This window comes from Bufo gargarizans, chromosome 8 (assembly GCF_014858855.1).
Source record: "Bufo gargarizans isolate SCDJY-AF-19 chromosome 8, ASM1485885v1, whole genome shotgun sequence".
Taxonomy (NCBI): Eukaryota; Metazoa; Chordata; class Amphibia; order Anura; family Bufonidae; genus Bufo; species Bufo gargarizans.
Genome location: NC_058087.1, coordinates 126,794,186 through 127,082,543, shown reverse-complemented (window position 1 = coordinate 127,082,543; position 288,358 = coordinate 126,794,186). Strand labels below are relative to the sequence as shown.

At 44.2% G+C, this 288,358-nt stretch overlaps 1 protein-coding gene across 2 annotated transcripts; it reads right to left on the bottom strand.

Moving 5' to 3' along the window:
- Positions 1-60,570: 60,570 nt before the first annotated feature.
- CAVIN2 (caveolae associated protein 2) lies at positions 60,571-200,566 on the bottom strand. 2 transcript variants are annotated; one of them, XM_044304242.1, is made up of 3 exons: positions 199,844-200,566; positions 97,071-97,127; positions 60,571-63,281 (listed from the first exon to the last, which is right to left on the bottom strand). In XM_044304242.1, exons 1-3 carry the CDS (start codon positions 200,336-200,338, stop codon positions 62,514-62,516), a joined length of 1,320 nt encoding a protein of 439 aa, XP_044160177.1. In that variant the 5' UTR covers positions 200,339-200,566; the 3' UTR covers positions 60,571-62,513. The 2 variants fall into 2 exon arrangements, with proteins under 2 accessions (XP_044160177.1, XP_044160178.1); XM_044304243.1 differs by lacking the exon at positions 97,071-97,127 and having other exon boundaries at positions 199,844-200,563.
- Between the last annotated feature and the right edge of the window lie 87,792 nt (positions 200,567-288,358).

The following is a 288,358-nucleotide window of genomic DNA, read 5'->3' as shown; positions in this document are numbered from 1 at the left end:
TCCGCTCTTACTTGGAGTCAGGTTGCTGCTGGCCGGTCCCGGGCTGAGCTGCTGACACCGCTGGGAGCTCCTCTCTCACACTCTGAGCCCAGGCAGCATGCAGCTAACTCTTATCTCCCGGAAACGCTGGAAGAGTCTTAGTACAGGAAAACTGAAACCCCACCGTAGTCACCTGCGCCGCTCCCGGGACATAAGGCGTGTAGTGGAGAGCGCCTAGCGGGCAGGTGAGCGCTGCCACATACATGTAGTGTGTCACTCAGCGGCCAGCGGTCAAAATGTTAGCCTCTCGGTCTTAACCCTCCAGTCGCAGCGCCCAACTGCTGGTGTGCTGGGCCTATTTTCAAGCAGGGGCAAATACCCAGGTGCCAGAACAAAATTCCTGATCACCATGGCGACCTGGCTCCTGGGATTTGTGGAATCCTGGGTTAGAATATACTATCGGATATGAGTTTTCCCTGAGATCGTGAAAACTCAGATCCGATGGTATATTCTAACCCACAGGCATTCCCATGGTGACGTGGACGCTTGTCAGGGAGTAGTATGCTAACAATTGTACAGGTTGAAAAAAAAAAAAGACAAATATTCTAAATAACAAATATATTTGCTAGATTGCTATATATTTGTTTTTCAGAATATTCGTCATATTCTAAAACAAGAATATATAGTAATAGGGAATATTCGCTAAATGCAAGCATAGAGCAATTTAGCTAATATGGTGCTATAATCTTATTTTTAAGAGTCAATTTATTTATTTATCTGAAGTTCAGAAGAGAAAAAAAGTTACAACTATTACATAAAGAAGATTATAGCACTATACAGGGAGTGCAGAATTATTAGGCAAGTTGTATTTTTGAGGATTAATTTTATTATTGAACAACAACCATGTTCTCAATGAACCCAAAAAACTAATTAATATCAAAGCTGAATATTTTTGGAAGTAGTTTTTAGTTTGTTTTTAGTTTTAGCTATTTTAGGGGGATATCTGTGTGTGCAGGTGACTATTACTGTGCATAATTATTAGGCAACTTAACAAAAAACAAATATATACCCATTTAAATTATTTATTTTTACCAGTGAAATCAATATAACATCTCAACATTCACAAATATACATTTCTGACATTCAAAAACAAAACAAAAACAAATCAGTGACCAATATAGACACCTTTCTTTGCAAGACACTCAAAAGCCTGCTATCCATGGATTCTGTCAGTGTTTTGACCTGTTCACCATCAACATTGCGTGCAGCAGCAACCACAGCCTCCCAGACACTGTTCAGAGAGGTGTACTGTTTTCCCTCCTTGTAAATCTCACATTTGATGATGGACCACAGGTTCTCAATGGGGTTCAGATCAGGTGAACAAGAAGGCCATGTCATTAGATTTTCTTCTTTTATACCCTTTCTTGCCAGCCACGCTGTGGAGTACTTGGACGTGTGTGATGGAGCATTGTCCTGCATGAAAATCATGTTTTTCTTGAAGGATGCAGACTTCTTCCTGTACCACTGCTTGAAGAAGGTGTCTTCCAGAAACTGGCAGTAGGACTGGGAGTTGAGCTTGACTCCATCCTCAACCCGAAAAGGCCCCACAAGCTCATCTTTGATGATACCAGCCCAAACCAGTACTCCACCTCCACCTTGCTGGCGTCTGAGTCGGACTGGAGCTCTCTGCCCTTTACCAATCCAGCCACGGGCCCATCCATCTGGCCCATCAAGACTCACTCTCATTTCATCAGTCCATAAAACCTTAGAAAAATCAGTCTTGAGATATTTCTTGGCCCAGTCTTGACGTTTCAGCTTGTGTGTCTTACTCAGTGGTGGTCGTCTTTCAGCCTTTCTTACCTTGGCCATGTCTCTGAGTATTGCACACCTTGTGCTTTTGGGCACTCCAGTGATGTTGCAGCTCTGAAATATGGCCAAACTGGTGGCAAGTGGCATCTTGGCAGCTGCACGCTTGACTTTTCTCAGTTCATGGGCAGTTATTTTGCGCCTTGGTTTTTCCACACGCTTCTTGCGACCCTGTTGACTATTTTGAATGAAACGCTTGATTGTTTGATGATCACGCTTCAGAAGCTTTGCAATTTTAAGAGTGCTGCATCCCTCTGCAAGATATCTAGATATCTCACTATTTTTGACTTTTCTGAGCTTGTCAAGTCCTTCTTTTGACCCATTTTGCCAAAGAAAAGGAAGTTGCCTAATAATTATGCACACCTGATATAGGGTGTTGATGTCATTAGACCACACCCCTTCTCATTACAGAGATGCACATCACCTAATATGCTTAATTGGTAGTAGGCTTTCGAGCCTATACAGCTTGGAGTAAGACAACATGCATAAAGAGGATGATATGGTCAAAATACTAATTTGCCCAATAATTCTGCACTCCCTGTATTAGCTAAATTGATCTACTCTACATTTGTTTTTTCAAATATTCGCTATATAGCAAGAAGCACGGTGGAATCAATCCTTATATTAGAATTCACGATTTTTAGCCGAAAATCGGGAATATTATGAATGATCGCGTGAGGACTCTATCTTATTAAGTAATCATGTCACGTGTCATGTGCCCTGGTTTTGGTTTCGCTTTTGCTACTTGTGGAATTTGGCAGTCTGCCTGCAATAAAATAGTCAATAGAAAATGGTGCAAATTCGCTTTCAAAGTAATATTGTATTACAGCACTGTATTTTATTTTAAGTTGCAAGCATGGCACAGAACAATATTTTGCAACACTCTATCTACGTATAAATAATTTATATGTAGATTGAGTGTTGCTAAATATTCGTGTATGCGAATAAGAACTACATTGATACTATTTTTTTTTCTCCACCGCCTGCCCCCCCCCCCCCCATTAGTAGATACTACTGATTGGTGCACTGAGTATTCTTGTTACTTCGCAGCACTATGTCAGTAGAATGTATGTATGGACAACAGATAAATCAGCCCAAGCCTATTATCTGAACACACGAAACCACAGAAGACTTTGTTATCCTATAGGTAACTACAGATGCAGCAGCAATAGGTGCATTTGCTGTAGCTATATGGAGAACAGCAAGAGTGTTATTTCAACAGCTAATGGAAAATCACACAAAATAAAACAGCTTATTAACTGCAATACAGAATTAGCGTTTTTTGTTATAACATGCAAGGAATGTCGATTACAATATGTGGGTTGTACAACAAAACAGATTAAAGCAAGGATACACAAACATTTATCTGACAATCCCTATTTTAGGACAAGAAATATATCTGCCGCAAGTTTGCTTTTTGCGATAGTTCATAAAGAAAGTACTGCAGCTTTTTCTGTCCAGGGAATCGAAAGAGTATCACGCCCCATCAGGGATGGTGACCACAAATCCAAGCTTCTGAGTAGAGAAGCATTTTGGATGTTTAGTTTGGGGAGCTGCGCACCTAATGGTTTAAATAAAAAAACATGATTTGGTTTTACAATACAAATAGCAAGTTTTCCATGCTTTTTAACATGTTTTCATATATGTATGCACAAACTGGGTGTCTCCCTGGCTAGTTTTTTCCTCCTCCCTTCACTCAGGTTTCGGGAATAGGTAATCAGCATGGGGCTTGGGTCTTTTTGCTTTAAAAAGAAAAGGTTTTCATTTACACTTTGCTCTGTCATGAATAAGGACTAAGATTTATTTTGTCCGAAACGCATAGACTGTGGTGTCCATGTATGTCATTTTACTGCAACAACAATAAAGAAAAAGTTTTTTATGGGAAGCTGGATCCATCATTCTTTTTTCACATAGTACCACTGCTATACCTATTAGGCCGGTAAAAATTTTATAAATTGTCATTTACATTTCAGGGTGAAATTAACCAATTTTGGTTTGTATAGTACCACTGCTATAACTAGTAGACCGGTAAAAAATAAATAAAAAAGTCTGGGCTTTTATCCGTGCCTCCCAATATGCATACAGGTGAGTCCTGCAGTTGTTTCTCTTCTCTATCTATTCAGCAGTGGTACTCTACACCCAAAAATCAGTTAATTTCACCCAAAAAAGTAAATGACATATTTTTTTTGTTTGTTTAACCTGTCTACTAGGTATAGCAGTGGTACTATACACCCAAAAAATTGTTAATTTCACCATAGAATGTAACTGCCAATTTTAATTTTTTTACACGTCTAACAGGTATAGCAGTGGTACTATACACCCAAAAATTGGTTAATTTCACCAGAAAATGATAATGACAATTATATTTTTTTTATTAACCGACATACTAGGTATAGCAGTGGTACTATACACACAAAAATTGGTAAATTTCAAACGAAAATGTAAATGACAAAGTAGTGAAAGGATATAAAATAAAATACGTACAAATAAAAAAAAAAAATTTGATTTATGAGGTGGAGTTCCATATGGAGTAGGAGTTTGAGGAGGCGGTGGACGTAGCGGAGTAGGTGGAAGCTGCGGTGGAGGAGGACGAGATAGCCAACACAGGTTTTTTATTTTAATTTAATTTTGAAAAATTAAGGTACACTCCAAAAGAGTGTGAAATATCCAAAATACAAACATGAGCAATTGCGCTGCAGTATACCAGTGGCTGCTTAGTGCCGGTATACATGTCTATTCTGCACAAGGTACGGATAAGTCCTGAGGGATCTATGCCTGGTTCATTTTAATGAACGTGAGCTTGTCCACATTGGCTGTGGACAGGCGGCTGCGCTTGTCTGTGATGAGGCCCCCTGCTGTGCTAAACACACGTTCAGATAATACTCTGGCTGCAGGGCAGGCCAGCACCTCCAAGGCATAAAGGGCAAGCTCAGGCCATGTGCCCAATTTGGAGACCCAGAAGTTGAAGGGGGCAGACCCGTCATTCAGTAGGTGTAGGCGCTCCATATCAGCTGGTGGTGCTGGTTGTTGTAGCGTGCTGACAAAGCTTTTCCACATTTTGGCCATGCTAACCCTGCCTTCTGAGGTGCTGGCGGTGCCACAGCTGTGTTGGCGATCTCTTCCTCGTTCTCTGCCTTCACCTTGTGCTTCCACTGTGCCCCCGCTGTCAGATGGGAATGCTACCAGCAGCACGTCTACCAGCATGCGCTTGTACTCGCGCTTCTTATGATCATGCTCCAGTGACGGAATTAAGGACGGTACGCTGTCCTTGTAACAGGGATCCAGCAGCGTGGCCACCCAATAATCAGCACAAGTTAGAATGTGGGCAACTCGGCGGTCGTTGCGTAGACACTGCAGCATGTAATCGCTCATGTGTGCCAGGCTGCACAGAGGCAACGAAAAGCTGTCCTCTGTGGCAGGTGTATCGTCTGTGTCCTCTGTATCCCCCCATCCATGCACCAGTGATGGCCATGAGCTGGTCTGGGTGCCACCCTGCTGTGAACATGGTTCCTCCTCCTCCATCTCCTCCTCCATCTCCTCCTCCTCATCCTCCACTTTGTCATCCTCCAGAACTGTGCCCTGGCTGGACAATTGTGTACCTTGGGTTTGTGGGTGCAGGAACCCACCCTCTGAGCCACTTGGGAATGACTGGCCGGAAACCCTACAAAATGATCCCTCTTCCTCCTCCTTCTCCGGTGCCACATCCTCTTACATCATCGCCAGGAGCGTTTTTTCAAGGAGGCATAGAAGTGGGATAGTAATGCTGAGAACGGCGTTATCGCAACTGGCCATGTTGGTGGGGTACTCGAAACAGCGCAACAAGGAACACAGGTCTCGCATGGAGGCCTAGCCATTGGTGGTGAAGTGGTGCTGTTCCGCTGAGCGACTCACCCGGGCGTGCTGCAGCTGAAACTCCACTATCGCCTGCTGCTGCTCGCACAGTCTGGCCAGCATGTGCAAGGTGGAGTTCCACCTTGTGGGCACGTCGCATATGAGGCGGTGAGCGGGATGCCAAAGTTACACTGCAGCGCTGACAGGCGAGCAGCAGCAGGGTGAGAACGCCGAAAGCGTGAACAGACGGCCCACACTTTATGCAGCAGCTCTAAAATGTCGGGGTAATTTTTTAGGAATCTCTGCACCACCAAATTCAGCACATGCACCAAGCAAGGGATGTGCATCAAAAAACTGGCTAGTCCCAGAGCTGCTACGAGATTTCGCCCATTATCGCACACAACCAGGCGGGGCTTGAGGCTGACTGGCCCAAACCACTCATCAGTCTGTTGTTCAAGGCCCGTCCACAGCTCCTGCGCGGTGTGTGGTTTGTCCCCCAAACAGATAAGTTTTAAAACTGCCTGCTGTCGTTTACCCCTGGCTGTGCTGAAGTTGGTGGTGAAGGTGTTACGCTGACCGGATGAGGAGCTTGTAGAGGATGAGGAAGCAGAGTAGGAGGAGGAAGCAACAGGAGGCAAACTGGAGCGCTCTGCAATCCTCGGTGGTGCAAGGACATGCGCCAAACTGCTATCCGCCTCAGGCCAAGCCGCCACTGCATTTACCCAGTGTACTGTTATGGAGATGTAATGGCCCTGACCGTGCTTACTGGTCCATGTATCCCTAGTCAGGTGCACCTTGCCACAGATGGCGTTGCGCAGTGGACCCCTGATTTTGTCCCCTACTTGGTTGTGCAGGTAAGGGATGGCTCGCCTTCAAAAGTAGTGGCGGCTGGGCACGACGTACTGTGGGACAGCCACCGTCTTAAGGCCTTTAAAACTATCTGTCTCCACCAGATGGAATGACAGCATTTCAAAAGCCAGTAATTTAGAAATGCTGGCATTCAGGGCTAGGGATCGTGGGTGGGTAGGGGGGTACTTCCTATTCCTCTCCAGCATGTGGGATATGGAGAGCTGAACGCTTCCGTGGGACATTGTGGAGATGGTTAATGACCCAGGTGTTGGTGTTGTTGACAGATCCTCTGTTTGCGGAGTGCCAGGTGGCACTGTCACTCCAGAGTTGGATAAAGAGGCCGCGACTGCAGCAGAAGAGGAAGCAGGAGGAGACATTTTTTGGGTTTTTGAGATGTCTACTATACTGCAGCTCGTGCTTTGCACTAAAATGCCTGGTCATGCAGGTTGTGCTCAGGTTGAGAATGTTTATGCCTCGCTTCAGGCTCTGATTGCATAGCGTGCAAACCACTCGTGTCTTGTCGTCAGCACATTGTCTGAAGAACTGCCACGCCAGGGGACTCGGATCTGGCTGTGGTGTGCTCGGTCCCTTGCTGCAGTGTACAGTAGGAGGCGTACTGTACAGAGGACGGCCGTGCTGCTTTTGCACCCTGCTCCCTCTTCTGCTGTGCTGGTGGCTCTGTGCGACAACTGCCTCTTCCTCTGAACTACATAGGTCACTTGCATGACCTTGATTCCATGTGAGGTCGAGGACCTCATCGTTCTCCACTTCATCTTCCACCCATTCTTCACCCCTGCCTTCCTTGTCGGTCTGCACACTTTTGAAAGCCCAGGCAGTTGGCACCTGTGTTTCGTCATCATTTGAGACGTGCTGCGATGGTCCTCCTATGTACTCATCTTGAAAGATAAGTGGTTGGGCATCGGTGCACTCAATCTCTTCCACTTCTGGGGCAGGGCTAGGTGGATGGCCCTGGGAAACCCTGCTAACAGAGTCATCAAAAAGCAGAAGAGACTGCTGCATGACCTGGGGCTCAGACTGCTTGACTGATTTGCAAGGGGGTGAGGTGAAATACTGATTGACATCGGCTGCAGGTGCCAACTGTGGTTTTTCAGCAGGAGACTGGGTGGGAGACAATGTGAAGGAACTGGATCCACTGTCAGCTATCCAATCTACTATCGCCTGTACTTGTTCAGGCCTCACCATTGGTAGAGCAGCATTAGGCCCGACCAAATACAGCTGCAGGTTTTGTTGCCTACTCGCACCTGAGGAAGGGGTTTCACTTGTGCGTGTAGCTGGCACAGATTGACTACATCCTCTCCCTGCAACAGGAGCTCCACTAGCAGAACCACGACCTGGGCCACGTCCCTTATTTGACTCTCTCCTCATATTTTTCTAATTTAGGAAATTTCCCTAAATGGGTGTTTAATTAATAGCTAGCCTTTTATGCCTTGGAGGTGCTGGCCTTGCCCGGCGGCCAGCGTTTTGTCTGAACGTGTATTCAGCACGGCAGGGGGCGTCATTACAGACAAACGCAGCCGCCTGTCTACAGCCAATGTGGACAAGCTGACGTTCATAAAAATGAACCAGGCATGTATCCCACAGGACCTGTGCATCCCTTGTGCAGATTAGACATTAACTACCTCCCCTTAACCATATATTATTGTACTCCAGGGCACTTTCTCATTCAATCCTATTTTTATTTTCATTTTACCATTATATTGCGAGGCAACCCAAAGTTGAATGAACCTCTCCTCTGTCTGGGTGCCGGGGCCAAAATATATGCCAATGGACTGTTCCAATGTTGGGCGACGAGAAGCATGATTCTCTGCTATGACATGCAGACTGATTCTCTGCTGACATGAAGCCAGACAATCTGGCTTCATGTCGGCAGAGAATCAGTCTGCATGTCCTAGCAGAGAATCAGGCATCACGTCAGCCACCACTGCAACAGTCCATTGTCAGATATTTAGGCCCAGCACCCAGGCAGAGGAGAGAGGTCCCGTAACAGACAATCTGGCTTCATGTCAGCAGAGAATTAGTCTGCATGTCATAGCAGAAAATCAGGCTTCACGTCAGCCACCACTGCAACAGTCTATTGTCAGATATTTAGGCCCAGCACCCAGGCAGAGGAGAGAGGTCCTGTAACAGAGAATCTGGCTTCATGTCAGCAGAGAATTAGTCTGCATGTCATAGCAGAGAATCAGGCTTCACGTCACCCAACATTGGAACAGTCCATTGGCATATATTTAGGCCCCGGCACCCAGACAGAGGAGAGGTTCATTCAACTTTGGGTAGCCTCGCAATATAATGGTAAAATGAAAATAAAAATAGGATTGAATGAGGAAGTGCCCTGGAGTACAGTAATATATGGTTAAGGGGAGGTAGTTAATGTCTTATCTGGACAAGGGACGGACAGGCCCTGTGGGATCCATGCCTGGTTCATTTTTATGAACGTCAGCTTGTCCACATTGGCTGTAGACAGGCGGCTGCGTTTGTCTGTAATGACGCCCCCTGCCGTGCTGAATACACGTTCAGACAAAACGCTGGCCACCGGGCAGGCCAGCACCTCCAAGGCATAAAAGGCTAGCTCTGGCCACGTGGACAATTTAGAGACCCAGAAGTTGAATGGGGCCGAACCATCAGTCAGTACGTGGAGAAGTGTGCACACGTACTGTTCCACCATGTTAGTGAAATGTTGCCTCCTGCTAACACGTTGCGTATCAGGTGGTGGTGCAGTTAGCTGTGGCGTGTTGACAAAACTTTTCCACATCTCTGCCATGCTAACCCTGCCCTCAGAGGAGCTGGCCGTGACACAGCTGCCTTGGCGACCTCTTGCTCCTCCTCTGCCTTGGCCTTTGGCTTCCACTTGTTCCCCTGTGACATTTGGGAATGCTCTAAGTAGCGCGTCTACCAACGTGCGCTTGTACTCGCGCATCTTCCTATCACGCTCCAGTGCAGGAAGTAAGGTGGGCATATTGTCTTTGTAGCGTGGATCCAGCAGGGTGGCAACCCAGTAGTCCGCACACGTTAAAATGTGGGCAACTCTGCTGCCGTTGCGCAGGCACTGCAGCATGTAGTCGCTCATGTGTGCCAGGCTGCCCAGGGGTAAGGACAAGCTGTCCTCTGTGGGAGGCGTATCATCATCGTCCTGCCTTTCCCCCCAGCCACGCACCAGTGATGGGCCCGAGCTGCGTTGGGTGCCACCCTGCTGTGTCCATGCTTCATCCTCATCCTCCTCCACCTCCTCCTCATCCTCGTCCTCCTCGTCCTCCAGTAGTGGGCCCTGGCTGGCCACATTTGTACCTGGCCTCTGCTGTTGCAAAAAACCTCCCTCTGAGTCACTTCGAAGAGACTGGCCTGAAAGTGCTAAAAATGACCCCTCTTCCTCCTCCTCCTCCTCCTCCTGGGCCACCTCCTCTTCCATCATCGCCCTAAGTGTTTTCTCAAGGAGACATAGAAGTGGTATTGTAACGCTGATAACGGCGTCATCGCCACTGGCCATGTTGGTGGAGTACTCGAAACAGCGCAACAGGGCACACAGGTCTCGCATGGAGGCCCAGTCATTGGTGGTGAAGTGGTGCTGTTCCGCAGTGCGACTGACCCGTGCGTGCTGCAGCTGAAACTCCACTATGGCCTGCTGCTGCTCGCACAGTCTGTCCAGCATGTGCAAGGTGGAGTTCCACCTGGTGGGCACGTCGCATTGGAGGCGGTGAGCGGGAAGGCCGAAGTTACGCTGTAGCGCAGACAGGCGAGCAGCGGCAGGATGTGAACGCCGGAAGCGCGAACAGACGGCCCGCACTTTATGCAGCAGCTCTGACATGTCGGGGTAGTTGTGAATGAACTTCTGCACCACCAAATTCAGCACATGCGCCAGGCAAGGGATGTGCGTCAAACCGGCTAGTCCCAGAGCTGCAACGAGATTTCGCCCATTATCGCACACCACCAGGCCGGGCTTGAGGCTCACCGGCAGCAACCACTCGTTGGTCTGTTGTTCTATACCCCGCCACAACTCCTGTGCAGTGTGGGGCCTGTCGCAGTGCACACTTGATTTTATCGGATACTTGGTTGTGCAGGGAAGGCACGGCTCTCTTGGAGAAGTAGTGGCGGCTGGGAACAACATACTGTGGGACAGCAAGCGACATGAGCTGTTTGAAGCTGTCTGTGTCCACCAGCCTAAATGACAGCATTTCATAGGCCAGTAGTTTAGAAATGCTGGCATTCAGGGCCAGGGATCGAGGGTGGCTAGGTGGGAATTTACGCTTTCTCTCAAATGTTTGTGAGATGGAGAGCTGAACGTTGCCGTGTGACATGGTTGAGACGCTTGGTGACGGAGGTGGTGGTGGTGTTGGTGGTACATCCCCTGTTTGCTGGGCGGCAGGTGCCAACGTTCCTCCAGAGGCGGAGGAAGAGGCCGAGGCGGCAGCAGCAGAATAGGCCGAGGCGGCAGCAGCAGAAGAGGTAGCAGGGGGAGCCTGAGCGACTTCCTTGTTTTTAAGGTGTTTACTCCACTGCAGTTCATGCTTTGCATGCAGGTGCCTGGTCATGCAAGTTGTGCTAAGGTTCAGAACGTTAATGCCTCGCTTCAGGCTCTGATGGCACAGTGTGCAAACCACTCGGGTCTTGTCGTCAGCACATTGTTTGAAGAAGTGCCATGCCAGGGAACTCCTTGAAGCTGCCTTTGGGGTGCTCGGTCCAAGATGGCGGCGGTCAGTAGCAGGCGGAGTCTCTTGGCGGCGGGTGTTCTGCTTTTGCCCACTGCTCCCTCTTTTGCTACACTGTTGGCTCGGTCTCACCACTGCCTCTTCCTCCGAACTGTGAAAGTCAGTGGCACGACCTTCATTCCATGTGGGGTCTAGGACCTCATCGTCCCCTGCATCGTCTTCCACCCAGTCTTGATCCCTGACCTCCTGTTCAGTCTGCACACTGCAGAAAGACGCAGCAGTTGGCACCTGTGTTTCGTCATCATCAGAGACATGCTGAGGTGGTATTCCCATGTCCTCATCATCAGGAAACATAAGTGGTTTTGCGTCAGTTCATTCTATGTCTTTCACCGCTGGGGAAGGGCTAGGTGGATGCCCTTGGGAAACCCTGCCAGCAGAGTCTTCAAACAGCATAAGAGACTGCTGCATAACTTGAGGCTGAGACAGTTTCCCTGGTATGCATGGGGGTGATGTGACAGACTGATGGGGTTGGTTTTCAGGCGCCATCTGTGCGCTTTCTGCAGAAGACTGGGTGGGAGATAATGTGAACGTGCTGGATCCACTGTCGGCCACCTAATTGACTAATGCCTGTACCTGCTCAGGCCTTAACATCCTTAGAACGGCATTGGGCCCCACCATATATCGCTGTAAATTCTGGCGGCTACTGGGACCTGAGGTAGTTGGTACACTAGGACGTGTGGATGTTGCAGAACGGCCACGTCCTCTCCCAGCACCAGAGGGTCCACTAACACCACCACGACCATGTCCACGTCCGCGTCCCTTACTAGATGTTTTCCTCATTGTTATCATTCACCACAACAACAAAAATATTATTTGGCCCAATGTATTGTATTCAAATTCAGCTGAATATAAATTTGAGGCCTAGTATTTAGGTGCTGGGTGACAGGTATGGGTTTACTGACAGAATTAGACTTGGAAATGCACAGTAGCGTGTGTGTGAAGTTATTCAGAATGACCCTATGTGCACCTTGAATATTATATACCCTTTTAGGGATAGATTTCAAATAGCTCTGATACAGCAGAAACCACTAAATTAGGAAATTGCTAAATTGGGAATTGTATTTCAACCCAGAACAGAAAAAAATGTGCTTTGACGGACACTAAATAACTTGCCCAGCCACAACAGTACAGCAGTAACGACAGATTTAGCTGGATATAAATTTGAGGCCTAGTATTTAGGCGCTGGGTGACAGGTATAGATTTACTGACAGAATTAGACTTGGAAATGCACAGTAGCGTGTGTGTGAAGTTATTCTGAATGACCCTATGTGCACCTTGAATATTATATACCCTTTTAGGGATAGATTTAAAGTAGGCCTGATACAGCAGAAACCACTAAATTAGGAAATTGCTAAATTGGGAATTGTATTTCAACCCAGAACAAAAAATGTGCTTTGACGGACACTAAATAACTTGCCCAGCCACAACAGTACAGCAGTAACGACAGATTTAGCGGGATATAAATTTGAGGCCTAGTATTTAGGCGCTGGGTGACAGTTATAGATTTACTGACAGAATTAGACTTGGAAATGCACAGTAGCGTGTGTGTGAAGTTATTCTGAATGACCCTATGTGCACCTTGAATATTATATACCCTTTTAGGGATAGATTTCAAATAGCTCTGATACAGCAGAAACCACTAAATTAGGAAATTGCTAAATTGGGAATTGTATTTCAACCCAGAACAAAAACTGTGCTTTGACGGACACTAAATAACTTGCCCAGCCACAACAGTACAGCAGTAACGACAGATTTAGCTGGATATAAACTTGAGGCCTAGTATTTAGGCGCTGGGTGACAGGTATACGTTTACTGACAGAATTAGACTGGGATATGGCCAAAAAATAACCACACTATTGATGGTTTAATGCACTTGGTGTGACAGCTTGACCAACCACACTACTGAGGGTTAAATGCACTTGGTGACAGGCGCGGCTTGCCCCTGATGTAGTATATGGCCAAAAAATAAACAGACTATTGCTGGTTAAATGCACTTGGTGTGACAGCTTGACCAACCACACTACTGAGGGTTAAATGCACTTGGTGACAGGCGCAGCTTGCCCCTGATGTAGTATATGGCCAAAAAATAAACAGACTATTGCTGGTTAAATGCACTTGGTGTGACAGCTTCACCCTGATGTAGGCTTTAGCCAAAAAACAACCACACCATTGAGGGTTAAATGCACTTGGTGACAGGCGCAGCTTGCCCCTGATGTAGTATATGGCCAAAAAATAAACAGACTATTGCTGGTTAAATGCACTTGGTGTGACAGCTTCACCCTGATGTAGGCTTTAGCCAAAAAACAACCACACCATTGAGGGTTAAATGCACTTGGTGACAGGCGCAGCTTGCCCCTGATGTAGTATATGGCCAAAAAATAAACAGACTATTGCTGGTTAAATGCACTTGGTGTGACAGCTTTACCCTGATGTAGGCTTTTGCCAAAAAACAACCACACCATTGAGGGTTAAATGCACTTGGTCGCAGCTTGTGCTGGCGCACCACAAGACACAAAATGGCCGCCGATCACCCCAGAAAAAAGTGACTGACAAACGGTCTGGGCAGCCTAAAAACAGTGAGCAATTGAGTATCAGCAGCTCAATGACCCACAGCTGCAGATCGATCACTGGATGGAGTCTTTTGGAGGAGTTAATCAGCCTAATCTCGCCCTACTGTCGCAGCTGCAACCTCTCCCTACGCTAATCAGAGCAGAGTGACGGGCGGCGCTATGTGACTCCAGCTTAAATAGAGGCTGGGTCACATGGTGCTCTGGCCAATCACAGCCATGCCAATAGTAGGCATGGCTGTGACAGCCTCTTGGGGCAAGTAGTATGACGCTTGTTGATTGGCTGCTTTGCAGCCTTTCAAAAAGCGCCAAGAAAGCGACGAACACCAAACCCGAACCCGGACTTTTACGAAAATGTCCGGGTTCGGGTCCGTGTCACGGACACCCCAAAATTCGGTACGAACCCGAACTATACAGTTCGGGTTCGCTCATCCCTACTTTTTAGCAAAAAAAATATATATATTATTTGTCCCCACAGAATCTAATAGATGGATTTACTTGGATTGTACTTTACAGAAAAAAAGGGAATATGTCACCCCCTGGGTCCCTGAACTCACAGCAGCAGCATCCTATCCCTATACTAGTAAGAGCAGAGTGACATGCAGCACTACGTGACTCCAGCTTATATAGAGGCTGGGTCACATGCTGCACTGGCCAATCACAGCCATGCCATTAGTAGGCATTGCTGTGATGGCTTTGAAGGGCGCACTAGTTAAACGCTTGTTGATTGGGTGCCCTGCGCCATTAAAACACTGAACACCGAACCCAAAGTTTTACTGAAAAGTTTGGGTTCGGGTCTGGGGTCCTAAAATCCTAAAGTTCGGTACGAACCCAAACTTTACAGTTCGGGTTCGCACAACCCTAGCGATAACACTATTATCAGCGTCACCATCCCACTTATGTGTCTTCTCAAATGCTCGCTGCTCACAATTAAGGACGACGCTGTGCATGTGGAAGAGGTGGAAATACGGGAAGACATTACACAGTTTGATAATAGCCAGACCACCGTCAGTTCGTCTTCTCAGAGCAAATTGGAGGCTGAAGAGGAGGAGGAGGAGGAGCAGGAGACGGTTGTCTCAGCTACAGAGGGTAGTACCCATGAAAGTTTAATTCCATCTGTTCTGTGTGGGTGGGCAGAAGAGGAGGAAGAGGATGAGGAGATTGGGACTGATCCTCCTGATGATGACAGTGAAGTCTCGCCTGTTGGTACTCTGGCACATATGGCTGACTTCATGTTAGGCTATCTTTCCCACGACCCGCACGTTATAAACAACATTTTAAATAACATGAATTACTTGTTTTTCACCCATCTCAACCCCTGCTACAAAGAGAACTTCTCATCTCTGATTCCTCTGGTGGAGAGGACGAGCAAAATGGTGTAACAAAAGAAGATCCCTGTTGGAAAATTGCTCCAAAATCTGACAACGCTGGCGGTCCATACTTCCTTGGCCAACCAAGGAGGGGAGACAAGGGGAACAAACAGCAGTTCCAACAGAGGCAGGGCAAAACTCTCCAAAGCCTAGGACAGTTTCATGACACCCCGCCAGCACCCTCCCCCTAATGTGCTGCCTACTGTCACAAGGAGAGAACATTTTTGGAAGATGGTGAAGTAGTACATAGCATCAGCGTCCTGAATTATCCCTCAGTGCCTTAAAACTACTGGGTGTCCAAGTTGGACACGTGGCACGAACTGGCGCTCCACGCTGTGGAGGTGCTTGCCTGCACTGCCGCCAGCGTTTTGTCTGAACGTGTATTTAGTGCTGCTGGTGGCATTATAACAGATAAGCGTATCCTCCTGTCAACTGAAAATGCTGACAGGTTGACTCATATAAAAATGAACAAGGCCTGGATTGACCATGACTTCTCGACTCCACCAGAGGAATGCTGATGAACATAAAGGCACTTTACATGTGTTGTTTTTAATGTAGTTAATAGACTGTATTTCCATGCACCTCTTCTACCACAAACAAGGGTATATGGTTGAATCTTCCTTTTCTCATCCTCCTCTTCCATCATATCAACATATATTGCTTATTAGTCACATATAATGCCCTTGCATATATAGCCTTCGAATATAATTTTTTAAAGGTTCCACTTACCAGCAGGCCCTCACATATAATTTTTTAGAGGGTCCGCTCACCAGCAGGCCCTCACATATAATTTTTTAGAGGGTCAGCTCACCTGCAGGCACGCAACTCAAATCTTTTACAGGGTTATCTCACCTGCAGGCCCAAACCTAAAATCTTTTACAGGGTCAGCTCACCTGCAAGCCCGCAAATCAAATCTTTTACAGGGTCAGCTCACCTACAGGCCTGCAACTCAATGTGAATGAGGCCTTCCTTTATGTGATATACAGGTTGTAACGGAGTGCCTCTTCATTGTAATTTTTGGCAGCACTTGCACTTTATATACAAGTAAATATACAGGAAAGAATGTTTTCAATAAATGTTTCCTATAAAATCAATTTTTTACTTTGGTTTTGTGCGTAAAACCTTATTTAGATTGTGGGCCTGTTAATCAGTTTAGGGCCTTTTAAGCAGCATCAGCAGCAGCATAGTGATAAAAATCAGTGGCAAGGTGACATGGTGTGGAGATGGCAGCATGAGGAGGCCACATAGTGCCACAATGACTGAGTTTGGATAATTGACTGAGGCCACAGATTGTTGAGAAAGATGCAGTTGGAAGTAAATCTGTAGAGCTGTATGACGGTCACTTGCAGATTAATGCAGCCATCAAAATCAAGTTGGGTTTGTCGGTTCAGCTCAGCTCACCAGCAGGTCCGCACCTAAAATCTTTTACAGGGTCAGCTCAGCTACAGGCCTGCAACTCAAATCTACCTCTCCGGAATCAAACACTGATTCCCCGTTACTTGCAGTTTACAATGGTTTTGAGCTGACAATCACATCGAAAGTTGATAGGCCAGACATCCAAATGGATCGTTGCTGTCACAGGGACATGCCATTGGCCCCAGGTTAACTAGAGTCACTAATGCGGCAGCAGGCCACCGCCCATAATGTTTTAAATGGTCAGATCAGGAGACCCTTGCTCCTAATGTTTTTGAGGGTCACCAGCAGTTTATCAATCATAATTTTTAAAGGGGGTGTATGATGCCCTCCTTTATGTGTAACTAAGGGTTTATCGGAGTGCCTCTCCCTTGTAATTTTTGGCAGCACTTGCACTTTATATACAAGTTAATATTCAGGAAAGAATGTTTTCAATCATTATTTTCCTCTAAAATCGTTTTTTTTTTCCCCTTGGTTTTGTGCGTATTATTGTCATTATGTAAAAGTGGCGTACTATTCGGACAACATAGTTCTAAGCAGCGACCAACGAATCCAAGATGCATCCATACATCCTCCCAATGCTGTTACAGAACCATTTCGATGGTGTTACCAACAATTTCAGAATTTTTTTTTATGAACCAGGCACCCTCTCCTCTTCAGAGCAGGGGGTACCTGGTTTAATGCTTTATCTTTCATTATACGCGAGAACCCGAATATCACAATGTGTTCGGCCCGAGCACCCGAGCACTACGGTGCTCGATCAACACTAATGACTACTATTCATTCTACATCGCTTGTGTTTAGAATTCATTAGGGATGATTGTGAGAAATAAGATTCACCCTCCATATTATTTCCTTTACGTTATTGATTTATTTAAAAAAATACAATCACTAGGGTATTTACATATTCCATTCATTTTGAATGTTTGCTAAAACATCACTTGTGTCAAGACAGTAAAATGAATTGCCTCACATAACCATGTATCATTTTCATGTCCTCATTTATGCAAATTCAAAGGAAACACTGTGTGCTTCAACAGAGAGACAAATTCAGGAATATCAATGAGGTTAACTTGATACCTGGCTGACAGTGACAAATGCTGCATTATATAACTATATCAGAATAATTCTGATACTCCATATTACAGATAATCATATATGTACACCCCCAAAATTGTTACCATCTGTTACTGTGATGACATTTTCTCTAAGATATTCGCACTGTTAGAATACTTGCTTCTTGTGTGTCACATTCTGTTCCCCTGGGAGACTGGGCCATGGGGAACAACCATAGGACCCTTCTTTCCATGTATACTGTCCTTATACACGTTAGCATGGTGTGTAATCTGACATGTAGATAAACTATTTGTCTTCTGAGAAAAGAGACTGCTTTAACATTCTCTTTATTGCTTGTAGATTGACAGGGAAGGTGAAACTACAGAATAAAACAGTAGTATTTTAGAACATAAATATCCATGGTACATGGCATAAGACACAGTATAATCTGCTATACTGCTACATTCAGTATATGAGATAATACAATGATAGTGAGCTATCAGATACAATAAACATAATACACTGCATTAAATGACACATAGATAGTGCTCTTACCGACTATGCTCAAAAACAGGCTGAATAACAGATGATGTGGCAGGAAAACCAGTGAGAGTGCATGGCTCCTGAGACACAAGATGGTGGCTGCTTGCTGTACCAGCACAAGACTAGCAAGAACTACCCACAATTCTCTGGGACTCCCATAATGCATAGAGAAAAACAGGCTGGATGAAATACCTAAACTCGTCAATAGATGGTGCTGTTACCATACAATGAAATGCAAATGATTTACAACACAGTTAAATGCAATGTCAATTGCTAAACAGACAAAAACAACTGGATCTGCATCTGGGGACAGAACACTCCCCGATTGATGTCAACCAACGTCACTATTGTATTTATTAGGTGGAAACAGTAGAAAGAGTTCGCCTACTGGTCTGAGGAACAATTTGGTCTCTCCCTGTCTCCGTATTTTCAATTCTACTTTGCGTATAATTCCGTCCTTACTTGGGAATATCTTAGTCACAAGACCTAACGGCCACTCGTTTCTTCGTGACTGTCAGTCTTTCATTAGGACTACATCACCAGTCTAGAGGTTAGGCTTACTGGTTTGCCACTTTCTCCTCGGTTGCAGAATGGGAATGTATTGCTTTTTCCACTTGTCCCAGAACGAGTTTGAGAGACTCTGTACTTGTCTCCATCGAATCTTGTAAAGATCTTTGGAATTGAATTCTCCAGGTGGAGCACAAATTTGTTCAGTCTTTTGGGTAAGCAGTGTGGCGGGTGTGAGAACTGTTGGGTCATCAGGATCGCTAGAAATCAGAGTTAGCGGTCTGGCATTTATGATAGCCAATAGTTCTGCCATGAAGGTAGTCAGGCTTTCATGAGTCAGCTTTGAAGATCCTTCTTGTAAGAATATTGAGTCGAGGATTCTCCGTGCAATGCCTATCATCCTCTTCCAAGCACCTCCCATGTGAGAAGAGTGTGGTGGGTTGAAGGTCCAAGTGCATCCTCGTTCAAGTACGAATTGAGTGGAAGTTCTCTCGCTGCTCCGACAAAGTTTGTGCCTCGATCAGAACTAATGTGTTTGACAGGTCCTCTAATGTCAATGAAACGTCGGAAAGCAGTCATGAAACAGGAAGTATCCATAGATTCAATTACTTCGATATGGACAGCTCTGATGGACAGACAGGTGAACATAATCCCCCGTTTCCCGTATGCACGGTCTCCCCTGGTTTGCCGGACAACCACGGGCCAAGGTCCAAACACATCTAGGCCAACATTGGTGAAGGGTGGATCCGTACTTAGTCGGTCATACGGGAGGTTTGCCATCTTTGGTGCCTGTGACATACCACGAAGTTTCCGACAGGTAACACATTAAAATATGAATCTGCATACACATATTTTAGCTACAACTAGCCACAGTCTAGCTGCTCTTAGAGCTCATTCAGTGAACAGATGACCTTGGTGCTTTGTCTGTTCATGGTAATGTTGGACGAGCAGACTAGCTATATGATGCTGTCCAGGAACTATCACAGGATGTTTCTCTGCTAGGCCTATATTGGCTTCCATAAGGCATCCACCTACTCTTAAGAGCCCATCTTCATTGATCACTGGGTAAAGTTTCCTTAAAACACTACCTTTGGGCACGGGTCTTTGGCTAACTACACAGTCGATTTCCGTTGCATAGGTTTCATGCTGTACAGCCTGGATAATTACATTTTTTGACTGCTCTAGATCGAGAGCTGTGTAGACATGTTTACAATGATGCCAACCTCTACAGATATCTTTATCTGCCGATGAGGTTGCTTTGTACGACCGAGCAATGTGGGTCAGGCAAGTGATGGCACGGACAAGAGATCTCCAAGTAGAGAACCTACTAAATCAGTGGGATTTCAGGTGGTAGTCCAGAGTCTCCATATGTAACACAGATACCTGAGGACGTATCTCAACATCAGCATGTGGGTCTACTAGTTCAAACATGTTTCTGTTGTTTTGGGCATCGGTTTATACAAAAAGGTGGGGCCTGTAAACCAAATTGTATCCTTGAGACGGTCAGCAGCGATGGATCTGGTTGCTTGGTCAGCAGGGTTGAGATGAGTAAGTACATATTTCCATTGTTCAGGAGAGGTAGATCTTCTGATCATTAGAACTCTGTTGTTGACGTTGACATAGAAGCGTCTAGCTTCATTACAGATATATCCCAGTGCTATCTGTATAGAAATCAGAATCTTTAATCTCCAGGTCCATTTATGCAGCAATGAGCTCGGCTAACTCCACCGCTTACACCGCTGCACATAGTTCCAGGCATGGTATTGTGTGTTCCCGGAGTGGCGTTAGTTTCGCTTTACTCATGACAAACCCTACATGGCATTGTCCGCTGGTATCTAACGTCTTCAAGTAAGCTACAGCCGCAATTGCTTTGACTGAAGCATCGCAGAAAACACAACGTTTTTGTGTCTCAACCTTGGTAGTTGGTACAGAAACATATGGACGAGCTATGTGAAGATCCGATAAGGCTGTAAGGGAATTCTTCCAGGCTATCCACGTGGTTCTTTCCTTAATGGGAAGGGGAGTGTCCCAGTTCGACCTTTCTCTGGTGAAGTCTCTTAACATAGCTTTACCTTCGATGAGTATAGGAGCTGCAAATCCCAATATGTCATATAAACTGCTTATGGCCGACAGTACTCCTCTGCGAGTAAAAGGGTTTTCTTCTCTGCTAACCTGGAAAGTGAAAGTATCAGCTTTTATGTCCCATAGTAGGCCAAGGCTCTGTTGCATCGGAGGTGAGTCAAAGCCTAGGTCTAAATCCTTCAAGTCTTCTGAATGGTCTTGAGAAGGAAAGGTTTCCATCAATTTCTGGCTGTTAGAAGCGATCTTGTGTAGCCTCAGGTTAGACAGAGAGAGCATCTCCTGGGTTCTTTTAAGAAGACTGATTGCAGTCTCATCTGAGGGTATTGATTTCAGACAGTAATCCACATAGAAGTCCTTCTCTACAAAGAGTCTGACATCTGCTCCGTACTTTTCTTCTACTTTCTGAGCTGCGCGTCTTAATCCATAGATGGCGACTGCAGGAGAAGGACTATTGCCGAAGATGTGAACTTTCATACGATACTCTGTAGCATCTTTAGAGGGATCGTTGTCCTTGAACCATAGGAATCTCAAGAAATTGCTATGTTCCTTCTTAACTAGGAAGCAATGGAACATCTGTTGGATATCAGCCATGAATGCAACTGAGTCTCTTCGAAAACAGAGAAGCACTCCTTTGAGCTTGTTGTTTAGATCCGGGGCTGACAGCAAAACGTCGTTCAATTATACACCTTCACAGTTGGCACTTGAGTCAAACACTACTCTGATCTGACCTGGCTTCTTCGGGTGATACACGCCAAACATGGGCAGGTACCAGCGCTCTTCCGAGTCTTGAAGTACAGGTGCTAGCTCTGCATGACCGTTCCGGAATATCTTTTCCATGAAGGTAAAGAAGTGATCTCTCATCTCAGGTTTGCTTTGTAGGTTGTGCCTGAGAGAGACAAATCACTTGAAAACTTGCTTTCTGTTGTTGGGTAAGCATTGTCTTTGAGGCTTAAAGGGTAGAGGTGCAACCCAGCTTCTTGTTTTGTCCTGCACCATTCCCTGGTCCATTATATCTAGGAACAGTCTATCTTCGAATGACATCGTTATACGATTGTCTTCTTTAGTCTTGCGGAAGACTGTGGATCCCAGGTGGTCTTGATTGGCATCCCAGATAAAGTCATCGTAGGTGGGATCTGCAAAGGTACCTGGTGATGAAGTGCTTTGAGGCAGTTCCTTGATGAAAAAGTGATTTTCGCATGGTTGGAGAAGAGATGGGCGTCCATTCTCAAGTGTACTGGTAAGCATGCTGTTGACCGTTGTTGGTTTGTGTACACCTCTCAAACAACTTCTCCTACTATGACCCATCCTAGGTCAAGTCTCTGGGCGTATGGAGCGTTGTGAGGTCCAATAATCTGCTGTCTAACCTTGTGGACCTGTGGGATATACCTCCTGAGGAGTAATACTATCTGAGCTTCAGGATCAAGGTTCGGGATCAGGTGTCTTATACGCTTTGCAGCTTTTGCTTTTGCACGGGCAATGACGGCAGCTTCTCTGATCGATGTCCTATTAGAGCCACTTATCTGAGACCTTGTCTTAATGGAAGATGCTCGACTATTAGACATTTTGCGACTTTTAGGAGACTGCTGCGATATCCTTGAGTAGGCTCTGAGTGGATAATGGCGGGCTCCGTATAGTCAGATATTCGGTGCGGCTGTAAGGAGACTGTTGCGATATACATATGCAGGCGCCGCGTGGATAATGGCGTCTCCGTCAGTCTGATCTTCAGAGCTTGTTCTCAGCAGTTGTTTCACTGCTGTCTTTGGCAGTTATTCACTGAGCTTGTTCTCAGCAGTCGTTTCACTATACTGTCCTCATACACATTAGCACGGTGTGTAATCTGACATGTAGATAAACCTTTTGTCTTCTGAGAAAATAGACTGTTTAGCTTTAACGTTCTCTTTATTGCTTGTAGATTGACAGGGAAGGTGAAACTACAGAATAAAACAGTAGTATTTTAGAACATAAATATCCATGGTACATGGCATAAGACACAGAATAATCTGCAATACATTCAGTATATGAGAAAATACAATGATAGTGAGCTATCATTGAGCTATCATTGAGCTATCACATACAATAAAATAATAAACTGCATTAAATGTCACATAGATAGTGCTCTTACTATGCTCAAAAACTGGCTGAATAACAGATGATGTGGCCGGAAAACAAGTGAGAGTGTATGGCTACTGAGACATAAGATGGTGGCTGCTTGCTGTACCAGCACAAGACTAGCAAGAACCAGGAACTACCCACAATGCTCTGGGACTCCCATAATCCCAGAAAAACAGGCTGGATGAAATACCTAAACTTGTAAATAGATGGTGCTGTTACCATACAATGTAATGCAAATGAATTACAACACAGTTAAATGCAAATGCAGAACACCATGACTTTTTTATTAGCCCTTTAATATTTGCATTATACAGTAACTATTACTTCATTTTTATAAGATGGGAAATATAGCCAATTAGCACAATAAACTGGATTTGGTGCATTTAACAACCAGTTGGGTCAGAAACTCTCCGGCTGACAAGGTGATTAACATTTTAAAGAGAAACTGTCATCACTGCAGAGCAATTTTCCTGCCTCTTAAAGGACCAGCACACATGCCCTATTCTTCCCAATGTGTATACTCTGTAGGCAGATGGCAGGAATTGTATTGGATGGAGTGTATATCTAGCTCGGATAGTTAAGCTGGGTGAGATATTAAAAGCCAGATAGTGTTATTTTGTTCAGGAGCTTAGTTCTGAAATGTTGGTAAATAATAAAATCTGGGCCGGCTTTGTTGGAGTGGTGCATAAACTATGCACTGTTCAGAGGAGACTTATCCAGTATTGGAGGAGGAGACGGATGACCCAGAATAAAAACGAGGATGGAAACCATAGTTATAAAAGAAGGGGAGACACCAGCAGAAGAATTAACACAATCATTCGGCCAACGGAAGGTATTTAACCCATAATTGCTGGTCATCACCAACATATGACCTAAGGAATTTTTCCACCGACTGATTGAAGCGTTCAGTCTGCCCATTACTTTCCGGGTGATAGGCGGACGAAAAAGACTATGAAATCTGGCAATTTCTGACAGAAAGCCCTCTAAAACTTGGACACAAACTGCACACCCCTGTCAGATACAATATCCTCCGGAATACCATGTAAATGTACAATCTGCTTCACAAATATAGACAGGGGAATAAAATGACCACTACGCAAACCAGTCTTACCCTCCGCAGGCGGCAGCTCAGTTATAAAGTCCATTGAGATATGGGACCAGGGTCTGCTGGGAATGGGTAGGGGTCTTAGGTCACCAGCAGGGCGAGTCCTAGGGGTTTTAGAACCAGCACAAACCTTGCAGACCGACACATAGGACTTGACATCCCTAATTAGAGTAGGCCACCAATATGACCTAGAAACCAGCTCCTTAGTGCCCTCAATACCAGGATGTCCACAAAAAGCAGAATCATGACACTCACCCAACAGTTGGAGACAAAACTGTACGAGAACAAACAACTTATCTGTTGGGGTGGGTGCCATGGCCAGACGTTATTCAGCCTTAATGAGAGTCATGATACCCTGGGTCAAGGCTGCTACGAAGATATTGGCTGGTAGAATGGGTTCTGGTGGTGCATACATAGGCTGAAACGCACAGAAGCTCCGAGACAATGTGTGAGCCAATGTGTCAGTCTTCTCATTTCTACTTCCTTGCCTGAAAGTGATGGAGAAATCAAAACATTTAACCTCTTAGCAGATTTGAGAAACATTAGGTTCTTACGAACAATGACAACAGTGACGCAATGTTTTGCCCCTCCAGAAAATGTCTCCACTCCTCAAAACGCCCATTTAGTGGCCAGCAATTCATGATTCCCTATGTCATAGTTTCTCTTGGTGGGGGGAAATTTCATGGAAAAGAAGGCACAAGGCCTCAGGTTAGTAAGGCTAGCGGGACCTTGTGACAGGACCGCCCCTGTCCCGTCCTCGGACGCATATACCTCTACAATAAAAGGTTTCTCCTGATCTGGCTGAATCAGAATGGGAGCGCTACTGAATGCCTTCTTTAGGGCTTCAAATGAAGTTAAGGCCTCAGTAGACCAATCCTCCAAATCCGTCCCTCTCTTAGTGAGATCTGTCAACGGTCTAGCAATTACCGAACAATTCTTTATGAATTTACAGTAGTAATGGGCAAACCCTAGGAAATGTTTTAAGGCCTTTAAGGATGATGGTCTTACCCATCCATTAATTGCTAGTACCTTACTAGGATCCATTTCAAAGCGTGAGTAGTCAGAACATGACCAAGAAATAGTATCTCCTGTACCCCAAAGACACATTTCTCTTGTTTAGCGGATAACTGATTCTCCCTCAAAACCTCCAATACTTGTCTAACAGAGATTCAAAATTAGGGGAAAAAATCTAAATGTCGTCAAGGTAGACAATGACAAATTTATCCAGGAACTCCCTGAGAATATCGTTCATGAAGTTTTGGAACACAGCTGGGGCTTTGCTGAGTCCAAAAGGCATAACCAGATATTCAAAGTGCCCAGCCGGAGTATTGAAAGCTGTCTTCCATTCGTCTCCCTCCTTAATTCGGATTAAGTTATATGCCCCTTTCAGGTCAATCTTAGAAAACCAGGCCGCCCCTAGTACCTGGTTAAACAAATCAGGAATTAATGGGAGGGAGTATCTATTCCAAATAATAATTTAATTTCCGGTAATCGATACACGGTCTGAGACCACCATCCTTCTTCTTAACAAAGAAAAACCCTGCCCCCATCGGAGAGACAGAGGGCCTAATGTGCCCCTTAATGAAGCTCACTCTAATATAATCCTCCATGGCCTTGCGTTCGGGCTTAGAAAGATTATAAATACGCCCCTTAGGAAACCTGGCACCCTCTACTAATTCTATAGTGCAATCATAAGGTCTATGGGGTGGTAGAGCCTCTGGGGTCGATGATGAGAACACATCTGTATATTCCTTAATGCATGCAGATTCTACTGAGACCCCAACCTGTATTACAGAGAAACATGAGTAGCACTTAGGTCCCCATCTCACCAACTCCCCTCTGGTCCAATCTATAGCGGGGTTGTGTAATTGGAGCCAAGGCATCCCCAGTACCACTTCAACTGGTAAGATCTCCAAGACTAACAGGGAGCATTTCTCAGAGTGACACATCCCCACAGAAATTTCTGAGGTACACAACCTCACCGTACCACCCACCAGGGGAGTGGAGTCGATAGCCAGGATGTGGATAGGCGTAGGTAGAACAAAAATTGGAATACCCAGTCTTATTGCATACTCACAATCTATAAAGCTGGCCGCTGAGCCAAAGGCAATAATTGCCTTACACGACCACTTGTTTACACCCAGAGAAATTGTTATGGGTACTAAAAGCTTACTTTTTGTAATATCAGGGTGTACCTGGTCTTTATGTTGCCTTGCCTTGGAAAATTTGACAGAGGGGATCTTCTTTAGACACTGGTTAATCCAATAGTCAGGATCTCCGCAGTAAAAATAAACTTCACGTCTGCGGCGCTGATGCCCTCAGGTCATGATGACCTGCATGTGTTCTTCGGAAGAGACCTCAGCTCCATTCCTGGGAAAGACCTCTGGCTGGACCACCACCTGAGAAAATAACTGTTGTTCCTGTCGTCTCTCTCTAACCTGTCGGTCGAGTCGAACAGCTAGGGTCATCGTCTCCTCTAGTGTCTCTGGAAGCTGATAACCTGAAAGAATTTCTAGTGAGTTATCAGACAGACCTGACCTGAACTGACTCTTAAGGGCTGGTTCATTCCAACCTGAGTGAACACACCACCTCCTAAATTGGGTGCAATACTCCTCCGCGGGTTGATCGCCCTGAACCAGTGCCTTAAGAGCGGTCTCGGCTACCAGGGCCCTGTCCAGTTCATCATACAGCATACCCAGTGCCTGAAAAAAAACCTCTACAGATGGTAAACAACTGGCATCAGCCGGTAAAGAGAACACCCACTCCTGGGGATCACCCTGTAATTGGGAAATGACAATGCCCAGGCATTGACTCTCAGAACCAGAGGACAAGGGGCGCAATCTGAAATAAAGTTAGCAATTCTCCTTAAAAGAATGAAACTTCCTCCGGTCTCCAGAAAAGGGTTCTTGGAGCTTAATCTGCGGCTCCATATGCGGACTGGAGGCGCGAGGAGTGGAAGAGCCTTGTCCTAACTCAAAGGAACTGAGTTTCTCCCCTTGCTCCTGCACCATCTGTGCCAGATTAGAAACGTAATCTGTCAGGGTCACCAGAGGATTCATTATACAGTGGTTTGGTAGGGCCTGTTTTTCTGTAACGGTCACGTACACACCACACACAGCGGGGAGGGAAGTGACAACTCTGTGCTCCATCCTCACCTCTGGCCCTGCCTACTTGCCTCACAAATCCAAATGACAGGGGACAACTGGAAGGCAATCTCTAGCTGGGAATAAGTGCAGGGAGGACAGACCAGACAAACAACAGAACGTGAACGGACTAAGTCAATACCAGGAGAGCAACAAAGTACAATGGAGCAAGCAGAGAATAGTCAGGAGAAGCCGGGGTCATAAATACCAGGAGAGTCGTGAAGTTCCAAAAGGAGTCAGCAGAGCATCGTCAGGAGGAAGCGAGGTCAGAATACCAGGAGATCAGAAAACGTACCCAAGGAGCACGCAGAGGCTCGCCAGGAATTCAGCAGAAGGTAAGTACGTCAGGTAAGACAAAATTGCAGGTGGAACCTAAATAACAGGCAACCTGTGGCCAGCAGGCTTCCTGTTTACTGACAAGCAGGGGTCATGTGACTCACCCTGCTGCATAGGGCTGAGCAACAAGTGCCCAGCTCGGTGCTCAGGCTTATTCTGGTTGCTGGGGAAACCAAGGATGCTGGCCATGCTGAGGAGACATGCGCGGCCGGGTCCGTCCCGCCCCCTATCACCTAGGAGACGAGGAAGCTACACGCATCTTCACTCCTGCACAGAGGAGGGGCGCCGCCCACGCTGCGGAGAGCGAGCGCATCGCCGGCGCCCCGTGAGACTATGGTTCACGATATCAGGAAGCGATTCCCTTGAGAAATATGGCTTCTAAAAATATTGCACGTGAGTTGTTCTTTATGTTCTCTAGGACGGGGATCCCACAAGAAATCCGAACTAACCAAGGCTCCCCATTAATGTCCAGGGTAATGAAGGAGCTGTGCCAGTTGTTGACGGTGGTGCACATACGTACCTCTGTGGATCATCCCAAGACAGATAGGTTGGTCGAGCGATTTAATAAAACCCAGAGACAGTCCCTGGTCAAGACTGGGACTGTCTCCTTCCATACCTGATGGTTTCCATTAGGGAGGTGCCTACAGGTTTCTCACCTTTTGAGCTGGCTTATGGTCGACACCCAAGGGGACTGTTAGATGTGGCAAAATAAACCTGGGAAACCAAGGCCGCCCCAATAAAAGCATTATTGAACACATGGTGCAAATGCAGGAGCGAATCTAAAAGGTTTTGCTCATTGTTAAAGAAAACTTGCAAAAGCCACAGGAGGCCCAATGTATATAACCGGCCAGCAAAAATTATGCAATTCAGCCCGGGCGACCAACAGTAGAAAGTAAGGGCCAACTGGTGCCAACAGTTGAAAGTAAGTTCCTAGCAAAATGGCAAGGCCCTTATGAAGTAGTAGAAAAGGTCAGAGAAGTAAATTATAAGGTACATCAACCAGGAAGACGGAAAAAGTATCAGGTGTATTATGTGAACTTAATCAAAAGTTGCAATGATAGGGAGGCCTTGGTCGCTGCTAGTCCCAAGAGTAGTAGGTCACCACATCCAGCCCCCATAATTAAAGTAGGAGAGACCCTCTCCGCGACCCAACAGCAGGAAGTAAAACAGTTCCTGCAAAATAATAAAAGAAAGTTCTTGAATCTGCCCGGGACGAACCACCTGATAAAACATGATATTGTTACAGAGCCAGGAAAAAAGTAAGCCTGAAACCCTATAGAATACCGGAAGCCCATCGGGAAGCAATCTCGGCCGAAGCAAAGCGTATGTTGGGATTGGGAGTAATTGAAGTGACACAAAGTGAGTGGTCCAGCACAATAATGTTGATTCCCAAAACAAATAGGACATGGCAATTTTGCAATGACTTTAGAAAGCTAAATGAAATCTCCAAATTTGATGTATATCCCATGCCCAGGGTCGATGAACTGATAGATAAACTAGGTGGGTCCAACTCCGTTTTCCACCCCAGGTTTGTTCCAGTACAAAAACATGCAGTTTGGGTTACATGGGCGCCAGCAACATTCCAGAGGTTGATGGATTTAATTTTGAGAGCCCATAGTAGTTACGCAGCAGCTTACCTAGACAATGTGATTCTGCAGACTAGGAAAGTCACCTCCGTAAAGAACAGGTGACACTAGATGCTATAGGTGACGCAAGCCTAACAAAAAATGCAGAAAAGTGGGCCATAGGACTGGAAGAGGCCAAATACCTGGGATATGTTATTGTCAGGGGTATACTTAAGCCTCAGGTCAAGAAAGTGGAGGCTATACGAAATTGGCCGAGGCCAGCAGCAAATAAACAAGTGGCAGCCTTTATAGGGATCACTGGATACTACTGAAGATTTGTACCAAATATTTCGGCAATAGCGCAATGACGGACTTGACAAAAGGAACAAAGTCCGTAATGGTGTCATGGTCCCCAGAAGCCGAGAAAGCGTTTCTCAGTCTAAAATCGGCGCTGTGTGAACAACCGGTATTACTGCCACTGGACTTCAGTAAGGAAATCTTGGTCCAGACAGATACCTCTGACACAGGTCTGGGGCCAGTCCTATCGTAAACGGTGAAGAACACCCAGTTTTGGATTTAAGCAGGAAGTTTACTACGTAATTATAGAACGTGAATGCTTAGCAATGAAGTGGGCATTGGAATCCTTGAAGTACTACCTGCTAGGTAGAAAATTCAGACCATGCCCCACTAGTTTGGATGAAGCGTAATAAAGAAAAGAATGGCAGGGTTACCAGGTAGTTTCTCGCACTACAGAATTAAAATTTTTCAGGGAAATCACAAGGCAATGCAGGCGTGTTGTCAAGAGTGCCCAGACCTCCAGTCTAGAGAAGGGGGGGGGGGGGGGAGATGTGTAGGGAGATGTGTAGGCAGATGGCAGGAATTGTATTGGATGGAGTGTATATCTTGCCCAGAAAGTTAAGCTGGGTGAGATATTAAAAGCTGGATAGTGTTATTTTGTTCAGGAGCCTAGTTTCTGCACTGTTGGTAAATGATAAAATATTGGCTGACTTTGTTGGAATGGTGAAGAGGTGGTGGTTGGACTCACCACTCTCACTCCCCTACAGAGAGTGTGAGAAACTCAGCATGTTCAGCTGAGGAAAAAGCGTGTCTCATTAGAGGTGTTTAAAAGCCTGAGTAAACCAGTAGGGCTTGCTGGGGGAAGAGCCTAGCTGACACAGGCAGTCTGCAGGCTAGTAACAGTTCCAGGTCTTACCGACGTCTATGGGAAAGGGAGGCAGGAGTGCTCAGTTACTACAGGAGCCAAGCCAGGTGAACGCTGTTTGGTGCTGTTTCAGTTTTTTTTTGTCTAGCTTGTCTGGAGCTGAAATAAAGCTTAATGTTACTTTATTCAGACTGGTGTGTCTGTGTCACCGCCACGCGGCTCTATCATGCTTCCAAACTTTACAACCCTTCCACATGCACAACTGGAAAATATCTCTTTAAAAAAACACACACACTGCTAAGACCTTTCCTGTGAACAACTAAGTTTATAGCAGAGACTGAAATCTATGATATGTACCGTACAACATGCTCTGTAACAAGCTTCCTGCAAGTTTCACTGCATTGTATGTTCACATGTTCGGTTTTAATATTTACAATTAAAGAAAATATTTAGGGCTATGGGGAATATTCAGTAATAGATTTAACAAATTTACCAGTTCACATTTAATAAGGCCTATCAAATTGCTAATTTTAAAGTATATTTTATAGTAAATTTACGCTCTTTAAAGCCTTATAAATCTAAGAGAGAAGGAAATAATAGCTGCACCAGATTTGAAGACACCAACTGGTCCATCTAGTCTGCTCTTATAATATCACTTATATTAGGTAGACGTGTTTATCCCAGACATATTTAAATTCACTTACTATAGATTTCCAAACCACATCTCATGAGAGTTTGTTTCAAGCTTCAACCACTCTTTCAGTGAAGTAATATTTTCTCAGATTGCTCCTGATCTTACCCCAGCTAATTTCAGATTGTACCCCCTCGTTCTTGTGTTTAGCTTCTTATTGAGAACACTGCTGCCCAGGCCAATAAGATAATAAGTTGCATCAAAAGGGGCATAGAGTACATAGTCTTACCACAAATCACTGTTCAGAGGATGGAAACTAAATTATTAACTGGAATGTGGGGAATACAGTACCCTGAAAGATTATCAAAATTAGGGTTATTCACTTTAGAAAAAAAGATGACTGCGGGGAGATCTAATAACGGTGTATAAATATATCAGGGGTCAGTACAGAGATCTCTCCCATGATTTATTTTTTTCCCCAGTACTAAGACTGTGACAAGGGGACATTCTCTGCGTCTGGAGAAAAGAAGGTTTGTACACAAACATAGAAGAGGATTCTTTATGGTAAGAGCAGTGAGATTATGGAACTCTGCCTGAGGAGGTGGTGATGGTAAATTCACTAAAAAACGTTCAAGAGGGACCTGGATGTATTTCTGGAGTGTAATAATATTACAGGCTATAGCTACTAAAGAGGTGTTGTTGATCCAGGGAGTTATTCTGATTGTCTGATTGGAGTCAGGAAGACATTTTTTTCCCCCTAAAGTGGTGAAAATTGGCTTCTACCTCAAAGTTGTTGTTTTTTTCTTCCTCTGGGTCAACTAGCAGGATAACAGGCTGAACTGGGTGGAAAGATGTCTTTTTTTTTTCAGCCGTATAAACTACCGTATGTTACTATGTTACTTCCCCCCTGAAACGTATTTAAACCTTTAACCTATTTAAAAGATTTAATCACGTAACCTTCTTTGTTTTCTTTCCCCAAGGCTATAAAGATTAATGTAGTCATTTATCAAACTGGTAAAAAGTAGAACTGGCTTAGTTGCCCATAGCAACTAATCATATTCCACCTTTCATATTTAAAAAAAAGCTGTCAAAAATTAAATATGGAACCTGATTGGTTGCTATGGGCAACTAAGACAGTTCTACTTTACACTAGTTTGATAAATGACCCCATAAGTTCTTTAAGTGACCCTGTATGTTTAATACTTAAAGGGGTTGTCCTGGCTTTTCATATTGATGATCTATCCTCAGGATAGAAAAAACACAAGTTGACAGCAGCACCAACATACCATGCAGACTTCCACAGGAATGCATCAGCCCATTTTTGACCTCAGATCCACAGTGATCATTATATAAGTATTCCAATCAAAGTTGATGGCAACATATCCATTGTAAGTTCTTTATTCATAATGGGCCCATAGAAAAATGTACAAAAAAGCAGAAAAAAGTGCAACGTTTCGACTACATAGTAGTCTTTGTCAAGCATAATATAGAGTGAACATTGAAAGTTTATAAAGTATATATAGCACCTCCCCTAATATTCCTGTACCAATGAAGAGTGCAAATTTATCTCTAAAACACCCACATTATTAAAAATCACCAATCCAACGCATTCACAAGGTGATGCATAAAGTGTGACACCATAGAGGGTGGCAGCAAATAGATCAATCGCATTGTGTACATGGGTCTGGCGTCTTTTCCAAGAAACTGTGCATGTCAATTAACAATCTCCACCTCCTGTATCCCGTTCATCCTTACCAAGTGACATATTAACGTCATGTGACTTACTCCCAGTCATGTGGCCAAACAGCTCACGTCCACCTAACCTTACCATGCACGCCCAGCACGGGTATTGTCTCCATTACTATGGAGACTACCCCAGCTGCACGGCGCAACAGAGGAACAAACCACCAAAGGTAATTCGGTCCGCAGTGTGATCTGGTATGACGGCCATAACAGGACAGCTAATGGCCGCTAGAGAAAAGCAAATTTCTAAAAAATTCAATTCGACCGGTTCGCCGAAATTTCCCCCAAAAATGTAATTTGATCCAAATATATTTGCGGGAATCGCAATAAAAAATGGCTATTTCCGGGCTGCATAGAGCCTTTATATGTATATAGGACACTGTGCCTTGCAGTAACATGCATAGGGAGTGTTCTGGGGTAGTGAAATAATACTGTCAGTCAGTATGACATGCAGATGACAGGCATCGCTATTAGAATAACACTGCACATTTCACGTATTTGGGCAGTCACGGGGCCAAAACCGACCAAATAACTCAAGTATTAACTCATCCTTACAGGTCAATGTTAGCGCCAAGAAGAAGCACACTCCTTTTACACTCTTATCATTTGATTCCACATAGATGTCTACAGAACCTGTTTTATTATACGCTTATACAAGTAGAGCCCCCCAACAGAGTGGAGAGGGTGGCAGCAGTAAATTTGTGTTGAAGTCACTGATTAATTTGCCCTTCCTCTGATCCGTCAGAACAATAACCCCGGAAAAATTTATCCTGTCTGTGGAGCATACACCTTCACTCAGTCAGCATTTGCTCAATAATCCATCAGTATTGCTAATGCAAAAAAAAACTAAAAAAAACTAAACAGTAGTGGATCTAAAACAGAGATGACATGTAAATGGAAAATTTGCATGTTTTCTGTGTTCTGTACCAACTCCTGCTTTTGGCTACCAAATCATAAGCCAATTCTGATGGGACCATACAGGCCTTACAGCTGCTACACATACAGGATCCGTTGTGGGTATCATTTTTCCTTCCTTCTGACAGATCAGTAGAATGGTCAAATAAATGATGATGTCAGCCAGGCCGAAAGCCAAAATAGTGGACCAGTCATGAAGTGGGGAGGGTGGGAACAGCATGAAAAAGAGATTGAAAAAATGAAGTTAAAAATCAACTTCTAGGTCCAGCTAAGCCACACCCTGATCTGGTTAGGCCACGCCCCCTGCACTTCTCAGCCAGCAGGGATTGAAAAAATGAAGGTAAAAATAAACTTCTGTCAGCTGCAGAGGTGGGAGGGAGCGTGACTTTCTACCTGCAGCTCAAAATCAGACAGTACTGTGCTGCTGTCTTAGAGTGAGCTGTTCAAAAGGACATACCCCCGATCCAGTAAAGGCCACTGCTAAGTGGTGGGCCCCTGTGGAGGTCACTGTCAAGGGGGTGGTATGCTGTGAAAGTCACTGTTAAAGGGGAAGGCTGCTGCAAAGGTCAAAGTTAAAGGGGCTGGGCTGCTGTTGAAGTCCAATTTTAAGGGATGGGGCACTGAGAGGGGGTCAGTGTTAAGGGGTGGGGAATGTGGAGGTCACTGTTTTGGGGTTGAGGTGCTGTAGATGTCACTGGTATAGTGGACTGTGTTGATATCTTTTAACGACACACACAAACGTTAAATATACCCGAGCAAAGCCGGGTCCTTCAGCTAGTTATATATATAAGTCAACTGTCTAATGTAATACAACAAAGCACAGTAATAACACTGCTCTTTCATAACTGCAATAAACTTTAGAAAATAGCTGCTGGGGAGGTTCTTATATACTAAGGGGTAGACAACTTTTCTATTGGTTTGCTAGGGATGTTGCTAAGCTGTAACAAAGCCTTCTCATTGGCCCACAAGCTAGAAGAAGGGAGGGATGATCATTAAAAAAAATTATATATTTGTTATTATGAATATATAGCACTATATTCTAAATATTCGCAAATTCTCGAAGTGCCGATATTCACAATAAAAATTAGCTTTTCAAATAATGTGGAGACCAGAGAGTGGAGAGTTGACATAGTGTGTAGATGGTAGCAGCAGCATGAGAACACCATAGAGTGGCAAGTTTACATAGTGTGGAGATGGCAGCAGCATCAGGATGATACCATAGAGTGGCAAGGTGACATAGTGTGTAGATGGCAGCAGCAGGAGGTGACCACAGAGTGGCAAGGTGACATACTCTGGAGTTGGCAGCAGCAGCTGCATCAGGAGACCTAAAAGTGACCCGGTAACAAATTAGGGCGGTGGGTGGCAATACCAGTACCCGCTGACAATGGTGGGTGGGTGAAAGAAGGAGCTCTTGGCATCAGATGTGTGGCATCAGGCGGGTTGCAGCATCAAAGTAGTAGCTGAGTCAGATAGTCAGAAGAAACCAGTCTCTTTTATCAAAGTGTTGGTGTGGCACCATGGATAACCAAATCTGATGTATCAGGAATTGGTGGTTGTAAATCCTGGATGATCCACACCTGATTCATCTTGACAAAGGTCAGTCTCTCCACATTTTAGGTGGACAGACAAGTTTCCCCTTGGGGTAACTATGGCCCCAACAGCACTGAACACCCGATCTGATGCCACACTACTGGCCAGGCAGGACAGCTTTTCCAGGGCAAACTATGCTAGTTGTGGTTACAAATGCACACATTTGTCCTCCCTCTTGGTGGGTGTAAAAAAGGCTCCCATTCTGGATCGGTAGCGAGGGTCCAACAAGGTGGAGAGCCAGAAGTCATCCCTCTGCCGAATGGTGACAATTCGGCTGTCACTATGCAAGCAAGTGAGCATGCAGTAGGCCATTTGTGCAAGTGACTCAGAGGGACTCCCTGTCTCCATCTCCACTGCATACTGCCACAGTGTGTCTGGGTCCCCTTTCTCATCTTCCTCATAGTCCTGTAGCTACTCTGGCTGCTCCTGCTCCTGTCCTGTCAGCTGAGTAGAAAAACCACCCATTTGGCTACACATTGCCTGTGCTCCAATGTCCTCCCCCCCTCCTCTTCCAGTTCAGCCCCCACAGGGCTCATGTAGCCATGAGATCGAGGCGGCACGTCTTTTGTACCCTGACCAGCCATTGTTACCAGCATCTGTTCCAGGTCATGAATCAGTGGAATGACAGCGTTCATCCCCTAGTCCTGGCGACTGACAAATAACTTAGCTTTGCCGCTGCTTTACAGGCAAGCTGCCACTCTCTTCTCCTGATGATGTGATCGAAGCTCCCAAGTGTGATCGGCTTTATCATTATCGATTAGTGTCTGCACATCACTTACAGTACAGACCAAAAGTTTGGACACACCTTCTTATTCAAAGAGTTTTCTTTATTTTTATGACTATGAAAATTGTAGATTCACACTGAAGGCATCAAAACTATGAATTAACATGTGGAATTATATACATAACAAAAAAGTGTGAAACAACTGAAAATATGTCATATACTAGGTTCTTCAAAGTAGCCACCTTTTGCTTTGATTACTGCTTTCCACACTCTTGGCATTCTCTTGATGAGCTTTAAGAGGTAGTCCCCTGAAATGGTTTTCACTTCATAGGTCTGCCCTGTCAGGTTTAATAAGTGGGATTTCTTGCCTTATAGATGGGGTTGGGACCATCAGTGGCGTTGAGGAGAAGTCAGGTGGATACACAGCTGATAGTCCTACTGAATAGACTGTTAGAATTTGTATTATGGCAAGAAAAAAGCAGCTAAGTAAAGAAAAACGAGTGGCCATCATTACTTTAGGAAATGAAGGTCAGTCGGTCAGCCGAAAAATTGGGAAAACTTTGAAAGTAAGGGCTATTTGACCATGAAGGAGAGTGACGGGGTGCTGCGCCAGATGACCTGGCCTCCACAGTCACCGGACCTGAACCCAATCGAGATGGTTCGGGGTGAGCTGGACCGTAGAGTGAAGGCAAAAGGGCCGACAAGTGCTAAGCATCTCTGGAAACTCCTTCAAGACTGTTGGAAGACCATTTCAGGGGACTACCTCTTGAAGCACATCAAGAGAATGCATAGAGTGTGGAAAGCAGTAATAAAAGCAAAAGGTGGCTACTTTGAAGAACCTAGAATATGACATATTCTCAGTTGTTTCACACTTGTTTGTTATGTATATAATTCCACATGTGTTAATTCATAGTTTTGATGCCTTCATAGTCATGAAAATAAAGAAAACTCTTTGAATGAGAAGGTGTGTCCAAACTTTTGGTCTGTACTGTATGTTGATATATCTCAACGGCCTCTGGGTCAGGAGCCTGACCACTCCCAGTACAAGCTCCCGTGCCACTCTCCTCATCACCAGTGATGAGCGTCTGTCACTACAAGAGCTTTGAGACGTTCTCACAGCTCTGTGTCTCCACCCCTGTGATGATGTCACTTAGAGTTTGGAGGTGTTCTCACTGTTCTGTTTCTCCGCCCCTGTGATGAGGTCTTTACTCCCAGCTGTCTCTCCTGCGTTTGATTTCCCTGCCTTTAAATCACCCCTCCTCCTATCGCAGGGCGTGGATTATATTTCTCTTTTCAGTTGTAGCTCTGCCTTGAGTATCTTCACTTGTTAAGCTACTAGTTCTCTGGACCTGTGTTCTGCTGCTGCAAGCACTCCGGATATTGCCAGCGGCCCTTGGATCCGTCTTCTCTGCGGCTGCAGCTCCATCAGCTAAGTGTGCAGACTTTGTTGTGTACCTGGTGATTTCCTGACTGGATCTGAGGTGGCCACGGTTCCCTCCATATTCTGAGCAGGGCATCGGTGGCCGTGCCCCTTCCACTATTGTAGGGGTTACAGGGCTCATCAGTCTAAGGTATGCGGGCATGCCTCGTTCCACCATTTGGATCCGGGCATGTGCTTTAGCAGTATAGGGAGAGTGTTGAGGGTCTGACAGGGGTCATCCTTTCTCTTCCCTAGTTTGGGTCCGGTCAGTAGCTCTTCTTACTGTGTATGCTCTGGTTACCCTTAAACAGCCGTGACAGCGGCAGGGGCAATATTTGAATTTGCAATATTTCACAAATATTTGGGCGAATATTTGTCATATATATTCGCAAACTCGAGAACTAGTCATTACAGACGTGGACAAAATTGTTGGTACCCTTTGGTCAATGAAAGAAAAAGTCACAATGGTCATAGAAATAACTTTAATCTGACAAAAGTAATAATAAATTAAAATTCTATAAATGTTAACCAATGAAAGTCAGACATTGTTTTTCAACCATGCTTCAACAGAATTATGTAAAAAAATAAACTCATGAAACAGGCATGGACAAAAATGATGGTACCCCTAGAAAACACAGAACATAATGTGACCAAAGGGACATGTTAATTCAAGGTGTGTCCACTAATTAGCATCACAGGTGTCTACAACCTTGTAATCAGCCATTGGGCCTATATATATGGCTCCAGGTAATCACTGTGTTGTTTGGTGATATGGTGTGTACCACACTCGACATGGACCAGAGGAAGCAAAGGAAAGAGCTGTCTCAAGAGATCAGAAAGAAAATTATAGACAAGCATGTTAAAGGTAAAGGCTATAAGACCATCTCCAAGCAACTAGATGTTCCTGTGAGTACAGTTGCACATATTATTCATAAGTTTAAGATCCATGGGACTGTAGCCAACCTCCCTGGACGTGGCCGCAGGAGGAAAATTGATGACAAATCTAAGAGACGGATAATCCGAATGGTAACAAAAGAGCCTAGAAAGACTTCTAAAGAGATTCAAGGTGAACTTCATGCTCAAGGAACATCAGTGTCAGATCGCACCATCCGTCGTTGTTTGAGCCAAAGTGGACTACATGGGAGACGACCAAGGAGGACACCATTGTTGAAAACGAATCATAAAAAAGCAAGACTGGAATATGCCAAACTACATGTTGACAAGCCACAAAGCTTCTGGGAGAATGTCCTGTGGACAGATGAGACAAAAATCGAAGTTTTTGCCAAGGCACATCAGCTGTATGTTCACAGACGAAAAAATGAAGCATATCAAGAAAAGAACACTGTCCCTACTGTGAAACATGGAGGAGGCTCTGTTATGTTCTGGGGCTGCTTTGCTGCGTCTGGCACAGGGTGTCTTGAATCTGTGCAGGGTACAATGAAATCTCAAGACTATCAAGGAATTCTAGAGAGAAATGTACTAGCCAGTGTCAGAAAGCTTGGTCTCAGTCGCAGGTCATGGGTCTTGCAACAGGACAATGACCCAAAACACACCGCTAAAAACACCCAAGAATGGCTAAGAGGAAAAAATTGGACTATTCTAAAGTGGCCTTCTATGAGCCCTGACCTCAATCCTATTGAGCATCTTTGGAAGGAGCTGAAACATGCAGTCTGGAAAAGGCACCCTTCAAACCGGACACAACTGGAGCAGTTTGCTCATGAGGAGTGGGCCAAAATACCTGCTGAGAGGTGCAGATGTCTCATTGACAGTTACAGGAAGCGTTTGATTGCAGTGATTGCCTCAAAAGGTTGCGCAACAAAATATTAAGTTAGGGGTACCATCATTTTTGTCCATGCCTGTTTCATGAGTTTATTTTTTTACATAATTCTGTTGAAGCATGGTTGAAAAACAATGTCTGACTTTCATTGGTTAACATTTATAGAATTTTAATTTATTATTACTTTTGTCAGATTAAAGTTATTTCTGTGACCATTGTGACTTTTTCTTTCATTGACCAAAGGGTACCAACAATTTTGTCCACGTCTGTATTTTCTTGATTGCAAAAATCGACAATCGGAAAACTGCGATATGAAAATTTGTGATCAACACTGCTCCTAATGTCAAATATATTGCAGCCTTACATTGGCCCCTTACATTGGCCTACAAGCAAGAAGCAGTAAGGGATCATAGTTACTCTAGAATATTCGCGATTACGAAGATATAGTACTATATTCTAGATATTCACGAATTCTCAAAGTGCCAATATTCGCAATAAAAATTTGCCCGACTAGCGGAGGAAGCGGCGGATGTCTCCTCCAGATCTTGGCTGGGCATTAGCTGCTGACTGTCCTCTAGTAGCTGTTCCTCGCTGAAAAGTGGAGCAGAGCCTACAGCATATACTACTTCTCGTGGTGAGGGAGCAGAAAAGAATAGAGTCAGGTTAACCCCTTAAGGACCGAGGACGTACCGGTACGCCCTATTTCCCGAGTCCTTAAGGACCGAGGACGTACCGGTACGTCCTGACTTAAAATCTGAATTCCGGCGCCGCGGGGGTTAATCGGAACGGGATTTCGGCTGAAATCATTCAGCCGGCATCCCGTAACAACGCAGGGGGGGGTCATTTGACCCCCCCGTGTCGGCGATCGCAGCAAACCGCAGGTCAATTCAGACCTGCGGTTTGCTGCGCTTTTTGCAGTTTCTGATCCCCGCGGTCCCTGACCGCGGGGATCAGAAACTTCAGAGTGCCTAAAATCAAGATTTCACCTTCCCCCTGCACCCCTGCACGATTTGATGGCGGCGGGTGGTGCAGGGGGGGTGTCGCAGGCAGTGGGGGCGTTGCGGGAGGCGGGCGGTGCGGCAGGCGGGATCGCGATCCCCCGCCCGCCTCCCCTTGAATAATCGTTGGTTTCTAGTGGATATACCAGGGTGCCAGCACATTGCTGGCACCCTGGTATAAACGGCTGACATCGTTGATGCGATGTCAGCCGTTTAACCCTTTCCATACAGCGGTCCGTATGGACCGCTGTATGGAAAAGGTTAACAGTGCATGGAGCTCCCTCCCTCTCCCATCGGGGGGCTGCTGTGCCTTTGCAGCCCCCCGATGGGAGAGGGAGAGAGCCCCCAGGCATCCCCCCGAGAGCCCCGTCCTTACCCTTCCCCGTCTGCGAAGTTGTGGCAGACGGGGAAGGTTCCCATGGCAACAGGACGCCTGCTCAGGCGTCCTGCTGTCCATGGTGCTGAACAGATCTGTGCTGAAAGCATAGATCTGTTCAGTGTAAGTAAAATACAGTGCAGAACCCTATATAGGTTCTGTACTGTATTATACAGACATCAGACCCACTGGATCTTCAAGAACCAAGTGGGTCTGGGTCAAAAAAATAAAAAAAAAAGTGAAAAAAGTTAAGATAAAAAAAAAAACATTTATCACTGAATAAAAATTAAAAAAATAAAATACACTACACATATTAGGTATCGCCGCGTCCGTAACGACCTGATCTATAAAACGGTCATGTTACTTTCCCCGCACGGTGAACGCCATAAAAATAAAAAAATAAAAACTATGAGAAAATTGAAATTTTGCCCACCTTACTTCCCAAAAAAGGTAGTAAAAGTGATCAAAAAAGTCGCATGTACGCCAAAATAGTACCAATCAAACCGTCATCTCATCCCGCAAAAAATGAGACCCTACTCAAGATAATCGCCCAAAAACTGAAAAAACTATGGCTCTTAGACTATGGAAACACTAAAACATGATTTTTTTTTGTTTCAAAAATAAAATCATTGTGTAAAACTTACATAAATAAAAATAAAGTATACATATTAGGTATCGCCACGTCCGTATCGACCGGCTCTATAAAAATATCACATGACCTAACCCCTCAGATGACCACCGTAAAAAAAAAAAAAAAAAAGGTGTAAAAAAAGCTATTTTTTGCCATCTTACGTCACAAAAAGTGTAATAGCAAGCGATCAAAAAGTCATATGCACCCCAAAATAGTGCCAATCAAACCGTCATCTCATCCCACAAAAAATGAGACCCTACTCAAGATAATCGCCCAAAAACTGAAAAAACTATGGCTCTTAGACTATGGAAACACTAAAACATGATTTTTTTTTGTTTCAAAAATAAAATCATTGTGTAAAACTTACATAAATAAAAATAAAGTATACATATTAGGTATCGCCACGTCCGTATCGACCGGCTCTATAAAAATATCACATGACCTAACCCCTCAGATGACCACCGTAAAAAAAAAAAAAAAAAAAACGGTGTAAAAAAAGCTATTTTTTGCCATCTTACGTCACAAAAAGTGTAATAGCAAGCGATCAAAAAGTCATATGCACCCCAAAATAGTGCCAATCAAACCGTCATCTCATCCCGCAAAAAATGAGACCCTACTCAAGATAATCGCCCAAAAACTGAAAAAACTATGGCTCTTAGACTATGGAAACACTAAAACATGATTTTTTTTTGTTTCAAAAATAAAATCATTGTGTAAAACTTACATAAATAAAAATAAAGTATACATATTAGGTATCGCCACGTCCGTATCGACCGGCTCTATAAAAATATCACATGACCTAACCCCTCAGATGACCACCGTAAAAAAAAAAAAAAAAAAACGGTGTAAAAAAAAGCTATTTTTTGCCATCTTACGTCACAAAAAGTGTAATAGCAAGCGATCAAAAAGTCATATGCACCCCAAAATAGTGCCAATCAAACCGTCATCTCATCCCGCAAAAAATTAGACCCTACTCAAGATAATCGCCCAAAAACTGAAAAAACTATGGCTCTTAGACTATGGAGACACTAAACAATTTTTTGGTTTTAAAAAAAAGTTATTGTATAAAACTTACATAAATAAAAAAAAATTGTATACATATTAGGTATCGCCGCGTCCGTGACAACCTGCTCTATAAAATTACCACATGATCTAACCTGTCAGATGAATGTTGTAAATAACAAAAAAAAAAACACGTGCCAAAAAAGCTATTTCTTGTTACCTTGCCTCACAAAAAGTGTAATATAGAGCAATAAAAAATCATATGTACCCTAAACTAGTACCAACAATACTGCCACCCTATTCCGTACTTTCTAAAATGGGGTCACTTTTTTGGAGTTTCTACTCTAGGGGTGCATCAGGGGGGCTTCAAATGGGACATGGTGTCAAAAAAACAGTCCAGCAAAATCTGCCTTCCAAAAACCGTATGGCATTCCTTTCCTTCTGCGCCCTGCCGTGTGCCCTTACAGCAGTTTACGACCACATATGGGGTGTTTCTGTAAACTACCGAATCAGGGCCATAAATAATGAGTTTTGTTTGGCTGTTAACCCTTGCTTTGTAACTGGAAAAAAAAATAAAAAATGGAAAATCTGCCAAAAAAGTGAAATTTTGAAATTGTATCTCTATTTTCCATTAAATCTTGTGCAACACCTAAAGGGTTAACGAAGTTTGTAAAATCAGTTTTGAATACCTTGAGGGGTGTAGTTTCTTAGATGGGGTCACTTTTTTGGAGTTTCTACTCTAGGGGTGCATCAGGGGGGCTTCAAATGGGACATGGTGTCAAAAAAACAGTCCAGCAAAATCTGCCTTCCAAAAACCGTATGGCATTCCTTTCCTTCTGCGCCCTGCCGTGTGCCCGTACAGCAGTTTACGACCACATATGGGGTGTTTCTGTAAACTACCGAATCAGGGCCATAAATAATGAGTTTTGTTTGGCTGTTAACCCTTGCTTTGTAACTGGAAAAAAAAATAAAAAATGGAAAATCTGCCAAAAAAGTGAAATTTTGAAATTGTATCTCTATTTTCCATTAAATCTTGTGCAACACCTAAAGGGTTAACGAAGTTTGTAAAATCAGTTTTGAATACCTTGAGGGTGTAGTTTCTTAGATGGGGTCACTTTTATGGAGTTTCTACTCTAGGGGTGCATCAGGGGGGCTTCAAATGGGACATGGTGTCAAAAAAACTGTCCAGCAAAATCTGGCTTCCAAAAACCATACGGCGCACCTTTCACTCTACGCCCCGCTGTGTGGCCGTACAGTAGTTTACGGCCACATATGGGGTGTTTCTGTAAACGGCAGAGTCAGGGCAATAAAGATACAGTCTTGTTTGGCTGTTAACCCTTGCTTTGTTAGTGGAAAAAATTGGTTAAAATGGAAAATTAGGCAAAAAAATGAAATTCTCAAATTTCATTCCCATCTGCCAATAACTCTTGTGCAACACCTAAAGGGTTAACGAAGTTTGTAAAATCAGTTTTGAATACCTTGAGGGGTGTAGTTTCTTAGATGGGGTCACTTTTATGGAGTTTCTACTCTAGGGGTGCATCAGGGGGCTTCAAATGGGACATGGTGTCAAAAAAACTGTCCAGCAAAATCTGGCTTCCAAAAACCATATGGCGCACCTTTCACTCTACGCCCCGCTGTGTGGCCGTACAGTAGTTAACAGACACATATTGGGTGTTTCTGTGAACAGCAGAGTCAGGGCAATAAAGATACAGTCTTGTTTGGCTGTTAACCCTTGCTTTGTTAGTGGAAAAAATGGGTTAAAATGGAAAATTAGGCAAAAAAATGAAATTCTCAAATTTCATTCCCATCTGCCAATAACTCTTGTGCAACACCTAAAGGGTTAACGAAGTTTGTGAAATCAGTTTTGAATACCTTGAGGGGTGTAGTTTCTTAGATGGGGTCACTTTTATGGAGTTTCTACTCTAGGGGTGCATCAGGGGGCTTCAAATGGGACATGGTGTCAAAAAAACTGTCCAGCAAAATCTGGCTTCCAAAAACCATACGGCGCACCTTTCACTCTACGCCCCGCTGTGTGGCCGTACAGTAGTTTACAGACACATATTGGGTGTTTCTGTAAACAGCAGAGTCAGGGCAATAAAGATACAGTCTTGTTTGGCTGTTAACCCTTGCTTTGTTAGTGGAAAAAATGGGTTAAAATGGAAAATTAGGCAAAAAAATGAAATTCTCAAATTTCATCCCCATTTGCCAATAACTCTTGTGCAACACCTAAAGGGTTAACGGAGTTTGTAAAATCAGTTTTGAATACCTTGAGGGGTGTAGTTTATAGAATGGGGTCATTTTTGGGCGGTTTCTATTATGTAAGCCTTGCAAAGTGACTTCAGAGCTGTAGTGGTCCCTAAAAATTGGGTTTTTGTAAATTTCTGAAAAATTTCAAGATTTGCTTCTAAACTTCTAAGCCTTGTAACATCCCCAAAAAATAAAATATCATTCCCAAAATAATTCAAACATGAAGTAGACATATGGGGAATGTTAAGTCATCACAATTTTTGGGGGTATTACTATGTGTTACAGAAGTAGAGAAACTGAAACTTTGAAATTTGCAAATTTTTCAAAATTTTTGGTAAATTAGGTATTTTATTATGCAAAAAAATTCATTTTTTTGACTTTATTTTACCAGTGTCATGAAGTACAATATGTGACGAAAAAACAATCTCAGAATGGCCTGGATAAGTCAAAGTGTTTTAAAGTTATCAGCACTTAAAGTGACACTGGTCAGATTTGCAAAAAATGGCCTGGTCCTTAAGGTGAAAATGAGCCCGGTCCTTAAGGGGTTAAGGACAGGTGAGGGCACAGGGCCTGCTCCCGGGCTATGACAACTAAGTGTTGTGTCTGATGAACCCACTGACTCTTGGCTGGGGGTGTCTGATGTCACTTAGGATGACGTGGATGACCGAGTTAACCAATCAAGAACCGCTGGGCTGCTGCTCAAGACACGACCGGTAGATGACACTGGGCGCTAAGGCCTCTCACTGCGACTACTGCTGCCACGACCCCTTACTTTGCTGAGACCTCTGCTTGCGCCAGAAAAATTTATGCCTCTGCCACTACTCTGTGCATGGCCTGGCACTTCTCTGCCTGACATACTTGTAGCTGAACTAAAGAAATGAAACGGAAATTAAAACACCCCTAAAAGCAACTAATATATTTTTCTTTTTGTACTAAAATAGGCCACTAAATAACAGCAAACGTGAACTGAGTATATATTTCTCGTATCGTACTGAAATAGGCCACTAAATTATTTCTACGCAAATAACAGCAAACTTGACCTGTATATATACACTCACCTAAAGAATTATTAGGAACACCGGTTCTATTTCTTATTAATGCGATTATCTAGTCTACCAATCACATGGCAGTTGCTTCAATGCATGTAAGGTTGTGGTCCTGGTCAAGACAATCTCCTGAACTCCAAACTGAATGTCAGAATGGGAAAGAAAGGTGGGCTACAACAGCAGAAGACCCCACCGGGTACCACTCATCTCCACTACAAATAGGAAAAGAGGCTACAATTTGCACGAGCTCACCAAAATTGGACTGTTCAAGACTGGAAAAATGTTGTTTGGTCCGATAAGTCTCGATTTCTGTTGAGACATTCAAATGGTAGAGTCTGAATTTGGCGTAAACAGAATGAGAACATTTATCAATCATGCCTTGTTACCACTGTGCAGGCTGGTGGTGGTGGTGGTGTAATGGTGTGGGGGATGTTTTCTTAAGCCCCTTAGTGCCAATTGGCCATCGTTTAAATGCCACGGGCTACCTGAGCATTGTTTCTGACCATGTCCATCCCTTCATGACCACCATGTACACATCCTCTGATGGCTACTTCCAGCAGGATAATGCACCATGTCACAAAGCTCGAATCATTTCAAATTTGTTTCTTGAACATGACAATGAGTTCACTGTACTAAAATGGCCCCCACAGTCACCAGATCTCAACCCAATAGAGCATCTTTGGGATGTGGTGGAACGGGAGCTTCGTGCCCTGGATCTGCATCCCTCAAATCTCCATCAACTGCAAGATGCTATCCTATCAATATGGGCCAACATTTCTAAAGAATGCTATCAGCACCTTGTTAAATCAATGCCACATAAAATTTAAGCAGTTCTGAAGGCAACAGGGGGTCCAACACCGTATTAGTATGGTGTTCCTGATAATTCTTTAGGTGAGTGTATTTCTCATATTGGACTAAAATAGGCCACTAAACGATTTCAGAGTAAATAACCGAAAAAATGAACTGCGTATATTTTTTCTTTTTCTACTAAAATATGGCAATAAACGCTTTAAGCGCAAATAACACCAAATGTGAACTGCGTCTATTTTTCTCGTATTGTATTGAAATATGACAATAAACACTTTTAGCGCAAATAACAGCAAATATGAACTTAGTCTATTTTTATTTTTTCTCTAGAAATATGGCAATAAACACTTTTAGCGCAAATAACAACAAAAGTGACCTAAGTAAATATTTCTCGTATTGTATTGAAATAGGCCACTAAATGATATCAGCGCAGTAAATAACAGCAAAAGTGACCTGCGTATATGTTTATCTTTTTCCACAGATAAAAGCTACTAAAGGCTTTTCAACAGAGCACTTGCACCCCAATAATTAATTGATGGAATGACAAAGCTGTATTATGAGACTATCTGGATCCCCAAGTAATGTTTCCCTGCACTTGTAAATCACTTTTATTTCACAATGAGGATTTTCCAATGACTCGCCCTAGCATCTGCACTCGTCTCTCCCTGCATGTGAAATGGTTCCTCTCACTATCCTTCTCCGGCACTAGTAAATCGCTTCTTTCCTTTTTGTTTTAACAATTAGTTTTTCTTTCACTCTCCCTAGCGCCTGCATACATGTCTGCCCTGAACAAAGTATGATAGTGAATGGCAGACTCTAAGATGGCTGCCGTATTTGTAGGCTGTTAAATCACCGGGCTGGTGATTTGCCCCATGTCCTCACACATGTAGCTGCCATTTTAGCCACCATTTTAGCCGGATAGCCGCCATGCTGGGAAACATTGTGATTCATTACCACAATTAGTTCAGAATCAAATTTTTCCTGAAATTCAGAACAAATTCAACTTCAGCAACTTCGATTCGCCCATCTCCACTGGCCACCTATGGGGTGTAAAGTCATAAACAAACCGATATTGGATTAATCAGAGGTTACCCGATCTGCCACTCTACAGTTGCCATCTAACCAAATGTTTCCATGCACAACAGAGATCCAATATAGTCCATCCTCCACCTGTCAAGAAAATAAATAAAATAAAAAACAGTATATTAAACAAAAAAAAAACTCCATACATAAATCTATGGCCTTATACTGGTAAAACATATGTCTACATTATTTAATACCACTCACATGAAATTAAATATTCATCCCATGGGGCTACAGTGATCTTAAAGTAAAAATCCACCTTAGTTCTTTCTTAAGAATCATTTCTCTATCACCTCCTCTGCTTAGTACTCCAACTGAATCAATAACTCAAAACCTTAATTGATTGATTTTCCACTCTCTATAAAATGTTTAGTTACTGCTTTGTCTAACATCTTCTTTCTGATAGTATTTTTGCACTTTTGCATCCTTTCCCTGACCTACACAGACATTTCACCATTATAAATTAGGCTGCATGGACATTGAATCACGTAGGTCATAACTCTTGATCTACATGTATAATAGCCTATAAAGGGGTATTCCCATCACAATGATCACAGTTTAATCTGTTAATAGGGTGCCAGTGATCATTTTTGTAAATATATTGTATAAGCAAATTCCCACTCTTCTTGATCAAATTCTTTCCCTCCTACCTCATTGTTGTCCTTTGGTCTCCCATAGTTACGGCCACAGCTGCCTGGTGATTTCATGGGCCAGGCCTGCGCAGATGAACCACATCTATCCAGTGGCCGGCCTCTCATTTCATTCATGAACGAGCACGCCGTCTGAAACAGAGCCGCACATGCTCTGTTTGCAGTGTAGCGGTCAGAGGAGGAAGAGACCGCAAGGCAGGATTCAAATACAGTACAGCAGGCAAGGAGGCTGAAACATACACCGGCTTTATTAATGCACAAAAAGGAACTGCCGGAAAATCGGCACAATGGGTTAATGACAGAAATGGAATAAACAGGTGTACATAAAACAGCAACAATGGCAATGAAATTTTGCATAGAAAATGGAATGAGCTAAACAGCAAACAGAAAGCTTACAAGCTACTCTCACTAATAACTCCCTATCTAGCCCTGCTACTCAGGGGACGCTTCTACAGTGCACTTACTAAATTGCCTTACTCTATAACTTATCGCAGATTAGCACCGGTGCCACTCACAGCTCTAGAGTTATCTGAGTTGAGGTCCGTGATGTAGTCTTTTCCCACGAGGTGGATGCTTGTCTTGTCCAGAACATGGTGGCACGTGTCCTCTGGCTCCTGAATTGATCACTTGCTTGTCTCAGCACGTGGCCTGCTTCTCTCTCTCTTGATTACAGCTGCAGCACTTCAGAGCTTATCTTGATCTGTCCTTTACATAGCCAGTTTCTCAGGACTCCATCAGTAAGGGCCCATGTCCCATCAGTAGTCTCTCAGCTTGGCCCCTGACATGGCAGCCAGCCTCACAGCTTCCAGGGCCCACACACCCCTTTCAGCCAGGACTTAAACCCCGGGATCTTCCGGGCCCTTCTACCTTCTGTGTATCCTAGAAAAACTTCAGCTACCTCTTACTCAGAGCCTCAGTGGCCTCTAGTGGCTGAAATAAGTCATCACAGTCTATATAACACAATATTGCAGATATCTGTGCAAAGAACAGTTTTCTAGGGGCTGATCCCGACAGCAGGACACACTTCGGAGACTCTGTAAGAACCTGCTGACGTCACAATATCACATGATATCCCTAGGTCACGTGGGTCGGCAGCCGGAGCACTCTGTTATCACAGGCACCGGCCGAATCTTTACAGACTAGGAAGGTCTGCAGCACTCATAGGGGAATGAGTCTGACAGTGCTGGAGAGGTGGATGTAACTATTGGGGAGGGGCTGAGAATTGTATGTAGGAATGGGGGGATTCTGTGTGGGACTGTATGCTGGAGGGAGGGGGCTGTGTGAGATTATATACTGGGGATCTGCTGTGTGAGATTATATACTGGGGGGTGCTGTTTGAGATTATATACTGGGGGGCTGCTGTGTGAGATTATATACTGAGGGGGTGATTCTGTGTGGGATTGTATGCTGGGGGGCTGCTGTGGGAGAATATATACTGGGGGGCTGCTGTGTGAGATTATATACTCGGGACTGCTGTATGAGTTTATATACTGGGGGGGTGCTGTGTGAGATTATATACTGGGGGGGGGGCTGCTGTGTCCAGTCTTAAGTTGCTGCTGGAGCTGGTGCTGCTCCTGCCCCCCACTCTCCCCCTGTCACGGCTGAGGATGGGGAAAACCCTCAGCCGTGCGATGTCAGATGATGTTAGGCTGCTCGGCCAGGACGACAAGATTAGGGAGCAGGTCACCTCCTAAAGCGTCCCTAACCTGACTCCAACTCCTAGCTGCATGGGCCGACCTTTAAGGTAGGAGGACCCATGCTCAGGAACCTCGGATCCCTAACTCACCCTCCGACCGGTCCCTGGACTAGGAGTCAGGGTAAGACGGCCTGTTCCTTCTGGACACGGATGAACAGGGGTCTCACTGACCAAGCTGCAGGGAAAAGGGGAACACTAACAGTCTTACGGATATGGCAGGTGAACTGAACTAGTTCCACCTACCTGCCACAGCCTTGCTGACTGGATCCCTGTGCTGGCAAGCTGATGTCCACAGAACATGGAATGAACCCAGCAAACACATATCACAACTGATCATCACATAGACATCACACATAAACATGACATAAACTTAATGTGACATTATCTTTATGACCACAAGGGTGGCCCTCACTGGCAGGTGGAAAACACAGGAGGCTGCTCCAGCTAAGCATGGCTGAAGCAACCCTCAGACATGTGCTAAACACAGAGGCTTTATAGGCCAAGAAGCCACACCCAACAGTCAGACACACCCAGTGACTCACACACACACTGGGAAGGGAGTTAACCCTTCCAGCACCAGGGAAGGGAAACACAAACTTAAAGGGAAAGTGTCCAACTCAAGAACACACAGTGGCTGTTGCCGCAGGCAACGACATGGGTGGCAACCATGTCCTGGGAGTCAGCCCGAATGCCGGAACACTGCCACCACATGTCCACAATACAACCAAACGTTGCCACAGGCAACCACAGTGAAGGAAAAATGTCAGTGCACACCACACAATAAACAGAGTGCACACCAGACATACAACAGTGCATGCATACACGCACACAACTCCAAGGAAACCGCACACATACCTGTTGTCCGCGGCAACCGCACCTAAGGCAAACAGCAAAATGCCTCCAGCTGCGGTTGACACAACAACCCAAACCACGGGCAACTTTATGCGGCTTCCAAGGAGTCACGACCATAAACATGGTCGTGACACCCCCATACCTAAAGATAGCTTCCTAATGAGTTTCCCCCATAAATTGCTATAGGTTCATCAAGGGACTTCATTGGGCATAGTAGCCAGAAGAAGATAAGTCCAGTAACTGCTGGGTCGCAACTTGCACTAAAATAACTCACCAGTATTTAAGGATAGGTATGGCACTTGCGCCAGTAGGTGATGTATATGGCTGTCCAATCAGTGAGTACGATTTCATCAGCCAACACCACCATGTGAACAGTGTGATGACGACAGACGCACATTCCCATATGGTGGCCGCAGCGTCAAAGGTTTTGGTGTGCATACGCCAGTTGTTGGGCTTCACCGCCTTGTCATACATAGTTGTGCATGCTCAGTAAGGCCAATAGGGCCAATGGCATGCAGTGCTAAGTGCTGCCTTCATAGGAATACACAGGGGGCGGAGCCACATACTGAATTTGTAAGTGGTGGGGAGTACACCGCCACGTTGTCAGCTATAGTTGTGCCTGCTCGGTGGGGCTAGTAAGAGAATCCAAAGCAGTGCAAAATGCCACTTCCATAAAGATACATACTGAATATGCAAGTGATGGGGCATTTTCGTGATACAGATCATGTTATTTATCCATATGGGTGATACTAGATGATCTGAGTGTTTATACATGATATGATTTAAAGATGGGTGTAGAAAACAATACTTAGAGGGGTGTGTTGAAAAATATGGAAGAGTTGGATAACACTTAATAAGGAGATCACAATATGCATTATGACCCGTGTTTAAACTTTGGGGGGAACTTTCTCCCAATCATTCTACTTTCATTAAGTTCCTATTGTTTCCTAAACATTTTTTTTTTTTTATTCTTCTGTTGCCAACGCAAATTGTTCTTTTGACCTTGTCTACCTGTTTGCATTATGCCCTGACTTCAACCTGACTACTGTTGACAGCTTAATTCCACCTGCCTAAACCCATGCATTGTCTGACCAGAAATGCCATTAGCCAATGACCAGAAATTCCAAAGCTTACCAGATGCCTCTCTAGCCTCTACTTCTTGGTCCCTCTCAATATGCAGGATATGCCTGATCTACCAATCACTGGCTGAGACATGTTACAGGAAGTATAGACCAGTGGGAGACCTGGTAAACTTCTGAACAGTCAGAGAAGGGGGTTAGTGAAGAAAGTATTCCTTTATTTTTATTTCTATCTTCCAAACAACCCTTTTCAGATAGGTATCAACTGTTTTGGTATTTGATGCTATTTGTTATTATCACAATACCAATATAGGTTCAGAAAAAATACAAAACTCTTAGCATTTTATGTGTGATTTATTTACAATATATTGCTTGTTACAGATGCAGAAGTGTAAAACTATTGGCATACAAAAATATATTTATACGGACCTACTGCAGTTTTAAGCATATAATATGATCTCTCTGAAAGCCCCACTGATACCATTATATCATGCACATACACAACTGAGCAGTAAATATAATCTAGAAATGCGTGAGACAGCATATTAAACTTTCAATTTTAGTGTATCTACTAATGTGCCTAACAAGCTAGCTGCTAACAGTTACATTGCGTCCAAAGAAATTGCACATACAATATTTGAACTTCACATAAGAGACTTACAGGATATCTGTATTTTACTCAAATAATAAGCCACAAGTGAATCAATGTAAAATGCAGTGGTAGATGACAAAATAGAAGTATTCACATTAGGGAGGCGTGCCTGGAAGCTGGGGAGAGCAGACGGCTTTATGAAAATCCAAATCCAAGGTCATCTACCCTCCATAAGCTATCAAAGAGCTCCTAAAGCTGACATATAGGTGGCCATCACACCGGGCTCCCACTTCAGCTATCTCGCGGCAAGTTCCAACAGAACCGGAGATCCACCCCTGGCCTACCTCGTGTGGCAGACCACGGCTTAAAGTTCACTGCTCAAGCGGCTGTCGGGCTATGGGCCCGACTTTGCGAGACATCGGCTTACCTGGAGGTTACTTTGCCTACTGGGAGACTGGGCAGGGGGCTGAAGAGAACAACGAGACCCCGCTGTGTATAAGAGTGAAGCGGTAGGCCCGCCATCTCACCGGTGAAGCTGCAGGCCCGCAATCTCACCAGTCAAGCTCCGGACTCAAGTCCAGCACTGCATCACAGCATTACTGACTCAGCGATCCGAGAGAACAGAGGCCGCCACACACGATCAAGGGACGCAGCAGTCAGACTAACTGGTGAGTGGAGAGAAGCTCTCGGTGCATCGGAGCGCCAGAGTCCCATCATAACCAACCCCCTCCTCTCACCACTGCCTGAGGTAATTCTTGTTCACCCCTAATAGAATCTGAGTGCCTAGGTATTTCTTCTGAACTCACAGTTTTCTAGTCGGTCATTCATAGACACTGCCTAATTTTTTTTTTAGGATCTTCTTCCAAACTGGTTTAGAGGAGGTATACTAAATGTAAAATTTAAAGGGTCAGTGACCCGATTTTTTCTTTTCGCGGTATGGACATCACAGACCCAACTGACAGTTTTATAGCTAGCCTTTATATACTCAGCTACTCTATACTCACCCTCATATATTCAGCCATCTGAAACTCAGCCATTGTATATTCAGCTATTATATACTCAGCTAACTCTTTCTTGCTAAAGCATAACTAATATACCTTCAATTCATTAGTAAACAGAGGAGCTGACCCCTCCTAAGCTCCCATCAGCACCTCCTACCCGGAGAAAGAACTATGATTTAGCATCACACTCTATGATTAAGGTGGTTTAAGGCTGCTTAAGAGGCACAGATCAAGAGCACATATGGTAAAGGTGGGAAGATATAGAGGCACCAGCCAAGATACTCAAAGACCTATATGGATTTTGTTGTTATCACAATCATATCTAGACAAGTTTATCATGAAAAAAGCACAAACAATACCAGGAGCCCACTCTTCAACTCAGAAAAGCTCTCATACAAGTCAAGCAATGACACAACACGACAGAGATAGTGAAGAAGAAGAAAATACAGACACTCCACATGATCTCCCATTTTCTAGATCCTTTATCTCTCAAGATCTCGCAAAAGCCCTCAGTCCAGTTATGGAAGAACTTTCAAAAATCAAAAAAGAAGATGAGACAGATTGGATCCAGAGTTGTCGCTTTAGAATCTTATCAAACTGCCATTACCAAATTATTCAAAACAAACCACAGAAACCCTTTCCACATATCAACAACAGCTGTATGATTACAGCTGTATGATTACATTGCGGACCAGGACAATAGAGGCAGAAGGAACAACATACGCTTCAGAGGAGTCCCAGAATCGGTAACACCTGAGGCAGTACCTAAAGCAGTGACTGAAATATGCAAATCTTTGCTGGGTGAAGACCATATTGATCCCATCACAATTGAAAGAGCCCATAGAGCTTTACATCCCAAGCCCAAACCTGGTGACCCTCCAAGAGATATAATCTGCAAGCTTCAACATTTTGCACAAAAGGAACAAGAGAAACTGCCCACATAGAATACAAAGGTTCTACTCTTTCAAGATCTGGCCCCAGCCACCCTGAACAAGAGACGAATGCTTAAACCCTTGATGACTATCTGAGACACAAACGAATCGGCTTCAGATGGTTATTTCCTTTTGGATTGATGATCACTTGGAAATAGAAGAAATACATCATCAGATCCCCAAAAGATCTTCCTGACGTGTTTGTGGCACTATCGAAGATATTGACATCCCAGATTGGTCAGCCACTAATGATGTCTGCGTTCCCTCAGAAATACCCATCTCCAATTCGTGGGAGACCGTCGACTTCAGTAAATCGCAAAGAACAGGGATGCTCAACCAGTGGACCCCAGCTGTTGCAAAACTACAACTCCCAGCATGCCCTAATAGCTGTAGACTTGCTGGGGGTTGTAGTTTTGCAACAGCTGGAGGGCCGCAGGTTGGGCATCCCTGGAAAAGAACAAGAAAGAAACAGGGAAGGATGACACCAAGACATATCATTACTGAAGGCCCTGTAGAGTACATGACATTTCTATTGAGGCCTAGGTATTAGTGAATTATCACTGGCCCTGAGCCTCGTTTGGTCAACAGGACCGGAGGGTGAGCCCACACCAATTGCTAACATTCTGGCGGCTTGTTTGATATAGCCGACCGAGCGTGGGGGTTACCTCTCTCACTGAGCCCACCAAAGGTCCTAGAAACTACTCTCAGGTGTTCTACTTGTTAAGTTAATTTCTTTTTGAGTTAGTCTCAATGTGTTAACAGTCACATAAACCACCTATTTGATTCTCAATATGTACTGACAGTACCATATTCTTACTGTGGTCTACCAGCTTCTGACAAGAGTCAGACAACCTGACTTAACCAGGTTGCATTTAAGGTTTAGAACTGACCCTATGGTTTTCAAACTTGAAGGAATGTTGTTATCAATGGTATAAATGTTTGTTTTTGCTCTTTATCATACCTGCCTTAGCCCTTCCCTCCCCAAGCCCTCCCGTTCTACCCATAACGTCTTGGGCACCAAGCCCCCTCTCACTTCCGAATCTCTTCTACATCACATCTTCGGGTCTGTGAGTATAATCAAGCATGCCCTGCAATCCCAAACATATCATTATGACCAACCTTAGAATTGCAACTTACAATGTACGGGGCTACAAATCCCCAGTAAAAATGAGCCAAATCCTACATCAACTACATAAAGAGAAGACCGACCTCATTTTTATACAAGAAACACACTTTAAACACAATAATATACCAAGTTTGCTGAGAACAATGCTAGCGGCAGCAAGACTACTAATTGCTTACAAGTGGAAATTAGAATTACCTGCTACCCAATCACAATGGATCGATAAAGTAGAATCTCTCTCCAGATTAGAGGAGCTTTCACATTGGGAACTAAGAACCAACCAGAATACATTGCCTGTCCCAAAAAAAAGTCACCACCTGGATTTAACTAAGCAAATAGTTATGAGCCTCCTATTGGATAGTTACTGCGTGGGCGATTGTCTTTCAGCTGACAATAAGTTATTTAACCCAAATGGTGCAATGAGTTGCTTCTCATTTCTTAAACAACCATGTCGAAAGACACATTTCGTGAAAACATCAGAGAAAACATCTAAGGAGATTGCAGAAACTACTAAAATTGGGTTAAGAACTGTCCAACGCATTATTAAAAACTGGAAGGATAGTGGGGACCTATCGTTTTCAATGAAGAAATGTGGCGGGAAAAAATCCTGAATGATCATGAACGTTTGGTGAAATCAAATCGAAGAAAAACAACAGTAGAACTCAGGGCTATGTTTAATAGTGAACGTAAGAGCATTTCCACATGCACAATGCAAATAGAACTCAAGGGATTGGGACTGAACAGCTGTGTAGTCGTAAGAAAACCACTAATCATTGAGGCAAACCAGAAAAAAAGGCTTTAATTTGGGAGCATAAAGATTGGACTCTGGAGCAATGGAATAAGGTCTTGTGGTCTGATGAGTCCAGATTTACCCTGTTCCAGAGTGATGGGCGCATCAGGGTAAGAAGAGAGGCAGATGAAGTGATGCACCCATCATGCCTAGTGCCTACTGTACAAGCCTGTGGGGGCCGTGCTATGATCTGGGGTTGCAGCAGTTGGTCAGGTCTAGGTTCAGCAACAGTATGTGCTCCAAGAATGAGGTCAGCTGACTACCTAAACATACTGAATGACCAGGTTATTCCATCAATGGATTTTTTCTTCCCTGATGGCAAAGCATATTTCAAGATGTCAATGCCAGGATTCATCGGGCTCAAATTGTGAAAGAGTGGTTCAGGGAGCATGAGACATCATTTTCACACATGGATTGGCCACCACAGAGTCCAGACCTTAACCCCATTGAGAATCTTTGGGATGTGCCCTGAGAAGGCTTTGCACAGCAGCCAGACTCTACCATCATCAATGCAAGATCTTGGTGAAAAATTAATGCAACACTGGATGTAAATAAATCTTGTGACATTGCAGAAGCTTATCAAAACAATGCCACAGCAATTTGTGCCCTAATCAAAGCTAAAGGCAGTCAAACAAAATATTACAGTGTGTGACCTTTTTTTTTTTTCTGGTGGGGACTTTTTTGTGAGACAGGCAGTGTATGTTAAGACTTGGACACAGTGGGTGGACAAAGCTCCGTTATGACATGATTGGATGTCATACACCTCTCACAATTTTAAATATGGACAGTAGAGAAACCATTATGCGCCACAACACTTTATCCTGAGACATGTATAACAGGTTTGGAACCCTACATTCCATCCCTCCCCCCTCACCCACCCTTCTTTCTGATTGTTCCCCTTTTTGCCTGTTCTCATTTGTTGTCTCACCATTAATGCAAGGAACAACAAGGAGCGCCTGGTCTTAAATAAATAGTCTTCAGAACACGGCCAGGGGCCGAAATTTGTTTGTTGTGATATGCTGCGGTAACTCTTTGTACCTAGTTTGGCAACATACATTTGTTTCTCCACATTATCAGCTTCCATACCATAGTATTGTGTACATGTTCTAATTTGTACTGTAATTTGTACCGTGATCTGCACTTCAAAATTAATAAAAAAAGATTTTAAAAAGAAAAAGAAAAAAAGGATTCACATTAGTGTGTATCTCCTGAAGTACACACTTGTTATTTTAAATGAAATATTAGGGGACAGTGGACATAGTAGGAGTCAAATATGGCAAAACGATGTCAGTCCAAATATTTATCCTATTTATCAGCGGGTTGACCTATTATTCCACTGTAACTTGTTTTCCTTATGCCAGTCGCAGCATTGCAGCATATTCCATTATCTTATTATGGTATCTATGTAAAGCAGACTAGACTACAACAAAGTTGTTCCAAATTAATGATGTGCTACATTTTAGGACTTTGTTGCAGGTTTGGCATTTTAAAAGCAAATAATGTTTTATCTGCATTAGATCTGAGGTGAATATATATAATGTAAATAGTACACTCATTCTTTGCAGGGTTGTCTTCTTTGCTATTTGAGGAAGACATTGTCATTCAAACGATTCAGCATTTTTGTGTTGATGCATCACCTGCTCTTACAATGAATTTTTGTATAAGGCCTCATGCACACAGAAAAAAGCCTGTAAGATGACACACTGAGTTGAATACAATGCTCACGTATTGGGGTACAGATGTAGCATTCCTCATCTTGATTCTTAAACAATGGTAAGAAACTTTGAATTGATATTTTGAATGACTTTCAATATGAGAGCCAACAGAAAACTCTGCATGCCTCTGTATGAGAATCAAGGCATATGATGTACAGTAGGGTTGCATGCATTTTTGCAGTGAGCAATAATATGGCTGTGTGTTCATGCAAGCCTTATATGTACTCTTCTCTCACCATTGATGAATGTTTTTGTCAGCCACTGTGATAGCAATAACAGCGGGTAATTCATCTAAAAGGATGACTTTTGATTATGTAAACTCAGTGCCATATTACATGGTCATAACTCTGGCAATCTTTTCAGATTGCCAATGACTTTTCTTCCCCATCATAAAATCATTAAAAGCCGCTTCCTATCTTGGACATTTATGGCATATCCACAGAAGTGGGATCGGCAATTATCGCCCATGCATTGCATATGCTATGGATATCACATAAATGTCTGAGATGATAATATCCATTTAGGGTTACAGTGTAGAAGCACATTGAAACCCTAGCCTTGTACACAGTGTAATTTTTTTTTTTTTACTTTTTTTTATTAGCCAAGTTTAGGAATACATCCTAAACAGAGGAAATGTATAATTAGAGACTCAGCTTCTTCTTCTAATTTTTATTGCAGATGGCAAAGATAATTAGTTAGAATTACTCTTAGGAATTAATCTGCTGCATCACTCAACAAATGGATCTTTATAATCAAAATCGTAAAGAGGTCAAGTCATTTATCATACTATTGATCCTTAATGATGAGATCAACTATGAAGCCTGCTTTATTCTTAAATACTGATTAATTTCTAATCGAATAATCCTTACCTACTATTAGCAAATAAAACTAAATGGACAAACGTTTTTGAGGTCCATTGCAAGTCAAGATACTGTATCACTAGTGTATGGCAAGTGTTGTCCTTCTGCATGTTGCATGAGAAAAATAACAGTGCACTAAATTCAACCCAACATGGATTACTTGACAACATCCATCAATAGATTAATACATGTTTACTTTCAGATTATCTTCATTCAGTGTTTAACTACCGGTATGGTGGGCTCTATACCTAGTTTTATTCTTTTATTTATATATTTTGGGTCTGGCACAAAAAATAAATAAGATTAAAATAATGAGAACAGCAATACAAAAGCATTTAAAGATGTTGTGCAGCCTGTTTATGTTGATGAGTGATGACCTATCCTCAGAATAGGTCAATATAGAATTGGCAGGGGTCCAACATCTGGCAAATTGGGGAAAGTTTTGCAGGATCTTGTGGCTTTAAAAAATCTGTTCAACTATGCTTTTCAATATAGTTGTATAAAGGCTGCCACAAACCACTCAGACATACTGAAGAGATGCTCTTTTGCTGCACTTGAAGCCAAAACAAATCTAATGGTACATTAAATGTATATGTCCCATATGACAGAAGTATTTCCCAACTTATACACATAGTGCCAAACTGATGCAGGGCCTTATGAGCATGTTAGATTTAGGATTTTAGCTCAGATTTATTATCTTAACACTTAGAAGATGGTATATAATAGGTGTACAGCTAAATACCTTGTGACCCTTTTTACTTATTATTTTAATACATTATGTTCTATCATCATTATTATTATAATTTTTTTTTGGGATGTTTAGCTGATGAGAAATAAAAGATCAATTCACACTATAAGATTATAGTGGTTATAAGTGTTTTTTTTCCCCCTTTTTCAACTGTTCAGACAGAGAGTAGAATATTTTAATATATTTTAGTTCAGTAAATGTATCTATGTAGCACAGTTATTTGGTTATGATTAATACACAAACAGTATGGTTTTAAATGTCTTTGCAGAATTGTCTTTTAGCCTTCAAAAACTGCTGATGTGAATCCTAAGGTCCCCTGGTTGCAATAAATTACTGTTGGTAAACACCATGGCAAAGTATGTAGCTTACTTTGAATGTCCATCCCTTGCCCCCCCAAAATAAGAGCTAAAGCAGAGGGATCAATAGGCAAGGTTGCCTAGGTCAAGAATCTTATAGTTACATAATATATTTAAAAAAATACATTAGTCTATCATGTTTCACCAAGGGATAGGTGGGGAAGTAAAAGTATTTATGCCAATGATGAATATATGTACTGTGTATAACAATTACATGCTGCATTTAGTACTTTGAAAAGTAAAAACCCAAGCTTTGGAAAAACACATATTCTGTAGTAAAGTTATTCTGTCATGATTTGTATAGTATAAGTAGATGGTGCAGAGCCCATATAGTCCACACTTCTAGCGTAACAGAATACCTTTGTAGGATAACATCTGTATTTCTAAATAAAGGTAACTGAGATTCTTATCTAGCATTACATTCTTACAGATGTAGATTACTCCCTTTTCATAGTTCTGTAAAAATAACTTGCAAAGATAGTTCTTTAATCTTCACACACTCCCACCAGAGAAGAAATATATTCATATTATTTATTAATATAACATCCCAAATCTTCTACAGCAGTCTTCAGAGGATATAATCTTTTCTATACAGCCAACAGCAATATATATATATATACATATAGGTGCCTTAATAAACTTGTCATGTGTAAAAAGTAGAGTAATGTGCAAAGCAATATATGCCTCTAGGAATAATAATACACAATGCAAAAAATGCAAATATGAAGAGATCTGCCAACTAATCCAGGCAAACAAAAGTGGAAGGGGAGCAATCTCCATAACTCTTCTCCCTGTTCCCAACTAAAATCTTTGGGTTGTCCAAGATTTTGACATTGATGCTTATCCTCAGGATACGTCATCAATATCTAATCCCAGCACCCCAGCCAATCAGCTGTTTGAAAAAGTCGCTGGTCTCTGGTGAGTGCTGTGGCCTCTTCCCAGGCCTGTGACATCACATTCATCAGTCACGTGGCCTAGACACAGCTCAGTCCCATTTAAGTGAATGGAGTTGAGCTACAATACCAAGCACAGCTGCTAGCTGCACCGAGGCTGCGGCGCTCACAGGAGAGCAGTGGCCTCATTAGACAGCTGATCGGTGGGGGGTGCCAGTAGTTGGACCCTCTCCGATCTTATATTGATGATCTATTCTAAGGATAGGTCATCAATATTAAGGACCTGGAGAACCATTTAAACAATATTTTCTCTGAAATGCTGAAACATTCATAGTAAAACATGGCTGTTTGTAATGGAGCGTGTTAGGGTTCACACAGCATGAATCTCCTTACAGTTTCCCCTTCAGATCACTCCATGTGCAGCAATTTAATTGTACTTTCATAGTAGTGTTTAATTAAGGAGGCACAGAGGTGAAATGGAGTACAATACATTACTAGAAAGAAATAATGGGGCCTATTTAAACAAAAGGGCCCTCTTCAAATAGTCTTCGCTCCCATAATCCCTCTGGAGCCTTTCAACATACAGCATATTCTGCAGATACTACATAAAGTTCCCTACAACTAAATTGCAGATTTCATTTTTAATAGGACATTAAATTCAAAATGTGTGTCCCTTTCCAAATATTAGTGTTACCGCTATATATATATATATATATATATATATATATATATATATAAAAATTTAATGTATATCAATGATAATCAGTATCGTAGAGGACCCATAGCGTTTCTGTCAGGGGGCCCAACAGTTTACCATACAAAATAATACAGCATGCTATTCTATTCTCTCTGTATTTTTTAACAAAGCCTCTGAATAGAAGTCACCTATAAGTCCTCTATTGCTTGCTTGAAGTAAATTTGTTCTAAATACAATATGTGTCCATTCACATATATAATTAAAGTTCAGTTGTGTAAAGGTCACTTTACACAGACCCAATAATCAGGCTGATTATTGGGAATGAGCGTTTGTAGAAAGACCTTTCCTGATGATTAGTCTTTAAAAAAATGTTCTGGTGATCACCAGATGAACAAGCAAGCGTTTGTTCATTGGGTGATCCTGTTGTTCTGCTGCCACCAAATTGTTTTATTTCTGTGCAGCAAATCATGCTATCTAAACAGGGATATGCTGCTCAGAGCAATGATTGTCTATAAAGACAAGCGATCGCTGTTGCAATCACTTGCCCTTTACAGTGTAGGTGATTGCTGCATGTACAGTATATTCAACCCTAATCACCTTTGTTTCATTCCAGATAATTGCCTATAAAAGAAACTAGAATATGCTAAAAGAAGAAGAAAGTAAAACTACAGGAAAAAAAAATCTAAAATAATAACTGGACATTAAGAACTTTACTTGAAAATATTATATATATATATCTATATATATATATATATATATATATATAAAATCATAATTTCATTACTGGTATATTTTGTTAGTATTAATATAGTAACATTAGGAGTAGTGTTGTTCCCTAAAACATTGGTCCCATATCCTCGTCTAAGTAAACTACCATAATTAATTTATTAGGTCACTCAGTCTACATAATGTGTATATACTTTTTGTTTTTACTTCCTTTATAGGCCCCTGAGGTGTGTTAAGAAATATTTAGTAGCACAATTATGACCACCCTTGCAACATATGTTATGGAATAAATGTTTATAGGATGGATAGATAGATAGATAGATAGATAGATAGATAGATGATTCCAAAATGTATAAGTGGTATTTTATGTAAAATGGTATTTTCTAATTTTCAAATGACAAAAAAATGTTATTACAAAAAATATCTTCAGATGTTCATTAGTCTACTGGGTAATGGACAGGGTTATTTACCTAAAAATATTGCTCCCATCTACACGTAAACTCCTAACATGTTATGTTTACATAAATACATATATTTTATGTATTGGATTCACATATTTATGTGTAAATGCACTTTTAACCAGATGACTGCATAATGAGACAGCTTTTATGCAGTTTGGTTTATTTGTAGAGCAGTTGACTGTGTAGCTGCTTCATACGATTCTTCTAATTCTCCAGGCTTTGGCTTGTACTCAGTGCTAAATGGATTCTCACTTTCAAAGTCTATATCATGTTCTTCGTCATCTTCAACAATAGACAACTCAATGTTTTTCCTCTCATCTGCTGGTGTAGGTTCTTTATCTGTTGAGACTTCAGTTGTTTTTACTTCCTCATCAGGAAGTACTTCGGAAGGTATTTTATCCATTTCGGTGTCATCCTGACCATTTACAGCCTTTTCTCCTTCAGCTTGACTAGGAGATTTCTCCTCACCCTCTGTAAGAACTTGGTCATCAATAGATTTCTTCACACTAAAACCTATTGGAACTTTGATTGATGAACTTTTTGAGGATTTTTTTTCTGATTGGGTGAAAGACTTTTTAATTTTTTCTCTTCTTTCTGGGGACACTATTTTCGTGCTGATCTTACTCATTTTCTTTTCGATATTTTGACGTGAAAATGCTTTCTTCAGACTGTCTACTTTCTTCAGACTGGATCTTTTCATTTTCTCAGCTCTACTTGGCTCGAATTTTTCATCGACACTGTCATCATGACCATCATCCTCATGATTAATTTCATCATCTGAAGAAAGGTCGATTGTATGCATGGTCTCTTCCTGAGACTTATTAGGGTCAGTAGGTTCTTCTGGACCTTCTGTTATACTAGGTACAGGTGTTGGTTCTTTCACAAATACACTTGCAGGGATTTCATTTTCTTCCTTTTTGGAAAAGAACAGATTGAAATTAGAACTTGTGCAGATTAAACAAAACAAAAATATAATGCTTCAAAGTAAAAGATTTGTTTGCATTGTGCTGTTTTACCTAGACACTAAAAAGTTTAAAGGGAACCTGTAACATGGAACATCTATCTATCTATCTATCTATCTATTTTGTGGGAAAAGACTGAGTATAACTTGTATTTCATTCACTAAAATGCCTGCTCATTCTGACCTTTGAAGCAAAGGAAGCGGTCTTATCAGTGATTGACAGCCTTCCCTCTATGACTGTGTATACACAGATAGCTGTCAATCACTCATAGTGCAGCTGGCTTGGCTTCAAAGCTGAAAATAAGCAGGAATTTATACAAATTCTACCAGTCTTTTCCCACAAAAAAAATGTATATAATTCTGCTCACGTGCTCCTGCTTTATTCGATGCTGCTGGCAGATTATACTCCATTGTCATGGTGATAGATTCTCTTTAAGACAAATATGAAATCTATTATTTCAATTTAAAAAAAGCATAAAAAGGTGTCTACTAGTGTTGCACGAAGCCTGTTTAGACTGCTCTGTCCGAGCCCGATATATTGCTAAACTTTGTTCATAAAATATGCTCCATACAACATCACAATGTATGGGCTTTACTGAGGCAATCTTCTTATCACCAACAGTCTCATTCCTGGGCCGCTACAGTTAGTTTCTGCGCATACATTAATGTTTCAAAATCCAAATCCAAACCTTTGTTAATGACCGTGGCATAAGCCACAAACCCAAGTTTGGATTCCGTTTTTGAAACATTAATGTATGTGCAGAAACTAACTAGAATGGCACAGACATGAGACTAAACAAGTCTCACATTACTGAGTGTGGTAGGAAGATTGCCTCAGCGAAGCCCATACATTGTAATCCTGCACAGAGCACATATTATGAACAAAGTTTAGGAACGTATCTGGTTCAGGCAGAGCAGTGTGAACTGGCTCCAATCAACACTAGTGAGTACGTTAAAGGGAACATGTCATTAATTTTATGCTGAACTTAGCGAGGACAGTATAAAATAGTGACAGATGCACTGATTTCAGCGGTGTGGCACTCATGAGCTAAAAGTAAGTGGTTGCCAAGAACCAGCATCATAATCATTGCAGCCCCGGCCTCGAAAAGAGTCAAATCTACCTGAGAAGAGTCAGAGTTATTCATAAGCTCCTGCTCTCCCCGTCCATCTGCTGATAATTGGCAATTCTCTTCTAGGGAGAAAAGTAAGGAGAAGACTGTATCATCAGCAAATGGGCAGGGAGAGCAGGATTATGATGCTGCTTTTCGGCAACTACTTACTTTTAGCTCACGAGTGACAGTCATAACATTATGCAGGTTCCCTTTAAATTATTGTTAAAGGAGTTCGTCACCATATGCATAAAAAAAATAAAGGGTCCCAGATAATGACTAAAGCCACAAGGTATTTGTATCATGAGAGATATACTGTGTACATATAATTTCTCGAATGTGTTCAGCATAGCATGCTCCCATTGATCATTGACTGTGTGGGCGGAGCAGCTTCAAAGTGAAGGTAAAAATCCCAGCATGCATCACAGCAAGCATCTTCAGAGGAGTGATCACATGACATCCCTTGCCAAACAAAACAAATCGTGGTTTTTTTGTGTCACCATTTTCTGAAAGCTATACTTTTTCTTTTTTTTCTGTCAATTATCTTGTGCAGGGGCTAATCTTTTGCAGAAAGAGTTGATGTTTTTATTGGTAACATTTTTGGGTACATATGATCTTTCTTTGATTGCTTGGTATTACACTTTTTGTGATGTAAGGTGACAAAAAAATTGCTTTTTTGGAACTGTTTTTATTTTATTTTTTTCTTGCCGTTTACCTGAGGTGGTTGGTCATTTAATATTTTTATACAGCAGGTTGTTACGGACATGGCGATTCCCAATATATGTGTGTGTGTGTGTGTGTGTGTATATATATATATATATATATATATATATATACTGTATATCTAAACAACATGTGTTGAATAAGTATCACATTTTTAACTTTTTACCCAAGAAGTGCTGCATTACATTTATTTGGATTATATATATATATATATATATATATATATATATAGAGGGTGGGCCTTTTATATGGATACACCTTAATAAAATGGGAATGGTTGGTGATATTAACTTCCTGTTTGTGGCACATTAGTATATGTGAGGGGTGCTTGGTTTTAATGTAACTATATATATATATATATATATATATATATATATCTACACACACACAGTGGATATAAAAAAATCTACACACCCCTGTTTAAATGTCTGTTTTCTGTGCTGCAAAAGAATGATACAAAGATGAATCATTTCAGAACCTTTCCACCTTTAATGTGACCTATAAACTGTACCACTCAATTGAAAAACAAACTGAAATATTTTAGGTGGAGGGAAGAAAAATAATAATAATGTGGTTGCATAAGTGTGCACACCCTCTTATAACTGGGGAATGGGATATAGCAGTGTTCAGAATTAAGCAATCACATTTATAATCATGTTAAATAGGAGTCAGCATACACCTGCCATCATTTAAAGTGCCTCTGATTAACCCCAAATATAGTTCAGCTGCTCTAGATGGTCTTTCCTGAAATTTTCTTAGTCACATCCCACAGCAAAAGCCATGGTCCACAGAGAGCTTCCAAAGCATCAGAGGGATGTCATTGTTAAAAGATATCAGTCAGGAGAAGGTTACAAAAGAATTTCCAAGACATTAGATATACCATTGAACACAGTGAAGACAGTCATCATCAAGTGGAGAAAGTGTGGCACAACAGTGACATTACCAAGAACTGGACGTCCTTCCGAAATTGATGAAAAGACGAGAAGAAAACTGGTCTGGGAGGCTACCAAGAGGCCTACAGCAACATTAAAGGAGCTACAGGAATATCTGGCAAGTACTGGCTATGTAGTACATGTGACAACATTATCCCTTATTCTTCATTTGTCTGGGCTATGGGGTAGAGTGGCAAGACGAAAGCCTTTTCTTACGAAGAAAAACATCCAAGCCAGACTACATTTTGCAAAAACACATCTGAAGTCTCCCAAAAGCATGTGGGAAAAGGTGTTATGGTCTGATGAAACCAAGGTTGAACTTTTTGGCCATAATTCAAAAAGATATGTTTGGTGCAAAAACAACACTGCACATCACCAAAAGAACACCATACCCACAGTGAAGCATGGGGGTGGCAGCATCATGCGTTGGGGCTGTTTTTCCTCATCTGGAACTGAGGCATTAGTTAAGCTAGAGGGAATTATGAACAGTTCCAAATACCAGTCAATATTGGCACAAAACCTTCAGGCTTCTGCTAGAAAGTTGAACATGAAGAGGAACTTCATCTTTCAGCGTGACAACGAGCCAAAGCATATATCCAAATCAACAAAGGAATGGCTTGACCAGAAGAATATTCAAGTTTTGGAATGACCTAGCCAGAGCCCAGACCTGAATCCAATTGAAAATCAGTGGGATGATCTGAAGAGGTCTGTGCACAGGAGTGTTTTTGCAAAGAAGAGTGAGCAAATCTTGCCAAGTCAAAATGTGCCATGCTGATAGACTCATACCCAAAAAGACTGAGTGTTGTAATAAAATCAAAAGGTGCTTCAACAAAGTATTAATTTAAGGGTGTGTACACTTATGCAACCATATTATTTTAGTTTTATATTTCTTTCTTCCCTTTAGGTCGAATGCACACGGCCGTGTTCCGCGGCCGTGAGCGGTCCGTGGTATGCCGGCCTGGATTTCTGCTCGTCAGAGCACACCCTAAACAGTGTTTCACTAACTATGCTATAGATGGTACTGTCAGCCTTGAAGTTCCTCTCACAGCTAGTTACTCACAAGCACCACCATATCACTTTCAGCTCTCAGCCCAGACTCTTCCCCAATCCAAAACTCCAGGCCCTATGTTGGCTTTTTACAAAGCTACCTCAGAAAAGCTTGGGCTTTCCATAACATACTGGGCACTCCCTGGAGCTTAATCTGCATATGATGGGATTCTGGGGGAAAAATACTTACCATCTATCACTCTACCTGTCACTGTCTCACAATATATAAGCACACATATATACATGTACTGTATACATCAGGATAAACGTTAGGTAAATAATAAAAGCAGTAGATTGTAAGAAGACCATTGATAGCCACCAAGAAACCTAGCGCTCATGCACCCTTCTGTGTGTGGCTTAAATATCTAGGGACCCTTAGCCTTTGACTAGTGAATGATTTGGGAGCATGGTCCTTTAACAGGCAGTAGGTGAGCGCATGCTTGATGCATCGAGGAAGTAGCATGGAGAGGAAGTCTGCAACCAGGAAGCTCAATGACATGGTAAGTGGTGCAACATCAACACCCACAGGGAACAGCAGAAGGGCTGCTGGTATGTACTGCAGACCTAACATGAATTAAAGCCAAATTCATGACTTAATAATTAAAGCCAAATTCATGGATTAGGAATTGCCATCATGCCATCTTACAAGTAAATGTCTTAATGATCAATAACATTTGGAGGCACATGGAGACATATCTTAATCTATTATCTTGCCATGTTGATCATGTTTCAGACAATACAGAAGAACAAATAAAGAAGCTCCACAGATTATGCTCAACTTTCCTCCCATGAACAGTATACAACAAAAATAAATGCCCATAGGAAACAATTGCCTAAGCTTTAAGTACAAATTCTTAATGTACTGTAGTAGTTATGGTCAAATGTTAACAGGACTCAAAAGGCTTATCATATAAAAAGGCATTTAAGTATTAACAATAGGGTTGAGCAAACCCGAACTGTAAAGTTTGGGTTTTTACCGAACTTTATGATTTTTGGACCCCAGACCCGATCCGAATATTTCAGTAAGGGCTGCTTCACACGAGCGAGTCCATTGCGGGAATGACGCTCCGTGTGTGAGTGTGATCCTCCACTCTGAACTTGCAGGAGCGCACAGCATTATCATGATTTATAATGCTATGTGCCTCTGCTTGACCTTATTTCTACAGAATCATACTGACAGCTTTATGTCACTATGATTCTGTGGAAAAAAGGCCATGCAGAGACAGATAGCATTATAAATCATGATAATGCCGTGCGCTCCTGCAAGTCCAGAGCGGATGATCACACTCACACACGGAGCGTGATTCCCGCAATGGTCTCGCTCGTGTGAAACAACCCTAAAAGTTTGGGTTCGGTGTTCATCAATTTCTCTGTGCTTTTTGAAAGGCTGCAGAGCTGCCAATCAACAAGCGTTTAACTCTGTGCCCTTAGAAGCCATCACAGCCATGCCTACTTCTATATAAGCTTGAGTCACGTAGCACTGCATGTCACTCTGCTGTTACTGGTGTAGGGATAGGATGCTGCTGGTGATTTCAGGGGGAGAATAGGAGAGAATCTTTGTTCAGAACGTCAATCTAACTCATCGATCGACATACATTTAGTTGTGTGGGTGCAGGGCACAATCTTTTTACCCTGTCCTGAGCCCAGTGACCGAAATATTTTTTTTATTTTATCCAACTGTTAGTTAGATGGGCGGTGGCAGACATTTTATGCAAGCTCAGTGCACCAGGAGTACCTTTGGAATACCTCACTAATAATCTGGTTTAAAAAAAAAAAATCACCCTATTTTGGCAATATACAACATCTGGTGCCTTTGCAGGATTAGTCAGTGTGCAATTTAAGCTAGAAATAAAGCCATAATTTTCAGGGTTTTTTAAAACACCCTTTTTGTGCAAAATACACTATTTTATATCCCTAGCTGCATCTGGACGTGTGAAATTCAAACGTTATTTACAGCTTTCATATCCTATTAGTAAAAAAAAAAAAACACTTTTTGGGCAATATACAACATCTGGATTAGTCAGTGTGCAATTTAAGCTAGAAATACAGCCATAATTTTCTGGGTTTTTAAAAACACACTTTTTTTGCCAAAATACACCATTTTACAGCCTTTGAGGCATCAGCATGTGTGAAATTCAAGGCCTTTGCTGCATATGTAATTGTGAGATACACACTTTAGATACTGTGGTTCTATTCAGGTATTTGAAATACAGCCATTTTGGGCACAAATGTTTAATTGCGGCCTAGTGTGGGTCAGGGCGTGTGAGATGCACCCTTTATATACAGGAGTTATATTCAGTTATTTTAAATGCAGCCTTTTTGGGCACAAATCTTTATTTGCTGCCTAGTGTGGGTCAGGGCGTGTGAGATACACCCTTTATATACAGGGGTTATATTCAGTTATTTGAAATACAGCCATTTTGGGCACAAATCTTTAATTGCGGCCTAGTGTGGGTAAGGGCGTGTGAGATACACCCTTTAAATACAGGGGTTATATTTTTCTACCAATAAAACACCCTTTTTGGGCAAAATACACAATTTTTCTGCCCTTGCAGAATCAAGACGTTTGAAATTCCAGGGTTATATAATGCTGTCATATTCAGTTATTAAACAAACCATTTTGGGCAAAAAAAGTTTATTTGGCAGCCTTTATAAACAGGAGTTATATTCGGGTATTTAAAATACAGCCATTTTGGGCAAACAAATTAAATTGTTGTCTAGTCTGGATCAGGGCGTGTGAGATACACCCTGTACATACTGACGTTCTATTCTGCTATTAAACACCCATTTAGGGCAAGATCCTAAATTTAAGAAATATGAGGAGAGCGTCAAATAAGGGACGTGGCCCGGGTCGTGGTGCTGCTGGTGGAGCTCCTGTTGCAGGGAGAGGACGTAGTCGATCTGTGCCAGCTACACGCACAAGTGAAACCCCTTCCTCAGTTGACAGCTTAATAAATTTAAAGAACATTTTCGGGTGACAATAATCATTTTTTTTCTGTCATAGACCCCTGCTCTACCAAGTAGACAGGTTAATACATTTCTGTAATTTTTCTGTTACATTATTGGGTTGACATTTTACAGTTTTGGACGTGAATAAACCCCTGCTCTGCATAGAATAACATTTCAGAATTTCTTCTTTAATTAATGCGTGCCACCTCCTTTCAGTCAATGCTTAAACTTTTAAAAGTTGTCCCACATTTGCACCTCAATAGCTTTCCCCACATTTGCGCTTCAGTAATTTGTCCCACATTTGCGCCTCAATAACTTTTCCCAGATTTGCGCTTCAGTAAATTGTCCCACATTTGCGCCTCAATAACTTTTCCCACATTTGCGCTTCAGTAAATTGTCCCACATTTGCGCCTCAATAACTTTTCCCACATTTGCGCTTCAGTAATTTGTCCAACATTTGCGCCTCAATAGCTTTCCCACATTTCCGCTTCATCCCATTGCAGCCATTGACCTCCCTTGGATGAGGACTCCCTTACTCACGCTCCCTCTCTGGCGTGGAACCCTGATTCGCTGATAACCGTGATCAACATGGTAGGCTCAGAAAAGAACATTGAAAGTTGAAAGAAAAGATATCCAAATAAATGGTGGATGTCACTGGAGCACCTCTACATAGGTAACAGGAACATAAATTTCCAAAAATCGTCTGTTACATTGTGAGGTGAAATTTTTTAAATGTTGCCGGATAGAGACCCCTGCTCTGCATAGTTGGCAGGGAATAAAATTTAATAAATTCTTTATTAATTGATGCGCGCCACATCCTTTCATTCAATACTTAAACTTTAAAAAATTGTCCCACTTTTGCACTTTAATACTTTGTCCCATATTTCCGCTCTACAATTTTAAATTTGAAAAAAATTATCCTCCCTTGGATGTGGTCTCTCTTTCTCACGTTCCCTCTCCGGTGTGGAACCCTGATTCGCCGATAACCGTGATCAACATGGTAGGCTCAGAAAAAACCATCAAAAGTTGATAGAGAGGATATCCAAATGGATGGTGGACTTCACAGGGACGTGCGATCAGGCAGAAGTTAGCTAGAGTCAACAAAGCAGCAGTAGGGCCTCTCCTGGCTAATGTTTACAAATCAAAAATCCTACAGTGACATTCACTATAATTTTTTATTAATCATTCCAATAACAGGGCATCTTAAGAGTACTGTATGGTTATTTATCATCACTACCTCCCCTCCTTAACGTGGAAGCTTATGCTTCAATTCTTTGTCCCACATTTCAGCTCAATTACATTTAATTTCATCCATTCACCTCCCTTGCATGTGGTATCCTTTTCACAGTATCCCTCTCCAGCCTGGAACCCTGAATCCCCGCCACCCGTGATCACCGTGGTAGGCGCATAAAAGAACATCAAAAGTTGATAGAGCAGATATCAAATTGGATCGTAAACATCATAGGGACATGCGACACGGTGGGACAGTGGGAAAGTGTGCACACACCTACACAAACTGACTGACAGGGGTTAGCCCCTGCAACTTCTGGGTCTCTAATTTGGGCACATGGTCTGAGCTTGCCCTTTACCCCTTGGTGGTGCTGGCCTGCCCTGCAGCCAGTGTATTGTCTGAACGTGTGTTTAGCACAACTGGAGGGGGTTATCACAGGTTATATTTCCCAATGTTTTGGGGTGTAATCTAATAAAAAAAAAATATATATATATACATTTAAAACCAAAAAGCAGTGTAGGCTACTCCTCCTTCACCGCCGCTTCCACATACCCCGCCACATGCACCTCCTCAACCTCCTACTCCATATGGACCTTGTCCTCCTAGATCGAGATTATTTTATTTTTTTTGCATATTTTATGTTATTTAAAGTCATTTCCCTAGCCACATTTGTTTGCAGAGCACTTGACATGCTCTTAACCACATTGTGATGCCATTTGCAGCCCTCTAGCCCTTTCCATGACATTTTTACAGCCATTTTAGTGCTCAAAAGTTCAGGTCCCCATTGACTTCAATGGGGTTGGGGTTCGAGGTCAAGTTCGGGTCCCGAACTCGAACTTTTTTGTGAATTTCGGCCTAACCCGTTGAACCCGAACATCCAGGTGTCCCCTTAACTCTAGTCAACAATAGATTCACATTTATTTACTGAAAAGCTTACCATCACTTTAATTATTTTTTTAAATGCATGGTTATGTATAATGCAAAGATGAGATGGGTTATCCGGAGGTAGATGCCAACAGGGGCTGTCTAAGGTATCCACCTTTAAAGATTTGACATTTCTAATACAGACAATGTTTATTACTAGTGCTGAGCGAATCACAGCTAACAGAGTGGACTTTGATACGAATTTCAGGAAAAATTGGATTCGTCACGAAGGTGAATTTCCTTGCGCTTTGTGGTAACTAATCAATTTTTCATGAAATGACGGTAAAAATAAAACATACTTAGCCCATCGTGAAAACACGGCAAATCTTGTGCGAACTGATGTGTAATTTCACCACGTCATCATGCTGGCCGGGCACGGTGACGTCATCAGTGATCATCATGTCAGAATGCACGAGATTTGGTGTGTTTTCTTCAATCAAGATGGCCACAATGACCTCTCTGCGATCAAATGAATGAGGTAAGTATGTACTTTTTTAAACCCAGACTAACCCTTTAAAGGCCTCAATGTGACTCTCAGATGCCACAATCAGCGCTGAATGCGGCATCTGATGGGTTTAATGATGGGGGTGGCGCAATCACCTTTCCCCATCATTGTACCCAGTACATATAATGGAATGCGCTTTGTGTACTTTGTTATGAATCAAATTTCTTGTCAAAATCAGCCAAATCAAATTTTTTACAACTTTGCTCATCACTATTTTTTACGGTGTAACATTAAGAAAAAAGGATTATTGGTTTTAACTTTGTTTAAGGGCTCATGCACACGAACATGTGCTGGCTGAGCCCATATTGCAGCCCACAAACATTTACTTTATTGGGTCTGCAATCCAGAAGGTCTGGTGCAAAACAGAGCCACAAAACCACACGGAAGCACTATGGAGAGCTTTTGTGGGATTTCTCTCCGTGCCTCTGCACCGCAAAAAAATAGAACATGTTCTATTTTTTTGTGGTGCGAACGGATCATGGACCCATTTAATTTGAATGGGTCTGTATCCATCTGCTGAAACTTCACAAATGTTGCCTGAGCATTGAGGTGGGCAATGGCTGTGTGCATAAGCCATAATGGTAATAAAAAGGATGAAATAAAGCCACTAATATTATTTTACATATTAGAGCATGTTAAATTTATTTTGCACTTGGGTGAGGTATATCAAAGCAAATCCAACCATAACTAATAGTTAATTTAGCAGCAGATCAGAAATTTAGATTATCTTGAGTTTGCACCTAAATTTAGAATATTGTTGTAAAGGAATGCTTTTGCATGTGAAGGAAGAGAGAACTCTAAATTAATGCTGTAATAAAGAAACTTAGGTGATCTAAAGATGTTCTAGTTAATCTTAGAACAAATAATTGCTTCCAAAGGAGGATTACATTAGCTTTAGACATTTTAAATTGGGCACAAATCACTATCTCCAATTATAATGGAAAGTCATTATTGCATGTAGAAATAGTTAAGGAGGTTGAATCATGATTTTCTTTTATAAAGGTACTTTTTTGGTAAATAATGGGTAAAATGATTAGAACATTTATTGGGATGATTTTTATTTCTAAATATGATTGTTACCTTTAGTTTTAATTTTAGGATTAAATAATGTAAAATAATAATGGCTATATTTCCATTTTAGTGCATGTATTTTTGTGTTCTAAGAGGTTTAAATGTCTCTGTTGCTTACTGATTGCTGTCATATGTCAATTACTGGATGCCCTACCCTAGAAATCTATAGGGCAGACATCTTATCACAGATCATCACAAAATCATGTGTTATTAAAAAGCTGCTCATCTCATGCCACACATCTTGGGATAAAAGGTAAGGAGGAACTCATCTGTACCTGTAAGTACAGCTGCATGCTCTGAGTTTAGGGAACTTTCCCTGAGATGGATGCTTTCTATTTCCCTCCCTTTCCCATGCTCTACCCCGTGTCTCTTCCCTCTTGCTCTGTCAACCACATTCTGTGCAATATTTGAGGAAAATATAACAATAACACTAACTTGCTCTGACCACAAATATCTGTACAGTGCTCATAGATAGATTGGCTACAAGACTTCCCTATACACTGTTATGTTGTAATCTGTAACCAATGAGTAGCATCTGCATTAACATGGTGCATGTTGGCCCACATTGGAGGTGAATACGAAAAATGGTAAGATAGGAGCTTTAAAAAAAACGAAAACATACAGAAATGTTAATTTGTGTCCTATGAACTTGACCTAGTGGGTGTATATGTGTTTGACATTAGACTGTGAGCTCAATTAGTGGAGAAACTAATGTTTGAGTGGCAGCTATACCTGTACAGCGCAAAAGAGTTTTGTTCTGTGGTGTGTAGACCATTTTCTTTTGTGATTTATTGTTATCATATATTGGTCTTTACAATTAAATTCTATCTAAAATAAAGAACAACTTTAAGCTCTTGGGCCCCAATTCAAAATTTATATTCTGTTCTATAGCACTTAAAACAGATTATATGTAGTGTTGAGCAAATCGAAATGAAACAAATTGACTTTGATCCGAATTTCAGGAAAAATTTGATTTGCCACGTAGCCAAATTTCCTTGCACTTCATAGTAACAAATCATTTATTCCTGAAATAGTGGTAAAAAAAAATACATTCTCACCTCATCCAATTGCTCGTGGAGATGCCATTGTGGCCATCTCGATTGAAGAAACAGAGCGAAATCTCAAACACGTTGATGTGGCCATGTCAGCGTACTGCCCCAGCCAGCGTGATGACATCAACACGTAACTGTGCGAGAGATTGTAGGGCTTCTTCAATCAAGATAGCTGCGACAGCCTCTCTGCGAGCAAATGAGGTAAGTATGTATTTTTTTTTTACACTGATAATACCCTGAAAAGCCTCAAGTTTAATTTTAGATGCTGCATTAGAAATTAACGAGGGATCAGAGGTATTTAATGACGGGAGGCAGCGCGATCGATGTTCCCTGTCATTGTGCTCACTACATACAATGGAATGCACTTCGTAATAAGATACGAAGTAATAAGTTACAAATCAAATTTCTTTGGTGAAGCAGCCGAATCTAATTTTTGATAACTCCGCTGATCTCTAATTATATTAATTATATGCTATTTATAATACTGGTGTGTTCTGGTGTGGCAAAAGTTCCATTGGGCATCTTTGGACATCAGGACCGAGATTAGACTGCTACCTCTTCATCTCCTATAGCAATGGTGGCGAACCTATGGCATGGGTGCCAGAGGTGACACTAAGAGCCCTCTCTCTGGGCACCCATGCCCCCTGGGAAAAGTCTATGGTTTACCAATATGCCTTAGAACTTTCCTGCCATTCATCAGCGCAGGGCATGCTATGAACAGCACAGGCAGGGAACTGAATGTAGGCGGGCATATAGCTAAATGATAGAGTACAAGGAAGATATACTATATTGGTTTTCACGTTAAATTGCAGTGCTGGCACTTTGCGATAAGTAAGTGGGTTTTGGATTGCAGTTTGGGCACTCGGTCTCTAAAAGGTTTGCCATCACTGTCCTATAGCTATGGCTTGCTAGGAAAAATGTGTTCACTTCAAGGAGTCTGTTGAGAGTCTAAAAGGGTTTTGCTCCACCTCAATGATCTGCTTATATTCTATTTATCCTTGCAATGTAATGTAAACATTAAATTCATGTAACATTAATTTGCTTCTTGCTTTTGTAAAAAGGAATGCTGTGCTAAATCAAAGCTGGGGTTCCTTTATTTATGGGACATGGATACCATTTACTTAGGAATAAACCCAATGCACTGTGGCAATAGATCAACTACAAACAAGCTCTAAGTAAAACTAGATTGGAAATACCATTCAAGAACAATACTCTGAATGTTTAAAAAGAATTGTCTCCCAAAGTATATATTATCTCAGCTTGGAGGACAACTTTAATGTCAAGCGAATAAATGATAAAAACTGTAACCTAGAGACAAGACGTGCTGCTACTTTCTGCTACCTGACAACTAAATATATCCTATGGGGAGTATTAGGTCTTAGGAGTTCTGATACTTCCAGTGATTCATTAAGCAGGCAGAATGACCATTAGCTATGGATTTAAAAAGTGCTAAATAATAGCTCCTGAGAGTTGGTCTGAATTTTGATACCCTAAGTATAATTACAAATCCAATTAGATAAACATGGCAGTAAAGCAATTGACTAGTTTCTGAATCTGATAAGGAAATATGAAATATCAAAATATACTGTACTTAATTTTTTTTTTACTGATTAGACTTGATTATAAGAAGAAATACTTGTTTACTGCACATTTCCAAAGAAAATCGTGTTCTACAAGTCAGAGAAATGTTATTTTTACCTCAAAGTAAATGATTAGGAAATGCAGAATAAGAATACTAAAAATGATATTTAAGACTGTATTGCAGGTAATTGTAATATTGCACTTTCTGCATATATTTCATTGTGTTTTGTCAGGATTACGACTTACTCAGGAGGGGAGCTTGCAGGGTCAAGCTAGGCCTTCATCTGTCAGCTCTCGGGCATCCAAATCTAAGCCATTTTTGCTGCCACCACGAGTCCAATCAGGCTGACGAGACAATTTCTGGGACCTACATCAATCATGAGAAGAGGGTCCCTTACCCTGCAGGGCCTCATGTGAAATGAATGGAGCAGCAGGTTGAGCATGGGCAATGCTGCTCCATCCATATCTATGAGAGTGCTGGAAATAGTCGGGCTCTTGTGCAGTACTCTACTGTCTCCAGCAGTCACATTGATAATGAATGGAGTGACACAGCACATGCTCAACCCGCCGAACCATTCATTTTGGAAGGTGCTGTACAATACTCATGATTGGTGGGGGTCCCGGAAGTCTAATATTTATTCAATATCCTGTGGAGCATAAATTTAAATTGAAGTGTAGTTTACAGTATGTATAAGTTTAGTGTCCTTGGGGTTTATCAAGCACTTACACTCTTCATTTTGTATGGGGATCCTGCATTAAAGCTAGTAAGCCACACATTGCTACCAATATTCTGATATTATACCCTTTCTCTACATATCAGAGTGAAATGTTAGGTGACTGAAATTCTGTACATCTGTGTCCTTGGTAAAACAAAAAAAGTGCACATTTTCTCATTGAGATATGACATTTTCACTTAGGAAGTAGATGATTTGCAGAAAACTGCTATGAATTTTTCTGCCAATTCCTGTTCATCACCTCAGCGTTTAAGGACAGTAATCAAGGTTCCCCCATTCTAAGTTCCTTTCCATTAACTGCAGCAGAACTTGACAGGAAGCCAAGATTATTATATATTTTCTATTGCTGTTACAATATTATTATTGTATAATACAGTAATAATAGTAGAAGAAATTTAAACTTTTTATAAATCATTGTATTATCCACAGCAAAAATGAATGTGGAAAGAAAACACACACACACGAGCACAATCTACTCACTCTATGGACCTCTTCCTTTGCCAGCAGGACCCTTTGCTAACAGAGCAGAGAATGGAAGTCTGTGCAGATAACTAAATGGCTTTGTACCTGCTTATTTAGAGCAGTACCTCTACGTGTATGCCTGTTATTTTTAAATATTTTCCCTAGTACTATTTACTGCTGCAGTGTATAACATGTGGACTCGGTGGTCACCTCTTTGTGTGTGATGCTCCTCGGTTTTAAGCTTGTGATTAAACATATCCTAAGAAAGATTAATTATTTATTTGAATTTTGTTCTGTCCCATGTGATTAGTTCCGACCCGGTTTTCTTTGACCCTGTCCTACTAATACTCGGTCTAATTATTCTGTATGGACACAGTACCAAACAGTTTAGCTGTGCAAGTAACGTGGCTTATGCACAGACTTGCTGCTTGTGGGCATGTGTGAACTTGTTGGTAAAGCTTTAGAAAGTAGAATATAGTGAAATATTTGGCAAATCAACTTGCAGTTTTTTGTAATCTAAATGGATCAACAATCACAGAGACACTTAGCTTTGTATTTCTGACTCAAAACAATATGCTGTATTAATAATAACTCTGCAAATGAAGATCTGTAAGTGGACCAGACCAAATAATAATTATCAGCACACATACATGAAAGCATGTTGGATTTTTTTTGGGGAGAACACACACACACAGTTACTGTATGTGGCACATTTAGAGTAATTATTCACTTTCATGCATGGAATGTAGAATGGTAGCTGATGAGTCTTCACAGTTTGGACCCTTGTACTGGGACTCTGTAACCAGGAGATTCATTATTAAACAGGGCTAACTCTGCTAAATATAATGATACCTTTCACTTAAAAATCTATTGCTTCCATCTGAAGAAAAAGTACTTTTTATCCATATGCAAATGAACAAGTAAGTGCACCGAAGGTGGGCCCAAGCCACTCTGTGCACCTTTACACCTCCTGGTTCCCTCCTCAGCCCCTCCCTCCTTCTCTTCTTCTGGAGTGACAGGACCTGGTTCCTTGAAAGTCTTGTTGTGAAGCCCTATTAATGAAGAATGGGAGGGGCAGAGGAACACAGAGGAGCAGATTGGCCCACCCTTGGTGCACTTAAATGCTCATTTGCATATGGATTAAAAGTACTTTTTCTTCAGAATTAGGACTCATGCACACGACTGTATATATTTTGCGGTCCACAAAATGCGGATCCATAATATACTGATGTCTTCCATATCACATCCATGTTTCAATGTTTTATTTTGCAGGTGCATTGAATTCAATGGGCCCGTGGTCCGCATCTTCCAGTCAAGAATAGGAATACATACAATCATGTGCATGAGGCCTTCAGCAGGGGATTGCAATATGAAATGTATAATTACATTCATCTGAACTAGCACTATCCTTACAGCTGATTGCTGGAAATTCCCAAGACCATGCTGAGGGTAAGGCCTCATTCACACGTCAGTATTTTGGTCAATGATTTCCATCAGTGATTGTGAGCCAAAAACAGTAATAGCGCCCACACAGAAATAAGGCAGCATCTGGTTTTGTCTCACAATCACTGGCTAAACACTGACTGTGTGAATATATGACACTGTGAGCCCTGCAAGGCCCAGGAATTCTGGGCATGTATACAATGTGAAGAAGGGAAAGCTCATTGGGATTACTGCCATAATGTCTGGTATCGGCATACACTTTTCTGTTTAAAGTGAACAATAGTATCGAAGCAGCAAATACAATGTCCACTCTACTTGCAATTATTCTTTATTATAAAACTAGATGCTTTTTCAGCAATGTATTAGTAGCTCCAAAACCCCTCCCCTGTGCTGTGACAGCTCTAGTGTCCAACCATGACACCGCCACTTCTGCTACTCACAACAGATGGGAGGGGCTTTTTGGCTGCTAATATTCTGAGCCTGAAACATAACAGCCTGTGGGCCCACCCTGGGGCACTTGGAGGAGAGGCCTCAAAGTTAATTTTTATATAACTTTGTGGATTAAAACTTTATTAATTATATTTTGGGGGGTAGGGAGGCAAAAAAAATTTAGGGGGATTTATTTTTTACACCTTTTATTATATTCTGCTGCTTGCACAATCAAAACTTTTTTTTACAAATCAATTTGTTTTTGTGTCACTACATTCTAAGACCCAAAACTTTTATTTTTCCTCTGGCTCAACTGTGCAAGGGCGTGTTTTCTGCAGCATAACTTTATTCAATAATACATAAAAAGGTACAAAAGGAAGAACATTTTTCTTTTACAATTGAGCACATAATTTGAGGGGTTAAATAGCTAATTAGACCTACATGAGGGATTAGGTGAGCAAGTGCTCATCTGCTCACTCCTGACTGATTAGGGAAGAGATAACAAAGATTTAATGTAGTTTATTTTCTTGGGATGATTTATTCCCATACAGGGACAGGAGGAAGATCTGTAATCCTCTGAAGCCACCTGAAGCTCCCCAAAAAAACAAGCTTAATGTCACTCATTTGCCTTGAGGGTAACCAAAATCCATGAAACTTGAAGGATAGGTTTGGGAAGCTGAGATCTTAGGTTGTGCGGTGAGGAAGCTGGCAGCCGGCATTTGAGGTTTTGGCACAATATGGCAAATTAAGCTTTTTTTTACATTAAGCTAAATGTTTTCGAAAAGGAATAAAATAGTTTAATGTGAATTACTTTTAGTCTGTTTTATCAAATGTCCCAAAATCTTCAGAATATGTTGGCATAGAGAAAATCTAGTAGGATGGGAAGTTTGGGGGAAATTGGTTAACATCTGAGTTGTTAAGCCACATTAAGCTCCCCAAAAAACAAGCTTAATGTCACTCATTTGCCTTGTGGGTAGCCAAAGTCCATGAAACTTCCAGGATAGGTTTGGGAAGCTGAAATCTTAGGTTGTGCAACGTTTCAAGGCAATTGAATGAGGTTTAGGCACATGTTTTAGGATGTCCCGTCTGTTGTGAGTTCATTCCTGTCTCTTTACATTAATTCATAGCATGTGTGATTTCCCACTAGTTCTAGTGTGTGCTTTCCTCACTATATGCTCTAAAACACTTCTACTTGACAAATCTACAGTGAGTGCAGAATTATTAGGCAAATTAGTATTTTGACCACATCATCCTCTTTATGCATGTTGTCTTACTCCAAGCTGTATAGGCTCGAAAGCCTACTACCAATTAAGCATCTTAGGTGATGTGCATCTCTGTAATGAGAAGGGGTGTGGTCTAATGACATCAACACCCTATATCAGGTGTGCATAATTATTAGGCAACTCCCTTTCCTTTGGCAAAATGGGTCAAAAGAAGGACTTGACAGGCTCAGAAAAGTCAAAAATAGTGAGATATCTTGCAGCACTCTTAAAATTGCAAAGCTTCTGAAGTGTGATCCTCGAACAATCAAGAATTTCATTCAAAATAGTCAACAGGGTCGCAAGAAGCATGTGGAAAAACCAAGGCGCAAAATAACTGCCCATGAACTGAGAAAAGTCAAGCGTGCAGCTGCCAAGATGCCACTTGCCACCAGTTTGGCCATATTTCAGAGCTGCAACATCACTGGAGTGCCCAAAAGCACAAGGTGTGCAATACTCAGAGACATGGCCAAGGTAAGAAAGGCTGAAAGACGACCACCACTGAACAAGACACACAAACTGAAACGTCAAGACTGGGCCAAGAAATATCTCAATTTTTCTAAGGTTTTATGGACTGATGAAATGAGAGTGAGTCTTGATGGGCCAGATGGATGGGCCCGTGGCTGGATTGGTAAAGGGCAGAGAGCTCCAGTCCGACTCAGACGCCAGCAAGGTGGAGGTGGAGTACTGGTTTGGGCTGGTATCATCAAAGATGAGCTTGTGGGGCCTTTTCGGGTTGAGGATGGAGTCAAGCTCAACTCCCAGTCCTACTGCCAGTTTCTGGAAGACACCTTTTTCAAGCAGTGGTACAGGAAGAAGTCTGCATCCTTCAAGAAAAACATGATTTTCATGCAGGACAATGCTCCATCACACGCGTCCAAGTACTCCACAGCGTGGCTGGCAAGAAAGGGTATAAAAGAAGAAAATCTAATGACATGGCCTCCTTGTTCACCTGATCTGAACCCCATTGAGAACCTGTGGTCCATCATCAAATGTGAGATTTACAAGGAGGGAAAACAGTACACTTCTCTGAACAGTGTCTGGGAGGCTGTGGTTGCTGCTGCACGCAATGTTGATGGTGAATAGATCAAAACACTGACAGAATCCATGGATAGCAGGCTTTTGAGTGTCCTTGCAAAGAAAGGTGGCTATATTGGTCACTGATTTGTTTTTGTTTTGTTTTTGAATGTCAGAAATGTATATTTGTGAATGTTGAGATGTTATATTGATTTCACTGGTAAAAATAAATAATTGAAATGGGTATATATTTGTTTTTTGTTAAGTTGTCTAATAATTATGCACAGTAATAGTCACCTGCACACACAGATATCCCCCTAAAATAGCTAAAACTAAAAACAAACTAAAAACTACTTCCAAAAATATTCAGCTTTGATATTAATGAGTTTTTTGGGTTCATTGAGAACATGGTTGTTGTTCAATAATAAAATGAATCCTCAAAAATATAACTTGCCTAATATTTCTGCACTCCATGTAAAGTCGCCGAAGACTTGGATGTTTATCCCCTCTCATCACTCTGATCTTCTCCTCCTCTCCCTCTTTGCTGTTATCCTAAACAGGCAGAGAAGGGAAGGGAGAGTAGATGGAGCCAACACACCTTAGCTACTTCTAAATGTCAAAGTACACACCTCAGCTGCAGAATCTCACACATGTTTTCTTTGCACATAGTTTATAGTAGTGATCAGATGTTATTTCATGGTACTTTATGTCAATAGGGAATTGTTATGAGTTTGACAGTAAAATAAGCATTTCCCCAGAACGTTATAAGGTGGCTTTTGTCCTGCTATAGAAACATAGAATGTGTCGGCAGATAAGAACCATTTGGCCCATCTAGTCTGCCTAATATACTGAATACTATGAATAGCCCCTGGCCCTATCTTATATGAAGGATGTGCAATGAGCAGGAACAGGTACGCTGACACCACTTATGCAGTGGGTCAGGATATGGGTGTTTAATAGTCTGTAGTTTGTTCGTGATGCCAATTGCCACGTGCCCAGGGTACAATCACAGGTTAGGAATGCCAGAGTGGTGTAATGTCTCTGTATGGCAGTGATAATTGTGTCAATGGTGTCTCCTACCTGGGTACGGCTGGACTCTTGGCTACTGGCTCACTTGCAATAAATTGAGTGTAGTGATAGGAGGAGCAATAGAGGAATTTTGCAGCAGAAATTGAGATCCAGACCTTGGGTAAAGTTCAAACTTGTCTTTACTGAGGGCAACTTTCATCCAAGCAAGGTACAGCTTTAGTCTTAGGTCCCAGCAGGCTTTCAGCAATGGTTGGCAGGAATATATCTTCTGCTCTATCAACCTGGAGCTTGCAGGAAAGGATGTCTGCTTTGTAGCTCTAAACTCTAGCAGGAATTTGGCTTCTGAACTTTCTATCTTCTGCTGTTTGGGGACTGACTAACTGAGGAGCAATATGGCTCCTCCTGGGTCTCTGAACTTTACTCACAGTTATCGTCTCAGGGTATGCTTTCTTCCTGGAACTGGAGGTTGACTGCTGTTTCATCCAGCTGAGGCTGCAGGGCTCAGGCTGGGGATTTGATCGATGTCTTAGCCGAGACAAGATCCTGGCTTTCTTCCCTATATCTGGGAGCTCCTAACACGCACAGCCTTCCTCAACAGGGGTGGCTGGCACACTCCCTCTAACTTCCTTCTCCAACCAAGCTGCAGGATGTGGGCACAATCTACTCTGCTCACAGAGGGGGAGATAAGCTGGAATGAACTATTTCAGCTTAGAAATACTAAACTGAACCCAAGTCCTTACCAACGCAATGCTGTCACCTGCTGGTGAACATGGAAAAATACAGCACTAATTTACATTTAACTGGTTAATAAGACATAATGTAAAATCATATCAGATGACAAGGTTAAGGCTCTTAGGAGACTGTAGTGGGGTAGAAGAGTTTCGTAACACAACTCTGGGGTGTTACAGATGGCCTTATGCCTATCCCATGCATGCTTAAACGCCTTCACTGTATTTGCAGCTGCCATTTCTGCAGGAAGGCTATTCCATGCATCCACTACTCTCTCAGTAAAGTAATACTTCCTGATATTACTTTTAAACCTTTGCCCCTCTAATTTAAAACTATGTCCTCTTGTAGCAGTTTTTCTTCTTTTAAATATTTATCCTCTTTTACCTTGTTATATGCTATACATACTTTAGTATAATATAGAAAACACACAAATGTTTGGAAGAGCTATTGAAACACTGAAAACATATACCATATTTTTGTACTATAAGACACAATCCACCCGCCCCAAAAAGTGTGTCTTATGGTCCAAATGCTAATGACTGCTTCCAATAGCATGCAGGATGCATGCGAAGCGGTGAGGGAAGCACTGCGTGACTGTACTCATCCTCCCTGGTCTTCCGGGTTCTGCTCTGCGTCCTGTGTACGGCGTCAGGATGCATGTAGGCATGCACTATGACCTGACACTGTGCATTGTCAGATCACAGTACAGTGCAGGCTGGAAGAAGATCAGGGAGTGGTGAGTTCTGGATCTGTGTGTGGAAGTGTCATATGGAGCAAGTGAGGTTAATTAATGACTTTTTTTTATTGTCTGATCTGTGGTCTGATAGGAGTCTGATCTGAGTTATAATGGGGGTCTGATCTAAGGCTAATGGTGGTTGGATCTTAGGCTGAAGAGGTTCAGATCTGAGGCTGATGGGGGTCTGATCTAAAGCTCTTTAAGGGCAGATCTAAGGCTGATAGAGTGTTGGGGGATCTGACGGGGGTCTGATCTTATGCTTGATGGAGCTTCAGAGTCTGATTTTGGGGTCTGATCTGAAGTCTGATGAAGAATGGGGGTGTGATTTGGGGGTATGATGAGAATTGGGAATCTTTTAGTTTTTTATAATGCCCCTAGGTGAATTTTATAATCCGGAGCATTTTAGAGTGCAAAAAATACAGTACTGTACATACAAAATTAAACCAAATCATATTTTTTTAAATATCTGTGATTGTGACAATTATGAGATTTATGAAAGTATACCTTTTAACAGCATTTAATAAAAAAAAGTATTATACCTAATAAAAATAAAAATTTAATATATTTTCATCTCATTATTATGAATGCATTTAAATAACTGGTCTCTAGCTTAACTCTCATCAGATGATAAATTGCTTTGAGACAAATGAAAGTATCTACAGTAGGGAATTTATAGTCATAGCACATTATCTCTATTGCATATCTTATGGAATCAAAATGATGATGCAGCTATTATATTGTATTAAGCAACAATGAAATGAATTATAACAGGCCATAATTACTCCTGTGATCTGTACTCTAAATTATTACAGCAGATCTTTTCTGTTTCCTCATTAGCATACACTTCTCACCTTATATTTATAGATTGACTAATGGAAACTCATTGGCTTCTAGCATATAAATGCATTTGCTTTAACTTTTATTTCAGCATAATGCCAAGCAAGATTGTGCAAGGTGAGTTATTGTATTTTCATAAATGTCTTCCAGTCAATCATTATTCAGTACAAGCCATAAGGAGTCAGAATGTATTATTCTCTCAGCACATGCAAGCTATGTTAATTTACTGTCTTGTTTGGTGCCACCAGGATTTCAAACATGATGTGGTTGCCAAGGAAATTTCAACTATTCAAGGACAATTATCACGGCTAGAAATTCCAATTATGCCTTTAAGAAAACCTGTTTTACAAAACAGTGGCTCAGTCACAAATACCTATTTTCCATCGTGTGGTCCATCAGGTAATAATTGTGAACAATTAATTAAGCACTATTCACTTTACCTTGGGGTAAGAACACTTAATGAGATTACTTCTGTTTGCTGAAGCTCTGCTGGCTCAAGTTCAAGAGTTAATGAGCAGTAAAATGGCCAGAGGAAAGGTTTTGCAATAAGGAAGTTGTGTCACACAACTGCTATGCTAAATTTCTTGGACTGGGACTGAATGAGAAAAGACCTGCATGATTATAGATAGGGATGAATATTTTACTATTTTGTATCATCAAAGATATAACATAAGTTTTATTTTATTTAAGCCTTGTACCCAAAATGTTACTTATATGCATTAGAGTAAGTGCCAAACAGAAACTAGAGCCACATACTGTATGTTTCTACTGAAAACTTTCCGAATGTGATTTGTATTATACATATAGTGAAGATAAAGCTGATGTACAGTAGATTCTACAGTGATAAAGTGTAAAATCTTTGAACATGGGATGAGTGACCTTTCAAGAAGTGCATTTCAAAAAGAAATCTAAACTTTTAAAGCTCATCTGAGACACATTAAAAGAAAGCAGCCCATCAATTCATTAAACCAAAAAGCCCAGAGTGATTTTATCTTACCAGCATACAGCTTTACGGCTTAGGGCAACAGAGTTTAAAGGAGACCATAGATGTGTGATAATTGCTAAATGAAAAGTATTCACTGCCAGAAACCATACTATTTTTGTTCCACTTATCAAAATGGAGATTAATAGAATTTCATATGATTTTTTTTTTACACTAGTGCCAGATACCAAGATTGTATTATAACTAACGTATACATATGGTTGTGTACAGTTAGGGTATGTTCATAGGGGTTAGATTTGCTACATATTTTTGTTCAATTTAAATTCTGTATTCTGCATATGAATTCAGGTTGTATTTCCATTATGTGCAATGTGCATGGATATATGCAAACCTCATTCAGAAGAAAGACCTGCCAGGAGTGAACACTAAAGTGTAAGTCTGTGAAGGTTAAAGATGGAGATGTACTGTAGGAAAAAGATCAAAAGCTGAAAGAGGACTTCAATGGAATCTGTCACCAAAGTCCTCCCTATCCAAATCTTAGCATAGAGACATAACTATGGTTCACTTGAATAAATACTAGATTTTCGTTTATTGATACAAATCTCATTTTCCGAGTTATAATACTCTTTCTTAATATGGTAGTTAGGCCTTTGGTGCAATGAGAGCTCCTGTTTCAACCAACTTCTTTGTTGCATTGCCACTGCCTGGCCCTGTCAATCAAAGCAGAGATGGGGGGGCTGGCCACAGATAGGAGGGTGCAACAAAAGCAATTGTGACACCCTTATTCCACTAAAGGTCAGGTGAACCACATATATGTGTCTATACAAACAATTAGATAGGGAGGTTGCTGGTGACAGATTCCCTTTAACCAACTGACTGTTCTGCCCCAGCTGGGCTCAGGCAGAAGTGGAGGGGGGGGGGGGGGGGGGGGGGGGGGGTTTGCTGCTTTAGCGGCTTTCTTCTGATTGGTAGCAGCTAGAAGCATGTGACTTTTTTTCAAAGCTGGCATTCAAGGCTTTCAAACAAAACCAAAATGACAGAGTCCAAGCTAAACAGGATATATCACTGATAGAAATCGAGTTGGGAATAATCACGGGTAAAATCTGCTTTTATTTTCACTTTCAGCAGCATTCACTACATCCCAAATTCTAACAGTGATATCTTCCCAAGTACTGAAGATATTGCTGTCATTCTGGTATTGTCAATGCAATACAAAGCCCATATGTAGCTGCTACCAAACCAGAGATATGAACAGTTAAAGCAGCCCCCCTTTCATTCAGTCTGGAGGAGGAGAGGGAGCAGTTGCAAAGCTGACAGCCTGCAGGAGGAAGGGAAAAATAGTAAAAGATATATAGAAATGTGGCTTTGTCATCATTGTAGTGACCCACATAATAAAGTTATATTAGTTATACCACACAGTGAATACCGTAAATAAATTCCACAAAATAAGTTATTTACTACACTATATATACACCTCAAAATGGTTCCTAAAAACCCACAACTAATGTGCTAATGTCAGATGCACCTAACTATGCTCAGATGCACCTAACTATGCTATTCTTGCAAATTAGCCTCTAGGTGCAGGGCATTGTACCTGTTCCTAGAGGCTCCGTTCACCCACCTCTTTCAGCGCCCTTCTACTCTTAATTGACAGGGCCAGGCAGCGTTCACATCCTCCTGCCAGCACTGTGCACTGGGGAAGTCTTGCACCATTCAGTATTTGGCGCAGGTATGGTGAGGAAGCTGGCAGCTCTCTCACTGCGCCTGCGCCGAATACTGAACAGCAGATTCCCCAGTGCACAGGCTAATTTGCATATTATAAAAGTAAGAATGCTGCACTACCGGGGACATTAATAATCACAATAATAGCATAGTTAGGTGCAGCTGACATAAGCACATCGCTAATGTCAGCCAGTTTAATAGTGAAAATTCTAGTGACATAAACCCTTTAAGGCTAAAATTAATTATGTCACTAAGGGGTTAAAAATGCAATTGTGTACACCGAGTGGTGCGCCAACAAGATTTACTGCAGACACACATCAAAAGTGTACAATTAAAAAAGTGACTTTTTGGGAGGCTTTTTCCAATTTTAATGTGACTGTTAGTAGGTTAAAGTGGCTTCCAGGATTACTATGGTTTTCAAAAGATATGCTCAGGTAGAAGTTTACCTCATTTACCTCTTTCCCACACCTTTTTCAATTTGGACCCTGGTTTGTTTCCATCCTGTATGTAGCACTCCCTGCTGCTGTGTCCAACCAAACCCATGATGCACTTCTCCTTTCTCTGCCACAGCTTCTGCATGGTCCGTGGCAACATCCAACCAGGGGCGGACTGACAGGTCGGGCACTACGGACATGGTCCGAGGGCCCGGCCGGGATGGGGGCCCGCCGCAGAATAACATAATATCGGGCCCCGCTCACTAATACTAATATTCATATGTGAACAACTTGAAATCCTTTGCGATCCTCTCCCTCTGAGCTCTCTGTACTCACAAACTCAGTAGCAGGCCGGGCGGCAGCGCAACTCACTGACGTCACTCGTCTGCTCCTCCCACTTCATTCATAAAGTGGGAGGAGCAGGCGCGTGACGTCAGTGAGTTGCACTGCCGCCCGGCCTGCTACTGAGTTTGTGAGTACAGAGAGCTCAGAGGGAGAGGATCGCAGAGGATTTCAAGTTGTTCACATATGACTATTAGTATTACAGTGAGCGGGGCCCGGGGTAATAGAATACAGTGACTGCACCGGGCCCTGCTGCCATTACAACACCAGATGCCGGCCCCCAGTCCCTGTATTAGGGGTCATTCACTCACAGGGACACTGTTATGGGGGGATCTGTGGATGACACATATATAGCATAAGGTGCTATATATATGTCACCCACAGATCCCCCCCCACAACAGTGTCATCCACAGATCCCCACAACAGTGCCATCCACAGAGCCCCCATAACAGTGCCATCCACAGAGCCCCCATGACAGTGCCATCCACAGAGCCCCCATAACAGTGCCATCCACAGAGCCCCTATAACAGTGTCATCCACAGAGCCCCCATAACAGTGCCATCTACAGAGCCCCCATAAAAGTGCCATCCACAGATCCCCCCATAACAGTGCCATCCATAGAGCCACCATAACAGTGCAATCCACAGATCCCCCATAACAGTGCCATCCACAGATCCCCTCCATAAGTGCCATCCACAGATCCCCCCATAACAGTGCCATCCACAACTCCCCCCATAACAGTGCCATCCACAGATCCCCCCCACCCACAACAGTGTCATCCACAGAGCCCCCATAACACCTTTTGGTTCAAAATATTTTTTTATTTGGCTATTCCCCACCCCTCTTGTAATTGTTCCGCTACTTGTGGGCGCGCAGGAATGAGTTCAGTCACTTCGGTGGGCAATCCTGTCCTGCAGTGCGTGATCCTGCAAGACCTGCCGCTGTAGGTCACGGGTCTCGTGGGATCACGCGCCACGGGATGGGATTGCACACCGAAGTGACTGAACTCATGCCCATGTAGCCCGCAAGTAGTGGATCAGTGGAACAAGTACAAGGTGGGTGGGGGGATGATCTGTGGGGTTGCCCAGACAGCTAGGCCCTTCACAGTAGTTATTAACCCCTTTCAGCAGTCCCCCATTCACTGAAGGGGGGACTGCTGAAAGGGATTAATAACTACTGTGAAGGGCCTCCCCCCCCTTTCACAGTAGTTATGCCCAGATATGTGCCCCCTTCACAGTAGTTATGCCCAGATATGTGCCCCTTCACAGTAGTTATGCCCAGATATGTGCCCCCTTCACAGTAGTTATGCCCAGATATGTGCCCCTTCACAGTAGTTATGCCCACACTGCTTCTAACAGAGGCTCACTAATGGACGCTGAGATTAGATCACCCCATACGAAAGCATTGAATCAATGCTTTCCTATGGGGAAAAATTTGACCCTGGAGGTCATCATGCAGGGTGTGAGGACGTCCAGCATCAGATACCAGACCAAAGGTCTGTTTTAATCCAGGAAGCCCTCGGGTGGCTGCCAGCCACTAGAGGCTGACTTATTGCTGGAACGTAAACAATGCAGTTTCTCTAGAACATTGCAGCTCGATTTGCAAAACGGACACTGTACCCAGACCACGTCAATGAGCTGAAGTGGTCTGGGTGCCTTTTGTGTCACTTTAACTTTGAAATCTTATTAAAGATTGTGTAGGGTGTGGCTGGAGGCGGGGAATGGAGGCGGGACAATGGTGGGGCTTGCAACATGGTAATGGCCTGTAAGAGGGCCCTTGATTTATTTTGCCCGGGGGCCCTGAGGGTTCTCAGTCCGCCCCTGCATCCAACCAGGTTATAGCTCCTCCTGCTCAGCTAGTTACATAGACACTGCCCTATCATTGTCCCTGTTGCTGCTTTTACATGACCATGGACATAACCTGACAGAAAATATGATGCATGGACGTGGTCTTGTTTCAGTCCAGAAATTGATGAATTGAGCAAAAGAAAATAAATAAAAAATTATTGCTATCTGCATAAATTATTATTTTAAAGCATGTTGATGCAAACCAGAAAACAACTTTAGGGCCGATTCACAGCACAATTTGCCATTGGATTTTGGTGCACATTCTATGACAAATTCCATTAGCAGCAGAGCGGGGTAGCACTGCCGTTCACAAGGTCAGAGATTTAAAGCCATGGCTGTGCCAAGAACAGAATTGCCTCTTCTTGGTGTAGTGTCTGGGTAGATGCTGCTGGAAGCTGCTCAAGGTTTAGCTCCATTTAATGAAGCTAAACTGCAAACAGGTCCACACCGGCATTCAAAGTGAAAAACCCTGGCAGAAACCACAGTGACTTCTGCCTTGGAATACACAGTGGATTTTGAAAGTGTCAAAAGCCGCGTCTGAGAATGTCATTTGCTTAACAGAGTGTTTACTGAATGGAAAGTTGGTTTTAGGGCAAAGGTTAAACAGCAGAGAAAATAATGTATACATTCAGCACAGGTGGTGTATACATACATTTTAGAGTTAAGAAAGGAGAAAATAATAGTGGAAACATGTACAAATGACTGCACTAGCACTTTTTCAGACCTCGTAAGTATCCAATAAAAGTACATTAATCCCATACTTTGCAATTTGAAGAAGAGTAGATTATATTAGACATACACATGGGTACCTCAGTATATAAGTCACAGCAATTTTCATCTATATTTCAGATCAGGTCCTGTTTATGTGGAGGAGGATGGCTGTTTAGCCTTCTTAGGGCACGTTGACATCTTCCTTGGAGCCACTGTTTGAGGCCTCCATCACACAGGACTTTTTTGTCTCCTAGAAAAGAATTCCACCGGACAGAAACAAACGGGTCCTATTATAGTCAGTGGCATCTGTTTGGCTAAGTTCATGTCCATTATGTGCCGAATCTGGCACTTACGTTATTTTCAATGTTCTGCTCCTTTAACAGAGTAGAACAACCAAAGTAAATAATGCTGGCGTAAAAGAACTGGAAAATGCAAAGCACAATATTTTATCTTTTCTTTGAGAAAAATTGATCCGGGTCCCCATACCTGCTCAAATTTATTTGGACAATTAGGATGCTTAAATATGATGTCTTCACATGGCAGTATTTGATTAACCTACAACCTCCATGTAATTAGCATTGGAGTAACTGGATTATTATACCATCTTAGAGTGATGTACTTTCTTGCAAGAAATAAGGATTCTCTAAGAAATATATTTATGTGGTATCCATGCTTCTGCTGACAGGAGTCACACAACAACACACAACACCCTTTGAACAATGTAAACACTCTAATGTCTGGGATGCTAATTCTAGTTTGCACAGTGGCCTTATGTATTCTACATCCCGTGTAAATAGGAACTGTTTTGATTGTTAATTTGCATTTTTCTTAAGTTGTCAAGCAGCTCCGGAAATTTAGACCTATATGTACACATTCAGCATCATAGGTGTACACAGTCCATTAGAGGGTGCACTGGAAGTCAGCACAGTACATAGACACAGCACTAGAACTCAGCCCAGTAAATAAACAGGGTGCAAGAAAGCAGAGTATGTGATACAGTCACCGCCAGTCCTGTGAGAAGGTCTGGCAGACGTTCTTCTCTACCTCTTGTATGATGTTCTTTGTTTTGGTTTCACTTTCTCATCTCCTTTCCTTCTGCCAGGTGCCACTTATTCAGACTAGTCGTCTTCCTTTATATTCCCTCCCATACTGCCTCACTTTGCGGTTTATATTACTTCCTGGATGAAGTTAGCAGAAAGCTGGAACTTATAAATAAACGAGCGACTGGCTTGATCCCAAACTAAGGAGCATATAGGTGAGCCCTATAAAACCCTAAGAGCTCTCCCTGCTCCATCCAGGAAGTAATATAAACCGCAAAGTGAGGCAGTATGGGAGGGAATATAAAGGAAGACGATTAGTCTGAATAAGTGGCACCTGGCAGAAGGAAAGGAGATGAGAAAGTGAAACCAAAACAAAGAACATCATACAAGAGGTAGAGAAGAACGTCTGCCAGACCTTCTCACAGGACTCGCGGTGACAGATACTGTCTGCTGAGACACTTTATCTGACCCTTTTTGGCTCTTATAGCTTTTATCAAGCATGGTTGGTAAAGGCTATATCAGCCTAAACTTTGCATCACTTGGAGTGGTGCCTTCACTACAATTTTGGACTATATTGCCTTGAGCGACTTGGACCAAACTCAATAGGATGCATGCATCCACTACTGCCAACCCTGGACTGCTATACATTACCCACACTTGTTAATTTTTCCCTCCAATTGCAACTAGCCATGCAGTATGGCAAAGAGAGTCAAGAAATACTAATGCCACTGCGTAATACAGCTTCAGTGGCAACCGCTTGAAACCCAAAGGTAGAATACGACCCATGCAGGATACTCATTTAGCATCATACAATTTTCATGGCTATTGTGCCATCCAGGATACAGATGCATATGTCTGCAGTGCACCCTAAGCCACATCTGCTGAATGCAACTGGAGGTAGAGGTACACAGTAAAATGTTGTCCTAATATTCAAAAAGTCTATAATATGGCATCTATCTATGCCATGACTAGCAATTATTTGTTGCCCCTCCAAGCACTGTCTTGAGCCAATATAGAGAGAGCCTGGTAGATCTAGCCCAAGAATGCTTTACAGACATGACTAATCAAGGCCAATGTCTTGCCAGACAAGGACTCCACTGGTAAGGAGCCAGTACTGTAACAATCAGTTAAGTCAACCTAGATAAGGTCACTATTTAGAGATAGATTCCACTGGATTGAAAACAATGAAAAGTGTGAAAAAAATTGATTGAAAAAGTTTTCAACTAAATTTCCTCACAATAGTTTTATCCAGAAAAAGTTAAGAATGCTAATCCATACATATTTATACTGGTTTGAGGGTGATTTAATCAGATGTACGCATATTCTTTCATTAAAACATAAAAAGTTTGTTTTTCATTTTCCTGCAAGCTCTTCTGCACCCTTGTAGATAGATGTACATGGTTTACTAGTGGTAGCATGAATAGATGTGAGTGAAAACCTTATCTCAGGTTTCTATTTCTGGAAGGTGAATTAGAGTTTGCTCTGATAAAATCTTGAGAGCTTTTCGTGCATGGAATCCAAGTTCAGCATCACATATCTCTAATCCCATGTCTGTACACATCAGTTATACAGAACTTACTAAGTAGGCTTCCTCCTTGCTGAAATCAATTACATATCTCTGCTACTGTGGCTAAAGAAAAACATGCAAACTGTACAACCCCCTAAGAGACAGCAATGTATAAAAAGACTGAAAAATTGTAAAGGTAGAAATCACACCACTTAAAAATAAAGCCACGCAACAGGATAAAGTGTCATATAATGTGCATAGAAGATCAACCACCGGTGATCGGGACTGTGACAAGGGGACATCTTCTGTGTCTAGAGGAGGTTTCTAGAAGGTTTGTACACAAACATAGAAGAGGATTCTTTAACGTAAGAGCAGTGACAGATTACAATAAGGACGTTCGGGTCGGCAGCCCCAGGCCCAGCAGGGTCCAACGCCGACCCGAACGCCCACATACTGCAGCGGGGCACGGGAGCGCATAGCTCCCTGTCCCGTCGCCGATCACCGCCATAGGCTTCAGGCCTAGTATCCCTGAGGCCTATGTGGTAGTGAAATCCTGGCGCAGGCGGGCGTGATGACGTCATCGGGCGCCTGTGCCGGGACACAGCACTGTGATATGTGCACACCTGCCTCATCCCGCTTTCCTCTGCGCGCAAGCGCCTGGCCCTGGACATTTAGCTGGTATTTAGCTTTTTATTCTTTTTATTTTTTATTTTTTTTATTTCATGTGCCTACTTTGGGGGACATATGGGGGAGGGGGACAGGAGGATATATTATTGAAGAGACATCAAGTACATTGGGGGGAATGTGAGTGCTGTGTGGGGCCAAATTATTATGGGAGGGACTACTATGTGGGGGCAAATTACTATATGGGAATTACTATATGGGGCAGTGTGGGGGCAAATTACTATGTGGGGGCAGTGTGGGGACAAATTATTATGGGAGGGACTACTATGTGAGGGCAAATTACTATATGGGGTAGTGTGGGGGGCAAATTATTATGTGGGGGCAGTGTGGGGGCAAATTATTATATGAGGGACTACTATATGGGGGCAAATGACTATATCGGACAGTGTGGGGGCAAATTACTATGTGGGGACAAATTATTAAGGGAGGGACTACTATGTGGGGGAAATTGCTATGTGGGGACAGTGTGGGGAAATTGCTATGTGGGGAAATTGCTATGTGGGGATAGTGTGGGGAAATTGCTATGTGGGGACAGTGTGGGGAAATTGCTATGTGGGGACAGTGTGGGGAAATTGCTATGTGGGGACAGTGTGGGCAGTGTGGGGGAAATTACTATGTAGGGGAAATTACTGTGTGGGGGCAAACTACTATATGGGGCAGTTTGGGGGAAATTACTGTGTGGGGCAAATTACTATGGGGGGATACTATGTGGGGGCAGTGTGGTGGAAATTACTATATGGGGTGTTGCTATTGGGGAGGCACTGTAGGGGAAATTCTATTATTTTTGGGGACACTATACAGGGATTATTGCATGGAGCACAATAGAGGATGCTATTATTACTGGGGGAACTCTAGGGGACAGTATAGCTGTGGACACTATAGGAACATTTGGGGTAATTTATCAAACTGGTGTAAAGTAGAACTGGCTTAGTTGCCCATAGCAGCCAATCAGGTTCCACCATTCATTTTTGACAGCTCTTTTGGAAATCCAGTTCTACTTTATTAGGGTCACTATTTTTTCAGCAGTATAGTACCTGGGGCATTAGGGAGCACAACAGCACAGTATTGGGGGTGGCAGCAGGATGACACTGTGGGGACATCAGGATGGGGAGGTTGATGGAAAAATTTAGAAATCTAACGTGTCTGTGAAGAGATGTGGCTGAAAGAATTTGCCATAGTGGTCTGGGTTAAATGGAGGAGAAGAGGAAAGAGAAGGTCTACATGACAGGAGATGTCACTGGATGTAAGAGGTATGTGGCGCTGTATACTCCTCCATGTCTTTTTTATTATAATTATATGTATTTTAAATTTGGCGACCAAATTTTTCAGTTTAGGACCCAGTTTGGGGTATTTTTTTTGGGTCTGAAGATGTCATATGGCCTAGGAAGAGACTGTGGCGCTCATGAAGCACCGCAGCCTCTTCATACAAAAAAAAAAAAAAACTTAACTAAAATGGAGGAAGGGGGCCAAGTTGGGTAGACAGCCCCGGGCCTTTCATGCACTTAATCCGCCCCTGTGTAAGAGCGGTGAGACTATGGAACTCTCTGCCTGAGGAGGTGGTGATGGTGAGTACAATAAAGGAATTCAAGAGGAGCCTGGATGTATTTCTGGAGTGTAATAATAATGCAGATTATAGTTACTGTAATTCAGGTAAAAAGTTGTTTATCCAGGGAGTTAGTCTGTTTGCCTGATTGATTTTTTTTGCCTAAAATATGGAAAATTGGCTTTTACTTCATGTTTTTTTTTGCCTTCATCTGGATCAACTTTACAGCATAACAGACTGAAATGGATGGACAGGTGTCTTTTTTCAACCTCAAAAACAATGTTACAATGCAAGCTATGTGTGAAAGGGGCATTACCACCTGGATGTTTATTACATATGCACAGGATAAATGTCTAATAGGTGCAGGTCCAGCTTGTGGGACCCACACCTATATTGAGAAAGGGGGCCTAACTCGCAGTTGCTGAAAACAGAGAGGTGGTTTCATATGTGCATTTCTCTCTATTAACTTATTTGGGAGTTCAGAAAATGGGACACACTTCTTTCATATATTGAAGGAAATGTACAAATGTACATTCAGAAAAAAAAATTACATCAGTGTGTGGTGCTGCTGTTAATATGTCCAGTCATATACTTAAAGAGAACCTGTCACCACAAAATGCAGTGCTATCTGCAGGCACCGTGTACTAGAGCAGGAGGAGATGAGCACATTCATATATAGTTTCATGGGACAACATTCAGTAAATCTCGGAATCTATACATTTAAATGTCTGCTTTTGCTAACTTAAGTTGTACACAGAGAGGTGTTCCCTGTGTATGTATAGAGAGATAGCTGTCAGTCACTGATAGCTGTGCACAGAGGAGGTGTTATCAGTGATTGATAGCATTCCCTGTGTAACAGTGTATACAGAGTTATCTATCAGTCGCTGATAGCTGTACACAGAGGAGGTGTTATTAGTGATTGATAGTATTCCCTGTGTATCTGTGTATACAGAGATAGCTGTGAGTCACTGATAACTGTACACAAAGGAGGTGTTATCAGTGATTGACAGTATTCCCTGTGTAACTGTTATACAGAGATAGCTGTCAGTGACTGATAGCTGTACACAGAGGAGGTGTTATTAGTGATTAGTGAGGCGGCATTTTTTTTTACACTAAGCCCAATGCATGGCTACACTCACTTAGTCCTAACTAATAAAATCTGGTCCTACCTCACTCAGAATGTCGCTGGAGTTGGCATGATGTCCACTGGATCTGGAATAAGGTCCCTGTAGTGATAAAAAGAAAGAATAATCACATAAGGAAGGAATGGTGACTGCACCTGTGAAATCACCATCAGGGGTGCTGTGCTGGTCCTGTAAGACTGAGCCATGCCAATGTATAGCAGGGTAATCTAGGGCATTTCCCCTAAGTGCTACCACACAGTACTAATGCCCACATTACACAGTAATTAGGCCCACCTTGTGGCCTCTTTACAAAAGTTATGTCCTCCTTGTGGCCCCTCACAGTAGCTATACCCACCTTTGTTCCTGTCACAGTAGTTATGCCCACTCTTGTGCCCCCTCACAGTAGTTATACAAAATATGTCCCCCCTCACATTAGTTATGGCCAGATATGTGCCCCCTCACAGTAGATATGCCCAGATATGAGCCCCCTCACAGATATGCTAGATATGTGCCCCCTCAAAGTACTTATGCCCCAATATGTGCCCCCTCAGTATTTATGTCCCAATATGTGCCCCCTCACAGTAGTTATGCCAGATATGTGCTCCCTCAAAGTAGTTATGGCGAAATATGTGCCCCCATTACAGTAGTTATGCCAGATTGCGCCCCCTCACAGTAGTTATGCCAGATTAAGTGCCCCCTCACAGTAGTTATGTCTTCATATGTGCCCCCTCATAATAGTTATGCACAAATATGTGCCCCCTTACAGTAGTTATGCCCACATGTGCCCCCTCAAAGTAGTTATGGCAGATTAGGTAGTTATGGCAGTAGTTATTCTGCCCCATCATTCAAAATGCCTTTTGTGCCCCCTCACTCTAGTTGTGGCCCCCCTTTTGCCTCCAGTCTGCAGCTTTATGAGGGAAAAAACAAACACATACTTACCTTCTTCCCCGATGAGACGCTCCCACACTCACATCGCGCTGCTGGCTGTGCTCGAGGCTGATTCCCGGAATTTCAGAGCTCCTCCCATTGCCAGCAGGGCCATGTGCAGCCTGCAGGGGGATCGCCAGAGCTCAGAAGAAAAGTGAAGCAGGATGCGGAGTGGGATCTCTGCTTCACTCTGAAGACAACAGCCCGGCAGTGACAAGAACTGCCGGGTGAGTGCACGAGCCCCCCTTGCCTCTGCGCCCGGGGCGCATATTATACATGTTTGAAGTGCCCTCTGATGGGGCCCAGCATTGTCACTGTACTTCATGCAGGGCCCCGTCAGAGCACCCCTATTACATGTGAGTGCAGCAGGCCCCCTCCTCCCACCGGACCCGGTCACGGTCGCACCCTCTGCGACCGCAATCGTTACGCCCCTGGAGATAGGGGTCATTCACTCATACAGTCCAGATCAAAAGTTTAAGACCACTTGAAAAATGGCAAAAAAATCATATTTAGCATGGCTGGATCTTAACAAGGTTCCAAGTAGAGCTTCAACATGCAGCAAGAAGAAATGGGAGTGAGACAAAAAAAATTTGGAGCATTCAATTTAATGAAAACAACAAATAAACTGAAACAGGCTGTTTTTCAGCAGATCAAAAGTTTAGGACCACACCTCCCAAAAAAAAGAAACCCCCCAAAACAGAAATCCAACTTCCAAACATGAACTCAGTAATGAGTAGCTCCGCCGTTATTGTTGATCACTTCAAAAATTCGTTTCGACATGCTTGATGCAAGCGTTTCCATGAGGTGAGTGGGCCATCTACTGTCTGGAACTGTTGTCCATTTTTGTAAACTTCCCTTGCCATCCATCCCCAAAGGTTCTCAATTGGATTTAGATCAGGGGAACACGCAGGATGGGCCAAAAGAGTAATGTTATTCTCCTGGAAGAAGTCCCTTGTCCTGCGGGCATTGTGTACTGTAGTCTTGTCCTGTTGAAAAACCCAGTTGTTACCACACAGACGAGGGCCCTCAGTCATGAGGAATGCTCTCTGCAACATCTGGACATAGCCAGCGGCCGTTTGACGCCCCTGCACTTCCTGAAGCTCCATTGTTCCACAGAAGGAAAAAGCACCCCAGACCATTATGGCACCCCCTCCACTGTGGCGCGTGGAAAACATCTCAGGTGGGATCTGCTTATTATGACAGTAACGTTGGAAACCATCATGTTTCTCTCTTGCAAAGTCCAAACGAGCAGTTCTGTGGCATTCAAGGAGACAAGGTCTTTGAAGACGTTTTTTGTTTTTAAAGCCCTTCAGTCTCAGATGCCGACTGATGGTTATGGGGCTGCAGTCAGCCCCAGTAAGGGCCTTAATTTGGGTCGAGGATCGTCCAGTGTCTTGACGGACAGCCAATTGGATCCTCCGGCTCAGTGCTGGTGAAATTTTTTGGGGTCTTCCACTTGACTTTTTTGTTCCATAACCCTCAGGATCATTCAAGAAATTCCAAATGATTGTTTTACTGCGTCCCACCTCAGCAGCGATGGTGCGCTGTGAGAGACCCTGCTTATGCAGTTCAACAACCCGACCACGTTCAAAAAGGGAGAGTTTTTTTGCCTTTGCCCTCACAACGTGTGACTACCTGACAGAAAATGACAATGAATCCACATCTATGCACAGATTTGGCCTTTTAAAGGCATGTGGTCCTAAACTTTTCATCAGCTGAAAAACAGCCTGTTTTAGTTTAATCGTTATTTTCAATGCTCAAAACATGTTTTGTCTCACTCTCATTTCTTCTTGTTGCGTGTTGAAGCTTGAAGCTCTACTTGGAACCTTGTTAAGATCCAACAATGTAATATAAGATTTTTTGCCATTTTTCAAGTGGTCTTAAACTTTTGATCAGGACTGTAGCTGTCCACAGAGGAGGTGTTATCAGTGATTGATAGCATTCCCTGTGTAACTGTGTATACAGAGATAACTGTACACGGAGGTGGTCTTAAGTATAGAAAGAGCAGAAGTTAAAATACGGTAATGTACATTATGACTTTTGCTGAATCTTTTCCCACAAAATATGTATCAATCTATTCATCTTCTCCTGCTCTATAACATGCTGTCTCCAGACTGTGCTGCACTTGTCCTAGCTGAGCTAAATAAACTAATGCCCCTTTCACATGGCCGTTGCGGAAACATGTGCGGGTGCGTTGCGAGAACACCCGCAATTTTTCCGCGCTAGTACAAAACATTGTCATGCGTTTTGCACGCGCGTGAGAAACATCTCGCATGTTTGGTACCCAAACCCGAACTTCTTCACAGACGTTCGGGTCTGGGATCGGTGTTCTGTAGATTGTATTAGATTGTATTATTTTCCCTTATAACATGGTTATAAGGGAAAATAATAGCATTCTGAATACAGAATGCATAGTAAGATAGCGCTGGAGGGGTTAATTTTTTTTTTTATTAACTCACCTTAATCCACTTGCTTGCGCAGCTGGCATCTCCTTCTGTCTTCATTTTAGCTGTGTGGAGGAACAGGACCTGTGGTGACGTCACTCCGGTCATCACATGATCCATCACCATGGTAAAAGATCATGTGATGGATCATGTGATGACTGTGACATCACCAAAGGTCCTTGTTGCTACACAGAGCTAAGATGAAGACAGAAGGAGATGCCGGGCTGCGCGAGCAAGTGGATTAAGGTGAGTTAAATTATTATTTTTTTAACCCCTCCAGCGCTATTTTACTATGCATTCTATATTCAGAATGCTTTTATTATTTCCCCTTATAACCATGTTATAAGGGAAAATAATAATGATCGGGTCTCCATCCCGATCATCTCCTAGCAACCGTGCGTGAAAATCGCACCGCATCCACACTTGCTTGCGGATGCTTGCGATTTTCACGCAACCCTATTCACTTCTATGGGGCCTGCGTTACGTGAAAAACGCAGAATATAGAGCATGCTGCGATTTTCACGCAACGCACAAGTGATGCGTGAAAATCACTGCTCATGTGAACAGCCCCATAGAAATGAATGGGTCGGTATTCAGTGCGGGTGCAATGCGTTCACCTCATGCATCGCATCTCGCCCATGTGAAAGGGGCCTAAATGTCAGTCAGTAAGCTTTACTTCCAGTGGAGATAAAATGAGATATAAAGCCAGTTCAAAACATTGTTACCCTTTTGCTCATCAGTGTAGTCTCCACCCACCAGATCTGGGAGAACTGCAAATGAAAGATGTAGCATACACAGGAGTAATTGATAAAAATGCCAGATACAAGCCATATAGTGGCCAGAAAGTGCTATTACTCATGTACACATGGTGTTGAGTGCGAATATTCGAATCACAAATTTTAACCGCAAATATCACCACTTCGAGAATTTGCGAATATTTAGAATATAGTGCTATATATTCACAAATATGCTAATTGAGAATTTATTGTGAATATCGGTACTTAGCAACATCCCTAGCAACCAATAGAAAAGTTGACTACCCTTTAGTGTTGATCGCGAATATTCTAATTGCAAATTTTTATCGCGAATATATTACATAGCCGATTTTGGCAATCAATGAAATAATCAATGGAGTTCACAAATTCTTGAATTTGCAAATTTATTGCGAATATTCGCCAAAATCACAAAATATAGCAAATTTGAATATTGCTTATGCCGCTCATCACTATGTACACATTCTGTACTACTGATTAATGCTAAGTTTATTGAACGGTTAGATATGCTTTAAAGGGAATGTGTAACCAAAATTATTTTCTTTCAGTAAAAACTAGATAGCAACAAATATCCTTTTGTTTAAAACATTTTGTTTTATTTCCTAATGGCAGAGTTTCTTAATCAAAGTTTTAAACATGATTATGGGGGCGGCCATCTTGCTTGATGTGTTCTTAACAGCATTTAGAGATGTTCTTTATAGCAGCCCCATGGTCCATAGACACAATGGAGAAGAGCTACAGATGTGTCCACACTTAAATGATCACTTATCTCAACATGCCCTAAGATTTGTAATAATAGCATTCTTAACACAGAATGCTTACTAAAATGTGGCTTGAGGGGTTAAAAAATAAATAAAAATTAACTCACCTTATCCACTTGTTCGCACAGACGGCATTGTCTTCTTTCTTCTTCTTCTTTCAGGACCTGCCAAAAGACCTTTGATGATGTAATTGCGCTCACCATGTGGTGAGTATGGTGACGTCAGTGCAGGTCCTGCTGAATGAAGATAGAAAATTCTATCTTCAAAGGTCAAAAGTTTTTTGGCAGGTCCTGAAAGAAGAAGAAAAAAGATGATGCCAGTTGCGCGAACAAGTGGATAAGGTGAGTGTTTTTTTTTTTTTAACCCCTCAAGCCACATTTTAGTAAGCATTCTGTATTAAGAATGCAATTTTTTTCCCTTATAAATAATACAGTGAATTTACTTTAATGGGGTCCGGGGTTGCTCATCCCTATCATCTCCTAGCAACCATGCGTGAAAATTGCACTGCATCTGCACTTGCTTGCGGATGCTTGCGATTTTAACGCATCTCCATTCATTTCTATGGGGCCTGCGTTGTGTGAAAAACGCAGAATATAGAACATGCTGCGATTTTTCGCCCGTGTGAAAGGGGCCTTATTGTCTTGGGTCCCTCAGGCGGTGCTTACTTTAAAAAAAAAAAAAAAAAACTTTCCACAGAGCACTACATGCCACTGGTTTTGTCCCCCTTACATTTTTTTTTTTTTGGGGGGGCGGTTCGGACCTTCACCCAGTGGCAGACCCAGGTATGTGGTCCTTTACAAAAAATGCTTGAGTACTCCTGATTCAGGGTTTAATTATTAATAAACTTTAATTATGGGTTTAATGCAGAAAATGACAATTGCAACATTTTCATTTGCAACATTTCCCAATCCCAATGAATAACAATGGTGCAGCTGTAGTCCAGGACCACATCATGGACCTAGGTCTGCCCTTTACTTTTCCATGGCTAACATGAAAAGCTTTAGTGGTACAGAATGTTACATGCCAGTGGAATGGCCTTTCGTTTCTATCACTAATGGAAGGACTTTTTTACAGATGATCAATGTAATTGTTGCATTGTTGTACAGTTAGGACATCATCCCAGAACTTAAGTAGCCCATCAATCAAATCCTGCTTAGTCCTTGGCTTTTTTTCAGACCTTATAAATCTCCTGGAATTCTATACAGGTTTAGTAGACCGGCACGGCCAACGCAGGACCTACCCATAAATGACATCTGTGCCTTCTCTGGGAGAGCTGTACCTGACTGACATTGCTCTGACTGTCATCCCCCCAGGACTGGCCGAATTATTGTTTGCCACAAGTCACGGACAGCTGCATCGTTTTTCACAAGAGAAAGTTGCAAGTTATTAGATTCTGTAAATTAACAGTATTATTGCTTGAAAAGACATTAAACAAGAATGATTTGAAGCAAGTTTTTTTTTAAACAAATAGCATTTCTGCCATGCTACATAAGCACTTGCCCATTGCAAATCTAAGGCTACTTTCACACCTGCGTTAGGTGCAGATCCATCTGGTATCTGCACAGACGAATCCGCACCTATAATGCAAACAATGGTATCCGTTCAGAACCGATCCGTCGCATTCTATGCAAAAAAAAAGTCTAAGTCTAATTGTGCTCGGATCGACTATCAGAGTGACAGTAACCTGAAGCATAGCAGTAGAGTAGTGGCGGAACTGCTGTAAAGGGTAGCCTAAAGGGGGCCACCCTGTAAGTAATGATGATATGAGGGTAGGGTGGTACGTTGCCTACACTTGTGCTCGGATCGACTATCAGAGTGACAGTAACCTGAAGCATAGCAGTAGAGTAGTGGCAGAACTGCTGTAAAGGGTAGCCTAAAGGGGCCAAAAATACAAGAAGAACTGTATTGAAAACACATTATGACAGCAAATTCTGAAAAGCCAATGACATCTCTTGTTTAGGGTTGGGAATGTAACGAGTGTAACACAGCGATTTCCAACAACCCAGTTTGTTTATAATGTGGACCAGTATGTTGTTCTTAGAGGCGGCTGAGGCTGCTCCTATTCTAAATGAATGGCCGGTAATGCTTAATGGATCAACATCTAGTTTGGGCAACAAGACGCAAATGTATTTCAGGAATGCTTGAATACTGAGTGGGCCAGAGTTGTGGGCTAAAAGAGGGGAGTTGGGTGGAGCGTGTTTGATCAATGCCAACCATTCGTTAAAGACTGCCACTGGACACCACTTGTTACCCGTAGGGAAATATTTAACCTTTCTGGTTTTGCCAGGTCTAGTAGTCTTAGTATGATCAAGTGTGAGGATGTAGTGGGAACCTAAGCATACTAAATGTTGTTTCTGTACGAAGGCACTGCTAGAGATAGGGCACGTGAATTCCCCGGGTCGTAGGAACCCGTAAAAACATAAATACAGGGCTGTTTTGATCAAGGCACTTGTCTTCAAATCGAAGGGGTTTGTGCTTAAGATGATAGAAATGGATTTGAACATTTCACTTGAGAAGGGTCTCCTGGAAATCTTACTAACAGCTGATGCATTCTGTATACCCTTAAGGATCACTTTAATAGGGTGCGCTGAAAATAAGGAAGATCTGTCTGGATAGGAAATACGCCAATAGTGTTGTATACCGGCTAATGATTGTACCATGGGAAAGTTTAAGATCGGAGTGGCAAAATGCTATGAACGCAAGTAGGTATGTGATGTGATCCAAACCCTGTTGCGGACGAGATTGCTGAAACCTAGTGAAATGGGACCAAGCCGTCTGGTAGGTCCTCGCCGTGTTCTTGGATAATGACTTCTGCATGAGGACCCTGGCTGTATCCAGGTGCACCCTTAATGCATGACTAACAGGTTGTGCGAAGGTGTTGGGGTTGGGGTTGGGTCCGCCTCTGGCGAAATATGAAAGAAAAACTGAAATTTACCCCTGTACAGTGCGTCTGCTGCTACATCCACCTTCCCCGGAAAATGTACACATTAAAAATGGAATTGGTGTTCCAAAGCCAACCAGATAAACCGCCTCATAAAGGACATGATCTCTCTGGAAGCTGATCTACCCTTATTAAGCAAGGCTGCCAGACCTGTATTATTGGTTAAAATTAAAACAGAGTGCTTGCTCCAGTAAGCTCCCCATGCCTGTACTGCTGCAACAATAGGGTAGATTTCAAATAACGAGGAAGATAGAGAAAACCCCAGAATGGCCGTGACCTCGGATGGCCAAGAGCTGGCTAGCCAGTGGCTGCCGTAAATGGCCGCAAACCCTATAGCTGATGAAGCATCGGCATGGAGGACCGGAGACTCGCTGGATACTGCGGGAGTGAAAAATGAAATGCCGTTCCAATTGGAAAGGAACAGGTCCCACATGATAAGATCGGCCAAAGCTTGTTGATCTTACCTCACCTGGCTCTCTTGGTCTGTGGTTAACGGAAGCAGGCTAAGGAGTCTAGAGATGAAAGTCCTGCCCTGCGGTATAATCCTCATGGCGTAGTTGAGCATACCTAATAGACTCTGGAGATCTGCTCTGGAACAAACGCCTGCATGAGCTAACCTATGGACTGTGTCTTTGACTCTCTGTAACTTGTCCTAAGGCAAACTGGCCTGTAACGTGTCAGTGTCTAGTTGGATGCCTAAGAAAGTCAATCTAGTGTGTGGGCCGTCGAGTTTATGATCAGCTACTGGAACACCGAGCTTCCCAAAGACTTTGGTCAAAACCCCTAGATCCCTAGGAGGCCAAGATGGAGGTTTGATCAACAGGAAGTCGTCTAGGTAGTGTATGACGTGATGGGCACTGAAGGTATTTTCGAGAATCCAGTGCAGACTTCTGGCAAATTGATCGAACAGCCATGGCCTTGATGTTGATCTGAATGTGAGACAATTGGCAAAATAGTACAGACCATCCCATTTAATACCATGCCACTGCCATAGTAGGGGGTGAATAGGTAACAGTTTAAAGGCATCAGTGATGTCTGCCTTTGACAGCCACGCATGCTGGCCCAAAGACAGTATGACCTGGATTGCCTAATCTATGGATGCATATTTCATGCCAAACTCCTCGGAGGGAATAAGAGCTTTTACGCTGAGCGCTCCGGGTCCCCTGCTGGCCTCGGCGCGATCACAGCGTGCCATGACTATGCCATTCAGTTCCGCACCCTGGCCTCTGAGCTGAACTGGAACAATGAAGCCCTTTGCGCCACCTTCAAGAAGGGACTTAACAGTGAAGTAAAGGACGTTCTGGCTGCACGTGAGCTTCCTTCCACTCTTAGTGACCTCATCTTGCTGGCCACTAGGATAGACAAACGTTTCGCCAAAAGACAAGAGGAACTCCTCCTTGAAAAAGAAAAAGCTCGTCCTAGACACTTTCCTCGTCTGGCTCCCGTTTTTCTGCATCCACCTCAACCCGCTACTGGGTTTTCCGCTGTCGAAGCCATGCAGGTGGATCGGTCACGCCTGACTCCGCAAGAACGAAGCCGCCGCAGAAACGAGAACCTGTGTCTGTACTGTGCCAGTACCGAGCACTTCCTTAGAGATTGTCCTCTCCGTCCACCGCGTTTGGGAAACGCTCGCACCTAGTAAACGTGGGAGAGGCGTTGCTAGGTGTGGATTCTTCCTCTCCACGTTTCATCATACCCGTGCAGTTGATCATCTCTTCCAAGTCCTCTTTCTCCGCAGCCGCCTTCTTGGATTCCGGTTCAGCTGGCAACTTCATTCACGCCTCCTTGGTTGACAAGTACCGTATTCCAGTAATCCGTCTACCCAAGCCATTTTTCATCTCTACTGTTAACGGTGAGAGACTCTCTGCCACCGTGCAGTTCCGTACCCAGCCTCTGCAGATGGACATCGGAATATTTCATACCGAGAGTTCTTTGTCCTTCCCTTCTGTTCCTCCGAACTCCTCCTGGGTCTGCCGTGGCTTCAACGTCATAGTCCTGTCCTGAATTGTCCTGTTCGGACCGCTGTCTCAAGCCTGCTCTGGTCAAACAGAACCCGCAAGTTTCTCCGCCTTCTGGGCTGCCCAAGCCATACCATTCCTTCGCGGATGTCTTCTGCAAGAAACAAGCTGAGGTCCTTCCTCCTCACCGATCCTATGATTGCCCGATCGACCTGGGGCAGAATTTATCCTCTTTCACCTCCTGAGACTCTTGCCATGTCCGACTATATACGTGAGAACCTACAGAGAGGATTCATAAGAAAATCTTCTTCTCCTTCTGGGGCCGTTTTTTTCTTCGGGACAAAAAAAGACAGCTCCCTCCGCCCCTGCATTGACTACAGAGGTCTTAATAAAATTACCATCAAGAACCGTTACCCTCTGCCTCCAATCTCTGAGCTATTTGATCGTCTCCGAGGGGCTAAGATCTTCACTAAATTGGACCTTCGAGGGGCCTATAATCTGATCTGTATCCGTGGGGGAGACGAATGGAAGACCGCCTTTAACACAAGGGACGGCCATTTTGAGTATTTGGTGATGCCCTTCGGCCTCTGCAACGCACCTGCTGTCTTCCAGGAATTTGTCAATGATATTTTCAGGGACTTACTTTACACCTGTGTGGTCGTATACCTGGATGATATCCTCATCTTTTCCTCCAATTTGGATCAACACCAGGTCCATGTGCAACAAGTTCTTACTCGTCTTAGGAGAAATCGCCTGTACGCTAAACTTGAAAAATTTCTTTTTGAACGGACCTCCCTGCCTTTCCTGGGATACATTATCTCAGCCCAAGGACTTCAAATGGACCCAGCCAAGCTCTCGGCGGTTCTGGATTGGCCACGCCCCTCTGGTCTCCGAGCCATACAAAGATTTCTGGGCTTTGCGAATTACTACAGGCAATTCATCCCTCACTATTCCACTCTGGTAGCTCCTATCATGGCCCTCACAAGAAAAGGAGCTAACCCCAAATCATGGCCTTCCCAAGCCGAGGAAGCCTTCCAGTCCCTCAAATCCACCTTTGCCTCTGCACCCGTTCTCTCTAGACCTGATTCCACCAAGCCTTTCTCTCTTGAAGTGGATGCCTCCTCGGTGGGAGCCGGAGCTGTCCTCACCCAGAAGTCTTCCCGGGGCAAGACTTCAACTTGTGGCTTCTTTTCAAAAACATTCTCTTCCGCAGAGAGAAATTACTCCATTGGGGACAGGGAACTGCTGGCTATTAAATTGGCACTGGAGGAATGGAGACATTTACTCGAGGGCGCCACACATCCTGTGTACATCTTCACGGACCACAAGAACCTGGCTTATCTCCAGTCTGCTCAGAGATTAAATCCCCGTCAGGTTCGTTGGTCTCTGTTCTTCGCCCGCTTTAATTTTGAGATCCATTTCCGTCCGGCTTGCAAGAACATTAGGGCAAATGCTCTGTCTCACTCCTCTGATGTGGTGGGCGACAAGTTAACACCTCGATATATTATCCCTCCAGAACGCCTTATTACAGTCGCTCCAGTGGACCTGCGCCTTCTTCCTCATGGCAAATCCTACGTACCTCCACGTCAGCGGCTGCGAATTCTCAAGTGGGGCCACGCCTCCCCTTTTGCCGGTCATCCAGGGGTGCTAAAGTCTCTCCAACTAATCTCCCAAAGGTACTGGTGGCCTTCTCTAGAGAAAGATGTCTCGGACTTCGTCCAGGCCTGTATGATTTGCGCCCGGGATAAATCGCCTCGCCAGAAACCAGCGGGTCTCCTCTTGCCTCTACCTGTTCCTGAAGTTCCCTGGTCTCACATCGCCATGGACTTTATTACTGATCTTCCCTCCTCCCATGGCAAGTCCGTTATTTGGGTCGTGGTGGATCGCTTCTCCAAGATGGCTCACTTTGTACACCTGCCCGGGCTACCCTCTGCACCCATGTTGGCCAAACAATTTTTCCAACACATCTTCCGTCTCCATGGCCTTCCCAAACATATTGTCTCGGATCGTGGGGTACAATTTGTCTCCAAATTCTGGAGGGCTCTATGTGCTCAGCTCGGGATCAAATTGGACTTTTCTTCTTCGTACCATTCTCAGTCTAACGGCCAAGTAGAACGGGTGAACCAAATTTTGGGTGACTATCTGCGTCACTTTGTATCCTCACACCATGACGACTGGCCTGATCTACTTCCCTGGGCGGAGTTCTCCTACAACTACAAACAATCCTCTGCCTCTAACAAGTCTCCTTTCTTTGTAGTTTTTGGCCGTCATCCTCTTCCACCTCTGCCGCAGTCTCCCACTCCTTCTTCTGTACCTGCCGTTGACAGTCTTGTACAGGATTTTTCCTCCATCTGGCGTGAAACCCATGCTGCTCTCCTCAAGGCTTCCCCCCGTATGAAGGTTCAAGCTGACAAGAGACGCAGATCTCCTTCAGAATATCGCCCGGGTGACAAGGTGTGGCTCTCCTCTAGGTACATCCGATTTAGGGTCCCAAGTTACAAGTTGGGCCCTCGTTTCTTGGGACCCTATAAAATCAAGAGTCGTATCAATCAAGTTTCTTATCAGCTCCATCTTCCTCCCTCCCTCCGAATCCATAACTCCTTCCATGTCTCCCTTCTTAAACCTGCTGTCTTTTAACCGTTTTTCTCCCAAGCTTGTTTCTCCCACCCCTGTCGCCGGTACCTCCGATATATTCTCTGTCAAGGAGATCTTGGCGACCAAGATCTCCCAGGGGAAAATATTTTTTTGGGTCGACTGGGAGGGCTGCGGTCCTGAGGAGAGGTCATGGGAGCCGGAGGAGAACATCCTGGACCGCAGTCTCATCCGCAAGTTCTTCGGTACCAAAAAGGGAGGGAGACCAAAGGGGGGGGTACTGTTACGCTGAGCGCTCCGGGTCCCCTGCTGGCCTCGGAGCGCTCACAGCGTATGCCCCCAGGCAGCACTCCAGTGTCTTGGCTGTGCTCTCTTGGGCGCGCGCGCCGGGACTCTTAGATTCCAGTGATTGGTGCCTGGTCCAAAGGGGTTATTAAGGGTTAAGGTTTGTGAGAGGCAGTGCTGACTTAATTAGGCTGCACCTGTGCACTGCCCATTTATTACCTTCTCCTCCCACAGCTTCCTGCCGGATCTTTGTGCATTGTGCCTCAGAGAAAGCGTTCCACTGTGTTAGTTTGCCTTGCCTGTTGCCAAACCCGTTGCTACCGTCTACTCGCCTTTGAACCTTGCTGCCTGCCCTGACCTCTGCTACGCCCGACTACACTCTTGCCTTCTCCCTGTGTACCACACCTTATCAGCTGCCAGAGAGGTCGAGTTGTTACTAGGGGACACGACCTGGTAGTTACCGCCGCAGCAAATCCATCCCGCCTTGCGGCGGGCTCTGGTGAAGACCAGTAACTGCTTAGAACCGGTCCTTTAGTACAACCCGCGCCATCGCCTCTCTGGTCCAGAGGATCCACTACCTGTCCTGCCGGTACGTGACAAGAGCATTGAGGCTTGGAATGTCTGAAGAATGTGGAGCTGACAGGTCATAAATAAGGTATTTTTTATTAGAATATTTTCCAACAACAAAGCCTATTGGACTGATTCTCCAGCACTCAAATGGGGACTGACGCAGAGGTCCAATCAGATAGCCTTTTGCCAACTCTGATTGAATGAGGCTTCTAACTGCCTCGGGGCTCCTGACAGCTGACAATAAATTCCTGCACTCGTATATGTTTTGTGGCAAGGATATCTGGCCCTTATGGAAGCCCTTAGTAAAACCACTGAGATGGAAATTTACCCATCGTTTGTCTGAATGGTCTGCCAAGAACGTAGCTAGTGCGTCTATGTGTACTCTGCTTAGCCATGCCGTATGAAGGCCTTTCTGGGGGCATACTGTCTTGGGGTGAGCCCTGAAGCAATTAGCACACAAATGCAATAACCGACATTGGCTATAGAAGCACCCTGCGGAATTAAAGTTATTATAAATCTGTGACTTGCCTAGGTATTTGGTGGGTCTGCCGAATTTGTCTACCCCTGTTGTGGACTTGGGCATAACACAGATGCATACTTTGCCTGGGAGCAGCCTGCTTAAGGGTTGTTAGAGGAGCACCATTCTGCGGTATGGGAGTGGGAACCGCATGTGGAACACGCTGGGGCTTTCAACCCGCAAAATGGCGACAGAACAGCTCAGTGTCGGTGACTGACCAGTCGACCGTGTGCTGGAATTGCGTAAGCAAAGCTGCTGCCTTTGCTGAAAAAGATCTATGGTAATCATAGAATGCCGTTCCCCCGTATTTATGACCTAGATCCACTACTTTATAAAGATACAAGTCCAATTCCTTGCGGCGACTGGGGGACACGGAACAAACTACGTCCCGGTACAGGCTAAACCACAGAACAAATTCTGTGATACTGAGTTTGTGGTTTAACCTGACATCCCGTGATTTAAGAATGACTGATACCTCGCCGCAGGCGATGGTCTTGTTATCAGGTACCTCGTTTATAGCAATGAGCAAACACGCAAAGTTCACATCCTTACCCTCTAGGATATCCTGCCTAATATTGGCCAGTATGAAATGTGAAGGCGCAATATTGGGGAAGTTAGGGGGAAAGGTTGCCGTAGCTGTCTCGGGGACTGACGGAGTCAGTGGTCTTAGCATGGTGGCGCTGGAGGTGTTGGCCCTGTTCTCTATAGCCTCTAGTCTAGTTTGAAAGCTAGACATAGAAGAAGTGATATTGTTGATTGCGGCATGTAACTGCGTAATGGAAGTCTGTATAGTGTTTGAGGAGAATAACTCTTGGCTGGACCCCGGGACAGACTGTAATAGGCAAAATAGTTTAGATTTTAGAAACTGTCCAAGACCTTAATGACGGGGCGACATCTCTATCCGACTGCAGGTCCCCGCTTGCTTGGGTTGATGCAGATCCCAGTGGATCCTGATTTTGTGGCAGCTACATCTAGAAAAACATGAACCGTGTGAATCTTGCGGTAACTATGTGTGTCGTGTGACTACTATCGTGCGCCCTGGTGACACTGAGAGTGAATGGAACAGAAGCACCGAGCCCAAGAGACAACCACCCTGTGAAACCCCTGTTCACCAGGTGCCACACTGTGTACAACAAAGAATGCAATGTACAGCCATAAAAGCCAGCGCTCTACCATGGGGAGGTGACCATGCCTATCTGTGGACTGCCCGCTAAAGAGCTGAGTTATTGAGACTGCAGGCGTGTACCCGTACTGCCGACGGCCGTGACTAGCTTGGTCATGACCTAGGATGAGAAGCGGACGTGACAGGGTCGTGCTTGCGCCTGAAGTCGTGACAGGACTTATGTCGTATCTGTGGACGTGACAGACTCCGAGTATGCCTGAATTCGTGACAGGACTTACATCGAGTCTGAGAACGTGAAAGACTAAACGAGTGTGCCTGAAGTCGTGACAGGACTTACATCGAGTCTGAGAACGTGACAGACTAAACGAGTGTGCCTGAAGTTGTGACAGGACTTTTATAGTGTCTGAGGACGTGACGGACCCGACGAACGTGCCTGCTGTCGTGACAGGGATTTGACATGTCTGCTGATGTAACAGACCAATGCATGCCTGAATTGTGACAAACTAATGAAGGTACCATTTTTTTTATTTATTTTTTATAATGTATTTTTTTTTTTTTTATATTTGAGCATGGCTGTACATTTTTTATTTTATTTTTTACCAGATCCAGACGGATGGTTACCTGTAGTTACTGCAACTGCACAAATAGAACCTGGGTCAGCTTGATAACCAAGAGCCTGGTGTAACCATGACACTTGTATATGGATATATACACCTGAGCAAAGACTTCGTAGGATATTGAAAGATAAACGGCTGAACCGTAGTGCATAGGCAGACACCTGTTATGAACAAATAGCAACATTTATGTCAGACAATCCCATTGGAACATAAATATGTGAACCTTGAGAGAGGAGGGAGAAAATGTAAAACAGATAAACACGGTACTCATGTTAACTAAATGTCAAGGAGAGAGAACAGGTCTTGATGCAGAGAAAATTACCTACAAGAGAAAGTTTTACCACCTAGGATAGGGCACCCTCTCTGTGCTTGGTGTATGTGGAACTGGTGTTAGCTCCGTTCGTACGGTCTGAATCACGTGGTTACTATTATGCAGTACATGGCCGCTGATATGTGGCTGATATATGTAACAGAACATTTAAATAGTTGTAACGTACTTATGGGCACTGTTATGTGCTGTGTCCACCATAAAGTGGTAACTACTTTAACCCATACATCAAAGCCTGAAAATAGAACCAGTGTCCGCTGTACGTGTGTAGTTTAAGGCGGCTGCACAGAGAGCCGAAGGTGCCGAGCCGCCTGTAACGGCGCCAATGCTGCCCAGACGTGGGGCCCGGCCGCAAGAAGGAAGAACACTCGAGTGACGTACTTACCCTACCCGGACCGGACGCACACAACGACAAACGATGTGGGAACACTGTGGCCGTCTGATAGAGCACAGAGGACGCTGACCCAGCTCGCGACCCGGTAGTAACGCCGCACCTGCGCAGCAGTGCTTTAAATAGAATGTGCGGGAGCCTCCCCTCCCAAAAATATGGCAACTACGTTGCCTACACTTGTTAGTCAGACGGATCCGTCCTGGCTTTACATTGAAAGTCAATGGGGGACGGATCCGTTTGCAATTGCACCATATTGTGTCAACATCAAACGGATCCGTCCCCATTGATTTACAATGTGAGTCAAGACAAGGCAAGCAGCATTTTGATGTCCACCTCCAGAGCAGAATGGAGGCAGAACTGAGGCAAACTGATGCATTCTGAACGGATCCACATCCATTCAGAATGCATTGGGGCTAAACTGATCCGTTTGGGGCCGCTTGTAAGAGCCCTGAAACGGATCTCACAGGCGGACATCGAAACGCTGGTGTGAAAGTAGCCTAATGTATATTGTGTGGTCATACAGAATGTAATTATGGTAGATTTGGGTTATATATTTTAATTGTAAAGCAAAAATATGACTGCAGGCACAATGAACACAGAAGGACAGTAAATTAAATAATATAGCAAAAGGTATAAAAAATTTACTTTACAATCAGAAGTGTAAAATACAACTTTGGGACTGTGAGTGATTTAACCCTTTCCCAATCTATTCTATATGGGGAGGAGCGATGACATTAGTGTTTGCTCCTCCCAATAGTATGAAGTAGATCGCTATATGTAATAGCAGCGGTCTTCTTCAATAACGACCAACGTAACGATGCCAAGTAATAATATCACCATAGTGCCCTCAGTATTTACAGTCATGTGAAAAAATTAGGACACCCTTTGAAAGCATGTGGTTTTTTGTAACCTTTTTAATAAAAGGTTATTTCATCTCCGTTTCAACAATACAGAGAGATTAAAGTAATCCAACTAAACAAAGAAAACTGAAGAAAAGTCTTTTCAAGATCTTCTGTAAATGTCATTCTACAAAAATGCCTATTCTAACTGAGGAAAAAGATAGGACACCCTCACATGTATTCCCTCTTAAATTGGCTCAGATCTCACACAGGTATATCACACCAGGTGCACATAATTAGTAGATCGTTACTCTGCATGTTGAATGAGGCTTGCCCTATTTAAACCTCAGACATTTAGTTTGGTGTGCTCCTGACTGTTGAAGTGAGAGTGAGCACCATGGTGAGAGCAAAAGAGCTGTCAGAGGACTTCAGAAAAAAGATTGTAGCAGCCTATGAGTCTGGGAAGGGATTTAAAAAGATCTCAAAAGATTTTGAAATCAGCCATTCCACTGTCCGGAAGATAGTCTACAAGTGGAGGGCTTTCAAAACAACTGCCAACATGCCCAGGACTGGTCGCCCCAGCAAGTTCACCCCAAGAGCAGACCGCAAGATGCTAAAAGAGGTCTCCAAAAACCCTAAAGTGTCATCTCGAGAACTACAGCAGGCTCTGGCTACTGTTGATGTAGAAGTACATGCCTCTACAATCAGAAAGAGACTGTACAAGTTTAACTTGCATGGGAGGTGTGCAAGGAGGAAACCTTTGCTTTCCAAGAGAAACATCGAGGCCAGACTGACATTTGCCAGAGATAAAGTTGACAAAGACCAGGACTTCTGGAATAATGTTCTTTGGACAGATGAGTCCAAAATTGAATTATTTGGACACAACAGCAGAGGACATGTTTGGCGTAAACCAAACACAGCATTCCAAGAAAAGAACCTCATACCAACTGTGAAGCATGGAGGTGGAAGTGTCATGGTTTGGGGCTGCTTTGCTGCAGCAGGACCTGGTCAGCTCACCATCATAGAATCCACGATGAATTCTACTGTGTATCAGAAGGTGCTTGAAGAACATGTGAGACCATCAGTTAGAAAATTAAAGCTGAAGCGGAACTGGACCATGCAACATGACAATGACCCAAAACATACTAGTAAATCAACCAAAGATTGGCTGAAAAAGAAGAAATGGAGAGTCCTGGAATGGCCAAGTCAAAGTCCAGATTTGAATCCCATTGAGATGCTGTGGGGTGACTTGAAAAGGGCTGTACGTGCAAGAAACCCCTCAAACATCTCACAGCTGAAAAAGTTCTGCATTGAGGAGTGGGGTAAAATTTCCTCAGACCGATGTCGAAGACTGGTAGATGGCTACAAGAACCGTCTCACTGCAGTTATTTCAGCCAAAGGAGGTAACACTCGCTATTAGGGGCAAGGGTGTCCTATCTTTTTCCTCAGTTAGAATAGGCATTTTTGTAGAATGACATTTACAGAAGATCTTGAAAAGACTTTTCTTCAGTTTTCTTTGTTTAGTTGGATTACTTTAATCTCTCTGTATTGTTGAAACGGAGATGAAATAACCTTTTATTAAAAATGTTACAAAAAACCACATGCTTTCAAAGGGTGTCCTAATTTTTTCACATGACTGTATAATGCCGCCCCTGTAGGTCCACAGGTAGTTCTAATGCCCTCTGCAGTTATAACTGCCCTGTACTGTGCCCTGTATTATAATGCTCCTGAAGTGTGTGTATATATATATACAGTTGGAAGAAAAAGTATGTGAACCCTTTGGAATGATATGGATTTCTGCACAAAATGTGATCTGATATTCATCTAAGTCACAACAATAGACAATCACAGTCTGCTTAAACAAATAACACACAAAAAATTAAATGTTACCATGTTTTTATTGAACACACCATGTAAACATTCACAGTGCAGGTGGAAAAAGTATGTGAACCCCTAGAATAATGACATCTCCAAGAGCTCATTGGAGTGAGGTGTCAGCCAACTTGAGTCCAATCAATGAGAGGAGATTGGAGGTATTGGTTACAGCTGCCCTGCCCTATAAAAAACACACACCAGTTCTGGGTTTGCTTTTCACAAGAAGCATTGCCTGATGTGAATGATGCCTCGCACAAAAGAGCTCTCAGAAGACCTACGATTAAGAATTGTTGACTTGTATAAAGCTGGAAAGGGTTATAAAAGTATCTCCAAAAGTTCCTCAGTCCACAGTAAGACAAATTGTCTATAAATGGAGAAAGTTCAGCACTAATGCTACTCTCCCTAGAAGTGGCCGTCCTGTAAAGATGACTGCAAGAGCACAGCGCAGACTGAGGTGAAGAAGAATCCTAGAGTGTCAGCTAAAAACTTACAAAAGTCTCTGGCATATGCTAACATTCCTGTTAGCGAATCTACGATAAGTAAAACACTAAACAAGAATGGATTTCAGGGAAGGATACTACAGAGGAAGCCACTGCTGTCCAAAAAAAAAACATTGCTACACGTTTACAGATTGCACAAGAGCACCTGGATGTTACACAGCAGTACTGGCTAAATATTCTGTGGACAGATTCTACCAAAGTTGAGTTGTTTGGAAGAAACACACAACACTATGTGTGGAGAAAAAGAGGCACAACACACCAACATCAAAATCTCATCCCAACTGTAGAGTATGGTGGTGGGGGTATCATGGTTTGGGGCTGCTTTGCTGCGTCAGGGCCTGGATGGATTGCTATCATCAAAGGAAAAATAAATTCCTAAGTTTATCAAGACATTTTTCAGGAGAATTTAACGCCATCTGTACACCAGCTGAAGCTCAACAGAAGACGGGTGTTGCAAAAGGACAACAACGTAAAGCATAAAAGTAAATCAACAACAGAGTGGCTTAAACAGAAGAAAATACGCCTTCTGGAGTGGCCCAGCCAGAGTCCTGACCTCAACCCGATTGATATGCTGTGGCATGACCTCAAGAAAGTGATCCACACCAGACATCCCAAGAATATTGCTGAACTGAAACAGTTCTGTAAAGAGGAATGGTCAAGAATTACTCCTGACCGTTGTGCACATCTGATCTTTAACTACAGGAAACGTTTGGTTGAAGTTATTGCTGCCAAAGGAGGTTTAACCAGTTATTAAATCCAAGGGTTCACATACTTTTTCCACCTACACTGTGAATGTTTACATGGTATGTTCAATAAAAACATGGTAACATTTAATTATTTGTATTTTATTAGTTTAAGCAGACTGTGATTGTCTATTGTTGTGACTTAGATGAAGATCAGATCAATGACCAATTTGTGCAGAAATCTATATCATTCCACAGGGTTCACATTTTTTTTTTTGCAACTGTATATATATATATACATATATATAAATATATATATATATATATATATATATATATATATATATATATATGTAATGGCTCTAGTGCTTAATGCTCCTCCATTTCCACCAGTAGTGTGTCATGCTGGACAGGATACAAGACTGCACAGACTGCAACCAAACAAGTGTCTAGGCAAGACAATCGCAAGAAAAACAAAACCAACTTATCTTGTTAGTGAGCAGGAACAGCAAATCCTTCCTTCCTTCCTCTTAGCAAGACAGAAGCTATAGCCCGCACAGGACACTGGGAGTGGGTGTAATGTAACTCATACCAACGACCCCACCCAGTGCACCTGAAGGGAGGCGGATACAGCTCAACTCCAAAACAAAAACAAAAGGCTACAGACGTGCTGCTAACCTAGCAGACCTCCGCACATAACCAGAGCAGGGCATGACAGTATCCCCCCCCCCCTCCACGGGTGACCTACGGACACCTCGGCCCAACTTTATCCTGGTGGGATCTGTGAAAAGCCCTCACCAGTCGGCAGGCACTAACATCCACAGCCGGAACCCACATCCACTCCTCAGGGCCGTATCCCCTCCATTGTACCAGGTACTGAAGGTAACCCCGAAGAACTCTTGAGTTCAGAACCCTAGAGATCTCGAACTCAAAATTTCCATAAACTAGAACAGGGGAGGAGGGAATGGCGATGGTTCCACCGGTTTCACATATTTCTTCAGTAAAGACCTGTGGAACTCATCATAGATCCTCCAAGTCTGCGGAAGATCCAGACGAAACGCTACTGGATCGACCACCGCAGATATTTTTTAAGGTCCAATATATCTTGGACCCAGTTTCCAAGATGGTACTCTCAGTTTAATATTTTTAGTAGATAACCACACCAGATCACCCACACACAGGTGCGGACCAGTCATACGTCTCTTGTCAGCCATTCGCTTATACCTCTCACCCATCTTCTCCAAATTCACTTGGATTCTCCGCCAGATAGAAGACAAGGCAGAAGAAAATCTCTCCTCCTCTGGCATCAAAGAGGAACTAGTCCCAGAAAAGGTACCAAACTGAGGGTGAAAACCGTATGCGCCAAAAAAATGGAGACTTACTCGTGGACTCCTGCCTACGGTTATTCAAAGAAAACTCTGCTAGAGATAAGAATGAGGACCAGTCCTCCTGATTCTCAGCCGCAAAGCACCTCAAGTCGGTCTCCAGGTTTTGATTAGTATGTTCTGTCTGCCCATTCGACTGCGGATGAAAAGCCCAAGAGAACGAAAGTTGAATGCCAAGCCGAGAGCAGAACGCCCTCCAAAACCTGGAGACAAACTGCGTGCCCCTATCAGAAACCACATCCAAGGGAATGCCATATAATTTCACGATATTATCAACAAAAATCTGAGAAAGAGTCTTGGCATTGGGCAGATTAGCTAACGATACAAAGTGAGCCATTTTTCGAAAACGGTCAACAACCACCAAAATTACTGTTTTCCCAAAATCCAAACAAGGTCTCAGTGATCCATCCTTTTTCTTTACAAAGAATAAACCAACTGCAACCGGAGACTCAGATGGCCAAATATGACCTTTTGCCAAACTCTCGGCAATATTCTTCCGCATGACCTCTCTTTCAGGTTGAGAAAGATTGTAAAACTGAGACTTTGGCAACTTAGCCCCTGGGATGAGATTGACCTGGACAAATCATAGTCACGATGAGGGGGCAATTTCTGAGCCCCACCCTCCGAAAAGACATCCGCAAAATCTGAGAGATACTGAGGTAAAGCCGTAGTAGACACACAAGAGATAGATATGCCAAGACAATTGTCCGAACAAAATTCACTCCAACCAATGATCTGTCTTGCTTGCCAATCTATAATTGGGTTATGTTTTGTCAACCACGGTAAACCTAAGACTATAGGAGCGGGCAAGTCTTTCATGACAAGACATGATCTCAACATGTGAATCACCCACCCTTAACTGAATACCATGAGCAATATGAGTGAGACTCCTTTGAGAAAGAGGGGAAGAATCAATTGCGAAAACCAGGATCTCTATTTCTAAAGTGCAAGTACTTAGACCCAGATTTTGAAGAAAAAGAAAATCAATGCACCACAGTCAATGAATACGTCAACAAAAAATGTTCTTGAGTCTAGCGCCACCATAGCTGGAAGGAGTATTACAGGGAGCTTGCATACCTGCTTGCTCCACCACCCCATTCATACCACCAAGAGTCAGGGATGTTTTTTTTTTATTTTTCTTTAAGTAAACCTCTTTGTGATTCTTTCTCATCAACGTGCGGTTTAACAAAAGGACAAGCAAATATAAAATGACCACTTTTCCCACAGTAATAACATAGTTTATGCAACCTCCTAAAGTTCCTACTACCAGAATAGATAGACACTTGACCCAGCTGCATGGGTTCCTCTCCTAGCCCAGAGTTACATGTCATATCACCCTCGGGAGCAGGTGAAACAAAAGCACCTCACAGAAGGGATCCCTTGCTAATATGTTTATCTAACTGTACTGCCAAAGACATAGCATTCTCCAATGTATCCGGGTACTCATGAATAGCAAGGGCATCTTTCAAACTCTCAGATAACCCCTGACAAAACTGACTATGTATCGCAGGGTCATTCCACTCTGACTCAGTATCCCGTCTCCTAAACTCAACATAGTAAGCCTCTACAGTATGTTCACCTTGTAATAAATTACGCAATTTAGATTCCACCATCGAGACCCGATCTGGATGATCATAATTGAATCCCAAGGCTTTTAAAAATTCTTCCACCGACCGGAGGGCCAGAGAACCGGACGGCAGAGAAAAGGCCCAGGATTGTGCGTCCCCTTTAAGCAGGGATATGATTATCCCTACCCTCTGACTCTCATCACCAGACGAAGATGGACGCAGCCGAAAATACAGCTTGCATGACTCTTTAAAGTGGATAAAGTCATCCACACCCACTGCAAATCTATCAGGGAGAGCGACTTTAGGTTCCCCATAAACTTGACTTCCTCCTATTGCACCTGATGCCAGAGCATTCTGACACCGTGTGACCGAATTACGCAGATCAGCAACCTCAAGGGATAATCCCTGCATGCAATCAACTAGCACATCAATTGACTCCATCTCAAAACAGTTGAGAAATGGCAGTCAAAGTATTGGTGGGTTATAATGTCAAGCTGGACAGGAAACAAGATACACAGAATACAATCAAACACGTGTCTAGGCAAGAAGCTGGGGATAAAGGTCACCTCCTGACAAATCCCTACCAGCTCTCCCTAGACTTCTATGCCCACGTTCAGACCCTGAAGGTGGCAATGAACGTGTCCCTGTGCCTAGGCTGAAGATACCCTAGAATCCCTAAGATGGTGAAAGGGGGAAAGAGGCAGCCTGCTCCCTCAGGACCTGGAGGATGCAGGCTTCTCTCTAACAGCCTAGACAGACAATCACAAGAAAAACAAAACCAACTTATTTTGTTAGTGAGCAGGAAAAGCAAATCAATCCTTCCTTCCTTCCTCTCAGCAAGACAGAAGCTATAACCCGCACAGGACACTGGGAGTGGGCGTAATTTAACTCATACCAACGACCCCACCCAGTGCACCTGAAGGGAGGCGGATACTGCTCAACTCCAAAAACAAAAGGCTACACACGTGCTGCTAACCTAGCAGACCTCCGCACATAACCTGAGCAGGGCATGACATAGTGTCAGTATATAATTCTCCTTTGACCTCCCTCCTCATATTGAGTGCTTTGCCAATAAATATATATTGACCACCCTGTATTGCCAATTGAGAATTCCCCCTGCAAAACAGACAAGAATAGGACAGGTCCTATATTCTTGGGGGGAGGGGGGGCACAGAACATACATTCAGATGCAGGCAGAACATGGTGTTGTCCACATCATTTATGCCCCCATTGAAATGAATGGGCCCTCAAAAAATGTTGATCAGATGCAGACCAAAAATATGGTCATGTAAATGCGCTAAGGCTAAATACACACGACAGGATTAAATACACATCTTTGCAAAAGGTATCACACATGATAGGATTAGATTCACAGCTTAGCAGACAGTATCACGCATTATATGATTAGATACACAACTCAGCATGCATTATCACACACAATAGGCTTAGATACATTACTCTGCAGACTGTATCACATAGAATATGATTAGATACATCACTCAGCAGGCAGTGTCACACATGATAGGATCAGATACACAGTTCAGCAGAAATTATCACACACAACAGGATTAGATACACATCTTAGCAAAACATATCACACATGATAGGATTAGATACACAGCTCAGCAGGCAGTATCACACATACAGTTGCAAGAAAAAGTATGTGAACCCATTGGAATGATATGGATTTCTGCACAAATTGGTCATAAAATTTGATCTGATCTTCATCTAAGTCACAACAATAGACAATCACAGTCTGCTTAAACTAATACCACACAAAGAATTAAATGTTACCATGTTTTTATTGAACATACCATGTAAACATTCACAGTGTAGGTGGAAAAAGTATGTAAACCCTTGGATTTAATAACTGGTTGAACCTCCTTTGGCAGCAATAACTTCAACCAAACGTTTCCTGTAGTTGCAGATCAGACGTGCACAACGGTCAGGAGTAATTCTTGACCATTCCTCTTTACAGAACTGTTTCAGTTCAGCAATATTCTTGGGATGTCTGGTGTGGATCGCTTTCTTGAGGTCATGCCACAGCATCTCAATCGGGTTGAGGTCAGGACTCTGACTGGGCCACTCCAGAAGGCGTATTTTCTTCTGTTTAAGCCATTCTGTTGTTGATTTACTTCTATGCTTTAGGTTGTTGTCCTGTTGCAACACCTGTCTTCTGTTGAGCTTCAGCTGGTGTACAGATGACCTTAAGTTCTCGTGCAAAATGTCTTGATAAACTTAGGAATTCATTTTTCCTTAGATGATAGCAATCCATCCAGGCCCTGACGCAGCAAAGCAGCCCCAAACCATGATGCCCCCACCACCATACTTTACAGTTGGGATGAGGTTTTGATGTTGGTGTGCTGTGCCTCTTTTTCTCCACACATAGTGTTACATAGTAACATAGTACATAAGGCCGAAAAAAGACATTTGTCCATCCAGTTCGGCCTGTCATCCTGCAAGTTGATGTGTGTTTCTTCCAAACAACTCAACTTTGGTAGAATCTGTCCACAGAATATTTTGCTAGTACTGCTGTGTAACATCCAGGTGCTCTTATGCAAACTGTAAACGTGCAGCAATGTTTTTTTTGGGGCAGCAGTGGCTTCCTCTGTGGTATCCTTCCATGAAATCCATTCTTGTTTAGTGTTTTACTTATCGTGGATTCGCTAACAGGAATGTTAGCATAAGCCAGAGACATTTGTAAGTCTTTAGCTGACACTCTAGGATTCTTTTTTACCTTATTGAGCAGTCTGCGCTTTGCTCTTGCAGTCATCTTTACAGGACGGCCACTCCTAGGGAGAGTAGCAGTAGTGCTGAACTTTCTCCATTTATAGACAAGTTGTCTTACTGTGGACTGATGAACAGCAAGGCTTTTGGAGATACTTTTATAACCCTTTCCAGCTTAATGCAAGTCAACAATTCTTAATCGTAGGTCTTCTGAGAGCTCTTTTGTGCGAGGCATCATTCACATCAGGCAATGCTTCTTGTGAAAAGCAAACCCAGAACTGGTGTGTGTTTTTATAGGGCAGGGCAGCTGCAACCAATACCTCCAATCTCCTCTCATTGATTGGTCTCCAGTTGGCTGACACCTCACTCCAATGAGCTCTTGGAGATGTCATTATTCTAGGGGTTCACATACTTTTTCCACCTGAATGTTTACATGGTGTGTTCAATAAAAACATGGTAACATTTAATTCTTTGCATGTTATTAGTTTAAGCAGACTGTGATTGTCTATTGTTGTGACTTAGATGAAGATCAGATCACATTTTATGACCAATTTGTGGAGAAATCCATATCATTCCAAAGGGTTCACATACTTTTTATTCCAACTGTAAGATTCCATACACAACTCAGCAGGCAGTATCACACACAATAGGCTTAGATGCACAACCCTGCAGACAGCATCATACATGATAGGATTAGATATACAGCTCAGCAGGCAGTATCACACATGATAGGATTAGATACGCAGCTTTGCAGACAGTATCACACATTATAGGATTATATACACAGCTCAGCAGACAGTATCACACATGCTAGGATTAGATACACAGCAAAGCAGACAGTATCACACAAGGTAGAATTACAGAGGTACACGGCTACGCATACAGTATCACACATGATATGATTAGATACACAACTCAGCAGGCAGTATCACACATGACATTTGGATTCTGGATTTAGTGTTCCTTTATTCTCATAGTTACAGTCTTGTGATATGATGTTGATTTGCTCTCAGGACACCACTTCCAGTTTGGATATTAGGTAAGAGAGGACGCATCTGTACTCATTGACTTCTACCGGAGAGTTTTCTAGGCATGCTCTGTGATCTGTGCAGAGGTCATCATACAAGGAAAGAATAGATAAGCTTTCACAATTGCCTTTTATGAGTGGTGGATCCTGTCATATCTATGCAGAGGTAATGTCTGCCATTCTAAACCACTGTATTAATAAGCAGATAACTGCAGTAAAGTGATCTGTGCAGACCAAGAAGTATTGCCTATTATTAGGCGTTATTATTAAAACTGCAGGATTTTATGGTTTCTTTTAATATATTGACATGGAAAATTAAAATAATAAAAATTAAATGTTTCACATTGTAACATAGTACATAAGGCCGAAAAAAGACATTTTTCCATCCAGTTCGGCCTGTCATCCTGCAAGTTGATCCAGAGGAAGGCAAAAAAAAAACTGTGAGGTAGAAGCCAATTTTCCCCACTTTAGGGGAATAAAAAATTCCTTCCCGACTCCAATCAGGCAATCAGAATAACTCCCTGGATCAATGACCCCTCTCTAGTAGCTATAGCCTGTAATATTATTACGCTCCAGAAATACATCCAGGCCCCTCTTGAATTCCTTTATTGTACTCACCATCACCACCTCCTCAGGCAGAGAGTTCCATAGTCTCACTGCTCTTACCGTAAAGAATCCTCTTCTATGTTTGTGTACAAACCTTCTTTGCTCCAGACGCAGAGGATGTCCCCTCGTCACAGTCACCATCCTGGGAATGAATAGATGATGGGATAGATCTCTGTACTGACCCCTAATATATTTATACATGAATAACCCTAATTTTGATCATCTTGAGGGTACTGTAGTTGCCCCATTCCAGTTATTACTTTAGTTGCCCTCCTCTGGACCCTCTCCAGCTCTGCTATGTCTGCTTTGTTCACAGGAGCCCAAAACTGTACACAGTACTCCATGTGTGGTCTAACTATTTTGTAAAGTGGTAGGACTATGTTCTTATCACTGGCATCTATGCCCCTTTTGATGCAACCCATTATCTTATTGGCCTTGACAGCAGCTGCCTGACACTGTTTTTTGCAGCTTAGTTTGCTGTTTATTAAAATTCCTAGATCCTTTTCCATGTCAGTGTTACCGAGTGTTTTATCATTTAGTATGTACGGGTGACTTGCATTATTCCTTCCCATGTGCATAACGTTTGTGAGTGTTAAACCTCATCTGCCACTTATCTGCCCAAGCCTCCAATCTAGCCAGATCCCTCTGTAGTAGTATACTGTCCTCTTCAGTGTAAATTACTTTACACAGTTAAGTGTCATTTGCGAAAATTGACACTTTACTATGCAAGCCTTCCACAAGATCATTAATAAATATATTGAAGAGAATAGGGCCCAATACTGACCCCTGAGGAACTCCACTAGTGACAGTGACCCAATCTGAGTGTGTACCGTTAATAACCATCCTCTGTTTTCTATAATTGAGACAGTTACTTACCCACATACAGACGTTTTCTCCCAGTCTGAGCATTCTCATTTTATATACTAACCTTTTATGTGGTACAGTGTCAAATGCTTTGGAGAAGTCCAGATATACGACATCCATTGATTCGCCGCTGTTAAGTCTAGAACTTACCTCCTCATAGAAACTGATTAAATTAGTTTGGCATGACCGATCCCTCACAAAGCCATGCTGATATGGGCTTATTTGCTTATTTCCATTGAGATGCTCTAAGATAGCATCTTTCAGAAAACCTTCAAACAGTTTACCCACGACAGATGTTAAACTTACCAGCCTATAGTTTCCAGGCTCTGTTTTTGGACCCTTTTTGAATATTGGCACCACATTTGCCATGCGCCAATCCTGTGGGACATTACCTGTCAGTATAGAGTCCGCAAATATCAGAAATAAGGGTCTGGCTATGACATTACTTAATTCCCTTAGGATACGGGGGTGTATGCCATCGGGTACTGGCGATTTGTCTATTTGAATCTTTTTAAGTCGCTGATGTACCTCTTCCTGGGTCAGACAGGAAACTTTTAATCAGGAATTTATTTTTACATTCTGCATTCAGTTTATTTTCCTCAGTGAATGAATTGGAGAAAAAAATATTTTACAGCTTTGCTTTCTCTTCGTCGCTCTCTGCGACTCGCCGCTCATTACTCTTTAAAGCAGTGGTCCTCAACTCTGGTCCTCAGGGCCCACCTACCAGTCATGTTTTCAGAATTTCCTTAGTATTGAGCAGGTGATATAATTAGTGTCCATCCATCAGGATTTACCACAGGTATTCATTCTGTGGGATACTCCTAAATCCTGACCGGCAAGTGGGCCCTGAGGACTGGAGTTGGGGGAACCCTGCTTTAAAAAGGGCCAACACCTTCAGATTTATACTTTTTAACATTTATATAATTGAAGAACATTTTAGGGTTAGTTTTACTCTCTTTGGCAATTAATCTCTCGGTCTCTAGTTTGGACGCTTTTATTAGTTTTTTACATGTTCTATTTTTTTCCTTATAGTTTTTCAGTGCTTCCGTGCTACCCTCCTGTTTTAGTGATTTATATGCTTTCTTTTTGTCATTTATTGCTTTCTTTACAGTTCTATTTATCCACATTGGTTTCTCTTTGTTCCTTAACCTTTTATTCCCATACGGTATGTACCTCTCACAATGAGATTTTAGGATGTTTTTAAAGATTTCCCATTTTGTGGCTGTATTTTTGACTTTTGAGGACTTTGTCCCAGTTAGTTAGGCCTATGGCCTCTCTTAGTAGGCTAAATTTAGCTTTTTTGAAGTTTGGTATTTTTGTTCCTCCCTGTAGAAACGCTCTTTTGAATGCTAATTGGAAGGTTATTACTTTATGGTCACTATTTCCCAGGTGTCCACCAACCTGCACGTCTGTTATTCTGTCAGGCCTATTGGTTAATACTAAGTCCAGTATGGCTGTCCCTCTAGTCGGGTCCTGAACCAGTTAAGAGAGGTAATTGTCTTTGGTTATTGCCAAGAACCTTTTTCCCTTATGAGATATACAAGTTTCAGTTTCCCAGTCTATATCTGGGTAGTTGAAGTCCCCCATAATAACCACCTCATTATGATTTGGCGCCTCGTCTACCTCGTTTAGTAGTAGATTTTTTGTGGACTCTGGTATATTAGGTGGTTTATAGTAAACTCCTATTAGTAATTTATTGTTGTTCTTAGCTCCATGTGTAGTGTCCAACTAGGTAAAGGTGGGCACTACACAAGGGTCAATTGGGCCACGTTGTCCTCCTACTCCTGAGGGACAGTGGCAGTATATTTAACCGTCCATTTTAATGTATTTTCTATATGCTTCTATATGTATTGTTCCCCTGTGATATGTATAGCAGGCTTATTGGGGTGTAGTGTAGCATCCTAGACACTAGAGGGAGATAGGGAGCCCCTAGTATAAATGTTCAGGCCCAGACAGGGAGGAGTGAGTCTGTAGTCAGGACTCTGTGGAGACAGAAGTGAGAGGGCACCAGCCAGAGATATGCTGAGGGCCTCCTCCTGACATGCAGCTAGTCAGTCCAGGCTTCTAGTTGCTACCAGGAGGCTAGTGGAGGGATCCTAGCCTACCTACAGTCCCTGAGACAGAGTTAGCTCAGAAGATTAACCCCAAGGGAAGAGATGTGCCTCCTTGGAGAAACCTGCAGTTCTTACAAGCCAAGCAGTGCCAGAGTTCCAGCTAAACTCAAGTAAGCTGAAGGGCAGAAGAGTCATAAATAGAGAGCAAGGATAAATACGGGAGGAAGATTATTTGCCAAGGATAAAAGCCAGCATCTGGGCACCCGGGCCTTGGGATAGAAACCAGACAGGAGTTCTAGGAACAGTGTACTCTATATCTGAGGAAAAGGTACAACCTGATCTGAGTGTGTGTGATTATTACGAGTATCTTGCAAAGAATATACCTGCCATTGTTGATGTAAGCCTGCTTGTGAAGGGAACTTGATTTGAGGGACGGTATTAACATCCAACTGTACAAAGTTGAACTGTTGTTACAAGTAAAGAAAAGTTTGGTTCACCGCAACCTGTGTTCATCACTTATTACTGCTAGAAACCGGTGTGCCACCGTTACAGGCACTGGCGTCACGAACCTTAAAGGGACCTTGCCCTAGGCACATTAAACACCCGCAACATCTAGGGCACCTCATCCACTATCAGGCCTGGTCCCTAAATACAGAGTGTGCCCCAGAGGACCCCTGTGCCAGCCTCTCCTTCACTGCCATATGCCTGCCCAGGGTTTTCCTACAGAACTGTGAGTAACCCTTGCTTGCCCATAAACCGTGACCTCACAATCGCAATACCCTGCAGGTCTGGCGTGCTGCACATTTATCTCTATCTACAGTGACTCAACATGTTCATTAGTGATGTCCTGAAGTATTCACCGGCAAACAGTTCCCGGCAAACATAGTTTTTTCGCATTCGCCGCAGCGGGCGAACATATGCGATGTTCGGTCTGCCCCCTATATATCATCATTGAGTAAACTTTGACCCTGTACCTCACAGTCAGCAGACACATTCCAACCAATCAGCAGCAGACCCTCCCTCACAGACCCTCCCACCTCCTGGACAGCATCCATTTTAGATTCATTCGGAAGCAGCATTCACAGTGAGAGGAGGGACAGTGCTGCTGCTGCTGCTGATTCAATAGGGAAAGCGTTAGCTAGGGCATTGTTCTGTGTCCACAGACTCATCTGCTGTAAGGACAGCGTCCTGACAGGACCCCAAAAAGCCCTTTTCAGGGCTGGTACATCAGTGTGCTTTTATATATATATATATATATATATATATATATAAAAAATGGAAAATAATGGCGGCACTGGAAACAAACAATATGGGCGCTAGGTCCAGGGATGTAGCTGCTTACCCGAAATGAACAATGTCTAAAAAAGGACAGCACTCCAAGTAAAAAAGCAATGGTGTTTAATCACCCATGTGGATGGCAACGTTTCAGCTCAAAGAAGAGCCTTTTTCAAGTCTTGAAAAAGGCTCTTGTTTGAGCTGAAACGTTGCCATCCACATGGGTGATTAAACACCATTGCTTTTTTACTTGGAGTGCTGTCCTTTTTTCGAATATATATATATATATATATTGTAGTTGCCTGGCTGCCCGTGTGTGAGAGGTTGCAGGCTCAGTCACAGACAGCACGTGCACACCATTCATACAGGGTGTGACAGAATATACCTCGCAGATAAGAAAAAAATATATATTTAATATTTTTCTGTGACATAATCACATTTGCAAGCTCATGTGTGTGAGGCCCACACAGACTGTATTGTGGCCACTGGCTAGTGGCTAGGCCTCCACTCATACTGTTACAGGGTGTCATTCACTCAAATACCTTGCAGATAAAAAAATTATATTTAACATTTTTCTGTGATATAATCACATTTGCAAGCCCGTGTGTGTCAGGCCCACACAGACTGTATTGTGGCCACTGGCTAGGCCTCCACTCATACCGTTACAGGGTGTCATTCACTCAAATACCTTGCAATGATATAATCACATTTGCAAATTTCAAGTCCGTGTGTGTCAGGCCCACACAGACTGTATTGTGGCCACTGGCTAGTGGCTAAGCCACTACTCATACAGTTACAGGGTGTCATTCACTCAAATACCTTGCAAAAAAAATATATATATTAACAATTTTTCTGTGATATAATCAAATTTTCAAATTTCAAGTCCCTGTGTGTCAGGCCCACACAGACTGTATTGTGGCCACTGGCTAGTGGCTAGGCCACTACTCATACCGTTAGAGGGTGTCATTCACTCAAATACCTTGCAGATAAAAAAAATGATATTTAAAATTTTTCTGTGATATAATCGCATTTGCAAGCCCGTGTGTGTCAGGCCCACACATACTGTATTGTGGCCACTGGCTAGGCCTCCACTCATACCGTTACAGGGTGTCATTCACTCAAATACCTTGCAGATAAAAAACATTCTATTTAAAAATTTTCTGTGATATAATCACATTTGCAAGCCTGTGTGTGTCAGGCCCACACATACTGTACTGTGCCCACTGCCCACCATTTATATAGGGTGGCATAGTACCTTGCACGCATAGTACCACTTATCTAAAAAAAAAATGACAGGCAGAGGCAGGTCACCCCACAGGGGCCGTCGTGGTGCTGTGATTTCCACTGGCCCTGGAATAATGCCCAGTGTTCAGAGGCCACGAACCCTGAACCCAAAAAATTCTGAGAAAATAGTTGACTGGCTTACACAGGACACCCAATCTTCAACAGCTTCCGCTAAGAACCTTGACGCACCATCCTCCTCCAGCTCAGCTTTGGTCACCTGCTCTCAAGTTACCACTCTCCCGCCCGCCGCCACCACCACTACCACCACAGCCACCACAGCTGCTTCACTTGATCCCTCAGAGGAGTTATTTACACATCAGTTGGATGAAATGAGTGATGTGTAACCATTATTGCCAGGGGATGTAGATAAGAGGGATATGTCTCAGTCAGGCAGCATTACACACATGGACATACAGTGTGATGATGATGATGATGTTGTACCCGCTGCTGCTTCCTTTGCTGAGGTGTCAGATACCAGTGAAGTGGTTGATGATGACGATGTGTCCGTGGATGCCACGTGGGTGCCTGCTCGAAGAGAAGAAGAAGAGGGGGAGAGTTCAGAAAGGGAAACAGAGAGAAGGAGGAGACGAGTTGGAAGCAGGGGGAGGTCGTCGCAAGGAGCTAGTGGCACAGTCAGACAGCATGTATCTGCACCCGGGGTCAGCCAGACAGCACGACAATCAACGCATGCTGTTGCCACCACCAGAATGCCGTCATTGCAAAGCTCAGCAGTGTGGCATTTTTTTTTGTGTGTCTGCCTCTGACAATAGCGATGCCATTTGCAACCTGTGCCAAAAGAAACAGAGTTGTGGGAAATCCAACACCCACCTACAACTGCTTTGCGAAGGCACATGATCCCACATCACAAACGCCTATGGGATCAATACATTATGACGAGTAGAAGCAGCACACAAGCTCAAAGCCACCATCCTCCTCCTGATCCAGCATCTTCAGCCACGTCAACCACTGCTGTCCTCCTTGCCCCCTCTCAACCACCCGCCACTCCGCCTCTCACCTTCAGCAGTTCCATCTCATCTGCCCACAGTCAGGTGTCTGTAAAGGAAATGTTTGAGCGTAAGAAGCCAATGTCACAGAGTCACCCCCTTGCGTCTGACAGCTGGCTTGACGGAACTCTTAGCCCGCCAGCTTTTACCATACCAGCTGGTGGAGTCTGAGGCCTTCAAATAATTTGTCGCTATTGGGACACCACAGTGGAAGGTACCCGAACAAATTTTTTTTCAAATAAGGCAATCCCAAACCTCTACTCAGAGATTGAAAAGGAAGTCATGGCATCTCTGGCATACAGTGTTGGGGCAAGGGTCCATCTGACCACTGACACCTGGTCTGCAAAGCATGGTCAGGGCAGGTATATCACCTACACTACGCATTGGGTCAACCTGATGACGGCTGCCAAGCATGGAATGCGTGGCTCTGCAGCGGAGTTGGTGACACCGCCACGACTTGCAGGCAGGCCTACTGCCATCTCCTCTACTCCTCCTACTTCATCCTCTTCCATAACCTCCTCGGTTGAGTCCTCTTCTGTTGCGGCGTCTGGCTGCACATCAACTGAATCCCCCCAGCTCCCCAGGGGCTATTCCACATCCCGGATACGACAGTGTCATGCTGTCTTGGGGTTGACTTGCCTGAAAGCAGAGAGCCACACAGGACCAGCACTCCTGTCCGCCCTGAGCGCACAGGTGGATCAGTGGCTGACCCCGCACCAACTGGAGATCAGAAAAGTGGTGTGTGACAATGGAAGCAATTTGTTGGCGGCATTGATTTTGGGCAAGTTGTCACATGTGCCGTGCAAATGGACTGGGCAAATGGACTGTTTGGCAAATGGACGCTAGCTAATAGGGCCACAAAAGTCCTTTAAAGGACGGGTATAGGTGTGCTATCAATAGGTATGAAATACTGAGGGGTGTTATACCTATAATATACTTTCTAACATAGAAAGTACATAGTGCATTTGTATTGTGCAGCAATTGTGCAGCAATTGTGTGCACATGTGTTGAATCTCATCGTACAATGCTTTGTGTCTAAGTACACAGGCTTACAGGACGTCCTCAAGCAGGCCAGGAAGGTATGTGGCCATTTCAGGCATCCCTACACGGCCATGGTGTACTTTTCAGACATTCAGCGCCAAAACAACATGCCAGTGAGGCGCTTCATTTGCGACAGCCCGACACGTTGGAATTCAACACTCCTAATGTTTGACCGCCTGCTCCAATAAGAAAAAGCCATCAACGAGTATTTGTATGACCGGGGTGCTAGGACAGCCTTTGCAGAGCTGGGAATTTTTTTGCCACATTACTGGACGCTCATGCGCAATGCCTGTAGGCTTAATGCGTCCTTTTGAGGAGGTGACAAACCTAGTCAGTCGCACCGAAGGCACCATCAGCGACCTCTTCCCATTTGTTTTCTTCCTGGAGCGTGCCCTGCAAAGAGTACTGGATCAGGCTGTAGATGAGCGTGAAAAGGAAGAGTTGTGGTCACCATCACCACCAGAAACAGCCTTTTCATCATCGCTTGCCGGATCTGCGGCAACGCTGGAAGAGGAGTATGAGGAAGAGGAGTCAGAGGAGGAATGTGGCTTTGAGGAGGAGGAAGACCAACCACAGCAGTCATCCCAGGGTGCTCGTTGTTGTCACCTATCTGGGACCCGTGGTGTTGTACGTGGCTGGGGGGAAGAACAGACCATCAACGACATCAGTGAGGAGGAGGAACGGGAAATGAGTAGTTCGGCATCCAACCTTGTGCAAATGGGGTCTTTAATGCTGTCATGTCTGCTGAGGGACCCTCGTATAAAAAGGATGAAGGAGAACGATCTGTACTGGGTGGGCACGCTACTAGACCCCTGGTATAAGCAGAAAGTGGTGGAAATGTTACCAAATTAGCTATGTTACCAACGCAGTGACCGTGGCGTGGATTCAAACAAAGGGGAGGGATCCAGCATTTTTTTAACCATCTCCCTATTCGAAAAATCAATTCAATTCACCTTTCAGGGACCCTTGGCGTTGTACGTGGCTTGGTGGAGGAAGAAACCTTCGATGACATCAACGGGACATGGCTAGCTTGGTATCCAACCTTGTGCAAATGGAAAGTTTGCTGGTGGGCAAATGGACTGTTTGGCAAATGGACGCTAGCTAATAGGGCCACAAAAGTCCTTTAAAGGACGGGTATAGGTGTGCTATCAATAGGTATGAAATACTGAGGGGTGTTATACCTATAATATACTTTCTAACATAGAAAGTACATAGTGCATTTGTATTGTGCAGCAATTGTGTGCGGTTCTGCAGGTATATAGAGGGACAAGCACTTTTGGAACAAATATTTGCAATAGGTGTGATATACCTGTTGCCCCCCAAAAAACTGATTGAGGGTGTGATATACCTGCTTCCACAAAATACTGATTATGGGGTTTTTATATACCTGCTTCCACAAAATACTGATTGAGGGGTGCAATATATCTGTTTCCACAAAATATTGATTAAGGAGTTCTGTATAACTGTTTCCCAAAAAAATACTTATTGAGGGGTGCGATATACCTGCTTCTACAAATTATTGATTAAGGGGTTCTATATACCTGCTTCCCCAAATAATGAGGGGTACCTGCTTCAACAAAATATTGATTAGGAGTTCTATATGCCTGCTTCCACAAAATACTGATTGAGGGGTGCGATATACCTGCTTCCACAAAATACTGAATAAGGGGGTTGATATGCCTGCTTCCACAAAATACAGATTGAGGGGTGCAATATACCTGCTTCCACCAAATATTGATTAAGGGGTTCTATATACCTGCTTCCACAAAATACTGATTAAGGGGTTTGATATACCTGCTTCCAAAAAATACTGATTAAAGGGTTTGACACACCTGCTTCCACAAAATACTGATTGAGGGGTGCGATGTACCTGCTTCCACAAAATATTGATTGAGGCCTGAGATACACCTGCTTCCACAAAATACTGACTAATGGGGATTGATATACCTGTTTAAACCAAATATTGTTTGAGGCCTTCGATATACATGCTTCCGTAAAATACTGATTGAGGGGCGCAATATACATGCTTCCAAAAATTATTGATTATGGGGTTCTATATACCACCAAATATTGATTAAGGGGTTCTATATTCCTGCTTCCACAAAATACTGATTGAGGGGTGCAATATATCTGCTTCCACCAAATATTGATTGATGCCTGTGATAAATCTGCTTCTACAAAATACTGATTAAGGGGTTTGATATACCAGCTTCCACCAAATACTGATTGAGGTCTGTGATATACCTGCTTCCACAAATACTGCTCTTCTCTAGGGACTTTGGCACAGGGTCATTTTGAAAATGACAGGCAGAGGAAGAGGCAGGCCGTTCCGCAGGGGTGGTAGGGGTTGGGTAGGTGCACCAGGCCGGTGTCTAAGTGGGAAATTGGAGAAGATGCGTGGGATTACGTCAAAGGACGCACAAGAGATGGTTAAGTGGTCTACTCATACTTCCACTTCTGCATGCTCCTCATCCTCTGTATCTGCATCCATCTCACTCTCTGCTGTGTGCACCCCCAAAGACACCACCACCGCCACTCCACTCGAGTCAGAGGAATTATTTTCCCATCCATTCCCAGACCTTACCGATGGACAGCCATTTTTGGCATCAGATGAGGAAGAGGAGGTTGCAACGGCCGCCACCCAGCGATCTGATGAGAGTACCCAGATCAGCCCAAGGAGTGTGGTCCCTGCTGTTGCTGCCTACTCCGAGATCTCTAATGTCAGTGGTTGTGAAGGTGACGATGATGATGTGTCGATGGACTTCACGTGGAGGTCCACAAGAGAGGAAGAGGAGGGGAGTTCAGAGGGAGAGATGAAGCAGCAGATAGGAAGGAGAAGAAGGAGAAGCAGGCAGAACTTGCAGTTCACCAGAGGCAAAAAGCAGACTGAAAATATATCTGGAGCGAGCCATCCACCAAGCACGGTCACACCATTTGCGCTCCCAGGATGCTGGCACATGGTTCCGCAGTGTGGGCTTTTATTTTACGTGTCAGCTGCTGACAATAGTGTTTCCATCTGCAGCTTGTGCTGTCAACGCATAAGTCGCGGTAAGCCCAACACTCACCTAGGGACGACAACCTTAAGAAATGACCTGGCCTCCCATCACCGAGCACAGTAGGAACAACGCCGTCAGAACCCACAAAGCCACACTCCTGGCGCTCCACGTCCTGCCTCTTCTCCTTCACCTCTCTTCTCCCATTGGTCCTCCACTTCAACCTCCAACTTGCCGTTGTTGTGTTCATCTGGCACAAGGCAGGCTTCCGTTGCCGGATAACCCTGTTGCCCAACGGCTGACCGCTGGCTTTTCGGAACTGCTAGCCCGCCATCTACTGCCGTATAAACTGATGGACTCGGAGACCCTTAAAAAAATTGTGGCCATTGGCACACCGCAATGAAAAATCCCTGGAAGGAAATATTTCTCCCATAAGGGCATCCCAGACTATATGGCCACATTCAGCAGCAAGTTAATATATCTCTGGCACACAGTGTCGCTGCCAAGATACATCTGACCACAGACACGTGGTCTATCAAAAACGGGCAGGGAAGGTACATAACTTTTACTGTCCACTGGGTGAACCATCGGATGGCCATCAAGCATGTAACTCGTGACACCCGTGTGAATTTGGTGTTACTGCCACGGATTGCATGCAGGCCTGCCTCTCCTTCTCCTTCATCCTCCGTCTCCTCCTCAGCTGATTCCTCCTTTTCCACTGCTACCGACTCTTCCGCTGCACCCCTCAAGCCCCCCCCCAGAACCTATTCAAAGTCCCAGGTAAGACATTGCCATGCTGTGCTGCGGCTGTTGTGCATGGAAGCCAAGAGCCACACTGGTCCTGCACTGCTTTTAGCTCTGCAGTCACAGGCCGATCAGTGGCTAACCCTGCTCAATTTGACAGTTGGTAAAGTGATGTGCGACAATGGTGCCAATCTTTTGAGTATGCTGAAGCAGGGCAAAATGACACATGAACTTAGTTCGTGCAGTGATTCATTGCAAAATACCCCGGGGTCCAGGACGTCTGGCCATTTTAGAAGATCTTACATGGTCATGGCTCGCCTTGCTGACGCTCAGCGGTCACACCACCTGCCCGTCAGATGTCTGATTTGCGACAGCCCGACGCGCTGGAACTCAACCTTGTATATGCTTGATAGGCTGCTCCAGCAGCAACTTGTCATTAACGACTACCTGTATGAACTCTGCAGCAGGACAGGTTCTGGGGAGATTGGTTTATTTTCATCATGCCATGGCTGCTCATGCATGACGCATGCAGACTTGCAGACTTCTGTGGCCATTTGATGAGATCACCAAACTGGTCAGTCGCAGCCAGGGCACCATCAGGGACATTGTACCTTACTCCGTCTTTCTGGAGCGTGCATTGCGTTATGTCATTGATCAAGTCATCAAGGAGCAGGAGCTAGAAGATGAGGAAGCTAAATGAATTCCCGGGGGGGGGGGGGGTACTTCATATAAGACATGTCAGCAGGAATGTGAAGAGGAGTCAGAGGAGGATGCTGGCTGGGGGGAGGAGGAGAAGAAGGAGCAAGAAGAGAAGGTTTTGAGGGGGACTAAACTTTTCGGGGATCCCTCGTGTTGTCCGTAACTGGGGGGATGAGACCGAGGACGACATTCTCCTGGGCAATGAGCAGGAGCAGGGGCGCTCCGCTGCTTTCAATTTAGCGCAAATGGAGGTCTTCATGCTCCAGTGTTTGAAGAGGGACCCCGTATAAAAAGCATAAAAGGCAAAGACCAGTACTGGGTGGCAACATACTTAGACCCCCGATAGAAACAGAATGCAGCATTTCCAGGCCTTGCTGCGAGAGATGCTGCATTCTGATGTTGTGGCCACTGGCAGAGGAATTTCCACCCACAGCAAAACAGGTGCGGGTACCAATCCAACTGCGAGTGTAAGAAGAGTGCGGTTTGAAGATGTGTTGGTCACTTCAGATATGAGGTTATTCTTGCAGCCAACCCATAGACAGCTACCCTCCGGATCCAGCTTTAGGGAATGCCTAGACCAACAGGTGTCCGACTACATCGGGTTAACGGCCAATTTGGACCCTCTGAGAAGCAAGGAACCCCTGGATTACTGGGTGTGCAGGCTTGACCTGTGGCCAGAGCTGGCACAATTTGCCATGGAACTCTTGGCTTTCCCTTCGTCGAGTGTCCTGTCCGAAAGAACGTTCAGCGCAGCAAGGGGGATTGTGACCGATAAGCGCACTCGCTTGCGACAGTGTGGACAACCTCACATTTCTAAAAATGAATGAGGCATGGATCTCGGAGGATTTCAACACCTGTGACGACCACGTGTATTTGAATTTCTTCATGCCAGTCCACACATATCCGTCACCACCCAGAACAAAGAATGGTCCTTATCTTATGTATATATAGCTGCATGAAAGGCCTTTTATGTCAGATGATTGCCTCATTTTTGGGGCCTCTACTCCACTGGCCTACAGTAAAATTGTTTTTCAGTGACCGCCTAATGTACCTCCAGCCACATAATCGCTTGTTCTTTTCTGTCAGGTGAATGCCTCCTTTTTGGGGCCTGTACTCCTCCTGTGGCCTAAAATAAAATAAAAATTCTAGGCTCCAGCAGGGCATAGTTTTGAGAGTTTCCCTTTAAGACACATAAAAATGGCCCACATATTTTTTGTGTGAATTTTTTCCATTGATCACCATGTCACTGTCCATGTTGTGGGATTATTTGTGCGCTTCTAGTAAGTATTTGGTGGCTGCAAATATGACCTGAAGGTTTTTCAGTTTCGCCTGCCAATAAAGTGAATGGGGCCTGCCGCGAACGCGCAGTTAGTAAACATTTGATTGCGAACGCGCATTCGCGAACCGTCCCGGCCGTTGTTCTTACATTACTAGTGTGAAACTTAGAGATAAGCAATGTCTGTCCTAAAATGCATCATACTGAAAGCTATGCTAGATAAATGTGGTTAATAATTATGTCACCTAAATAGCATTGCAAAATTGCCAACTAAATCTTCCAATTTCAATACTACAAAAAATAGTATTTTTTTGTCTGCCATGCTCAGTTGATTTATGGATATGGACCTGATTTTCATTAAATAAGGTAATCAAATTACCTTTGCCTGGTTTGGGATTCCGAGGCTGTACAACTGATTGATTGTTCAATTTCTGAATATTATCATCCTCCCATTTGTTTTAATGCCTCCAAACCTGTACAAAAATGGTATGGCTAATAAATAAACAGTCAATTTCCTTGCAATTGTGCAGCTCTGAGCGGAATTTCTTATTTCACACTTGTCTGTCTGCCCTACATAAAAGTGAACAAACTATCTGCAAGGAAACTTGTCATGCTGGGATGAAACTCCTAAAGTGTTGTGGTAAATAATGTGGATGTCAGAGTCACGCAGAACAAGAGCAAGAGCTATTGGAAATTCTCAGGCTGGTTAGCTGGGATGGGTATACCCTGTGAGTATACGGAATATAGTTAAAAGGCACAACTGCTAAATTGTAGCTTTGGTTGTATGAAAGAATATACGTCACCCTTGTAGGGTATTGCCACATGGTATGGTAATGGAGTGTTCAGGGCATGGTTGTGCTGCGGTTAATTACTGCACGGCCAATTAGGCCACATTTGCCTCTTATTTAACCAATGAAGACCACATCATATAGCCAGTCTGCATTGTTAATGGCTGCATGTTATTGGAGGTGCTGTTTGGCAATTTAAAAAGAACTCCCGCAAAAAAAGTATTCTCTGAGCTGCTATAAAGGTACATGATGTCATCTGTAGTGAATTTAATTTTCTTACCATTTGCTGTATTTGTGAATTTTAACTATAGCTTCATTATGTTTCTTGGCTGTGTCATGTGACCAGCAATCAGACTCTCCAACTGACACAGCATATTATGTGTGGACAGGAAGTCAGTTTCTCTAGGTATTCCTATGGGAGCCTCAATGCCAGCCTCATAGGAATGAATAGTGAAGTAACTGACTTCCTGTCCTGTGTCAAATGAGAGTGTTGGTCACATGACACAGCTGAGGATCAGAAGAGAAGGTATAGCTCACAAACACAGTCACTGGTAAGAAGATTACATTCACTACAGCTTACATCATGTACCTTTCTAACAGGTCAGAGAATAACATTTGTGTGAGAGTTCTACTGTAACAATGCACACTAGCTATTCAATGTGGTATTTAATAGTTAAATAAGAGACATCTGCAGCCTACTTGGTGGTACGGTACTGGACCACAGCATGACATCACCCTGTGACTGCGCCATGTCATCGTACCCTTTTAGTTGTAAGGCACTGTGAGCTGTATTCACTACCCTTTATTAGTTTACTTTGTATTTGCTCTGTTTTATGTCACTATATGAGTTATTTGTGGAAAAAATCTATCATTTGGGCAGTGGTGTGCCCGGGGGTGGGGGGCAGTCCACCCCGGTTGCCGCCTCTCACAGGGGTGCCACTGACAGGCCCAGAAGCAATGAGCGCTTCCATCAATACAGATGCAACCCTTAAAACTATAAATGTTTCATATAACTTTTTAAAACCTAATGCCCGAACTACACTACGTGCAGAATTATTAGGCAAATGAGTATTTTGACCACATCATCCTCTTTATGCATGTTGTCTTACTCCAAGCTGTATAGGCTCGAAAGCCTACTACCAATTAAGCATATTAGGTGATGTGCATCTCTGTAATGAGAAGGGGTGTGGTCTAATGACATCAACACCCTATATCAGGTGTGCATAATTATTAGGCAACTTCCTTTCCTTTGGCAAAATGGGTCAAAAGAAGGACTTGACAGGCTCAGAAAAGTCAAAAATAGTGAGATATCTTGCAGAGGGATGCAGCACTCTTAAAATTGTAAAGCTTCTGAAGCGTGATCATCGAACAATCAAGCGTTTCATTCAAAATAGTCAATAGGGTCGCAAGAAGCGTGTGGAAAAACCAAGGCGCAAAATAACTGCCCATGAACTGAGAAAAGTCAAGCGTGCAGCTGCCAAGATGCCACTTGCCACCAGTTTGGCCATATTTCAGAGCTGCAACATCACTGGAGTGCCCAAAAGCACAAGGTGTGCAATACTCAGAGACATGGCCAAGGTAAGAAAGGCTGAAAGACGACCACCACTGAACAAGACACACAAGCTAAAAAGTCAATACTGGGCCAAGAAATATCTCAAGACTGATTTTTCTAAGGTTTTATGGACTGATGAAATGAGAGTGAGTCTTGATGGGCCAGATGGCTGGATTGGTAAAGGGCAGAGAGCTCCAGTCCGACTCAGACGCCAGCAAGGTGGAGGTGGAGTACTGGTTTGGGCTGGTATCATCAAAGATGAGCTTGTGGGGCCTTTTCGGGTTGAGGATGGAGCCAAGCTCAACTCCCAGTCCTACTGCCAGTTTCTGGAAGACACCTTCTTCAAGCAGTGGTACAGGAAGAAGTCTGCAAGGTAAGAAAAACATGATTTTCATGCAGGACAATGCTCCATCACACGCGTCCAAGTACTCCACAACGTGGCTGGCAAGAAAGGGTATAAAAGAAGAAAATCTAATGACATGGCCTCCTTGTTCACCTGATCTGAACCCCATTGAGAACCTGTGGTCCATCATCAAATGTGAGATTTACAAGGAGGGAAAACAGTACACCTCTCTGAACAGTGTCTGGGAGGCTGTGGTTGCTTCTGCACGCAATGTTGATGGTGAACAGATCAAAACACTGACAGAATCCATGGATGGCAGGCTTTTGAGTGTCCTTGCAAAGAAAGGTGGCTATATTGGTCACTGATTTGTTTTTGTTTTGTTTTTGAATGTCAGAAATGTATATTTGTGAATGTTGAGATGTTATATTGGTTTCACTGGTAAAAATAAATAATTGAAATGGGTATATATTAGTTTTTTGTTAAGTTGCCTAATAATTAAGTACAGTAATAGTCACCTGCACACACAGATATCCCCCTAAAATAGCTAAAACTAAAAACAAACTAAAAACTACTTCCAAAAATATTCAGCTTTGATATTAATGAGTTTTTTGGATTCATTGAGAACATGGTTGTTGTTCAATAATAAAATTAATCCTCAAAAATACAACTTGCCTAATAATTCTGCACTCCCTGTATAATTGGATTAGGATACCAATCTAACAGATACCTCACTTAAATGACAACCTGATGCCCACATCCGGCCGGAAGTAGTTCAGGACATCCACGGCCCGATTAGCAGTGACGCGATCTGCATCACTCTTACTGGATGGAATGGTTTTGAGGCGGCCCGGGCGCACTATTTAAGGTTAGCTCATCTAGGTCCTAGCATGCCTACAGCATCAGACATCAAAAAGGGGTGGCAGGCCACGTGAATTTGGAAGTCAAAGTAAGTTCTGATTGTCCATACAGGTTGTATTTGTGGATATTTAGTTATCATGGAATGGACGCCTTATGAGTAATCTTCTCCACAGATATCAGACAGCCATTATCCGTGTTGATGGACTTCCAAACCGTGAGACAGACACTTAAATTGATATCTTCTACCTGTCTTCTTCTTTTTTTGCCACCTACTGAACATATGATTTTTTGTATTCATCTTTTTGCATCTATGTTTAGCATCTTTTTGCTTTGGTCTTATTGGCATGAAGTTATAATTATACCCTACCCCTGATAAACCCATTGTAGTGGGGGAAACGCGTTGTGGTCTCCGGAGGGGTCCTTCCTCCTGAACACCTTTAGGATTATCTAGAGAATAACGGCTAAGGAACGAGGACAGAGAGTCTCCACCATCAACATTCTTCTTTGGGCTGAGGGGTATTACAGGGTGACAACTAAGGCAATTTATCCCCCTCCCCCGAGACCCCCACCTATTCCTAAACACATATATTCTGTGACATCTATGTGATTTAAGTGAGGTATCTGTTAGATTGGTATCCTAATCCAATCATAGTTTGGGCATTAGGTTTTAAAAAGTTATATTAAACATTATAGTTTTAAGCGTCAATTTTTTGTGGACATAATTTTTTAGGTAATTTGACCTATACATCATCTTTAAATATCTAATTATATGTAAATCATTAATACAGATAGAAGCACTCATTGCTGAAGCGCTGACGCCCACATACTGTGGCGGGGTACGGGAACAGAACATTGTTCCCTGCCCCGCTGCCGATCACCGCCATAGGCTTCAGGCCTAGTAGGCCTGAGGCCTATGCGGTAGTGATTATTTTTTTTTTATGTGCCAACTTTGGGGGACATGAGGAGGGTGCACACAGGAGGACATGTGGGGGGGGGGGAAATATGGTGGGATACTGTGTGGGGGCAAATTATTATGGGAGGGATTACTATGTGGGGGCAATAATTATGGGAGAGATTACTAAGTGGGGGCAAATTACTATATGGGCTATGTGGGGGAAACTACTGTGTGGGGGGCAGTGTAGGGGAAATTACTGTCTGGGGGACACTACTTTATGGGGGTGGTGTAGGGAAAACTACTGTATAAGGGCAGTGTGGGAGAAATTACTATGTGGGGGACACTACTGTACGGGGGCAGTGTGGGTGAAACTACTGTGTGGGGGCAGTCTGGGGGAAACTACTGTGTGGGGGGCAGTATGGGGGTAATTACTGTCTGGGGGACACTACTTTATGGGGGTGGTGTAGGGGATACTACTGTATAGGGGCAGTGTGGGAGAAATTACTATGTGGGGGACACTACTGTACGGGGGCAGTGTGGGGGAAACTACTGTGTGGGGGCAGTGTGGGGGAAACTACTGTGTGGGGGCAATGTGGAGGAAACTACTGTGTTGGGTAAAATACTGTGTGGGGGCAGTGTGGGGGAAACTACAGTATAGGGCAGTGTGGGAGAAACTACTGTGTGGGGCAGTGTGGGGCAAACAACTGTGTGGGGGACAATACTGTATGGGGGCAGTGTGGGGGAAATTACTGTGTGGGTGACACTACTGTGTGGGGAAAGTGTGGGAGACACTACTGTGTGAGGGCAGTGTGGGGGAAATTACTGTGTGGGGCAGTGTGGGGGAAACTACTGTATGGGGGAAACTACTGTATGGGGCAGTGTGGGGAAAATTACTGTATGGGGTAGTGTGGTGGAAATTACTGTGTGGGGCAAATTAATGTATAGGGAAGTGTGGAGGAAATTACTGTGTGGGGTAGTGTAAGGGAAATTGCTATATGGGGACAGCATGGGGGGGCCTTGCTATTGGGGGGCACTGTAGGGGCAATTCTATTATTTTTGGGGACACTTTACAGGGATTATTGCCTGGAGCACAATACAGAGTGTTATTATTACTGGGGGCACTCTAGGGGACATTATAACTGCTGTGGACACTATAGAGACATTTGGGGTAATTTATCAAACTGGTGTAAAGTGGAACTGGCTTAGTTGCATAGCAGCCAATCAGATTCTACCTTTCATTTTTGACAGCTCTTTTGGAAATCCAGTTCTACTTTACACCAGTTTGATAAATTAACCCAATTATGTCACTATATTTTCAGCAGTACAGTACCTGCATTATAGACACAATAAAACCCATAAGGGACAGATTATACAGAAGAGAATATAGAAACAATGTGTGTGTCCCGATTACGCTGAACTAGAAGGACACAAAGGCAATAACATCTAATTATAACCATCATGGTTAAGTAACAAACACTGCCCGAATCCTACACCAACCCAGCATCCATCAATAACACTCAAACTCAGAGGGCACAATGCCTAGCTGTGTAATAGACACAAGTGTCTGCACCCTCGGCCGGGAATGCTAACAGCAAGTTTCCAACACACTATTACTCTTGAGCAGCCTAATAGCATACACATACATGGACACAACTGTGGGGATACCAACTAGCGATCAGGAGACACACCACCCCGATTTACATTTCGCCATCGCTTCCTCTTGGGGAGAATGGAAAGTTGTATAAACTGAACTTCAATATTGGACTCACATGGCCTTGATACTGTATGGATTATGGAAGTCATATATTTGTTGTAAAGTTATTTTGTGTACAATAATAAAAATAAAATAAATGTAAAAAATTCTGTAAAATTAGATGAAAGGGGTTTTCAGAGATTTTTTTAACTGATGACATGTCCTCTGGATAGTAAGAATAGTAGATGTAGAGCAGCGCCCACTGACCATCACACGACCACACCGAAATGCATCAGCCAATCCACAGCCGCAGATCCTCAGCAGCCCACCGAACAGTACAAACAAACAGGTAACTGCAGCATCTCCAGCGACTTCTTTATTGGACAGACTTCACAGTAAAAGTGTGCCATAAAAATAAACAGCAACATTTTGGCTACTACATTGCCTTTGTCAAGCCTGTCAAGGATTGACAAAGGCTATATAGTAGCCGAAACGTTGCTGTTTATTTTTATGGCACACTTTCTGTGAAGTCTATCCAATAAAGAAGTCGCTGGAGATGCTGCCGTTACCTGTTTGTACTGTTTGGTGGGCTGCTGAGGATCTGCAGCCGTGGTTTGGCTGATGCATTTCGGTGTGGTCGTTTGATGGTCAGTGGGCGCTGCTCTGCATCTACTATTCTTACTATCCAGAGGACAGGTCATCAGTTAAAAAAATCTCTGAAAACCCCTTTCATCTAATTTTACAGAATGGTCTGAACTGTGATACCAAGCACAGTCACAATGCAATGTAAGGCACTGTACTTGGTAAGGTGAGAGAAGGCCTTGGCACTACTGAGTGTTGGTGCCTTGTTAAGCAGCTGATTGGTAGTAGTTGCCGGGGTCAGAGGATAGAAAAATCTCAGAACACCCCTTTAAAGGGTGTCTGTCACCTAATCTGAGCCTTTTAGACCGCTCAGATCAGGTTATAGACTCCTTTGCCCTCATTACAATGGTGCCTTTATGTGTTCTGTACCTCGCTGAGATATTAAAAAAAATACTTTTTAAACTTATGCTAATTAGGTTTTGCAAGTGCCCAGGGGCAGCGTTACTGCAGCAAGTGCCCAGGCCCCTTGGCGATGTTCCCAGAAAACCACACCTCTTTCACCCCCCTGGCCCGCCCTTGCTTCCTATTATTACCTCCTCCTCTCCATCCAAGATCTCGTGCCTGTGCCGTTCCACACTCGTCCCGCACCTGTGCACTGCTGTGCCCATTATGTGCAGAGGAACAGGTAGTCGGACTGTGCATTCGCCGCGACGCAGGCCCTACATCTTGGATGGAGAGGAGGAGGTAATAATAGGAAACAAGGTATAGATAGCTTCATATCTGCAGCTGTGATTTCCATGAAGCTGTATGGCATACATATTAGGACATCCTCAGACATCATCCACAACTCCCTCCCAGTGGTGTATCTTGGTTTTGTGCTGCCCTAGGCAAGACTAAACTCGGCACCCCCCTAATATAAATTTGACTCCCCTTCCTGTCAAGGCCAAACCCCTTTCCTCTGTAAACCCCGCCCCTTCCTCTGTGCCATCCACAGATCCCCCCTAAACAGTGCCATCCACAGATCCCCCCCAAACAGTGCCATACACAGATCCCCCCTCCCTAAACAGTGCCATCCACAGATCCCCCTCCCCTAAACAATGCCGTCCACAGATCCCCCTCTTCTAAACAGTGCCATCCACAGATCCCCCCCAAACAGTGCCATCCACAGATTCCCCCCCAAACAGTGACATCCACAGATCCCCCCTAAACAGTGACATCCACAGATCCCCCTCCGCTAAACAGTGACATCCCTCCTAAATAGTGCCATCCACAGGTCCCCCCCTAAAAAGTGCCATCCACAGACCCCCCCCCAAACAGTGCCATCCACAGATCCCCCTAAACAGTGCCATCCACAGATCCCCCTCCCCTAAACAGTGCCATCCACAGATCCCCCCTGAAAAGTGCCATCCACAGATCCCCCCCTAAACAGTGACATCCACAGATCCCCCCCTAAACAGTGACATCCACAGGTCCCCCCTAAAAAGTGCCATCCACATACCCCCCCTCAACAGTGCCATCTATAGATCCCCCCTAAACATTGACAGCCACAGATCCCCCTCCCCTAAACAGTGCCATCCACAGATCCCCTCCTAAACAGTGCCATCCACAGATCCCCCTCCCCTAAACAGTGCCATCCACAGATCCCCCTCCCCTAAACAGTGCCATCCACAGATCCCACCTAAACAGTGGCATCCACAGATTTTCCCGCCTATATAGTACCATCCACAGATCCCCCCTTAAACAGTGCCATCCACAGATCCCCCTCCCCGACACTCACAGGAGTACATTTATAAACTGTAATCAGTAACTTTAACTTTAATCATTGCTGATCTCTTTACTTGGATACCTTACTCTCAACTCCAGTAACAGCAGGCAGTGCAGGCGGCGCTCACTCACTGATGTCACACGCCTGCGCCGCCTAGTGGAAGGAGCAGGCGCATGACGTCAGTGAGTAAGCGCCACCCGCACTGCCTGCTGTTACCGGAGCTAAGAGTAAGGTATCCAATTAAAGAGATCAGCGATGATTAAAGGTACAGTTACTGATTAGAGTTTATAAATGTACTCCTGTGAGCAGCAAGGCCCTGTATATTCTAACACCCATTGCATCTGAGTATACCGGCGTATAAGACGACCCACGGATCGGACAAGGAGCAAACAAGTCATTTTGCCGCCCCATTTTGCCTCGTGATCGATGCATCCCTGCTCCCTCCTCCGTCAGGCAAAACTCCATCAGTCCTCCTCCCTCAGGCCAAACTCCCGCCTCAGTCAGGCTAAACTCCCTACTCCGTCAGCCCAAACTCTCTCCTACCTCAGACATCATCCAAAACTCCCTCCTCCTTCAGATGTCAGCCAAAAATCCCTTCCCCCTAACTCAAAACTCCCTCGTCCCACAGACGTCAGTCAAAAAATACCTCCTCCATCAGCCCTCAGCCCAAACTCCATCAGCCGCCAGATGTCAGCTCTCAGCCGTCAGGGGTCAGATATCAGTTGTCATCCCTCAGCCTAAACTCAGTCAGGGGTCAGACATCAGGGGTCAGACATCAGCCTAAACTCCATCAGCCGTCAGGGGTTAGACATCATGTGTCAGCCCTCAGCCAAAACTCCATCAGCCGTCCGCTGTCAGGCATCAGACATTGGGTGCCATCCATCAGGTGTCAGGCATCAGCCATTAGCCAAAACTCCATCAGCAGTCATGGGTCAGGTGTTGGACATCAGGTGTCAGACATTGGTTGTCTGGGGAGGGGGAGGCGCAAAGCATAATGTCACGTGTACTACTGCCGGACCTTTTCTTCATGCAACCAAGCCTGGAGGGGAGGAGCCTATCATTAAGTGTCCAGGATTTAAGATGGATCTTTATGCCTTTGCAAAGCACTTAGATGAACGGATCCACTACACAGTGGTCACAGCAGCAGCAGCCTTAGTGTCTCGCCTTTTATTACAAGTATTTACTTTACTCATGGCCCAGGTACATTTTGTGTATGAGAAGGAGAGACACTAAGGCTGCTGCTGCTGTGACCGCTATGTTTTAGATCAGTGCGCCCACGTGCTGGAACCTGTCATAAAGTTCCGTCCCATAAACTTTTATGAAATGGCGTCCATGTCCCTGGCCCTTTAAGAGACCGAGACCCCCACCCTAAGTCCCACCATACACAAAATGTACCTGAGCCATGAGGCGGAAACTAGAGTTGAGCGAACACCTGGATGTTCGGGTTCGAGAAGTTCGGCCGAACATCCCGGAAATGTTCGGGTTCGGGATCCGAACCCGATCCGAACTTCGTCCCGAACCCGAACCCCATTGAAGTCAATGGGGACCCGAACTTTTCGGCACTAAAACGGCTGTAAAACAGCCCAGGAAAGGGCTAGAGGGCTGCAAAAGGCAGCAACATGTAGGTAAATCCCCTGCAAACAAATGTGGATAGGGAAATTAATTAAAATAAAAATTAAATAAATAAAAATTAACCAAAATCAATTGGAGAGAGGTTCCATAGCAGAGAATCTGGCTTCCCGTCACCCACCACTGGAACAGTCCATTCTCAGATATTTAGGCCCCGGCACCCAGGCAGAGGAGAGAGGTCCCGTAACAGAGAATCTGTCTTCATGTCAGCAGAGAATTAGTCTGCATGTCATAGCAGAGAATGAGGCTTCACGTCAGCCACCACTGCAACAGTCCATTGGCATATATTTAGGCCTAGCACACAGGCAGAGGAGAGAGGTCCCGTAACAGAGAATCTGGCTTCATGTCAGCAGAGAATCAGTCTGCATGTCATAGCAGAGAATGAGGCTTCACGTCAGCCACCACTGCAACAGTCCATTGGCATATATTTAGGCCCAGCACACACACAGGCAGAGGAGAGAGGTCCCGTAACAGAGAATCTGTCTTCATGTCAGCAGAGAATTAGTCTGCATGTCATAGCAGAGAATGAGGCTTCACGTCACCCACCACTGCAACAGTCCATTGGCATATATTTAGGCCTAGCACACAGGCAGAGCAGAGAGGTCCCGTAACAGACAATCTGGCTTCATGACAGCAGAGAATCAGTCTGCATGTCATAGCAGAGAATGAGGCTTCACGTCACCCACCACTGCAACAGTCCATTGGCATATATTTAGGCCTAGCACACAGGCAGAGCAGAGAGGTCCCGTAACAGACAATCTGGCTTCATGTCAGCAGAGAATCAGTCTGCATGTCATAGCAGAGAATGAGGCTTCACGTCACCCACCACTGCAACAGTCCATTGGCATATATTTAGGCCTAGCTCACAGGCAGAGCAGAGAGGTCCCGTAACAGACGATCTGGCTTCATGTCAGCAGAGAATCAGTCTGCATGTCATAGCAGAGAATCAGGCTTCACGTCAGCCACCACTGCAACAGTCCATTGTCATAAATTTAGGCCCAGCACCCAGGCAGAGGAGAGAGGTCCCGTAACAGACAATCTGGCTTCATGTCAGCAGAGAATTAGTCTGCATGTCATAGCAGAGAATCAGGCTTCATGTCAGCCACCACTGCAACAGTCCATTGGCATATATTTAGGCCTAGCACACAGGCAGAGGAGAGGTTCATTCAACTTTGGGTAGCATCGCAATATAATGGTAAAATGAAAATAAAAATAGGATTGAATGAGGAAGTGCCCTGGAGTCCAATAATATATGGTTATGGGGAGGTAGTTAATGTCTAATCTGGACAAGGGACGGACAGGTCCTGTGGGATCCATGCCTGGTTCATTTTTATGAACGTCAGCTTGTCCACATTGGCTGTAGACAGGCGGCTGCGTTTGTCTGTAATGACGCCCCCTGCCGTGCTGAATACACGTTCAGACAAAACGCTGGCTGCCGGGCAGGCCAGCACCTCCAAGGCATAAAAGGCTAGCTCTGGCCACGTGGACAATTTAGAGACCCAGAAGTTGAATGGGGCCGAACCATCAGTCAGTACGTGGAGGGGTGTGCACACGTACTGTTCCACCATGTTAGTGAAATGTTGCCTCCTGCTAACACGTTGCGTATCAGGTGGTGGTGCAGTTAGCTGTGGCGTGTTGACAAAAGTTTTCCACATCTCTGCCATGCTAACCCTGCCCTCAGAGGAGCTGGCCGTGACACAGCTGCCTTGGCGACCTCTTGCTCCTCCTCTGCCTTGGCCTTGGGCTTCCACTTGTTCCCCTGTGACATTTGGGAATGCTCTCAGTAGCGCGTCTACCAACGTGCGCTTGTACTCGCGCATCTTCCTATCACGCTCCAGTGCAGGAAGTAAGGTGGGCACATTGTCTTTGTAGCGTGGATCCAGCAGGGTGGCAACCCAGTAGTCCGCACAGGTTAAAATGTGGGCAACTCTGCTGTCGTTGCGCAGGCACTGCAGCATGTAGTCGCTCATGTGTGCCAGGCTGCCCAGGGGTAAGGACAAGCTGTCCTCTGTGGGAGGCGTATCGTCATCGTCCTGCCTTTCCCCCCAGCCACGCACCAGTGATGGACCCGAGCTGCGTTGGGTGCCACCCCGCTGTGACCATGCTTCATCCTCATCCTCCTCCACCTCCTCCTCATCCTCGTCCTCCTCGTCCTCCAGTAGTGGGCCCTGGCTGGCCACATTTGTACCTGGCCTCTGCTGTTGCAAAAAACCTCCCTCTGAGTCACTTCGAAGAGACTGGCCTGAAAGTGCTAAAAATGACCCCTCTTCCTCATCCTCCTCCTCCTCCTCCTGGGCCACCTCCTGTTCCATCATCGCCCTAAGTGTTTTCTCAAGGAGACATAGAAGTGGTATTGTAACGCTGATAACGGTGTCATCGCCACTGGCCATGTTGGTGGAGTACTCGAAACAGCGCAACAGGGCACACAGGTCTCGCATGGAGGCCCAGTCATTGGTGGTGAAGTGGTGCTGTTCTGTAGTGCGACTGACCCGTGCGTGCTGCAGCTGAAACTCCACTATGGCCTGCTGCTGCTCGCACAGTCTGTCCAGCATGTGCAAGGTGGAGTTCCACCTGGTGGGCACGTCGCATATGAGGCGGTGAGCGGGAAGGCCGAAGTTACGCTGTAGCGCAGACAGGCGAGCAGCGGCAGGATGTGAACGCCGGAAGCGCGAACAGACGGCCCGCACTTTATGCAGCAGCTCTGACATGTCGGGGTAGTTGTGAATGAACTTCTGCACCACCAAATTCAGCACATGCGCCAAGCAAGGGATGTGCGTCAAATTGGCTAGTCCCAGAGCTGCAACGAGATTTCGCCCATTATCACACACCACCAGGCCGGGCTTGAGGCTCACCGGCAGCAACCACTCGTCGGTCTGTTGTTCAATACCCCGCCACAACTCCTGTGCGGTGTGGGGCCTGTCCCCCAAACATATGAGTTTCAGAATGGCCTGCTGACGTTTACCCCGGGCTGTGCTGAAGTTGGTGGTGAAGGTGTGTGGCTGACTGGATGAGCAGGTGGAAGAAGAGGAGGAGGAAGCCGAGAAGGAGGAGGTGGCAACAGGAGGCAAAGAATGTTGCCCTGCGATCCTTGGCGGCGGCAGGACGTGCGCCAAACAGCTCTCCGCCTGGGGCCCAGCTGCCACTACATTTACCCAGTGTGCAGTTAGGGAGATATAGCGTCCCTGGCCGTGCTTACTGGTCCACGTATCTGTGGTTAGGTGGACCTTGCTACAGATGGCGTTGCGCAGTGCACACTTGATTTTATCGGATACTTGGTTGTGCAGGGAAGGCACGGCTCTCTTGGAGAAGTAGTGCCGGCTGGGAACAACATACTGTGGGACAGCAAGCGACATGAGCTGTTTGAAGCTGTCTGTGTCCACCAGCCTAAATGACAGCATTTCATAGGCCAGTAGTTTAGAAATGCTGGCATTCAGGGCCAGGGATCGAGGGTGGCTAGGTGGGAATTTACGCTTTCTATCAAATGTTTGTGAGATGGAGAGCTGAACGCTGGCGTGTGACATGGTTGAGACGCTTGGTGACGGAGGTGGTGGTGGTGGTGTTGGTGGTACATCCCCTGTTTGCTGGGCGGCAGGTGCCAACGTTCCTCCAGAGGCGGAGGAAGAGGCCGAGGCGGCAGCAGCAGAATAGGCCGAGGCGGCAGCAGCAGAAGAGGTAGCAGGGGGAGCCTGAGTGACTTCCTTGGTTTTAAGGTGTTTACTCCACTGCAGTTCATGCTTTGCATGCAGGTGCCTGGTCATGCAGGTTGTGCTCAGGTTCAGAACGTTAATGCCTCGCTTCAGGCTCTGATGGCACAGCGTGCAAACCACTCGGGTCTTGTCGTCAGCACATTGTTTGAAGAAGTGCCATGCCAGGGAACTCCTTGAAGCTGCCTTTGGGGTGCTCGGTCCCAGATGGCGGCGGTCAGTAGCAGGCGGAGTCTCTTGGCGGCGGGTGTTCTGCTTTTGCCCACTGCTCCCTCTTTTGCTACGCTGTTGGCTCGGTCTCACCACTGCCTCTTCCTCCGAACTGTGAAAGTCAGTGGCACGACCTTCATTCCATGTGGGGTCTAGGACCTCATCGTCCCCTGCATCGTCTTCCACCCAGTCTTGATCCCTGACCTCCTGTTCAGTCTGCACACTGCAGAAAGACGCAGCAGTTGGCACCTGTGTTTCGTCATCATCAGAGACATGCTGAGGTGGTATTCCCATGTCCTCATCATCAGGAAACATAAGTGGTTGTGCGTCAGTGCATTCTATGTCTTTCACCGCTGGGGAAGGGCTAGGTGGATGCCCTTGGGAAACCCTGCCAGCGGAGTCTTCAAACAGCATAAGAGACTGCTGCATAACTTGAGGCTGAGACAGTTTCCCTGGTATGCATGGGGGTGATGTGACAGACTGATGGGGTTGGTTTTCAGGCGCCATCTGTGCGCTTTCTGCAGAAGACTGGGTGGGAGATAATGTGAACGTGCTGGATCCACTGTCGGCCACCCAATTGACTAATGCCTGTACCTGCTCAGGCCTTACCATCCTTAGAACGGCATTGGGCCCCACCATATATCGCTGTAAATTCTGGCGGCTACTGGGACCTGAGGTAGTTGGTACACTAGGACGTGTGGATGTGGCAGAACGGCCACGTCCTCTCCCAGCACCAGAGGGTCCACTAACACCACCACGACCATGTCCACGTCCGCGTCCCTTACTAGATGTTTTTCTCATTGTTATGGTTCACCACAACAACAAATATATTATTTGGCCCAATGTATTGTATTCAAATTCAGCGGGATATAAATTTGAGGCCTAGTATTTAGGCGCTGGGTGACCGGTATGGATTTAGTGACAGAATTAGACTTGGAAATGCACAGAAGCGTGTGTGTGAAGTTATTCTGAATGACCCAATGTGCACCTTGAATATTATATACCCTTTTTGGGATAGATTTCAAATAGCTCTGATATAGCAGGAACCACTAAATTATGAAATTGCTAAATTGGGAATTGTACTTCAACCCAGAACAAAAAATGTGCTTTGACGGGCACTAAATAACTTTCCCAGCTACAACAGTACAGCGGTAACGAGAGATTTAGAGGGATTTAAATTTGAGGCCTAGTATTTAGGCGCTGGGTGACAGGTATGGGTTTAGTGACAGAATTAGACTTGGAAATACACAGTAGCGGGTGTGTGTGAAGTTATTCTGAATGACCCAATGTGCACCTTCAATATTATATACCCTTTTTGGGATAGATTTCAAATAGCTCTGATATAGCAGGAACCACTAAATTATGAAATTGCTAAATTGGGAATTGTACTTCAACCCAGAACAAAAAATGTGCTTTGACGGACACTAAATATCTTGCCCAGCAACAACAGTACAGCGGTGGGTAACGAGAGATTTAGAGGGATTTAAATTTGAGGCCTAGTATTTAGGCGCTGGGTCACCGGTATGGATTTAGTGACAGAATTAGACTTGGAAATGCACAGAAGCGTGTGTGTGAAGTTATTCTGAATGACCCTATGTGCACCTTCAATATTATATACCCTTTTAGGGATAGATTTCAAATAGCTCTGATATAGCAGAAACCACTAAATTATGAAATTGCTAAATTGGGAATTGTACTTCAACCCAGAACAAAAAATGTGCTTTGACGGACACTAAATATCTTGCCCAGCAACAACAGTACAGCGGTGGGTAACGAGAGATTTAGAGGGATTTAAATTTGAGGCCTAGTATTTAGGCGCTGGGTCACCGGTATGGATTTAGTGACAGAATTAGACTTGGAAATGCACAGAAGCGTGTGTGTGAAGTTATTCTGAATGACCCTATGTGCACCTTGAATATTATATACCCTTTTAGGGATAGATTTCAAATAGCTCTGATATAGCAGGAACCACTAAATTATGAAATTGCTAAATTGGGAATTGTACTTCAACCCAGAACAAAAAATGTGCTTTGACGGACACTAAATATCTTGCCCAGCAACAACAGTACAGCGGTGGGTAACGAGAGATTTAGAGGGATTTAAATTTGAGGCCTAGTATTTAGGCGCTGGGTGACAGGTATGGGTTTAGTGACAGAATTAGACTTGGAAATACACAGTAGCGGGTGTGTGTGAAGTTATTCTGAATGACCCAATGTGCACCTTCAATATTATATACCCTTTTTGGGATAGATTTCAAATAGCTCTGATATAGCAGGAACCACTAAATTATGAAATTGCTAAATTGGGAATTGTACTTCAACCCAGAACAAAAAATGTGCTTTGACGGACACTAAATATCTTGCCCAGCAACAACAGTACAGTGGTGGGTAACGAGAGATTTAGAGGGATTTAAATTTGAGGCCTAGTATTTAGGCGCTGGGTCACCGGTATGGATTTAGTGACAGAATTAGACTTGGAAATGCACAGAAGCGTGTGTGTGAAGTTATTCTGAATGACCCTATGTGCACCTTCAATATTATATACCCTTTTAGGGATAGATTTCAAATAGCTCTGATATAGCAGAAACCACTAAATTATGAAATTGCTAAATTGGGAATTGTACTTCAACCCAGAACAAAAAATGTGCTTTGACGGACACTAAATATCTTGCCCAGCAACAACAGTACAGTGGTGGGTAACGAGAGATTTAGAGGGATTTAAATTTGAGGCCTAGTATTTAGGCGCTGGGTCACCGGTATGGATTTAGTGACAGAATTAGACTTGGAAATGCACAGAAGCGTGTGTGTGAAGTTATTCTGAATGACCCTATGTGCACCTTCAATATTATATACCCTTTTAGGGATAGATTTCAAATAGCTCTGATATAGCAGAAACCACTAAATTATGAAATTGCTAAATTGGGAATTGTACTTCAACCCAGAACAAAAAATGTGCTTTGACGGACACTAAATATCTTGCCCAGCAACAACAGTACAGCGGTGGGTAACGAGAGATTTAGAGGGATTTAAATTTGAGGCCTAGTATTTAGGCGCTGGGTGACAGGTATGGGTTTAGTGACAGAATTAGACTTGGAAATACACAGTAGCGGGTGTGTGTGAAGTTATTCTGAATGACCCAATGTGCACCTTCAATATTATATACCCTTTTTGGGATAGATTTCAAATAGCTCTGATATAGCAGGAACCACTAAATTATGAAATTGCTAAATTGGGAATTGTATTTCAACCCAGAACAAGAAATGTGCTTGAACGGACACTAAATAACTCGCCCAGCTACAGCACTAGGGACAGATTTAGCTGGATATAAATTTGAGGCCTAGTATTTAGGCGCTGGGTGACCGGTATGGATTTAGTGACAGAATTAGACTGGGATATGGCCAAAAAATGAACAGACTATTGCTGGTTAAATGCACTTGGTGTGACAGCTTCACCCTGATGTAGGCTTTAGCCAAAAAACAACCACACCATTGAGGGTTAAATGCACTTGGTGACAGGCGCAGCTTGCCCCTGATTTTGTATATGGCCAAAAAATGAACAGACTATTGCTGGTTAAATGCACTTGGTGTGACAGCTTCACCCTGATGTAGGCTTTAGCCAAAAAACAACCACACCATTGAGGGTTAAATGCACTTGGTGACAGGCGCAGCTTGCCCCTGATTTTGTATATGGCCAAAAAATGAACAGACTATTGCTGGTTAAATGCACTTGGTGTGACAGCTTCACCCTGATGTAGGCTTTAGCCAAAAAACAACCACACCATTGAGGGTTAAATGCACTTGGTGACAGGCGCAGCTTGCCCCTGATTTTGTATATGGCCAAAAAATGAACAGACTATTGCTGGTTAAATGCACTTGGTGTGACAGCTTCACCCTGATGTAGGCTTTAGCCAAAAAACAACCACACCATTGAGGGTTAAATGCACTTGGTCGCAGCTTGTGCTGGCGCACCACAAGACACAAAATGGCCGCCGATCACCCCAGAAAAATGAGACTGACAAACGGTCTGTGCAGCCTAAAAACAGTGAGCAATTGAGGATCAGCAGCTCAATGATCCACAGCTGCAGATCGATCAGTTAATCAAGTCCTTTGGAGGAGTTAATCTGCCTAATCTCGCCCTACTGTCGCAGCCGCAACCTCTCCCTACGCTAATCAGAGCAGAGTGACGGGCGGCGCTATGTGACTCCAGCTTAAATAGAGGCTGGGTCACATGGTGCTCTGGCCAATCACAGCCATGCCAATAGTAGGCATGGCTGTGATGGCCTCTTGGGGCAAGTAGTATGACGCTGTTGATTGGCTGCTTTGCAGCCTTTCAAAAAGCGCCAAGAAAGCGTCACAAAAGCGCGAAGAAAGCGACGAACACCGAACCCGAACCCGGACTTTTACGAAAATGTCCGGGTTCGGGTCCGTGTCACGGACACCCCAAAATTCGGTACGAACCCGAACTATACAGTTCGAGTTCGCTCATCCCTAGCGGAAACCCTTCTGTCCTGTCGGGGAAGGGGGGGGGGGAGGGTGTTGATCCTAGCTATGGGGCCCTTACTTCTCTATGTACCATACTGCATCCGAGTTCTGTTTTTGCAAGGAATCGAGCAATAAGGTGTCCATCACATAAAAAGAGAATTTATAATAATTTCCAGTAATAATAATACAATTGTGAGGAAAGTAACAATGTAAAAATATCAGAATTAGGAGGCGGATAGCATTTAAATGTAAATATGTAAAGGGAAAGGGGTTCTCATTTTTTCTGTCTGTTACAGTTGATTTATGCCTTCAATATAAATAATTACATTAATAATAAATTATTTCCATTTGATTTGGATGGAAAAACTTCTTCCTGTACCGCTCCATCTTTTCTAAGGTGTTAAAACATAGAACTACGGTTTCTTTGTGTACTGACATGCTATGACGTTAAGTGAAATCTCTCTTTGCAAGACTAGAATTTCTCAATTTAAAACCAAATGCATTAAGTAACTTATTCTAATGATCACTACGGAAACTGATTACTGTAGTAAAACGGCTCTTGAGGGAATTCATCAAGAACCTACACAGCATGGTGCCAATGCTGTGCAATATATATGCTATCAAGTGTCATGGAAACCACTTAGACTCTTATTAAGCTTAACTTGTATTGCATATGAATAGCACATTAACTAATATCTAAATATAGTTATGTGTGTTTTCTGATGAAGTCATGTTATACTGTTACAATCAATTACTGATAGTTCAAAATTTTCTTATTTTTACTATAAAGGAGCAGGGTTAAATTAACACTCCATGTAAAATATATACTAATGGAGTTGTCTTCTGCTAGACCTTTGGGTCCCATTATTGTGTCAGAGCCTGGTGGCAAGGCTATCCCTTACCAGATGTGCACAGATTTGTGATGAAGAAAAGAGATCCAATCTGACACTTCATCCATAAAATCTTCAGTCTTTATTTTCTCATTTTAAAATCCGGAGCATACAAGGAAGAAATGCACCCATTTCAGACACTCACAATCTATCCATAATCATGTCATGAGTATAACTGTCCGAAATGCGTTGGTTGAGCTTTTTCCTTGTAAGCTCCTGCTTTGAAAATGAGAAAATAAAGAGTGAAGATTTTATGTACGAAGTGCCAGATTGTATCTCTTTTCTTCGTCACAAAACTACAGCTGAAGCAGCTTTGATCGTGCACCAGCCCATATGAGGTCAAGAATAGGCAGAATGGAGTCTTGAGCTCATCTGGTTTTCCCTTTCTCATTTATACATATGAACAGAGAAGACACTGGGGTAGTCTTTTATGCTCTTTGTATTCTTGTCATACACATCCCCCTTAGATTTTGCAATAAAGGTATACATGCTGTCCAGAGTTTTCCTTTCACATGTTACAATGGACTTTATAATTAGATTTTAATTAAAGGTATTCTGTGAGATGGGGAACCACTTTTCATATGTGTAGAGGTTAAAAAAGATTCATATGGATCCAGTTCCCTTCTCCTCTATTCTGTTCCCTGCTTACCTGGAAGTGGGATGTGACATCTACATGCACGTCATCACTGTCAATACCTGCTGCTGAAAATGCCTCACTGTAAAACATCTCTATTCAGGATACTGCACACTACCTTCCCCACTATTCTCCCTGGTTCTCCTGCTTGAAAAGGACCACAGGTGCGTGCCAATATGTAAACCAAGATTACCTTGCTATTGAACCTTCCTCCGTGGTCGTAAACCAAGATTACCTTGCTATTGAATCTTCCTCCGTTGTCTCTGCTTTTCCTCTGTTGCAGGCTTGACTTTAGGGTTTAGCGGGTTCGTTATCTTTCTACTCAAGCACACCCTGGTCAGTGGCGTTGCTCTGTACTAGCGAATTGAAAGCTCGCGTTCACGTGGAGAGACCTAGTAATGTCACTATATGAGCTACAGATTATTATGAGTGCCAAACAGCCAACGCGTTTCCGGACAATGCGTTGTACTTCATTGTCTTAACCCTTAATGTACCATATCTTGCCTTCATCTCAGCAACACTATTCTTCTCATTCTACTTTTTACTTCCCCCCTAGCAATTTCCCCAGCAACTAGAGTATCTATTGATTATAGAGATGAAGGATTTATGGGAGATACAATCTCTAGAAAAATGGGATATAATCCCTAAGGGGCTAAAGGTGTAAAAAATATTGTCAGGTGACATAGGGAATAATGAGATCATTGAAGAATGGGAACGGATGTTCCATGCGTTCACTAGGAAAGCAATGAGCTTTATCATCAATAAAAGACAATGGTTGCTTAATACAAATAGAGATATTAGGGAGTAAAATTAAGACCATGGAAAGACCATCCTAGCATAAAACCACTAGTTGACAGTATAAAAAGAAGAATATATCAAAAAGAGGAAGAAATAAAAGAGAAAAAAAATTGAAAGAATTCACTAGAGACTCCTTACCAATTAATATCAATATAAACAATAGAGAGAGTGAAAAATTGAGAACCTTAATTCAGTTGAAATGGTAGATGAATACAGTCATGTGAAAAAATTAGGACACCCTTTGAAAGCATGTGGTTTTTTGTAACATTTTTAATAAAAGGTTATTTCATCTCCGTTTCAACAATACAGAGAGATTAAAGTAATCCGACTAAACAAAGAAAACTGAAGAAAAGTCTTTTCAAGATCTTCTGTAAATGTCATTCTACAAAAATGCCTATTCTAACTGAGGAAAAAGATAGGACACCCTTGCCCCTAATAGCGAGTGTTACCTCCTTTGGCTGAAATAACTGCAGTGAGACGGTTCTTGTAGCCATCTACCAGTCTTCGACATCGGTCTGAGGAAATTTTACCCCACTCCTCAATGCAGAACTTTTTCAGCTGTGAGATGTTTGAGGGGTTTCTTGCACGTACAGCCCTTTTCAAGTCACCCCACAGCATCTCAATGGGATTCAAATCTGGACTTTGACTTGGCCATTCCAGGACTCTCCATTTCTTCTTTTTCAGCCAATCTTTGGTTGATTTACTAGTATGTTTTGGGTCATTGTCATGTTGCATGGTCCAGTTCCGCTTCAGCTTTAATTTTCTAACTGATGGTCTCACATGTTCTTCAAGCACCTTCTGATACACAGTAGAATTCATCGTGGATTCTATGATGGTGAGCTGACCAGGTCCTGCTGCAGCAAAGCAGCCCCAAACCATGACACTTCCACCTCCATGCTTCACAGTTGGTATGAGGTTCTTTTCTTGGAATGCTGTGTTTGGTTTACGCCAAACATGTCCTCTGCTGTTGTGTCCAAATAATTCAATTTTGGACTCATCTGTCCAAAGAACATTATTCCAGAAGTCCTGGTCTTTGTCAACTTTATCTCTGGCAAATGTCAGTCTGGCCTCGATGTTTCTCTTGGAAAGCAAAGGTTTCCTCCTTGCACACCTCCCATGCAAGTTAAACTTGTACAGTCTCTTTCTGATTGTAGAGGCATGTACTTCTACATCAACAGTAGCCAGAGCCTGCTGTAGTTCTCGAGATGACACTTTAGGGTTTTTGGAGACCTCTTTTAGCATCTTGCGGTCTGCTCTTGGGGTGAACTTGCTGGGGCGACCAGTCCTGGGCATGTTGGCAGTTGTTTTGAAAGCCCTCCACTTGTAGACTATCTTCCGGACAGTGGAATGGCTGATTTCAAAATCTTTTGAGATCTTTTTAAATCCCTTCCCAGACTCATAGGCTGCTACAATCTTTTTTCTGAAGTCCTCTGACAGCTCTTTTGCTCTCACCATGGTGCTCACTCTCACTTCAACAGTCAGGAGCACACCAAACTAAATGTCTGAGGTTTAAATAGGGCAAGCCTCATTCAACATGCAGAGTAACGATCTACTAATTATGTGCACCTGGTGTGATATACCTGTGTGAGATCTGAGCCAATTTAAGAGGGAATACATGTGAGGGTGTCCTATCTTTTTCCTCAGTTAGAATAGGCATTTTTGTAGAATGACATTTACAGAAGATCTTGAAAAGACTTTTCTTCAGTTTTCTTTGTTTAGTTGGATTACTTTAATCTCTCTGTATTGTTGAAACGGAGATGAAATAACCTTTTATTAAAAATGTTACAAAAAACCACATGCTTTCAAAGGGTGTCCTAATTTTTTCACATGACTGTATATACCAGAGGTATGTAGTGAACAGGAGGATCAATTATCCATATTCACTACACATACCGAGCAAGAGGAAAATACGGGTCCTGTTGTTCCTCTGTCTCCTGTGGTGATAATTAGAGATGAGGGAATCAAATTAGATGAAATGGAATTCGACCCGAATTTCAGGAAAAATTTGATTTGCAACAAATGTGAATTTCCTCACGCTTCGTGGTAACCAATTACAATTTTTCCTAAAATGGTGGCTACACATATCTGGACTGAGGACATGGTGCAAGGAACTCTGGAAAGGCAGGATCACCCAGATTGACATGCGTGTATACAGCCAATCAGCAGCCAGCCCTGTGATCTCACAGCCCTATAAATACGGCAGCCATTTTATTCTGCCATTTTACAGCCTTCAGCGTGCAGGGACAGATGTGTGAAGGCACAAGGGACAGCAATAGGAAAAACCTCATTGCGAACAAAGAAACTGAAAAAAACTATTTATAAGTGCAGGGAAAGGATAGGGAGGAATTATTTCACAGCATCTTAGTGCAGGGAGAGACGTCAGAAGGCTCTAGGAACAGTGCTAAAAAAGCGATTTACAAGTGCAGGGAAAGATTATTTGGGAATCCAAATAGCCATTAAACAGCTCTGTCATTCCAGAAATTTGATCTTGGGGTGCAAGTGCTACATTGAAAAGCCTTTAGTGGCTTATATCTGTGGAAACAGAAAAATATATCCACAGTTCACTTCTGCAGTTATATGTGGTGAAAGTGTCTAGTGGCGTATTTCACTACAAAAAGCAAAATATATATGCAGTTCACTGTTGCAGTTATTTTGGGTAAAAGCGTTTAGTGGCCTATTTCAGTACAGAAAGAAAAATATATGCTCAGTTCACTTCTGCAGTTATATGTGTTGAAAATGTTTTGTGGCATGTTTCAGTACAGAAAGAAAAATATGTATACACTTCACTGGTGCATTTATTTCTAGTAAAAGCGTTTAGTGGCCTATTTCATTGCAAAAAAAAATATTATATACTGTAACACAGTGAGGGGTTGTGTCTGGCAAGGCAGGTATTTTCCTCCCAGCATGTGCCGCTGGGCTGGTTTCCAGCCAGGTGAGGTCAAATACCGGGCCAGAGTTTAAGTGCCTATCCAGCTTTTGGCAGCACCTGGCTGTCCTTAAATAGGCAACTGGGCTTAGCAGAGATGTCTCTGTTTTTGGGATCTGAGGCTGGAGGGCTGGGAGCCGCATGCTGGGAAAACAGGTCCCCTAAAGCCTGCTGTGGACTACTGGAGGCATAACTGCCAGCAAGGTGACTTGTGTACAATGTACTTTCCATTGTAACACCAAGACTGCAAAGTTAGATGCTGTTTTGTGCAATTGCTTCAAGTGCGAATAAACACTGACATTTTGAGTTAAGAACTTGTATTTTGGCTCTGTACTGTGCCCGCTTACACTATCTACCAGAGCGAAACCCCACAATACGCACTTCACTGGTGCAGTTATTTGTGGCAAAAGCGTTTAGTGACCTATTTCAGTACAGAAAGAAAAATTTATACACACTTCATTGGTGCAGTTATTTCTGGGAAAAGCGTTTAGTGGCCTATTTCAGTACAAAAAGAAAAATATATTCTCAGTTCACTTCTTCAGTTATATGTGTTGAATATGTTTAGTGGCCTATTTCAGTACGGAAAGAAAAAAATATGTTCACTACACTGGTGCAGTTATTTGTGGCAAAAACGTTTAGTGGACTATTTCAGTACAGAAAGAAAAAAAATATACGCACTTCACTGGTGCAGTTATTTGTGGCAAAAGCATTTAGTGTCCTATTTCAGTACAAAAAGAAAACTATATTCTCAGTTCACTTCTTCAGTTATATGTGTTGAATATGTTTAGTGGCCTATTTCAGTATGGAAAGAAAAAAATATGTTCACTACACTGGTGCAGTTATTTGTGGCAAAATCGTTTAGTAGACTATTTCAGTACAGAAAGAAAAATACATACACACTTCACTGGTGCAGTTATTTGTGGTAAAAGCTAGTGATGATCGAGCACCAAAGTATTCGGGTGTTCGGCTTGAACACTTTTCTATATTTGTGTGCTCGGCCGAGCACCCGAGTATAAAGGAAGTCAATGGGAGACAACCAGGCACCCCCTGTTCTGATTAGAGGAGGGTGCCTGGTCCATTGAAAAAGTTCAGAAAGTGACACAAACACCACCGAAATAGATCGGGAACACCATGGGGATGATCTCTGGATGCATCTTGGACTCCCAAGGTCGCTGCTGGGAACCATGTTGTCCCAGTTGTTGTACTCCACTTTTACAGTGTCACGAGGGTGTCAAGAACCACGCCTGACTCCGTTATACCCGGGGTCAGGAAGTCACTGTCGGTTGGCTGCGCGCTCTATGTGGTAAGATAGGGCTGTTTTCTTATGGTAGCTTTCTGGGTTTGCTTTGCAACCCTTTTTGGCTCACTCAGGGATCCGTAGCTCCTTCTCCTCAGCTGTTCCTTGTCCAGCACTCCCAACCTCCTTATATTCCCCTCTCACACTTCTCTGGTTGCCAGATATAGAGCTTCCTGCCTGGACTTCTATACTGACCCACTGGAGCTGTGTTGCTGCGTTCTCTGGTTTTTGGTCCAGAACGTTTCCCTCCGGATCCCTGTTGGACCTTTGTGGTCTGCTTTGGTCGCCCACCTGGGTTTATGTCTTTGTCTGTATTGTCTGTCCTCTCCCTGGTGTTTTCCTCTTAGTGTCAGTAGTGCGGACTAGCGATCCCACCGGTCCGTTCACTATCTAGGGCTCATTTTAGGGAAAGCCAGGGTTTAGGCACGTGATCGCCGCACAGGTGAGGACCCGTCTAGGGACGTCAGGGCAGTCAGGTGCCAGCCGCAAGGTGAGTCAGGGGTCACCACCTTTCCCTCTCCCTTGGGCAGGGCTTTCCCTTTTCCCTCCCTGTGCGTGACGCCGGTCATTACATACAGACTGACAAAAATACGCACAAAACACCAGCCCCCTCCCCTCCCCCCCAAATCAATTTTACTGGAAAAACTGTTGGGAAACATTCTTTCCTGTATATTCAATTGTATATAAAGTGAAAGTGCTGCAAAAAATTACAAGCAAGAGGCACTCCGAAACAGCCTGTATATCACATAAAGGAGGGCATTATACACACCCTTGAAACATTATGATTGATGGCCTGCTGGTAACCTTAAAACACATTTAGAGCAAGGGCCTGCTGATCTCACCATCTAAAACATTAGGGGCGATCTAGTGACTCTAGACAACCTCTGGGCGATTGCACGTCCCCGTGACGGCGACAATCTATTCGGAAGTCTGCCCTATCAACTTTCGATGTTCTTTTCTGCACCTAACATAGTTATCATGGGTAACGGGGAATCAGGGTTTGATTCCGGAGATGGAGCCTGAGAAACGGCTAACACATCCAAGGAAGGCAAGCGGGTGTCGCTCAAATCACACACTCCCGACTCGTGGAGGTAGTGGCGATAAATAACAATACAGGACTCTTAAGATGCCCTGTTATTGGAATGTAACAAAATTACAGGGAATGTCACTGCAGTATTTTGGATGATGAAACATATTGCAGGAGAGACCCTGCTGCCGTTTTGTTGACTCTAGATAGCTTCTGCCTTACCGCACGATCCTGTGACATCCATGATTCATTTGGATATCTTCTCTATCAACTTTCAATGTTCTTTTATGCACCTAACATGGTGACCACCGGTAACGGGGAATCATTGATCGATTTCGGAGAGGGAGCCTGATAAACGGCTATGGCTACTACTTCCAAGCAAGGCAGCATGAGTTGCGGGCCTGCAGGAGACCTGACCCTGTAAAATATTTTAGGTTTGGGCCTGCTGGTGAGCTGACCCTATTAAACATTATATACTAGTGCCTGTGGGTGAGCTGACCCCGTAAAACATTTTATGCGATGGCATGCAGGTGAGTTGAACTAGTAAAAGATATTAGGTGTGGGCCTGCTGGTGAGCCGACAAACTCAACTTGAATTTGATGGCTGCATTAATCTGCAGGTGACCATGATACAACTCCACAGATTGTTTCCATCTGCATCTTTCTAGACAATCTGTGGCCTTACTCTTTTATCCAGACTCAGTCTTTGTGCCACTTTGTGGCCTCCTCATGCTGCCATCTCCACACCATATCACCTTGCCAGTCATTTTTATCACCATGCTGCTGCTGCTGCTTAAAAGGCCTTAAACTGATCACCAGGCCCACAATTTAATTAAGGTTATGTAATCGATAAACCCAACTTGCTTTTGTGGGCTGCATCAGTGGCTAGAATTGACTAGAATTGGCCCTACAGCAAATTTTTGAATGGGGCTCCATCCTACAGAAATTTTTTAGCTACCCCTTCCTTTCATGCCGCCCTCATTCCTGTGGCTAGTAAAGATCGCTCTCTCAGACCAGGGTCGGCAGCTGTTCCATCAGTTTTATACACTGTCTATACTGTCACTGTATGTAATTTTATTGTGTAATACTGTTGACCAAATCCTTTAGTCCTCCTCCTCCTGGATGGGTCACTTCTGGGTCATGGCCCCAAAGCTGCAGCTACGGCCCTGGTCTGCATTAATCTGCAGGTGACCATGATACAGCTCCACAGATTGTTTCTATCTGCATCTTTCTAAGCAATTTGTGGCCTTAGTCTTTTATCCAGACTCAGTCATTGTGCCACTATGTGGCCTCCTCATGCTGTCATCTCCACAACATGTCACCTTGCTACTCATTTTTATCACCATGCTCCTGCTGATGCAGCTTAAAGGGGCTTAAAGTGATCACCAGGCCCACAATCTAATTAAGATTTTATGCACAAAACTAAAGAAAAAAATAAATCTATTTTTATAGGAAAAATTGATTGAAAACATACTTTCCTGTATATTTACTTGTATATAAAGTGCAAGTGCTGCCAAAAATTACAAGCAAGAGGCACTCCAATACAACCTGTATATCACATAAATGAGAGCCTCATACACATTGAGTTGCGGGCCTGCAGGTGAGCTGAACCTGTAAAAGATTTGAGTTGCGGGCCTGCAGATGAGCTGACCAAGTAAAAGAAATTAGGTGCAGGCCTGCAGGTGAGCTGACCCTGTAAAACATTATATATGAAGGCCTGCTGCTGAGCTGACCCTCTAAAACATTAGGGGAGAGGGCTTGCTGGGGAGCTGACCCTGTAAAACATGACACTAAACTGTGTAAAGTAATTAACACTGATGAGGACAGTATACTACTACAGAGCAATCTGGATAGATTGGAGGCTTGGGCAGATAAGTGGCAGATGAGGTTTAACACTGACAAATGTAAAGTTATGCACATAGGAAGGAATAATGCAAGTCACCCGTACTTATTAAATGGTAAAACACTCGGTAACACTGACATGGAAAAAGATCTAGGAATTTTAATAAACAGCAAACTAAGCTGCAAAAATCAGTGTCAGGCAGCTGCTGCCAAGGCCAATAAGATAATGGGTTGCATCAAAAGGGGCATAGATGCCCATGATGAGAACATAGTCCTACCACTTTACAAATCATTAGTCAGACCACACATGGAGTACTGTGTACAGTTCTGGGCTCCAGTGAACAAAGCAGACATAGCAGAGCTGGAGAGGGTCCAGAGGAGGGCAACTAAAGTAATAACTGGAATGGGGCAACTACAGTACCCTTAAAGATTATCAAAATTAGGTTTATTCACTTTAGAAAAAAGATGACTGAGAGGAGATCTAATTACTATGTATAAATATATCGGGGGTCAGTACAGAGATCTATGCCATCATCTATTCATTCCCAGGACGGTGACTGTGACAAGGGGACATCCTCTGCGTCTGGAGGAAAGAAGGTTTGTACACAAACATAGAAGAGGATTCTTTACGGTAAGAGCAGTGAGACTATGGAACTCTCTGCCTGAGGAGGTGGTGATGGTGAGTACAATAAAGGAATTCAAGAGGGGCCTGGATGTATTTCTGGAGCGTAATAATATTACAGGCTATAGCTATTAGAGAGAGATCGTTGATCCAGGGATTTATTCTGATTGCCTGATTGGAGTCGGGAAGGAATTTTTATTCCCCTAAAGTGAGGAAAATTGGCTTCTACCTCACAGGGGTTTTTTTCCCTTCCTCTGGATCAACTTGCAGGATGACAGCCCGAACTGGATGGACAAATGTCTTTTTTCGGCCTTATGTACTATGTTATTATGTTACTATGTTTAGCATATTGTGATAAAGTTCATTATTTTCTGTAATGTACTGATAAACATTAGACTTTCATATATTTTAGATTCATTACACACCAACTGAAGTAGTTCATGCCTTTTATTGTTTTAATATTGATGATTTTGGCATACAGCTCATGAAAACCCAAAATTCAAAAAATTTGCATATCATGAAAAGGTTCTCTAAACGAGCTATTAACCTAATCATCTGAATCAACTAATTAACTCTAAACACCTGCAAAAGATTCCTGAGGCTTTTAAAAACTCCAGCCTGGTTCATTACTCAAAACCACAATCATGGGTAAGACTGCCGACCTGACTGCTGTCCAGAAAGCCATCATTGACACCCTCAAGCAAGAGGGTAAGACACAGAAAGACATTTCTGAACGAATAGGCTGTTCCCAGAGTGCTGTATCAAGGCACCTCAGTGGGAAGTCTGTGGGAAGGAAAAAGTGTGGCAGAAAATGCTGCGCAACGAGAAGAGGTGACCGGACCCTGAGGAAGATTGTGGAGAAGGACCCAATTCCAGACCTTGGGGGACCTGCGGAAGCAGTGGACTGAGTCTGGAGTAGAAACATCCAGAGCCACCGTGTACAGGCGTGTGCAGGAAATGGGCTACAGGTGCCGCATTCCCCAGGTCAAGCCAGAAACAGCGGCAGAAGCGCCTGACCTGGGCTACAGAGAAGCAGCACTGGACTGTTGCTCAGTGGTCCAAAGTACTTTTTTGGGATGAAAGCAAATTTGGCATTTTCCCTCATTCGGAAATCAAGGTGCCAGAGTCTGGAGGAAGACTGGGGAGACGGAAATGCCAAAATGCCTGAAGTCCAGTGTCAAGTACCCACAGTCAGTGATGGTCTGGGGTGCCATGTCAGCTGCTGGTGTTGGTCCACTGTGTTTTATCAAGGGCAGGGTCAATGCAGCTAGCTATCAGGAGATTTTGGAGCACTTCATGCTTCCATCTGCTGAAAAGCTTTATGGAGATGAAGATTAAATTTTTCAGCACGATCTGGCACCTGCTCACAGTGCCAAAACCACTGGTAAATGGTTTACTGACCATGGTATTACTGTGCTCAATTGGCCTGCCAACTCTCCTGACCTGAACCCCATAGAGAATCTGTGGGATATTGGGAAGAGAAAGTTGAGAGACGCAAGACCCAACACTCTGGATGAGCTTAAGGCCGCTATCGAAGCATCCTGGGCCTCCATAACACCTCAGCAGTGCCACAGGCTGATTGCCTCCATGCCACGCCGCATTGAAGCAGTCATTTCTGCAAAAGGATTCCCGACCAAGTATTGAGTGCATAACTGAACATAATTATTTGAAGGTTGACTTTTTTTGTATTAAAAACACTTTTCTTTTATTGGTTGGATGAAGTATGCTAATTTTTTTAGATAGGAAATTTGGGTTTTCATGAGCTGTATGCCAAAATCATCAATATTAAAACAATAAAAGGCTTGAACTACTTCAGTTGGTGTGTAATGAATCTAAAATATATGAAAGTCTAATGTTTATCAGTACATTACAGAAAATAATGAACTTTATCACAATATGCTGATTTTTTTAGAAGGACCTGTATATGTGATGGCCTACTGCTGAGCTGACCCTATAAATCATTATGGGTGAAGGCCTGCTTCTGAGCTGACACCCTAAAACATTATATATGAGTGCCTGATGGTGAGCTGACCCTCGAAAACATTAGGGGCAAGGGTCTGCTACTGAGCTGATTCTCTAAAACATTATATGGGAGGGCCTGCTGCTAAACTGACCCCCTAAAACACTAGCGGCGAGGGCCTGCTGCTGAACTGACCCTATTAAAAAAAATTGAGTGGAGGGAATATATACAATCTGGAGGAGGAGGAGAAAATAAGATTCAACTATATACTTTTTTTTGGGTGGAAAAGTTGCATGGGAATACACTACAGTAGATTAAGTACATTATAAATGATAGGTTGAAATTGCCTTTATGTCCATCATCAGCTCAGCTGTCCTCTGGTGGAGTTGAGAAGTCAAGGGCAATCAAGGCCTTATTCATTTTTATCTGAGTTAAACTGTCAGCATTGCCAGTGGACAAGCGGATACTCTTATCTGTTATAATGCCACAAGCAGCACTAAATACACGCTCAGACAAAACACTGGCAGCAAGGCAGGCCAGCACCTCCAAGGCGTAGAGTGCAAGTTTGTGCCACGTGTACAGCTTGGACATCCAGTAGTTGTAAGGCACTGAGGGATCATTTAGGACGCCGACACGGTCTGCTATGTATTTCTTCACCATCTTCCAAAATTTTTCCCTCCTTGCACCACTAGACTAGACCGCGCATCAGGGTGAGGTTGCTGGTGGGGTGTCATATGAAAGTATCCCATGCCTTGGAGAGTGTTGACCTGCCTTTGTTGGAACTGCTGTGTGTTCCTCTTGTCTCCCTTCCTCGGTTGCCTAAGGAAGTACGGACTCTTACGCCAACAAGGATCTTCTGGTATTGCACCATTTTGCTTGTCCTCTCCACCAGAGGAATGAGAGATGAGAAGTTCTCTTTGTAGAGGGGGTCGAGGATGGTGAAATCCCAGTAATCCTAATCCGTGTTATCTAAAATTCGTATAATGCGAGGGTCGCTGGAAAGGCAGCCTAACATTAAGTCAGCCATGTGTGCCAGAGTACCAACAGGCAAGATGTCAATGTCGACTTCAGGATGACTCTCCATCTCCTCCTCTTCCTCCTCCTCTTCTGCCCATCCACGCTGAACAGATGGAATTAAAGTTCCATGGGTACTACCCTCTGTAGCAGAGGCAACTGTCTCGAGCTCCTCCTCCTCATCTTCATGGTTTAATTCGCGCTGAGAAGACGAACTGAGGGTGGGCTGGCTATCACCCTGTGTAATGTCCTCCCCCATTTCCTCGTCTGCCACATTCAGAGCATCATCCTTAATTGTGAGCAGCGATCGTTTGAGTAGACACAGCAGTGGGATGGTTACGCTGATAATAGCGTTATTGCCACTAATCATCTGTGTGGATTTAAAGTTTTTAAAAACCTCACATTGGTCTGACATAAATGTCCATTGCTTGCTTGTGAATAGTGTCAGTTGACTCGAAAGGCGACGACCATGTTGCAGCTGGTATTCCACAACTGCCCTTTTGCTGCTCACAAAGCCTGGCCAACTTGTGGAATGTAGAGTTCCAGCGCATGCTCACGTCGCACAACAGTCGGTGAGCTGGAAGCCGCAAGTGCTGCTGCAGCGTTGACAGCTCGGCTGAAGCTGTGGACGACTTGCGGAAATGGGTCCACACTAGTAGCTCTGGCAAATTGGGGTAGGTTTTGATAAACCACTGAACCACTAAGTTTAAGACGTGGGCTAGGCATGGGATGTGTGTCTGGTTGCCAAGCTCCAAAGCCTCCACCAAGTTACGGCCTTTGTCATACACAACCATGCCTGGTTGTAGGTTGAGTGGCTAGAGACACAGCCCGGTTTGGTCCTTTACACCCTGCCACAGCTCAGCGGCGGTGTGCTCTTTGTCCCCTAAACAGATTGACTTCAGCACGGCCTGTTGATGCTTACCCACAGGAGTGCTACACTGCTTCCAGCTAGCGACTGATGGCTGACTGCTGCTGGAGGTAAAAGGGGGAGGAGGAGGCGGCGGAGGAGGAGAAGTGGGAGCCAGTGATATAGCTGCTGGCGGAGACCATAATGGACGTAATGCCTTCAATCCTGGGCGTGGGTAGCACCTGTGCCATCCCAGGGTACGACTCACTCCCGGCCTCCACAACATTCACCCAGTATGTGGTCAGGGAAATGTAGCATCCCTGGCCACCAGCACTTGTCCATGTGCCCGTGGTTAAGTGGACCTTCCCAGTAACTGCGTCGGGTGATGTTCTGGGACACATGCTGGAAAAATAGTGACGGCTGGGGACTGCGTACCGAGGGACAGCCACCGACATCAGGCTGCGGAAGGTTTAAGTGTTCACAAGCCTAAATGGCAACATTTCAAGGGCCAGTAATTTGGATAGTTGCGCATTTAGTTCTATGGCCTGTGGGTGGGTATTTGCGCTTGCAAATGTTATGGACATTTGGACGCTATGCTGGGACAGGGAATTGAATGTTGTTGCTAATGGTTCATGCAAAGGTCCAGGTGCAGGATGAGGGGCATCCGGGCCTGCACCTTCGAGGGGATTGGCCAGCAGTGCATAACACAGGGGAAGAGATTGTGGACCCAGGCATTCAGCCCACTTGTTTGGGTGCTTGGATGCCATGTGGTGGATCATGCTGGTAGTGGTGAGGTTGCTAGTGTTCACACCCCGGATCATTTTGGTAAGGCACAGGTTGCAAACTACCACTCTTTTGTCAGAACACCTAACCCTTGGCAAGGTAGATTTACGCATGGGGGTGCTCGGTGTAACGGTTGCAGGCCTGTTTGATGTGGGCCTACTTCTCCCTTTTGCAACCCCACTGCCTCTTCCAGCCTGTCGCGGTGCTGTGGATCCCTCCCCCTCTGTACTGCTGTCCTCGCTCGGCTTTTCACCTTCCCATGTTGGGTCAGTGACCTCTTCGTCAACCACCTCCTCTTCCACTACCTTACTCTGCTCATCCTCCTGACTTGACCTGACCACAACCTCAGTTATTGGTAACTGTGTCTCATCATCATCCACCTCGTGAATGGATGATTTTCGTTCACCACCATCATCTTCTTGAGACTGTGAAGGCTCAAGAGGTTGGGAATCAGGGCACAATATCTCAGGTCCCTCTTCAAGCATGCTGGGCACGAGGGCCAAATGTAATAGTGGCGCTGAATAGAGCTCCTCGGAATATCAGAATGTGGGATCACTTGTTTGGCAAGCCTCTACATGGTGGGAGAAAGGATGATCAGAGAGAGGATTCGGTTGACCAGACTCTTGACTACAGAGAATGGACTTGGTGGAAGAGAGGGTGGTGCTTAACCGACTTGAAGCATTATCTTCAGCAATTCAACTGACTAACTGTTCACACTGGTCCGACTTGACAGTGTTGTCCTGCGCCGCCCCGCTAATGCTACTTTCACACTAGCGTTCAGGGCTCCGCTTTTGAGTTCCGTTTAAAGGCTCTCACAAGCGGCCCCGAACACATCAGTCTGGCACATCAGGCGGACACCCGAATGGGGACGGATCCGTTTGAAGTTGACACAATATGGCTCAATTTCAAACGGATTCGTCCCCCATTGACTTTCAATGTAAAGTCTAAACGGATCCGTCTGAGCAACTTTCACACTTAGAATTTTTTCTAAACTATTATGCAGACGGATCCGTTCTGAACGGATCCCATTGTCTGCATTATAGGAGCGGATCCGTCTGTGCAGACACCAGACGGATCCGCTCTGAACGCAAGTGTGAAAGTAGCCTTAGTTGGACATGAAGCTGGATACGGTGGTGCACTGGCAGCAAGCTCGGTTTCATTGCGCCCAGGGCCACAGCCTCTGCATGCACCATCAGCATCATGCCCACTTCCCCGTCACTTAGTGCTTGCCTTCTTCATATTTATGGTTTTGTCACTAGATGTGGCGCAGATTTTTTTTACAGTCCGCTAAACACACAGTTTTCTGATGCAGGACAGTATATGTCACAGAAACACACAGAATATGGACACTAGATTAGGTCCAAATTTGGGGAATTTGCCCTAAATAAACAGTTTTCGAATGGCGTACTGTATGTCACAGAACACCCCAGAATATGGACACTATTTTAGGCCCAGATTATTGGAATCTGCGGTACAGATACTGTTTTCTGATGTAGTTTATATTTATATTTTTCCCTATATCTAGGCCTGACAACCACACAAGATATTGAAGCGCAGAGCACACAATTAACAGAATTACACCGTTGACAGCAAAAATGTGGGTAGATTATGGAAGTAAAATTGTTTTCTGTATTTTATAATTTTTTCCCTATATCTAGGCCTGACAACCACACAATGTATTGACGTGCAGCTCACACAATTAACGGATTACACCATTGACAGCAAAAATGTGGATTATGGGAAAAAAATATATAATTTTCACTAATATTCTTCCAATCTCTGCCCCTGACACACAGAAGGTATTATTGCACAGATGTCACAAGTCACTGCAGACACCTTCTATATAGCAAAATAATAGCTATTTCTAAGTACAACTTTTCACAATTAAATTGCTGCCACCACACACAATAGTCCCTAAAATGACTTGTGGGTCTTTGAAACGTTTTAAAATGAAATAAATTGTCATCACAAACTCCCTACACTATCTGTCCCTTCCTAAGCCCAGCTCTCCCTAACTCGCAATGAGCCAAATCCGCGTCATCGAGAGCTATATAGCACCCGATTAGGCTTTCCGGAGAGCCAATCACTGTAATGCCAGCAGCCAACATGGCTACTGGCATTACAGTGATGGCAGTAATTACCTGAACGTTTATTGGCTGCTTAGCAGTCACGAAATATGTGGGCAGGAGTCTCGAGCATGGCGCTTGAGCACACGTGGTACTCGGCTGAGTACCGCCATGTGCTGAGCATAGCGATGCTCGAGCCAAACAAGTATTCGGCCCAGCATGCTCGCTCATCAAAAGCGTTTAGTGGCCTATTTCAGTACAGAAAGAAAAATATTTTTGTCGCTTTTAGGGGTGTATTCATTTGCTTTTAATTTATTTAGTTCAGCTAAAAGTATGTCAGACAGAGAAGTGCCAGGCCATGCACAGAGGAGTGGCAGAGGCATAAATGTTTCTGGAAAAGGCAGAAGTCGCAGCAGATTAAGGGTGCGTGGCAGCAGGAGTCGCAGCAAGAGGCCTGAGCTCCCGGTGTCATCTAGTGGTCGTGTCTTGACCAGCAACCCAGCGGTTCTTGATTGATTAACTCTGTCATCCACTTCATCCCAAGTGACATCAGACATCACCAGCCAACAGTCGCTGGGTTCGTCAGACACAACACTTAGTTGGTATGGCCCGGGAGCAGACCCAGTGCCCTCACCTGTTCTCAACCTGCATCTGTCCTTTCCTGTTCCCTCAGCCACAGAAGTATTGTATGCTGTGGGTTCAGCTCCACTATACAGTGAGGAAGAGCTAATAGAGGACAGTCAGCAGCTACCATCCAGCCAAGGTCTGGAGGAGAGATCTGCCGCTTCCTCCGCTAGGCGGGCAAGTAGTGATGAGGAGAGTGGTGTGGCTCCTGACCCAGAGACCATTGAGGAAGATATCAGTGACGTGCAGACAGTACTCGATGATGATCAAGCCGATCGCACTTGGAAGCCCGGCACAGTAGGGGCTTCATCATCATCAGGAGAAGAGGGTGGCAGCTTGCCCTCAAGCCAGCGATGGAGCCAGCAAGTTGAAAGGGTGACCGGGAGTCAGCAGGGTGGCATTAGTGAGAGGATGGGAGCCAAACATGCCCGGGGTAGACCACCTGCTTCGCAGCATCCTACCTGCCCGGAAGTAGGGATGCAGGGGTTCAATTAGACAGTGGCGGTAGTCGTCAGTCAGTGCAGACTAACGGGGGCAAAATCACCTACTCGGAGGAGGTTAACATGGCCATATCTAGAATATGTGGGCAGAAGGTGAAGCATGGCCAGGGTGCCTATGTTGGCACCACGGCCCTATGTCAACATATGCAGCATCACTATAAAGTGGCCTGGGAGAACCGTGGCTTCGATGTAGTGGTCCAACCTGCTGCAGCAACTGCTGCATCACCCACTGGGACGCACCCGCTTTCAGGCAGTCAAGGCTCCACCACCTCAGCTGAAGGGATCTGTCTGTCATTCCCATCTTCTGCTGGTCATGATGCTCCTGCTCCTCCTCCTCCTCTTCAGTCATTCCGTCAGCAATCGATCACCAAAGTGATTGCCAAGAGACAGCAGTATGTGTGCACTCATCCAACGGCGCAGAAGCTGAATGTGCTCCTGGCCAAGTTGCTGGTGCTACAGTCCCTCCATTTCACAGCCACACCAGCAACTTGGCCAGGTCACCCCGCTTCCACCTCCACGTTGTCATGCCGTTGGTCCTGCAACAATGTTCACCTTGCCTCCTCATCATCCACCATGTGTTCAGCCTCCACCACAGGGACAGGTCACAGTGCCCCTACAGCATACCACATGTGCAGGGCATGGCGGTGTCACACTATTTTTGACATCATTAGCCTTGGCGAACAGAGTCACACAGGGGAGGAACTGCTCCGTGTACTTCAGCAAGAAATCAAATCCTGGCTTTCTCCCCGACAACTCAAAATCGGAACCATGGTGACCGACAACGGGAAGAACATTTTGTCGGCGCTGCGTCAAGGAGGGCTGAGCCATGCTCCCTGCATGGTACACGTGTTCAATCTGGTTGTCAAGCGGTTCCTGAAGTCTTCCACCCATCTGCAAAACATCCTAAAAATGGGCAGGAAACTTTGCATGCACTTCAGCCACTCGTACACCACAAAGCACACCCTCCTTGAGCTGCAGCGGTAGAATGGCATCCCCCAACATAGGCTGATATGCAACGTTTCCACCAGTTGGAATTCCACACTCCATATGTTGGACTGACTATACAAACAGAGAAAGGCCATCAACGATTTCTTGATAATGCAAGCAGAAAGGAATACTCCCTTGTGTAACTTCGATGTTAGCCAGTGGCAGCTCATGCGTGACACCTGCCGTTTGCTCAGGATGCCACGTTATTTGTCAGTCGCAAGGACTATAGGATGAATGACGTCATTCCACTGCTTCATGTCCTGAAACAGATGGTGGTAACAATAGCTGGTCAGGGGACTGTAGACGTGGTGTCTAGATCTCACAGCCACATGAACCTTGTGGGGGCTGAACTGGAAGAGGAGGAGGAGGGGGAGGAGGACATTGGAAACGGGTGTTTTTTCTACTCAGGTGACAGGCGAGAAGGAGCAGGCGCAGCCAGATGAGCTGCAGGGCAATAAAGAAGACGAGACAGGAGACCCAGACACATTGTGGCAGTATTCAGTGTAGATGGAGGCAGGGAGTCCCCACAGAGTCACTTGCAAAAATGGCCCGATGCATCCTCACTTGCTTGCGTATTGACAGCCGAATTGTCACCATTCGGCAGAGGGTTTCTCTGCAGACTTCCTGATGTTGTCGTTGAGAATACTCATGTATTGCTCTTTTTTTTATGGTGCCGTTTACTGTGATTAGGTTCCCTGGTCCATTGGTTAAACCCCCTTCCCCCCAAAGAATTAGGTTCCCACCACCATGTTTGACAGTGAGGATGGTGTTCTTTGGGTTGAAGGCTTCTCCTTTTGTATGCCAAATGAAGGAAACATCATTGTGACAAAACAATTCAATTTTTGTTTCATCTGACCATAACACAGAAGACCAGAAGTCTTCTTCTTTGTCCAGATGAGCTTTTGCCAAGGCCAAGCAAGCTTTTGTGTGCCTTATCTGGAGAAGTGGCGTCCTCCTTGTTCTGCATTGTGCAGTATCCGTTGGATTGTCTGCCTTGAGACACTGCCACCAGCAGAGTCCAGATTCACCAGGATGGCCTTGGTGGTGATCCTTGGATTCTTTTTCACCTTTCTAACTATCCTCCTGGCCAGCACAGGTGTCACTTTTGGATTCCGACCACATCCTCTGAGATTTTCCACAGTACAGAACATCTTGTATTTTTTGCTCAAATGTAAATAAAAGCTGAGAATTTTTTTTTTCCCCCACAATCCCTCTTGTACATCTTTTTATTATCTTTTGGGAGACACCTATGTCATTTCCCATCAAAAAATTACTTGCTGGTTGAATAAAAGTAACTTTAAGTCAAAATTTGCCTGGGGTATGAATAATTATTGGCAGCACTGTATATGCATATTGGGCCCTGTAGAGGGAAGTGTATTAAATATTATCTAGCTTCAATTCCCTATCAACTCTTCATCCCACTAGTTGATGCAGGCCCATGTTTACAGATACACTGGTGTTGATAGCCTGTAGGCCATGGCTTGCATTGCTGAGGCTTATAACAGCTGATCAGTATTTAGTCCACTTTTGTGCAGACCCCAAACAAGCCGCTGGTGACATGCTAAACCTGTTTTTTTATAGCATGGGTTATCCACATATCTGCCCCATGGCCAAACACCTTCCCTCTACTTATGATAAATAAATAGTCCAGAATTTGGGGAGGGCTCATCACCACAAAGAAAGGAATGGAAGAGGGAGGATGAACCGAGCAGCTCCATGAAAGAAGAAGGGTTGAGCCGTGCAGGCCCTGCATTACCCCCTGGAATGGCTAAGTAACCCTTTCTCTATACCACCAACGATTCCCTGATATCATTAACCCTATCATTCCCACTGCCACCAATAACCCCTGCTATACCCCCTGCCTTGCATTACCCCTATACATTAACCAATACAATCCCTGCAATACCCCTGCTCTGCATTGCCCTGATTCCCCTTCCTTTCACCAACCCTGGGTTAACCCTTTCCTCTGTGTTAACCCTTGCAGTGCCACACCTTGCAGCCTACAGCTACATGCCTGCCTATACCCTTGGCCTGCATCGTATTAACCCTTGCAGTGCCACTATCCCCCGGTTAACCCCTGTAACCCTGTATACACCATAGGGACAGCGTATAGGGTAAGGAGGGAGGGTTCTGCTGCTAATAGTGTGTGTATGTAAGTGTGATATTTAGATAGTTTGTGCGGTGGAATTAGGATTGTATTGTGTTAGGGTAGTTTAGGTGCATCATAGTGTTGTTACTGTATTGCGGTGTGTGTCTATATGTATATATATTTATATAACCAGTGATATAAATATATATATAGATGTAGCAATATAATAGACTGTAGACTTGTATTGTTTTAATAAATTCCTTTATTGTTCAATACGCAGTTTATAGTCCTTTTTGATAGCCGCCACAAGTCAACGCACGTAGTTCAGGAAATAGGTAAAGCAACAAGGTAGTTAGTATTTTTAGTCATCAATAGACGTCTTACACCTATTTATTAATATTAATTATTGATATTAACCCAAAATAAGTATTAATATTCCCTTTTATATTGGCGAGCCAGGCCCACTGCTAAGAATTCGTTTTGGTCTTTGGCTTTGGTGAGGAAAACCGCTTACTCTGTGAACTAGTCAGGCAAGCAAGACATGGATATTGGTTTCTGTGCGTCCGGGGCCTAATAGTTCAGACAGATAAAGTGTGTTTTTCTAATATCTACAACAGAGAACCTAAATCTTTAGATTTTTGTATTTTAACGATTTTCTGACACGAACCCTGAAAACGTGCGAGCGTCTACGTAAGAAGTTGCATGCCGTCGCTTTGAAAGAACCATCACCGTTGGAGCTGATCAGAAGAAGTCTGGCTGGGCGGGAGAAGGCGCTTCACGTACTAGAGGACCTCCTCCAAGCAGCGAACCAAGGACAGGAAAGACAGCACCAGAGAAGATGGTTCCTCAACAAAACGCAATTATGGACTTTTCAACACTACTACACTTAGCTAAACACAGTACATTTAACCACATCCTCCCCACCGCTTACAAGTCATTAGAAATGCTGTGGTCATCATCAATAGACAACTTACGCCTATTTATGATTAATTATTGATATTAACCAAAAATATTAATAATTAATATTTCCTTTTACACATGCCAAGTTTATTGCAGAGATGTCTGCGACTGAAAAATTCCATTGTGCTGGTCTTGCAGCATGTGCATGAATTTCTGCAAGCACAATTTAGATAAGTAGTACAAATCTGTTGTGTGTGAATACTTTTAGTTCTCTTCTTAGAATCTGTTTTTTACAAAAAAAAAAATTGCATGTAAAATGATTAAATCAAAACACAAAGCATGAACCAGACCTATTAATGCATTCATTAAAATCGGTCTGAAATTATGCTGCTTTCATCTGACTTAGGCCACTTTTATATAGTCAGTACTCTACATCAGTATTTGTAAGCCAAAACCAGGTGTGGAGCCTACCGAGACAAAGGGGATAATTTACTAAAACTTTAACACCAGGATTTATTATAAAAAATTCACAAGACCACTTTTTGCAACTTTCCAAATGCCTGCTGGACAATATTTTAGTGAGGGGGTGGTGGGGGTGTAGCTTGGGCTGGAACATTGGCCTGGGCAAATTTACTAATACTTACACTTAAAAACAGTATATTTGGTGAAAAATGACTCCATTAAAGGGGTTTGTTTTCACGGATGATCTATCCTCTGGATAAATCATCAGCATCTGATCGGTGGGGGTCCGACACCCAGGACCCCCGCCGATTAGCAGCGCCGTGGCCTTCTCACTTTTTACCGCTGGCCCAGTGACGTCACGACTAGCATCAACTGGCCTGGGCGCGGCTAAGCTCTGTTCACTTGAATGGAGCTTAGCCCCGCCCAGGCCAGTTGATACTAGTCGTGACGTCACTGGGCCAGCAGGAAAAAAATTAGCAGGCCGCTGCCTTCTCAAACAGCTGATTGCCGGGGGTCGGACCCCCGCCAATCAGATGCTGCAGAACCCCTTTAAGGAAGTTGAGTAGTCTTTCACTCCAGGTGCACAGAGTGCTGTAAATGTTACTAGTTTATGATGAGGTGCATGCCTCATCGTAAATTATGCACATCTTCTGCTAGCACAGGGGTAATCAAAGACCAGAGTAAAATGCTGTTTTTTGCAAATGATCCCCAGGAAGTGAGGGTAAAGCTGCTCATCTGGCTGTGTGGTGGTAGGATTTTCTTAAAAAGGAGGGTCTTTAGGTTGGGAGAGAGTCTGATGTGCTGCAGCAGTGAGTTCCAGTGTATGACTGATGCACGTTGGAAATGTTGTAGACAATTGTGCTAGGAAGAGACAAGAGGAGAACAAAGAAGGAAGTCTTGGGAAGATCGAAGAGTTAAATGTGGGGATGCATTGTGAAAAGAGGTTAGAAATGTAGGGAGGGAACTGATTGTGGACCGTCTTATATGTTGGTATTAGTATTTTGAACTGAATTCACTTGGCAATGGGGAGCCAGTGAAGGGATTGGCAGAAGCAGAGGAGAAATAAAGGGAGTGGTTGATTAACCGGCAGCAGAATTGGGGATAGATTGGAGGGGTGCAATAGTTCTAGATGGGAGAACACAGAGGACTATGGTACAGTAATCGCAGTGAGAGATGACAATGGACAAGCACCAGCATATTAGTGTACTCAGGGTTGAGGAAGGAGCAAATATCAAAAGATGTTCCTGAGTTAAAAGCTGCAGGAGGTGATAAGGGTTTGGATGTTGAAAGACAGGACAGAATCAAATGTTATCCAAGTGCAACAGACCTGTCAGACTGGAGAAAGCATGGTTCCATTAACTGTAATGGATGCAGGGGTGCTGAGTGATATGTGGAAGAGAAGATGAATTCTGTTTTCTTCATGCTGAGTTTTAAAAAATGGGAGGAGAAGAATGCAGATATAGCTGACAACAGAATAGAGGTGATACTGAAAGCCATAGGACTATGAGCTGTCTAAGGCCGAAGGTATAAATGGAGAAAGGTAGGGCTCCCAAGACAGAACCTTAAAGAACATAACAGAGAGAGGGTCTGATAAGAAGGTGGTGTGTGGATGGGAGACACTGAAAGTTCTGTTGTTGAGGCAGGAGGAGATCCAGGAGAGGGCCAGATCTCTGATGCTGCAAGATATGACAGTTTGTTGGTTGACTGTGTCAAAGGCAGGAGATAGGTCAAAAAGGAGGAGCACAGAGTAATGGTGTTTAGCTTTAGATCATTGGTGACTTTGGTTATGGTGGTGTCAGTGGAAGTGACACAATAAAACAATTTTTACCACCAAATAAGTCTGTGGCTCACATTTACTAATGTGAGTACACCAAGACGTTGTCAAAATGCACACAATGTTGTGCAAATTGGTGCAATTTGGGAAATTTAGTCCACTGCACCTACAGAATATCATAAAAGGGTGTGGATTAATGGTAAGGGGATGTGCCTTATTAGAAAAGAGCAATAGACCTAAGGTACAAATGTTTGCACTATAAATGTGCTATTACAGATAATTCTGTCTTAAAGTAGGCCAACCAATAGTTGGTAGAAAGTTAGAGAAAAGTGTCTAATAATGCACCCACTTTATTATCCAGCCTAATCCACTGTGATAAATGTGGCACATCTTCCTAGGTTTTTCTGGTCTAGATAATTAAATGTGCCTCTATGTGTGAAGGAAGCCTAAATGTATATAGGTTCCTTTCCAACATAATCCTTCTCCTTTCCCACACATTTTCTGATGAAGAATTATTGTCTTACTGTATATTGTATTTGGTAAATGGCATGTTTAATTATCTTGGGACATCATGTTGTGGTTCCTTATCATTGTGTCAGTGTATATCATTATTCACTGTATGTTAGTTCTGCACTAAAGCAAAAAGCACCGAACAATCGTTCTGCTTCCACTACGGAAAATTGTGCTCCACTAAATCAATAGAAAACAGTTGTTTTGACAACATAATTATGAAAAGTTTCATATCACATACATGTCAGGAGTGCCAGCTATGCTTTAAAAAAAAATGTACGTCTGGTTATAGGAGACCAGCATAGAACAAACAAAAAAAGATGAAGAAAAGAATAGAAACAAATATTTAACCCTTTTTATGAACAGGGGTGTTTGGGGCCATTAGCTCCAGAACTAAACTTCACCTTTTGGAATGTTGATTATTTTTTGTTTCTGATGCACATAGAACTTTATTATTATTTAAAAGTTGATAGAATTGATTTTGTCATTCTACTTCTTTCATGAACAGGAAACACACAGTTGCAAGAAAAAGTATGTGAACCCTTTGGAATTATATGGACTTCTGCACAAATTTGTCATAAAATGTGATCTGATCTTCATCTAAGTCACAACAATAGACAATCACAGTCTGCTTAAACTAATAACACACACAAAATTACATGTTACCATGTTTTTATTGAACACACCATGTAAACATTCACAGTGCAGGTGGAAAAAGTATGTGAACCCCTAGACTAATGACATCTCCAAGAGCTAATTGGAGTGAGGTGTCAGACAACTGGAGTCCCATCAATGAGATGAGATTGGAGGTGTTGGTTACAGCTGCCCTGCCCTATAAAACACACACACCAGTTCTGGGTTTGCTTTTCACAAGAAGCATTGCCTGATGTGATGATGCCTCGCACAAAAGAGCTCTCAGAAGACCTACGATTAAGAATTATTGACTTGCATAAAAGCTGGAAAGGGTTATAAAAGTATCTCCAAAAGCCTTGCTGTTCATCAGTCCACAATAAGACAAATTGTCTATAAATGGAGAAAATTCAGCACTGCTGCTACTCTCCCTAGGAGTGGCTGTCCTGTAAAGATGACTTCAAGAGCACAGCGCAGACTGCTCAATTAGGTGAAGAAGAATCCTAGAGTGTCAGCTAAAGACTTATAAAAGTCTCTGGCATATGCTAACATCCCTGTTAGCGAATCTACTATACATAAACCACTAAACAGGAATGGATTTCATGGGAGGAAGCCAATGCTGTCCCAAAAAAACATTGCTGCACATTTACAGTTTGCACAAGAGCACCTGGATGTTCCACAGCAGTACTGGCAAAATATTGTGGACAGATTCTTCCAAAATTGAGTTGCTTGGAAGAAACACACAATATGTGTGGAGAAAAAGAGGCACAGCACACCAACATCAAAACCTCATCCCAACTGTGTACCAAGTACGGTGGTGGGGACATCATGGTTTGGGGCTGCTTTGCTGCGTCAGGGTCTGGGCGGATTGCTATCATCGAAGGAAAAATTAATTCCTAAGTTTATCAATACATTTTGCAGGAGAACTTAAGGCCATCTGTCCAGCAGCTGAAGATCAACAGAAGATGGGTGTTGCAACAGGACAACGACCCAAAGCATAGAAGTAAATCAACAACAGAATGGCTCAAAACAGAAGAAAATGCGCCCTCTGGAGTGGCCCAGTCAGAGTCCTGGCCTTAACCCGATTGAGATGCTGTGGCATGACCTCAAGAAAGCGATACACACCAGACATCCCAAGAATATTGCTCAGCTGAAACAGTTCTGTGAAGAGTAATGGTCAAGAATTACTCCTGACCGTTGTGCACGTCTGATCTGCAACTACAGGAAACGTTTGGTTGAAGTTATTGCAAAGGAGGTTCAACCAGTTATTAAATCCAAGGGTTCACATACTTTTTCCACCTGCACTGTGAATGTTTACATGGTGTGTTCAATAAAAACATGGCAACATTTAATTCCCTGTGTGTTATTAGTTTAAGCAGACTGTGATTGTCTATTGTTATGACTTAGATGAAGATCAGATCACGTTTTATGACCAATTTGTGCAGAAATCCATATCATTCCAAAGGGTTCACATACTTTTTCTTGCAACTGTATCTTTTTTCATGTTCAGTGTTTACTTAAAGAATGTTTACCCCAACAACAAACCTTTTTATTCTTCTGTGATGTCAAATAGGTGTACTGTAATATGTTGCTATGGTTCCAAAATTACATTTTCCTTAAAGACTGGAGTTGCAAAGTGATCTCTGCCACCAAACCACGTTGTGCAACCAAAGATTGCTGTGTAGCAGTAAAGCCACTGAAGCAGCATAGTGACATAGTTTGTAAGGCTAAAAAATGACATCTGTCTATCCAGTTCAGTCTGTTGTCCTGCAATTTAATCCAGAGGAAGGAAAAATAAAACAGTGAGATAGAAGCCAATTTTCCTCACTTTAGGGGGGAAGAAAATCCTTCACGACTCCAATCAGAATAACTCCCTGATTCAATGGCCCATCTCTAGTAGCTATAGCCTGTAATATTATTACACTGCAGAAATACCATATTTTTTGCTTTATAAGAAGCACCCGATGATAAGACGCAGTTAGGTTTTTGAGGAGGAAAATATAAATAAATCATCTTGAACCAAAAGGTGTGCTTTTGGTGGGTTTTGAACTAATGGTAGTCTGCGGATGACACTATTATGGGGGATCTGTGGATGACACTGTTATGGAGGACATCTGTGGATGACGCACTGTTATGGGGGCCTCTGTGGATGACGCACTGTTATGGGGATCTGTGGATGATGCACTGATATGGGGGGAGCTGTGGATGACACTGTTATGGGGATATGTGTGGACGACACTGTTATGGGGGATCTGTGGATGACACTGACACTGGTATGAGGGGAGAGATCTGTGGATGACACATATATAGCATCTTTTACTGGTTCCCTGTTTGTGTCCTCTTATGTCCCTGTGTAAATAGTGACCCTAAATAGTGCCCCGCTGTGAGTGCAACAGCAGTTGGTGCCTCAAAGGCCCTCCTCCCACCCCACCCCACGTGATAGAGCTCTGATACATCGCAGGCCGCGCTGTGCAGCATAGTGGCTGGCGATGAATCAGTGTCAGCAATGTAAAAATTGCACTATTCGCCTTATAAGTCGCACTGCCATTCCCCTCTCCACTTTTGGAGGAGAAAAGTACATTTTATACAGTGAAAAATACAGCAAATTAAAAAAACGCCATTTTATAGTACATGGAAATACCTTTCTAACAGAGCCAGCCCTGTACAGCACATGGGTCCAGAGATCTCCACAGTTACTGCTCTAATTGCCCTGTTAGATTGTCTTCAGCCTGTTAGCTTAGGGGGTGTGTCCTTTCTGTTGCAGCTTTCTCTCTGTAACTGCCACAGCTTCTAACAGAACATATGGATGGTGGCAGTTAAAGATTTAAACTGAACTTGTTCAACTAGCATAGTGAGACAGACAAAAAAATAAGGAAAAGTAGAAACAGCAGGTGGCGCTATACAGAAACATTTTATTGAATAGCTCACTGGCTATAATGCATTTTTAATTACATGCAATAACAGAAGTATTCAGATCCAGGTGCTGGTTTGAAAAATTTAGACAATGTTTTGTGATACAACCCCTTTAAGTGTGCTGCCACATATTGCCACTGTGCTGTGTTTTTGGCGTGGCAAAAAAAAACACACCAAAAACACATTTATTTTTTTTTATTCATTTTTTTTTTTCTAATGATGATATGTTTAGTCCTAACAGCAGCACAGATGGGGGGGTTAACCACCCCTCCCCGTGGACTGGTAGGACCGGCTGAATATTTAATGAGCCCAAGCAATGAAACAATAAAACACACAGCAACCCTATAAAGGAGGGAATCATCTCGAGCCCACTGTGTTATAGCAAGAAAAGAAACTAGCTTTACTAGGGTGGGATATTTGTGTGCTGCTGTTAGGACTAAGGGAAAACAAATTATTGTTAGAAATGAACTATTCCCTTACGTCCTACCAGCAGCACAGATGGGGAGATAGCAAGAAGAACCCCTAGGGAGGGTCCTTATGCTTGGTAGAATCAACTATAGTTTGGCCAAAGGTCGAGTATTCAGCTAATCTGGCATCCAGTCTATAATGGGTGATGAATGTTAGTTCAGAGCTCCAGGAGGGAAACTTGCAAATCATGTCAAGCGACGGGCCTGGTAGAATGGGCTTTCACAAACCCCGGAGGGTTTAGAGATTGGGAAACAAAGGATTCCCTAATAGCCTCCTTAATACATCGACTGATGGACGGCTAAGATGCCTTATAGGCTTTAAACTTACCGGCAAACAGGATTAAAAGATTTTTATCTCTCCTGAACTCCTTTGATCTATCCACATCCAGAGGATGTCTAACAGGTTCCTCGGAAGAAGGTGGTAGAAGGTGTAGAAAGAACCGGAAGGGATATCACCTAGTTGATATTCTGGAACGAAGGAAACTTAGGCCTAAAGTACGGGAGAAATCTTAGAAGGACCCAGTCTTGCAAAAAGATGGTATAGGGCTTGTGTGCTGAGAGAGCTTGAAGCTCAGAGACCCTCTCGGCCGAAGTCACTGCAAGGAGAAAAACAAGTTTCCATGTGACGAACTTGAAATCTACCTCCTCCAAAGGTTCAAAGGGGAGATGCTAACTCCTTGATAAATACTGACAAATACCATTGAGGAATGGGTCTCAGTACTGTAGGCTTTAATCTTTTAGCTCATTTAAGGAACCGTTTGATGAGCGGGTCCTGAGAAAAATACCTGTTGAGGCAAGGCGAGATGGCTGAAACTTGAACCCTCAGAGTAGATGGAGCAAGGCCCTTGTCAAGGCAGTCTTGCAGGAAGTGAAGGATGGCGGAGAGGGGCGGATATGCAGACACCACCTCCTTTGAAGTACACCAGGATGAGAATATCCTCATAATCCATGAGTAGGCTCTTTTGGTAGAGTCCGCTCTTGAATGAGACAGCGTTCTCAGGACCGACTCTGAAAGCCCTTCTAGTCTGGGAAGGGACTGATCAACCTCCAGACTGAACCTGTGCAGATCCGAGCAGAGGGTCTGCTGAGGGGGGAGCCTCACTCATTTGGGTGAGCTGGGTAAACCAGTATCTCTTCAGCCAAAACTGTATGATGGCTATCACCAAGGCCTTATCCTGACGGATTTTCATCAATACCCTCGGAATCATGGAAAACGGAGGGAAGATGTAAGCCAACCTGAACCTCCAGGATATTGACAGAGCATCTATCGCCAGGGGGTTGTCCTCCCTGTAAAGGGAACAAAACCTCTCCACCTTGGCGTTGAACCATGTTGCCATATGATCCGCCTCTGGCATTCTCCACTTGAGAACTATCTGCTTGAATATCTCCGGATGTAAAGATCACTCCACCATTGGAAGAATGTGGCTCAGCTGATCCGCTATCATTTTGTGGTAGCCTCAAATGAGGATTGCAGATAAGTGGGAAAGGTTCGACTTTGTCCAATACAAAATCACCCCGATCTCTGACAAGAGGGGAAGTGATCTTGTACCACAGTCATTCTGTCCGACTGGACTTTCACATCTGAGCGGTGAAGTAAAGGGGGCCTAGCCGGATAGCACGACTCTTGGAGATTGGATGAGAGAAGTCGCTCCTGAGGAGACCAGGTACCGTGGACTGGAGTGTCGTCTAGGTGATCGCCCCAGCCTACTTGGGACGCATCTGTTGTCAATATGATCCAGCTTGGCTGGGTCATAGACTTCCTGTCTGAAAGATTGAACCACCATCTGAGGGAATGACAAGTTTGCCAAGACAGGGAGCACAGGTAGTTTAGCTCGTCGGGGCTGCCATTCCATTTGGAGAGGACCTCCGACTGTAGCTGCCGGAGGTGCCATATATCCCAAGTGACTGCTTCCGCAGACACCGACATGAGCACCAATATCTTCATGAGGGTCCGAATTGGTACTCGCCGAGGAACAGATATGAAATCTGCTGTGTTCTGTATTCGGGATCTTCTTTCTGGAGTCAACTGGAGAGACATCCCGACAGAGTCGATTATGAAGCTTCGATATCTTACTGAAGTCGACGGGCTCACATTCGACTTCTGCCAGTTAATGATCCAACCCAGGCGGAACAGAAAGGAGATCGCTACATGAAGATGGTGGGTCAGGACCACTAGAGAAGAGGCTTTTAAAAGCCAATCGTCCATATAAGGAATGATGGTCAGTCTTAGAGCTGCCACCACAGAAACCACCACCTTGGTAAAAGTGTGAGAGGCAGAATAAATGGCAAAAGGAAGGGCAACAAACTGAAGGTGACTGATGACTCACAAAACCTGGACCAAGAGATATTTCCTGGAAGCAGGATGAATCGGGATGTGCAGATACGCATCCTTGAGGTCCAGGGCTGCCATCACATCTCCAGGATTGAGAACGTGAACCGCTGACCTGATGGTCTCCATACGAAACCTCACCTTTCTTATATAGAGATTGAAATATCTCAGATCGATAATCATCCGGAGATCCACTGACGTCTTGGGAACCAGAAAAAGATCCCTAAGCCCTGTTCCCCTACCGGAACCTCCTCCAGAGTCCCTTTGCAGGTGTAGTCCTGAATGTAAGGCTCCAGAACCAGCTGCTTGGCAGCCTGTAAGAGTGTGGTCCTGATCAACCTCTCCGGAGGAAGAGAAATAAGATTGATTAAATTCCCCTCAGAGATGACGTTCAGGACCCAGGGATCCAAAATCTCTCCCACTTCAAAGATACAAATGTCTTTGAAGTGGGAGAGATGACCCCCAACAGGAAGATGATGAAGAGGAGTGGGGAAGTTTTCTGGCAGGACGACAGGAGTAACAGGAGTCATCCAAGAGCCTCGAGGATGCCTGTATTCAGGAGGTGGATATTTTATCCTTGGCTACTTCGCAAGAGCACCTCAAACCTCTTCTCTGCGCTCCCCAGTCCCTACCGGCTCTTGACTGCTAGCCAGACCTACCACCATGGTTTGGTCTGCCCCGCCTTCGAAAGGACTGCTTGGGACGACTCGTCCCCTTCTTATCCGACAGACCTTCCATGATCTTATCTAACTCAGATCCGAATAAACGGTTGGGCTCAAAGGGAAGGCCACATAAATTGTATTTAGAGGAGTTGTCAGAAACCCAAGGCTTAAGCCATAAAGGCCTACTGGCCACTGACCCAAGGGCAATAGATTTGGCCGACCAATTTCAGCTGCAGCTGCACGGTATCACACAGGAAATACGTTGCCAGGTTAATAGTCTTGAAAGGAGCCAGAATGTCGTCCCGAGACACCTTCTGATCCACGTCCGTCTGAATCTGGTTTAGGCGAGTCCGGAGGAACATAGATACCTCCATAGCAGCAATGGCTTTAGGCTGCTCCACAGGAGCAGAGGACTCTATAGTCTGAGCAGGAAGCCTTTCATCAAGCATGCTTACGACTCCCTTGATAGACCCATCCACATAGGTCTTCACCCATTGATACATGTCCTGCCTCGTAGGTTCACTAGCAGGTTGAACCCTCGGACGGCAGCTGTCACACCTGAAGTAGGGACAGCTATCCTCCAAAATAGCACTACAGTTGTAGCAGGATAAATGCTTCCTCTTGGAATTCACCTTTCTGCCTTCCGAATCTCGCAGAGAAGACATCACTGCGGGAAAAAAAGACAAGTAAAACATTTGTTAAAAAAAAAACTAAATGTTAAGGAGAAAAGGTAAAAAGGCAGACCAGCTGAAGCTAAAAATGAGCACCAGAAGAAAAAGGCACCAATAAGTGGAGAAACACTGACTTATAGGACTCTGGGAACTAGCTTGAAAACATGTGAAGCCAGAGACCAACCTGGTGCACAATGCTTCCTTAAATAGGGAAGGGGATGGGCCCAGAAATGAACCCCCACCCCCAGATTAACAAAATAAAAGTTTCCCACCAAATAAGACAAACACTAGAAATCCCCCAACAGGAGGAAAAATCGCCGAATATAATACAAAATCGCAAGAGGACGCAAAACCGCGTCGCAAGGAAGCTCCAGAAGTGACGTCAGAGCACTCCAACGTCACTTCCGGAAGATGGCGGCGCCCAGCGGCCGCAGGAAAACTGGACCGCAGCGAAGCGCCGCTGAGCAGAGCTGGCAGCAGGAAAGCTGCCAGCCAAATCACTCAGCAAAACGAGGGCATAATCCGCTGACAAAAAAACACAGTGGGCTGGAGGTGATTCCCTTCTTTATAGGGGATACTTAAAGTGATTTATTGTTTTATTGCTTGGGCTTATTAAAAATTCAGCCAGTCCTACCAGTCCACGGGGGGTGGTTAACCCCCCATCTGTGCTGCTGGTAGGACGTAAGGGAAAACCTTAATCATGAAATTGATTTACATTAACCCCTACAAAAGGTTGAGGTAATTTAAAGTGACTTCATTTTAGGGTTCATGCACGTGGCAGTTAACATTTTGCAGTCTGCAAATTGTGGATAAGCAAAACACTGATACCTGCTGCGTGTGTTCCGCATTTTGCAGAACAGAAGATCCTGCCCTCTAGAGAACTGTCCTAGCCTCCTTCTCCGTAAAATGAACAAGAAAAGAACATGTTCCATTTTTTATTTTTTTGCAGCGCCGCAGAATGGACATACGGACGCATGTTTTGGGTTCGCATCCGACCTGTATTTGTGTGCATGAGCCTTAGACCTTCTCACAAATTAACTTCTGCTTTTGCTGGTGACAGTGTGAGGATACATTCCAGCCTCCAGTGCACTGGTCCGCTTATATAGACTGCTCCAGTGTGCTTCTGCATCCAGCAGTTCTCTTCAAGCCTTGGGATGTGTCCTAATACAGGCAGCCTGCCAGTACTAACGGCTGTAGACTTCTTTTCCCATATGTATATTCATAGCACACATATCTAGGACTCAACAGCAAAGAGAGGCGGATTGTAGATCACAGAAAACAGTTTATGGGGGAGAGTGAGGGCTTATGAGGGGAAAGATCCAGGACACATAAGAAAAAAAGAAGAGTTATTTACAGTGACTTAATGTTTGCATGTCATATAACTGTTATAACTGTGATATATATTGTGTTCACAGAAGTAGAACAGATAATATGCCTTTAAGATTCATTATATGGATGTGAGGTAAGCTCAATGACACAGCAGAAACAACAGAAAGCATAGAGTTAAACTGTTGATGCTGGGTAGGAGTCTAGACCAATCACAGCCAGCCTTGCACACAGCATGAGTCTTGGCCAATCACAGCCAGCCTCACACACAGCCTGTGTGGGAAATTCCCTAGCAGGAGCTGATAGAAATTATTATTCACCAGAGAGAGAAGCTGAACAGACATTCACTCCACTAAGAGCTGTGTTTTATGGAAGCAGAGAGGCTAAAATAGGTATTTCAAACAGTTATATAATATTCCTACTGTTAATATAGTGATTAGAACTGTATACTGAACCAGTTATATGTGTGTTTACTTACAGTTCCACCAATTGCAAACTACAATTTCAATTGCAAACTACAAAGTTCACAATCCAAATTCCATATTGCAAACCAAATTACATACAACCATACCAGATCATACGCAACCAATCTGCAAATACTTACGTCTAACTGCAAATTGCGACTAAATTCAGCAAGTACAGTCGTGGCCAAAAGTTTTGAGAATTACATAAATATTGGAAATTGGAAAAGTTGCTGCTTAAGTTTTTATAATAGCAATTAGCATATACTCCAGAATGTTATGAAGAGTGATCAGATAAATTGTATAGTCCTTCTTAGTCCTTGTTCTTCCATTGTTAACCATGGTGACCTGCAAAGAAACGCGTGCAGCCATCATTGCGTTGCATAAAAATGGCTTCACAGGCAAGGATATTGTGGCTACTAAGATTGCACCTCAATCAACAATTTATAGTATCATCAAGAACTTCAAGGAAAGAGGTTCAATTCTTGTTCAGAAGGCTTCAGGGCATCCAAGAAAGTCCAGCAAGCGCCAGGATCGTCTCCTAAAGAGGATTCAGCTGCGGGAGTGCCACCAGTGCAGAGCTTGCTCAGGAATGGCAGCAGGCAGGTGTGAGCGCATCTGCATGCACAGTGAGGTGAAGACTTTTGGAAGATGGCCTGGTGTCAAGAAGGGCGGCAAAGAAGCCACTTCTCTCCCAAAAAAACATCAGGGACAGATTGATTTTCTGCAGAAAATATGGTGAATGGACTGCTGAGGACTGGAGCAAAGTCATATTCTCCGATGAAGCCTCTTTCCGATTGTTTGGGGCATCAGGAAAAAGGCTTGTCCGGAGAAGAAAAGGTGAGCGCTACCATCAGTCCTGTGTCATGCCAACAGTAAAGCATCCTAAGACCAGTCATGTGTGGGGTTGCTTCTCATCCAAGGGAGTGGGCTCACTCACAATTTTGCCCAAAAACACAGCCATGAATAAAGAATGGTACCAAAACACCCTCCAACAGAAACTTCTTCCAACAATCCAACAACAGTTTGGTGAAGAACAATGCATTTTCCAGCACGATGGAGCACCATGCCATAAGGCAAAAGTGATAACTAAGTGGCTCGGGGACCAAAACGTTGACATTTTGGGTCCATGGCCTGGAAACTCCCCAGATCTTAATCCCATTGAGAACTTGTGATTAATCCTCAAGAGGCGGGTGGACAAACAAAAACCCACTAATTCTGACAAACTCCAAGAAGTGATTATGAAAGAATGGGTTGCTATCAGTCAGGAATTGGCCCAGAAGTTGATTGAGAGCATGCCCAGTCGAATTGCAGAGGACCTGAAAAAGAAGGGCCAACACTGCAAATACTGACTCTTTGCATAAATGTCATGTAATTGTCGATAAAAGCCTTTTAAACGTATGAAGTGCGTGCAATTATATTTCACTACATCACAGAAACAACTGAAACAAAGATCTAAAAGCAGTTTAGCAGCAATCTTTGTGAAAACTAATATTTGTGTCATTCTCAAAACTTTTGGCCACAACTGTAGAACTATAAGTTAGACCTCATATATACCTCTCAGAGAGATCATAAAGTGCTTAAATAACTTAAAGTGAGAGTACAGATACTGAAGAGAGAATATATACCATTTTATGTTGAATGACAAGATAGAACATTTGAACCACCATCCTATGCATACCGCAATTTTGTGATATCTATTCAACACGTGTTATGTACATGGACTATCTGCTGCGGAGGCGGCAGTGTTATATATGAAGAAAAGTTGAAGTTAATAAAGAAGTTATTTCAAGCATTTGGTGTGCTCTTTAAACCTACTGTTTCCATAGAACAACGCTAGAGGAATTACAGAGCAATAGACAGTCTGGTTAGACTAAAAGTCAGAGCTATCAGAATTATTCTACTGCCACAGTGCAAAAGGCAGTTCATAGTGCTGCGCCTGCCACACCTGGCATATTCTGGTACATTTATGCCAGCTTTAGGAGCAGGGAGTGGAGTAGACTTTCACTCCTGGTGCATGAAAGAAGCCGTTAAATGACCACCAGTGTGATTAAATATTTTTTAGAAAAACACATAGAGGAAGATTTATCAACCCCTATGCCATGGATTGATGCTAAAAAGTCGCACAGCCTAGTTTTGTGACACTTTAATGACATTGTGACTAGATTTAATCACAACTGGCATTTTTACACCACCCCAGCCAGTATTTGAAAAGGGTGTATGGCAAGGGTGAAGTGTGGTTGAGGCCATCAGCCCTGACACATGGCGTAAATGATTGAAATCTACACCAGCTCATAGCTTTTAGTCTGGTGCACAGACTGAAAAAAAACTGAAAATTGTCTATCCCTGCGCTGTGTCCTGCTGCGGAATTTACATTTTGCGGTTGTGTTGGGGATTTCCTTTTGAGACTCTATACTTTCAATTCAAAGGAAAAATCTGCAACAAAATATGTTTGGATTTTGTAGCGAATCTTTCCACAGTGTTTTCCACTGCAGAATAAATTTCCGTTTGAATAGAATGGAGAGATTCTCATATAGTAAATCAGCAACAAATTCTGCACCATTATTCACACCAAAAAACTTTGTAAAAATCTGCACCTCAAAATTTTCGGGTGGAATTTCACACCACTCGTGAAGATACCCTAAGGCCTCTTTCACATGAGCACGTTTTTTGCGCAGATGCAATGCGTGAAGTGAACGCACAGCACCCGCACTGAATCTTGAGCCATTCATTTCAATGGGTCTGTGCACACGAGCTTGTTTTTCATGCATCATTTCTGCGTTGTGTAAGAATTGCATGTTTTATATTCTGCATTTTTCAGCGAATGAGGCTTCAATGAAAAACACATTGCATCCAAATCATAGGAGATGTTATTTGTAAGTCTTCCGTTTTTTTTTCACGTGTGTAAAAAACGCATCAGGCTTTTTTTTGTCTGGTCTTTTTTGCGGAACCTGAGACGGAGCCTTCAACACAGAAGTGAAATAGTGAATGGGACATTGAAAATGAAAAACTTCAGTGACAACTTTGTTCATACTGGGGGTCATTTACTAATCTGAAATACACCTAAAGTAGGCGTATTACAGGCTCAGATTGCGGGGCAATGGTTAGTTGCGCCACTATCTGCAACTTTTCCCTGCTCACGGCAGGTCTGAAATTGTGGGCGTGACAAGGGCAGGAAAGGGGAGGAGCCAGCAGGCCAGTCTCATTCATCTCAGAAGCTTGCTTACATTTAGAATTGGCGCTGGATGTGCCGAAGTTATGTTGATGCCGGTGCCTCTTCATAACTTTGGCGGATCCACCACCAGCACAGGGTCTTTATTAAAGGGATTCTGTCACCTCCCCTCAGCCAAAAAACGATTTAAAAGCAGCCATGCAGCACAGCTTACCTGGATTAAGCTGTGCTCTTTTATCTTGAAATCCGTCCAGCAGTTACTGCAAAAAACGACTTTGATCGATATGTAAATGTGTCCTGAAGGTGCCCAGAGGGGCGTTTTTTTCTTCTTAGTGAGCCCAGTACCGCCCCTCTTTCAGTGCCCAGCCCGCCTTCCTTGTACTTTCTAACCGCCGCCCCCAGCCTGCCACAGCCTCTCCTGCCTCTCCAACCCCTCCCTCACGCCGAACGAAGTCTCGCACAGGCGCAGTACCCACTGAGGGCTGCGCCTGTGCGATCATCAGGAGACTGAGGGCGGCAGCTTCATCTTCGTCACTGGGCATGCGCCGAGCCCAGTGACGTCCGATGTTAGCTCTTTCCCTCAGTCAGCCTGGTAGGAAGCGCAGAGGATTGCCGATCGGCTGCTGCACCCTGCGCTTTCTCCAGTCTGCCTGCGCTTCCTACCAGGCTGACTGAGGGAAAGAGCTAACATCGGACGTCACTGGGCTCGGCGCATGCCCAGTGACGAAGATGAAGCTGCCGCCCTCAGTCTCCTGATGATCGCACAGGCGCAGCCCTCAGTGGGTACTGCGCCTGTGCGAGACTTCGTTCGGCGTGAGGGAGGGGTTGGAGAGGCAGGAGAGGCTGTGGCAGGCTGGGGGCGGCGGTTAGAAAGTACAAGGAAGGCGGGCTGGGCACTGAAAGAGGGGCGGTACTGGGCTCACTAAGAAGAAAAAAACGCCCCTCTGGGCACCTTCAGGACACATTTACATATCGATCAAAGTCGTTTTTTACAGAAACTACTGGACGGATTACAAGATAAAAGAGCACAGCCTAATCCAGGTAAGCTGTGCTGCATGGCTGCTTTTAAATCGTTTTTTGGCTGAGGGGAGGTGACAGAATCCCTTTAATAAATGTGTCCCAGTGCTTTTATGACAAAGCACAGCAAGTCAAATTCAGCTCCATTTCACCTGTATATGGATATATGTGCCCCAGAGTCTGCCCTCACCATTATTTAATGATTTATTCTTTAAAAATATAAAAATAAAAGCAGGACAGAATCATCAGCTTTTATATTCAACACTAAGACCTCATTCACACAACCATATTTTTAGTCCACATCTGATCTGCAGATTTTTTGTGGATCGCACATTAAACTAATTAGTTTCTAAGTGGCCTCATAAAATGAAGACGCTGTCCGCATCTGTGCGACTATGCTGTAAATTATAGAGCATATCCTATTCTTGTCCATTTTGTGGACAAGTATAGGCATTTTGGCAATGGAGACCTGCGGTAAGTTGGGGATACACAAGACCGATATCTGCATTTTACGAATCTGCGGTTTGTGGACTGGATACGGCGGTGTTCATATAGCCTTACAATGTAGAGCAGCATGTGGGTGCATATACACACTATGAAACTCGGACCAATATCAATGTAATCACTATTCTTACTGTTAGACTTATTTTGACTAGCTTTTATACATGCGGTCCCAAAAGCCAAATGTAAGTTAGACATATTATTTTTTAATTTTGGCATATGGAGTATTTTACTTGCTATCTTCTGCTGGGATGGGAACCTGGAGCAGAAATACAGTTGTGTAAACAAGCACTGAGAGCGTCAACAGATAGGCCTTGGCCTAACAGTCACTAGTGCCGGCGTCTCGTACATTCCTTGTAGTTTAATGGGAAAAAATTGAAAATGTGTAAAAATAAAGTAGGCCTATCTGTGGGAAATGCATTGCTTCCATGAGAGGCAGTGGGAGACGAGAGGCTATCTGTAAGTGTCACAACAATGCAGCTTAGTCCTGGGCTGGGTCTGCTTGCTCAAGAGGAATGTAAACTATTTGGAGCTGGGATTTTACACCACATACAGAAATGTGACACAAGGCCAATTTTTTCCTAACCTTTTCCAGATTGAAAAAAGTGCCCACACAAATATTTGTAACTAGTTATATATGCACAATGGACTGCTACATTTATAAGGATATAGACATCCATCATATCTGGACCCATCCTTTAACTGCTGCAGGTTGTCAAGGCAGACATTTAATGAAAAGGTACCGGTGTTGCATGTAACATCTAATTGCAGAGCGGTCCTTTGCTACAAGGAGCTAACTGACTTGAGTATGATTTACATCTGTATAGACACCCAATATCTGAGTGTTCTGGATCAGCAATCTTTCTGGAATTTCAGTAGAAATCAGTTGTCAAATGGTGCTCTGGTGCTGGAGGGTAGAAGTAAGCTGGGGACAGTGCAGCCTCAAGAACATTTCATCGGCTAAACTTTCATTATATAACAGTAGTTAGGCTTTCTTTGCTTAGTGTTCTGCTTTATGATTATATTGTTACAGTTTACAGTAGTTAATGGTGGGTAGAATGTTTATAGACTTTGTCTCTCTTGTTAAGTAACCTTATGTTAGTTATAAGATGTGTAGACAGTCCTGAAAAGCATAGTACCTTAAAGACATGGCAAACTGTATATGCTTTATTTATTTCTTCAGAGAGTGTAAAGACCATAAGGAGCTTCAGACAGCTGGACACTTGCCTTTTACCCTATTTCTCTGCACTCAACTGTGCCCAGTCTGAGCAGGAAAACTGTCACAGCACAGGGTTAAATTAAGAAATGCTGCACAGTATTGGACACATGGTAAAATAGTCAGAGTCGAAAGGTTGAAGATTCAACTTTTCCATTTTTGGTCTGAATTACTCATGATTAACTTGAGCACATGGCAGTCGCTGTTAGTGAAAAGGAAAAAGGAAAATCTCAAACGTAATAAAGTGGTCCTCCATACTGTGACGGAGACTGCAGTTTACTTTGTGATGTTGCATAAATGTTTCAAATATTCTTGAGTAATATATGAATAGAAGCATGAACAGCACCCAAGCCCTTCTGAACACTACAGTGGGGGTGGGGAGGAAACAGTCACTATCCCATATAGTTTATGCGTACAATTTGCAGCCAACCACCTAAATGCGTCTACTTTGCTGTGTAGGCCACAGTGTCCAGTGGTGCTGGTGCAATGTACCAGTCTGTGCCCCAGTCAGTACTATCAGCGTGGAGTGGCCATCATGTCACCTGCTAGCAGAGGTTTCCAACAGGTCATCTAACAGCCCAAACATACTATTTCAACTGAGAGGACAAAAAATAAAATAATCAGCATTAAGGAGTCTGAAGGATACTGAAATAGATCATTACAATGCAAACTTTGGGGGAGATTTATCTAAACTGGTCTAAAGGAAAACTGGCTTAGTTGCCCAAAGCAACCAATCAGATTTTACTTTACAAAGGAGTTCTGAAAAATAAAAGGTGGGATCTGATTGGTTGCTATGGGCAACCAAGCCAGTTTTCCTTTACACCAGTTTTGATAATTCTCACCCACAGTTTGCAAATCTTTAACTGAAGGCAAATTCATCCCCAGCGCATGAATTCTGGTGCAGATCGAGCTATAAATTTAGCTCATTGTATTGCAACAGGTAAACATTGCAGCAAGAATGTGTAATATTTGGGATGCTTGGAATTGAGAAATCTGCAAAAAAACTGCGAATCTATCTTCAGCCACAATATTGTTTGTGGAGAATGGTAATATTTAAGTAAATGTCATAAAATAAAATAAAATGAGATAACCATTGCACACACTTTGCAATAATCTGCTCCACATTTTTCTTCCACATATGTTTCCTATTGAAATCATTACAAAAATGATAGAAGTTACCTAATACATGCACATTTTCCTTGGCAATTACAAATATCTTTCACTTTGCCCTGATGATTTGCCTATCAGCTTTTGCAGGATGGTCCAAATATGGTTGTCCAGGGGTGACTGGGAATTTAAAGTGGCCCTGGAACAGTAAACCTAAAAGTGGCCCCAAGTTGTAGGCAAGTCCAAATTGGCAGAAGGAGGGGCAACACAGGCCACATGTAGGCAGGAATAAGAGCATGAGGCGGGGCCAGCAATACTTTAGTGTAGCCCAAAATACGGCCCCAGGAAAACCATATATCATAGCATAAGACATTGCCGTATTACCATTCTGAGGACAGTGATATAGTTGAATTCAGGGTGGACCTGCGGCTTCTGACCAGGTGCATGAGTACCTGATGGTCCTAGCATTAAATAATGCTGAGAACATCAGATCATTATGTATCTGTCCAGCAGCCGTGAGGAGGGCCCGGGCGGCCCACTGAGCATCGGCCCACTGGGAAATTTCCCTATAGAGTATATGGCCAATCCGCCTCTGTGGTAGTCACCCCTTTATGTAAAATAAAGCTTCTTAGAGATTCTAGAGGGAATTGTCATATGCTCATTTCTCTGTACATACCACTAATGTATATGCCTGTTTACAGCAGGTGAAAGATGTAAGTTGGAGTAATTCACACTAGCTGTATTAAAAGTTACACATCTCTTATGAAATTTAGTGCATTTTTATCCATCTAAAGTTGCTTTCACATAGTCAGTGTTTGAACAGTGATTTCCATCTGTAATTATTAGCCAAAACCACGACTGGAGGCTACACAGAGATAATGGAAAGATTTGTTTCCGTTCTGTATTCTTAAACCCACACCTGGTTTTGACTGACAATCACTGATGAAGATCACTAATCAAACACTGACCAAACACTGACTGTGAAAGCTGCCTGACAGTCAGGAAATTGAATCTACAGCAGGATTAATTAGAATATAAAATGGGTGAAGTTTCCTCCTAATTAGGGTCCATTCACACGTCCGCAATTCTGTTCCGCATTTTGCGGAACGGAATTGCGGACCCATTCAATTCTATGTGGCCGCACTTCCGGGTCTGCATTTCCGTTCCCGGAAAAAAATAGAACATGCCTGTAGGCATATTCTATTAGTGCTGGCAATGTGTGGTCCACAAAATGCGGAATGCACATTGCTGGTGTCCGTGTTTTGAATGGAGCCTAAATCTGGCCTTCATCAAGCTCCCTTTAAATACCACATCCACTTTTTTTCACAGATTATAAATATTGGATTTGTGATGGGTCAGACTCTGGGACCCACAGCAATTCCAAGAACAAGGGTCCCCAGATTCTCCTCTCTGAATTGAGCGGTAGTGCGCACTCTTGTGTAGCTCTCATTCACTACAATGGGAGTTATGGAAACAGCGGAGCTCAACTGTTTGAATAGAGCAGTGGACCGATATGCGCACTACCTCTCCATTCAAAGAGGGCACTAGAGGAACACTTGTTCTTGGGATTCCCAGCAGTCTTAGCAGTCTGACACCATCTCCCGACATGATCTAAGATTGAAACACTTTTTTTTTGTGGGAAAATCCCTTTAATATATGTGGGACAAGAAGTGAAATCTTTGTTACTTTAGTATTAGATCCAAGTGAAAATCCATTAACTGTGGATTATTCATTTCTTCCACATGGCTTATGGTTTCATCCAAAAATGCCACACCCATTCTTTTCAACCATATATGGTACTTATTTTAAGCATTGCAATTGTGGAACTGATTGCAGTGAGCATTTTTGTTGAGACTGGTGTATGTGTGTATATATACAGTACATATATATTGTGACACAGTGAGAGGTGTCTGGGAAAACAGTTATTTTCATCCCAGCATGTGCTGCAGGGCTGATTTACAACCAGGTGAGGTCAAATACCGGACCGAATTTTAAATGCCAGTCCGGGTTTTGGCAGCACCTGGCTGTCCTTAAATAGGCAGCTGGGCTCAGAAGCCATGTCTCTGTGTTGGGATCTGGATGAAAGCTTGCTACCTGTTTGGCGTGAAAACAGGTTGGTGCTGCTATCAGCAAGGGCTCTTTGAGGCAGAATTGCCGCATGGTGTGAATTACCACCAACACCTCAAGGTGACTTTTTGTTTGAATATTACTGCTTGTTTTGTCACTTGTCTAAAGTGTGAATAAAACACTGAACTGTTGGATCCAAAGAACATGTTGTCTCTATACAGCGTCCGCTAATCCTGTCTACCAGAGCAAGTCCCCACAATATATATATATATATGTATACACACACACAGCTATAACAGCTATACATATGTGTATGTTTGTATTTTATATGATATTCATATTAGCCTTAAATATACAAAAGGAGAACAATAGAAGCACAATAACTATAACAACTTGCATATATCCTCATGAGATACAATGATAGCTAAAATGTAAGTACCACTGACAAGGGAGTGGCTGTCCAGGTTAGCAGTCGGTACATGTTATGCAAAAAAGAAACACTATAAAAATGATATATACATGGAAAGTAATATTTTGTACAAATCCTGTGTAACTCACCTGGAAGATCAATACTTTGAAATTGTTTCTTCTCAAGAGCTGATTGTGGTTGCTCTCCAGCTTCTTCACCTGCACAGTCTGCTTATCCATACGATCCTTGACGTCTCTCATGTTGGCGCTGACTTTGCGAGATTTCTCCAAAAGTTTGCTGACTGTGTTGCTTGTCGATGTATGACTTTTTGATAGTTTGGTAATATCATTTTGGATACCTTTTACTGAATTTTCTATGTCAATCTGCCTCTTTTCCATTTTGTGCTGGTTTTCTTGCACTGAATCCAGCATGTTCACCAGTTTATCCAGCAGGGTGAGAACCGTGATGGCGTTGACTTGATTACTGTCTTTGATGGAGTCTGCTACTAGTTGCTGTGGTGTTGGACTAGAGCTGGGTGACTCTGCAGGGCTGTGGCTGGGCACCACCAACTCCTGGCTCTCATGATCACCACTTTTCTGAAACTCTTCGTTGTTCTTCTCTATTTGAATTGTATCTTCTTCCATGTTCACAGATGTTCACAATTTCTACCGAGCAGCTGCTTTACTTTTCTCTTGTGTTTTCTTATGATATTTCTTGTGAACTTTTTGTAAAAGTAGCAGTTGTTCTCTCTTCTCCTTTGATTAGTGTTTGCTTTGATAGCGTACTATAACACACAAGTCTGCAGCAAAACACTGCCAGAAACTACATTCCAGCTTCTCTTTTAAGCCCTGCTCCACCCAGTGGGAGGTGAAATGTGAATTTTCCAAACTTTTCAGATCCAGGGGTGTGTTTCAGAGAATACACTCCATGTCACGGCACTCCTAGATGTGCAGGTTTAGATTTTTTTTTTTTAACATGCCATAGTTCAATAATGACTTCATGCAGGCACAGAAAACACCCTATGTTGGACAGGAGCCATCTCTGCTTCTCTTGGCTGCAGGGGAAAACTTTTGGCTGGCTGCTACGATACACTGGAACACTGAGCATGTTTTTTTCCTGGATGAAGTTATTTTCAGAGAGAAGTATTGTTTGCATCTGCCAAGGGAATAACCCATGATGCGGTTCACATCTACATATCTTTTTCTTTACAAATATAGAGATCTCAGTATGCGCAGAGCCAGAGGGGATAGCTGCAGTTATTGTAAGTTTATCTTTTGCTTATTGTGAATGGTTTCTCTGTGACCATTCCCTGTTTTAACTGGAAAGATGCCAGAAAGTATTATATGCCTTTTAATGGCATTACCACTGTCATGACATTGAGATACAGGTATCTGTAGGATAACAGAGTTAGAATAGATGCAGCAGAGCTAACATTGTACAACTCCTTTCCCCCAAAAAACTTGTTTGTGGGTGTGGTAAAACATTCTCTAATCTTCTCAATTGCTAGAGAACAGTCAGCAGCTTTCCTCCAATTTGCTCTTATGCACATGACCATATGAATTTAGTAGCCTGCAAACCATGGATACCAGTCATGTATACCCCTCGGGCTCCATTGTCAATATCCCTATTCTTGTTTGCAAAACAGGCAAAGATGCAGACCTATGGGTGCATTTTTTTCAGCCCTACTGAAATGAATGGGTCCCCATCCAATCCACCAAAAAATGTAAATCGGATGCGGAAAATATATGGTCGTGTACATGAGACCCAAGTGACGGGGCTAGAAATTGCTCTGCACCACTGATTATAGGAGAGACTCTGGCTGACAAAGCTTTCATCTAAAAGCATTGCTCACATGCCCTGCCCAGCAGGTGCATAAAGCACCCCTAATTTAGTTTTGAGGAAAGGAGGACTTCAGTTCAGGTTCACTTAGGGCTCTTGCAAATGACTGTATGCCCTCCGAGACATACAGTCCGTGAGCGGGCCATATGTCCCAGAGCGCCATTGATCGTGCGCACGGGAGCACACAGCATCATAGATTACAATGATGCTGTGCACGTCGGGCACATATGATCATATGAGTACAGGACAATAGCACTGCGGGTGGCCCAACGTGCACAGCATCATTGTAATCTATGACGCTGTGTGCTCCCGTGCGCACGATCAATGCCACTCCGGGACATTTGGCCCACTCACGGACCGTATGTCTCAGAGGGCATACTGTCATGTGCAAGGGCTCTTAGACAGATTTGGAACTGTAGCATGCAGTGGTTTTTTGTCTGGCCAAAATACCGGATAACAGCATTCGGTATTGCTGAATCAGGTATGATACATAATTTTATTTGCGTGGGTGCTATTTTCTAGAAATGTAGTTTAAATGGATCTGCTATAAATAAAAAATAAAAAATTGATATACCAGATATAACGGATCTGGTGGTTTGTAAGATCTGAGTAACTGATCCGGTAAAATATTATTCAAGTTGTATCCGGTATTTTCCTTTATTTATTTATTTATTTTTACTACAAAACCACGGTGACGACTTTATCTCACTGTGATTTTGTAGTAAAAAGATCAGAGAGGCACGGAGCATTATCAGTCATGTTAATGCTCCGTGTCTCTGCTGTCCAGAGCGCGGTTTGGCTCTCTTTCACGCTGCAGATGACGCACACGGCATCCACTCGTGTGAAACAGCCCTTACTCTTTTCAGACTTTTTTAATGTGGGTGTATTCCTCCTCATAATTCATGCTGGATCTATGTGTTAGGCCTCTTGCACATGAACGTTGTGTGGCCATGTTACGGCCCTCATACGGCGGGTCCGCAATACACAGGCACTGGCCCGTGTGCTCTCGGCACTTGAATGGATCCGCAATCATGGAGATGCGGAACGGAAGCACTGATCGGAAGCACTATGCAAATTGCGGTCCCCAATGCACGGAACGGATGCACAATGTTCGTGTGCAAGAGGCCTTAAGGATGCTACAGTGTTCCCCTGCAAACTTCCTTGTGTGTGCTTTCCTCCCTGTCTGTAGCCTGCATAAGCTTCCATCTGTGGATATTCTACCCCTTATAACACTGAGAGGTGGAAGGTGGACGGCAGGAACATAGCTCTGATGGATTCAACACATCAGGATGCATCTGTTCTGTTAGGATGTGTTTGTGTTAAATTAAAATGGAACAAACCAGATCTGTCATTAGAATCACAGAAAGAAAGGTACATCTGGAAATTAGGTATTATGTGCTGTTAAGCAATATATTTGCAAGAATACCGATGAGCCAGGTGACAATTTGACCAATAGCTATTTGAAATGTCACAGATTTTATTTCAGTGGTAGATTTAAAACATATAGCACAAGTAGAAAGCACCAAATATAAAGTCCAGCTGATCTGTGGATAACACCTGGATCGAGTGTACCAATCTTGACACAAAAATAAGGAGAAATCCAGCTTCTATTAAAATCCATCGTTTTTTTTATGCAACTAGGTAAAAAGCCAAACACACACATTACAGCGTCTACATGTTTCGGGTCCTTGCATACAGGCCCTTACTCATGACATAATGCTGTACAAGACAAAATATATATATTAGTCTGAAGGAGCCAATCGCACTCCTGTTTCTCCTATCTTTACAAAGGAAAACCCGGACTGGATTATATAAAGCATATAAAAGTATTTAATAAATAAAAACTAGTACATTAACAGTCAATAATCAACTCACACCATTTATTTAGGCCATGAGGAGTGCAAATTATGAGCTGAAACATCCAGATGGTTTCACTGTTCAACAGTTTCCTTTTGTGATCTCTCTGACTAGCATTAACCCTTCCAAGTCTCTGAACAGGGATAAATGTAATATCGCCAAAATGCACTGTAGCAAAGAGCAAGGAGACTGCTTAGAAGTTTCTGTTTTTGTAGTGCTGATATGCTTCCTCACTTGTGTTTTTATTTCATTTGTTGTGCCACCTACATATTGTAAGCTGCAAGTGATGCTCAGACCCAGATATCAAACCTCAGATGAGACCCCCCCATCAGACCTCCATGTTAGACCCCTGTGGGGATTCGCTCTGGTAGACAGAGTGTGCGGACACAGTACAGAGGCAAACTACACATAAAGAAAAAGCAAAACGTCACTTTGTAGTCTTAGTGTTAGTTCACACAATAATGGAATGTCCACATAGCAAAAATCACCTTGTTGGCAGTTCTGCCACCAGCAGTCCATAGCAGACTTTTAGGGGGCCCGTTTCCATTACAGATAGGTCTCAGGCCTCCAGCATGGCACAAGCCTCAGATCCCAGCACACACACCTCCTAAACTCCACTGTCAGACTGAGGCAATCCCTGGCAGTGCTGGCTGGTTTTTAGGCCTGGCAAAACTCTACCTGGAACATGGGGAGTAGTCACCCACCCAGCACTTTGACTACTCCTAGTAAGAGCCGTCCTGGATCAGCTGTACAGCCATACTAAGTATTAAGGTGTCAAACAGCAACTGCTGGTGACACATAAAAACCGGCTCTTACGCCACCGAGGCCAGGAACCTCGGTGACACGTACCTATCATCCACGATTATTCCTTGTACCTTCTTACATACCTCCCACCTTTGTTCAACCCAGAGGGGGTGAACACATGCCATACAGTATACTTGGGACAATGCATTCGCGTTTCCCTGCAACCGGCCTACCCTATGTTGTACGGAGAACTTAAAGTTTTGTAAGGACAGGAACCACCTGGTGACTCGGACAATTCTCTCTTTGGCCTGGCTCATCCACTTGAGAGGGGAGTGGTCAGTCACCAGGCGGAATGTTCTCACTAACAAATAATAGCAGAGAGAGTCAAGTGCACACTTGATAGGCATGCATCTCTCTCCACTATACTGTACCTGGTCTCGGCTGGGGTGAGCTTGCGGCTTAGAAAGACAATGGGATGCTCCTCCCCGTTGACTTCCTGAGACAGTACAACACTGAGGCCTACTTCAGAGGCATCTGTCTGTACTATGAATTCCTGCTTGAATTGGGGCGTTACCAAAACCGGGGACCCACACAATGCCGACTTCAAAGCGGAGAAAGACTCTTCCACCTGGTCATTCCAGTCAACCATCACTGACTTGCGCCCCTTCAATGGTGCGGCTACAGTAGCAAAGTGGGGAATAAATCTCATGTAATAGCCAATCGTTCCTAGGAATGACTTTACTTGTTTAGTGGTGACAGGTCGGGGCCAATTTCTTATCGCCTCTATTTTGTTTACTTGGGGTTTGATCACGCCACGCCCAATGACATACCCCAGGTATTTAGTCTCCTCTAACCCTATCACACTTTTTTTGGGTGGGTTAGCGGTTAGTTCCGCCTTCCGAATGGAGTTCACTACAGCCTGCACTTTGATTAGGTGACTTTCCCAATCGGCACTGTGGATGACAATATCGCCCAGGTAAGCCGAAGCGTACTGACAATGTGGACGCAGCACAATGTCCATAAGTTGTTGAAAAGTGGCAGGCGCACCATGCAGACCAAAGGGTAGCACCTTGTACTGATACAGCCCTTCAGGTGTGATTAAGGCAGTTTTCTCTTTGGCAGCCTCTATTAAGGGCACCTACCAGTACCCTTTCGTGAAGTCCAAAATAGAAAAATACCATGCTTGTCATAACCTCTCAATAAGCTCATCCACCCAGGACATGGGATACACATCGAATTTGGAAATCTTGTTCAATTTTCGAAAATCGTTACAGAACTGGAGTGTCCCGTCTGGCTTGGTATTAGCACTATAGGATTAGCCCACTGACTTTTAGACTCCTCAAATGGCGTCTAGCCTCAGCATCATCTGCACTTCCTCTGAGATGGCTTGATTGATGGTTTGAGTACACCTGCTCTGTCTTTCGCCTCCCTGGCTGGTGTGCCTTGTAATTTACCTCTCCAATTATTTTCAAGCACCTCTGAGGGCCCCCGCCACCTGACCAGGAACTTGCTGTCCACGGTCAGCACCAGAACCAAAACCCGATCACCCGGGTTAAAGATCCGGACCCGAGCCTGCCGATTATAGATCCGACTCTGCACTCACTGAGCGGCCTCCATAAGCTCCCTGACAAGAGACAAAACGGTGTCTATCCGCTGTCGCATCTTGGTAACATACTCAAGGACACTTCTATGTGGAGTGGGTTACTGTTCCCGCGCCTCTTTGGCTACGCCCAACAAACCGCGAAGATGTCTGCCATATTGCAATTTGAAGGGCGAGAACCCCGTATAGGCCTGGGGCACCTCTCGCACAGCGAACATGAGATAGGGCAGAAGAAGGTCCCAGTCCTTTCCATCTTTAGACCCCCCCCCCCCACTTTTTAACATGGTTTTTAATGTTTTATCATACCTTTCAACCAGACCGTTCGTTTGTGGATGGTAAACGGATGTCCGTAACTGTTTGATATGCAGCAACTTACAGAGCTCCCTCATGACCTTAGACATAAAAGGGGTCCCCTGGTCAGTCAGAACCTCTTTAGGTAGCCCCACTTGGGAGAACATTTCCATTAGCTCCTTAGCTATCAGTTTAGCCAATGTATGTCTCAGTGGCACCGCCTACGGCTACCGAGTGGCGTAATCTAGGATGACCAGGATGTGTTGGTGTCCTCTAGCGGACTTTGGTACTGGGCCTACGAGGTCCATCGCGACTCTCTCAAACAGTACCTCGATGATCGAGAGAGGTACCAAGGAACTGCGGAAAAGGTGCTGGGGGCTGGTTGCTTGGCAGGTCAGGCAAGACTTACAGAATTCGTCCATCTCTTTAAACACAATGGGCCAGTAAAACCGTTATATTATCCGGTGCTGTGTTTTCTGCATTCCCAGATGCCCCCCGAGAACATTATTTTGGGCTAACTCTAACACAAGTTTGCGATAAGCCTGGGGCACCACTAACTGTTCAATATGTTCACACCGCAGTTGGTTTACCCAATACAACATATCCTGATGAACCACATAACGGGGAAACACCGACTCCACCCCTGGTTGTTGTGGCTTACCAGCTACTATTAATACATTTCCCCAAGCTCGGGATAGGGTTGGGTCTAGGTGTTGTGCAGTACCAAAATTATACCCAGAAACATTAAGGTCAGCCAGCTCAGGCTCCAGCAGCAAGTCCTCTACATCTCCTACCATTACATTCAGTGGGGTTGTCACCCCCCCTATTCAACCGAAAGGGCGGTCATCCCTACCGCTAGCCCTTCGGCCTCGGGTTCCCAGAGTTCTGGCCTCTCCCTGGAGCCAGGCCACTCCCACTTCTACCCGACACAAGTGGTTTAGAGTTTCTGGGGTACCTGCTGCACACAGCTTTCTGGCATATAATGACTGACGGTAGCCATAGTTAGTATCCATGAGTTCCACCTGATAAAGACAGTCAGCTCTTACATGGCCAGGCTCCTGACAGTGCCAGCAGATTATCAGAGCCAGGTTTGTAGGGGGTACATCCCGGGTGGGTTTGGTTGGTACAAGTAGCCGGGCCTGGGATGGAGATTTACGGGGTTTGACTGCCCCCTCCCAAAAGAACCCCCATGAGATTCTTAGTGGCCCCGTAGCGCTCCACCAGGTCCACCATTTCCAGGGCATTGCCAGGAGACACCTGGCCGATCCAGTGCTGGAAAGGGGGTGGCAGAGCCCTCTACAACATATCAGCCAATAGTCTATCCAGCATAGCCGTGGGACTCAACACATCAGGCTGTAGCCACTTTTACAAGAGGTGGAATAAGTCATAATACTGGGGTCTCACAGGCTCTGCCGGCTTAAACCCCCACTGATGTACCCGCTGGGCCCGGACCAACACATTCACCCCAGTCTTGCCAAAATCTCACCCTTAACTTTTTGGTAGTCGGCCGCTTGATCGTCCGGCAAGTCGAAATACACTGGCTGGGAATAGGATGCCAGGAACGGAGCGAAGACCTCATTCCACTGGTCTCGGGGTAGCTTCTCCCTGATGGGTAGCTTCTCCCTGATGGCCATTTTTTCGTACATCGCCAGGTAGGTTTCAATGTCGTCTGTGGGGGTCATCTTAGGAATCGCGGCACAGACTGCTTTCCGGGCATTGTGGATGTTCCTGCTGTCTGCAAAGCCATCACATGTTGTAGCAGCAACTGGTTAGTTTCCTGCTGCTGCTTATTAGCCTCGCGTTGGTGCAGGTTTGTCTCTCGCTGCTGCAGATTAGCCTACATGAGGGCCTTCACAACAGCCTCCATTTTGTCATGGGGCACTGATTGTAATACAGCTGGTTTAATGTACAACATACAAACATATCTGGAAAAATGCAGAACCCCCAAATATCGGCGTTCAGCCTCAATGTTCTTACCCACATCCTCCACCAATTGTGGGATTCGCTCTAGTACAGAGGCAAGTTACCAGTTCTTAAATCAAACTTCCATGTTTATTCACACATAAAGCAAAAACAAAACGTTACTTTGCAGTTCTCAGCACCCCAGCACGGCACAAGCCTCAGATCCCAGCACACACACCTCCTGAGCTCTATTGTCAGACTGATGTAATCCATCTCACCTGGCAGTGCTGGCTGTTTTTTAGGCCTGGCAAAACCTGGCCTGGAACATGGGGAGTAGTCACCCACCCAGCACTTTGACTACTCCCAGTAAGAGCTGTCCTGGATCAGCTATACAGCCATATTAGGTATTAAGGTGTCAAACAACAACTACTGCTGACACATAAAAACCGGCCGGCTCTTACTCCACCGAGGCCAGAAACATTGGTGACACGCACTTATCATCCATGATGATTTCTTGTACCTTCTTACACCCCCCATATCAGACCTCAGATTAAAACCCATGTCAGACCTCCATATCAGACCTTAGATCAGACCCCAATATACCTCTTATAAGACCCCCATATAAGATCCTAAGACCCCCATTTCAGATCCCAGAACCCCATATCAGATCATAAGAACCCTAAATCAGATCCTCAGACCTCATTATGAGATCCTCCGACCCCCATATCAGATCCTCAGACCCTCATATCAGATCCTCAGACCCTCATATCAGATCCTCAGACCCTCATATCAGGTCCTCAGACCCTCATATCAGAGCCTCAGACCCCCATATCAGATCCTCAGACCCCCATATCAGATCCTTAGACTTCCATATCAGACGTCAGATAAGAGTCAGACCTCCATATCAGATTCTCAGACCCCCATATCAGATCTCAGATCAGATCAGACCCCATAATCAGATCCTCAGACCCCATATCAGAAACAGAACAGACCCACATATCAGATCTTCAGACCCCATATCAGACACAAAATATATAAACTTACCTCTCTTGCTTCGCTGTTCCTCTGCAGTTCTGGTGTTTTCTCCTTTAGTCCCCGCTTGCTTGTCTTCTCCGGGCCCTCTTAGCACTTGACCTGACTACATACATCAGGTCATAGTGTGTGCACTATATTTTTATGCTGTACGCATCAGGACAGCAGAGCGTGGACCTGGAGAAGAGCAGGGAGGGTGAGTACAGCGCTTGTGGCTTAGGGGCCCAGTCACTGGCTGTCCCTGAAGACCATAAATTGACTGGCTTGTGTGTTCAACTGGTATCTGTTAGACATGGCAGACACATCCTATCACATCAGTGGCTGAACTTACATTGCCATCTGTGTTTCAGAGCTACTGCAAACATAAAGCCTGATAAACCAGACATCAATATCCTTTTTCCTAATTGGCTGTTAGTCAGCCTGAAAAGAATTGTGTCCAAGTGTGACAACCGCCCGCCAATCCCGTCGTACTAAGCCACAGTTGCCATACAGGTCTCCACTAGAGACTTCTGGAGGCAAATCCACTGTGAGCACAGAAGACGTTTAAGATTGTTTTTTTGGGCCCAGACAGGATGCAATCACGATTGTATGTACAATCGGTAAAAATAAAATTACTGATTTCACGCTGGAAATCAAATTAATTTGCTGCCACCACTCTTCGTATTGAATCGGGGCGAAGAGACCCCTGCAAGCTAATCCTAAAGGGACGAAACGGTTATTTGCAACCTAGCTAGTACATTAACATTTTATAAAAATAAAACTATTTGGTAGTATGTCTTCTGAGGACAGAGTTCTTAGCATAGATCAGGTCATCAAGTAACAAGGGCAAAACTGGAATGATGAAATCGTTAATAGAGTTGAGCGAACACCTGGATGTTCGGGTTCGAGAAGTTCGGCCGAACTTCCCGGAAATGTTCGGGTTCGGGATCCGAACCCGACCCGAACTTCGTCCCGAACCCGAACCCTATTGAAGTCAATGGGGACCCAAACTTTTAGGCACTAAAAAGGCTGTAAAACAGCCCAGAAAAGGGCTAGAGGGCTGCAAAAGGCAGCAAAATGTAGTTAAATCCCCTGCAAACAAATGTGGATAGGGAAATGAATAAAAATATAAATAAAATAAATAAAAATTAACCAATATCAATTGGAGAGAGGTCCCATAGCAGAGAATCTGGCTTCATGTCAGCAGAGAATCTGGCTTCATGTCAGCAGAGAATCTGGCTTCATGTCATAGCAGAGAATCAGGTTTCATGTCACCCAACACTGGAACAGTCCATTGTCATATATTTAGGCCCCGGCACCCAGACAGAGGAGAGACGTCCCATAACAGAGATTCAGGCTTCCTGTCAGCAGAGAATCAGTCTTCATGTAATAGCAGAGAATCAGGCTTCACGTCACCCACCACTGGAACAGTCCATTGTGAGATATTTAGGCCCCAGCACCCAGGCAGAGGAGAGAGGTCCCATAACAGAGATTCAGGCTTCATGTCAGCAGAGAATCAGTCTTCATGTAATAGCAGAGAATCAGGCTTCCCGTCACCCACCTCTGGAACAGTCCATTGTCATATATTTAGGCCCTGGCACCCAGGCAGAGGAGAGAGGTCCCATAACAGAGATTCAGGCTTCATGTCAGCAGAGAATCAGTCTTCATGTAATAGCAGAGAATCAGGCTTCCCGTCACCCAACACTGGAACAGTCCATTGTCATATATTTAGGCCCTGGCACCCAGGCAGAGGAGAGAGGTCCCATAACAGAGATTCAGGCTTCATGTCAGCAGAGAATCAGTCTTCATGTCATAGCAGAGAATCAGGCTTCACGTCAGCCAACACTAGAACAGTCCATTGTCATATATTTAGGCCCCGGCACCCAGGCAGAGGAGAGAGGTCCCATAACAGAGATTCAGGCTTCATGTCAGCAGAGAATCAGTGTTCATGTCATAGCAGAGAATCAGGCTTCACGTCACCCGACACTGGAACAGTCCATTGTCAGATATTTAGGCCCCGGCACCCAGGCAGAGGAGAGAGGTCCCATAACAGAGATTCAGGCTTCATGTCAGCAGAGAATCAGTGTTCATGTCATAGCAGAGAATCAGGCTTCACGTCACTCAACACTGGAACAGTCCATTGTCAGATATTTAGGCCCCGGCACCCAGGCAGAGGAGAGAGGTCCCATAACAGAGATTCAGGCTTCATGTCAGCAGAGAATCAGTCTTCATGTCATAGCAGAGAATCAGGCTTCACGTCACCCAACACTGGAACAGTCCATTGTCAGATATTTAGGCCCCGACACCCAGGCAGAGGAGAGAGGTCCCATAACAGAGATTCAGGCTTCATGTCAGCAGAGAATCAGTCTTCATGTCATAGCAGAGAATCAGGCTTCACGTCACCCAACACTGGAACAGTCCATTGTCATATATTTAGGCCCTGGCACCCAGGCAGAGGAGATAGGTCCCATAACAGAGATTCAGGCTTCATGTCAGCAGAGAATCAGTCTTCATGTCATAGCAGAGAATCAGGCTTCAAGTCACCCAACACTGGAACAGTCCATTGTCATATATTTAGGCCCCGGCACCCAGATAGAGGAGAGAGGTCCCATAACAGAGATTCAGGCTTCATGTCAGCAGAGAATCAGTCTTCATGTCATAGCAGAGAATCAGGCTTCAAGTCACCCAACACTGGAACAGTCCATTGTCATATATTTAGGCCCCGGCACCCAGGCAGAGGAGAGAGGTCCCATAACAGAGATTCAGGCTTCATGTCAGCAGAGAATCATGCTTCACGTCACCCAACACTGGAACAGGCCACTGTCAGATATATTTAGGCCCCGGCACCCAGACAGAGGAGAGGTTCATTCAACTTTGGGTTGCCCCGCAATATAATGGTAAGCTGAAAATAAAAATAGGATTGAATGAGGAAGTGCCCTGGAGTACAATAATATATGGTTAAGGGGAGGTAGTTAATGTCTAATCTGCACAAGGGATGGACAGGTCCTGTGGGATCAATGCCTGGGTCATTTTTATGAACGTCAGCTTGTCCACATTGGCTGTAGACAGGCGGCTGCGTTTGTCTGTAATGACGCCCCCTTCCTTGCTGAATACACGTTCAGACAAAACGCTGGCCGCCGGGCAGGCCAGCACCTCCAAGGCATAAAAGGCTAGCTCTGGCTGTCATGGAACCATGAACCAGACGTACAACAAGAGATAAGTGGAAATAAGAAGGCTTTATTGAAAATCAAGCTGTAAGGCAAAAGTCCAAACGGATGGCTAAACCGAAGCAGGGTCTTGCGAAGCCAGAGGTCAGGAACCAGAAGGGTAGTCAGACGAAGCCTGGATCAGGAACCAGCAGGGTAGTCAGACGAAGCCTGGATCAGGAACCAGCAGGGTAGTCAGACGAAGCCAGGATCAGGAACCAGAAGCAGCAGCAGTCTTAGAAGCATGTGAACACAGGAGGACCAAGCAAGGAACTGAAGCCACAGACCTCCTATATATATGAGCTAGGCATCCAGCTCCTCCCAGTGGGAAGGAGAAGCCGCAGGGTGGGAGGCTACAAGAAACCCAGAAACCAAGATGGCCGCCAGCACATGTCAAACGAAGGAGAACAGCAAGAAGGTAAGACCATGACAGTACCTCCCCCTCAAGGGCCCCTCCTCCGCGGAGTAAAGAACGGTTTCTGAGGGAAGCGTGCGTGGAAGGCTCGAAGCAAGGCAGGAGCATGGACATCTGCGGAGGGAACCCAGGAACGCTCCTCTGGACCATAACCACGCCAATGGACCAAAAACTGCACCCGACCGCGGACCAGGCGTGAGTCCAGGATATTGCTCACCTCATACTCCTCACGATTGCCCACTTGGACCGGACGAGGCCGAGGAACCGAGGAAGTGAAACGATTACACACCAGTGGCTTCAACAGAGAGACATGAAACACGTTGGAGATCCGCATGCCAGGAGGAAGCGCAAGGGCATAGGCTACCGGATTTACCCTGCAAAGCACTCGGAAGGGACCAACAAAGCGAGGCGCCAACTTGGGAGTGGGCACTCGAAGGTTGAGGTTGCGGGTGGACAACCATACGCGGTCTCCGACCTGGTAGGAAGGAGCGGGCGCTCGTCTGCGATCAGCCTGGAATCTCTGGCGCTGCGCAGAGACCTCAAGGGACCTCTGGATCTGTACCCAAGAAGCACGTAGGACGGAAAGGTGATCCTCCACAGCCGGAATATCCTGGGGAGAGAATACCTCCGGTAACACGGCAGGTTGGAACCCATAATTGGCCATGGAGGGAGACGTCCCAGAGGAAGAGTTCACCGCCGTGTTCCTGGCAAACTCAGCCCAAGGCAGGAGGTCAACCCAATTGTCTTGGTGATCGGAGACATAGCAACGAAGGAATTGCTCCAAGGCCTGATTGGATCGTTCTGCGGCCCCATTGGACTGAGGGTGGTAGGCCGAGGAGAAAGAGAGATGAATCCCCAACTGGGAGCAAAAGGCGCGCCAGAACCTGGACACAAACTGACTCCCCCGATCCGACACAATCTCCTTGGGCAAACCGTGCAACCGAAAGACCTCCCTGGCAAAAATCGAGGCCAACTCTTGTGCAGAGGGTAACTTCTTGAGAGGAACACAGTGGCACATTTTGGAAAACCGATCCACAATCATGAGAATGACCGTATGGCCTCGGGATGCAGGGAGGTCCACAATGTAATCCATCCCCAGGTGTGACCATGGACGCTCCCCGGTGGCTATGGGTTGCAAAAGGCCCAACGGAAGGTGCCGAGGGGACTTACTCTGGGCACAAACGGAGCATGCCGCTACGTATGCGGCGATGTCGGAACGTAGAGAAGGCCACCAGAACAGACGTGAAACAGCCCAGGACAGCTGATTCTTTCCAGGATGCCCCGCGGCCTTGGAGTTATGATAGGTTCGCAACAACCGAGTGCGCAACTCCTCAGGCACAAAACATCTGCCGTTGGGTCTCCCAGAGGGAGCACCAGATTGAGCCGCCAAAATCTGCTCACCCAGGGGAGAGGTCAGGCTGGTGCGAATGGCGGCCAGGATCTGATTCGGAGGTATGACCGAAGTCGGAATCGACTCCTCCCCGGACAGCTCGGAGTACTGCCGTGATAAGGCATCCGCTCTGATGTTCTTGGAACCGGGTAGGTAGGAGACCACGTAATTAAAACGTGACAAGAACAGAGCCCATCTGGCCTGACGTGGTGTCAATCTCTTGGCCTCAGAGAGGTAGGTCAGATTCTTGTGGTCCGTCAGGATGAGAACCGGAACCACCGAGCCCTCGAGCAAGTGCCTCCATTCTTTAAGGGCCTGCACGATGGCCAATAGCTCCCTGTCACCAATCTGATAGTTGCACTCCGCGGAAGACAGTTTCCGGGAGTAAAACCCACAAGGAAGCAGAGGACCCTCTGGTGTTCTACGCTGAGACAGAAGGGCGCCTACTCCCGTCTCAGACGCGTCCACCTCGAGGACAAAAGGCAACCCAGGGTTGGGATGCGACAGAATCGGAGCCGACACAAAGGCGGACTTTAGAGCCTCAAAAGCTCGGATGGCCTCGAGCGGCCAGACCTGGGGATTACTGCCCTTCGTGGTCAGATCCGTGAGAGGCTTGGCTAGCATGGAAAAGTCCCTGATGAACTTCCGATAATAATTGGCGAAGCCCAAAAAGCGCTGCAGGGCACGAAGACCACTGGGCTGGGGCCACTGTAAGACAGCCGAAACCTTCTCAGGATCCATGGAGAACCCCTCAGCGGAAATGATGTAACCTAAGAAGGTTACCTGGGATCGGTGAAATTCGCATTTCTCAAGCTTACCGAACAGCTTGTTCTCTCGTAACCGTTGCAACACTCGTCTGACATCCAGAATGTGGGCCTCCATGGATTCAGAATATACCAAGATGTCATCCAAATAGACCACCACACACTGCTGCAACAGGTCACGGAAAACATCGTTGATGAATTCCTGGAAGACTGCGGGCGCATTGCACAACCCAAAGGGCATAACCAAGGATTCATAATGACCGGTCCTGGTGTTAAACGCGGTCTTCCACTCATCGCCCGCCTTGATCCTTACCAGGTTATATGCCGCCCTCAGGTCGAGTTTGGTAAAGACCGTGGCCCCTTTGAGGCGATCGAACAGCTCGGAAATCAAGGGTATCGGGTAAGCGTTCTTGATCGTGATGCGATTGAGACCCCTGTAATCGATGCAAGGCCTCAACTCACCGCCCTTCTTTTTCACAAAGAAAAATCCAGCCCCTGCCGGGGACGAGGATTTGCGAATGTGTCCGCGTGAAAGCGCCTCCCTCACGTACTCCTCCGTGGCCTCATTCTCCGCTACCGACAGTGGATAGACTTTGCCACGAGGAGGAACGGCACCAGATTGTAACTCTATGGCACAATCGTATGGGCGGTGCGGAGGTAGGGCAACCGCACGCACCTTATCGAATACATCCCGGTACTCCTCGTATTCAGGAGGCAACAGAGAGTCCGAGGAAGTACACAGCAACTTGACAGGCCCATGGATGCAACTAGCCCCACACTGCGGTGACCACGAGAGGATCTCGGCCGATCTCCAATCGAAAGTCGGATTATGCTTCCGGAGCCAGGGGTACCCCAAGACCACCGAGTAGTGTGGAGACGAAATAACCTGGAGACAGACCGACTCTCTGTGAACGGCACCAATGGCCATCCCCACTGGAAGGGTCTCCTGAGTCACGTGTGGCGGCAGAAGGGGTCTGCCGTCTATCGCCTCAAGAGCCAGTGGGGAACCTCGAGGCTGCAGAGGAATGGAATTGGCGGCAGCGAACACACTATCAATGAACAAACCATCAGCACCAGAGTCCACCAACGCCTGGGTCGTCACCGAGCCCCCGACCCAGGAGAGGACAACAGTAATCAGTGGTTTGTCAACACGGGAAACCGGGGACGAGGAGACTCCACCCAAGATCTGCCCCCGACAGGATCTCAGGTGCGAGCGTTTCCCGGACGGTTCGGGCATGCCAACCGAAAATGCCCACCGAGACCACAGTACATGCATCGGCCCTCGCGTCTCCGGAGTACCCTCTCCCCCTCGGACAGGCGAGCAAACCCCAGCTGCATGGGTTCACCCCCAGACAAGTCATCCCCAGGAGGCGTGGGAGGAGACGGAGGCACGGGTGGGACAGCAAACGTAGGCGCCAATCTGTTAGAAGACCTCCGCAGGCTCTCCTTAAAGGAAGGTCTCTCCCTGAGTCTGGTGTCAATCAAAATCAGGAAAGAAATAAGAGACTCGAGCTCCACTGGTAGGTCCTTAGCTGCAACCTCATCCTTCAAGGCATCCGAGAGACCATGAGAGAAAGCAGCGACCAGAGCCTCATTATTCCAGCCCACCTCTGCTGCCAGGGTACGAAACTCAATGGCGTATTCAGCTACGGATCGTGAACCCTGTCTGATGGACATAAGGAGCTTCGCAGCAGAGGCAGCACGAGCCCGCACATCGAATACCTTCCGAAGAGAAGCAACAAAACCGGAAAACTCGGCAACCACCGGATTGTTGTTCTCCCATAAAGGGCTGGCCCAGGCCAAGGCCTTGTCCGAGAGCAGCGAGATCAAGAAGCCCACCTTTGATCTCTCAGTAGGAAAGGCATGTGGCAGCAACTCGAAATAAATGCCCACCTGGTTAAGGAAACCTCGGCACTGAGTTGGCTCTCCCCAAAGCGCTGTGGAAGGGGGGCAGAACCGGTCATACCCCGAAACACCGCAGGCGCAGCAACAGGTGTCGGGGTAGACTCTGGCGCAACAACCGGAGCGACAGTAGGAGCGGGCCCAGGAGCGACAACCGACCCATCGGCAACGGAAGCTAAATGAGCCGTGCGTTCAAGCAGGGTTTGCAACGCCACAGCGAACCGACCCAACAGGTGATCCTGCTGATCAAGTCTGGCAACCAGCGTAGGTAGCGAGGATGGCCCTGTACCGTCAGAATTCATGGCTTGGTCCTAATGTCATGGAACCATGAACCAGACGTACAACAAGAGATAAGTGGGAAAAGGAAGGCTTTATTGAAAATCAAGCTGTAAGCAAAAGTCCAAACGGATGGCTAAACCGAAGCAGGGTCTTGCGTAGCCAGAGGTCAGGAACCAGAAGGGTAGTCAGACGAAGCCAGGATCAGGAACCAGCGGGGTAGTCAGACGAGGCCAGGATCAGGAACCAGAAGCAGCAGCAGTCTTAGAAGCATGTGAACACAGGAGGACCAAGCAAGGAACTGAAGCCACAGACCTCCTATATATATGAGCTAGGCATCCAGCTCCTCCCAGTGGGAAGGAGAAGCCGCAGGGTGGGAGGCTACAAGAAACCCAGAAACCAAGATGGCCGCCAGCACATGTCAAACGAAGGAGAACAGCAAGAAGGTAAGACCATGACAGTTAAATGCTCTTAGGAGATTGTAGCGGGGCAGAAGAGTTTAGTAACAAAACTCTGGGGTGTTACAGGAGCAGTGCTACACTTTGCATACAGCTCGGCCTCTTCGGACCGTTACAAGAGTGTTAGGTGGCACTTTGACTTATTGTTTTGCATTAAGGGTGGTGCACCAACTTTTTCCGCTCTGATTGGGGGTGTAACTTAGTTTTCCCGTCAGGCAAAAAAGTCCATTCAAATAAAGCAAGCAGCGCTATAGACTTTTGAAAAATCCACAATTTTGCAGTTTTAACCACTTCAGCCCCGCTAGCTGAAACCCCCTTCATGACCAGAGCACTTTTTACACTTCGGCACTACACAACTTTCACTGTTTATCGCTCGGTCATGCAACTTACCACCCAAATGAATTTTACCTCCTTTTCTTCTCACTAATGGAGCTTTCATTTGGTGGTATTTTATTGCTGCTGACATTTTTACTTTTTTTGTTATTAATCGAAATGTAACGATTTTTTTGCAAAAAAATGAAATTTTTCACTTTCAGCTGTAAAATTTTGCAAAAAAAACGACATCCATATATAAATTTTTCACTAAATTTATAGTTCTACATGTCTTTGATAAAAAAAAAATGTTTGGGCAAAAAAAAAAAATGGTTTGGGTAAAAGTTATAGCGTTTACAAACTATGGTACAAAAATGTGAATTTCCGCTTTTTGAAACAGCTCTGACTTTCTGAGCACCTGTCATGTTTCCTGAGGTTCTACAATGCCCAAACAGTAGAAAAACCCAACAAATGACCCCATTTCAGAAAGTAGACACCCTAAGGTATTCGCTCATGGGCATAGTGAGTTCATAGAACTTTTTATTTTTTGTCACAAGTTAGCGGAAAATGATGATGATTTTTTTTTTTTTTCTTACAAAGTCTCATATTGCACTAACTTGCGACAAAAAATAAAAAATTCTAGAAACTCACCATGCCCCTCACAGAATACCTTGGGGTGTCTTCTTTCCAAAATGGGGTCACTTGTGGGGTAGTTATACTGCCCTGGCAATTTAGGGGCCCAAATGTGTGAGAAGAACTTTGCAATCAAAATGTGTAAAAAATGACCGGTGAAATCCGAAAGGTGCACTTTGGAATATGTGCCCCTTTGCCCACCTTGGCAGCAAAAAAGTGTCACACATCTGGTATCGCCGTACTCAGGAGAAGTTGGGGAATGTGTTTTGGGGTGTACTGCCCTGGCATTTGAGGGTCTCCGCAATCATTACATGTATGGCCAGCATTAGGAGTTTCTGCTATTCTCCTTATATTGAGCATACAGGTAATGAGATTTTTTTTTCCGTTCAGCCTCTGGGCTGAAAGAAAAAAATGAACGGCACAGATTTCTTCATTTGCATCGATCAATGTGGATGAAAAAATCTCTGCCCAAAAAAAAAAATGGAGGGGAAAGGCGTCTGCCAGGACATAGGAGCTCCGCCCTACATCCATACCCACTTAGCTCGTATGCCCTGGCAAACCAGATTTCTCCATTCGCATCAATCGATGTGGATGAATAAATCATTGCCGGGATTATTTTTTTTTATATATATATATATATATATATATATATACAAAGTGTTTGCCAAAGCATAGGAACGCCGCCTCCTCCTCAGCTCGTATGCCTTGGCAAACGTATCTGTCACTGCAGAGGAGAAAATCCCGTCTTGCAGCGCCGCATACACCGACTTGCGTGTAATCTGACAGCAGCGCAATGCTTCTGTCAGAATGCACATCGGTGCTGCAGCTAGTAGATCGGTTGGTCCACCTGGAAGGTAAAAAAAAATATAAAAATAAAACCAGGCCACAACGCAATAATTTTATTAACTTTGGAACAGAACATGTAAACTTTAACTTTTTGAACTAAACATTAACGTGTTTGCTTACTGGTGTTTTTTTTTTTTTTTTTTTTTACCTTTATAGAACAAACCTCTCCTTCCCCATGGGTCAATGTGCAAAGCGCAAATCGCCCAAAGATGTGGCGAAGTGCGTTATGCACTTTGTCCCATGTGAAAGGAGACGTTTGCAGCAGCTGTGAGTGAATGGGCCCTAATAGCCCTGTGTGCCTATCCTGGTGAGATGATCCCTATGCTAGGTGTACCTGTGTGTGGTACTTTTGGAAACACTCCCCTAAGCATAGGGCAGGGTGGTCAGGACAGTCAGGACAGAAATAGCGGGTATCACGCCTTATTCCACTCCTGCTACAGACACAACATTTTTTTCGGGGTGGCGGTCGGTTTGAGGTACCAGCAACGACACTGGGGAAATGTCGCTCGTGTAGACGGCTAACTACACTGGTGGATGGGGCCACGGAACCTCCTGGATACAGGAGGTTCGCGATGATCTCTTCCTGAAATTTGAGGAAGGATCCAGTTCTCCCAGCCTTACTGTAGAGAACAAAACTATTGTACAGAGCCAATTTAATCAAATATACAGACACCTTCTTATACCAGCGTCTGGTTCTGCGGGAAACTAAATACGGAGACAACATCTGGTCATTGAAGTCCACCCCTCCCATGTGAAGGTTATAGTCGTGGACTGAGAGGGGCTTTTCAATGACACGGGTTGCTCGCTCAATTTGTATTGTCGTGTCTGCGTGAATGGAGGAGAGCATGTAAACGTCACGCTTGTCTCTCCATTTCACCGCGAGCAGTTCTTCGTTACACAGTGCGGCCCTCTGCCCCCTTGCAAGACAGGTGCTAACGAGCCGTTGGGGGAAGCCCGCGCGACTAGTTCGCGCGGTACCACAGGCGCCAATCCGTTCTAGACACAAATGCCTAAAGAGGGCCACACTTGTGTAGAAATTGTCCACATAAAGATGGTACCCCTTGCCGAATAAGGGTGACACCAAGTCCCAAACTGTCTTCCCACTGCTCCCCAGGTAGTCAGGGCAACCGACCGGCTCCAGGGTCTGATCTTTTCCCTCATAGATCCGAAATTTGTGGGTATAGCCTGTGGCCCTTTCACAGAGCTTATACAATCTGACCCCATACCGGGCGCGCTTGCTTGGGATGTATTGTTTGAAGCCAAGGCGCCCGGTAAAATGTATCAGGGACTCGTCTACGCAGATGTTTTGCTCTGGGGTATAAATATCTGCAAATTTCTGGTTGAAATGGTCTATGAGGGGCCGAATTTTGTGGAGCCGGTCAAAAGCAGGGTGGCCTCTGGGACAGGAGGCGGTGTTGTCACTAAAGTGCAGGAAACGCAGGATGGTCTCAAATCGTGTCCTGGACATAGCAGCAGAGAACATGGGCATGTGATTAATCGGGTTCGTGGACCAATATGACCGCAATTCATGATTTTTTGTCAGGCCCATGTTGAGGAGGAGGCCCAGAAAAGTTTTAAGTTCGGAAACTTGGACTGGTTTCCACCGGAAAGGCTGGGCATAAAAGCTTCCCGGGTTAGCGGTGATAAATTGTGTGGCATACCGGTTTGTCTCTGCCACAACTAAGTCTAAGAGCTCCGCAGTCAAGAACAGCTCAAAAAATCCCAGGGCCGAATCGATCTGAGCTGTCTCAACCCGAACTCCAGACTGGGCGGTGAAAGGGAAAACTACAGGTGCGGCTGAAGTTGGGGACTGCCAATCAGGGTTTGCCAGCACCTCAGGGACTCTAGGGGCTCTACGGGCACGTCTTTGCGGTGGCTGCGACGGGGTCACTACTGCACGTGCCACCGTACCAGCTTCAACTGCCCTTCTGGTGCTCGCTACTTAACCATGTTCTACGGCAGTGCTGGTACTAGGTCCAGGAAGGGCTGGGCTGCTGGTGTATGCCTCACCACGTAATCCGTCAGCACCAGCCCCACTCTGCTGCTCTTGAAGCGGATCCTGCGCAACCTGCGGTCTAGCGACACGGGGCCGGGTACGCCTGCTGCTATCAGGGACCTCAGCCTCCTCGTCCGAACTTTGGGTCAGAGAGCCACTGCTTTCTACAGGTTCGTATTCTGACCCGCTGGATTCATCAGATGAGGGTTCCCACTCCTCATCCGACTGGGTCAGAAGCCTGTAGGCCTCTTCAGAGGAATACCCCCTGTTAGACATGTGGGCAACTAAATTTAGGGGTATTCCCTGAGACTACCCAAGAAAAAAAAAGCAAGCCTGTCTTACAAATGGGAGGCTAGTGAAGTACCGGAGGCTGCTGCGGTTGATAAAAAATATCAAAACTGATTTTTTTTATCGCCGCAGTGCGTGTAAAGTGAATGTGCAGCGATAAAAAAAAAAAAAAATTTTTGTCACTGTGGTGGGGCGGGCGTGGGCGAACGCACGTGTGGGCGACCGATCAGGCCTGATCGGGCAAACACTGCGTTTTGGGTGGAGGGAGAACTAAAGTGACACTAGTACTATTATAGATCTGACCGTGATCAGTTTTGATCACTTCCAGATACAATGAAAGTACAAATGCTGATTAGCGATACGCTAATCAGCGAATAACGGACTGCGGTGCCGTGGGCTGGGCGCTAACCGATCCCTAAACTACCTAACCAAGGGGCCTAAACTATACTGAAACCTAACGGTCAATACCAGTGAAAAAAAAAAGTGACAGTTTGCACTGATCACTTTTTTCCTTTCACTAGTGATTGACAGGGGCGATCAAAGAGGTGATCAAAGGGTTAATTGGGGTGATCTGGGGGCTAAGTGTGGTGTAGTGGGTACTCACAGTGATGTGTGCTCCTCTGCTGGAACCAACCGACCAAAAGAAGGAGCAGAGGAGCCATATAACCCCATCATATTTACTAATATGTGGGGTTAAATGGCTGCTGATTGGATTTTTTTAAAATCAGCAACCTGCCAGCCAATGATCGTGGCCGGCAGGCTGCTGACGAAATACTCTGCTGCGAAATGCCGGCCCGCGATGCGCATGCGCGGGCCGGCTGTGACATAATCTCGCGTCTCGCGAGATGGCGCGCCGATGCGTCCAGGAGGAATAAATCAACCACCTCCAGGACGCATCGGTGCGTACAGCGGTCGGGAGGTGGTTAAAGGATAACTGTCACACTTAGACCCCAATTTCAATTTTCATATATGTAGTTACTAATAAAATGATATTCCAGAATCAGTTACTATTAGACTGACTTACCCCATATTTAACCACTACAGGACCGCCGCACGCAGGATCGCATCCTGGCGGTGGCCCTGTTATTCCTCCTGGACGCGTTGGCGTGTCCTCTCGCGAGACTTCGTGCAGAGCCGGCCCGCGCATGTGCATTGCAGGCCGGCAAAAGTTAAAGTAGTATTTCGTCACCAGCCTGCCAGCCAATGATCATAACTGGCAGGCTGGTGATTTAAAAAAAAAAAATGAATCAGAAGCCATTTAACACCTTATATTTATAAATATAAGGTGTTAAATGGCTTCTGTGCTCCTCTGCTGGTCCTTTTCATCGGTTGGTCCCAGCAGAGGAGCAGACATCACAGTGAGTACACCAAACAGTACACTTAGCCCCCAGATCACCCCCCCCCCCATCACCTTGATAGCCCCTGTCAATCACCTAGTGAAAGGGAAAAAAGTGATCAGTGTACACTGTCACTTTTTTTTTTTTCACTAGCATTGATGGTTAGGTTTAGGATAGTTTAGGCCTCTTTGTTAGGCAGATAGCGTCGGTTAGCGCCCAGCCCACCGCACCGCAGTCACTGATTCGCTGATTAGCGTATCGCTAATCAGCATTTGTACTTTTATAGTATCTGTAAGTGATCAGAACTGATCACAGTCAGATCTATAATAGTATTAGTGTTTCCTTAGCTCGCACTCCACCCAAAACGCAGTGTTTGCCCGATCAGGCCTGATCGGTCGCCCACATGTGCGTTCACCCACGCCCGCCCCACCACAGTGACCAAAAAATAATTATTTTTTTGATCACTGCACAATCACTTTACAAGCGCTGCGGAAATAAAAAAAATCAGTTTTGATATTTTTTATCAATCGCAGCGGCCTCCGGTACTTCGCTAGCCTCCCATTTGTAAGACAGGCTTGCTTTTTTTCTTGGGTAGTCTCAGGGAATACCCCCTAAATTTAGTTGTCCAAATGTCAAATTAGGGGTATTCTTCTGAAGAGGCCTACAGGCTCAGCGCATCCCGGACCTAGTACCAGCACTGCCGTACAACATGGTGAAGTGGCGAGCACCAGAAGGGCAGTTGAAGCTGGTACAGTGGCACGTGCATTAGTTCCCCCATCGCAGCCACTGCACAGACAGGCCTGTAGAGCCCATAGTGTCCCTGAGGTGCTGGCAAACCCTGATTGGCAGCCCCCAACTTCAGCCGCACCAGTAGTTCCCCCTTTCACCGCCCAGTCTGGAATTCGGGTTGAGACAGCTCAGATCGGATCGGCACTGGAGTTTTTTTTAGCTGTTCTTGACTGCAGAGCTGTTGGACTTAGTCGTGGCAGAAACAAATCGATATGCCACTCAATTTATAGCCGCCAACCCGGGAAGCTTTTATGCCCAGTCTTTCCGGTGGAAACCCGCCCAAGTTTCCGAAATTAAAACTTTTCTGGGCCTTCTCCTCAACATGGGCCAACAAAAAAGCATGAATTGCGGTCATATTTGTCCACAAACCCAATTTATCACATGCCCATGTTCTCTGCTGCCATGTCCAGGACACGATTTGAGACCATCCTGCATTTCCTGCACTGTAGTGACAACAGCACCTCTCGTCCCAGAGGTCACCCAGCTTTTGACCGGCTCCACAAAATTCGGCCCCTCATAGACCACTTTAACACCAAATTTACAGATTTGTATACCCTTGAGAAAAACATCTGCGTAGACGAGTCCCTTATACATTTTACCGGGCGCCTTGGCTTCAAACAATACATCCCAAGCAAGCGCGCCCGGTATGGGGTCAAATTGTATAAGCTCTGTAAAAGGGCCACAGGCTATACGCACACATTTCTTGTCTATGAGGGTAAAGATCAGACCCTGGAGCCGGTCGGTTGCCCTGACTACCTGGGGAGTGGTGGGAAGAAAGTCTGGGACTTGGTGTCACCCTTATTTGGCAAGGGGTACCATCTTTATGTGGACAATTTCTAAACAAGTGTGCCCCTCTTCAGGCATTTGTTTTTAGGACAGATTGGCTGCTGTGGCACCGCACAACCTAGTCGCCGGGGGTTCCCCAATGGCTCGTTACTACCCGTCTTGCAAGGGGGGAGAGGGCTGCCTTGTGTAACAAAGAACTGCTCGCGGTGAAATGGAGAGACAAGCGTGATGTTTACATGCTCTCCTCCATTCACGTAGACACGACAATCCAAATTGAATGAGCAACCAGTGTAATTGAAAAGCCCCTCTGTGTCCACGACTATAACTCGCTCATGGGAGGGGTGGACTTCAATGACCAGATGTTGGCTCCCAATTTACTTTCCCGCAGAACCAGGCGCTGGTATAAGAAGGTGTCTGTATATTTGATTCAATTGGCTGTATATAATAGTTTTGTTCTCTACAGTAAGGCTGGGAGAACAAGATCCTTCCTCAAATTTCACAAAGAGATCATCGAGAACCTCCTGTATCCAGGAGGTTCCGTGGCCCCAACCACCAGTGTAGTGAGCCGTCTACACGAGCGACATTTCCCCAGTGTCGTTGCTGGTACCTCAAACCAACCGCCACCCGAAAAAAATACCGTGTCTGTAGCAGGAGTGGAATAAAGTGTGACACCCGCTATTTCTGTCCTGACTGCCCTGACCACCCTGCCCTATGCTTAGGGGAGTGTTTCCAGAAGTACCACACACAGGTACACTTAGCATAGGGATTGCATCTCACAGGACAGGCACACAGGGCTGTTAGGGCCCTTTCACTCACAGCTGCTGCAAACCTCTCCTTTCACCTGGGACAAAGTGCATAATGTACTTCGCCACATGTCTGGGGGCGATTTGTGCTTTGCATATTGTCCCATGGGAGAGGGAAGGAGAGGTTTGTCCTATAAAAGGTAAAAAAAGCAAAAATAAATAAATTACCGGTAAGCAAAAAAGTTAATGTTCTGCTTCAAAAGTTCATAAAAGTTAATGTTCTGTTCAAATATTATTATAAAGTTCATGTTAATAAATTTATTGCGTTGCGACCAGTTTTTTTGTTGTTTTGTTTTTTACCTTCTAGGTGGACCAACCATTGAACCAGCTGCAGCACTGATGCGCATTGCGCTGCTGTCAGATTACACAAAAGTTGGTGTATGCGGCGCTGCAAGACCAGATTTCTCCTCTGCAGTAAAAGATACGTTTGCCGAGGCATATGAGCTGAGGGGGCGGCGGTGTTCATATGCTTTGGCAAACACTTTGTATATAAAAAAAATAAAAAATCCCGGCAATGATTTATTCATCCACATCGATTGATGTGAATGGAGAAATCGGGTTTGCCAGGGCATACAAGCTAAGCAAGCATGGATGTTGGGCGGAGCTCCTATGTCGTGGCAGATGCCTTTCCCCTCCTTTTTTTTTTTTGGGCAGAGATTTTTTCATCCACATCGATCGATGCGAATGAAGAAATCTGTGCCGTTCATTTTTTCTTTCAGCCCAGAGGCTGAACGGAAAAAAAAAATCTCATTACCTGTATGCTCAATATAAGGAGAATAGCAGAAACTCCTAATGCTGGCCATACATGTAATGATTGCGGAGACCCTCAAATGCCAGGGCAGTAAAAACACCCCACATATGACCCCATTTTGGAAAAAAGACACCCTAAGGTCTTCGCTGATGGGCATAGTGAGTTCATAGAAGTTTTTATTTTTGTCACAAGTTAGCGGAAAATTATGTTTTTTTCCTTACAAAGTCTCATATTCCACTAACTTGCGACAAAAAATAAAAACGTTTATGAACTAACTATGCCCATCACAAAATACCTTGCGGTGTCTTCTTTCAAAAGTGGGGTCACATGAGGGGTATTTATACTGCCCTGGCATTTTAGGGGCCCTAAAGCATGAGAACAAGTCTGGAATCCAAATGTCTAAAAATGCCCTCCTAAAAGACATTTGTGCCCCTTTGCGCACCTAGGCTGCAAAAAAGTGTCACACATGTGGTATCGCCGTTCTTGTTTTGGGGTCTCTTTTTACATATACCCATGCTGGGTGAGCAAAATATCTCTAAAATTACAACTTTGTATAAAAAAAATGTGAAAAGTTGACTTTTAGAGAGATATTTATCTCACCCAGCATGGGTATATGTAAAAAGACACCCCAAAACACATTGCCCAACTTCTCCTGAGTAGGGAGATACCACATGTGACACTTTTTTTCAGCCTAGGTGGGCAAAGGGGCACAAATTCTAAAGAGCACCTTTAGGATTTCACAGGCCATTTTTTACACATAAGGATTTCAAACTACTTCTCACGCATTAGGGCCCCTAAAATGCCAAGGCAGTATAACTACCCCACAAGTGACCCCATTTTGGAAAGAAGACACCCCAAGATATTTTGTGATGGGCATAGTGAGTTCATGGACGTTTTTATTTTTAGTTAGTGGAATATGAGACTTTGTAAGAAAAAAATAAAATATATATCATTTTCCACTAACTTGTGACAAAAAATAAAAACTTCTATGGACTCACTATGCCCATCAGCGAATACCTTAGGGTGTCTACTTTCCGAAATTGGGTCATTTAAGGGGTGTTTCTACTGTCTGGGCATTGTAGAACCTCAGAAACATGACAGGTGCTCAGAAAGTCAGAGCTGCTTCAAAATGCGGAAATTCACATTTTTGTACCATAGTTTGTACACACTATAACTTTTGCGCAAACCAATAAATATACACTTATTGCATTTTTTTTATCAAAGACATGTAGAGCAATAAATTTAGAATAAAATGTATATAGAAATGTAGTTTTATTTGAAAAATTTTACAACTGAAATGGAAAAATGACATTTTTTTGCAAAAAAATAATAGGTAAATTTCAATTAACAAAAAAAGTAAAAATGCCAGCAGCAATGAAATACCACCAAATGAATGCTCTATTAGTGAGATGAAAAGGAGGTAAAATTCATTTGGGTGGAAAGTTGTATGACCGAGCAATAAACCGTGAAAGTAGTGTAATGTGTTAAGGGTGTTTAAAGAGGACCTTTCACTGATTATTACACTGTGAACTAAGCATACAGACATGTAAAGCGGCGCCCGGGGATCTCACTGCACTTACTATTATCCCTGGGCGCCACTCCGTTCTCCTGCTATGCCCTCCGGTGTCTCCAGTCAGAAAGTTATAGTAGGCGGAGTCTGCCCTTGTTCTGCTGTAGCGCTGGCCAATCGCATTGCAGAGCTCACAGCCTGGGAGAAAATAACCTCTCAGGCTGTGAGCTCTGAGCTGCAATTGGCAAGCGCTAGAGCAGAACAAGGGCAGACTCCGCCTACCATAACTTAGTGACTAAAATCTCCACCTACTATAACTTAGTGAGCAGAGATACCGGAGGGCATAGCGGGAGAATGGAGCGGCGCCCAGGGATAATAGTAAGTGCAGTGAGATCCCCGGGTGCCGCTCTACATGTCTGTATACTTAGTTCAGTGTCATAATGGGTGAAAGGTCCTCTTTAAGCTAGGGGAGCTGAGGTGGTTAATAAGATTCAGCCCATAGCAACCAGTCTGCATAAAACTGCAATTTCACTATTCAGTTAAGATGGCCGCCACTGCCCTCACCCTGAGGCTAATCCCGTCTGCCCTCACTAGCCAGTAACAATAGCCCCCCAAAAGTGTCAGTAACCAGAGCCCTCCCCCCTAAAGGGTTAATCTCCTGCAGCACAAAGGGGTCCTCTTACCACATGTTGCTTTCATTTATACACTGAGCAGACGGCAGATCTCCCTTCCCTGCTCTGTGCTGCTTCGACTCTGCATTGTCCCAGTCTGCTGAGTGAGGGAGAATCTGCCAAGCGCAGGGACAGAGAGAAGTGCACACAGCCCAGGCACTGTTATCAGCTGCTGGGGAGGACCTGGCTTTAATCATTTACTTACAGTCCCTGTCTGTCAGTAATCTGACCTTGCACGCTGTCTGCTTCTGCATCCTACGTCCTTCAACACAGAGGATGGACCTGCATAGCAACCTGATTTTAAGCACAGGTAAAAGTAGGCAGTACATTGAACAAAACTGTGGAATTAAGGGGTAATTGAATACACAGTGAAAATTTGAAATAGGGCCACCAAGGAGATATTAATCACCACAATCCAATACTCAAAAAATAAATAAAAAATATGACAGTTATACTTTAACCCCTTAACCACCTCAGCTTAAACACCCTTAATGACCAGACCACTTTTTATAATTCTGCACCACACTACTTTCACCGTTTATTGCTCGGTCATGCAACTTACCGCCCAAATTAATTTTACCTCTTTTTCTTCTCACTAATATAGCTTTAATTTGGTGGTATTTCATTGCTGCTGACATTTTTACTTTTTTTGTTAATAATCGAAATTTTACAATTTTTTTGCCAAAAAATGAAATTTTTCACTTTCAGTTGTAATTTTTTTAAAAAAAAAAAACAACATCTGTATATAAATTTTTCTCTAAATGTATTGTTCTACATGTCTTTGATAAAAAAAAATGTTTGGGTAAAAAAAAATGGTTTGGGTAAAAGTTATTGCGTTTACAAACTATGGTACAAAAATGTGAATTTCCGTTTTTTGAAGCAGCTCTGACTTTCTGAGCACCTGTCATGTTTTCTGAGGTTCTACAATGCCCAGACAGTAGAAAACCCCCACAAATAACCCAATTTCGGAAAGTAGACACCCTAAGGTATTCGCTGATGGGCATAGCGAGTCCATAGAACTTTTTATTTTTTGTCACAAGTTAGCGGAAAATGAAGAATTTTTTTTTCTTACAAAGTCTCATATTCCACTAACTTGTGGCAAAAAATAAAAACTTCCATGAACTCACTATGCCCATCATGAAATACCTTGGGGTGTCTTCTTTCCAAATTGGGGTCAATTGTGGGGTAGTTATACTGCCCTGGCATTTTAGGGGTCCTAATGTGTGGGAAGTAGTTTGAAATCAAAATGTGTAAAAAAATGGCCTGTGAAATCCTAAAGGTGCTCTTTGGAATGTGGTGCTCTTTTGCAAAAAAGTGTCACACATGTGGTATCGCCGTACTCAGGAGAAGTTGGGCAATGTGTTTTGGGGTGTCATTTTACATATACCCATGCTGGGTGAGATAAATATCTTGGTCAAATGCCAACTTTGTATAAAAAAATGTGAAAAGTTGTCTTTTGCCGAGATATTTATCTCACCCAGCATGGGTATATGTAAAATAACACCCCAAAACACATTCCCCAACTTCTCTTGAGTACGGCGATACCACATGTGTGACACTTTTTTGCAGCCTAGGTGGGCAAAGGGACCCACATTCCAAAGAGCACCTTTCGGATTTCACAGGCCATTTTTTACAGATTTTGATTTCAAATTACTTCTCACGCATTAGGGCCCCTAAAATGCCAGGGCAGTATAACTACCCCACAAGTGACCCCATTTTGGAAAGAAGACACCTCAAGGTATTTCGTGATGGGCATAGTGAGTTCATAGAAGTTTTTATTTTTTGTCACAAGTTGACAAATTGATTTTTTTTGTTTTTTTCTCACAAAGTCTCCCTTTCCGCTAACTTGGGACAAAAATTTCAATCTTTTATGGACTCAATATGCTCCTCAGTGAATACCTTGGGGTGTCTTCTTTCCAAAATGGGGTCATTTGTGGGGTGTTTGTACTGCCCTGGCATTTGAGGGTCTCCGCAATCATTACTTGTATGGCCAGCATTAGGAGTTTCTGCTATTCCCTTATATTGAGCATATAGGTAATGAGATATTTTTTTTCCGTTCAGCCTCTGGGCTGAAAGAAAAAATGAACGGCACAGATTTCTTCATTCGCATCGATCAATGTGGATGAAAAAATGTCTGCCCAATTGAACAGAACATTAACTTTTTTGCTTACTGGAGATTTATTTAATTTTTTTATTTTTTTACCTTTATAGGACAAACCTCTCCTTCCCCATGGGACAATGTGCAAATGGCCTGTGATTCGTTTTTTTTTTTAAATCATCAGCTTGCCAGCGATGATCATTGGCTAGCAGGCTGATGTAACCCCCCCCCCCCTCGAACTTTTGCCGGCCCGCGATGCACATGCTCGGGCCGGCTGTGAGCATCATCTCGCATCTCGTGAGATGATGCATCCCTGCGTGACTCTGCCGTCTCCAGACCGCGATCCTGCGTTAGGCGGTCAGGAGGCGGTTAATAAATACAAAATAAGAGTTGTGGTGGCTTGATACATTTTAATGGCCATAAAATAATAATTAATATGTCACATAGCAAGCTTCCAAGAACTCAACAGTCCCTTCATCTGTCGTATATACAATAAAAAAGGGAAATATGGCGGAATGAATAGGCATTTGAAATATAAGATACAAACATATCAAAGACCATCATAATAAGTCCGTTATTATCTTACAGATAAGGGGCTGAGTATGCATTATTGTCTTTAAATTTATGGCATCTCAGAGACCTGGTGCCACAACTTTGTCTATATAAGACTATCTCGATTTTGTAGTGTGTCCAAAATCCCTTTCAACAAATTTTTGTCCTCAATTTGCATTCTAAAAATCTTATAGCTCTTTTGTATTAGAAGTTATATTTTAAGTAGGGATGAGCGAACTCGAACTGTATAGTTCGGGTTCGTACCGAATTTTGGGGTGTCCGTGACACGGACCCGAACCCGGACATTTTCGTAAAAGTCCGGGTTCGGGTTCGGTGTTCGTCGCTTTCTTGGCGCTTTTGTGACGCTTTCTTGGCGCTTTTTGAAAGGCTGCAAAGCAGCCAATCAACAAGCGTCATACTACTTGCCCCAAGAGGCCATCACAGCCATGCCTACTATTGGCATGGCTGTGATTGGCCAGAGCACCATGTGACCCAGCCTCTATTTAAGCTGGAGTCACATAGCGCCGCCCGTCACTCTGCTCTGATTAGCGTAGGGAGAGGTTGCAGCTGCGACAGTAGGGCGAGATTAGGCTGATTAACTCCTCCAAAAGACTCTATCCAGTGATCGATCTGCAGCTGTGGATCATTGAGCTGCTGATACTCAATTGCTCACTGTTTTTAGGCTGCCCAGACCGTTTGTCAGTCACATTTTTCTGGGGTGATCGGCGGCCATTTTGTGTCTTGTGGTGCGCCAGCACAAGCTGCGACCAAGTGCATTTAACCCTCAATGGTGTGGTTGTTTTTTGGCTAAAGCCTACATCAGGGTGAAGCTGTCACACCAAGTGCATTTAACCAGCAATAGTCTGTTTATTTTTTGGCCATATACTACATCAGGGGCAAGCTGCGCCTGTCACAAAGTGCATTTAACCCTCAATGGTGTGGTTGTTTTTTGGCTAAAGCCTACATCAGGGTGAAGCTGTCACACCAAGTGCATTTAACCAGCAATAGTCTGTTTATTTTTTGGCCATATACTACATCAGGGGCAAGCTGCGCCCGTCACCAAGTGCATTTAACCCTCAGTAGTGTGGTTGGTCAAGCTATCACACCAAGTGCATTTAACCAGCAATAGTCTGTTCATTTTTTGGCCATATACTAAATCAGGGGCAAGCTGCGCCCGTCACCAAGTGCATTTAACCAGCAATAGTCTGTTCATTTTTTGGCCATATACTACATCAGGGGCAAGCTGCGCCCGTCACCAAGTGCATTTAACCCTCAGTAGTGTGGTTGGTCAAGCTGTGACACCAAGTGCATTTAACCAGCAATAGTCTGTTCATTTTTTGGCCATATACTAAATCAGGGGCAAGCTGCGCCTGTCACCAAGTGCATTTAACCAGCAATAGTCTGTTCATTTTTTGGCCATATACTACATCAGGGGCAAGCTGCGCCCGTCACCAAGTGCATTTAACCCTCAGTAGTGTGGTTGGTCAAGCTGTGACACCAAGTGCATTTAACCAGCAATAGTCTGTTCATTTTTTGGCCATATACTACATCAGGGGCAAGCTGCGCCCGTCACCAAGTGCATTTAACCAGCAATAGTGTGGTTATTTTTTGGCCATATCCCAGTCTAATTCTGTCACTAAATCCATACCGGTCACCCAGCGCCTAAATACTAGGCCTCAAATTTATATCCCGCTAAATCTGTCGTTACCGCTGTACTGTTGTGGCTGGGCAAGTTATTTAGTGTCCGTCAAAGCACATTTTTTGTTCAGGGTTGAAATACAATTCCCAATTTAGCAATTTCATAATTTAGTGGTTTCTGCTATATCAGAGCTATTTGAAATCTATCCCTAAAAGGGTATATAATATTCAAGGTGCACATAGGGTCATTCAGAATAACTTCACACACACGCTACTGTGCATTTCCAAGTCCAATTCTGTTAGTAAATCCATACCGGTCACCCAGCGCCTAAATACTAGGCCTCAAATTTATATCCCGCTAAATCTCTCGTTACCGCTGTCCTGTTGTGGCTGGGAAAGTTATTTAGTGTCCGTCAAAGCACATTTTTTGTTCTGGGTTGAAATACAATTTCCAATTTAGCAATTTCATAATTTAGTGGTTTCTGCTATATCAGAGCTATTTGAAATCTATCCCTAAAAGGGTATATAATATTCAAGGTGCACATAGGGTCATTCAGAATAACTTCACACACACGCTACTGTGCATTTCCAAGTCCAATTCTGTTAGTAAATCCATACCGGTCACCCAGCGCCTAAATACTAGGCCTCAAATTTATATCCCGCTAAATCTCTCGTTACCGCTGTCCTGTTGTGGCTGGGAAAGTTATTTAGTGTCCGTCAAAGCACATTTTTTGTTCTGGGTTGAAATACAATTCCCAATTTAGCAATTTCATAATTTAGTGGTTTCTGCTATATCAGAGCTATTTGAAATCTATCCCTAAAAGGGTATATAATATTCAAGGTGCACATAGGGTCATTCAGAATAACTTCACACACACGCTACTGTGCATTTCCAAGTCCAATTCTGTTAGTAAATCCATACCGGTCACCCAGCGCCTAAATACTAGGCCTCAAATTTATATCCCGCTGAATTTGAATACAATACATTGGGCCAAATAATATTTTTGTTGTTGTGGTGAACCATAACAATGAGGAAAACATCTAGTAAGGGACGCGGACGTGGACATGGTCGTGGTGATGTTAGTGGACCCTCTGGTGCTGGGAGAGGACGTGGCCGTTCTGCCACATCCACACGTCCTAGTGTACCAACTACCTCAGGTCCCAGTAGCCGCCAGAATTTACAGCGATATATGGTGGGGCCCAATGCCGTTCTAAGGATGGTAAGGCCTGAGCAGGTACAGGCATTAGTCAATTGGGTGGCCGACAGTGGATCCAGCACGTTCACATTATCTCCCACCCAGTCTTCTGCAGAAAGCGCACAGATGGCGCCTGAAAACCAACCCCATCAGTCTGTCACATCACCCCCATGCATACCAGGGAAACTGTCTCAGCCTCAAGTTATGCAGCAGTCTCTTATGCTGTTTGAAGACTCCGCTGGCAGGGTTTCCCAAGGGCATCCACCTAGCCCTTCCCCAGCGGTGAAAGACATAGAATGCACTGACGCACAACCACTTATGTTTCCTGATGATGAGGACATGGGAATACCACCTCAGCATGTCTCTGATGATGACGAAACACAGGTGCCAACTGCTGCGTCTTTCTGCAGTGTGCAGACTGAACAGGAGGTCAGGGATCAAGACTGGGTGGAAGACGATGCAGGGGATGATGAGGTCCTAGACCCCACATGGAATGAAGGTCGTGCCACTGACTTTCACAGTTCGGAGGAAGAGGCAGTGGTGAGACCGAGCCAACAGCGTAGCAAAAGAGGGAGCAGTGGGCAAAAGCAGAACACCCGCCGCCAAGAGACTCCGCCTGCTACTGACCGCCGCCATCTGGGACCGAGCACCCCAAAGGCAGCTTCAAGGAGTTCCCTGGCATGGCACTTCTTCAAACAATGTGCTGACGACAAGACCCGAGTGGTTTGCATGCTGTGCCATCAGAGCCTGAAGCGAGGCATTAACATTCTGAACCTGAGCACAACCTGCATGACCAGGCACCTGCATGCAAAGCATGAACTGCAGTGTAGTAAACACCTTAAAACCAAGGAAGTCACTCAGGCTCCCCCTGCTACCTCTTCTGCTGCTGCCGCCTCGGCCTCTTCCTCCGCCTCTGGAGGAACGTTGGCACCTGCCGCCCAGCAAACAGGGGATGTACCACCAACACCACCACCACCACCTCCGTCACCAAGCGTCTCAACCATGTCACACGCCAGCGTTCAGCTCTCCATCTCACAAACATTTGAGAGAAAGCGTAAATTCCCACCTAGCCACCCTCGATCCCTGGCCCTGAATGCCAGCATTTCTAAACTACTGGCCTATGAAATGTTGTCATTTAGGCTGGTGGACACAGACAGCTTCAAACAGCTCATGTCGCTTGCTGTCCCACAGTATGTTGTTCCCAGCCGCCACTACTTCTCCAAGAGAGCCGTGCCTTCCCTGCACAACCAAGTATCCGATAAAATCAAGTGTGCACTGCGCAACGCCATCTGTAGCAAGGTCCACCTAACCACAGATACGTGGACCAGTAAGCACGGCCAGGGACGCTATATCTCCCTAACTGCACACTGGGTAAATGTAGTGGCAGCTGGGCCCCAGGCGGAGAGCTGTTTGGCGCACGTCCTTCCGCCGCCAAGGATCGCAGGGCAACATTCTTTGCCTCCTGTTGCCACCTCCTCCTTCTCAGCTTCCTCCTCCTCTTCTTCCACCTGCTCATCCAGTCAGCCACACACCTTCACCACCAACTTCAGCACAGCCCGGGGTAAACGTCAGCAGGCCATTCTGAAACTCATATGTTTGGGGGACAGGCCCCACACCGCACAGGAGTTGTGGCGGGGTATAGAACAACAGACCGACGAGTGGTTGCTGCCGGTGAGCCTCAAGCCCGGCCTGGTGGTGTGTGATAATGGGTGAAATCTCGTTGCAGCTCTGGGACTAGCCAATTTGACGCACATCCCTTGCTTGGCGCATGTGCTGAATTTGGTGGTGCAGAAGTTTATACACAACTACCCCGACATGTCAGAGCTGCTGCATAAAGTGCGGGCCGTCTGTTCACGCTTCCGGCGTTCACATCCTGCCGCTGCTCGCCTGTCTGCGCTACAGCGTAACTTCGGCCTTCCCGCTCACCGCCTCATATGCGACGTGCCCACCAGGTGGAACTCCACCTTGCACATGCTGGACAGACTGTGCGAGCAGCAGCAGGCCATAGTGGAGTTTCAGCTGCAGCACACACGGGTCAGTCGCACTACAGAACAGCACCACTTCACCACCAATGACTGGGCCTCCATGCGAGACCTGTGTGCCCTGTTGCGCTGTTTCGAGTACCCCACCAACATGGCCAGTGGCGATGACGCCGTTATCAGCGTTACAATACCACTTCTATGTCTCCTTGAGAAAACACTTAGGGCGATGATGGAAGAGGAGGTGGCCCAGGAGGAGGAGGAGGAGGAGGAAGAGGGGTCATTTTTAGCACTTTCAGGCCAGTCTCTTCGAAGTGACTCAGAGGGAGGTTTTTGGCAACAGCAGAGGCCAGGTACAAATGTGGCCAGCCAGGGCCCACTACTGGAGGACGAGGAGGACGAGGATGAGGAGGAGGTGGAGGAGGATGAGGATGAAGCATGGTCACAGCGGGGTGGCACCCAACGCAGCTCGGGTCCATCACTGGTGCGTGGCTGGGGGGAAAGGCAGGACGATGACGATACGCCTCCCACAGAGGACAGCTTGTCCTTACCCCTGGGCAGCCTGGCACACATGAGCGACTACATGCTGCAGTGCCTGCGCAACGACAGCAGAGTTGCCCACATTTTAACCTGTGCGGACTACTGGGTTGCCACCCTGCTGGATCCACGCTACAAAGACAATGTGCCCACCTTACTTCCTGCACTGGAGCGTGATAGGAAGATGCGCGAGTACAAGCGCACGTTGGTAGACGCGCTACTGAGAGCATTCCCAAATGTCACAGGGGAACAAGTGGAAGCCCAAGGCCAAGGCAGAGGAGGAGCAAGAGGTCGCCAAGGCAGCTGTGTCAATGCCAGCTCCTCTGAGGGCAGGGTTAGCATGGCAGAGATGTGGAAAACTTTTGTCAACACGCCACAGCTAACTGCACCACCACCTGATACGCAACGTGTTAGCAGGAGGCAACATTTCACTAACATGGTGGAACAGTACATGTGCACACCCCTCCACGTACTGACTGATGGTTCGGCCCCATTCAACTTCTGGGTCTCTAAATTGTCCACGTGGCCAGAGCTAGCCTTTTATGCCTTGGAGGTGCTGGCCTGCCCGGCGGCCAGCGTTTTGTCTGAACGTGTATTCAGCACGGCAGGGGGCGTCATTACAGACAAACGCAGCCGCCTGTCTACAGCCAATGTGGACAAGCTGACATTCATAAAAATGAACCAGGCATGGATCCCACAGGATCTGTCCGTCCCTTGTCCAGATTAGACATTAACTACCTCCCCTTAACCATATATTATTGGACTCCAGGGCACTTCCTCATTCAATCCTATTTTTATTTTCATTTTACCATTATATTGCGAGGCTACCCAAAGTTGAATGAACCTCTCCTCTGTCTGGGTGCCGGGACCTAAATATATGCCAATGGACTGTTCCAATGTTGGGTGACGTGAAGCCTGATTGTCTGTTACGGGACCTCTCTCCTCTGCCTGGGTGCTGGGCCTAAATATATGCCAATGGACTGTTGCAGTGGTGGGTGACGTGAAGCCTCATTCTCTGCTATGACATGCAGACTAATTCTCTGTTGACATGAAGCCAGATTGTCTGTTACGGGACCTCTCTCCTCTGCCTGGGTGCTTGGCCTAAACTTATGAAAATGGACTGTTGCAGTGGTGGGTGACGTGAAGCCTGATTCTCTGCTATGACATGCAGACTGATTCTCTACTGACATGAAGCCAGATTGTCTGTTACGGGACCTCTCTCCTCTGCCTGTGTGCTGGGCCTAAATATATGCCAATGGACTGTTGCAGTGGTGGCTGACGTGAAGCCTCATTCTCTGCTATGACATGCAGACTAATTCTCTGCTGACATGAAGCCAGATTGTCTGTTACGGGACCTCTCTCCTCTGCCTGTGTGCTGGGCCTAAATATATGCCAATGGACTGTTGCAGTGGTGGCTGACGTGAAGCCTGATTCTCTGCTATGACATGCAGACTAATTCTCTGCTGACATGAAGCCAGATTGTCTGTTACGGGACCTCTCTCCTCTGCCTGGGTGCTTGGCCTAAACTTATGAAAATGGACTGTTGCAGTGGTGGGTGACGTGAAGCCTGATTCTCTGCTATGACATGCAGACTGATTCTCTACTGACATGAAGCCAGATTGTCTGTTACGGGACCTCTCTCCTCTGCCTGTGTGCTGGGCCTAAATATATGCCAATGGACTGTTGCAGTGGTGGCTGACGTGAAGCCTCATTCTCTGCTATGACATGCAGACTAATTCTCTGCTGACATGAAGCCAGATTGTCTGTTACGGGACCTCTCTCCTCTGTCTGTGTGCTGGGCCTAAATATATGCCAATGGACTGTTGCAGTGGTGGCTGACATGAAGCCTCATTCTCTGCTATGACATGCAGACTAATTCTTTGCTGACTTGAAGCCAGATTGTCTGTTACGGGACCTCTCTCCTCTGCCTGTGTGCTGGGCCTAAATATATGCCAATGGACTGTTGCAGTGGTGGCTGACGTGAAGCCTCATTCTCTGCTATGACATGCAGACTAATTCTCTGCTGACATGAAGCCAGATCCTCTGTTACGGGACCTCTCTCCTCTGCCTGGGTGCTGGGCCTAAATTTATGAAAATGGACTCTTACAGTGGTGGGTGACGTGAAGCCTGATTCTCTGCTATGACATGAAGACTGATTCTCTGCTGACATGAAGCCAGATTGTCTGTTACGGGACCTCTCTCCTCTGCCTGGGTGCTGGGCCTAAATATATGCCAATGGACTGTTGCAGTGGTGGCTGACGTGAAGCCTCATTCTCTGCTATGACATGCAGACTAATTCTCTGCTGACATGAAGCCAGATTCTCTGTTACGGGACCTCTCTCCTCTGCCTGGGTTACGGGGCCTGAATATCTGAGAATGGACTGTTCCAGTGGTGGGTGACGGGAAGCCAGATTCTCTGCTATGGGACCTCTCTCCAATTGATTTTGGTTAATTTTTATTTATTTAATTTTAATTTTAATTCATTTCCCTATCCACTTTTGTTTGCAGGGGATTTACCTACATGTTGCTGCCTTTTGCAGCCCTCTAGCCCTTTCCTGGGCTGTTTTACAGCCTTTTTAGTGCCGAAAAGTTCGGGTCCCCATTGACTTCAATGGGGTTCGGGTTCGGGACGAAATTCGGATCGGGTTCGGATCCCGAACCCGAACATTTTCGGGAAGTTTGGCCGAACTTCTCGAACCCGAACATCCAGGTGTTCGCTCAACTCTAATTTTAAAATGAGAACTTTAATGTGTTATTCATATTGTCCATGGCCAACAGAAATGCTTAGCAACACGAAAGTGTAGATTGTTCTTGCACATCAAAGAAACCAACTAAATACTATTATACTGTAATGAACTTGCATTAATTAACCCACTAACATTATACTATATTGAAATACTAAATAAACAACTATACAATTTTCAAAACTGTAATTAAAAAAAATGTGGTTATGTAAAAGGACTGTACTGTAACAAACTCCACACAAACCACTAACTGCCTTCATCATAATTGGAAGTCATTAGAAAACTTAAAAAGAGGCTCCTTGAGCATCGGAAATCAGAAGCCAAGGCAATGCTGGCTATAAAAGCAGAGAAAAAAAAAATAGGGCTACTTCAGGGTCGCTTACAGATGCATTAGCATCAGCTGGATGATGCATACACGAAGCTAGAGGAGCAGAGGAAAATCCATAATGAAGAGCCCCTAGAGATCCAGAAAGAACTCCAAAGTTTGCCTTAGATTTTTTTTAATTATATTTGACATACTTTCTATGTAATAAATATTTTATTACGTTTAATCATTAGCTTTTGTATGTTTGATATTGTTATTTAATACATAAACTATCTGTGGACCCCGCATTGCTAGGGGATTTATTTATTGCAAATATATATTAAATAACAGTGACTTTTGCAATTGTCGCCCTTTTAACAGTAAATTTCACGGTGACCAGCCCTTTAACTGTGAACTCCACAACGCCCGTCAGTTGGCAGTTAGGATTTAAGTTAAAGGCTGGAGGCAGGCTTGTATTGGCTAATGCTGGTGATATTTTGGGTATCTCGGGAACGGTACGTCCTAGAGAGCTGAGACCCAGCTTATTTCTTTCCAGGTAGCAAGGGATGTTTGTACCAAATTTCATTGAATTGATGGTTGTGTTTTTGCGGAACATGCACACATACATCCTTTTTTATATATAGATTTAAATTTATCAGGTTGCTGGAAGGCCCCTTGAGTCCTAGTGCAAAGTCATACGGATCAGGACAGACAGCAGCAGCAGGTTAAGGTAACAGTGGAGGGTACAGTCTACACTAAACTTAATATGATCAGGACAGACAGAAATTATGCTAACACAGAACAATATGAAAAAATGCAGTCAGACATTAGAACAGAACAAAATAAATATTTATTAACAAAATAACGAACATGCCTCTATGGTAACTTTTTAACTTTGTTATAAAGCATTAACATATCCCTCTTTTGTTTAAGGTGCTGTTTCTTAAACTTGGCCATCAGCCTCTGCATTTGGCGCATGCCGGCATTCTGTTCCATTTTTTTTCCCCAAAAAAACAGCAGTACTGTTAGGATTAGAAAATAAAATTATATTACTTGCAATTCAGATTACGTGGTATCGATATAGAATTATATTTCTATATGCACATATTTACCTTCTTGGCGGGGGTTGGTTACAACATCCTCTGGAGTGGTGGGGGATTCTTGTGGAGGCTGGGAGGGTCCAGCGTATTCCACTTCCACCTCTTCTCCCACATTGGGTGTGTCAGTCACCTCATCCTGAAGCTCATGGGAGGATCCTGGGCTTTCATAGGAGCCATCATATTGCCATCAGGTGGTGGAGGGGCCACTACATCCTCTGAGGGTCCTGTCTGCTCTGTGGAATCCTCCTCATCTGTGGTGGAGACCTCCATCACCACCACATTCAGCAGATGTTTTTTCTGTTTTTGTGTTAGTCTCCTCTTTATGGTAGGAACAGGAACCTGTAATCTGTAATCCCAGAAGATTGCGAATTTTGACAATGAAATCATAAATCACAACAAAGTTAAAGATCCAGAAAATCATATACTGTATGGAGGGATCTGCATGGGATTATGATAAACCACAAAGTGTATTTGACTCTTTTTGGCGTTATCTAACATTTTAAAACCAGTGTTCCAGAAGTGTTAAACTAGCCAAATTTACAAGGTAGGACGAGGAAACTGTATTTATTAGGAAGGTGTCCTTTACGGCATTGCAGCTGGGTTATTGACTTTTAATCAAAACATGCAAATGTTCAGAAATTAGATAAGAGGTTACTGGATGTTGTTACTGGATGTTGTTATAAAAGGTGGAGAAAGGAATCAATTTTAATATGCTATTTAAGCAGAATTTATCGTTGGTATATTTAGTGTTAAAAAGCAGTCCTTCATGTAAAATAATCATTTTAGAACTAAAAGATAAAGATCTACCTTAAGCTTGCATTTCATTAGTGGTTGTAGCAGACTCAACTACAATGGATGTTTCATATGTACTGTTGAATGGATTTACAATGTTAGGTTTAATTACCTAATTAGTATGTAACCTGCTTAGCATTCGTCTGGTTGTGCGGTAGAAACACAATGACTACAATGGATGTCTGAAATGGATTGTTGATTATTAAATTACTTCGCAGACTGAGGGGAGGGGATTTGTGTGGCCTGTAACCAGTCTGTGATTAAACAATGGATAATTTTCTGTATGTGTTTGCCTTGCATGGTAGAGGGGCATAAAAGTAGGGGATGTGGCATTAAACAGTCCTGCTTTCAAGTGGTCTTAAACTTTTAGGACTGTATGTATATATACAAATTACGTGGGGGATGTATGAAATGGACGGGGCCTTTCAAATAAATACTGAATGATGCTTGCATTTTATGTATATATAAACATAAAGATATATATACAGGGAGTGCAGAATTATTAGGCAAATGAGTATTTTGACCACATCATCCTCTTTATGCATGTTGTCTTACTCCAAGCTGTATAGGCTCGAAAGCCTACTACCAATTAAGCATATTAGGTGATGTGCATCTCTGTAATGAGAAGGGGTGTGGTCTAATGACATCAACACCCTATATCAGGTGTGCATAATTATTAGGCAACTTCCTTTCCTTTGGCAAAATGGGTCAAAAGAAGGACTTGACAGGCTCAGAAAAGTCAAAAGTAGTGAGATATCTTGCAGAGGGATGCAGCGCTCTTAAAATTGCAAAGCTTCTGAAGCGTGATCATCGAACAATCAAGCGTTTCATTCAAAATAGTCAACAGGGTCGCAAGAAGCGTGTGGAAAAACCAAGGCGCCAAATAACTGCCCATGAACTGAGAAAAGTCAAGCGTGCAGCTGCCAAGATGCCACTTGCCACCAGTTTGGCCATATTTCAGAGCTGCAACATCACTGGAGTGCCCAAAAGCACAAGGTGTGTGTAACGGACCGTTTCAGCAGACAAGGGGTTAAAATCCGTTTAGGCGATATGCCCTTTTCTGAGAGACAGGCACAGCTACTGCAGAACACCAAACTCCCGAACTGGATACAAAATAGCACTCCAAACTGGAACCTCGCGAATAGCTGCCGGCAGACGTACAGGAAAAGCGTACAGTCAGCTTACACTCCTGGCAATCAGTCTCCAACAGCATACAGGGAATCCCCCCAATAACGAGACAAGGCTCCGTTTTGAGGGTCAGCAGTGGTCTGATGTGCTGGCACACCCAGCCTGGTTTTTATTACAGTTTTGCAAATACAGAACAGATACAACACATCCCCACAATGCATCATGGTTTCCTCCTCTCTGCCTGGGAGACAACCGAGGGCAATCCAATTATCTCTCAGGACAAAGGGGAGATCGCCAATACACATGTGGAGACAACAGGACAGACATCACCATTTAAACACACAATGGGACAATAGAAACACACCCACACAAAATCCTCCTCTCTGCCAATGATGATTATTGAACACAAGGGCGAATATAATTATCAAAGGCAGAGAAATACAGTTTTATAAAACATATCACAGGAACCCCAAAACATGCAATAACCCCATAACCAATATATCCTCGGAACCGGGGGATCTGGGTGAACCACATGTCCAAAATTCACCCACATCCGTTCAGTAGTTTGGAAGATACAGTTACACTGAAAATATTCACTAATAAATGTGTCCCCTGTTTGGTAGTTTCAAACTACTGAATGATGTCTCTGTGCACCAAATACAGGCAAGATAGCACCGTGTTGAAAAGTCAGAACAGTGTCTGTGAGCTAAAATGGCCGCTATCTATTGTTCTCACCATGTGCTTCATCCAAGCAAGTAAGGCAAAGGATGCAATCCAGGGACAGAGGGCTCCGTCCCAAGTGCCTTAAGACCCAATAACTTAAGGGACCATAATCCCAGGGCAGGAGGCTGGTAAACAGCCCCCTCCAAAACACTGTGGCGAGGTTGGTTTCGCCACAGTGTGCAATACTCAGAGACATGGCCAAGGTAAGAAAGGCTGAAAGACAACCACCACTGAACAAGACACACAAGCTGAAACGTCAAGACTGGGCCAAGAAATATCTCAAGACTGATTTTTCTAAGGTTTTATGGACTGATGAAATGAGAGTGAGTCTTGATGGGCCAGATGGATGGGTCCGTGGCTAGATTGGTAAAGGGCAGAGAGCTCCAGTCCGACTCAGACGCCAGCAAGGTGGAGGTGGAGTACTGGTTTGGGCTGGTATCATCAAAGATGAGCTTGTGGGGCCTTTTCGGGTTGAGGATGGAGTCAAGCTCAACTCCCAGTCCTACTGCCAGTTTCTGGAAGACACCTTCTTCAAGCAGTGGTACAGGAAGAAGTCTGCATCCTTCAAGAAAAACATGATTTTCATGCAGGACAATGCTCCATCACACGCGTCCAAGTACTCCATAGCGTGGCTGGCAAGAAAGGGTATAAAAGAAGAAAATCTAATGACATGGCTTCCTTGTTCACCTGATCTGAACTCCATTGAGAACCTGTGGTCCATCATCAAATGTGAGATTTACAAGGAGGGAAAACAGTACACCTCTCTGAACAGTGTCTGGGAGACTGTGGTTGCTGCTGCACGCAATGTTGATGGTGAACAGATCAAAACACTGACAGAATCAATGGATGGCAGGCTTTTGAGTGTCCTTGCAAAGAATGGTGGCTATATCGGTCACTGATTTGTTTTTGTTTTGTTTTTGAATGTCAGAAATGTATATTTGTGAATGTTGAGATGTTATATTGGTTTCACTGGTAAAAATAAATAATTGAAATGGGTATATATTTGTTTTTTGTTAAGTTGCCTAATAATTATGCACAGTAATAGTCACCTGCACACACAGGTATCCCCCTAAAATAGCTAAAACTAAAAACAAACTAAAAACTACTTCCAAAAATATTCAGCTTTGATATTAATGAGTTTTTTGGGTTCATTGAGAACATGGTTGTTGTTCAATAATAAAATTAATCCTCAAAAATACAACTTGCCTAATAATTCTGCACTCCCTGTAGTGGTGGATGTTGGGAATGGTGGATTTAAGTTGGGCTGCTTAAGTGTGTAATAGCTTTCCGTTCGCGTTTTGTTTGCAGAAGTGGGGACGGTATAGTAATGTGTATAGGGATGTCAAGTGTATGAGAAAAAATGTATATACACGTATGTGAATAAAATAAATAATATCAGCATACAAAGAACAAGTGATAGTACACACATATAAATTCTGCTGAGAGAATAAAAGGATAAAAAGGTTGTACATAAAAGTGGGATCGCTGCATACAGTCTCTATTGCCTAAGAGGCCGTATTCTGCAGCGTCGTACACAGTATGATGTGGTACAATAGGATAGAATAATGGGTAAAAGTTTTTTTTGTGCTTAAAAAATATATAAACATATATATACCGACATATATATTAAAATATTGTGGTATCATAGGTAAGTTTTACTCACTTCACGAGGGGGGTGGTTTACCAGGATAAGCATAATACACCTGTAAACCGAGTACCCCCCCAGACTATTGTATACGAATACAACCTTGTTCGGTCCAAATGCGCCAAACTGCTCAGAGATCTTAGGGACTACAGTAATGACCTAGTAAGATCTTGGGAAAGGAAATTCCACAAAAGAGCCCCTACGCACCATATCCCGACAGAAAAAAGAGCCCCCTGTACCAATTTCCCCCTAATAACCAAACCCATGCAATCCGCTTATAACCTAGGGAAAAATGGGAATCCAAAAACTTACGCCGAAGCTGTGAGCAGACAAGACCACAAATATCCAATACAAAACACCAAGTGGCGAAAAAACAATAGACCACCCAACCCGCTTGTACCACCACCAATTATCCCATGTCTGATGAATAAAAGAACACAACAACCACAAAAATCTTTTCCAACAACCAACACCCGAAATAACTCAACCACACCACAGGATTATGATCCAGAGTTATCTATCTACACCACACCCCAGGCCACACACAGTTTAAGATCATTTACCCGGCCACAACACACAAAAAACACGGTGTGACCCAAATGCACAGCTGCACACTCCCCACCAAATACCCACCCACCACATTCCCTAAATCATAACACAGCAAAAACTGACACAGAAAATGAGTTTATAGATCAACCATCTCCACTCAACATCACACACTTACACACTCAGTAAGCTCATCCTACCCAAGCCCAGACCAACATTTTTTAGACTTACCCCCCACTCTAACAGAAAGTCCTCTCCTAGAGCAACTATCCACGCTCAGCAAGACAGGACCAACGGGGGGCTCCCCTTCCATACCACCTCCCCGCCTGAACCTATCGAGCACACAAATCCTGAATACACTCATTTCCACACCAGGCCCCACACATCCAACCTATTGCAAAACACAGGAACCACTAAAAATTACCAGCTTCTACAGCCCCATCCCAAAACCCCAAAAAAGATCAAACCCCGCTACAGAGGATGCAGAGGGGGCAGGAAACAATCCACCAACAAACAAAAAATACAGACCAAAAACCCAGTCACGATAAAATCAGTGTCTGACACACTTCAAGAAAAAGGCATCTTTAACCTCTCGGATACAACCTTAACGAAACTGAAATAGAACTTTTAAGCAAAGGCCTATCTTTTTGCCCCACAAACAAACCGGACCTCTTTGAACTTTTCGTGGACCATAACCAATTCATTAGAAGACTTACCCTACAGCATCATTTCAGCATCAAAAACCTCACAGTCAACACAAATAAGTGCCCACTCAACGACAACAAAAACAAAGTAATAGCCTCCACATCAACAACACCAAACACAATATACAACGAGACAGAGACACCAGAACCGACTATTACCATAAACCCCCCCCTCAAAAACAAATCCAACTACTATCCCCTAGAAAGCCGAGGCCCACACCTGGAAAGTTATTATAACATGGTCCTAGATGACTTAAAAAGCGTGTTCTCACCCAGCAAAGCTTGCACACGACCAGACACCACCATACCCACAAAGAGAAAACCAGACAACCTCAGCAAGAACCAGATAAAAGCCCTGAAAAGTCTAAAAGACAACCCCAACATAGTTATAAAAAATGCAGATAAAGGAGGGGGAATAGTCATCCTCAGCACAGACCAGTATGAGAGAGAGGCCCTAAGAATACTTTCAGACACTAATTACTACAAACCGATCACCTTAGATCCTACTAAAGAATACCAAAACCAACTTCACGACCTAATCGAACACGGAACAACACAGGGTGTACTAGACAAAAAAGAACACAAATATCTAAAAGTGTCCCACCCAGCCATAGCCAGATTTTACTTCCTCCCCAAAATCCACAAATCCCTGTCCCAACCCCCCGGCAGACCCATTATCTCAGGCATAGATTCCCTTACCTCAAACTTGTCAGAATACATAGACGGTATCCTTCAGAGATACGTCATCACACTCCAATCCTACCTCAAAGACTCAGCACACCTCATCCAGAACTTAGAGGAAGTCACATGGCAAAACGATTTTATCTGGGCCACGCTAGACATAACATCCCTATATAGCAACATCATACACTCACTAGGCCTCAATGCTACAATAGATATGCCGTATGATCAAAACAGCAAACAGAGAGATAGACATCCCACACCCCATTGGCAAAATCCCACTCATACACCAAATGACCTGTGCCAGTAGAAATGTCATCTACTTACTTCAATGCCCGTGCAACATCTTTTATGTTGGCCGCACGACACAAACCCTGAGAGAACGAATGAACGAACATCGATCAAACATAAAAAGAAAAATCACTACACATAGCGTCTCACGTCACTTCACACTAGCGCACAAAGGCAACCCCCTAGATCTAAAGGTCATCCCCCTCGAACAAACCCCTTCCTACCAACAACTCTGTAGGAAGGAAATGTTCTGGATCTTCAAACTAAACACCCTCACTCCATTTGGCCTAAACGAAACACTGGAACACGCCAACTATTAACCAACAATTACTACTAACCAAAAACTGACCATAACAGCAAGACCCAACAACACCACCCACAACAAAAATAACCCCGCCACCACCCCAGATCGCCCAACCAATATATACCTCCCACAAAAAAAAAAACACAGAAATAGTATATTATATATATATATGTAAAAAGTCCTAAATAAAATAAATAAACAACACATAAAAAAGAAAAAGAGGTAGCAAAAAGCGACATAAGCAGAATATATCCGTAGAGTAAGTACACACATTTATCTGCCCACACTTACATATATAGAGAAGAATAAACGAAAAAATAACACAAACAGAGAAAACCGATTTTACATTTATTTATTTATTTATCAAAATATCGATTATATCGAAACCACATCTTAATACATTTCAATATATATGTCTCTGTGCACCAAACCCCACCATTGGAACCATCTCTTTAATATAAAAAACTTTTTTTTGCCCTTTTTTTCCTGCTTTTCACCATTTTTTTAAATCTCTTATTCCATATTATTATATTACATATATTTTTTAATAATCCATATTATTATATTATATTTATATCCCTCCTATGACATACTACACTTATGCCATGAAAGGATTCTCCAATATATCTATCTTCATCATGCAAAAAAAAACAGCCCATACACCCCATAGAAGAGTTCACTGCAAGAGACATTACTTCCCCTTAAACCTATAGCCAGACCACACAGCTCATACAGTCAAAAGGAATATCGATAAACTGGAAGTATCACGTGCGTTCCAGCTTGGAACGCAGCGTCTAACTTCCGGAAGAGAAACACACCGCCCCTAGGAATAAATGAGGTGAACAGACCGGATGCTGTGTTGCGTTCCAACCTGGAACGCACATACGTCTCAGCACATCCGTCTCAGCACATCCGGACATTCCCCCTCACAGCCGGCTTCAGAAACCTGCTGGCCAAACACCTCCCAACGGCGGCCCCCTTACAATTCGCCCCATAACACCCTCCCTACTCCAAGGGCGGTCCCCAGACATAGCCCCAAATACATTTATAATGCCGCTCCACCAGGCAACCACAATGCGTTCCAGCGTGGAACGCAAACAACTTCCGGTTATGAAAAAAGCGCAGCTGGACACTCCCCCTCCCGGCTGACATCACTGAACAGCTAAAAACGCCCTTTACCACACAGAGGCGGTCCCCCAATGCATTTTTGGCGCGTTTTTTCCCGTTTTTTGGCGCCTTTTAGCCAATTAGTGGCCATTTTAACAACCATCTTAATAGGACTATTAGGATATAAATACCTGTGAACAAGCACAGAGACATTATTGCTCCTGATGAAGGGACGTGCCTGTCCCGAAATGCGTTGAGCCGGATTTTTATATACATGCAATAAAGACGTTTGAAGAGAAGCACCCGTGTGATTGGCTGCCTTCATCCGTTAAAACTCTAGAAGCGATCCAGGCTGGGGGGGTACTCGGTTTATAGGTGTATTATGCTTATCTTGGTAAACCGCCCCCCTCGTGAAGTGAGTAAAACTTACCTATGATACCACAATATTTTAATATATATGTCGGTATATATATGTTTATATATTTTTTAAGCACAAAAAAAACTTTTACCCATTATTCTATCCTACTGTACCACATCATACTGTGTACGACGCTGCAGAATACGGCCTCTTAGGCAATAGAGACTGTATGCAGCGATCCCACTTTTATGTACAACCTTTTTATCCTTTTATTCTCTCAGCAGAATTTATATGTGTGTACTATCACTTGTTCTTTGTATGCTGATATTATTTATTTTATTCACATACGTGTATATACATTTTTTCTCATACACTTGACATCCCTATACACATTACTATACCGTCCCCACTTCTACAAACAAAACGCGAACAGAAAGCTATTACACACTTAAGCAGCCCAACTTAAATCCACCATTCCCAACATCCACCACTATTGGCGCCCACAAGGATTTCCCACGACTCAGTTTCTTTTGGCACAGGTTGCAAATGGCATCGCTGTTGTCAGAGGCAGAAACACAAAAAAAATGCCACACTGCTGAGCTTTGCAATGACGGCATTCTGGTGGTGGCAACAGCATGCGTTGATTGGCGTACTGTAAAGGGGGATTATTAATCACCAATATGTATGCAAATATTGATAAATTAATATTCATAAATAGGAGGAGCCATCTATTAATGACTCCACCTATTTATACCTTTATATAACAAAAATACAATGCTTTGACTAAACTTTGCCTTACACTAATCACTATGCTAGCTGCATGCGCCTTACTAAACTAACACGTTACACAGATAGTTATACATAAAACACAGTATTTATTAAAACCTAATACACTAAGCATGCAATACACTAACAATACAGCACTAAATATACAGTACTCAACTACACTACACGTTCCCAAATTCCACCCATAAACTAACTATACAGTTCACACATATGCATATTAACAGCCCACCCACCTGGTTCTATTTACGATCCCTATGGGGTACAACGAGGGTTAACAGTGGTCTTACAGGGGTGTAAGCAGACCACAAACACAAGTAGATCAGGGAAGGGTTAACAATGGGGGTGATCAGGGCTGTACCGCAATTCAGGGGTTAATACCCTACAAGTGTACAGTGAGGGGGTGTGTGGCAGGGCAGCATGCAGGGGTTCTGTGCTGCAGGGGTATGCAGGGGTTGCCATCAGGGGTGTAGGTCAGGGGTTATTGCAATGGGATGTGTTGGTGGCAGGGAAGGGGTTATAGGGGGTATGTGAGGGGTAGATAGGGGCTAGACAGGTAGATACTTAATCCTTCCAGAGTTAGTAGGCCTTTTCCAGGTGGTCATCATGTAGCTGCTCTCTCCCATGTGCCTCTGATTCTAGTCTGGTTGCAAGAGACCCTCTTCCTGCTTGGGGCTCCTATATCAGCCTAAGAAACAGCCCACCTCCCCCTTCATCAGGCATGTGACATCATAGTGTGCCTTCCTCAAATCCCCAGAGTCCTCCCCCCTAGTCCCAAAATGCTGGGAGTAGAAGCATGGCCATGGGGCAGAGGTGTAGGTTTATGAAGTCTTTGGTTAGAATCACCCCTGACAAACGGTGCCAGAAAGTCTGATTGTTTGGGGCCTGAACAAAAGAGGACTAGATACTAATCAGCTGTTATCCTACAGGCTATCAGCACAAGTTTTACTCTAAACATGGGGGATGAACTGTTGATAAGAGTTCATAGGGAATTGAATACACTTCCCTCTACATATATATATATATATATATATATATATATATATATACACACTTATTTGGGGGCACATATTTTCCACAGGGGCCACAATGAGTCCCTGTGGACCACTAGGGGCAGACGTGTGGAGATGCTGGGCACATCTGTGCACATCATCCTATGACGTGGCAGTCAGTGCATGCATATATATCACACATGCACGCTCGTATTTGCATGCATGTATGGATATATATATGCATACGTCTCAACCCTTCCTCAACACATACTGTCTGGCTGACCTTGGGTGCCGATAGATGCTGTCTGACGGTGCCACTAGCTCCTTGCGACGACCTCCCCCTGCTTCCAACTCGTCTCCTCCTTCTCTCTGTCTCCCCTTCTGAACGTTCCCCCTCTTCTTCTCTTCGAGCAGACACCCACGTGGCATCCACGGACACATCGTCATCATCAACCACTTCACTTGTATCTGACACCTCAGCAAATGAAGCAGCAGTGGGTACAACATCATAATCATCATCACACTGTACGTCCATGTGTGTAATGCTGCCTGACTGAGACATATCCCTGTTATCTACATCCCCTGGCAATAATGGTTGTGCATCACTAATTTCATCCAACTGATGTGTAAATATCTCCTCTGAGGGATCAAGTGAAGTGGCTGTGGTGGCTGTGGTGGGTACTGGTGGTGGTGGCGGCGGGCGGGAGAGTGGTACCTTGGGAGCAGGTGACCAAAGCTGAGCTGAAGGAGGATGGTGCGTCAAGGTTCTTAGCGGAAGCTGTTGAAGATTGGGTGTTCTGTGTAAGCCAGTCAACTATTTTCTCTGAATTTTTTGGGTTCAGGGTACGTGGCCTCTGAACACTGGGCATTATTCCAGGGCCAGTGGAAATCACAGCACCATGACCACGATGGCCCCTGCGAGGTGGCCTGCCTCTGCCTGAATTTTTTTTTTAGATAAGTGGTACTATGCGTGCAAGGTACTGTGCCACCCTATATAAGTGGTGGGCAGTGGGCACAGTACAGTCTGTGTGGGCCTGACACACACAGGCTTGCAAATGTGATTATATCACAGAATAATTTTAAATATAATTTTTTTATCTGCAAGGTATTTGAGTGAATGACACCCTGTAACGGTATGAGTGGAGGCCTAGCCACTAGCCAGTGTCCACAATACAGTCTGTGTGGGCCTGACACACACGGGCTTGCAAATGTGATTATATCACAGACAAATTTTAATAGAATTTTTTTTTTCTGCAAGGTATTTGAGTGAATGACACCCTGTAACGGTATGAGTGGAGGCCTAGCCACTAGCCAGTGGCCACAATACAGTCTGTGTGGGCCTGACACACACGGGCTTGCAAATGTGATTATATCACAGAAAAAAATTTAATATAATTTTTTTTATCTGCAAGGTATTTGAGTGAATGACACCCTGTAACGGTATGAGTGGAGGCCTAGCCAATGGCCACAATACAGTCTGTGTGGGCCTGACACACATGGGCTTGCAATTTACAAATGTGATTATATCACAGAAACATTTTAAATATAATTTTTTTTTATCTGCAAGGTATTTGAGTGAATGACACCCTGTAACGGTATGAGTGGAGGCCTAGCCAGTGGCTCCTGACTGTGAGGTACAGGGTCAAAGTTTACTCAATGATGATGTATAGGGGGCGGACCGAACATTGCATATGTTCGCCCGCCGCGGCGAACGTGAACAAGCTATTTTCGCCATCATCTACAAATGTTTACTTGTGTCACCCTCACCTGTTTCTTGTGCACATCCATGACTTCTCGCAACATGTGCTTCCTCCCGACTGTCATTATCAGTAGTTGCATGCCTTTGTAACACGTTCAGCCGCCATTTTGGAAAAAGCGTATTAAGTTAACATGATGTGCGAGGAAATTCAGCTTCGTTGCGCATCCAAGTTTTCCTAATCTTCATCAATGTAGGAAATCGGACATCTCCTTTAATAATAAAAAAAATAAGGTTTTGAAATGTATAGATGAAATAAATAATTGCCATGTCCTAAAATAAAAAAAATAAGGTGCGTCCTTAAGGAGTTAAACATAATAACTACAACAGCAATATCTGCTGCTTCTACTGCATGACTCATAGAAAGAAGACAGGGAGTAATGTACATTAGAGTAGAGAGCTAAGGTGTTTGACCTCCTAATGCTTTTCTTAACCCTGAAATAACCTTGATTCTTCTTCCATCTCCCTTTTTGGAAAAGCAGATACAAGTTCCTATTTATAACTGCATATCTGAGAATGGCTTTCCCAAGCATGTCTAATCAAAAGCGAAACATGAACAAAAGAGCAGTTTGCATATACCAACCGGATTCCAAAAAGTTGGGACACTATACAAATCGTGAATAAAAACTGAATGCAATGATGTAGAGGTGCCAACTTCTAATATTTTATTCAGAATAGAACATAAATCACGGAACAAAAGTTTAAACTGAGAAAATGTACCATTTTAAGGGAAAAATATGTTGAATCAGAATTTCATGGTGTCAACAAATCCCCAAAAAGTTGGGACAAGGCCATTTTCACCACTGTGTGGCATCTCCCCTTCTTCTTACAACACTCAACAGACGTCTGGGGACCGTGGAGACCAGTTTCTCAAGTTTAGAAATAGGAATGCTCTCCCATTCTTGTCTAATACAGGCCTCTAACTGTGCAATCGTCTTGGGCCTTCTTTGTTGCACCTTCCTCTTTATGATGCGCCAAATGTTCTCTATAGGTGAAAGATCTGGACTGCAGACTGGCCATTTCAGTACCCGGATCCTTCTCCTACGCAGCCATGATGTTGTGATTGATGCAGAATGTGGTCTGGCATTATCTTGTTTAAAAATGCAGGGTCTTCCCTGAAAGAGATGACACATGGATGGGAGCATATGTTGTTCTAGAACCTGAATATATTTTTCTGCATTGATGGTGCCTTTCCAGACATGCAAGCTGCCCATGCATCATGCAACCCCATACCATCAGAGATGCAGGCTTCTGAACAGAGCGTTGATAACAACTTGGGTTGTCCTTGTCCTCTTTGGTCCGGATGACATGGCGTCCCAGATTTCCAAAAATAGCATTGAATCGTGACTCGTCTGACCACAGAACAGTCTTCCATTTTGCCACATTCCATATTAAATGATCCCTGGCCCAGTGAAAACGCCTGAGCTTGTGGATCTTGCTTATAAATTGCTTCTTTGCACTGTAGAGTTTCAACTCGCAACGGCGGATGGTACGGTGGATTGTGTTCACTGACAATGGTTTCTGGAAGTATTCCTGAGCCCATTCTGTGATTTCCTTTACAGTAGCATTCCTATTTGTGGTGCAGTGTCATTTAAGGGCCCGGAGATCACTGGCATCCAGTATGGTTTTACGGCCTTGACCCTTACGCACAGAGATTGTTCCAGATTCTCTGAATCTTCGGATGATGTTATGCACAGTTGATGATGATAGATGCAAAGTCTTTGCAATTTTTCGCTGGGTAACACCTTTCTGATATTGCTCCACTATCTTTCTGCGCAACATTGTGGGAATTGGTGATCCTCTACCCATCTTGGCTTCTGAGAGACACTGCCACTCTGAGAAGCTCTTTTTATACCCAATCATGTTGCCAATTGACCAAATTAGTGTTAATTGGTCTTCCAGCTCTTATGCTCTCCAGCTCTTATGCTCAAATTAACTTTTTCCAGCCTCTTATTGCTACTTGTCCCAACTTTTTTGGGATTTGTTGACACCGTGAAAATTTGAATCAACGTATTTTTCCTTTAAAATGATACATTTACTCGGATTAAACGTTTGATCTGTCATCTACGTTCTATTACAAATAAAATATTGACATTTGCCATCTCCACATCATTGCATTCAGTTTTTATTCACAATTTGTTTAGTGTCCCAACTTTTTGGGAATCCGGTTTGTAGTACATAAGTGATATGGTGCACTATGTCAAAACTGTGCCCAATTGCTGTAATCAAGTCACGTAGGACAGAATTTATCATTCTCCCCAAGCCAGTTTTATGGAGAAAAAAACGTGCATACCTTGTGTTTGCAACTTTTTAACCTCCATTTCGCCTAAATTTAGGCACAAGTAGCATTTCTACGCAGGGGTGCACCAACGGGGGTCCAATGGGCCTGAGAGCAGTAATAAAAAAAAAAAAAATTTTTCTCAAGTATGCCAAGTATGGCATTTTAACCCCACCACTCTGTGCTGACTGCCTGCCGCTATTAACCCGTGCACAACTAATTGACAGGTATTAGGTTTCAGAGTAGCAGACGGTCTACACCGGGCACATTTGACTCTATATCTCCCATTGCTTCCACCCTACTTCATCATTAGCATGCTGCCACTCTGCTGCTGTCTCATGGGCCTGCTGCCACCATCACCCCTTGATGATGCTGATGCCGCCTCTTCAATTGGCTCCTAGGTGCGATCGGCTAAATCATCATCCACTACTCTCTGGTCGTCACTAATGTCACCCTCAGCAGTCTCATGGTCACGTCCCTGACTGTTCGCAACACGTGCTCCCACCCGACTGTCATCATCACTAGTTGCACACCTAAAGGAGGATGCAGCGGACCTCCAGTCTGTGCTGGCCTGTAGCTGCTGAGTGTCCTCATTAAGCTTGTCCTTGTTGAAAAGCAGTGCAGAGTCGGCAGCATACATTACTTCCCGAGTCGAAGGATCAGTTAAAGAAAGAGGCAGTTACAGGACAGGTGAGGGCACTAAGGTTGTTACTGGGCCATGCTGTCACAGTAAAACATACGGACATCCCCGTGATAGTGAGTAGCAGGAGATCTTTGAAACTGGCAACACGTGGTTGGGTTTGACATGTTTACCTTGTAGATCAATAGGCGTCTGTGTTGTTTCTGGTACTGGCCACACCCTTAACCTCCAGGTGTTGCTATTGTGGTCATTTAACTTTCCCTATTTATAGTTGTCTCTCCCACAATGCTGTGTGGTTTATAGCTTCAGTTGGACCTGTGGATAGCTGGTGTTTGGATCTCGGCTGAGTTCCTGGTGCTGCCATAGCTTCTTGGAAGTTAAGTGTTGCCTTTCCCTTTTGTACTTTATTTAGACTTTTCTGTGTGTTGCATTTCCTTGTTTTTTTTTTGTATTAGGCTAAGGGAGACTTCTGCTCATCCTTCCTTTTGGAGAAACAGGTTGTCTCATTCCTGTCATTAGTATGAGGGTCCTTTAGGGTTAGATACGACTTTAGGTATTCCTGTGTATGAAATCACCTACCTCTGGGGTCTGTTCATATTGGTAGTCAGTCAGGGCTTGATTAGGGTTTTCACTAGGAGGTGTCTATCTTTCTTCCCTAGTTTGCAGGCCTTATTTCTGTAGTGTCCCACTAGGTAAATGTGGGCACTACACAAGGGTCAATTGGGCCACGTTGTCCTCCTACTCCTAAGGGACAGTGGCAGTGTATTTTTCAGTCCATTCTAATGCATTTTAATATGTATGTATGTGTATTCTCCCCTATTAGCTGTGCAGCAGGCTTATTAGGGTGCAGTTATTCATCCTAGACACTAGAGGGAGATAGGGAGCCCCTAGTATATATATATATATATATATATATATATCCAGGCCCAGACAGGGAGGAGTTAGTCTGTAGTCAGGAGTCTTTGGAGGCAGAAGTGAGATGGCACCAGCCAGAGACAATCTGAAGGCCTCCTCCTGACATGCAGCTAGACAGCCCAGGCTTCTAGTTGCCACCAGGAGGCTAGGGAAGGATTCCAGCCTGCCTGAAGTTCTTGAGCCTCAGTTAGCTCAGAAGATTCACCCCAAGAAAAGAGTTTGCCTCCTGGGAGAAACCTGCAGATCCCACAAGCAGAGCAGAGCCAGTGTTCCAGCTAGTCAAGTAAGCTGAAGGGCAGAAGGATTATTTATGCAAAGCAAGGATATATACCTGAGGAAGATTGTTACCAAGGATAAAAGCCAGCATTAGGGCATCCGGGCCTTGGGATAAGAACAGACAGGAGTTCTTAGGAACAGTGTACAGTATTTCCGAGGAGAAGGTACAACCTTATCTGGGAGTGTTGTTGTTTACCCTCTGAGTATCTTGCAAGGAACATTACCTGCCGATAATATTAAAGCCTGCTTGTGATGTGAACCTGCTATATGGAACTGTGTTTACAACAAACTGTACAAAGTTGAACTGTTGCTAGTAAAGAAAAGTTTGGTTCACCATCACCTGTGTTCCTCACTTATTACAACTATCAAATCGGTGTGCCACCATTACAGGCACTGGCGTCACAAACCTTAAAGGGACCTTGTCCTAGGCACATTAAACACCTGCAACATCCAGGGCACCTCATCCACCATCAGGCCTGGTCCCTAAATACAGAGAGTGCCCCAGAGGACCCCTGTGCCAGCCTCTCTATCACCCAGGGTATTCCTACAAACTGTGAGTAACCCAGAGCAACCCTCGTATGCCTATTAACCGTGACCTCACATCGCAAGACCCTGCTGGTCGGCATACTGCATATTTTGGCGTCATGAACAGGATTTACGGATTATTCCTGCGCCATTGTGGAATTAAAAGTGTGTGCTGTTATTTGCCTATAAAGTGACTAAGCCCTACTTGTTCATTTGAAAAATTGCTGGGCCAAAGAAATGTAATAATCGCAGTGTGAAGATTATATTGCATGGACTGTTTTGCTGCTTATTTTGCCACCACTTGCTGTCAGTGAATAGACAGCCGTATGCTTAAAAAGATGGCCGCCTAAAGACTGACTGGATTTATTTGCTGCGTCATCTTTGTACTTTTTTTTTTGGCGGGAAAACTTTGCGTCTTCTGCTAAAAAGTGCGGGAAAGACTGTATGTCCGCGCCACAGCCCTGTCTACAAATTAGTATGTCTGCTCTAATGGACTCCGCCTCCCCTATGCTGGAGTACCTTGGGGACGGCCTCCCGGAGCAATGGGAGGTCTTGTCTACAATTATTGGTGCCGCCCTGTCGCTCTCCAGAGAAGGATCGAGCAAGTTGAAGAGTAAGGACTGTTCTCATTTTATGGCCGTACCTGTTGTCCAGCAAATTAATTCTGCCAAGATGGAGCAAGAGGACGCTCCACCGGCCTACTCTCCAGGACTGGAGAGACCCACCTACCTGCTGCCAGGATCACAGCCCGAGCCCTACTTTGGCTCCTGGAAGGACTTTTTCAGGCCCAGCATGCAGTGGTCCGCACTGATGGCAGAGGTGCGGGAGGCAGCGATTAAGAAGACCACTCGCCAGAAAATTTACTTTGAAGGTTTGGCCAAAAATGTCTACGAGCGCCACACCGACACCCAACCCCACCTGGAAAGGAGAATGGGGGTGGTGGTGGCCTTAGATAAAGACCGAGGCTTCGGTTTCATTAAGGATTACAATACCGGCAGAGACTTGTATGTGAACAGGAGGTCCGTCAAGCGGAGTTACCTCCCCGAACATTTACATAACCTCCGCGAGGGAGAGGAGGTAGAGTTCACCCCTGCCGAGGGCCTGCGAGGCCTGTCCCAAGCCGGGATCGGAAGACTGGGAGGAGCCAGAAGAGTCTGCCAGCCCGGAACACGAACCGAAGCGCTCCCCAGAACCGGCCCACAACGCCTTCCAAGAAAGGGGCTCTTTCATTGGCCCGAATGTATTCTGGCAGCCCACAGTCTTGGAGAAGTGGGCAAGCCCATACCCGTCGCCTGAGCTGCCCCGCAGAGAGAAAACTATCAGGGAACTCGAGAACCTGGAAAAGTTCGATACAGCTCTGGACAATATTCACAAAGGAAGGAGTGCGGATGCGGCGCCCGAACCAGCAGCGGCCGTGCAAGACAAGCTGGATCACTTACCTGCACCTGCAGTGACGACAGAGGATCCCAGCAGCAACACAGCGTCTGAAAGCTTGGACGACCAGATCATCCGACTTGAACTTCAATTGCGAGGCCTGCGCCAGCTTGCCACCTCCAGAATACCGTCAACACCACCGGGGAAAAAGAGTGCATCTAAGGACTCAGACGTCTCTGAGCCAGAGGTAAGGGTACCAGTCCCTACCAGCCGGCCATCCATTGTAGCTGCAGCTACTATCACAGCCCCGGGGAAACTTACTTATGCCAGGAGTTGCCGCGTACAGTCTGTAACCCCTGAGGCCACAGAGCCCCCTGCTGGGGATACACCCAGGTCCAGCGACTCTCTCACTGCATTAAGGCCTCCCGCAGCATACACCCCTAGGCCTATGAGGCCCATACCTATAAGGGGACCCTTCATGCTGCAATTGCCGCCGAATACAATTTTGTGGACCCAGCCATATGTGGATCCTCGAATCAGGCCCAATTTACAAGTAGAACTGGGATATGCCACTGATGCTCAAAGTGAAACTGATACACACCTGTGAATTAGGCCCGCCAGGCCACATTGAATTTATTTTGGTGAGGGACCCTTATCATAGAATATCAAAGTGGATTAACCCTTTCAGGACAGGAGTCCTTTGTTTTGGCACCATTGAGCTGCTGCCAGTTCCCCACGGCCCAGTGACAGTTGCAAGGCCCCTGAGAATTATACTTGCTCTGCTGCCATGTTGTTTACCGGACCTTCTGCCTGCTTCCAGAACTTAAGCCAAGTTGTGCCTATTTTTGATTTGCACCTTAACCCTTTTAACCCCCTTTTCAGGTTAATTAAGGGACATTGCAGCACTATTGTATATGCCATTTTAATAATGTGGACTTTTGTGTGCTGTGACTTTTATGTGCAACATTTAACTTAAAGTGATGTGCCCAGAGATGACCCCGAATTCAAGTGGGCCTCTGAGATGCTGTTTTTATTATGGACTACTGTATTTTATTTTGGACTATCCTGGTACCCTTGATACGCTGCACCAGGTCAGCGCCCCCTGTTCCCTTATACTATCCTGAGAGAAGAGAACGACGCCCCTTTTCACAGGACTTGTTCCTTAGCCAGCGGAGCATATATATATATATATATATGTACAGTACAGACCAAAAGTTTGGACACACCTTCTCATTCAAAGAGATTTCTTTATTTTCATGACTATTAAAATTGTAGATTCACACTGAAGGCATCAAAACTATGAATTAACACATGTGGAATTATATAGATAACAAAAAAGTGTGAAACAACTGAAAATCTGTCATATTCTAGGTTCTTCAAAGTAGCCACCTTTTGCTTTGATTACTGCTTTGCACACTCTTGGCATTCTCTTGATGAGCTTCAATGGGGACGTTTTCACTGACACAATCTGGCACAATAGAAAACAGATCCGTCCTTCATTGACTTTCGGATCCGTCTTGGCTATGTTAAATATAATACAAACGGATCCGTTCTAAATGGATGCAGATGGTTGTATTATCTGAACGGATCCGTCCATGACCACACTAAAAGTGAGTATGAAAGTAGCCTCACTAAGTATGAATAGTGCAGCAGTTGAACTAGATAAATGCGCTTATGTATTAGTCCGCCTGTTGACACTGAGACTGACACACAATAAGTCTATATATAACAGAATAGATTGTCTTGATGGTGCAGCAGGTTAACTAGATAAATGTGCCTATATATGAGACTTCCTGTTGACAGTGAGTCTGATGCACAGTAAGTCTATGTATAACAGAACACATTACAGGGGTTATCCCATGCCTAATGTAAAAATTAAAATCGGACAACATACGGTATACTACATGACAATCTCGTTCTAATAAAGCTAGAACCAGCTCTGTACCTCAAATGGATCCAGAGATCTCCACATTCATTGCTCTGCTAGATTTATATCAAGCTGGCAGCCCAAGGGGAGTGTCTTTTCTGCTGCAGATAAGGGAGCGTGTCCGTACTCTCCCTATCACAGCTCAGGTGGCAGATGAAGGATGAAACTGAGCATGTGCGGCCTTCTCAGTGAGCATGTCAAAGAAATTAGAAAAAAAAAACAGCAGGTGGCACTATACAGATACATTTTATTGAATAACTCAGTGGCTATGCTAAATTTAGAATTACATGCTATTACAAAAGAATTCAGATCTAGGTGATGGTTTGAAAACTGTAGAATGTTTTTCATAGGACAAGAATGGCGAAGCAGGTGAACAAAATGTACAGGGCGATAACACTCAGTCTGCACTGTCCCTGCAGTCTCCCTAAACTTTCTTTCCACTGTCCATGCATTCTCCCTATCCAATATTCTACAATTAAAAGCTTTCTGAAACACTGTCTCTAGTGCTTGCCATGTCTCTCCCTATGCTCAGTTCACAGTGAAATGGCAGAGACCACACAGAATGAGGCTTTTATAGGGATAATCTTGCTTTTCCAGGCTTCTTAAATTCACTTTGTAATATGTGTAGCCGGCATTTTAAGGGAAAAAAAAGGTTCACCACCATGAAGCACAAGGAAATTTGTTGTGAATCTAATTTTTCCTGAAATTTGGATTCAATTCCACTTTGTTAACTTCGATTCACTTAACACTAATGCCTGCCATCATGTTCTGTACTGTATGGCAGTTGGTTATGCCTCTGCAGCTGCTACTACCCTTAGGATAGCAACAGTGGCAGTCAGGGCAAATGCAGGGCAGGAGAGGGGGCCAAGGAACCCACCATCACATCTCACAGTCTGATAAAAGTGGCAGGTAGAGGAGGACTCTTATAACAATTATGTCTTGGAGAGAACCCAGCGTGCTGATAAGGAGGAGGCAATGTCAGAGGAGAAGATTGGTTGTTACAGCAATAAAGAGCAGCAGTGACGTACCTCCAAAAGAACAGCCAGGGTCATATCTGCTTTGGGATCTGGTCATGCCACTGACACGTCATGCCGCTGACACTGTGAGTGGGTACAGGAAACAACTGTAAATGTCTAGCAGTCCGCTGGTGCGCAAACAACATTCCCACCTGGCAAATTAGTCAAGTCTGCTGCCTAAACATCCCTCTGGCTGTCACCCTATCACCCAACTGGGCAAGGTGGTTAGTGACAATGGGCACAGCATTTTAACTTGGGGAAAATAACACATGCTCCTTGCATGGCGCACATCATTAACCCTAGTCATGCAAAGCTTTTTTAATAAGTACACTGGCTTGTGTAAAGTGCTTGCAATGTCCAGGTGACCGTCCTCATATTTAAGTCATTCTTATATTGTGAGGAACGTTCTCCTGGACTTGCAGAGACAAAAAGGTCTTCTGCTATGCCACTTAATCTGTGATGATCCAACTCTCTGGAATTCAACATTGAGCATACTCGAGAGTCTGTACGAACAGAGGAAAGACGTAAATGATTTTGTCATGCACCAGACTGCCACAACAGCAGGGAGCATGTGCTCTTTCGAGTTCAGGCAGTGGCAGCTCATCTGAGATGCCTGTCAGGTGCTGATGCCCTTCGAAGAGGCCACAAAGTTTGCCAGTAGGGACAACTGCTGCATAATCAATGTCATCTTCCTTGTATTTATCTTATAGCTGACGCTAATGGAACAGAGGACAACAATGGAAGAAGAACAGCTAACACATCTTGCTGCCTGCCCTGTAGTTGTTGGGGACCCACAAGGAGAATCTGCCATGGAGGAGGATGAGGAACAGCCATTGCAAGAGGAGAAGGGGGAGGAGTCAGAGGCGAGGAACAAGAGGATGATGATGACTTTGGCACCAGCCAGGACATCCAATCGTCTCAGGGGGGTTTGGCGACAGAAATAACTGGCTCCTCAGGCATGTTGGCCAGAATGGCGAGCAGAATGATGGCTTGCCTATGCAGTGACAGTCGCATCATTGACATCAAGCATTGACTGGATAACCATACTTTTAGAACCTCGCTATGAAAGCAAAATGGATAATGTTTCCCTCACGCCAAAAGGAAGACAAATTAAATTATTACCAGGAAACATTATTAGCAGTAAACACACTCTGGCTGCCAGCATGTCTGGAAAGGACGCCCCTCTCCATCCCCTGCAGAGACATCCTCTTCCCATCAGTAGCAGCAGCAACAGCCAGTTCAGTCTCCTCAACATAATGGAGCAGTTTTTTCACATGCCACGCCAGGCTGGGGCCTATCAGCAAGCCTTGACATCCTGCCTGATCGCCCAGGTTCAGGGCTATCTACACTTCGGCCTTTCTCTGTTGCTTACCATCTTCCCTGACCCCATGGACTTCTCGGCAGGCACACTAGAATAGTGACTCAAAGTAGCAAAATACAGTATGCTCTCTGTTTTCTTTCTTACCCAGCTTCTAGTGTCATCTTGGAGAGGGTTTTCAGTGCCGCAGGGGTGTGGTGATACGCAAATGGACCAAGTTGTCCTCCACAAGTGTCCAAAATATCACTTTTGGCAAAATTAACTAAACTTGGATTCAAGAGGATTTTCTCACTCTTCCAGCTGAGACCGATGAATAGATTTGGCCTTGGTCATGGTGCCCCATCTTACTACTGTTACTGTCTGCCTGCCTGCCATCCCGCCTACTATCACTGCCTATCATTATGTTCTGTACTACTGCTGCCTCCATCATGCCACTGCAGTCATCATGTCACTACTGCTGCCTGCCTACCATCATGTTCAGTAAGGCTGCTGCTGCCTACATCATGCCACTGCTGCCATTATGCTGCTGCCTGTCTGCCAACATGTACCATATGGCTGCTGCTGCCGCCACCACCTCAGCTGCTGCTTCTCATTGCTAATCCCGTACTGGGATTACTCCCGTAACGCTACACATCTTTCACTACTACCACTACTACCCATAGGCAGCTAACCTAATCCCTTGTATATTCCATGCTATACTGCTTCTGCTACCGCTACTATTACAGCTATGTGCCTCTTATTACCCTACCCTTTCCACATCCACACTGCACTACTACTGCTCCTAATTAAAAGAGAGAATTTTTCTAGGCTCGTTCAGAGCAAGTCACTGACAGTTAATACTTGTGTGTGTCGTATGGGCAGACATTCTGACCCTGTCAAGGCATCATTTTTGGACGCTTGGTCCCGCAACAAGCCACAGTTTTATATTTAGAATATAGTGCTATATATTCGCAATGACGAATATTTTTTTTTTTTTAACACAGTACACATCAGGTGATCATCCCTTCCTTCTTCTAGCTTGTGGGCCAATGAAAGGCTTTCTCACAGCTTAGCAACATCCCTAGCAACCAATAGAAAAGTTGCCTGCCCCTTACTATACAAGTTGCACGTATTTCGAAAAAATATGCGCATCCTTAATTGTCAAAAATTCGCTGTGTCAACCATTTTCTCCGGTCTCAGGAAACTTATACCAGCTTGAAAAATGTAGCATAAGTGACCCACTCCGGTACGTATTTTCCTAATCCATGAAATATGAGGAAAATATGGAAAAAATATGAAATCTATGGATTGGAGGTGACACTTAGGTCATCTTCCTTCTTGTACCAACCAGCTGTGTGATAAGGATCTGTCATTCTTCTCTGAAATTTCTGATCAGGTTTAGGGTGTTAGGACCCCAGCTGTGCTGGGGACGCTTAGACTATAGAGTGCACTTTTATGGGGTTTTGTCAAGACAATATCAGATTAATGGATGTATAACCCAGCATGGAGTCAGGAAGAATCGTTGTCAAGGATTTGTTAATTTATCTTTGCTCTGTGAGCTGTAACTGAAAGTTTTAACTCTGTGTGAATGAAAGGGCTCTTGTGATTTTTGTAATTCTAAAACAGGATGCATTCGTGATTTATTCATATTGCCGAGATCGCGAAGCGTCACACCTTGTAGCTTATGGGACCGTGTCTTAAAGAATTCCACCTTTGATGTGTCATTACCATGCGGCAATTATCTCAGTATTATTTTTTTTTATGTCAGAAAAACATATGTTTTTAACTATATCTCAAACCTAATGTCTGAATATGCTGTAACATACTATAAGTGGCAGGTGATTTTCTAGGTGGTGAATACTGGGAAACTCAGGAGTAGTGATGGATGAACATCGGCCGGGACGTTTCACGAACGCGCGTTTGCGATCAAATGTTAGCGAACAGCGTGTTCGCGGCGTGCCCCATTCACTTTAATAGCAGGCAAACCTGAAAAACCTTCAACTCATATTTGCAGCCACCAAATATTGGATATCACCGCCATACATTGAACAAATAACACCTTTGTACAGTGACAGGATAAAAGGGTATAAGAGGGCACAGTACAGGGAATGACTAGGGGCACTGTACAGGGTGTGATAAGAGGGCACAATGCAGGGTATAAGGGGGCACAGTATGGAATGAGGGGCACAGTACGGGGTGGGGACACAGTCACATGACCTTGTGACATTAGAAGGTCCTTATTGTGAATACGGTTCATACGCCACCATAATGAGAGGCAGAGGAGTGAGACAGGGGTGTGATTATGTGGCTAGAGATAAAAAATTTAACTGTCGGCCAATACAGGCCCCAAAAATTTGCCAATAGGCATTTACCTGACAGCAAAGAACTTTGTATTCTGTGGCTGGAGGTACATTAGGCGGTCACAGGATAAAAAGTACAGTTATGCCATAACTGCCGGAGTAGGGCCGCCTAAAGGGGGCAACACTAATATTAATGATTGTAAGATGGTGTGGGTGGGTGAAACATTACCAAGCCGATGTCAGCCTGAGGACGCAGGTGAGGCTAAATAGGATCGTCAATCAGCCTCCCCATCCACAAATCCAGCAAACACATTTGCTTAACATTTGTGCTCGGATCGTCTATCAGAACGTACCTAACCTGACTCCCCCTAGCTACACTTAACAGTAGAGTTATGCCACAACTGCCGGAGTAGGGCCGCCTAAAGGGGCCAAAAAATAACAGACCATAGATTCAGAAAGAATATTTATATATTCATGTTGTTACAACACCAAGGTCTGAAAAGTGAGAGCCATTTCATGATGAGGGTCTGGAATGTACCATACGTAGCAATATGATTTCCACCTGCCCAATCTCTGAATAATATTAACTGGGACGTTGTTTCTGGAGGCAGCTGACGCTGCCCCAATTCTGAAGGAGTGGCCCGTGATAAACATAGGATTGACGATCATATTAACTAACAGTAGATGGATATATTTCATGAATGTCTGAGTACTCAGGGGTGCAGCATTAAAGGCTAACAGCGGTGAGTTCGCTGAAGCCTCCCTGACGTACTCCAACCATTCACAAAGAACCACTACCGGACACCAACTGTTACCTGTGGGAAAATACTTCACCTCCACCAGTTCCCCAGGCTGAGCTGTTTTCAACAAACTTAAAGTTAAGACATAACATGTGTTACTCCACACAAGTTGTCCTTTATGTAAAAATTCTATAGAGGAAGCGGAACGTGTAAACTCGCTAGGCCTGAGGAACCCATAAAACCCCAAATACATGGACGTTTTAATCAACAGGCTAGTGCCATGGCCAAAGGGCTTCTTCTGCAGCAAGTCAGACAATGTCTTAAACATCCGTCCTGATAACAGCTGTCAAGTAGGAAGGCTCCTAGCTGTCCCCTTCTGAATACCTTTCAGTAAGGCCTTCACCGGATGTGCCGAAAACAGAGATGGCTGATCGGGGTGTAGGACATAGCAGTGATGCTGTATGCCAGCAAGGTATAATTTGATGGTACTATGTGCTAACTTAAGGTGAGAGTGGCAAAAAGCAATAAACGCCTTCAAGTAGGTTATGTGCCTCGTGCCCCCAGGTGGGTAAGTTTCCTTAAATTTGTTGAACAACCCCCAAGCAGTCTCGTATACTTTGAGCGTGTTGCTGGACAACGACTTAGCCACAAGGCTCCTAGCTGTAGCGAGGTGTAATGCTAGTCCATCACCAGTTGACTGTGATGAGGGGCTGGTGTCAGCAAAGGAGTCTGCCCCTGGGTAAACCTGGAAGAAGAGCGAAAGTTAAGCCGGGACAGAGCCTCTACTGCTACATTCTTTTCCCCACTATTGTGTGTACAAATAAAATGAAAACTATGCTGTAGTGCCAGCCAAACAATCCTTATAACGAACGCCATTATCTCTATGGAACTTGATCTGCCCTTCATCAGAATGTTTGCAGTAACCGCATTGTCCGTCAAAAACAAGACCATATGATTCCTCCATTGCCTACCCCAGACCTGCGCTGCCCCCACTATGGGGTAGATCTCAAACAAAGGAGACTGACTGAACCCTGGAATGTTCATTACCTCAGGTGGCCAAGGACTGGCCAACCAGTGTCTTCCCCATATGGCAGCGAACCCTACCGATGACGCCACGTCCGTATTTACCAGGGGGGACTGATTCGACACTGCAGGAACAAACAATGAAATTCCATTCCACTGTGTCAAAAAGGTGTCCCACATCAGTAGATCGTCCGTCGCCTGTTGATCTAAGTGGATAGAACTGTCTTGATCTGGGGCTGATGGAAGCAGTTTCAGCAGCCTGGAATTAAAGGTCCTCCCTTGAGGAATAATCCGCATGGCAAAATTTAACATGCACAGGAGGGACTAGAGGTTTGCCTTCGTGGTGACCCTGACATGAGCACACCTATGAACCACCTCTCTGATTCTGCATTATTTATCCTGCGGAAGACTGGCCTGTATCTTAACTGTGTCCAGCTGTAGCCCCAAGAAGGCATTTGCATTGCAGTACTAGGGCCTTCCACCTTATGCGGTGCTACTGGTACTTTTAGATCCTTGAATACCATATTTAATATGTGCAAATCCCTGGGGGCTTGTGACGGGGGTTCAATTAACAGAAAGTCGTCTAAATAATGAATAACATGGTTAGCGTGGAATCTATTAGTCAAAATCCAGTGTAAGGCCTTCGCAAACTGGTCAAACAACCATGGACTGGATTTTGACCCGAACGTCAATTTCCCGAACGCCACTGCCATAAGCTGTAAGGGAAGTAATTTAAAGGCGTCTGTGATGTCTGCTTTCGACAACCATGTGCCTTGACCTTAAAGAAGTATCATTTGGATAGCCTCGTCAATAGAAGCGTACTTTATAGAAAAATCCTCCAATGGTATCAAGGAGCTCAGACTAGAAATAGGCAAGGAATGTGGTGCTGACAGATCATAAATTCATTTTTTATTATTGGAGAATTTCCAACATTCGAAGGGGGGCTGACTAAACTGACCTACCAAATAACCCTTCTCCAATTCAGTCTGTATCAGTTCCGAAACTGACAAAGGGTCTTTGAAAGCTGAGAGCAGGTTCCTACACTCATAGGAGCACTGAGGTAGTGCCACAAGCCCCGTGTGGAAACCATTAACCAAACTGTTCACCACATATTTAACCCAGCCAGGCTCCGGATGATCTCTTAAATAATAATCAAGCAGTTCCACGTTTACCACGCCTAGTCATGCCGTATGGTTCTTCCTCTGAGGACAAGCCACACGGGGATGATCCCTAAAACAAATCAAACATAAGTGCAGCAACCTACACTGGCTGTAGTGACATGCCGAGAAATTAAAGTTGTTACACACTTGTGACCTTCCCAGATATTTAATTGGTCATCCTAATTTGTCCATCCCTGACAGAACCCTGCCACTGCTGGTTGATGGACCCAGAATGTTCCTAATCTGTGAGGTCTCTGTTGGTACGCTAAGACTGGAACACCAATCTGTAGTGTGTGAGTAGGAACTACATGCTCTGAGACCCGCGAAGTAGCGGCAGAATAGTTCATGTCGACGACTGACCAGTCAACAGCATGTTGGCTCTGCGCCAGGGCTTCCGCTGCCTTAGCAGAAAACAAATGGTGGTAGTCATAGAAGTCTGTATCACCGTATTTATAACCTAAATCCACCATCTTGTATAAGTACAGATCCAACTCCTCCCTCCTCTGTGGGCTGACTGACACGACCACGTCCCGAAATAAACTAAAGGCGAGGACAAATTCTGCCACACTTAGGTTTCTGGCATATTTGGACTTAAGGACAATGGACACTTCCCCACAGGCTATTGTCTTATTATCAGGCGGCACTTTGCGCGTAGCTATCAGTAACAATGCTAAATTAATGTCCTTACCCGCAAGGATGTCCTGGCGAATGTTAGCTGGGATGAAATGTGATGGCGCTATAGAGGGAAGATTAACTAACACAGTAGCCATACTGGTCTGCGATGTCGAGGCCCTTGAAGGTCCCTGCATCGCTAAACCAGCTGCCACCCCCCTGCTTTCCACCATCTCCAGCCTAGCCTGGAAGTCTGCAATAGACGTAGCTATCAAATTGATGACTAGATGCAGCTGAGTCAAGGAAGTCTGTATCGTGACCATGGACACTACGTCCTGACCAGGACCTGCTGACTAAGAAGAGAGTAGACGGTAAAGTTCCACTTTCCTGGCTGTTGCTGGGAAAGGAATTCCTCTCTTCCGTAATTCCGCCGTCAGCTTGGGGATGGTCCATGATCTTAACGAAGGTACGGTGGTCCATACAGACTGCCGATCCATGCTCCCATGCAATGAAGACATGCCCTCAAGGTCCGCGTTATGAGACATTGTGCAACTAAAACGAGACAAATGACAATATGACCAAGCAAAACAGCCGCCTAGTGCTGACACTTATAACTGACCCAGCCACCTATTGCTTATGACGTGACAAGCTTCCAAACCATGTCTATTGAATGTGATGTGACTGTTCTGTAACATGCCTATGCTCTGCCAACTGCTAGTGAATGATGTGACCGGACTGTTGTAATCCAGTGCCTGTTAACCGTGGTTAACCTCATAACGTTGTGCCAATGAATGTGCCTGTAGTTGTGACAGACTTTGTAATCTCGCGCCTGTAGTCGTGGTAGGAGGGGAAAAAAAGAAGAGGGTTAATCCTGTACTCCAAAAATAGGAGGTATGGGATGAACAGACAGGGCGCCAGAGGTAAAAGACACAGTGGAGTGGGCAAAGAAATATGCTAAATTGTAAGGTATAAATACTGTTGGATCAGAGATCAGAGTCCAAGAAGCAGGGCAGCCTAGATGATAAACTATCTGCAGGACAGCAGTATAGTGAGACTGAAGAGGGGTAGGAAAAAAAAAAAAATCACCAAATGGCGCCAACTGCTGATACCATGTAGTCAACGCTATGGTATAGGGTATCTCAAAATATGGCAGAAGAAACACTATTAGATATATTGATTAAAAGCCCCTATGGGGTCACGAGGAGTAACTGATATAAAGAATGTAGAGTAAAAAGGTGAATAACACCGAAACTCACTTCACCAGGGAGGGGTGTAGAGGGATAAAGCACAAGACACCCAATACAGCCGCCTCCCTCGCCTGGTTCGTGTGTAGAGTGGTAGGAAAATACGGCAGTCCACACCAAGGGTCTTCAGGTATAATCCCTTTAATTGATGAATAAATCAGGTAGGCTCAACGCGTTTCGGGGATACATAAACCCCTTCCTCAGGAGCAGAGTCAGTAATAGGTTTATACAACGAATTAAAAAAACATACAACCATATATAGCAGAATCCAAGGTGAAAAAGGAGGCGTGTTTGGCGCCAAAACAGTGGTGGGTGTCAATACCGGAAGTGACATCAATCATGGTAAATGCACAATATGAAAATAATATGAATAATGAAAACATGAAGCGACATAACTATCAAACAGAGTGTGCCCCTCTAGGGTAGTCTTACTCGATCCTGTTACCGGTATGGATAACTGCAAGGAACCCTATGGCTGAAAGCGGGCTCAGCTGGAGGGACTTCCGGTGTGTGGAACGCATCACCGGAAATGCGTTCCAAATGCCCATCAAAGGAGAAGGGCTGGGGCCGATGGTGGCAGAGCAAAAGGGATGTATCAGCACAGGGCCGGTACATAAGAGGGACTAAATACTAAGGGGCATGAGGGAAGCACAAAAAAGGAAGAAAATAAAAAATATATATGTGTGGACCGGAAGTTCGGATACCTGGAACGCATCGGAGGTGGTGCGTCTCACCATAAAGGATCGGGCCAAGCAGAGCTTCCGATGTGTGGAATGCATCAGGGACGATGCGTTCCACCATAGGCCAAACAGAGGTTCCGATGTGTGGAACGCATCAGGGACAATGCGCTCCACCATGGAAGAGCATGCAGAGGGAAGAAAAGGGGAATGCCAATAGGCTAGAAATATTGTGCTATAAAATCAAAAAGAATATAGAACCTAAAAGGTACAATGCAATAAATATCCATATATATGTATACCATAATCACAGGATACATTAATAAATTAGTAGAGGAGACAAAAACTAATAATAAATACTAATAAAAAAAATAAAAAATTTGTAAAAATAGAAATAAAAAATTAATAAAAATAAAGATGATATATATATACATATATATATATACATACACACACATATATATATATATATATATATATATATATAGATCCATAAAAAGATTCAGGCAGCACTCCCTTTAGTGCAGAAATAATGCAGGTGCCCGCGGTGGTCCCTCGATATGGGACAGATTCAATAGAGAAGGAAAATCCGCAGCACTCCTTTAAGTAAAAAAGTGAATTTTATTCACACATGTCAGACAACGTTTCGGTCCTCTCACAGGACCATTTTCAAGTCAAGTGAACAAAAAAGTGCATAGTGCAAAAATAAATACAGCTCTACAGCATGACACAATCCATTATCAGCCAATAGAGTACTAGTGCACTCCCATTCATGGGTGGACTACAATTCATATAATTAACTCCATATATTGCCGTGCATATCAACTTCAGTAGCAGTACATCAGTGTTACATTCAATAGTAATTCATCATAATATGTGTACATAAAGTGTATATAATAAAGTGAACCGTGCAATTTTTAAAAAACATTCTTGACTGTATTACCTTGCCTTAAGCCTGCTGGAGAGCCGAGAAAATTTGTGGAGAAGGTTTGTGGAGAAGGCGTCTCTACATGTGTCTGAACACGCCACTCATCCGCGTCCTCTACTCCTTACTGCGCATGTACTCAGCCCTGTTCCGTTCACGCAGCTTCTAATGCTCCTACGTCACCTCTATGGTGGAAACCAACGCGATGACGTACGGTCGATCACGTCCAGGCGCCGCACACAGACGAGTCTGCGTCAGCGTATGGACAGATCGTTCACGCCCCATCACGAGTACCTATCCACCATCTTTTTTTAGGTAATATTTTCGGGCAAAAGTATCATGCCTCCATAACTCACATATTTATCTACAAAAGTAAACGCATACCAAGGGGCATGCGATCCCGCCTAAAGCCGAATATGTTTTCACAAGATGGTGATTTTAGAGCACGTTTTGAAGCTATATCGAATAAATATGCGATGGACATTATGTTGCTCAATATTGAGTTTTCTCAGAAGGAAATGGCCGTGCTGAAAAGCAAATTGCAGGACACTGAACAACAGTTGAAAGCATCTGTGTCCACTAATGAGGCTGATACATTCCTGGAGAAACAACGATTATTTTTGGATAAAATGCGGAAAGATCTGGAGGAGGTCAAAAGATCAAAATGGCATAGAGATCAGAGTGATTATATGTCTGGCCATGTTTATGTCTGGGAGCAACCCTGGCGTATGGACAGGGGTCCTTTATCAAAGAAAACACCTAAACGTAATAAAGAAACCAACAAATGGGTGAGAAACAAAGATGCCAATGATGACCTTAACCCTAGCCAATCTGGAACTTTTTTAGGCTCACGAGTTGCTATGGGAGACGCCCCACGAGACGGAGAGGGCTCAGACATAGAAGAGCCTGGAAAAACCAGAGCGCAGAGATTAATGAGGACCAACAACTCCAAACAGCTGAATACAAACAAGAAAAAATAGAATCGAATGTGGTGGTCAACATTTCATCCTATACATTGACTGAACATGAATTGAAAGCCCTTAATAAGGGATTGTCCTTTTGCCCACAGGCTAGGCCGGATTGGTTTCAGTTGGAACTGGACTTGAACCGCCTCCTCAGGAATCTTAAACTGAGGGTGTGGTTCGACTCCGGTTCCACTGATGCCATGAAGGTGAATGCTAATGAATCTGGTAATGCTGATGGTCAACTTACTTTGAAACAGTTTGATTTGTATTTAAAAAGTGATTTTGTTCCACTTGTCAATTCACATGCTTTAGAATGCTTCTCTGAAGCGGTCAAAAGAGATGTAGCTATGTTGAGAAAAAATACTCATCCCAGTATGTATATGAGGCCAAACATTTCGACACAGGAAATGTCTGCACTGGAGGGATTGTCCAGTAACCCCGATCTCACCATCAAACCCGCAGATAAGGGTGGTGGGATCGTGGTGATGGACACCATTCAGTATGTTAAGGAGATAAGAAGACAATTGAGCGAACCTGGCGTCTACGAGCCATTGGCCAGGGACCCCAGGTTCGACATTGCAAGGAAAATTGATGCACATCTGACTGAGGCGATGCAGAGTGGCATTATTGATGGACAACTTAAGGATTTTTTGGTGGTGAAGTCCCCGGTTACACCCACGATATATGCATTACCAAAGATACATAAAAGGTTGGTTGACCCTCCGGGTCGGCCGATAATTTCGGGTAGGGGCTCTATACTATCCAACATTAATGTATTTCTGGATAAGATACTGAGAGTATATGCTATGGGTGCTAGATCGTACGTTAGGGATACCGGAGACTTCATCACCAAGATTAAAGGGATGCAGGTACCAAGGGGGGCCATTATAGCCTCCTTTGACATAGTGTCGTTGTACACCTCGATTGACCACAACAAAGGCTTGTCGGCTGTGGCGGAGATGTTGGCACATTCGGAGCATCCCGCCCCAGTTCGACAATTTATATTGACATTGTTGGAATTGTCCTTGAGGAACAATTATTTTGTGTTCCAGGGACAATTTTTCTTGCAAAAGATGGGCGCGGCGATGGGCTCTAATGCCGCGCCCACTTATGCAAATATTTTTGTGCGGTCATTTGAGGAGCGTCTCGTCTATGTATCTCCCCACTTCAATCAAGTGTTGTCGTGGTGGAGATACATAGATGACATTTTCCTCATTTGGGATGGCACCATGGATCAGTTGATGGATTTTCACGTATACTTGAACTCCCTTGATCGGGAGATCCAGTTTACGTTAACGGCATCGACTGACCGGGTGCAATACTTGGATACACAAGTATACATTGAGGATGAACAAGTGCATATGGATTTAAACATTAAGGCCACAGATAAGAATACATTGTTGCATTTTACCAGTGGGCACCCAAGAAGGATGGTAGATTCTCTGCCGTTTAGCCAAATGCTTCGGGTGCGGAGAATTGTTGATAAGGATGAGAATATGTGTACAGCAATGATAAATATGGAACAATCTTTTATAGACAGGGGATACCCTAGAAAGTTAGTGAAAAGACATGCAGAAAGGGCTAAAAAAATCCCCAGAGATGAGTTATTGACCCCGAAAACTAGGAGAACTAATGACAGAATGCCGTTTGTATCATCATATAACGAGTTGAGTCCTGAAATTGAAAAAATAATAAGGCGACATTGGAGTTTACTGAGTAGTGGACACCCAAATGTTGCTGCATTTAGAAGTGTGCCGATGATGGCATATAGAAGAGCAGGCAACATCAGGGATAAGGTAGTACACTCCAAAGTACCAGATAAAGGACAATCCAGACAGACATTCCTCAAAACAAGGCGCACGGGCTCTTTCCCGTGTCTGGGATGTGTGAACTGTAAACTGATGGTCAAGGGATCGACGTTCGCACATCCAGACACGGGTGAGACCTTTGATATAGTGCATTATCTCACCTGTGATTCGTCATGGGTGATATATGTACTATGGTGCCCTTGTAAAAAATTATATGTTGGTGAAACCACTTGCGATCTAAAGACCAGGTTAAATAACCATAGGCAGTCTATTAGGAATAAAAGAAGAGATCTGCCTGTATCAAAGCATTTTGCCGAAAAAAATCATAAAGAAAGTGATTTGAAATTTATGATTATAGATCATGTTAAACCATTGGAAAGAGGAGGTGATCGATTAAGTAAATTAAAAAAAACTGAACTTAGGTGGATTTTTCGGCTCGATACCCTAAAACCCAAAGGGTTAAATGTAGAATTTAGGGTGACAGGAGGAATGGTTAGCTAGATACCCAGCTTACATAGCCTATACCCTGATGTTGTCTGCTCTCTATATGCAGTGAATTTAAATGGAAAACTACAATGATTTGCCTGATGATATAAATGGAAGCTGACTTTTTTTGCCAGTGCCGGGCCGTATATAGATGGAGACGAGATAAATATGTGAGGTATGGAGGCATGATACTTTTGCCCGAAAATATTACCTAAAAAAAGATGGTGGATAGGTACTCGTGATGGGGCGTGAACGATCTGTCCATACGCTGACGCAGACTCGTCTGTGTGCGGCGCCTGGACGTGATCGACCGTACGTCATCGCGTTGGTTTCCACCATAGAGGTGACGTAGGAGCATTAGAAGCTGCGTGAACGGAACAGGGCTGAGTACATGCGCAGTAAGGAGTAGAGGACGCGGATGAGTGGCGTGTTCAGACACATGTAGAGACGCCTTCTCCACAAACCTTCTCCACAAACTTTCTCGGCTCTCCAGCAGGCTTAAGGCAAGGTAATACAGTCAAGAATGTTTTTTAAAAATTGCACGGTTCACTTTATTATATACACTTTATGTACACATATTATGATGAATTACTATTGAATGTAACACTGATGTACTGCTACTGAAGTTGATATGCACGGCAATATATGGAGTTAATTATATGAATTGTAGTCCACCCATGAATGGGAGTGCACTAGTACTCTATTGGCTGATAATGGATTGTGTCATGCTGTAGAGCTGTATTTATTTTTGCACTATGCACTTTTTTGTTCACTTGACTTGAAAATGGTCCTGTGAGAGGACCGAAACGTTGTCTGACATGTGTGAATAAAATTCACTTTTTTACTTAAAGGAGTGCTGCGGATTTTCCTTCTCTATATATATATATATATATATACATACATACACATACACACATACATACATACACATACACACATAAAAAACACAGATAGGATAAAAATATAAATATGTAAAAAATGTATATATATATATATATATATATACACACACAAAAATAAATAAAAAATACTATATTTAAATATATATGTATATATACATACATATGGATAAACAGATGGATATATGTATATAGAAGGAAAATTATATAAAAGACAGTATAAATATTAAAGAATATAAAAAAAATAAATTAAAAAAAATAGGATAGCTCTAAAACTACAATAAAAATGAATAGATGTACAAGCGGGACGAACGATTAATCAGTATTTAGTGTATTCAAGGCTCTCATTGAGGCCAAAGGGTGTTAACGTGTTCATACGATAGATCCAATACATCTCCTTCCTCGCCAGGTTCTGAAAAGAGGAAGGAACCCATTCAAGTGGGGTGACAGAAAGAAATTGCGGATTCCCATCATAAATCTCTGAAAAGTGTCTAGAGACACTGTGTGTTAATACCTTTCTTTTTATGTTTGACCTATGGTCATTCATGCGCTCTCTGACAGTTTGGGTAGTCCGACCTATATATTTTAATTGACACGAACATTCCAGCAGATATATAACATTAGTGGAGCCACAGCTCAAATTATGTCTGAGGGTGAACACTTCATCTGTTCCTGGAATGTTAATTGTCTTCCTACCATGTAAGATCATTTTACAACATTTACATCTAGTCCTATAGCATTTAGAGATACCCGGGATGGCAGCTGGCATATATGTTAAAGGTTCCCCAAAAATGGACGTTTTTTCACGTTTGTGTTTTAGTTTGGGACATGAAGGGGCCAGTATATTTTTTAGAGTCGGCGCTCTTCTGAAGGTGAGTGAAGGAATGGGTGGGAGTGTTTTACCTAGTATAGGGTCCTTCTGTAAAATAGGCCAATGTTTAGCTAAAATTTCCCAAATTTTTTTTATGTTCGGTGTTGTATCTGGTAACCAGATAAGATCGGGTTTCCATCCTTTCAAAAGGTTGGTCATTTTTGACAATAGTCTTAGGTTTTAATGATTCATCTTGGTTAAGTGAAAGTGCCTGTTTTTCAGATCCTGCTATAAGTGGTTTAGGATAACCTTTTTCTCTAAAGCGGTTTTTTAGAAGAGTTAATTGCCTTTTGAGGATATGGTCGTCCGAGCAGTTCCTTCTTAAGCGCTTCATTTGACTGAAAGGAATATTTTTTTTCCATTTCAGATAATGGCAGCTGGTGAAATCGAGGAAACTGTTTGCATCCACCTTCTTAAAAAAGGTTTTTGTCTGAATGGTCTTATTGATGGAATTGAGGTGGATGTCTAAGAATATAGCTTCTAATGGATGATGGTCAATGCTAAACGACAGGCCCCAATCATTGGTATTAAGAACATTAAAAAAAGATAAAAGTTCAACATCAGTGCCCTGCCAGATAAAAATAATGTCGTCTATATAGCGACGGTAAAATTTAATCTTAGGGTTGTCTAAAAGGTTGTGTAGTTCTTCGAAGCGACCCATAAGGAGATTAGCGTAAGATGGCGCAAATTTTGTCCCCATCGCGGTCCCTTTCCGTTGTATATAAAATTTCTCGTTGAAGGTAAAATAGTTATGATGTAGGATAAAATCAATGCCTTTACATATGAATTATTTTTGTTCGTTAGGTAATAGTGGGTCACCTTCCAGGTAGTGTTTAACAGCCATTAGACCTAAATCATGTCTGATGTTGCTATATAGTGCGGTCACATCAAGGGTGACCCAAATATAATTATCATGCCACTGTATACTCTTCAAGAGATTAATTAGGTGCGACGAGTCCCTTAGATAGGACGGCAGTAGTTTATATTCTTTAATATTTATACTGTCTTTTATATAATTTTCCTTCTATATACATATATCCATCTGTTTATCCATATGTATGTATATATACATATATATTTAAATATAGTATTTTTTATTTATTTTTGTGTGTGTGTGTATATATATATATATATATATATATATATATAATTTTTTTACATATTTATATTTTTATCCTATCTGTGTTTTTTATGTGTGTATGTGTATGTATGTATGTGTATGTATATATATATATATATATATATATATATGTGTATGTATATATATATATATATATATATATATATGTATATATATCATCTTTATTTTTATTAATTTTTTATTTCTATTTTTACTAATTTTTTTTTTTTTTTTACTAGTATTTATTATTAGTTTTTGTCTCCTCTACTAATTTATTAATGTATCCTGTGATTATGGTATACATATATATGGATATTTATTGCATTGTACCTTTTAGGTTCTATATTCTTTTTGATTTTATAGCACAATATTTCTAGCCTATTGGCATTCCCCTTTTCTTCCCTCTGCATGCTCTTCCATGGTGGAGCGCATTGTCCCTGATGCGTTCCACACATCGGAACCTCTGTTTGGCCTATGGTGGAACGCATCGTCCCTGATGCGTTCCACACATCGGAAGCTCTGCTTGGCCCGATCCTTTATGGTGAGACGCACCACCTCCGATGCTTTCCAGGTATCCGAACTTCCGGTCCACACATATATATTTTTTATTTTCTTCCTTTTTTGTGCTTCCCTCATGCCCCTTAGTATTTAGTCCCTCTTATGTACCGGCCCTGTGCTGATACATCCCTTTTGCTCTGCCACCATCGGCCCCAGCCCTTCTCCTTTGATGGGCATTTGGAACGCATTTCCGGTGATGCGGTCCACACACCGGAAGTCCCTCCAGCTGAGCCCGCTTTCAGCCATAGGGTTCCTTGCAGTTATCCATACCGGTAACAGGATCGAGTAAGACTACCCTAGAGGGGCACACTCTGTTTGATAGTTATGTCGCTTCATGTTTTCATTATTCATATTATTTTCATATTGTGCATTTACCATGATTGATGTCACTTCCGGTATTGACACCCACCACTGTTTTGGCGCCAAACACGCCTCCTTTTTCACCTTGGATTCTGCTATATATGGTTGTATGTTTTTTTAATTCGTTGTATAAACCTATTACTGACTCTGCTCCTGAGGAAGGGGTTTATGTATCCCCGAAACGCGTTGAGCCTACCTGATTTATTCATCAATTAAAGGGATTATACCTGAAGACCCTTGGTGTGGACTGCCGTATTTTCCTACCACTCTACACACGAACCAGGCGAGGGAGGCGGCTGTATTGGGTGTCTTGTGCTTTATCCCTCTACACCCCTCCCTGGTGAAGTGAGTTTCGGTGTTATTCACCTTTTTACTCTACATTCTTTATATCAGTTACTCCTCGTGACCCCATAGGGGCTTTTAATCAATATATCTAATAGTGTTTCTTCTCTCATATTTTGAGATACCCTATACCATAGCGTTGACTACATGGTATCAGCAGTTGGCGCCATTTGGTGATTTTTTTTTTTCCTACCCCTCGCCTGTAGTCATGACAGACTTTGTGATCTTGCGCCTGTAGTCGTGACAGACTTCGTAATCTCGCTCTTGCAGTCGTCACAGACTTTGTAATCTCGTGCCTATAGTCGTGACAGACTTCGTAACCTTGCGCCTATAGTTGTGACAAGACTTAAACATTGTGTCTGTAGTCGTAACAGACTTTATAGTAACGTGCCTGTAGTCGTGACAGGACTAAAACATTGTGTCTGTAGTAGTGACAGACTTTATAGTAACGTGCCTGTAGTCGTGACAGGACTTAAGCACCGTGCCTGTAGTCGTGACAGACTTCGTAATAATGCGCCTGTAGTCGTGGCGGACACCGTAATACCGTGCATATGGCCGTGATAGATTAGAGTAACCCTAGCGAATCCCGGTGCCACCTAGTGCCCCCAATTGACCTAAACCCTTCGGACCATACCTACCCACTGAGCAGCCGTATGCTAAGATGACACTGGACTGGCCGAGGCCGGCGCCCACGGGCCTAACCAAACTATGGACAAACAACCAAAAACCAAATTTTATTTTCCCCCTTTTTTATTTTTATTTTAATTTTTTAACTTTTTTTTAAATATATATATATATATATATATATATATTTTATATATATATTTTTTTTTTTTCGTCAAATGCGTAGGGCCAGCAATACCCACCCAATATGACGTGCCTCCAAATGCCGCTGCCTTGTCTTGGCAGACCGACTAACTCTTACTCCATCAGAAGCCAGAAAAAAATGCAAATTGTCTCCCTGCCGAAGTCAGACAAACTGCCGACTTGCCCTGTGAATTGAGACAACATCGTCCGGAATGTGTATTCGGCCATGGGGACAGCATTTATTACATGACCGGAATTTATATGGCATTGCTTGCTTTCTCCTCGATTCCCCCTGCCCCGTTCCTCTGTGCACCTTGTTTCTAACTTTTTATTTATATTTTACATATGTGTTTATTTATATTTTACCGTTCCCTTCCTTCTTTTTATGCCCCATCGCTCCCTCTCTGTAAGCGCTGTGTGATGCCGTGCAGAGCAAAGCCTCAGAACAGGAGCGCTCGCTCCAGTCCCGACCCCCCAGTGCGCATGTGCTGCACAGACCCCAGCTGCGCGTACACTTAGAACCTGGCCCCGGAGCCCGGCCCAGTGCGCATACCCCACGTGAACTGCTGACCATTTAGCGGAACGCAGGGCCCACCACCGAAGCCGGCACTGCACCCAACCAGTACCTGCCCGGCCGGGACCAGTGGGGGTAAGTTAGGCCCCCCCTCGCCTGTGCAATGATCGCCACAAGCACCCCCCCTCGCCTGCCCCGATCCTACCTCACCAGCCGTGGCACCCGATTAGACTGTCGCTTCCTCCGCTGCACCCTTCATAAATGAAAAACCGCTGCACGCTGCCGCCTGAACTCGCTCTCAGTGCCGACGTCAGCCTGAGGACGCAGGTAAGGCTAAATAGGGTCGTCAATCAGCCTCCCCTCCCACAAATCCAGCAAACACATTTGCTTAACACCTGTCAGCCAGTACAGGCCCCAAAAATTAGGTATTCACCCAACATAAAAGGCCATTTATGCCACTGTATATACATAAGGCAAGGACTATTCTTTGTTAGTGGTGGCAGATATGTGTGGGCTGGCATGAGAAGATTCAAATACACGTGGTCATCACAAGTTTTGAATTCCTCTGAGATCAATGCCTCATTCATTTTTTGAAATGTGAGGTAGTCCACACTGCCGTGAGCTAGGCGAGTGCGCTTATTGGTCACGATCCACCCCTCCTTTTGGACACGGACACTCGACGAAGGACAAGCCAAGAGTTCCATTGCAAAAAGTGCCAGCTCTGGCCACAGGTCAAGCCTGCACACCCAATAGTCAAGGGGTTCCTAGCTTCTCAGAGCGTCCACATCGGCCGTTAACCTGATGTAGTTGGAAACCTGTCGGTCTATGCGTTCTATGAGGCTGGATCCGGAGGACAGCTGTCGATGGGTAGGCTGAAAGAATGATCTCATATCAGAAGTGACCAACACATCTTCAATCCGCCTTCTTTTGCAGGTGCGGTAGGATTCCACTGTGGGTGGAAATTCATCTGCCAGTGCCCGCAACAGTAGAATGCAGAATCTCTTGCAGCAAGCCCTGGAAATGCTGCATTGTAACAGCCCTCTGTGATCCTGGTAACATGTCCGCCATTTTGTGTTTGTACCGGCGGTCTAAGTAAGTTGCCACCTAGTACAGGTCCTTGACCTTTATGCTTTTTATACTGGGGTCCCTCTTCAAACACTGGAGCATGAAAGCCCCCATTTGCACTAAATTGGAAGCGGTTGAACACCTTGGCTCCTGCTCATCGCCCAGGAGAAATTCGTCCTTGGTCACCTCCTCCCAGCCACGGACAACACCAGGGATCCTCGCAAAGTTTAAAGCCTGCTCTTCTTGCTCCTCCTCCTCCCCCCAGCCACCATCATCCTCTGACTCCTCTTCAGACTCCTGCTGACTTGTCTCAGATGGAGTAGCCCCCCTGGGGAATTCGTTCAGCATTGCGATTTCCTCATCTTCCAGCTCCTGCTCCTCAACAGCTTGATTAATGACATGGCACAATGCACGGTTCAGTAAGAAGGCGTAAGGTGCAATGTCACTGATGGTGCCCAGGCTGCGACTGACTAGTTTGGTGATCTCCTCAAATGGCTGCAGAAGTCTGCATGCTTTGCAAATGAACAGCCACTGCCACAGTGAAAAAGAAAAAAAAAAAAACAGCTCCCAGTACCTGTCCTGCCGCAGAGTTTGTACAGGTAGTCGTTAACGGCACGTTTCTGCTTGAGTAGCTTATCAAGCATATACTAGGTGGAGTTCCAGCGCTTCTGGCAATCACCAATCAGATGTATGATGGTCAAGTGGTGTCACCGCTAAACGTCAGCAAGGCGAGCCATGGCCGTGTAAGATCTTCTAAAATGGCCAGAGATTATACTGGCCTGCCGTAAGACGTCCTGGACCCTGGGGTATTTGACAACGAATCACTGCATGACTAAGTTGGGGATGTGTGCCATGCGAGGCATGCGTGCCATTTTGACCTGTTTCAGCGCGCTCAGCAGATTGGCACCGTTGTCGCACACCACTTTACCAACTGTCAATTTGAGCGGGGTTAGCCACTGATCGGCCTGTGACCGCAGAGTTAAAAGGAGTGCAGGACTGGTGTGGCTCTTGGCTTCCAGGCACAACAGCCGGAGCACAGCATGGCAACGTTTCACCTGGCACGTCGAAAAGGTTCTGGGAAGCTTGGGGGGGTGCAGCGGTAGCAGGCGGTAGCAGTGGAAAAGGAGGAGTCAGTCGAGGAGGAGACGTAGGATGGAGTAGGAGGAGGAGAAGAAGAGGCAAGCAACACCAAATTTACACCGGTGCCACAGGTTACATGCTTGAAAGCTGTCAGAAGGTTCACCCAGTGGGCAGTAAAAGTTATGTACCTTCCCTGTCCATTTATGCTAGACCATGTGTCTGTGGTCAGACGAATCTTGTCATTGACACTGTGTGCCAGAGATATATTAACTTACCGATGAATGTGCCATATAGTTCAGGGATGCCCTTCAGGGGACCTTCCATTGCGGTATGCCAATGGCTACAAATTCTAACGGCCTCTGAGTCCACTAATTTGTATGGCAGTAGTTGGTGGGCTAGCAGTTCCGACAAGCCAGTGGTCAGCCATTGGGCAAGAGGATTATCCGGCGTCATCATTTTTTTATGCTCGAACATTTGGGCCAGATGAACACGACGACGGCATGGTGGAAGGTGTAGTGGAGGACAAATGGGAGGAGAGAGAAGAAGAAGGAGAGGAGGCAGAACGTGGAGCGCCAAGAGTGTGGCTTTGTTGGTACTGACAGCGTTGCTCCCACTGGGCTCCAGTGATGGGAGGCCAGGTGCCTTGGTCATCCCAAGCTGAGTGTTGAGTTTAGCGCGACTTATGTGTTGACAGCACAGGCTACAGATGACAACACTATTATCAGCAGATGACACAGTAAAAAAAAGCCTACACTGCGGAGCCATGCGCAGGCATCGCGGGAGCGCAAGATGTGAACGTTGCATAGTGGATGGCTCGCTCCATATACATTTGCAGTCTGATTTTTGCCTCCTGTGCACTACGAGTTCTGCCTTCTTCTCATTCTCCTCCTCCCTATCTGCTGCTCCGTCTCTCCCTCTGAACTCTCCTCCTCTTCCTTTCTTGTGGGCACCCACGTGACGTCCATCGACACATCATCAGCACCACTGACATTAGAGATCTCGAAGTAGGCAGCAACAGCAGGACCACCCTCCTTGGGCTGATCTGGGTAATGTCGTCAGACCACTGGGTGGCGGCCGTTGCTACCTCCTCTTCCTAATCTGATGCCAAGAATGGTTGGCATTCGGTAAGCTCTGGAAATGGATGGAAAAATAATTCCCCTGACTCGAGTGGAGGGGCTATGGTGGTGGTGGTGTCTTTGGGGGTGCACAGAGCAGAGAGTGAGAAGGGGGCAGATACAGAGGAGGGTGCAGAAGTGGAAGGCTGAGTGAGCCTCTCAACCAACTCTTGTGCGCCCTTTGACGTTATCGCACGTGCCTTCTCCAACTTCAAAATTAGGCTCCGGCCTGGTGCACCTGCCCGACCCCTACCATCCCTGTGGAACAGTCTGCCTCTTCCTCTGCCTGTAATTTTCTAAATGACCCTTTGTGTAAGTCCGTAGAGAAGAGCAGTATTTGTGGAAGAAGGTATATTGCAGCCCTCAATCAGTATTTGGTGAAAAAGGTATATAGCAACAGCACCCCTCAATCATTATTTGGCAGAAATAGGTATATGGCATCCCTTAATCAGTATTTTGTGGAAGCTGGTGTATCGCAGCCTTCAATCAGCACTAGGTGAAAGACGGTATATAGCAATAATACTCCTCAATCAGTATTTAGTGGAAGAAGGTATATGGCACCCCTCAATCAGTATTTGGCGGAAACAGGTATATGGTACTCTTCAATCAGTATTTTGTGGAAGCAGTTGTATTGCAGCCCTCAATCAGTATTTGGTGAAATAAGGTATATAGCAATAGCACACTCAATGAGTATTTAGTCGAAGAAGGTATATGGCACCCCCCATCAGTATTTGGCAGAAGCAGGTATATAGCACCCCTCAATCAGTATTTGGCGAAAACAGGTATATGGCATCTCTCAATCTGTATTATGTGGAAGCAGGTGTATCGCAGCCCTCAATCAGTATTTGGTGGAATAAGGTATATTGCAATAGCATCCCTCAATCAGTATTTAGTGGAAGAAGGTATATGGCACCCCTCAATCAGCATTTTGTGGAAACAGGTATATAGCACCCCTCAATCAGTATTTGGCAGAAAAAGGTATATGCACCCCTCAATCAGTATTTTGTAGAAGCAGGTGTATTGCAGCTCTCAATCAGTATTTATTGTAAGAAGTAGGGTTGAGCGAATCCGAACTGTAAAGTTCGGATTCGTACCAAACTTTAGGTTTTTTAGACCCCGGACTTGAACATTTCTGTAAAACTTTCGGGTTCGGTGTTCGGCGCTTTCTTAGTGCTTTTTAAAAAGGCTGCACAGCAGCTAATCAACAAGCGTCATACTACATGCCCCAAGAGGCCGTCACAGCCATGCCTACTAATGGCATGGCTGTGATTGGCGAGAGCAGCATGTGACCCAGGCCCTATATAAGCTTTAGTCATGTAGCGCTGCACCTCACTCTGCTGTTACAAGTGTAGGGAGAGGGGATGCTGCTGGACTTGTGATTTCAGGGAGAGAATAGGAGAGAATCTAACTCAGCGATCTAACTAGAAAAAGTTGTGTGGGTGCTGGGCACAATCGTTTTACCCTGCCCTGAGGCCATTGACCAAAAAAATAAATAAATGCATTTATAATTCTGCTAGTTAGGTGGGTGGCCATTTTATGCAAGCTCAGTGCACCAGCACTGCATCTGAGAATTTGGGACATTGCAAATCACTAATTATCACCAATAATTTTTTTTAAGTGTTAAATTCAAGTTTAATATATACAGCTTTCATATTCTGTTAAAAAAAACACACTTTTTTGGCAATCTACAACATCTATCTTAGTCAGTGTGCAATTTAAGCTAGAAATACACCCATAATTTTCTGGTGTTTGAAAAACACTATTTTCAGGCCCCGCAGCATCAGCACGTGTAAAATTACAGGCTTATATACTGCTGTCAAATTCAGTTGTTAAACAAACACTCGTTTGGGCACAAAAAATTTTGTTGGCAACTTTTGATGCAGATGTAATTGGGAGATACACCCTTAATACATTTGGGTTACATTCAGAGATTTTAAATACCGCCATTTGGTGCACCAATATTGAATTCAAGCCTACACTGGTTCAGGCCCTGTGAGATACTCCCTCTTCATACAGGGGTTTAATTCAGGGATTTAAAATACAGACATTTGAAATACAGACATTTTGGGCAAATATACACTCACCTAAAGAATTATTAGGAACACATGTTAAATTTCTCATTAATGCGATTATCTAGTCAACCAATCACATGGCAGTTGCTTCAATGCATGTAGGGTTGTGGTCCTGGTCAAGACAATCTCCTGAACTCTAAACTGAATGTCAGAAGGGGAAAAAAAGGTGATTTAAGCAATTTGGAGCGTGGAATGGTTGTTGGTGCCAGACGGGCCGGTCTGAGTATTTCACTATCTGCTCAGTTACTGGGATTTTCACGCACAACCATTTCTAGGGTTTACAAAGAATGGTGTGAAAAGGGAAAAACATCCAGTATGCGGCAGTCCTGTGGGCGAAAATACCTTTTTGATGCTAGAGGTCAGAGGAGAATGGGCCGACTGATTCAAGCTGATAGAAGAGCAACGTTGACTGAAATAACCACTCGTTACAACCGAAGTATGCAGCAAAGCATTTGTGAAGCCACAACACGCACAACCTTGAGGCGGATGGGCTACAACAGCAGAAGACCCCACCGTGTACCACTCATCTCCACTACAAATAGGAAAAAGAGGCTACAATTTGCACGAGCTCACCAAAATTGTACTGTTGAAGACTGGAAAAATGTTGCCTGGTCTGATGAGTCTCGATTTCTGTTGAGACATTGAAATGATAGAGTCCGAATTTGGCGTAAACAGAATGAGCACATGTAATCATCATGCCTTGTTACCACTGTGCAGGCTGGTGGTGGTGGTGTAATGGTGTGGGGGATGTTTTCTCTGCACACTTTAGGCCCCTTAGTGCCAATTGGGCATCGTTTAAATGCCACGGGCTACCTGAGCATTGTTTCTGGCCATGTCCACCCCTTCATAACCACCATGTACCCATCCTCTGATGGCTACTTCCAGTAGGATAATGCACCATGTCACAAAGCTCGAATCATTTCAAATTGGTTTCTTGAACACAACAATGAGTTCACTGTACTAAAATGGCCCCCACAGTCACCAGATCTCAACCCAATAGAGCATCTTTGGGATGTGGTGGAACAGGAGCTTTGTGCCCTGGATGTGCATCCCTCAAATCTCCATCAACTGCAAGATGCTATCCTATCAATATGGGCCAACATTTCTAAAGAATACTATCAGCACCTTGTTGAATCAATGCCACGTAGAATTAAGGCAGTTCTGAAGGCAAAAGGGGGTCCAACACCGTGTTAGTATGGTGTTCCTAATAATTCTTTAGGTGAGTGTATATTTACTTCAGGCCTACAGTGGTTTAGACCAAGTTAGATACCCCCTCCACATACAGAGGCATGAATCAGGCATTTGAAATACAGCCATTTTGTGCAAAGATATATTTACTTCAGGCCTACAGTGGTTCAGACCGTGTGAGATACCCCCTCTACATACAGGGGTTTAAATCAGGCATTTGAAATACAGCCATTTTAGGCATAGATATATTTACTTCAGGCCTACAGTGGTTCAGACCGTGTGAGATACTCCCTCTACATACAGGGGTTTGATTCAGGGATTTGAAATACAGCCATTTGAAATACAGCCATTTTGTGCAAAGATATATTTACTTCAGGCCTTCAGTGGTTCAGGCCGTGTGAGATACCCCCTCTACATGCAAGGGTTTGAATTAGGCATTTGAAATACAGCCATTTTGGGCAAATATATATTTACTTGAGGCCTACACTAGTTTAGACTGTGTGAGATGCTCCCTCTACATACAGGAGTTTGATTCAGGGATTTGAAATACAGCCATTTGAAATACAGCCATTTTGGGCAAATAAATATTGAATTCAGGCCTACACTGGTTCAGACTGTGTTAGATACCCCCTCTACATACAGGGGTTTGAATCAGACATTTGAAATATAGCCATTTGAAATACAGCCATTTTGGGCAAATATATATTTACTTCAGGCCTACAGTGGTTCAGACCAAGTGAAATACCCCCTCCACATACAGGTGATTGAATCAGGCATTTGAAATACAGCCATTTTGTGCAAAGATATATTTACTTCAGGCCTACAGTGGTTCAGACCGTGTGAGATACCCCTGTCACGAACTATGGATCCGATCGCTCCGGATCCCACAGCTGTGACGTAGTGGTCTGTGACGGAGTCTGCGCACACACAGAGACCTCACGTGACCGGGGTATTACCATTCGGCTAACACCCCCCACTACACTTCGGTAACTGCCACCACGTGGGTTCCCGGTCCACGAGCCGACTATCCAGGTCATTCACTATCACACAGATCAGTGGATGAACCGGATATCACTTACTGACCAACCGCAGTCAATCACCCCCAGCTACAATTCCTAAATGCAATTTAACTAACTACCTGGTAACGTCTCTTCAAAGGCAAGGTACGTTGTTCAGCAGCTTAGAATATGGAAGACTTGGCCACTTAGATTTTATAATCTTTAATAAGCGGTAAAAAGCAGTGCATACAAGTCTAATGAAAATGACTACAAATCTACAGAATAATAATAACAATATAAATAATCACGACAGTTCAAATGAAAGGGAAAAAGATGAAAGAATACTTAGTTTCTCTGGAGGGTTTCAGATGCTCGTTTATATGTCCTTTTTGAATCCTTGCAAACCCCTTTTCAGTATGTATCAGGGGAGACCCTCAAAGTTCTTCTGATACAGGGATCTGCCGTCAATGTCCAATTAAGTGTCTGGTGATGTTCCATGGGTCTCTCTCCTCTGTCCTTGTGCACGGATTTTTATGAACTCTTCCATGGGCAGGAGACTTACTCCTGTCAGCCAATGGCAGCAGCGTGACTGTCAATCCTAGGGATTGGCCCCCAAGTGTTTTATGACCCCATCAAAGTTCAGTTCCTACAATGAGGATTATACTTAAGCTCGTATCTCCTTGATACATCGGCATATTTTTATACAGAATACATATTTGCGATCCTTATTTATTTACCTACAGAATGAGACCACACACAGAAATGCTGGGACCTGTAGTTCTCCTACCACCCATAGGTCAGCTACGGAATCACATCCTCTAGTCATATTTGATACCCAATTAACCACAATACTCTATAGAGCCTGGATCTGGTGTCAGAAAGGGCATAAGTTGATTCAGAAATGAAATATGAAAGTGGACTGGTTTTATGCCCAGAGCTAATTAAGGGCTATTAGCTCTCCTCAAACCAGACCTGGAAATTAATGACGTCACGCTCCAGCCAGGCTTGACAGCGAGCTGATCTTATCTTAAAGAACAGGATGAGCTGGGCCTGGTATAGCTTTTATGACCTTTTATAGCTGGCCTCAAAGAGTAGTGGTAATAAAAGTGTCCATCTATATCATAGGCGACCCAGGCTTCAGGAAGATGAGAG

What these genes read in the sequence shown, in the direction of transcription:
- CAVIN2 (XM_044304242.1), bottom strand. Translation starts at nt 200,338, where the DNA reads ATGGAAGAAGATACAATTCAAATAGAGAAGAACAACGAAGAGTTTCAG. An exon ending in TCAAAGTATTGATCTTCCAG is followed by an intron (nt 97,128 to 199,843) that starts GTGAGTTACACA and finishes TTATCACTACAG; the next exon opens with GGACCTTATTCCAGATCCAG. An exon ending in CCAGCGACATTCTGAGTGAG is followed by an intron (nt 63,282 to 97,070) that starts GTAGGACCAGAT and finishes TTTTCCAAAAAG; the next exon opens with GAAGAAAATGAAATCCCTGC.